This window comes from Budorcas taxicolor, chromosome 13 (assembly GCF_023091745.1).
Source record: "Budorcas taxicolor isolate Tak-1 chromosome 13, Takin1.1, whole genome shotgun sequence".
Classification (NCBI taxonomy): domain Eukaryota; kingdom Metazoa; phylum Chordata; class Mammalia; order Artiodactyla; family Bovidae; genus Budorcas; species Budorcas taxicolor.
The window spans coordinates 75,451,709-75,674,882 of NC_068922.1; the positions used below are offsets into that span (position 1 = coordinate 75,451,709).

The window sequence follows — 223,174 nt, forward strand, 5'->3', positions numbered from 1 at the left end:
GGCCAAAAGGTAAAAATTGAAACAAAGCTTGGAAGATGCAAAAGAGAGATAGTTGACTAATCTTAATAGCTTAATGTTTCTCTGCGACTTAGTAATGTGCCACTATTTGATGCTTTACATATACTAATTCATTTCATCTTCGTGATGATCCTCTGGGACAGGTTTCACGTTAAGCTCATGTTACAGTTGGAAAAACTTAGGTCCCAGGGCTCAGTAGCTCCCCAAGCTCACCTAGCTGGTAGGAGAGCCCCACAGGCCATGTCCATAACCTCCACACTAGGTTAACCCAGTTATGACATCCGACCCTAAGGAATTTGGTACCGTCATAGGTAATGTTTGTAAAAAAAAAGATCTTGGGGAACAGTTTTGTTTTCATGGTTGGTAGAAAGAGCAGCAGCAACATAGAAGGAGCTCAACTATATTAAAAATAAATGAATATAAAAACAAGTGGACTTGGGAGCAGGGGAAATGTCCCAAAACATTGGCTTGGAACAGGACTTTTCAGCCTTGGACGTAGGGACACGTGATTGTGGCAGGCAAGGTCCCATGCATTGTAGGATGTTTCGTAGCATCTCTGGCCTCTATCCACTAGTGCAGCCACCACAACCACCTCCCAGTTATAACAACCGAAAGTGGCTCTAGTTATTGCCAAGTCTCCCATGGGGAGTGTGATCATCCTGATTGAGAACCATGCGGTTATAGATGCTAAGATCACAGGTAGCATCACAGGTGCCATTTCCCCTTCTTTTTTCTTTTCTGTGGCTTCCAGCGTTCCTTTAAGAGGTAAGCTTGGGTTACATAAATAAGTTGGAATAAAGAAGCTCCTATTAGGAAAGATCATGTCTTGCTTGTTCAGAACCTTCCAGGGAATTCCGAGTATACTCAGCCTCACCAAGACCGACAAGACCCTGGTGTGATCTGGCCCCCGGCTACTTCCTGGCTGTGTTCTCCCGTCCCCATTACTCTCACTCACCACGTTCCAGCTGCTCTGTTATTCCTTCTGTTTTTCAGACACACCTGGTTCATTTCCACCTCAGGACCTTTGTATATGCTGCTCTGCCTGGTTGCTCATCCCTATCTCCTCTCCACATTGCTTGTTGAGCCACGTCAAGTGTCTGTTCAAATGTCACCTCCTCCGAGAAGCCTCCTGTCTGGAATAGTCATGTGTCCTCCCTTGACTGTCTGTCTCTCCCACTAGAATGTCAACTCCTGGAGGGCTGGGACTGTGTTTCGTTTACTGTTCCATCTCCAAACCCTAGAACAATGCTTGGCACATAGTCGAAGTTCAATAAATATTTGTGGAAGGAGGGAAGGAGAGAGATGGCAGGAAGGAGACTTGGAGGAGAGAGGAAGGAACAAAGGGAGGGAGGAAGGAGAATAATTAAGAAAAATGAAATCAGTAAGCTCAGGAGCTTATGGTAAAGGCACAACCTCACAACCCACACAGCTGTGTTTCTCTCTAAATTCCAACTCATTTTGAACTTGTGGTTTATGGACAAAAGATTTGCATAGCAAACAGGCTCCAGGCAGCTAGCTCCCTTGGAGAGAACACATTAATGTGATTTTTATGCTGCCTCTTTCCAGAAATACCATGCTGATGAGTGACCTGTGTTAAAGCAGCAATAGCGTAAGCAGAAGCTCCTTCCTTGAGCTGGTGAGTGACAGAAGGACTCTTAAAATGTGTTGTCCCTCAAGCACCAGGAAGCACCCAGAGCCACCGAGTCCTCCTCAAGGTCTCCTGCTCAGCCTTGAGCAGAGCTGTAGTTCACATCGCTCTTGACCTTGACCCAAAGGGAAACAAGCTCTGATGACAGTTCTTGCAAGGAGGTGTGTGTGATGCTGAACTGGTGTGATCTGCGGGCTAAACATTTTTAACAGACCACTTATTCTAGGTTTTTTGTTTGCTTGTTTGCCTTGCCTTTAGGGTGGGAGGAAGCAATGCCATACCTTTGGTTATTCCAAAGGTCAGAATGAGACGTCAGCATGTCCTAGTCCTGGGTTGATTTCCAGGCTCTGCTGGGTGAGCAGAGGGAGGTAGGGTTTTTTCTCTTCTCTTTTCATCCTTTTGTTATATTACTCATTTTCTCCAACACTTGGCTCACGCTGTCAGTATACATGGTTTTGTTTGTTTTGTTTTGGCCAAGCCACGTGGGGTGTGGGATCTAGTGCCCTGACCAGGGAGCAAGCCTGCACGCCTGCATTGGAGGCACAGTCTTAACTACGGGACCTTCAGGAAAGTCCTGAGTAAGCATACTTTTAATGAGCATCTACAGTGAGAGATGGTTGGATAGCATCACCGACTCAATGGACATGAATTTGAGCAAACCCCAGGAGATAGTGAAGGACAGGGGAGCCTGGTGTGCCGCAGTCCGTGGGATCTCAAAGAGCCAGACACAACTTAGCAACTGAACAACAGCTGTGTTGCCAGCCAGCCCCAGCCTGCTATTTAGAGAGTCTGAGGAGGTATAAGAACTGTCCTCCACAATTTCTCCTTCACCAACAACCTTTATGCTCTTTGAAGTTCAAGTTTCTTGTGATTTTTTTTCTTCTATTGGTTTTATTTTTAACTACAGAAGTAGTTAACAGGCTCATCATACATTCCCAGGTTTACTCTTAACAGGACCACTTGTAATTGTTGGGTGTGTACACTTGCAGATGTGTTTTAATGTGTATGCAAACCATCATATGAAGTCATATAGTTTTCTTTTTTACAAAAATGAGATTGGACTTTGCATACCGTAACTTCCTGCCTTCTACTTTTATATGGTGGACAAGTTTTCCATATCAGACACTATCAGTTGGCTCATTGGCAGATACAGCGTAATCTTTTTCCTTCCTCTGTTGGCTAACCAGTGCAAGAACCAGCAAACCTTCTGTAAAGATCCGGATAGTAAATATTTACACAGCCTTCACTGCAGCTATTCAACCCTGTCATCAACGTAGCATGAAAACAACCATAGAGAGATGTAAATCAAGGGGTATGGCTGTATTTCAATAAGACTGTATTTGCACACCAGGTAGTGGTGACCAGATTTGGCCTCCAGACCACAGTTTGCCAATCCCTGACTTTGTAGTCTTCATACTCTTGTGTTCCTAAACACATGGATTTAGCTTTGGGTTTACTTGGGTTTTTTATTTTTTTCAATTTTGAGGGTTGAGAAGAAACAGGAGGAATTGCTGATTATTTTTAAATAATGTATTACATATGTTTAGCATCTTATTTTTTTTTTTTTTGGTCAGTGATATTCATGGAATTGCCTTTAAGGCAGTTGATATCACTCTTATTTTCAATGGCTGTATAAAATTTCATGTAGTAGATAGACTGTCTGTATTGGTCTAGGTAATGCTAGCTGCTATAACAAATAACTCATGTGGTCTGTGGCCTTAACACAATCAGAATGAATTTCTGGCTCACATGAAGACCAGTAACACTGTTCCTGGTAGACTGGTATCCTGCCTGTGGTCCACTAGAGACCCAGGCTCCTTCTGTTGTGTAGCTCTGCCTGCCTTCTTTAGTGCTTCAGAGGCTAGTCCAATCAGCAGATGGATAAAGAAGGAGAGGGCATGGTCTAGTGTTAAAGCCTTTACCAGCCGGGCCTATACATTACACGCCATGTTTCTGCTCCTGGTTTATCAGCCAGAGCTCAGTCATTGGCTGCATCTAACTGCAGGAGCTTCCCTGATGGCTCAGCAGGAAAGAAGCCACCTGCCAATGCAAGTGGAAAAGGTTTGATCTCTGGGTCAGGAAGATTCTCTGGAGAAAGAAATGGCAACCCACTCTAGTATTCTTTCCTGGAAAACCCCATGGACAAAGGAGCCTGGTGGACTAGAGTCCACGGGGTCACAGAGGGGTGGACATGACCTAGCGACTAAACAACAACCACCACAAAAATGGCAAGGGAGGCTTGGAGATAGTCTAGATCTGTTTAGAAGGAAGAAAAGCTGGATTTTGGTAACCATGTAAGTATCTCTGCCTTAAGAACTCAATGACTTGACTGAGCAGTTACAGTCTGGCTCAGTATAGAGCCAGCACTCAACAGGTGCTACCTTGATGATTGTAAACATGTGGCTTGGTACTGTTCTGACAGTGTAATGCTCTCAAGACTTAATATATGAAAGTAATACTCTGAGAAGTTTGCTAAGGATCTTTTAGGAATAAAATGCATAAGTACCTCAATTTGTAGCGTGTCCCAAACCAAATTCCCTGCTCTCTTGTACCAAATTTCCTCCTGTTGGCTGTGAACTCCACTGTCCACTCATGGTTCATGCTGAAAACTCCAAATTCTCACTGGCCTTCTTCCAATCCCTCCCTTCTTGTATCCAGTTTCATCCGTCGCTAAACATTTGTCCAAGGGGCTCAGAAATAGCTCTGGATGCACCCTAACATTTTATTCTCATCATCACACCCTTAGTTGTAACTTTGGTGTCTTTTGCCTAAGCTAGAACTTTTGTTAACAAAACCAGTCTGCCTACCTGTCCCTACACCTCCCTCCACGCCACCCACCAAGATGCTGCCTGGGTAAGGTTTTCCAAAATTGTTTCTTTGCCCAACATTCTCCATGGGCTCTCCTGTCCCCACAAGAGAAAAATTCAGGTGTGCAGGCAAGTCAACTGCATTTCTAGCCAATTTCCAATCATTGTTTAGGAGATGAGTTAGGCTGGGAGCCAAAACATGCCTGGCTGCAATAAAACTTCATGATATTTGGTGAATCTAAGCCCATGTTTTCTGTAAGTATAAGACCATGAACATACAGTTTTCCACTGACAGTAAATGTGAAGGTAGTAGCATTACAGGAATAAAAGACAACATTCCGATGCTTGTTCAATCGCTCAGTCTTGTCCGACTCTCTGTGACATGGACTGCAGGGTTCCCTGTCCTTCACTCTCTCCCGGAGTTTTCCCAAACTCATGTCCACTGAGTCAATGATGCCGTCCGACCATCTCATCCTCTGTCACCCACTTCTCCTCCTGCCCTCAATCTTACCCAGCATCAGGGTCTTTTCCAGTGAGTTGGCACCTTGCATCAGGTGGCCAAACTGTTGGAGCTTCAGCTTCAGCCTCAGTCCTTCCAATTAATATTCACAAGTGATTTCCATTAGGATTGACTGGTTTGATCTCCTCGCAGTCCAAGGAACTCTTAAGAGTCTGCTCCAGTGCCATAGTTTCAGCCTTCTTTATGGTCCAACTCTCACGTCCATACATGACTACTGGAAAAACCATAGCTTTGACTAGACAGACCTTTGTTGGCAAAGTAATGTCTCTCCTTTTTAATACGCTATCTAGGTTTGCCATAGCTTTTTTTTCCAAGGAGCTAGCATCTTTTCATTTCATGGCTGCAGTCACCATCCACAGTGATTTTGAAGCCCAAGAAAATAAAATCTGTCACTGCTTCCATTTGTTGCCTGTCTGTTTGCCATGAAGTGATGGGACCCGATGCCATGATCTTAGTTTTCTAAATGTTGAGTTTTAAACCAGCTTTTTCACTCTCCTATTTTACCTTCTTTAAGAGGCCCTTTAATTCCTCTTTGCTTTCTGCCATTGGAGTGGTTTCATCTACATATCTGAGGTTATTGTTATTTCTCCCAGCAATCTTGATTCCAGTTTGTAATTCTTCCAGCCTGGCATTTCAAGTGATGTATTCTGCATATCAGTTAAACAAGCAGGGTGACAATATACAGCCTTGACGTACTCCTTTCCTAGTTTTGAACCATTCTGTGGTTTTATGTGCGGTTCTAATTTTTGATTCTTGACCTGAATACAAAAGTTGAAGAGTTCTGACAAAACGTGGTCCACTGGAGAAGGGAATGGCAAACCGCTTTGTCATTCTTGCCTTGAACTCCATAAGCAGTATGAAAGGGGGGCGGGGAGGAAGCATTCCCATGAGAGAACCCATTTATTCCTTGACACCCAACACATAGTAGATGCTTAGGAAATAAGTGTTGAATGAGTACATACGTGCAAATGGATCCAGGTGAGTCACAAAGGCCTTTTTTTAAATGAACTGTAGTTGATTTACAGGTCTTCCCAGGTGACTCAGTGGTAAAGAATCGCCTGCCAGTGCAGAAGACGGGTTCCATCCCTGGGTCAGGAAGATCCCCTGGAGGAGGAAATGACAACCCACTCCAGTATTCTTGCCTGGGAGATCCCATGGAAAGAGGAGCCTGGCAGGCTACAGTCCATGGGGTCACAAAAGAATAGGACACGACTTAGTGACTAAACAGCAGGCTTGGTTTACAGTGCTATGTTCATTTCTGCTCTACAGCTAAGTGACTCAGTTATATATGTGCGTGTACATTCTTTTTTATATTCTTTTCCATTATGGTTTATCCCAGGATATTGGATATTGTTGCCTGTGCTATACAGTCAAACATGACTGAGCGACTGAAAAACAATACAGTGGGGCCAGGTTGTTGATCCATTCTATAGTAGTTTGCGTCTACCAACCCCAAATTCCCAGCCCCTCCTTTCCCCATGCCTGCCCCCTTGGCAACCACAAGCCTGTTCTCTGTGCCTGTGAGTCTGTTTCTGTTTCATTGACAGGTTTGTTTGTGCTATATTTTAGGTTCTAAAGACCTTTCTAGTTGCATTTGCATCCATCACTGTAAGACAGTAAAATCCTCTTCCATAGCTCAGTCTCTCGACCTTGGCATTATCCACATTTTGAGCCGGATAGTTCTTTGTTGTGGAGAACTGTCCTGTGCATTGTAGGATGTTCAGTAGCATCCCTGGCTGCTACCCACCAAATGCCAATAGCACTTCTTCCCCAGTTGTGATGGCCAAAAATGTCCAGTCATTGCCCAAGTTCTCCTGGAGGCAAAACAGACCCCATTGCTGCTTAGCTGGTCCTGGGGAGGCACTGTGCCTCTGCAGAACTTCACTGCCTCCCCTGACAGAGCCGTCTCCCTCCTGCAGCACCCTGCTGCTTGTACACCCAAGACACACGCATGTGTGTGCACAGTTACACACATCTCCCTTCAACTGCCCCCACTTTGGCATATAGACCTGTCAGAAAATGAAGACTCTCTTACCCTCCCTCCCTGACTGTCCACTTACTGAACCCAGAACCTGGCTGCCATCAGGGGGGTCTCCTCTCTGAAAGTCTTCAAGCACTTGAAGTCAGTGGGAGCTCCGGCAGAGGGATGGTGCCAGAGAATGTGGGAATTGCCTGCCCTGTGTTTCTCTGTGCCTTTGAAACCTCAGGAAGGAGTTGTGCAGAAAGGGTTGCAAGAAAACAACCTTTAAAGGGGCCCCTCTGGCCACACCTACCAGATACAGGCCAGGTCAGCAGCCTGTGCTCATAGCCAAGGTTGTAATGTGCCCAAGGTTTGCTCTGATTTGTTAAATGTTTCTATGCGTATCATTCTGGGAAGTGCTACTATTGACTTTGGCTGTTGAACACTTACTATGCACTCGGCGAAGTACTTGGCATGTATACACTCATTTCATATCACAGCAACCCTGGAGATAGACACTATTATTACCCCATTTTACAGCTGAGAAAATAAAGGTTGAGAGTCTCCGTGGCCTCAGGGACAAACCTAGCAAGAGAAGTCTCTGGGATTTAATCTCAGGACCTTCCCCTTCCAGATAGTAGCTAGGATTTACTGATGTGTTTACCGAGTGCCAAGTACTGCCTGGAGCACTTCGTGTGCGTTCATTTATTTAATGCTCCCAACCACCCTATGAACTCGATTCCTTTATGATTCCCATAGAGAACTGAGGCATGTAGAGGTCAAATGACTGTCCAAGGTCCCACAGCTGGGCTCCAGTGGTCTAGCTCTTAAGCCCTATGCTGTGGTGCAGTGGTGGGCAAACAGTGTCTCAAGGACCAGATCCAACCCACAGCCTGTTTTTGTAAATAAAGTTTTATTGACACACATCCATGCCCATTCATTGACATGGAGCTGCTTTCCGACTCCAGTGGTAGAGTTGACCAGTTGCAGCAGAGACGATGTGAGCCACACAGCCTAAAAGGTTTACTCTCTGGCCCTTTAAAGAAAACATTCGCCAACCCTTGCTCTCAGGCCTTCTCTGATCACCATCCAAACATCCGAGCTGTGGGACTCCCACAGCCTACTAGATTTGGGGCATATGTTGTAGTTTTAAACAAGTTGATCTTTTTGGCAGCTACTGGAAAGAAAACCCACATCCTAGAAGGTGTTGTGGAGGTGCCCTCAGAGCTGAGTTCTCATCTCCATCACATTTCTTACTTTAAGATTAGGCCAGCAACACATGTGCAGGCACCTCCTCGGCCCCCAGGGAAGGGAGAGGAATGTAAAGAAATCTGAGACTCTTTTCCCTTGCTTCATTTAATCCCAGACAAGCAAATAAGCAAATACATAAGCTACTAGTTCAGGTCATCCCAAGTGCTCTGGAGGAAATAAAACAAGGTGACTTCTACACCCAGGGATTCTCCATACTCACTAGGGAATTTTTTTAAATCCTGATATTCAGGTTTTACCCCATAGAAATGCCTGATTCAGTTGATGTGAAGTCAGGACTGCTGCTGCTAAGTCACTTCAGTCGTGTCCGACTCCATGTGACCCCATAGATGGCAGCCCACCAGGCTCTGGGATTCCCCAGGCAAGAACACTGGCGTGGGTTGTCGTTTCCTTCTCAAATGCATGAAAGTGAAAAGTGTAAATGAAGTTGGTCAGTTGTGTCCGACTCTTCGCGACCCCATGGACTGCAGCCTACCAGGCTCCTCTGTCCATGGGATTTTCCAGGCAAGAGTACTGGAGTGGGTTGCCATTGCCTTCTCCTGAAGTCTGGACTAGGCATTCATTTAAAAAAAAAAATCACTCAAGGTGGTTCTAAGGTTCAGGAGAGTCTGCAGGTGGGTCACAGGCGATGGTGAGACAACATTCATGGGGTGGGCAGGCAGCTTCCCTAAGGAGGTGGCCTTTGGCTAAGCCAGATGAACAATCGGAAAGAGGGAAGAGCATGTTCAAAGGCCCGTTGGCGAGAGGGCGTATGATGCAGGGGGTTCAGCCTGACCAGAGCTCGGGCTACCAGGAGACGGTGGGGAGGGATGAGTCTGAAGGGCTGTCAGGGCCTGGGCCTGAGAGTTCTGAAACCAGCGCTGTTCAGACTGCAAGTCTGAATGCCTTGGTGGGTCGTGAAATCAGTTTAGTGGGTCACAGCTGGCACTGGGCGGGGGGAGACAAAGAATAGAATAGAAAATATTCATGTGTGTTGCCCATGAGGTCAGTGTGGTTTCTCGAGACTTTTATTTCAAGTTTTATAAAGGTGTACCCTGCACGGCATTGAAAAATGTGTTTCTTACTGTGCGTCTCAAAGATTTTGAAAGCCACTGTTTTTCATCCCTGTGAAAGTCTGGAACTGAGCCCGAGGGCAGTGGGGAGTCATTAAAGAGATTTTAGTAGGGGCACGACAAGGTCAGATTTATGTTAAAATCTTACCCAAGAAGCATGGAGAAGGGATTCAGGGAGGTGGGCCATGGAGGTTGGGAGGTGCCGCCGGGGGCTGCTGGACTGGGCCATCAAGAAGCGAAAATGAAACCCAAGGGGTGTCCAGGGCGTGGAGGGCCTTCAGGTAACTGTTGAAGAGATGCATGTACCCCAAAGAAGTGCCAGGGGAGTGGAGGGGCCGGAGAGTTGGAAGGTTGAGTTTGAGATTCTGTCTGCCAGCCTTCCCTCGGGAGCCTTGACCCCAACTGTCACCTTTCCTGTGGCCCAGATATCACTTGCATGATGGACCTGGGGCTCTTCTTTGAATACTTCCTCTTTGCCAGACACTCTGCTAAACGCTTTCAGGTATTAGCTCATTTATTACCCTCGCAACAACCCATTGGTAGGTACTACTATTATTCATTCCCATTTTATAAATGAAGAAACTGAGGCCCCGAGAGAATAAGGTCACAGCTATGATCAAGTTGCATAGCTAGGATTCCAGCCAGGCGGTGCAATGCCAGCATCAGCAGAGGGTCCATGGGAGCCAACATGCCTGAGTTTGAGTAATAGCTGAGGGCTGTCGTGAGGATTCAGTGAGCGATACATGCAGTGAGTAATACACGTAGAGCAGTGACTGGCTAGAGTTTGTTGAGTGATAGCTAAATAGCTGTTGGTGCTATTGCAAAGCGATAGGGCAAATCGACAGTAGAGCCGGGGTTCAAATCCACATAACTAGTAAACAGAATGGCAGCTCCAACTGCCAGGGCTCGGATCCCATCTCTGCGGCTGACCTTCTGGGTTGCTGACACGTGGGACCAGCATTAGCTCTCATTTAGGCCCTCATTGCTGAGGACTTAGAACAGAATCTGGCCTGTAGCAGTGACCCCTTTCCAAGTATGAGTTGTCAATGCTACTATTCAGACAGGACTACAAGCACCAAGGCCAGGGTTGGGGTTCAAGCTTATTGTAGCCAGCTCGCTCCGAAGTGCATAAAGCCCAGTTTAAAAGAAGCCAAAACACCAAGGCTTATTTCTCTTCTGTTCCCTCAAACCCTTAATCCCTTCTCTCCACCCAACAGTGGACCTAAATTAGAGCGTCAGGCCCAGGAGGGACTTGGGAAGGGACAGCTTCAGAGAGCGCTACAGACTCACAGCCCCCAGGGGCCACGTGGCCTGGGCCGCTCCCAAGTCTGACCTGGTCAGTTGCCTCCTTCCTGTCTCATCTCAGAGAACTGTTTTCCTTGGCGTAGGAGGGAGACAGGTGACCCCACCTGGCTGATTCAGGCCCAGGCTCGTTCAGCCTCTCAGATAGTTGGTCGTGGCCTCTTGGCTTCCCCGCGGTTGGCACAGCCTTGCCCGCCTTGGCTCCTGTCCACTGTGCCGTCCCCTGCAAGTTCAAGTGGCCCTTTCTAGAACGTGTTTGTCCGGTCAAGGTTGATAGACTCCCCAAGCCACCATCTCTTGGCTTTTGTAGGAGACCGTGGCTGCCAGGCTGCTGTGGACGTTTCGCTAAAGCCTTGTCTTTCCTTGGGCTATGAAGTCAGCTAAAGAAGCAGGGGAACTGGCTGAAAGCTGGCGCCCGTGTTATCCAGGACTACGCAGGTGAACGAACTATAATTTCATGGATATACCTGGTAAACATTTGGAGAACTTTAAAATGCAATATACAAGCTCTTCTTGACAACCAGGATATGAACCTGGCAACCGCTTACAGGCTGTTAAATTTGTTCACTCATTCATTCACTCATTTGTTTATTCAGCAGATCTTTGTTCAGCACATATTCTGTGCCAGCTGTCCTAAGCACTTGGGATAAGTAAGGAACAATCTAGTTGTGATGTCTATTCTCAGGGAACTTATTAGGTCTCAAGCCGCACCATCCAATAGAAATGTAAGTTAAGTGAAAAACACAAACCACATCTGTAATTTGAAGGTCCCTATAGCCACATTAAAAGATAAGAAATAAGTGAAATTAATAGTATATTTTTATTTTACCTAATGTATCAAAACCCAATCAAACCAGTCAATCCCAAAGGAAATCAACCCTCAATATTCACTGGGAGGACTGACGCTGAAGCTGAAGCTCCAATACCTGGGCCACCTGATGCAAAGAGCTGACTCATTGGAAAAGACTTTGATGCTTGGAAAGATTGAGGGCAGGAGGAGATGGGGACTACAGAGGATGAGGTGGTTGGATGGCATCATCAACTCAATGGACAAGAGTTTGGGCAAGCTCCAGGAGATGGTGAAGGACAAGGGAGCTTGGTATACTGCAGTCCATGGGGTCACAAAGAGTTGAACATGAGTGAGTGACTGAACAAGAACTATATATAAAAAACTAGTATCATTTCAATATATAAGCAATACTTTTACGATTATTGATGCGTTGTTTTACATTTTTTTGGTATTAAGTCTTGGAGATCAGGGTGTGTTTGACATAGCCACATTTCTAGTGCTCAAGAGTCACACCTGGCTCACAGCTGCTACGTAGGACATAACAGGAAAGGGAAGCATCATACAACTAAATTTTCAGCTAATTGTTTGTTACAATGATAATAATAAATGCCATAATCAAAAAGTGCACGGTTCAGTGAAAACTAACCCAGTAAGGGTGGGTGGTGGTGGTCAGGGAAGGCTTCCTGGAGGCAGTGACATTGTGACATTCATGCAGAATCCTAAAGGTGGAGGTGGGTGGGGCGAGCATCCAGGGCAGAGGTAATAGCTGCACATAGAACCCGAGGTAGCAAGGAGCTTGCTGCTTTTAAGGGGCAACAGGTGAAATACCAGTGTTGCTAGAGGGTAGGGTGGTGAGGGACGTGATGGGAGAGAGTGACAGGGTCCCCTGAAGTGGCTGGCATTTGTCTGGTGCAGGGTGAGGCTGCACTACTAAATGACAACCGGTGCTTGGAGGGGCAGCCGCATCTTCCAGTTATACCACGTGGCTAGAAGTTGGGCTTGGCTGGTGTATTGGATTCCTCCAGGACGGCCTGGATGGATGGCTCAGCCAGTAGCCATTGCTTCTCTTCTGGACCAGCAGACCCACAGTCTTGTTGGCCTTGTACTCGGGCCAAAGGGATGAAGGATGACTAGACAAAGCCCCTTTACCATGAGCCAGTTCTGACTGATGAGACATAAGGCCATGTATGCTGGACGATGCTGCTATAGATGGTCCTCTGAGATAAAAGGAAGTGCTGAATGCCCCTTTCCCATGTCTTCCTCCTCTGGATGCGTCATCCTAAGTTTGTGTTGCTGGGACCTGTGGCTTGTGGCATCTTCTGCCCACCGGAGAGGCCAAGAGATGTGCTGACCTGACCTAGTGTGTGTGTCTCAGTCCTTGATATTCTTGACCCTCTGGGCCCGGTTGACAGACATCTCATGAATTGTGATAACAAATTCATATGTAGTTTCCTGTGAGGTACCCTGTGTGGAGTGAGCAAACATTTACCTGCCACTTACTACATGCTAGGCGTTGGAGAAGGAAATGGGAACCCATTCCAGTATTCTTGCCTGGAGAATCCCAGAGACAGAGGAGGCTAGTGGGCTGTCGTCTATGGGGTCACACAGAGTTGGACACGACTGAAGCAACTTAGCAGCAGTAGCAGCAGCAGGCATTCTTCCCAGCACTTTAAGTCACTTCATCTTCTCAGCATCTCTCTTATCCAGGGTGTACAGGTAAAGCCAGAATTCACACTCAGGTTTTTGGGCTGTTTAAACCACCATTCTGTACTGCCTTTCCGTTTTTCTAAAGTGTTCATTTGCAAAGTTTATCTTTCCCCACAGAACAGCATTGTTCTAAAACAGGGTTTCTCATTGGCACTTGGGACATTTGATTCTTTGCTGTGGGGGCGTCCTGTGCCTTGTAGGATATTTAACAGCCTCCCTGACCTCCACCACTAGACCCCAGTAGTACCCTCCCACGGTTGTAACAACCAAAAATGTGTCCAGACGTTGCCAAGTGGCCCCTGCGGGACAAAATTACCCTCTTCCCACTGAGAACCTCTCCTCTAAAAAATGTTTCACTGGACTTCCCTGGTGGGTCAGTGGTTAAAACTCCACGTTCCCAATGCAAGAGGCATGGGTTCAGTCCTTGGCTGGAAAACTAAGATCCCGCATGTCATTGGGTATGGCCAGGGAAACAAAGAAAGAATAAAAGATGTTTTAGCGCCAGTCACCTAGGTGGCTCTTTGTGAAAGCTGTTTAATCTTTCTGGTCCTCAGTTTCCTCTTCTGCAAAACGATGGCCAGGGCGGGAGCAAGGGGGGTACAATATTGATCTTATTTACTTTGAGGATTAAATGAGCCAGTATATACACAATGGAGTATTACTCAGCCATTTAAAAGAATACATTTGAATCAGTTCTGTTGAGATGGATGAAACTGGAGCCGATTATACAGAGTGAAGTAAGCCAGAAAGAAAAACATCAATACAGTATACTAATATATATGGAATTTAGAAAAATGGCAATGACGACCCTGTATGCAAGACAGCAAAAAAGACACAGATGTGTATAGCGGACTTTTGGACTCAGAGGGAGAGGGAGAGGGTGGGATGATTTGGGAGAATGGCATTGAAACATGTATACTATCATGTAAGAATCGAATCACCAGTCTACGTCCAATGCAGGATATAGCATGCTTGGGGCTGGTGCATGCGGATGACCCAGAGGGATGTTGTGGGGAGGGAGGTGGGAGGGAGGGGGGTTCATGTTTGGGATCGCATGTACACCCGTGGTGGATTCATGTCAATGTATGGCAAAACCAATACAGTATTGTAAAGTAAAATAAAGTAAAAATAAAAATTTAAAAAAAAATAAAATAAAAAATAAAATTATGCTAACAAATAAAAAAAAAGTAAATAAATGAGCCAGTATATAGAAAGCAACAACACAGCGCATGGTGTACAATGAGCTCTTTCTCAGTGTGAAGATTTGGCTTAGGTGTCCCTCTGTCCTATCTATCTTTAGCTAACAGGAACTGCTAGGTGGATTTTACTAGTAAGGGTGAATTCCATGGTCCAGAGTGAAATCTACCAGGATATTGATTCTGGGAGTCAGGAGTGCCATCTGTCTTGCCCCTGCCCCCAGTGGACTCCTGGGGTTTCGATCTGTACCATAGTACGTGTTCACAGCATTTATTGAATGAATAAGTGACTTAAACCCTTGTGAATATCTACCTTTTAAATGTTCCTTAAGGTTTTTCTTGTCTTTCTTTGTATTTGTTTTTCCTTTGTTTTTTTTTTAAGCTTTTTTTATTTTTATTTTTTGGTTTGTTTTTGCTATTGTCGTTCAGTCACTAAGCTGTGTTCAACTCTCTGCGGCCCCATGGACTGCAGCACGCCAGGCTTCCCTGTCTATCACCATTTCCCGGAGCTTGCTCAAACTCATGTCCATCGAGTCAGTGATGCCATCCAACCATCTCTTCCTCTCTCCCCCGCTTCTCCTCCTGCCCTCAATCTTTCCCAGCATGAGGGTCTTTTCCAATGAGTCGGGTCTTCGCATAAGGAAGCCAAAGTATTAAAGCTTCAGCTTCTTATTGGAGCTTCAGCATCAGTCCTTCCAGTGAATATGTAGGGTTGGTTTCCTTTAGGATTGTTTTTGCTGTAGCTGCGTTTTAACCAGCCCAGGAACTGTAGATCCTGAGGATTCTTTGGTGCTGCTATGAGCTGAAGAATCACCAGCTGGACCAGCCTAACTCCAGAGCTTCGAACCTGCTTTAGTTACTTCCTTGGCTTATTTTGGGCTTCCCTGGTAGCTCAGCTGGTAAAGAATCCGCCTGCAATTCGGGAGACCTGGGTTTGATCCCTGAGTTGGGAAGATCCCCTGGAGAAGGGAAAGGCTACCCACTCCAGTATTCTGGCCTGGAGAATTCCATGGACTGTATAGTCCATGGGATTGCAAAGAGTAAGACATGACTGAATGACTTTCACTCACTGACTATTTCAGCCCCACGAGGCACCCTTTGGCCCTTTGATTTTTCCTCTGCAGCTTGTGGCTGCATATTAAATCTTGCCAGGGGCAAATCTCGGCAGAGGGGCTATGCTTCAAGCTGTTGGGTTTAGGATCCGTGTAGAATTTGGAAGTCCTTTCCTCTTTTGTGTACAAACACCATTATAATACAACTTCTTATTACATGTGAGGATAAAAAGGACACAGAGGGTCACACCTGTCCCTGAAACCTGATCCAACCACTGGAAGAAAACAGGACTGTGAGTTACGATGGCATTCCCATCCCTACATCCTTTTTATAAAATGTATCTCGTGTTCTCCCATCGGATCCTGACGGTAGTAAGTACAATCCAGCTTGAGTATGAACTGATATTTTTCTCGAGCGGCCACTATTTTGCAAACTCCTGTTTCCATTTCTCCACTGGCCTCCGCTGTGGAAATGAGGGCTGTCTACTTGCTTAAGTGTATATGTAAATGTTCAGAGTCATGGATTGTGACCAGTACCCCAGGGGACATTTGGCAGTGCCTGGAGACAGCTCTGGTTGGTACGACTGGGAGAGGGAAGTGGTGCTATTATCAAGTAAGGATGAGGACCAGGGATGCTGTGAAGGAGCCTACAATCCACGGGCCCACTCCACACAGAAAAGAGTCATCCAGCCCAAAATCTTAAAAGTGCCCAAGCTGAGAAATCCTGAGATCAGTAAAGGTCCATTGGTTCATTGATTAAAATGGCAAAAAAAAAGAAATTAACATGAGAGTCCATAGATTGGGGGATGACTATAACTGTTATACATCATTTCTATGGAGTACTGGGCATTCCATATTAAGAATTAGGTGGTTCTATGTGCATGTGCCTGCTGCGTGTAGTGATGTTGAAAATTGCCCATGGTATATTTTTTACATGGTGTTTTTGGTTAAAATAAATTAAAATCTGCTTTAGTAATATTAAGGAATTTTCTAGGCATAATAGTATTATGTGTGTGTTTTTGAAAAAAGATCTTGGGTTTTTTCAGAGATTCACTTACAGATAATATTTACAGATGAAACTTTTCCAGATGAAAGTATATTTTGGCTGGGATTTGCTTCCAGGTGGCTCAGATGATAAAAGCGTCAGCCTGCAATGCAGGAGACCGGGTTCGATCCCTGGGTTGGGAAGATTTCCTGGAGAAGGAAATGGCAACTCATTCCAGTATTCTTGCCTGGAGAATCCCACAGACGGAGGAGCCTGATAGGCTGCAGTCCATGGGGTCACAAAGAGTTGGACACGACTAAGCGACTTCACTTCACTATGAAAGAGGAAGGAGATGGATGAAAACAAGGCTAGATTGGCCATGAGTTGGTTGTTGAGGCGGGTGCTGGGCAGAGGGAGGCTCATTAGCTGAGTCTGGGTATTTTTGTGAATGTTGGGATTCCACATAATAAAAGTTGCTACACATATACACACACACATGCGTACATAAACGCATTGAAAGAAATCTGGTAGGAGATACATAATAAATAGGTGTAGACAGGCTTCCCAGGTGGCGCTAGTGATAAAGAATCTGACTGCCAGTTCAGGAGACACCAGAGACACAGGTTCAATCCCTGGGTCGGGAAGATCCTTCCGTGTAGGAAATGGCAACCCATTCCAGTATTCTTGCCTGGGAAATTCCATGGGCAGGGGAGCATGCAGTCCGTGGGATCGCAGAGAGTTGGACACGACTTAGCACAGCATACAATACAGACAGACAGGACAGACATAGATTCGGTTCTGTGTAACAGAGAACTGAGATCATGGTGGCATAACTATCCTAGAAGTTTATCTGTCTTTTACGTAAAAATTTGAGCTGATATAGATAAATATATCTATATTTTTATATAAGATAAATATATTGTTTTTCTGTAAGGTCATCAGAGGCCCAGACTCCTTTCATCTTTTTATGTCATCCTTAAAATGCCCTTTTCCTTGTGGTCCAAGATGACTCTCTATCACATCGAAACCCAGCAAGTAAGAATGGAAGAAAAGGGAAGGTTCACCCCACTTTTTAAAGGACCTTTAAAGTGTTGCACGCATCACTTTTGATTCCATCCCAACCATAGTTTAGTCTCATAACCACAGCCTCACCACAAGGAAAGCTGGGATATTCATTCTGGTGCCTGTATGCCATGCCTGGAATCACAGATTCCTTGATTGTAAAAGAAGGGGAGAGAGGAAGAATTCTGGGGATCACCTAACAAACTCTACCATGGCTTACCTCAAACTGTGAAGGATGATTAGTACAGACCAGTGAAACTATGGAGGACCTCATCTTTTTCCATTATATGTTGCTTTAATCAACTCTTTTATCATACACAATTTGTTTTTATTTTGTAAAAAAAAAAAGTATAGAAAAGCTATGATAAATGGTGCATACTTGATTCTTGTGCATAATGCTGTGAGGCTGTAGGGTGAAAGGATATTTTGGCTGGGATTTGCTTCCAAGTACCATGAAAGAGGAAGGAGACAGATGAAAACAAAGCTAGATTGGCCATGAGTTGGTTGATGGGGTTGGAAGATGGGCAGAGGGAAGTATTCAATATTCAGTATCCACTGACTGTGTAGTGCCAATTTCAGTGACTTATACTAGATGCTAGGTCTTCCCCGATGGGTCAGTGGTAAGAAATTCGCCTGCAATGCAGGAGATGCAAGTTTGATCCCTGGGTCCGGAAGATCCCCTGGAGGAGGAAACTCCAGTATTCTTGCCTGGAAAATCCCATGAACAGAAGCGCTTGGCAGGCTACAGTCCTTGGGGTCGCAAAGTCAGATACAACTAAGCGGCTGAACACGTGTGCACGCTAGATGCTAAGGGTGCCACAGTGAACAAGACAAAGCACCTCGGACAGTGAACCAATAAATGTGCAACGTGTGTTAATATCCTGATCAGACTTGGAAAGACAGCAGGGCCCGGGGATAGAAAGTGGGGAGTGGTTGGCGTGAGGGGGAAATGGGTTTGATACTCTGATCAGGGAAGGCATCTCTGAGGTGGTGACATTTGAGACAGCACCTGAAGTCAGGGAAAGCTCTGGGAAAGAGAATGTGTGGCGGAAGGAACCAGTGCAAGGCCATGAGATGGTTTGAGTGAAGCAAAACAGTGTCCCTGCATTTGAGGAAGGACAGACCTTCTGTTACTGACCCAGGTCCTCGGACTCTTCAATCAACAGAAGTTGTTAAGAGGCCAGATGAGAAACTCAGGCAGGGCTTTCCTGGGGCTTGTTCTGCACGAGGGAGGGGAGATACGATACGCACTAGCGGGTGCCCTTGCTCGCTCCCGGGGGAGCTGGTCCCTTAAATGGGGGGAAGGTAGGGGTGGGTCCAGGGGTTGGGCCAGAGGTGTGGCTTGAATGGCCTGCTCCTGCTCCTGGCACCTAAGAAGTGGCAGTTGGGTGTTTGGTCTTTTTGTATCTTGTTGTTCGTAATTTGCCCCAACTGGGCGTGCTTGCAGTTACTTGCAGTTACTTTTAGTCCCTTTAGTTTCTTTGTATTCTGTTGCTCAGAGGAAGCGTTTGTCCGGTGCAAACACTGCAACCAAAGGTCCCAGGCCCAGCCTGTCTCACTCCCAGGAGACGAGATTGGAGGATGCTTAGCGCCCACATCATTGCAGGATCTTGGATCTGGTATTATATTAAGCCATTTAGGTATTACTCTTAAGTCCTTATGGCCAGAGGTTGTTTTTCCTAATTATTTGCAGTTATTTTCAAAATGTGGAAGAACATTTCACTGACACAGTGTCATGCAGTAGAAGGAGGTCCTGTTCAGCACCCCGTCAGCTCTGGGACCTGAGGACATGTATTCAGCTTACTGGCCTCTCGATTTCTTTACCTGGAAGGGTGGAAAAAAGAGGAGTTTGTGTCCTGTACCATTCTACGAGCTGAACAAGCAGTAAGTCAGCCTCACACTAGCCCAGGTGGTGCCATTTATCCCCATCTGACAGGTGAGAAAGTTGAGGCTGAGAAGTCAACCAAGATCCCATACCCCTGGTAAGTGGCAGAGCTGGGATTTGAACCCAGACTCCCAGGCCCCCGAGGGGGGTCCTGCTCAAGTCAGCCCACTGTTCCGGGCTCCTGTTGGCTCGGCCCAGCTCACAGGCTGGTGGGGAGAGGGCATGAAAGAAAGATTTGTGGCAGCAGTTTGGCAGCATGTAGATGCTGCAAAGATGTATTCATACGATTGCAATACTCCCAGATAACTCTCCCCATTCAGAAAACTTCCAGACCCCTAATGAAATAACTGATCCGAGCCCTGAGCATGAGTGGATGAAAACAGTAGATGAAAGGTGTAGGGGGAGCTTCACACTGGAGGAGGCAGGGTGTTGCCACCTAGCCTCGCTGTTGGAAGGGCAGGGGGGGCACGTGGACACCATGCCCCTCCTGATGCGAGGCGATGGGAAGAACTCAGCACCGCTCGGAAGCCTCGCCCCCCCACCAGATTAATCCAAACCCAATCTCATTTTAAAGTGAAATCGTGGGACATGAAGTAGAAAGAGAAATTAACAACACCATGAGGAAGCCAACGGATAAGTCCAGAACATGACATGGTCTACAAGACAACTAACCTACTTCGCCAACATGTCAATAGTCCGTTTAAAAAAAACAAAAAGGAAGGGGGAGGCTATTCTAGTTTAAATAAATGTAAGAGATACAATAGGCAAATGTGATGGGTGTTCTTTGTTTAGACCTTATAAACAGGTATCTTATAAACCCAGTTGAGGGCATGTAGAGACAAGGTTTGAAGATGAACAGTGTTCAAGATGGCAGGAAGTACTGTGACTTTTGTTAGGCGTGATCATAGAAAGTGTTCAGATTTTTATGATACAGATGAACTTACAAAACAGAAACAGACTCAGACTGAGAGAAGGAACTTAATCGTTGCTGGGTGAAAGGATGGGAGGGAGGGAGTTTGGGATGGACATGTACAACTTGTTATATTTTAAATGGATAACCAACAAGGTCCTACTGTATATATAGCACTGGGACTTCTGCCCAGTGGTATGCGGCAGCCTGGAGGGGAAGGGGGTCTGGGGGAGAATGGATACATGTAGAAGTGTGGCCGAGTCCCCTTACTGTTCACCTGAAACTATTGCAACATTGTTAATCTGCTATACCCCATTACAAAATAAAAAGTTTTTTAAAAAGTGTTCAGATTTTTAAATGATGTTCAGTGGAGAGAGGAGACGTCAAGAATTTTTTAAAAACACTTTACCGAAGAGAGCAAAAAAAAAGAAGAGACACGTGTGGTGGGATCTTGAAAACGGCTGAATCTGAATGGTACACAGCAATTCATTTTACCATTCTGTCTGCTGTTGCGTATGATTCAGATTTTTCATTAAAAAAAAAAAAAAAACTTATAGCCTTACTCCAAAATCATCTTACCAAAAAAGGAGGGGAAAAAATACCCTTCAGTCTATGAAATTGCATAAAATTGAGCTAACCTCAACACAAGAAGAAAAACATTTTAAAAAACTCATGAATCACGGCATGGCCCATTCAGTTTGAGAGTAATGATGTAAGTAAAAGAGATCCATCATTAGGGAAGATTAATTCTAAGACATCTGCTGCCAGCGTGGCAGATGGCAGGAGAGTAGAGCTTTCAGCATCAGACATCCTGGCTTTAACTCCGCCTCTGCTGCTTGTAGCTGATTCTAGGCAAGTGACTTCAACTTCCTGTCCTTGCTTTCCTTATCTGTAAAATGGGATCTAAGTTCTGCCAGTCTCATGGAGGCTATTGGGAAGATAGAAAGAAAGAAGAAAGTGAAGTTGCTCAGTCGTGTCCGACTCTTTGTGACCCCATGGACTACAGTCTGCCAGGCTCCTTCCTCCATGAGATTCTCCAAGCAAGAATACTGGAGTGGGTTGCCATTTCCTTCTCCAGTGGAGCATCCCAACCCAGGGATCAAACCCGGGTCTACTCCCACATTTCAGGCAGACTCGTTACCATCTGAGCCACCAGGGAATCCCATTTGGGAAGATAACATGAGTTTAAATCTGAAAAAGCACTTAAAGCAGTGCCTGGTTCCTAGACAGCATTCACTGCCTGAGAATTACTGCTTTTCAGTTTCATAGTGGTCAGTGCTTCATGGAGACCCAACTAAGGATTTGGATAGGATGAAGATATTCTAATATTTATTTTTAGAAGTTTGTTTTTTTTTTTTGGCTGTATCAGGTCTTAGTTGCAGCTCTCGGGCTGTTCTTTGCGGCATGTGGCCTTCTCTAGCTGTGGCTCACCGGCTCTGTAGTTGCGGTGCTTGGACTTAGTTGCCCTGTGCCACGTGAGAGCTTAGTTCCCCGACCAGGGATGGAACCCACGTCCCCTGCATTGGAGGGCAGGTTCTTATCCACTGGACCACCAGGGAAGTCCCTCTAATAGTTCGTGTTTGGTACAGTTTCTTTTTGCATTTCTCCACTATCTTTCTCCCACCCCTCCCTCTTCATTCACACTAAAACGTTCTTGCTCTGTGACCTCAGAAGCAGTTTCTTCGTGGTTTAAAACAGGTCCAGGCCATTGCGGTGGACTGTGGTTGGGTGAGTAAGAGGGAGAGGGGCTGGGCAGCAGGGCTGGTGTGGTGTCTACCGAATGCAGGGACTGGACTCAGCAAAAGGCCTTTGCCATCCAAGGAACACTGCCTGCCGCCGGCTGCCGCTTGCCTGCCTGCTGGGGAGGTCCCTGGGCTCCTGGTGGCCCCCAAGCCCTTGATGTTCCCCAGCCACCACTGGTGCGGGCAAGCCTTCCCTTGCAGTAAGAGTCCGTGGTGTTTTGCTTTGTACCTTGTTTTGTTGGTTGTGGGTTGGAGTCTTTTTTTAATGGCTCTGCATGAGAAATATTCTATAAAGTTCTGCATTTTGCTCCAGGGCTGTGCTGAACCCAACCTGAAATCAGCGGAGTGTGTGTGGTCCCATCTCGGTTGTCACCACACGTTGGGCGCTTTTGTGAAGTTTGTCTCTTGTGGGTCTACTGAGTATGGGAAAGCACACTGTAAAATGCAAGCATCTGACCTTGAGTCATTTTTTAAGCCAATCTCCAGCGGTCATGTGCTGTATGATTCTATTTATGTAATATTCTGAAAGTGACATTTTAGAGATGAAGAAAGGATTAGTGATTATCAAGGGTTAAGGGTATTGGGAATGAGGATGGCTGTATTTCTGAATGGGGTAGCACAAGGGGGATCTTTGTGGTGATGGGATAGTTGTCTCTCTTTTTTTAGGAGGGTTCTTTTTTAGGAGGGTTGTTTTTTTTTTTTAAGGCTTCCCTGGTGGCTCAGAGGTTAAAGCGTCTGCCTCCAATGCAGGAAACTCGGGTTCGATCCCTGGGTCGGGAAGATCCCCTGGAGAAGGAAATGGCAACCCACTCCAGTATTCTTGCCTGGAGAATCCCATGGACAGAGAAGCTTGGTAGGCTATGGTCCACAGGGTCACAAAGAGTCGGACACGACTGAGTGACTTCACTTTCACTTTTCTTTTTTGAGATACTTATTTATTTGAGTACACCGGGTCTTAGTTGCGCATGCAGGATCTTTGATATTCGTTGTGGAGTGTGGGATGCTTTTTAGTTGCAGCAGGCAGCATCTTTAGTTGTGGCCTATGGGATCTAGTTCCCTGACCAGGGATCGAACCCAGGCCCCCTACATTGAAAGCATGAAGTCTTAGCCCCTGGACCACCAGGGGAGTCCCGGAATCACCACTCTTGATTGCAATGGTGGTTACATGAATATGCAGATGAGATAAGATGACACAGAGATACAAACACACTGTCCCAATGTCAGTGTTCTGGCTTTGATCTTGTGCTATGATTATGGAAGATATAATCATGGGGGAGGAAGGAGGGATTTGAATCAAGGGTACCCAGGTCCTCTTTGTACTTTTTTTTTTTTTTTTGCAACTTCTTGTGACTCTGCAATGATCTCAAAATAAAAAACAAAACTGGATTCTCCTAAACAATGGGCCCTTGTTTTACATGGTATTGCGGCTGAGAGAAGCGTAGTAAAATTCTCCCATTGATGTTTTTATTCTGCACCAAGTTCACATACAAGAGAATTTATCAGACCTGAATGAGACAGCTGTCTGGGGCTAAGATTCAAGACTCAGGCTGGTTTTCCTTTCCGACATAAGACACAAGACTTCCCTTTCTAAGATAAGAATTTCATCTCCTTGGCTGAAAGACGGTATGAGGAGTGGACTGCTGCTGTGGGGCAGATGTAGATAATTGCTGCATCTTCCTAGGAGAGTTTTGGATAAAAGCTTTCCAATCAGGGAATGGAAACAATACAAGGTGTGAAGACAGGACATGGCCACTAGGAATATAAATTTTGATCAGCCACTCCGAGGCAATTTGCCAACGTCCCTTAGAATTTTAAAGGCTGACCCAGCCTTTGCTCTCTTGGGATATCACCCCTAGAGAACTGCATGCTTGTGCTTCCAAGAAGACCCATCCCAGGCAGTGTGGCATTAAGTTATATCAACCAGCCTTGGGAGATCTGAGGGCTGGCCCAGAGCCCTTGGAATCCTATGCAACAGTTAAAAAGAATAAGCTAGATCTCTATGTCATGACATGGAATGAACATCAAGACGTTTTCTTACTAGAGCCAAAAATGTCCTGGAATAGGATATTCAGGGAAATGACATTGATAAAAACATATTCATGAAATACATTTATAAAACAATACTGTGTGTATTTAAGGATATATGTGTGTTTATGACTAGAAAAAGGTCTGCAAAGCTCTTCATTTTATCAGTCATTGTGGATATAGCTAATGGGAGACGGTGACCAGAGGTGCCTCTGCATGCGTGCTAAGTCACTTCAGTCGTATTCGACTCTGCAACCCTATGGACTGTAGCCTGCCAGGCTCCTTTGTCCATGGGACTCTTCAGGCAAGAATACTGGAGTGGGTTGCCATGTCCTCCTCCAGGTCATCTTCCCGACTCAGAGATCAAACCCACATCTAAGATGGCCTTAAAAAAGTGAAGTCACTCAGTCGTGTCCGACTCTTTGCGACCCCGTGGACTGTAGCCTACCAGGCTTCTCCGTCCATGGGATTCTCCAGGCAAGAATACTGGAGTGGGTTACCATCTCCTTCTCCAGGGGATCTTCCTGACCCAGGGATTGAACACGGGTCTCCCGTATTGAAGGCAGATGCTTTAACCTCTGAGCCACCAGCTTTAATTTTATCTAAAATTCTAAAATTTATTGAAATGTTTTGAGATATTAGCTGGGTCATTAAAACTGTATCATAAAAATGTAGAGTAATACAGATAATAGAGCTGTGATAGGTGGCTCAGAGGATAAAGCGTCTGCCTGCAATGCAAGAGACCTGGGTTCGATCCCTGGGTCGGGAAGATCCCCTGGAGAAGGAGATGGCAACCCACTCCAGTATTCTTGCCTGGAGAATCCCATGGACAGAGGATCCTGGCATGCAACAGTCCACGGGGTCACAAAGAGTCGGACACAACTGAACGACTTCACACGCACACACACACAATCGATAATAGGGATAATAGAGCAGGAGCAGGTCCATCTATGTGGCTGGGAGATCTAACCCAGCTATCCGGGGTCACCCATTGATGAATGCCACCTAAGACTGAAGAGCAACTCAATCTAGAATGTCAACTCTGTGAGAGCAGGGAACTTGTCTGGCCAATTTGACACTGTATCCCCAGTGCCTGGAACAGTCCTTGGTCTTCCTAAAAAAAAAAAAAAAAAAGAGGGAAGTAAGTTAGTGAATGAGTAACAGTTTTGATTTTGGGTGTATGATATGAATAGAGTCATTCAAAAAACTAAGGTCACAGTATCTGGTCCCATCACTTCATGGCAAATATATGGGGAAAAGTGGAAGCAGTGACAGACTTTATTTTTTTTAGCTCCAAAGTCACTGCAAATGGTGACTGCAGCCATGAAATTAAAAGATCCTTGCTCCTTGGAAGGAAAGCTATGACAAACCTAGACAGTGTATTAGAAAGCAAAGATCACTTTGTCAACAAAGGTCTGAATAGTCAAGGCTGCGGTTTTTCCAGTAGTCAGGTATGGATGTGAGAGTTGGACCATAAAGAAGGCTGAGCACCGAACAATTGATGCCTTTGAATTGTGGTGCTGGAGAAGACTTTTGAGAATCCCTTGAACTGCAAGGAGATCAAACCAGTCAATCCTAAAGGAAATCAAACCTGAATAGTCATTGAAAGGGCTCATGCTGAAGCTGAAGCTCCAATCCTTTGGCCACCTGATGTGAAGAGCCGACTCATTGGAAAAGACTCTGATGCTGGGAAAGATTGAAGGCAAAAGTAGAAGAAGACAGCAGAGGATGAGATGATTAGATAGCATCATTGACTCAATGGACATGAGTTTGAGCAAACTCCAGGAGATAGTGAAGGACAGGGAAGCCTGGCATGCTGCAGTTCATGGGGTCACAAAGAGTCAGGCACAACTTAGCAGCTGAACAACGGCAACATGAATGAAGTCAGTGATTCTAAATGATTGACAGCTTGACTCAGTGGGTGAATCAGTGAATGAATTTAGTGCCAACTGTGTTCGTACTTTACCAGTCTTCTTCCTAGCATTTGGAGAGGAGACAGAAAGCACCTCATTCATCTGGGGTGTTGGTCCCCTCTGTATCCCAGCCCTGTCCCACAACTTCTGTTAAGTGACATCTTCCCCACTGTAAAGGGGGAGACAGGGTGGAGACACGGAGATGTCGGCAGGAGGAGAGACTTCTGACATTAGAGTCAGCAGGTGGCATCCTTCCCCCTAGATGTGGAAGTCGTTTGTGGTGACAGCAACCCCTGAATTTCACTGTATTTACAGTTTATTCTTACACTGAACACCAAAGATGTGACATGCATGTGTCAGAATGGGCTGACTGTGCCACTCAAAGGTAGTCTGTGGACTTGCACTGCCAGTGAAATAGATACCTTCCAAGGTTTGTGTCCTGTGGGAGAAATATCTTCTACATTGGGTAACCGCAGGCCTCTCATTGGCCTCCATTGACTCATGTGACCATCACCTTTGAGCCAATCACTAGACAGAGGGATGAAGGATGCAAATGGCCAGTCTCCGGGCCTGTCAGTCAGCCCCACCAAGCCACATGCACAGAAAGTGGGAGAGAAGCAGTTCCCCTAAGGAAAGGAAAGATGCTGTTGCCACAAGAACCACCAGGACCAAGTGCCAGGCACCTGCTGCTCCCACCATGTTCTTTTAGTGATAACTTTCTCCTCCATGCTGTTACACTGGACATTTCTGCTTTCTAAGCTCCCAGTGGGACTACCAAAATCCCTCTGCAATATATACATGTATCAAGTCATCTCATCATATGCCTTAAACTTACATAATATGTCAGTTATATCTCAATAAGCTGGAAAAAACAAATGGGCTGGGGGAGCAGGAACACCAAGGACATGATAGCCAGGCAGAACTTAATAGTGTGATAACCATAATTAACAAACACCTGTATCCTTTGGCCAGGAGCTTTTGGACTACTTCTCCCTTCTGGGATGGCCTGGGGACAGTAGCATCCAACATCCATGTACTTTAAAAATTTTTATTTATGTTTGGCTGTGCTGGGCCTTTGTTACTGTATGTGGGCTTTCTCTAGCTGGGGCGGTCGGGGACGACTCCTCAGCTTCTCATTGTGGTGCGCAGGCTCTAGGCTCGTGGGCTCAGTGATTGTGGCACTCAGGCTTCATTGATCCGCAGCCAGCATCCACGTACTTCTGATCATGTCTACATACAGTGCTAACGCTGGCAGGAAGGGTAAACCAGGGGTCTCAAAATCCTTTCCTAGAAGGGCCAGGCAACGAATGTAAATAAGTGTCCTGTCCAAAGTGGTGACAATGACAGTGACCAGCACACTGTTTGGAACATATAACAGGTGGTTAATATTAGTTGAATAAGTAACGTTTATTCATACAGCACATTCATTCATCTACAACAAATATTTACTAAATAGTCATCAAGAACCAGGCCCTGCAGGAGATCTGGGAACTGTAGTGGTGGACAAAATAAAATCCCTCAGGTAGGTTGTAGTCTGGTTGGGAAGACAGATGGAAATTAAACAGCCTAAAAATTGTTAGAGTGACTGGCATGTGAAAGAGAGGGGCATGGGTCCCTGGAACGCACCAGGGGGAAGGGTCTGTACTCAGGGACGGGTAGTACCCCCAGATCCCTGGGGAAATCCTGCTAGAGCTGAGACCCCCAAAGGGCAAGCAGAGGGGAGTCATATTCCAGGCAGACAGAACGGCATGTGCAAAGGCCCCGTGACAGAGCATGGAGTGAGAGGAAGGCAGGCACCCTGGAATGAGACAGCAAGCGAAGGGAAGCCGGATCAAGGCTGCGCTCAGAAGTTTTGCTTTGTTCTAAGAACAATCAGAGGTTTGAAGCAAGGATGAAGTGAAGGCGGCAGCTTCAGATCTATGTCGTCAGAAGTCCCTCTGGCTGGCACACAGAGAACAAGCAGGAGGGAGGCCAGAGTGGCTCCAGGGAGATGGTTCGGAGGCTGGTGGTATTTGTCCAGGGCAGAGAGGGTGGCGGCTTGGCCCTGGGCGATGGCCGTGGGGGGCAGTGGGGAGAAGTTCACAGGTTCTGTGGATGTTAGCAGATATACTTGACAACCCCGAGTGATGGATTGGACGTGAGAGCTGAAGGAGAGGGAGGAGGGGGGAGGATCCTGGGCTTTTCGTGCAAGCAGTGTCCGTCCCCACCCTGCCTAGGCTCGGGGAGACGGAGGTGGAGGGGCAGAGACATTTCACAATAAGCAGATGTGTTTTGAATGAAATCAAATGGGATGGAGGCAGCCAGGAAGGTCCAGGTTTGGGCCACAGCTGTTGCCCCTCCAGAAGCCGGTGATTGCTGTCGGCAGATTTGGATTTCTAAGCCCCTGAAGGCTGCCAGGAGTTGGCCCTCTCTAAGGGCCCTTTGGCCGACTGGCCATCTGTCCTCTGCATCCAGCAGGCAGGGCCCCTGTTCTCAGCCAAGGTAGCAGTGCGCTCGGCGGGGGGTGCAGAAAGGTGAGCTGCCTGCCCGCCTGGGACCCTCCATCTGCTTTTGATGCTTCCCAGCCTTTGAAGTCACCCCCGCCCCCACCCTCCAGCTGTCATCTCTTGGGCTCCTCCACACTCCCCCAGAGCTTCTCCATCCCCGGGGACACCGGTGGTGACAAGGATAACAAATGATGGCAAGCCGCTGGCAGCCGCAGGAGGAGGAGAGGGCAGAGGGCGGGGACTTAGGCCTCTTTCTTCTTTCTTGTTCCTCCTGTCCCGGTTTTGAAGCTGCTGGTTTTGCAACAGAGCATCGCAGGGCAAAATTTTATTTGGTAAGTGAATCCCACACCTTCACTTCCTTTCCCTGCCTTCATGAAAAGGAAACTGAGTCTTTCTCCTCTTCTCGGACTCTGTTATGACAAGCCTGATTTCTCTCTAAGCTTCCCTGCAAAGAAAATAAGCCAGTCTCCTCTTTCAAGTAATTGTAAGGGGTGGGGGAGAAAGCGAAGGAAGTACCCCCCAAAATTGTGAGAAAACTAACTCTGCCTGTCAGACCATGATAGGAACCAGTGGTTTCCAGACAGTCCTCAAGGCGGTTCCCAGCGTCAACCACTGTGTGTTTCAAGCTTTTGTCTGTGAATGCAAATAATGTCAGTAATTACTCTTTATTGACTACCCACTCACTCATGCCTTCTCTGACATAATGTGCAGAACAACCTCCCTGAGAGGGTATTATTATTTTCTCCATTCTGTTGGATAAGGCTCAGAGAAGTTAAGTAACTCACTCAAGGTCACAAGGCTCATAAGACCCAAAGCTAGGATTTGAACCCAGATAGCAAGTGACAGAGCTGGCTTAGTGGGTGTTGGAGCTGGATGGACCCTGGGTTTAAATTCTGACCCAGTTTCAGTCACAAGCTGTGGTTAAGAGCACACTTCCCAGGTGGCTCAGTGGGAAATACAAGAGACGTGGGTTCGATCCCTGGGTCGGGAAGATCCCCTGGAGAAGGAGATGGCAATATTCTTGCCTGGGAAATCCCATGGACAGAGGAGCCTTGATGGGCTACAGTCCATAGGGTCACAAAAGAGTCGGATGTGAATTAATAACTAAACAACAACAACATGGTTAAGAGCACAGACCCTGGAGCCACACCACCTGGTTCTGAATCCTGGCTCCCCCACTAACTAGCAAGTCACTCTCTTTATTTTTTTTAATTTATTTATTTTAATTGGAGGTTAATTACTTTACAATATTGTATTAGCTTTGCCATACCTCAACATGAATCTACCACAGGTGTACACATGTTCCCCATCCTGAACCCCCCTCCCTCCTCCCTCCCTGTACCATCCCTCTGGGTCCTCCCAGTGCACCATCCCCAAGCATCCAGTATCATGCATCGAACCTGGACTGGCGATTCGTTTCATATATGATATTATACATGGTTCAATGCCATTCTCCCAAATCATCCCACCCTCGCCCTCTCCCACAGAGTCCAAAAGTCTGTTCTACACATCTGTGTCTCTTTTGCTGTCTCATATACAGGGTTATCGTTACCACCTTTCTAAATTCCATATATATGCGTTAGTATACTATATTGGTGTTTTTCTTTCTGGCTTACTTCCCTCTGTATAATAGGCTCCAGTTTCATCCACTTCATTAGAGCTGATTCAAATGTATTCTTTTTAAGGGCTGAGGAATACTCCACTGTGTACATGTACCGCAGCTTTCTCATCCGTTCATCAGCAGGTCACTCTCTTAATCTCGGTCTCCTCATCTCTGCCCACATCACTGCATTAAGATGAGCTGATACATACAAACAGCTCCTAGCCCCAGAGTCCATGCTCTTTAAGAGTTAGCTGTTTTTATTTCTATTGTCTATAAAGTGGGCACTATAATGGGGCCAGGTTAGGCCCTTCAGAGCCCTCAAAACACCAAGAGATTAGTGCCACTTCCTCTGATGCCTCAGGTAATTCAATAATAAAACAATATGACCCATAAAACATGAACACAACATTCACCCTGTGCTGAAATCTACAAAGCTTTTTTTTTTTTTTTAAGATCCTCAGGGCAGAATAGGAAATGTTCACCAAACAGGAATGATTCTCCTTTCCTTGGTCCCTGTGCTTTGCTTAGCCCTAAATCTGTGTTTAGTCATCCTATTGGGAAATATTGAGTGAGCCAAAAAATTTGTTCCCTGAATGAACTTTTTTGGTCAACCCAACAGACATGGGTAATCCTATTTCCCCAGGTGGTTGAGAGAATTAAAGGAGATAATTAAGGTAAAAATTATCGAGGAAAGTGCCTGGCACATAATAGGTGCTTGGGACATAGGAGCTGGGGTTAGAATTTTTGGAAGGATTTTTCTCACTTTCTGTTGCCTTGAACTATTCATGTTGCTATAGTTTGTGGTTAATGGTTTGCTTCTATGAGATAGCAGTGCCCATAAACTCTAGGTGGCAGCAGGAAAGAACAATAATCAGGTTCTTAATTTAGGGTCCTATTTAGTGTGTGAGGACTAACATTTTTTAAAAATATATTGTATTTATTTTAAGGACTACTTTTTTTTTTTTTTTGGCCATGCTGGGCAACCTGTGGGATCTTAGTTCTCTAACCAGGAATTGAACCCAGATCCTCAGCACTAAAAGCACGGAATTCTAACCTCTGGTGTGTCAGGGGAGTCCCGGGACTAACATTTCTATTGCTTTGACTTCGTTTGTGATATTTATTTACTTGCCTCCGAAGGATTGTATGTTTGTACTGCTCTAGGTATGTTTGAATTTTAGGTCTTGCATTACCTAACAAAGACTCTAGTGCAGTACATTGAATGTAGTTATTGATAAATTGAAGTTTAAATCTATCAGTTTTTCTGTGTGTTCCATCTCTTCTTTGTTTCTTTTCTTTCTTGCTTTCTTTGGATTAATCAAGTACTTTTATTATTCCACTTTCTCCTGGGTTAGCTTGTTGGCATACATGTATTATTTTTATTCTCTAAGCAGTTACCCTAAAGATTATAGACTGCACCCATGATAAATCTTTACCAGTTTACTATAAATTAGTACTTGTATTACTTCAAGGAAAATGCACAGTCCTTAGAATGTGTTAAGTTTATTTGTTCCTCTCTGCTCTTGAATTTACCCTTTTATGTTGCTCTTTATCCCTCCTTGAATTTTTATGCTTCCAGAGTATTATTTTGTACTGCAAGTCTATTTGCTATAGTAATCTAAATTTTGTAGCAAAATTAAGTGGCAAGTGATCTTAATTTGTTTCATTTTTGCCTTCATATTTGAAGGATTTTTGTTGGCATGGTATTCTACGTTGGCAGATAAAATTCCATTGTTTTCTGGTTTCCGTCATTTCTGTTGAGAAGTCTTATTAGACCTTCTTTAAAAATAATTTGCCTTATTCCCCCTCTGACTGCTTTCGAGATTAGTATATTCTTACATGTGCGTAGTTTGACTGTGATATGCCCTGGTGTATTTTTCTCTGTTTATCCTGCTTCTGATTCACAGAACTTCTTCATTGCTTTGGTTTGATGTCTTTCATCAATCTCGAAGGGGTTTTGGTCAGTTTATCATTAAATATTGTTTCTAAGTTGTTCTTTCTCTCCTCTCCTCTGTGGTCCTATTACATGTATGTTAGATTTTACTCAATGTCCGATGTTTATTTTATACTTTTTTAAAAATTTGTTTTCCAACCTTCGTTCTGAAATTAGTCTAGTGACTTATATCTCAGTTCATTCTTTTCTTCTGTTATAGCCAATCTGTGATTCAAATGCTCTGCTGAGTTCTGAATTTCAGTTATAGTATTTTTCAGGTTTAGAATTTCCATTTGATTTTTTTTAGAACTTCTAGTCCTCTAGTAGCATTTTCCATTGTAAATCTCTTTTCTTGATCACATTGTCAAAGCTGTTGATAAGTCCTTGCTTAGTTACTCTGATATCTGAATCTTGTATATGAGTTTGGTTTTTTTTGTCTTGGTTTTTGACTGTTTGGTTTTGTCTCTTGCATGCCTGTGTTTTTATGAAATGCTAAGCATTGTGGCTGGATGGCATCACCGACTCAATGGACATGAGTTTGGGTGAATTCCAGGAGTTGGTGATAGACAGGGAGGCCTGGCGTGCTGCAGTTTATGGGGTCGCCAAGAGTCGGACACGACTGAGCGACTGCACTGCACTGAACTGAACTGAAGCATTGTGTAGGAGAAATTTTGGAAGATGACATCTTCCCCAAAAGAAAAGTTGCTCTTCTGGCAAGTGGTGGCAGTTGAGGCAAATCACTTTGATCTAGTAAGAGATTTAAATGATTCAAGACAGGATCTGTTTGGTTGGTCCTTACTCCAAGGAAGTGACTTTTCAGAGGTCTCATTAAAAGGCCGATTTGTTTACCAAGAAGTCTCATCTTGATGGACCGTGAACTCCAATTTTGTCTCCCTAGTACTGGGAGATTGCCAAATCTCTGCTTCGTTCCTTGCCTTCTTAGCCACCACCTTTCTGCTTTGCTTCTCTGACTCTTACCCCACCCAGGTTAGGTTTCAGCAAACACCTCAAAGGTAATGACTGTCACCGACGTCAGGCTGACTTCTCTGTGGTTCTCACATCTCTAAGATCTTAGCTCCTTGGGTCCTAGCTGCCTTAGTAAACTGAACTCCAATCTTTGTCTCCCCAGCTCATTGAGACTGGAAAACTCTAAGCTGCTTCTTTTTTCTTCTGTGCTTATAAATTGGCAAATGTCGTGAGGGGAAAAGTAGCCGAGGCCAGACTTAGCTCAGCCCACGTCTCATCTCTGGGACCCTGGGCCTTCGAGTCCTGCCTTAGTCGCCCTGCAGTGTCTTGTTCAGTCACTCAGTCGTGTCCGACTCTTTGCAGCCCCGTGGACTGCAGCACGCCAGGCTTCCCTGTCCTTCACCAACTCCTAGAGTTTGCCCAGGCTTATGTCCATTGAGTCGGTGATGCAACCCAACCATCTCATCCTCTGTCATCCCTTCTCCTCCTGCTCTCAATCTTTCCCAGCATCAGAGTCTTTTCCAATTAGTCAGCTTTTCACATCAGGTGGCCAAACTATTGAAGCCTCAGCTTCAGCAGCAGCCCTTCCAGTGAATATTCAGGGTTGATTTCCTTTAGGATGGACTGGTTGGATCTCCTTGCAGTCCAAGGGACTCTCGAGAGTCTTCTCCAGCGCCACATGGTTCGAAAGCATCAGTTCTTCAGCACTCAACTTTATTTACGGTCCAGCTGTCACCTCCATACAGGACTACTGGAAAAGCCATAGCTTTGACTATACGGACCTTTGTCAACAAGTGATGTGTCTGCTTTTTAATATGCAGTCTATATTTGTCATAGCTTTTCTTCCAAGGAGCAAGCGTCTTTTAATTTCATGGCTGCAGTCACCATCTACAGTGATTTTGGAGCCCAAGAAAGTAAAGTCTGTCACTGTTTCCATTTTTGCCATGAAGTGATGGGACCGGATGCCTTGATCCTAGTTCTTCGAATGTTGAGTTTTAAAGCCAGTTTTTCATTTTCCTCTTTCACCTTCATCAAGAGACTCTTTAGTCCCTCTTTGCTTTCTGCCTTAAGGATTCTGTCAGTTGCATATCTGAGATTATTCATATTTCTTCTGGCGATCTTGATTCCAGCTTGTGATTCATCCAGCCTGGCATTTCACATGATGTACTCTGCATAGAAGTTAAATAAGCAAGGTGATAATATACAGCCTTGAGAATATACAGCCTTTTGCTTTGTCACCAAAAAGAAAAAAAAAAAACCAACAATGGAGTAATACCTAGACTCCACAAGGCACGCCAGGAAATCCACCAAAAGGGGGAGAAAGGAAAACCTAGAAGAATGGGCAAGGATAAAAGGTATGAACAGACAGTTCCTAGAAACTCATATGGCCCACAATTATGTGAAAATATGTTCAAAGTCTCTAGAATCATAGAAATGAAAATGAAACCAGAATGAGATAATTGCTTTCCATTTAGCAGTTTGGCAGCCATTAGAAAGCTGGACAATGCCAAGTGTTAGCAAGAATTTACGAAATTAGAACGCACATGTACTTCTGGCAAGAATCTAGATTAGCACAGGATTTATGAAGAAAAATCTGCTAGTACTTGGGTCAGGTTCATTTCATATATACCCAGTGGCACATGAATCCTCCTCAAATATTTGTATGTTTTAAGAATATGTATGTGTGTGTAACTACACCACATTACATATATGTGTGTGTGTATCTATATATATAATGAAGATATTCATTGCAGCATTGTTTGTAGTAGCTAAGAGATGAAGGCATCCTATATGTCCATCAGTAGTTCAGTTTAGTTCAGTCATTCAGTCTTGTCCGACTCTTTGCAACCCCATGAACCGCAGCATGCCAGGCCTCCCTGTCCATCACCAACTCCTGGAGTCCACCCAAACCCATGTCCATTGAGTCGGTGATGCCATCCAGCCACCTCATCCTCTGTCATCCCCTTCTCCTCCTGTCCTCAATCTTTCCCAGCATCAGGGTCTTTTCAAATGAGTCAGCTCTTTGCATCAGGTGGCCAAAGTACTGGAGTTTCAGCTTCAACATCAGTCCTTCCAGTGAACACCCAGGACTGATCTCCTTTAGGATGGACTGGTTGGATCTCCTTGCAGTCCAAGGGACTCTCAAGAGACTTCTCCAGCACCACAGTTCAAAAGCATCAATTCCTCTGTGCTCAGCTTTCTTTGTAGTCCAACTCTCACATCCATACATGACTGCTGAAAAAAACATAGCCTTGACTAGATGGACCTTTGTTGACAAAGTAATGTCTCTGCTTTTTAATATGCTTTCTAGGTTGGTCATAACTTTTCTTCCAAGCAGTAAGCGTCTTTTAATTTCATGGCTGCAATGACCATCTGCAGTGATTTTGGAGCCCAGAAAATAAAGTCAGCCACTGTTTCCACTGTTTCCCCATCTATGTGCCATGAAGTAATGGGACTGGATGCCATGATCTTAGTTTTCTGATTGTTGAGCTTTAAGCCAACTTTTTCACTCTCCTCTTTCACTTTCATCAAGAGGCTTTTTAGTTCCTCTTCACTTTCTGCCGTAAGGGTGGTGTCATCTGCATATCTGACAGTAATACTCAGTAAAAAACCATAAACTATGGGGCTGAGGCCAGGTGTGTCACATTGCTGTCTCTTTCCTCATCAGGCTTGTCTGATGGCACATAATCCACGGAGCTCAAACACAGAAGCCTGTAAAGACCACGGGGAAATATAATGAGATGGAAAAAGTGGGGTCAAATATAAGACACTAGGGAGTGGTGGGGAACTGTGGCAAACGAGCTCATATGCCTTGACCAAAGCGGGCAGCCAACTGATAGTTGCAAGTCAGGAGTGGTCAGTGTTCCTCTAATTCTTCAAGAGAAGCTGAAACTCTACATTCTTATGTGAAATCACCTCATTTTTAAATATTGGCAACTACTTCAAATATTTTTAAACCCCAAGAAGGAGTAAAAACAATTCCTTACGTTTTTCACTGGATTTGGTCATTTAGCTAACAATTTGCTGCTTTTCATACCCACGTTCATAGCATTTGGATGTTTAGAGATCAGTGCAATTTTTTACAACATTGTTTATTTTTTAACCTTCAATTATTTGCATATATCAAAAAGAATGAAGGGAATGAGTTTGGATAAAATGCAAATTTCTGACACCTACAATCAGACAATAAGTTCAGTGTCTGCTATTTGCCACACTCCACACAATATGTTTTGACATATTAAAGAGATATGGAGGCCTCTTTCTGGAGTGCCTTGTGGCATTTGGGGAACAAGAAAACTGGATCTCAGGACCCATGTATACATGGGAACACTTAGGACCCAAACGTTTAGAGACATAAACGCTAGGAGCTAGTTTGTGTGGAATTTTCTCCTCTGATTAAAAAGCACATATAAAGTACTTCCTATGTGCAAGTCCTGGGATAAGTGATTTCTTTCTTTGTTATAAATTATTGAGTATTTGGGGCATGCAGAGATGCAGAGGAACCCTATGAGAGCTTCCCTGGTGGCTCAGCCAGTAAAGAGTCCACTTGCAATGCAGAAGATGCTGGTTCCATACCTGGGTGGGAAAGATCCCCTGGGAACTCCCATGGATGGAGGAGCTTGACGGGCTATAGTCCATGGGGTCACAAGAGTCAGACATGCCATAGCGACTAAGCCACCACTTGTTGTTCAGTCGCTAAGTCATGTCCGACTCTTTGCGACCCTGTGGACTGCAGCATGCCTGGCTTCCCTGTCCTTCACTGTCTCCCGGAGCTTGCTCACCCTTACGTCCATTGAGTCGGTGATGCCATCCAACACCTCATCCTCTGTCGCCCCCTTCTCCTCCTGCCCTCCACCACTTGCTTACAGACTAAAGCAGGGGGTGGCAAACTTTTATGCCAGATATGAAATATTTTCAGCTTTGTGGGTCTCTATGGCAACTACTGTACACAGAAATTGCAGCATAAAAGTAGCCGTGAAGGATACAGTAACCTGCCAAGCAGGGCTATGCTCCAAGAAAACTTTACTAATGGACACTGAAATTTGAATTTCACATAATTTTCACAGGTCATGAAATGCTATCCTTCTTAGGATTGTTTTCAACCATTTAAAAATATGAAAGACATTCTTAGTTCATGGGTCATGTAAAAACAGATGATAAGATGGATTTGGATGGGTCAGAGTTTGTGTCAACCTCTGAATTACATTGTTGCAAACACAGTTGAAGCTCCAGGGTACCTCTTTCTAAATTTCATCCCCTGATGACCCCTAGCTAACCATTCTCCTGAAACAGGTGTCTATCATTCCTATACATATTATTATCTTTTTTATTGATTGTACCTATCCTTGAACAGTGTGTAATATTGATTTGTATACTTTTGAACCTCATAGGAATGGTATCATACGCTGGGTACCCTTCTGTCTCATTGCCCAGTGCTTTGGCAATCTGTTCATCGCGCTGAGTGGCGCTCCAGGGCAGTCTTTTTCATCGCTGTATTGTGTTCCATCGTGAGACCTTTCTACCTGTATTCTTCATTCCTGTGGTAGTGAATGGGCATTTAGGTTGCTGCCTGGTCGGTCCTTTATTTATATCTCATCTCTTTGCATCTTCACCATGACCTTGTAAGGGAGATACTGATAATCCCCATTGTTCAAGTGAGAAAACTTGACTTAGAGCAGTTTGGTTAACTTGTTCAAGGTACTGAGTAGTGAAGTGGAGCTTGAATCCACAGTCTTTTCAGGATGGATTGTGAGTTCATAACCATGTTGCCTTCGCTTGGCACACTGTGTTCTATCAACACAGTAATGATGGATCCTGCCAACGATGACCCTGAATACTAACGTGCAGTGACTACCATAGCCTTTCTCTGAGGACAACTTGAATCAGTGTCACATGTTATTGGTTGTAGTTTAGTCCTTTGAAAATTGCTGTGTTTGACATTGTACACATTAATAAAAAACCTTACTCCCCGTGTACATGGTATCATATGGTATTCGTCTTACTCCCCATGTACGTGGTATCATGTGGGATTCGTCTTACTCCCCGTGCACGTGGTATCGTGTGGTATTTGTCTTACTCCCCGTGTACGTGGTATCATGTGGTATTTGTCTTACTCCCCGTGTACATGGTATTGTGTGGTATTCATCTTACTCCCCATGTACATGGTATCATACGGTATTCGTCTTACTCCCCGTGTACGTAGTATCATACAGTATTTGTCTTATTCCCCGTGTACATGGTATCATACGGTATTCGTCTTACTCCCCATGTACGTGGTATCGTACGGTATTTGGCTTACTCCTTCTGCCTTAGCTCACTCAGTATGATAATCTCTAGATCCGTCCGTGTTGCTGCAAATGACACGTTTTTATGGCTAGTATTCCATTGTGTGTGTGAACCACATCTTCTTCATCCGTTCATCTGTCGATGGACACTTAGGTTGTCTCCATGTCTTGGCCGCTGTAAACAGTGCTGCCGTGAACATAGCGGATGCATGTATCTTTGAGAAGCAGACTCAGAGACAGGACAGACTTGTGGTTGTCGAAGGAGAGGAATTGGGGGAGGGCTGGTTTAGGCGTTCGGGATTAGCAGATGCAAACTATTATACATAGAATAGATAAACAATAAGTTCCTACTGTATAACACAGGGAAACTATCTTCAATATCGTGTGATAACCATTATGGAAAATACTATGCCAAGGTATGTATATATGCCATACATATCTATATCTATATATAACTGAATCACTTTGCTGTACAGCAGAAATTGACACAAATTGTAAATCAACACAGAGAGCCCACGCTGGTGCTCTGTGATGACCTAGAGGGGTGGGATAGGCAGAGGTGGGGAGCGGAGGGAGGCGCAAAAGGGAAGGGGTGTGTATATAATTATAACTGATTCCCACTGATGCATGGCAGAGACCACCACAACATTATAAAGCAATTATGCTGTGATAGAAAAAGTCAACCATACTTCAATAAAATAAATTAAAAAAAAAAAAGAAACCTCATTCCCTAACCAAAGTGGGGGTAGAAATTTAAGAATAAGTACTGACCTAGTGCAAGAGTTATAAAATTTTTCATTAAAAAATGAGAATGACCCCCAGAGATTTGTCCCTTTTCTTTGCTGCCCTCCCCAACAACCACCCCCCCCCCCCATAGCATTTATCAAAATCCTGGGTAATTCAGGAGCTAGCATATTCTTTCTTGATGGGGACCACAGTGCTGGGCTGAGTGTTCTGCTGCCTGAGGGACGTTTACATATCCACGACATCTTTTGAGCCTTTCTCCGTTTGCACAAGCGACACGTAACACCACATTCAGTCTCTCTTAACTGCAGTCAACGCCACCTTCTCTCCACGCCTCTGGCTTGTAGTACTCCAAATTCAGTCCTACCTTGCCACCTGTTTCTCTCTGCCTCTCCTGGAAAGTCTCCCTGGCTCACTCGAGCTCAGTTAGATGCCATTTAAAAGGCCCAAATATAATTTTTCTAATGGCAAAATCCGGGAGGAAGGAGGGGAAAGTTTTAATCAAGTGGGTGTATTCTCCGGAGGGGAACAAGTACTTCATTTCAATTCCTCATTTCCCTCTGATGAAAAGTTCAGTGAATTTTTATGATGTAGAATTTATAAGATGGCTGAGTTTAGGTAATCAGCTTTAATATTTATACTCTTAGGGAAAGAAATGGGAATCATTAGTAAGCACGCATAATTAATGAATAAATTATATTTCCCTTTGTTTTCTTGCAGGTACAAGGAAATGCTAGAACTACTGGTTTCACCCAGCCTTACTGTAAACAGTGATCGTCCGGGGAAACTGAAGCTTAGCCGTGCTGACGCTGATGTCTGGACTCTGAGTGACAGAGAAGGTAGGTCTCCTGCTGTGTGTTTTAGCGGGCCTGGCGGTGGTTCCGTTCACCCCACGGAACATGGTAAGGGACGGACGGCCTTAGACACGCAGCCTCTCCCAAGTACTGTCATTACGACAATTTCTCTTCCCGTCCAATTAGATTATTGACTCTGGACCAAAACTTTGTACGTTGCTAACCATTTTGTCGAGTCATTAAAGGTAAAAGTATGCTGGTTCGTGTTCTGAACTTCCTGAATGGTCTCCAGTTCCAAGAAATGCTGACACCTCCACAGGCGCTAGTCAGTTTCAGGTTCCAGGCCCGGCCCCGGGTGTGTCCTGCAGGCTCTGGGGCTGGACCTCTGAGTCCTCTTCTACCACCGCCCCATCCAAGCAGGCGTCCTGTTTACGGGGGGTTGACGTTGGGACAACAAGTCATCTGCCTTTTGCTTTCAGGTCGGGTTGGAGTCAAGGAAGCAGAGGAGAGTTAAGCTGTTTAAAAAATTATTGGCAAATGATGCAGTCAGACTAGTTTTCACTAGAACAATTCCAGCTATTGTTTGCACTGTTCGGGATATGTCAGCCTTCCTGGTAAAGCTCAGAGTTACTTAGCAAAAGGCATTAAGCTATTATGTTTAACCATTGGGCTTAACCCTTTGTTTGAGCAGCTTTGAAATTTGCTGCTGGTATTCCAAGACCCCTGGCTGTCTCTCCTTCATTGTTTGTGTTTGAGGCCTGTTCGTGGGGACACAGTGCTATGTAATTGTCATGGAAAACCAAAGAGACATGGTTCTAGTTGAATATAACATCAGAAGGAATTTGCTTTTAAGCAACTCCAGGCTTTGGGGAGTGATTACTGCTGTCACCAAGACAGCAGTCGGTAATGTCTTACATGCTGGTCGTGAAGCTGAAACAACCTTGCTGAAAGTACCATCAGGAGGTTCTGGGCTCCTGTGCCAAAGCTGCATAGTAGACCAACACACCCTCGTTCCTCCCAGGCCTGTGGAGCATCTGGATAAGCCACGCTGAGCTGTTTGAGAGTTTGAGATAATTTCCGGAGCCCTGTTCAAAGACCGTCTTCCTTTTCCTTCAGCCTGAAGGCACTAGTCAACTAAAGACTCTTCATTTCAGAGCCAGTAACAACAGAAAAGGGCGTAGACTGCTGAGGGAGGAGGATCCTAGGTTGACTCCCAGCCAAGTGACCTTGGGCAAATTGCTCAACCTTCCTGAGCCTCAACTTTCTCACCTATCGAATGGGGAGCTGGGAAACATGACCACTTCGTAGGGTGCTTACTGCAAGGATTAAATGAGGTGATGTTGTGTAAAGTGTTAGTCCTTCAGTTGTGTCTGACTCTGCTAGCCCATAGACTTTAGCCCGCCGGCTTCTCTGTCCATGGGATTCTCCAGGCGTGGATACTAGAGTGGGTAGCCATTCCCTTCTCAGGGGATCTTGCCAACCCAGAGATTAAACCTCAGTCTCATGTATTACAAGCAGATTCTTTACCATCTGAGCCACCAGATTGGAAGCGTGATAAATAAACTTACATCCATTGAATTAAATAGCCATAACGGGGACTTCCCTGGAAGTCCAGTGGGTTAAGACTCTGCACTTCCAATGCAGAGGACTCGGGTTTGATCCCTGGTCGGGGAACTACCACATCCCACATGCCACACAACATGGCCAAAAAAAAAACCCCGTCACAGTGGACTCAAATCCGTGGTTGCAAACTTGGCAGCTCACAGCCAAGCCTGGCCCTCAGGTACATCTTTGTTTGATTAATACTGTGTTTTAAATAAAGATAACTTGTAAAAATTGAGAGAGTGCACATAAAAATCTAGATTTCTAGTTTCTCTGGAGATGCTAAATGCTCTAGAAGTGCTGGGCCTGTGTCCCCACCTGGGAACCTGGCTGCCACCACTGGGGACTGAGGGGCAGCTGTGGCGAACATGAGTGACTGCCACCCCCTCTTGCCCTTTGTTTTTGTGAGCATCTATCCTGAGAGTCCCTTGGACTGCAAGGAGATCCAGCCAGTCCATTCTGAAGGAGATCAGCCCTGGGATTTCTTTGGAAGGAATGATGCTAAAGCTGAAACTCCAGTACTTTGGCCACCTCATGCGAAGAGTTGACTCATTGGAAAAGACTCTGATGCTGGGAGGGATTGGGGGCAGGAGGAAAAGGGGACGACCGAGGATGAGATGGCTGGATGGCATCACTGACTCAATGGATGTGAGTCTGAGTGAACTCCAGGAGTTAGTGATGGACAGGGAGGCCTGGCGTGCTGCGATTCACGGGGTCGCGAAGAGTCGGACACGACTGAGCGACTGAACTGAACTGATTCTGCCTCAGGCCCTGTTCAGAGCAATAGAAATCTAGATGAATCCTCCTTCTCCTCCATCACTGTCAAACCAAACCCTTGGCACCTGCTATGTGTCAGGCATTAATGGGTATTAACACTTGAGTGTCTGCAACTCTAAGAAGTGGACACTTGTTTTCAGGTGAGACATAGGTTAAGTGGCTTGATTGAGATGACAGTTTAGTGACTGCCAAATTTGAACCTAAGTAATCAGACTCCAGGGCGTCCCGGGTGGCACAGTGGTAAAGAATATGCCTGCCAGTGCAGGAGACACAGGTTCAACCCCTGGGTCAGGAGGATCCCCTGGAGAAGGAAATGGCCGCGCACAGCAGTATTCTTGCCTGGAAAACCCCATGCCTCGTGGGCTACAGTCCATGAGGTTGCAGAAGGGTTGCACACAACTTCAGACTAAATAACAACTGGTCTGACTCAAAAGTCCGTTTTCCTAATTACTGTTTATCATGTAATTATTACACCTCTATTGGGTTATGGGCTTCCCTGATGGCTCAGACGGTAAAGTGTCTGTCTACAATGTGGGAGACCCGGGTTCAATCCCTGGATCAGGAAGATCCCCTGGAGAAGGAAATGGCAACCCACTCCAGTACTATTGCCTGGAAAATCCCATGGACAGAGGAGCTTGGTAGGCTACAGTCCATGGGGTCGCAAAGAGTCGGACACGACTGAGTGACTTTACTTCACTTCATTGGGTTATGAATCCATTTTAGAGATGTGGAACTTGAGGCTTGGGGAGTTGAGTAACTGGCTTAAAGTCACACAGCTCATGGCAGGGCCAGGAATTAAACCCAGTCCCCTGGCTCCTGAGTCTCTGCTTCTAAACTCAAGATCTTAAGGGTCTTCAGACCCCAGATATGCATCCCTCACCCCCAGTGGTGGTACCCACAAACACCTCGCCTCTCTCCTTTTTTGTGACTTGGAGCTGTCTGCACCCTTTCCAATGCCGGGGGAGTGGGGGTCAGCTGGGGCCAAGAGAAAGACTTTGGGGGTGAGCAAAGGGGCAGAGAGAGGTTTCTTCCAAATTCAGACCAGGCAGGGCTGGCAGGGTCAGGTTACACACACACACACACATGCACACAGACAATGTACACATGTTTCTTTCTCTTGATTATTGGTGTGGGCAGTGAGCTCTGGGACTCAGCAGGGGACATTCCACTCTAGCTATGGCCTCAAGTGTCAGACTCAGCTACTCTTCCTGCCTGACCTCTGGTCTCCCTCCTCCTGGGCCCACCCCTTCTGTTACAAAGTGACCACAAGGGTCCAGCCCCAAGGAGGACCCCAGGAGGCATGGGCCACAAGGCCTACACTCCAGGAGGTCTGGAGGGGAAACTCAAACCCAAGAAACCCCCCAAGGCTCCCATTGTGTTTCCTACTTTAACTCCTAGCTTTTTCAATCCCTAGTCTAGTGGCCTAGTCTCTTGGGGGCTCGTTTGCCTCTTCTGTTAAGTAGAATAATTAGTCCACCAAGCTCATGGTTGATGTGAGGTTGAAATGATTTAAAACGTGGAGAGGGCTTGGTGTTTTTAAAAAGTATAGAATCAGATGTAAATTCCTTGCTCTTGGCCAGGGGGCTGTGCTTTGTATCCCTGGCAGCCTCTCAGGCTGGACTCCACCCCATTGCCCCTGCCCTCGGCGCCCAGCCCCCGGCCCTGTTTCTTTTGCTCTAACTGACAGGCCTGGTGCTCCCCTCAGGGCCTTCACACCTGCTGTTCCTCTGCTTGGACCGGGTTTCCTCCCATCACAGGACCATCACTTGATCCTTCAGTTCTTAGCAGGGAGGTCTTTCCTTTCAAAAGTAACCATTTGTTTCTTCATTCATTTGTTCATTCAAGAAATGTTTCCTCGAGCACATGCGCAGCATTGTGTAAGTACTAGGAAGAAAATACAAAACCTGTGCCTCCTGGAGCCTAACCCAGGGTGCTGGTAGGGCGGGGGTCTGATGGTAACAGTAGATAAGAAAGATATAGAGCATGGTGGATGGTGCCGCGCACTGTGCTGGGGGTGGGCAGAAAGCAAGGTGAGATAAGAAATGTGGGGATATGGGATTGCAGTTTTTGTTAGGGGCACTGGAAATAATGTCACTGGGAAGGGAACACTTGAAGAAGGACCTGAAAGAGCAAGTTCCCTGGCCATCTGCTGGTTACGAATCCTCCTTGTAACACAGGGGACTTGGGTTTGATCCTGGTCAAAGAAGTAAGATTCCACATGTCTTGGAGCAGCTTAGCCTGTGCACTGCAATGAAAGGTCCCACATGATGCAATGAAGATCCTATGTGCCGTAACTAAGGCCCAACACAGCCAATAAATAGATTAATTTAAGGATGAAAAAAAAAAAGACCTGAAGGAGGTGTGCGAGAACACTTCATGGTGACAGAGAGGAAGAGCCTTAGGAGCAGGGGAAATAGCATGTGCGAAGATCCTGAGGCAGCAGCTGTCCCAGAGCACGTGAGGAGCAATAAGGAGGTTGGTGTGGCTGGAGCCCAGTGAGCAAGGGACCAGTGGCAGGGAGACGAGGTCAGAGAGGCACCCAGGATCAGACTCCGTGAGCCCTTGGAAGGACTTGGCTTCTACCCTGAGCGAGATGGGAGCTGTGGGAGGGTTGAGAGCAGATGAGAGATGATCTGATCTACTTGACAGGATCCCTCAGGCTGCACGAGAGAAAGGACTGGGGATGCGCACAATGGGAGTCCAGGGGCTAAAGAAGAAGAGTTTCAGTAACCCAAGTGAGAGGCTGCGGTGGCTTAGATGCGGTGGTGGTGGTGGAGGGGAGAACAGGCCAGGCTCTGGAGCAGGTGGAGGGGAAAGCCAGCAAACATCCAGCCATGCTGCTCTGTTTATCTCGTTTGTATTCCTGCTCCCTGCCCGGCGTGTTGTGTTTGCTCACTTGCTTTTTGTCTGCCCCTCCACCAGAATGTCAGTTCTCTGAAGGCAGATCTTACCAGCTTTAGTTGCCTACATATCTGCTGAGAACAAGGTATGATGCGTAATCAGTGCTCTAAAAATACTTGTCAATAGAAAACAAACTTACAGTTACCAAAAGGGGGTGGGGCAGGGATAAATTAGGAGTTTGGGATTAATACATACTACTAGATATAAAACAGATAAATAACAAGCACCTACTGTATAGCGCAGAGAACTACACTCAATATCTTGGGTTTTTTAGTTAATTAATTAATTTCAATGCGCCATGTCTTAGTTGCAGCACGTAGGATCTAGTTCCCTGACCAGGGATCAAACCTCGAACCCCTGCATTGGGAATGTGGAGTCTTAGCCACTGGACCATCAGGGAAGTCCCCGGTAGATTTTTTTTTCTTTTTTTTTTTTGGCTGTGCTGCATGGCCTACGGGATCTTAGTTCCCTGACTAGGGATCAAACCCACATATGCTGCAGTGAAAGAGCAGTCTTAACCCCTGGACCCCCAGGGAAGTGCCTATAGTCAATACCTTGCAATAACCTATAACGAAAGAAAATCTGAATCCCTTTGCTGTACACTTGAAACATTGCAAATCAGCTATACTTCAGCTCTTTAAAATGATACTCACCATGTTTAAAAAGAAGAAATAGTTGTAAAAGGAATCAAGGCAGGAGACACAGCATTCTGCAAGACTATAGGATGCGGCGGTTAAATGAGCTCCACCCTCCATGATCTCACAGCCTTAGCACAAGCTGTGTCGCCTGTCTGCAGCGCCCTCCCTTGCTGCTGCTGCTTTTTTTTTTTTTTAAGACAATTCAGTTTCTGATCACCAGGTAACACAGTCCTTATAAAAACTTGAATGTTAGGCCAAATTCCGCTTTGCTACATTTACCCAATCTTAGTGCTTTCCTCCCCTCCCCAGAAGTAACTCCTGTTATCAGTGTTTTGTGTTCCTGTTATTGAAGATTTCTATGTTTAACGGGTGCATAAATGTATATTTCTGTAATTTAAGGAGATACGCTTATGTTCTCAAATTCTCCGGTGCACCTAAATCACCTGGGAAATTCTGTTGGCACACTGGTTGCAGGGCCCCATTCCCACATTTCCGCTTCTGTCATGGTTTGGGGCTGGGGCCCAGGAATTTGCATTTCTAGCAATTCCCAGACAATGCTGATGTTACCAGTCCAAGGACATGCTTTGGGAACTAGGCTCCAGGACTGATTCTAAACCTGGGTGCACGTTGGACTCTCCTGGGAAATTTTTTGGTAAAAATTTAATGCAAATGTCTAGATCTTACCCCCAAGGAGTCTGATTTAGTTGTTCAGAAATGTGACCCAGGCAGTGAGTTGTTGTGTTGTTTTTTTTTAATTTTTATTTTTTGGCTGCCCCACGAGGCATGTGGGATCTAAGTTCTCCTGACCAAGGATCGAACCCCACCTGCTGCATTAGAAGCACAGTGTCTTAATCACTGGACCATAAGCGAAGTCCTGAGATGTTTTTAAAGCTCTCCAAATGCACCCAGTTTTATGCACCCAAGGTTAATAATCCCTGCTCTAGATGGTGAATTACTTCAGGACAAAGACAGTTTTTTATTCCTACATATGTATTTAAATTTCTGTTCCTAATTAGCACACAGCTCAGTGCCTGACTTATGGTAGATCCTTAAAAATTATTTATGGTTGGGTGGGTGAGTGAGTGAATGGAGGTGAAGTGGATGCTTGGTTAGGTGGATGGATGGGTGGTAGATGAACAGAGTAGCCTATGGGCTTCCCAGGTGATCCTAGTGGTAAAGAACCTGCCTGTCAAGTCAGGAGACATAAGAGATGCAAGTTTGACCCCTGGGTGGTGAAGATTCCCTGGAGGAGGGCATGGCGGCCCTCTCTACTGTTCTTGCGGAGAATCCCATGGACAGAGGAGCCTGGCAGCCTTCAGTCCGTGGGGTCACACAGAGTCAGACAGGACTGACTGTGTGCTGAAGCGACTTAGCACAAGGAACCACAGATAACTTCAGGTTGATATTGGTTTTGAATCCTTAGTAATGTTTCTTTGACTTCCCCTTACCTCATTTTCCATATGTATAAAGCAGAGAATAACATGTTCTGGGGAATAAAAGAGATAAGGCCCATGCAGTCCTTAGTAGCGTGCCTGGCTTGTAGGAACCACTTGAGACATAGAAGCTATCATTTGTTACCATTTAAGGCAAAATTGGATTTGAATTGTATCCCGTCTTCTGGAAGGAGGAGAGAAAAAGTTATGGAACTAAGGAAGCAAAGCTGAATCAAGAAAAAAGAAAAAAATTTTTTTCTTTTAAAATGCAGACGCAGTTTGCAAAAGCTGAGTGAGACTATAATCTCATTAAGTGTTTCCTTGGAGAGGTGAAGTCACCGCCCTGTGAAACAAGTGGGCTGTCATCTGCACTCAGACCGCCTGCGCCTCCTCTGCCCCTGGGCGGGATGTGGTTTCATTTCCAGTTTCGGTCACCGGTTCTAGCCAGGGGCTGGCAGGTTTTCCTTCATTTCCCCCAAGCCAGGTTGAGCTGCCCAGAGCTTTGCCTGGGTCTGGCCTGGGGAGGCACAGATCAACTTGACCTTTACCATTTTGAAGCTTTTTTCAGCAGGCTTCCTGGGGGGCCTCCGCCCCCAGAACGACCTCTACCTGTGCGGTGCACACGCTGGCCTCCTCATACAGTGCCCCCTTCTGCAGTCTCTGCCCCTGGTCTCGGTGCCGCTTAAAGCACCCACAGGAGGGAGATGAGCTGATGAAATTTACAGGTACGCACCTTCCACAGCACAGACCTGCCTCAAGACATCTAGCATTAGAAACTATCTCATCTCATGGGAATCAGTTGGAAGTGGACCCTGGGGCCCAATTAGGCAACATAATAGTGGTGGCTGCCTTCAGAATCATTAGTTTCTTAATCCTCCCAGTGAAAGGAGAAGTTAAAAAAAAAAAAATGTGTGAACATTCAAATTGGGCTTACAATGGAAGTGCATTAAGCGAGAGCCCCAGGAGAATAGAAAGCTAATAATAGCTCCTCTGTGTTGATCAGTTACCATTTGGTAGGTACCTGCTTTGCAGCAGCCCTGCAGGGATGAGATGGTGCCCCATTTTGTGGATGTGGAAACTGAGGTTTAGGGAAAGGAAGTGATGGACCCAGGGCCATACAGTTATAGTGCAGCAGAGTCAGGATTTGAATTTGACCGTTTAGCCCATGTACTTTCTTTGGAAGGAACAATAAGACAACAAATTATGAGACTTGAGTTGTAAATCTGGTCCACAGGAGGTGCATGGTAAGCATTGTTGAATGAATGAACCCACTGTGTCTGTCCGTGGGTAAGTTACATCACACAGTCACACACCACATGTGCACTCACACACAGACTCCAGCTCTAGTTTCCTCATATTCCATTAGATCATTTATATTCCCTTCTTGGCCCCGGTATGCATTTGCGTTTGTGACTTCTGGAATGAAGATTTATTTTTATGAAGCCAGAATTGGGACTTCTTAGTAATTTGCAATTCCTTATGAGCCTGTGGTCTAAACTCTCTCTACTCGAAGTGGGGTTTCCGGGCCTGCCGTGTCAGCATCACCTGGGAGCTTCCTTGACCTACAGGCTTGCAGTCTGCGTTTTAATAAGATCCCTGGGCGAATCCTGTGCACAGTCACGTTCCAGGTGCTCTTCTCTGTATCCATGCCTTCTTCTGCACCTTGGTACAATTATAATGAAGTTCTTTACCTGTGTATTTGTTTACCATCAGTCTCCCCTGCTAAGTGCGCTTCCCTGGTGGAAGAGGGAATACTTCCCTCTGTAAAGGGAATACTGTAAAGTATCCACCTGCAATGCAGGAGAGCCAAGTTCAATCCCTGGGTTGGGAAGATCCCACATGACTGGCATGTGGAAGGTGGTGAATGAATGAATGAGATCCCCCTAAGGCTCTGGCTATCTGTTTAGCTAATCCTCCTCCCTTCACCCATAGGAAACTGGGGAGGAGGAAGGGACTTAGAGCATTCAGTTCACAAATGAAGGAGGCTCTCTGCCCCTCCCCTGAGAGCCAGCTGCCCCGGTTTCTGTGTTAACCACGTCCCTCGGAGACACGTCATGAAGCTTGGCGTAAATAGATTTGGCTGTGGTGAGTTGGGTCACCAGGGCTGTTTTCACCACTGGCAGCGTGGATTTAGCACTAGTGCTAAGTCGCATCCCACTCTCTGCAACGCTATGGACCATAACCTGCCAGGCTCCTCTGTCCATGGGATTCTCCAGGGAAGAATACTGGAGTGGGTTGCCATTTCCTCCTCTACGGGATCTTCCCGACCCAGGGATCGGACCCGCATCTCAGGTGTCTCCTGCATTGGCAGGCAGCTTCTTTACCACTAGCGCCACCTGGGAAGCCCCAACGTGGATATAAGTCACCATCAATGTGGATATAAGTTGCCATCAGTGATTCTGCCATTGACCCCAGTCTTGCCCATCATGGCATGTTCCGTGGCATGGCCAAGTCTGAGAACAGAACACTGTGGTCAGTGGGAAGGGTATCGCCACCTTCCAGGCTCTGGATCTCACCAGCATCAAAGGGCTGATGCTGCGACAGCCTGTGGGGTCTTCACCACCCTTGGGGCTCACTTGAGAACAAGAGTTAACATGTCCTCTGCCCCTGTGCTAAGGGTCCCATGTTTGTGATGGGGCAACCAGGAGCAGTATGACCACTCCCCCTCGATTGTCAGCATGTCCTCTGGGCCTGGGACGCTGGCCTCATGGAGAGACTCGTGACCGAAGTCCACACTCTCTAGCCCTCTGGCAAGCTGGGGTGCGATGGGCGTGCTGCTGTCCGGGGGGTCATGCCTGCACCCAGGGGCATTGCCAAGTCTGTGGGCCAGACCATTCCTGAGCTGCATGGAATGTAAGTCTGGCTCTGACTTACCATTTGGAGAAAGCTGTCACATACAACAGCAGCCAGAGAGTGGTGACTCTGGGGGTCCCTGAAAGGTGTCCAGGGCTACCCCGAGAACCAGGCTATTCCTGCAACGTGAACGATAATTCCTCTTCACCTTTCTTGCTGGGGCTGGCATTGCCCCACGACCACTCCATCAGGCCCTTTCCTGATACTCAGAGGATGTATGGGTCCAACTGCAGCTGGGCCTCCTGGTCCACAGGACTAATATCCCTGGACCCCAGCAGAGGAAGAGAGAGGCTCTCTGCTTTCGGGGAGTCCTTACTCCACCTCTGCACCGAAAGAGTTGAGCGTGGCCGTCCTTGACACAATCCCACTCCAGGGCCCGCAGGAAGGGAAGGAACTTGAGGACCCAGTGTCATCACGTCCCATCAGGATTCTCCAGGAGGTCCATGCCATCCTTACCAGGGAAAAAAAAGGAAGAAGAAAGGGAAAGAGATTATTTTCTATAGAATACATTCATTTTCCAGGTTCTCAATTCTCCCAGGCATCTTGGATTCAAAAAAGTTAAATGTGATACCAGTTAAAAAAAAAAAAAAAAGGAGAAAGCCTGTGTTTTTCAAAAAGCACATCATCTGCAGAAGGAAAATCTTGTCGCACTGGCTGGAGGCCTGTTTCTGGCTTGTGCAGTCTTCCTGGGGATTGTTGGGGCGGAAGAGGTAGAGGATAGGAGGTTTGCACGGCCGGAGAGGGAGACGGGCCCACGTGGGGAGGGCAGAGCATGCAGCGGTTCAGAGGAACGGAGGAGGCGATTGGCGCCGTGTGAACCCGCAAACCAGCGCGCAGAGGTTGCAGGCAGGGGAAGATGCTTTCTTCACATTACTAGAGTGCCAAGTTCATCTGAGCCCACGGGACTGTTTCCATAGATTGCGATTTGTATGAATATTTACATGTTTATTAAAACATACTACAAAATGTTTAATTCAGTATCTTATGTAGTGTTATTACTAAATGTAAATCACACGCTTCGTACCAGTAATGAAACGGAGGCTGTTTCAGAAGGAGACAGTCCTGGGGGAAGCTGAGGAATGGGAATATGGGAGGCTCCACCTGGGGCAAAAACCCAGAGCAGGGCGTTAGCAGTGAGGGAGCGGAGCCAGGGCCTTTCCTTGGCATTGGACCCCTTTAGCCCGACTTTTTATAAAGACAGCACATAGGAAGATACAGTCATCCAGGACACACACACACATCACATGCTCACATTTATAGCTAGAATAAAAGTTTTCCATGGTTCCTTCTCGTGTGCTGTGTGGCCAGTATATGCTGATGCTGTCCGTCCTATTTGATTTTTAAATTCTAGCTATAGCTCTCTAAGTGGACTTCAGGACTTGCCTCCTCACCCTAGTAGCTTGGGACTCAAACAGAATTTGACTCAACCAAGGAGATGATTAAGGAAGTGGACTTGGGACTCCCCTGGTGGTCTAGCGGTTAAGACTCCACACTTCCAATGCAGGGGCACGAGTTCCATCCTGATCAGGGAACTAAGATCCCATATGCCACAAGGCATAGCCCACCCCCCCCACCCCCACCAAAAAAAGGAAATAGACTTGGGATTAAACAGCCTTAGGTTCGAGTCCCAGTTTCCACGTCCGCAGGCTTGAACAAGGCACCTCATTAGCCTTTGGAGCCTTGGTTTCGTCATGACTACAGTGAGGGTGTCCTTGTAGCACTTCCTTGGGAGTGAAGTGAGTTCAGGCAGTTAACACAGAGCCTGGCACGTGTGAGCTTGTTGGTGGGGGCTGGTTGTTGTTAATGATGATGACTGCCCTCGTGGGCTGCTGTGCCCTGCTTGGGAAGCCAAACTCCGGAGCCAGACCACCTGAGCTCAGACCACAGATCTGCCCCTTAGGACCCATGCGTTCTTGAGTGAGTCATGTCAACTGCACCTCCCTTCATCTGTAACACAGTGACGGGAACAGAACCTTCCTCAAGGTGAGGGGGGAGGATTATGAGGATTAAAATAATGAATCCAGATAACAGATTTAGAAGAGAATTTGGCTCGTAGCAGGCACAGGGTAAATGATGGATAGAATCATCATCGTTACCATCATCATAATCTCATTTCATCCTCACGCACCCTTGTGAGATAAATGTTTTCCCCCATTTCACAGGAGGGTGCCCTGAGCCCCGGAGACTATAGGCGATCTGCCCGAAGTCTCAGTGCTGACTCAGAGGTACAGTTGGGATTGCAGGTTGGTTTACAGAGCGGCTCAGAGCTCTGGAGGGCATGGAGTATTTCTCGGGAGGCACAGGGACACCCCTGCCCCTGCCCTGCAGACCAGAGAGTGTGAACTGGCGGGTTGGCACAATCAGTCGACACGTCATCTAGAACTTGCCGGGGCTCCACACTGAGGACATTGCATTGTCTTTGTTTAAGATGACACAGCACAAAATCCTCCCCAGTGAACTGATGGTGTTTAAAATGATCCTCTTGGCAACATCTCTCCCAGCAAAATTGTATCACCTCTTCATCATCTCCTGATCGTTGCCTCCCAACCATGGTTGGAGGCTGAGTGCCCAGGGACACAGCCCTTGTACCAGGACTTGAGGCATCTCCCATCTCCCTCCTGACACTCTAGTTGGAGCCTCAGAGACAATCCAAGATGTGTCTCCTGTAAGTGCTGGAGCCAGCCCCACCTGAACCCCACAGACTGAAACTGGGGAAGGAGAGGAGGAATATCAATGTGATGTCCTCAGAAGGAAGGAAAATGGGTATCGGATAGACAAAGCCAACCAGTATCTGCCTTTCTGGGTTTCTGGGGTTGCCTTTAAAGCAAGGAAAAGAGTGGGTCTCCATCCAGGAGTAGAAATGGTGCCAGCTGTCCTCTAGTCGTGGGCCTGGCTCAAGCGCATTCTTTCTGTCTCTTTGGCCTCCATTTCTCCATCTGTACAATGGGTGGGGGGATGAATTCCACCCTGATGTTTCAAGATGCTATAGATTGTGTATACATAGTCCTTCAGTTAGTACCTGGAGACAAAGCACACCCAGAGAAGGTTTTTCAAGAAGGAAAGTGCTGCAGTGATGTGGCTTGGATAAGCTTGTGTGCTTGAGAAAGTCCCTGACAGCAACTCCATGAGTTTCTTCCCTCTCAACCTGGCGTCTGAAGTCACAGCTTCTGGGGACCATCTCTCTGACAGCTCAAGTCCTTCAAATGTTTTTTTCCCCCCCCCCAGGCAGCACCACATCGGCTCCGAGTGTGTCCCAGCTCTTTGCAAGGTGAGTACCCTTGCCTTAGCTTCCTCTCACTCTCTCTCCCTTTTCTCCTTGGAGGCAGAGGCTCTGGAGCCAGACTCCCTGGAGAGGAATCCCAGTGATGCTCTTACTGCTTGAGCAACCTTGAACAAATGACCTCTACTTCCCCAGGCCTCAGTCTTCCCATCTGGAAAAGGGGGACAATCCTGATGTGTATTTCACATAAAAGACGCTTAGAATGGGGTCTGGAATAGACTGTTCTGAGAGTGTTGGCTGTTGTTTTTTTTCTCCTTTTTTCAATCTTTTCTTCCTTTCCTTCCTGTCCTTTCCTAACAAAGATTTTCTCTGTTCCTGTCTCCCTCTTGTTTCTCTATCTCTCCCTGTTTTTCCTTCCTTTGTTTCCTCTCTCTTATCTCTCTCTCCTCCTTCTTCCCTCCTTCCTGCTCCAATATTCACCCAACACTGCTTGATAACCAGATCTCCTAGGAGCTCTGGAGACTTGCAGGATCAATGAGACACAGCCCCTACCCTCAGAGAGCTTCCAGTCTAGTGGGAAATGGACCAGTAAGTCAGAGATCTCAATGTGGTGAATGGTACAAATGTTCCACCAGAGCTGCGTCCAGGGGTTGGTGGGAGCCTGGTGATGGACAGGGCTTACCCAGGGCAATTGGGGAGCTGCCTTGGCGGGACGGTCAGCATGGACCTCCTCTGAATACTCACCGCCTCCATAGCTGGATATTCTCTTCCCCAGACGACCCCGGAGAAGCTGTTTGTAAGGAACACACTTTCTCAGCCTTCCTTTCCCTCCAGAAGATGTTTTGGGGGTTGTCAGTAGCAACTGAGGTCTATTAAATCTACCTAACTTGTTTTATGGCCTTGGGGTTAGAGAGCTTCCTTGTCCTCTCTCTGGCTTTTCATTTGAGCCCCAGTTTATTCCAAGAAATTCACATCAGTTTTGATGGGAAGCCGGAATTGATCATCTCGGATTTCCACCTTCTATTTCCAGACAGGTGTAAATTGAGAGCATTTTCAAATAAAATTCTCTGCTCAGTGCTAAGTCCCATGCTCTGGATGTGTTTCCAGGCACCTCATAGGGTGGGAGTCTTGACTGATGAAACACCTTCCAATACTGGATCTGGAGTCTCCAGTTCAAGCGACTTTCTTATGCATCTTGGGACAAATTACAAAACAAGCAACTTTCTTATGCATCTTGGAACAAATTCCCTGACCCTTTGGCACAGAAGTTGTCAAAAAGAAAGGGGGCCTGAGAACATCTTTTTATAATTCTGTGAATTTTTACATCTGTCTCATACATGCCATTAGGCTTCATATGTAGGAGAAACTCTGGAAATGAGAAGGTTTCACTCTATTAACGTGATCAGAATGGAGTCAGATACTGGTCTGGGAATCTCATTACCATCTACTGATAAGCTCATGGTCAGAATGATTAGATACAGTTGTCAAGTCGCACAGAACTTTAGTGTCTGGGTTTTTGACTTAAAGGGCCTGGGTGTCCTAGTGGAGTGGTTAAGGATGTGGCCTCTGGAACCAGGGTTCCAATTGTGGATCAGCTGTATGCATTCTCTCTGCCTCAGTTTTCTTATCTGTAAAATGGGGTTTGGAATAGTAACTGCCTCCAAGGGTTGTCACAGTTGCTATGATATTTAAATGAGCCAGTCCACATACAGTAATCAGGACAGTGCCTGGCGTCTCATAGATCCAAGAATTGTCAGTGTTTTTTAATCACAGGAAGGACTGTTGAGGACAATGTGAGAGTCAGACGAAGTTCTCAAACCCAGCTGAATACAGCACCCAGGAGAGCAGACCCAGGCTTTCCAAAGCATCTGCTTTGCAAGAGAAGGGGGAAATAAGGAGTGCATATGTGCATGTGTGAATCTCTCCTGGTTTTAAAATATTGGCGACTCCAAATTAAGAAAAAGACTGCACTGGCCAAAGAAATTGCATCTGTAGACTCACCGTCTTGTCCCCATCCGGTTAGAATGAGCTAACCTTTATTTATTGCTGCCTGCAAGATTTAGACAGTCCCAGGCCCGTCCCTGAGCAGCAGCAAAGCTCCATGGTTACAAGTGTGGGCTCAGGAGTCAGACTTTCAAGTTCAGATTCTGGATTTCCCGCTGTCTAGCCGTGACTTCTGGTCTCTGAGCTCAGTTTTCTCTTCTCTAAAATGGGAGTTAGCAGAGCCTCTACCCCAGGGAGTTGATATCAGTATGTGATATGACATAGACCACGTCAGGCCTGTGAGACACAATTCCTAGCCTGTGGTCAGAGCTCAGTGGTCACTAGCAATCATTGTGTTATGGACGTCATAGGTCAGCAGCCCTTTATTTACTTTTTTAGGATTTTTTACTAGTATTATTTATTTTTGGTTGCGCTGGGTCTTCCTCGCCGCTCACAGCCTTTCTCTGGTTGTGGCAAGTGAGGGGCTGATCTCTAGTTGCGGTGTGCGGCCTTCTCTCGCAGGAAGCATGGGCTCAGTAGTTGTGGCACGCGGGCTTTGTTGCCCCGTAGCATGTGGGATCGTCCCAGACCAAAGATCAAACCCATGTCTCCCACATTTGCAGGCAGATTCTTAACCACCAGACTGCCAGGGAAGTCCCTCAGTGGCCCTTTAAATCCTAGCCCTTCATGGAACCGATTATTCATCTTGAAGTAAGGAATTCATTTGTGTTCTTTGGTTGCAAGTAAGACAAATAGACCCCAGCTGTGTTCAGATGCTCAGGTGTGTCCAACTCTTTGTGACCCAGAAGACCCAGTCCCCTCTGTCCGTAGGCGTCTCCAGGCAATAATACTGGGGCGGATTGCCATTTCCTCCTCCAGGGCATCTTCCTGACCCAGGGACAGAACCCGCATCTCTTACGTCTCCTGCATCGGCAGGCAGATTCTTTCCGCTAGCACCACCTGGGAAGCCCAGACCCCAGCTGATGTAAGCCCGAAAGGAGTTGTTTTTGTTGTTGTTGTTGTTGTTTTTTTTTTTTTTTTGGTTTTTGGAGAATCTGGAGTAGCTCACAGTGAAATCAAAACTGGAATAATCAGGTCTTGAGAAAGACCCGGAATAGGACCGCTTCTGAGATCCAAGCAATAGGAAGGGAATAAAAACAGTCTTTTCAGAATGTGGTTGTTGGAATGAATTATTCAGCCCAGGATTTCAGTTCCCAGAATAGAATCTGGTTGGATAATCTTGCACCCTGTGCCCACCCCGTGGCCTAGAGCAGGGCATGTTGACTGGCAACCCTGTCAAAGCTGTATCATTTGGGAATGTGTCTAAATAAGGGTAGAAAGTCACAGCGGAATGGGCTCTACTGTAGTAATCAAGAAACCCTGGTCCCAGTGGATTAACACAACAAAGGTCTGTTTCTTACATAAAGCCCAGGGATCGCATGGACCTCTCCAAGGCAGCGCTCCTCTACAGACTGACTCGGGGTTCCAGGGTGCAGCCCTGCTGGCTCTGCCCTCTCAGCTGGCACCCTCCACAGTTGCTGCTGAAAGAGGAGAGAGGGCAGCAGGTCTCGAGGAGACGGTTTTATTGGCTAAACTGCTGTGTTGAGCAGAATCCAGTCACGTGGTTGAATCTGACTGCAAGGGACCCAGGAAGTGTCATTTTCCTGGTGCCCAGTAAAGGAAAATGAAATAGGACCTGATGAACATGTAAGTTGTCTCTTTCCTGGAAAGAGTACATGGTGGTCCAGAGACTAGGACTAAGTACTTTCATTGCTGGGACCAGAGTTCCTGATCAGGGAGCAAAGATCCCAAAAGTCGCAAGGCCAAAAAAAAAAAAAATACCCAAAGGGAAGTAGTGGTAGTGGTGATACCAGGGGGAAGGGATGTGCTAGGTTGGGCTTGGAGATTTAATCTTCTCTCTTCCACACAGACCTTGCCCGCGTGTCCTCCCCGGTCAGCCTCCCTCGGCCATGGCAGCCTACGGCCAGACACAGTACAGTGCAGGGATCCAGCAAGCTACCCCCTACACGGCTTACCCGCCTCCGGCACAAGCCTATGGAATCCCTTCTTACAGTGAGTACCTGACCAAGCCCTTGCTTTCCCCGGGACTCCTAACATCATGGTCTTCATTCTGCCCAAATGCTTCAGGTAAATGCAGAAAGAGGCACGCAGCCAGCCTGATTTTGGATTGGAGATAGAGAAGAAGGACACACTTTCCATACAGTTCAAGTTCTAGAGACTATGTCAAGGCCTCTTTTGATTGCAAGGGTAAGAAACTTAACCCAAGCTGGCTTAGAGAAAATGGAAATTTAATGATTCACATACTGGTAAGCTTGGGGACACAGCTGATAGCAGGTATGGCTGGATCCAGGTGCTAGGAGGATGTCAGGAGGAAAATGTCTCCTCTATTTTCAGATGTTTTCCTCTGAGTTATCTTTACTTCCGCCTGGGTTCTGCCAAGATAATCTAGAACTGAGATAAGGTGGCCCTTGGATACTTTTTAACCAATAAAATATACTTGACATTTGAAAAATTAATTGCCAGTTTTTAAATGGGAAATGTTTACATAGTAATACGTATTTCTAAAGGGCTTCCCTGGTGGCTCAGAGGTTAAAGCGTCTGCCTGCAATGCGGGAGACTGGAGTTCGATCCCTGGGTCAGGAAGATCCCCTGGAGAAGGAAATGGCAACCCACTCCACTATTCTTGCCTGGAGAATCCCATGGACGGAGGAGCCTGGTGGGCTACCGTCCACGGGGTCTCAAAGAGTCGGACACGACTGAGCAACTTCACTTCACTTCACGTATTTCTAATGTCTTTAAAAAAAAACAAACAACAGATGACTGGGCAGCACTGGGCCCACATTTTTGCATCAAAAGTAGGTAACTGACCCTGTTAGCCTCTGTTGGCCACAGTCCTCTCCTAGCCCTCATGACTCACTTAAATTAGCTGCCTGAAGACCTTTAAGCTTGCAACCCCTGGCCTAGAGGGAGAAAACACAAATGAACTTTTAAAAATCATAGCTTAAAGTAATTTCAAATTATGATTCATGGGAGGAAGGAAGACAAGATCGTGAAATGGAACAGAACAAGCAAGATTTAACTTAGGTTCCAGCTCCAAGGATGGTCTTTTACAGAAGGAGCTTATTCATCTGAGAACTGAGAGACGACCGTTAGTAAGCACGGGAAGAGAGGCGTCCAGGCAGAGGATGCCTGGGAATCCTGGGGAGATGGATTTGGCAAACCCCAGAAGCCCAGTGGCTGGAACACAGGACCTAGATGAGACAGGCGAGGTGGGCAGTCTTTGCACCTGGGGAGGACTTTATTCCAGTGAAACAGGAACTTATTGGCAGATCTATAAACATAGGGCTATCTGATGCAGTCTGGGGTTTTTAAAGATCACTTTGGGGCTTCCCTGGTGGTCCAGTGATTAAGAATCTACCTTGCTATCAAGGGACACTTGTTCAATCCCTGTTCCGGCAAGATCCCTCATGCCTCAGAGCAACTAAGCCCGTGCGCCACAACTGCTGAGCCAGCACTCTAGAGCCCACTCGCCGCAGCTGCCAAAGCCTGCCTGCTTAGAGTCTGTGCTCTGCAACAAGAGAAGCCGCTGCAGTGAGAAGCCCCATACGACGGTGAAGAGTAGCCCCTGCTCGGCGCCATTGGAGAAAGTCTGTGTGCAGCAACGGAGACCCACCGCAGCCAAAAAATAAATAAATGTATCTTTAAAAAAAAAAGATCACTTTGGCTGCTGTGGGGAGATTGGATTGGAGAGAAGCAAGAGGAGAAACAGGAAGGCAAATTGGAAGACTGATGAAGCCTGGAGTGGACTGATGGTAGAAGCCTGCTGGGGGCAGTAGACAGACAGAGATAGACATATTCAAGAGCAGTTGTGGCATTAGGAGTGACAAGTCACGGGACACTGGGTCGGGCATCCATCAGAGACACCATCAGTGAGATGCTGTGTCTTTGAGATGGTGTATCACTGAGATGCTGCCACCCACAGTCCTCAGGGCTCTGTATCCACTCATTCTTTGAAGCCCCCACTCAACTCTCCAAGGAAGGTCTGATCATTATCCTCTTTCAAGGGATAAATAAATAGAGGCTCAGAGAGGATAAATAACTCGCCCAGGGTCCCCCAGTTGGTCGGTGGTAGAGGCGGAATTACACCCAGCAGCCTGGGCTCTGGAGTCCAAGCCCCTCACTGCTGAGCTCTGCTGCCTGAGCACACATTCCAGAAATCCTGGGGGATTACCTGTGATGGACCTCGGCCAACTGGTGTGGGCATCTTTTCTAATTTCTGTCCCTCTTGTGCCAGAAGACGGGTGATAAAATCGCAGGTGAGTCACCTGCCTGGCTGACAGTCAAGACACATGAAGCCGGATTATTTTTCAGCATAAAAGAGAACCCTAGCCCTGCTTCCAGACAAAACATGGCATCCGGTGGAAATTAATTTGGTCCAAAGTCATTTTTTAGTGCCAGTTACTTTCAGAGGCTCTCTGCCCTCAGAATACAGCATAAGGGGCAAGGTCACATGTCCTGGGTTCACACCCCACCTCTGCCCCCTTGCTGGTCCTAAGACCCAGGGCGAGTCATCTCCTTCATACAATGGGAGTGATACTAAGTTTGGCTTCCTAACCATTGTTGTTGCTGTAAATAGGATTCTCTACATCCAGGATCAGCTACCTTTTTCTTTAAAGGGCCAGTTCCTAAGTATTTTCAGCTTTCTGGGCCGTGCAGTCTCTGTCACAGCCACTCAGCACTGCCGTTGGAGCATGAAACCAGCCAGACCATATGTAAACTAATGAGTGTGTCTGTGTTCTAATAAAACTTTATTTACACTAACAAACAGTGGGCCACAGTAGGTCCTCGGACCACAGTGTGTCAGCCCTTGATCTATATTAAGGGCTTAGCTCACAGGGCCTGGCCCAAGGGAAACGTTCAGTCAGTACAGTAGCAGCCGGGCTGCCATACACCTGGTATGTACACATCACTGAGTAATGACAGGTGGGTTGAAAAGCCCTTTCCTTTCACACATGCCTGTGCCCGAGCAAGCGGTGTTTGCTCACTGTCTGGACAAACCTTGTTGAATCTTGTTAGGAAACTTTTCTCCTTGCTCCTTGGCAAATAGCGTTATTCACCTTTGTTTAAATAGCTGCAGGGAAATAATAACACAGTTGAGCAAACGAGAGGCAAAGAGGTCAGGAGTGTGGAGTACTTTTTTCTCAATTTGTTATGCAAACATAATGTTATGCAACATTTAAGACATATGTAAAAGAGTAGCACTATAAATAACCGTGAGCTGACCATCCAACATGAAAAATAAAGGGAGGTTATCTCCCTTTCTTGTCAAATACCCTCATCCCTGGGTTTGCTGATTACTGTCCCTTTCACTTTATTAATATCATTGCTCTGCCTTTCTTTATGTGGAATGCCATGTGTGCTCAGGCGTGTCCAACTCTTTGCGACCCCATGGACTGTAGCCCGCCAGGCTTCTCTATCCATGGGATTCTCCAAACAAGAGTACTGGAGCGGGTTGCTGTTTCCTTCTCCAGGGATCCTTCCTGACCCAGGGGTCAAAACTGTGTCTCCTGCATTGGCAGGTGAATTCTTTACCAGTGTGCCACCTGGGAAGGCCTTATGTAGAGTAGAGGTTGGCAAACTTTTTCTGTAAAGAGCCTGATAATAAGTATATTTGGCTTTGTAAGCCATATGGTGTCTATCAAAGCTACTCAACTCTACCCTGTATTTTGATAACAGCCACAGATAACACATAAGTGAATGGGTGTACAGGCATGCCTTGTTTGAGTGCATTTTGCTCTCTTACAATTCACAGATAGTGTGGGGGTTTTTTTGTTTTTTTTTTTACAAATTGAAGGGCTGTGGCATCCATGCTTTGAGCTAGTCTGTCAAGGCCATTTTTACATCTGCTCACTTCATCCCTCTGTGTTACGTATTGGCAATATTTTGGACTTTCGCACCATTACTATATTTGTTGTGGTAGTCTGTCATCAGTGACCTTTGGTGTTGTTATTGGATTGTGTGGGGGCTCCCTGAAATGGCCCACATACGACGGCAGATTTAGTCAACCAATGTTGTGTGTCCTGACTGCCCACCAACTGGCCGTTCCCTCATTTCTTTCCCTCTCCTCAGACTTCCCTGTTCCCTGACATGCACCAATATGAAATTAGGTCAATTAATAACCCCTCGGTGGCCTCAAAGTGTTCAAGTGAAGAAAAAGTCACACATCTCTCACTTTAAATTGTAAAAACGCTAAAAATGATTAAACTGAGGAAGTCCTGTTGAAAGCCTAGACAGGGGACAGCTAGGCTCCGGCACCAAACAGTTAGCCAAGTTGCTGTCATAATTGTCAGTGAAGTCGTGCACCATCTAGCGTGTAAAATCCCTTCACACCCATTACTGAGAGGCATCAAGAGAAAGCAAAGAAAACCTAGACTTCAGAGTTACCTGCTAATTGCAAGACTCTGATTAAGTGGCCTGGTTTTCTGAACCTCAGTTTCCACATCTTTAAAATGGGGAGAAATTTCCCTGGTGGTTCAGTGGTTAAGGTATCATGCTTGCACTGCAGGGGGTGCAGGTTCGATTCCTGGTCCAGGAACTAAGTTCCCATATGCCTGCCTCTGAGTTTGGCAAAATAAAATAAAATGGGGAAAGTCATATTGCCTATTTCTTGGGATTGTTGTGAGTACCTCATTCACAGCTTTAGATATTCATTCATTCCCTTTCTTTTCATCTCCCAGCAATCCTGCCAGTGGGAATCGGCATCTTATTTCATAAGGGAAGGAGTTGGAGGAGAAACTGTTCAGGTCACCAAGTAATGAAGCAAACCGTCCTGGGCTCCTGCCCAGACCACTTGAGTCAGAATCCATTGTTTTTTACCACATTAAGCATTCTCTTTATTTATGGGGGTGAATGGGTGAGAAGGAGGGAAATAATAACTACAAAACCATCCCCAGAACTAACAGTGTTCTTTTTTAAAAATGCAAATTTAAATAGTATTGAAATACTGTTTTACACCTATAAGATAAAGATAAGCAAAATTGATTATGTGTTCAATAAAAATACCATATATGGGCTACTGATGATAGATCAGCTTCCTCCCTCAAGACAGTTCCGTCTCCAGCCAGCTGCTCTTGGAATGGGTGCCCGTGCCTTGGAGAAGCATGTCAGACTTTGGCTAAAGCAGAGGGCAGATTTGTAACTGTGGCTTTTGGATAAGTAGGTCCCTCCATGAGAAGAGGGCAGAGTGTGTCTTAAGATTAAATGGCATCATCTTTACAGAGGGAAGGTGGTTCATTTAATACCTTCACTCCAAATCCTGCTGGACTTTTAAGTCATGCATGCAGCTAGTCCTTGGCATGCATGCTCAGTCACTCAGTCGTGTCCGATTCTTTGCCACCCCATGGACTGTAGCCTGCCAGGCTCCTCTGTCCATGGGATTATCCTGGCAAGAATACTGGAGTGAGTTGCTGTGTCCTCCTCTGGGGTATCTTCCCAACCTAGGGGTGGAACTCATTTCTTCTCCAGCTCCTGCACTGACAGATGGATTCTTTACCACTGAGCCACCTGGGAAGACCCCAGTCCTTGGAGTAGGGGGCTATAAACTCATTACCCTCAGAGTCAGGCAGGAAGCTGACCACATGTGCAAAAGATGAGATCCACTTAGCCTGCCTTTCCCTTTCTCACTTTTGAACATGTCCCAGGATGTAAAAACAAACAAAAACACCCAAAAAAAACTGTGGTGAAAAATAGCACCTTAAAAACCAACCTCCATGTCTCAGAGTCAGTACGGGAACCATGGTGACCTGGGAAACTCACAAATTGGGGAGCTTCTGGGGACAGCGTATTGTCATGTGGGAACATGGTCATGAGGTTTCTAGATCATCCTGTTGCTCAAGAGAGGCCATAAGTCTAGACTTTGGGGGTGAAATCTCCTGATTTTTAAACAAAAGCAACCAACTTCAGGTTTTCCTTTAAAATACACAGGCCAAGAAGGACACGTGGGACTGAGTTAGAGCCGAAGTAGAGTAGCTTCCGCTCACAGACCACCAGTTTGCAATCAGTTTGGAAGCTGATAAAACCACGTACTGTCTTAATTCCGTAGCTCTTCTGCGGGTGACAAGGAAGCATCCTAATTGTGTGTGCCTGGTGCTTCTCTTTCCCCTTCCAAGGCATCAAGACAGAAGACAGCTTGAGCCATTCCCCCGGCCAGAGTGGCTTCCTCAGCTACGGCTCCAGCTTCAGCACCCCACCCTCTGGACAGAGCCCGTACACCTACCAGATGCACGGTGAGTGCAGCGCCGCGCCCCTCCCTGCCGTCTCTAAGGCACTGCTGGGTGTCCAGTCGTTCGTTCATTTATTCAGCAGCTTTATTGAGTACCTACTATGTGCCAGGACCTATCTCAAGTAGTGGAGTTGCAGTGATGGGCAGAGGAGATAACAACTTCTGCCCTCATGGCGATTACAAGGGCAGGAGGGAGAGACTGACAATTAAACAAGGCAGCAAATAGCAAATGGCTAATTTCAGAAGGGGTTGAATGCAATGAAGCCAATAAACGTGGTGTTGGGACAGAGAGTGATGAATAGCTGAGGGGTCTGGAGAGGTGGGAGAGGTAACTTTCATAGAGTCATCAAGGGAGGCTCTGGGAAGATGTGACGTTGGACAGAGGCCTAAGTATGAGGCAGAACCAGCGCTGCGCAGACCAGGGGGAAGAGCATGCCCGGCAGAAGGAACAGCCTGTGCCAAAGCTCTAGGGGGGTGGGGCGGAGGAGTGTCTTAATGTGTTTAGGGCACAAAATAGGGGCCGGTGGGGCTGGAGCAGGATTAGGAAGATATAAGAGGAGAGAGTCTTGGGGGAGAGCAGGGCTAAATCATGCAGGGCCTTGAGGGCAGAGGGGAGGCGTTGGCTTTGATTTGAAGTGTGATGGGACAGGCGAGTCCGTTGTAGACTCAGAGAAGTGACAGGTGTTGGGAATACTGGACAGCAGGTAAAAGCATTGTTATTCCAGGGAGGAGGTTCCAGGCTCCGCCTTAGAAAGGGAAGGAACTCCAGTGTAACTCCCACCAACCCCAGGTACCCTAAGGCACTGGCCTGCTGCATTCTTCTGATCCCACCTGTCACCATCCAAAGGCCCCTTCCCTTCTCCGGCGCCCTGTGGGGAGTGCATCGGAGCTGATACATGGAGTAGAGAGCTGGTGGCAGTAATCTGGGGCATCCTCACCCTGGTATTCTTTTTTTCCTTCTTGAAAGCTGGTAAGAATGACCACCAAGAGTCTGAAAAGTAATGTGCAAAATTGAAAGAGTAATGGCAAGGTGGTAGGCTACTGCATGATGCTACATTTCTTTGAAAAAAATCTTTGCAAGTTTTGCTGCTTTGTCTTTTTAATTAAGGAGACAATTTAAATGGATGTTAAGGGCATCCTTTCAGGAAAAAGCATTATGAAGAGACAGCAAATGATCTTAGGGGTATGTAAGAGAAAGGAGGTGATGAGCATTAATGCCCAGACGTTGGAAGACCATCCATGTAAAGATTTGCAGTGGAGTTTGTTGATGACGCCATCAGCTAACGTTAACCCAGCACTCACCACATGCCATGCAAACCGGCTTATGATCTCATACCACCTTCACGACACTCCACAAAGTGTTGGTTCTAGTATTATCCCCATTTTACAGGAGACAGAACTGAGTCATAGAGGGATTGCCTGACCCGCCCAGCATCAGGGCAAGGAGCTTAGGTTTTACTGCAAGTGCAGTGAGAAACAGGTTGCAAGAAGTGTCTTGGGGGCCTGGTGGATTCCCAGCCCCAAATCTGACTCAAAGCCTGCTCTTTGCTGTGGTACCTCCTGCCTCCTCTGCTTCTGTTGGCACCTCTGTCTCCCTGGGGGTCTTTTCTGAGTCCCACTGAAGGGGATGAGGTGCAGGGACCCATCTTCAAGTGGGGACTAAATGATAGCACAATCCTGATCATAAAGGCTGCTGAAGACCCTGAACTTGAACTTATATTTGGATTGATCTTTACCATCTTAACCAGTTCTTTTTTCAGGTTTTCCGATAGAAATGTATGTGACTGCCTCAGGGCTTCTAAGGAGCCAAACAATGAGCAATAAAATAAGTCGATCATAACAGATTGTGCTAAATCGCATGAAGAACCAAACCAACAGGGTGCTGTGATGGGCCTTGATGAAGGGAGTGGTGATGGACATGGCCCAGATGGTCAGGAGGCCTGAGTGATGGAAAGGAACCAGTGAGAAAGGGATATGAGACTGGAAAGTGAAGCAGCAGGAGGCACCCCTGGACTGGGATGTAGAAAATATGTTATTTCTTCTCTGGTCCTTACAGAAGTTACAGGAGGCGGGCTCCATCAGCGCTGCTTTAAACACAGTGAACATGAGGAAGTGGCTTACCCAAGCATCACAGGGCCAGGAAGTGATGAGAGCTGGGATTCAGGGTAGAGTTCCGGAGCCTGTGCTGTTCCCTTCAAGTGCTGTTTCCCAGACTCCTTCAGACTCCAGATGCTGCCCTCGTTCTGCACATACACCATTCCCCTTGACCTTCCCAGCAGCTCTGTGACGTAGGTTCTGTTGTATCCCCATCTTACAGGTGGGAAAACCGAGGCACACCGGGGTAAAGTGGCTTGCCCAAGGTCACCTGGCTGTGGCAGTGGGATTTCAAGCCAGGCAGCTCCCCTCCAGAGCCCAGGCACATAACCCCAACACCAGTCCACCTCCCGTACTCTCATAGATCCTTCTAGAAGACCAACCTCCGTGGATGAGCCCTGGCCCAGACCCCACCCCCATCAGCCCTCACAAATAGAAAAACATCTCCTGATCCACTCCCACTGGACCATGCGAATAGTCCAGGTTATTTTCTTATCGTCTTCATGGCCCAGATGCCAGCTGGACTTTGTCCCAATTAACTGCCTTCAGTCTAATGCTAATGGCCATAAACTGCTCTTGAGACAGCCCAGGCATTTTGCAAGCCTGACATATTCCTCCTTAAGTATTTTTTTTTTCAAATGCAAACACACAGAAGGCTCACACACTATGCCCATGTGCTTCCTATTAACTTTTTTTTCAAGTTGTTCCAGAGGAGAAATAAACTCTCCAACGACTCTGTGTGCCTTTCAGAATGGAAGATGTTGGTTAAGCGTAGGGTTTTTGAAAGAAGAAGGGAATCAAGAGAGACTGAGACTGAGTTTGGGGCCTGAAAGCACCAACTTGGAATCAAATTGGTCCATATTCAGAAGCTGAGCTGAGTCCTTTTCTTTAAGAATTTAAAATCATCATTTTATAGAAGTAAAAATAAGTCCCTGAGTGGGGACCACTCCATCATTTACAGATGGGTAAACTGAGGCACGACAGCAGCAGCGTGACTTGTGTAGGGTAAGCATTGGAAAGCATTAAAAATGCCTCCTGCTGGGTCTTCTACCCGATCTCAGAAACTTCCAGAAACTTCAGCAGAGCCATTTCCCCTGCCCCCCACGGCCCTGGTTGGAGATCCGTATCTGCTAATATAGCATTGCCCCGCTGCCAAATGTACAGTAAACGCAGAAAAGAAAAGTTCACAGCCCCTGTAGCCTTTTCGTGGCTGTTTATTTTCTTTTTTAAGTTCACCCAGGGGTTTTCGCAGCTGAAATGTATTTCTTATGAGTTCGATTTTTTTGTTGTTGTTCCATTTCGGCTTCTCCTGCTAAAACACTGCTGTTCATGGAAACGGCCACAAAGATTAAAAAGAAGAAAAAAACAAACAAACAAAAAATCTTGAGAGTGTGTTGTAAGAACTTACCTGTGCCCCCGAGGGGTTAAGAGCCCTAGACCCGGCTGCAGTCAGCGCTGTGTCCCGTGGCGGGACCTGGGTGAGGTGCTTGGTTTCTCCAGGCATCCCTTTCCTCACCTGTGGGACCAGCATCACAGCACAAGCGGGGAGCCCATGGGGCTATTGAGGGACTGCACAGAACGGCCATGAGCAATCAGATGAAGTCCTTCAAGACCGGGTGTACTTTTTATTATTTCTCTCGCTGCTTCTGTAACATGAGAGTTAAAGGCAGTAACCCTGAAGTCAGGCTGAGCTAACTTCCCAGTTGTTCCCTGTGCGCCAGCATGTGACTTTGAGCCTTGTGACCTCTTGGTACCTCGGTCTCTTTCCCGGTAAAATGGGGATATGAACTGTACCCACGCTTGGGGTGCTGCAATAATTAAATGAGTTAATGTGTGTGAGATATTCAGAACGGCACAGGCACAAGCTAAGTGCACTATAAATGTTAAATATTATTTTCATCCTAATGTCTGATTTGATGGTATTATGGTTTCCCCAAATTCATTTCTCTTTCCTGAACTCTCCTTTTTAGGAAGTAGTTTTGGTAAGAGAAAAGAGGAATACCAATTTGAGATTGTTGAGCCACCCACATTAGCATCAGATTCCCTGCTGGTGAAATATGGTGGATGGGGGCGGGGCGGTGGGCCTTACAAACAGTGGGAGAGCCTTCTTCTGGGGGAATTCCTCTTTACTATTATTTACCAAAGTCAGGGATTGTTTGGCTGCCCTGGTGGCTCAGTGGGAAAGAATCCACCTGCAAATGCAGGAGATGTGGGTTCAGTCCCTGGGTTGGGAAGATCCCCTGGAGGAGGAAATGGCAACGCACTATGCTTGCCTGGAAAATCCCATGGACAGAAAAGCCTCGGTGGGCTGCAGTCCATGAGATTGCAGGAGTCGGACATGATTTTGTGACTAAATAACATCAATAACAGGGATTGTTAATAGTGAGCTCAGAACCCAACATAAGCCTTTCGAGAGCAACATGGAAATGTATGATTTGAGGATGCATGAAGTGAAGTGAAGTCACTCAGTCGTGTCCGACTCTGCGACCTTGTGAACTGTAGCCCACCAGGCTCCTCCGTCCTTGGGATTCTCCAGGCAAGAATACTGGAGTGGGTTGCCATTTCCTTCTCCGGGGGAACTTCCCCACCCAGGGATCGAACCCAGGTCTCCCTCATTGCAGGCAGACGCTTTAACCTCTGAGTCACCAGGGATGCATAGGAAAATTAAAAGTCCAGTGGAAGAGTCTAAGCCAATGATTTCACCCAGAGACCTCTGAGGTTGGTTTGTACCGGATTCATGAAACTTAGCACCTTCTCTGGCTCCAGCCAGATGTGTGACTTTGGACAAGTCACTGAACTCATGATCTATGTTTCAAAGCTCTGGCACTCACAAATACCCACTGAAAAATAAAGAAGCTGGGAAAGGTCATTGTCAAATACATCAAATACACTTGGTAAATTGTGTGTAGCGTGAACTTAGATGTCTTCACTGTTAGCACTTTTCGCTCAGTCGTGTCCAACTCTTTGGAGTTCTCCAGGCCAGAATACTGGAGTGGGTAGCCGTTCCCTTCTCCAGGTGATCTTCCCAACCCAGGAACTGAACCCAGGTCTCCCGCAGTGCAGGCAGATTCTTTACCAGCTGAGCTGACTTCCCAGGTGCCGCTAGTAGCAAAGAACCCTCCTGCCAATGCAGGCAGACTTAGGAGACTCGAGTCTGATCCCAGGGTGTGGTAGATCCCCTGGAGAAGGGAATGGCAACCGACTCCAGTATTCCTGCCTGGAGAATCCCACTGACAGAGAAGCCGGGCAGTTTAGTTCAGTTCAGTCACTCAGTCGTGTCCAACTACTTGCGACCCCATGGACTGCAGCACACCAGGCCTCCCTGTCCATCACCAACTCCCAGAGCTTACCCAAACTCATGTCCATCGTGTCGGTGATGCCGTCCAACCGTCTCATCCTCTGTCTTCCCCTTCTCCTCCTGCCTTCAATATTTCCCAGCATCAGGGTCTTTTCCCATGAGTTGGTTCTTCACCTCAGGTGGCCAAAGTATTGGAGTTTCGGCTTCAGCATCAGTCCTTCCAATGAATATTCAGGACTGACTTCCTTTAGGATGGCCTGGTTGGATCTCCTTGCAGTCCAACGGACTCTCAAGAGTCTTCTCCAACACCACAGTACAAAAAGTATCAATTTTTCGGCACTCAGCTTTCTTTATAGTCCAACTCTCTCATCCATACATGACTACTGGAAAACCCATAGCTTTGACTAGATGGACCTTTGTTGGTAAAGTAATGTCTCTGCTTTTTAATATGCTGTCCAGGTTGGGCAAAGCTTTTCTTCCAAGGAGCAAGCAGTCCATGGGGTTGTACAGAGTCGGACACGACTGAAGCACACACACACACATAGGACTTTTCAGAGCCTTTGCAGACTAATGTGCCTTGTGACTCTCCAGGAGTGGAATTCAGTAGTCAGTTTTCCCAGGTAGATTTGAACAGGGACCTTTTCCCTAAACTAATCTTCTCTGCTCACTGGGACGCCCTGGTTGTAACGCCCATTAGTCCCCATGCTCAGCTGTTTCAGTCGTGTCCGGCTCTTTGTGACCCTTTGGACTGTAGCCCACCGGGCTCCTCTGTCCATAGGATTCTCCAGGCAAGAATACTGGAGTGGGTTGCCATGCCCTCCTCCAGGGGATCTTCCCCACCCAGAGATCAAACCCCAGCCTCCTATATCTCCTGCATTGTCAGGGTGTTCTTTACCACTAGCACCACCTGGGAAGCTATTAGGCCCCTTCCTGTGTTAAAATTCTTTCTCTAAATTTTTTTCATGGTGATCACGCATGTGTTCCTTTTTTCCTGTATTTTCATTTATTTTTTGATGAGATTAATTAATACACCATAAAATTCACCATTTTTAAAGTGTAGATTCAGTGATTTTACTGTATTCACAGAGTTGTGCAACCATCACCCTATCTAATCCCACAATATTTTCATCATTGCAAAAGAAACTCCACACCCATTAGCCACCATTCCTTAATTCTCCTGCCAATTTATTTCCTTTTTTAAAATTTTAATTTATTTTTGACTGCACTGGGCTTCCCTGGTATCTCAGCTGGTAAAGAATCCACCTGCAATGCAGGAAACCTGGGTTCGATTCCTGGGTTGGGAAGATACCCCGGCAAAGGGAACGGCTACCCACTCTGGAATTCTGGCCTGGAGAATTCCATGGACTCTATAGACCATGGGGTTGCAAGAGTCAGACATGACTGAGAGACTTTCACTTTCACTTTTCATTTTTGACTGCACTGAATCTTCATTGCTGCGCTCGGACTTTCTCTGGTTGCAACAAGCAGGGTCTACTCTGGATTGCAGTACACAGGCTTCTCATTGCAGTGGTTTCTCTTGCTGCAGAGCGCAGGCTCTAGGGCACACGGGCTTCAGTAGTTGTGATATATGGGTTTAATTGCCCTGAGGCATGTAGAATCTTCCTGGACCGGGGATCAAACCCATGTTCCCTGCACTGGCAGGTGGACTCCCACCCACTGGACCACCAGGAAAGTTCCCAGTGTATTTCCTTTTATCATAACAAAAAAAAAGATATAGTTACTCCTTTATATTAATTTTTTAAGCAGGTTATGCATTTATCTACTTTAAACATCTACAGAAATCTCTATCCCACCCTCATCCAACATCCACTCAGCTTCTAAATCCCCAGTACTTAGCCCCTGTTCTAGGTTCTTGTGAACCCAACCGGAATTTCCTCTTGCAAATACAAGCAAACATGAGCGCAGTCTATCACATTGCATATTTCTCTGCCAGGAATCAACTCACATGTGATTCATAAACAAGGAAATGATGGCAGGGAACTCCAAAGGTGTATTGGTTCATTTAAGATTGCCTCCTTATCATTGGTTTGAAGCAATTTAATTTTGATGGGCCTTGATGTAGTCTTTGTGATTCTAGTGCTTTGTGTTCATTGAGCTTCTTAGATCTGTGAGTTTATAGTTTTCATCAAATTTGGAAAATTTGGGGGTATTATTCAAATATCCTCCCCATGTCTTCAAGTTAATCAATCTTTTCTTTTGCAGTATCTGATTTGCTTGTTAATTACTCTCCAGTGATTTCTTTTTCATCTTATACATATTTTTCATCTCTAAAAGTTTTATATGGGTCTTTTTTTTTTCTTCCATGTCTCTGTTTAACACTCCCAAGCTTTCCTCTGGCCCCTTGGACAGTACACAGTACTGTTTTAATGTGCTTATCTGCTAATTCTGTCACCTGTGTCATTTTAACATTTGCATTGATTTCTCTCATTATAAGTTATATTTTCCTGCTTCTTTGCATGCTTGATAAGTTCTTTTAATGTTTATTTTTACTTATTTGGCTGTGCTGGGTCTTAGATGTGGCACGAGAGATCTTCTAGTTTGAAGCATGCAGGATCTTTGGTTGTGCCTTGCAAACACTTAGTTGCAACACATGGGGTCTAGTTTGAACCCAGGCCCCCTGCACTGAGGGCTTAGAGTCTTATCCACTGAACCACCAGGGAATGCTTGCTTGATAAGCTTTGATTGGATGTCAGACATTGTGAGTCTTGCGTGGTTGACTGCTGGATATTTTTCTACTTGTGTGACTATTCTTGAGCTTTGCTCTGGGATGCCGTTGTTACATGGAAATAGATTGAGTCTTTTGAGTCTTGCTTCAAGCTTTGTTGAGGGGGACAGAACAGCATCTGGTCTAGGGCTCTCTCTACCTAACAGGTTTTTCCAGGACTGAGACAAGCCTCTCTTGAGTATTCCTCTCAATGCCCCAGGAATAAGAGGTTTTCCAGTCGTGTTGGTGGGAACAGGAACTATTCTCAATTCTGTTACGAGCTCTGAGGATTGTTCCTTTTGATCATTTCAAGTGGTTCTCTCCTGGCCTTGAGTAACTTCTTCACAAGCATATGCTAGTCATTGCTCAAGGGAGCCCTCACGGGGAGCTCGGCAAATCTCCAGTGCACTCTCTCCATGCAGCCCTCTCTTTTCTGGTACCTTGCCCTGTAAAGTCTAGACACCTTGGCCTCCCTGGACTTGCAGCTCCATCTCCTCAATTCAGAGAGAACGCTGGGGGCCACCTGGGTCCCCCTCCCTGGATGCTCCCCATGCTGGAGAGAATCTTACAGATCACCACCTGTTTCCTTTCTTTCAAGCATTATGGTCTTTCTTTCCTTGGGTTTTTGTTTTGTTTTTTTACCTTTCTAATCACTGACCTATTTATTTATTTTTTGAACTTTTTATTGTTGGAGTATAGCCGATTAACAATGTTGTGATAGTGTCAGGTGGACAGCAAAGGGACTCAACCGTACATATACGTGTAGCCATTCTCCCCCAGACTCCCCTCCCATCCAGGCTGCCACATAACACTGAGCAGAGTCCCCTGCTACAGTAGGAGGTCCTTATTGGTTATCCATTTTAAATAGAGTGGTGTGTATTAGTCGAAGGCATCATTGTCTTTCGTTATCTGATGCCCAGTGTCTTGGCAATCCAGTTTTTAAACCATTTCCTGTGAGAGGGAGACCAGGCCCTGGGTCTCGGTCTTGGCCAGAACTGGAGGTACTGCTGCCCTGATTCATCAGCACTTTTTTCCATCACACGTGGTAACAGCAGTTGAACGCAAAATACTTAACACAGGTAAAGACAACAAACCTTGTAGAAATAATTCTGCCTCTAGTGACCCATATTCTTCCTCTGACCTCAATTTGGCCATGTGCTCTGTTTTTGAAGAATCTATGTTGCCGCTTCCCCCAATCTTTGTGTACTTTGCCCTTGTCTCCATGATTCGACACCTCTGTCATCCTTCACCGCTCCCCCCATCAAGGTACCTTTACCTGCTTTTTAAGGGGAAGTCCTGTATTTAACATGGCACCTCTCTGGGGAGTACTTACTTATTTTTTCACTGTGCTATTATTTTTATTGGGATTATTATTGCTTTCATTAATGCTGTGGTTACTAAGTTGCATGGCTTTTTAGCAATCTGCTTGAATCCTGCTTTTTCCCATAAGCCCCATTATTTTAGCACACAATTTTACACAACTCCATGGCCTCTCAGATTATAGCAAAACCTTTGTGTATATTGTTTTCCTGGGAAACATAGTGTGCGTACTGTCTGTACTTTGCTTTCTTAACTTAGCTATATACCTTGGGGAACTTTCTCAGTCAGTCTGTAGAAAGCGCTTCCTCATTCTTTCTACAGATGTCTATTATTCCATTGAATGATATGCTGTAAATGATTTAACCAGTTCCTTATGGGGTATTCCCAGTCTTTTGCAATTACCACTAGTAAGCTATAAATATACTCCTATATGTATATCATTTTGTTTTTCTACAAGTATATCTGATAGACAAGTTCCCAGAAGGGTCAAAGGGAAAGTCCATGTTTAAATTTTCAAGTATCTCCACCTTACCCTCCATAGGGAGCCTATCCTAGACTCCTACCAGCAGTCTATGAGAGTGCCTGTTTCGCCAACCCAGTATAATCTTGCTATTGGAGTTTTTGCATGAAAAAATAGTATCTCAGTGTGCTACTGATTTCTAATTGTATCTTACAAGGGTAAGCATCCTTTCAGATCTTTGATCGATTTATGTTTTCTTTTCTGTGAACTCAGAGGTTAGACTTGAAAAACTGTACCAAAGCAGAGTGCTAAGGTACTAGGCACACCAGTATTGAAACATAAAGCTGGAGGGACTTCCCTGGTGGGCCAGTGGTTAAGATTCCGTTCTCCCACTGCAAGGCGTGAGGGTTCAATCCTGGTTGGGGAATTAAGATCCCACATGCTGTGTGATGTGGCCCCCCAAAAATTAACAATAAAAAGAAGAAATGTAAAGCTTTACTAATCAAAATAGTGTGATTCTGATATTGGAATAGACTGATTGAGTAATAGAGGAGACCGTATAGTCCGCAATGAGACCAAACATGTCAGGAAATTGAGCACATGGGAGGAGATAGAATATTCAGAGAATGGTGTTGGAACAACTGGTTAGCCATCTTGGGGTGGAGGGTGACGATCCATCCCTATTACTATATACCGGAAAAAAATCCAAGTGGATCAAAAATTTTAATGGCAAAAGTAAAACTATAAAGTTATAGAACAAGGAACGTTCCTGGTGGTCCAGTGGCTAAGACTCCGCTATGCCAGTGTAGGAAGCCGGGGTTCAGTCCCTGCTCAGTGATGTAGATGCCTCCCTGAGGAGCAGCAAAATAAAGTTTTAAATGCTTACCATTTAAATAAACTGGTAAGGCTGGATGGTGTCATTGACACAATGGACATGAGTTTGAGCAAACTTCGGGAGATGGTGAAGGACATGGAAGCCTGGTGGGCTGCAGTTCCTGGGGTCACAAAGAGTCATACATGACTGAACAACAACTTAGAACAACAACAAATGTTTTAAAAGTTCTAGAGCAAGAATGAATCAAAATTTTTATGACCTTGACAACAGTTGGACGTCATGACTAAGAAATCCAGACGCCATCGATGAAAAAAAGGCTCACAAATTTGACAGTCTTTGAGTGGTTTTCTGTTTTTGTCTTTGTCTTTGTTCTGGTGTGGCAAAGAACCCCAGAAGTCATGTTGGAACCACAAAAAACAAGACGAAAAACAAGCAGTACACTGGAAGGCAAGGTTAACATGTCAAATCAGAAACACATACTCTTTTTCAAGTGATTCTACAGTTCTATGAATTAAGCTGCTCTAGGATATGATTTTTCTAATTAAAAGAGAAATGAGCCAGAGGTACTGTTATAGGGAGTGGTAGGGTCCGTGGCAGTTAGAGAGTACAGACCCGTCAAAGTTAAGGGGTGGGTGTTATTCAGCTTCAGCTCCTTGCTGCTGCACCAGAATGGGAACCTGGAGAGGCCAGATCTTTCATTTTTCAAGAAAATCCTCAAAGGTATATATTGTCAATAATGTTTATGTTGATCTATCATATTTTCATTTTTATTTAGTTCACAAAGTTGTTTTTTTTTTATTTTCTTGGCTGAGTGACGTGTGAGTTCCCTAACCAGGGATCAGACCCGCACCCTCCAGTGGAAGCGTGGCGTCTTCACCACTGGACTGCCAGGGAATTCCCTCAAAACTATTGGCTTTTAGTCGCTAAGTTGTGTCCGACTCTTTTGCGACCCTGTGGACTATAACCCACCAGGCTCCTCTGTCCATGGGATTTCCCAGGCAAGAATACTGGAATGGGTTTCCGCTTCCTCCTTCTCTCATTCTTCTTCAGTATTGGCAATGGATTTGAACACTCTTTAAAATACCTGTGAAGCAGACACACATGTATAAAGCTGCTGTTTATGCCTCTGTCTTGCAATCTGGTTCTGTATTTTCGTAATTGAACCACAGATTACGAGACCAGGAATGGAAGGAGAAAATTCCAAGCCAAGTGATGACCTGGGGAGCCAGAACTATCACCTCCCTTGGTCCCCATCTCTGATTTATTTCACCACCGAGGCACATTCCAGAAGACTGGAGTTGTGGGTATGGTTATAGCTGAGTTGGAGCCCAGTGGCCTCCTGGTGAAGTCAAGTATTTCCCTATTTCTGCTTGGCAACAGCAGCTTTCAAGCCATCCTGGCTCAGCTAGTTCTGAGCAGTCTGAGTCTGCCTGGTCTCACTGTGTCGGTCAAGACAGGAGCCAGGCTTGGCATTCCTCGGGTTCCTGGCTGGTGGTCAGGTTTCCTGGAGTGAATCAGCAACTCTCTGCACACGATGAAGTGGGTGAAGTTTTCCGATACCTGTCAGCACTCTTGTGCCACGCAGCGCCTCCACCCTGGTGGCTGCTTTCTAGAGGCCTTCATGCGTGTTGGCAGGCTTGCTGCCTCCTGCTTGAGCTGAAGTCTTCTGGATTTAGGACATATCAAAACTAAATGGATGGTCTTTTCCTATGGTTGTGTAGCAAGTTTGATTTGGTCACCCTCAGCTCCAGAAGCTGCTGGAGGTGACAGATGAAAACAGCTGGAGAGATTGAGAGTTAGTTTGGGGACCAGCAGGGATTTTGATAAATGACAGTGCACAAAAGCCAGCATTGGCCTGTAGACCTTTTGGTGATGATGATGGAAACGTTCTTTATCTGTGCTGTCCCACATGGTGGCTACTAAGTCCATGGGGTCGCAAAGAGTTGGACACGACTGAGCGACTGAACTGAAGTGAACCATGTGTGGCTGTTGAGCATTGAGAAGTGGCTGACGTCCATGGCCACACCACCCTGGACACGCCTGGTCCCGTCTGAAATGTGGCCAAGGCAAATGAGGAGCTGAAATTTCTACTTTGTTTTATTGTAATTAATTATATCAAACATAAATGTGGCTAGTGGCTGCCATATTAGGCAGTACAACTCTGAAGAGATGATTAAAACCCAGCTCTAAACCTGGTTTCTTCTGGAGTTGAATGAGGATGACTAGTAGGCATTATGGACTGAATGCTTTTGTCCCCCTGAAATCCACGTGTTGAAGTCTTAACCCCCAGCATGATGGTATTTGGAGATGGTGATTAGGGTTAGGTTAGGTCTTGAGGGTGGGGCCCTCTTGATGGGATTGGCGTCCTTACAAGAAGAGGAAGAGAGAGATCTCTTTCTCTCTCGTCTTACACCCTGAGGAAAGGCCGTATGAGGACACAGCGAGACCATGGCCATCTGAAGCCAGGAAGAGAGCTCTCATCCAGAACCAGATCAGGCAGCACCCTGATCTCAGACTTCCAGCTTCCAGAACTGTGAAAAATAAATTTCTGCTGGTTAAACCACTCTGTGGCATTTTGTTGTGACAGCCCCATCTAACTAAGCTGTAGATTTTTCTGAGACATTTAAAAGCAAAGGAACAGGACTTCCCTGGTAGTCCAGTGGTTAAGAATCCACCTGCCAATACATGGGACATGGGTTCAATCCCTGGTCCAGAAAGATCCCACGTGCTACAGAGAAACTAAGCCCATGAGCCATCACTACTGAAGCCCTCTCACCCCGGAGCCCATGCTCTGCAACAAGAGAAGCCGCCACAAGGAGAGACCCACGTGCTACAACTGGAGAAAACCCACACATAACAACAGAGACCCGGCACAGCCAAAAATACAGAAATAAACGATTTTTTTTTAAAGCAAAGGAACATTTTTAAAATTTCTTCTTTGCAGATGCTTCATCTCCTTCTGCTCTTGCCTCCTACTGTGAGAGATATTTTCAAGGCAAAGGTCTATTCAGTCAGTTCAATTCAGTTCAGTTCAGTCGCTCAGTCGTGTCCGACTCTTTGTGACCCCATGAACCGCAGCACACCAGGCCTCCCTGTCCATCACCAGCTCCCGGAGTCCACCCAAACCCATGTCCAAAGGTCCATTACTGAGGGCTTCATAGGTGTAAGTCCCCTGAATGTGGAACCGAGAAGGAGGGGCAAGGCTGCCACCTTCCTACGACCATTATTGCAGCAAATATTAATAGAGCCTCTTCTCTGCGCCAGGTGCTAAGAGCACAAAGGCGAGCAAGACAGAGAAGGTCCCTACCTGCATGGAGCTCACAGACCAGAGTAGGAAGACAGACAATAATCAAATGATGGCAAAACACATGTAAAATTACATCAGTAAAGCACCGGGAAGTAGGGCCAAGGCAGACTCCGCAGCTGTCTGTTCCAAGCCTGATCTCTTCATCTGGTCCAAGACACGCCCACCAGCCCAAGTGATGTGGGTAATGAATGGAGGAGGCCCAACCCTACATAAGGGGGCAGCTCCTTTTGTTTTATGCATGGGTCAGTTATCTCAAATTTTCAAAACAAAAAACAATAGATCTGGAATTTTCTCAGATATTTCCCAATTTAAAAAACAAAACTTAAATTGGTGGCAGCAAATTAAAAGAACTGCTGTGCAGGTCAAAACAAAGCGCAGCTACAGACTGGATTCCTCACCCCCAGGCCACCATGTTGCTAACGCTGTTCTCCATGGTGACCGTGGAAAGGACTGGCATCTGGACGAGAGACTCTGTGCTTATTTTAGAGGCCTCGCCCTCAAAGAGCGGACACCAGCGCCAGCAAACAACTCCCCGTTACTTTGTCTCTGAGCCTGACTCCAAGGCACTGCCGGAACGCGTTCCGCCATTCGTTCAACAAACGTGTGTGGACAGAAACAGACGCAAAGCCTGCTCTCCACAAGCTGAGGTTCTGTGGCAGGAGACAGATAATAAATATGAAAAACAAAGCGTATAGAATGTGAGATGGCAAGAATAAGAATTAAGGTAAAATCGATAGAAGGAAGCGCTGGAGGGTGCGTGTTTTTTTTAGAGCAGGAAGACTCCACGGAGGAAGAGTTGAGCAAAGGCCTTCAGAGGAGGGATCCACGTGGTAGATAAGCAGTCCAGGTCTCACGTGCTTGAGGAAAGTCAGGATAACCCATGCAGCTGGAACAGAGTAAGCGGGTGGAGGAGGGCAGTGGAGATGAGGGCTTCACGCCATGGAGAGAACCCCAGCTTCTGCTTTAGGATGAGAGACTTGGAGGAGTGGAGGGCTTTGAGCAGGGGAGTGATGTGATACAGCTTAGTTTTAACAAGCTCCCTCTGGCCACCATGTAGAGAACAGACTACAGGGACAAGAGTGAAACAGGACACCAGTGCAGAAGTGACTGTAGTAGGTCAGGCAAGAGATGGTGGAGGCTGGGCTCGCAGCGGGGGTGGAGGTGGGAGAAGCGGTCAGATTCTGGGTGTGTTTTGAATGCGGAATTGCTGATTGCGGGGTGCGGACGAGATGTATTTGGACCGTGAGAAAGGGAAAGCTTCCTGATCTGTGTCTCTCTAGGGTCTAGAAAAGGAGCTGCATCTTCAAGCTCGGTTTCCCTAGGAAGGCACTTGGGGGCCTGTGAGTAGACAGCAGCCTGGACACCAGGGCTGACTATATCCCAGTTCCTAACCCCATCGGGCTTCCCAGGTGATAAAGAATCCTCCTGCCAACGCAGGAGACGAGGGTTCGATCCCTGGCTCAGGTAGGTAGATCCCCTGGAGGAGGAAATGGCAACCCACTCCAGTATTGTTGCCTGGGAAATCCCACGGACAGAGGAGCCTGGCGAGCTACAGTGCGTGGAGTCGCAAGGAGTCAGACATGACTTAGTGACTAAACAACAAACCCCATCAGACCCAGTGCCCCTCGCTTTTTTTTTAATTACAAATGTCCTAGAAAACCCCTTCACTCTCTTGAAATTTAATTCATATATAATGTAACCTACTTGCATGTATCTTTTAAAGTCAAGCAGAATGCCCTTGCTATAAAATAATTATAAATGGTGTTTTTGTACAAATGAACTGCCCAGGCATGACTCCACTAGATAACCTAATGAAACAGTCAGACACACCCGTGGGAAGACTCATGAGATTGCGGCTGATGAGCTGGGCTGTGTGGCCAACCAGACATCACCAGCACGTGGCTGTCAGCGGCATGAACTTCCATAATGGTTGGCCAGTCTTGGTAAAATCCAACCGAAGCAAAGGACAGCCATCCTTCTACTGACAATGGTGGCATCCTTGGGAAATTGCCCTGAAGCAGTGACAGCCTCCAGGGAGGTTGTTCTCCCGGAGGTCACAGAGATAAGGCTCACAGAACAAATTAAGATGGTCAGATAACGTGGTTTATTAAACTGACTTAAACTGAGGAACCCGGGGAGAGAGATGGAGTTGAAACCTTTAGGACAGGGTACAAGGAGGTGGAAGAGCCATACGGCCTGGTTCCTGGGTTCTGTGTGTGTCCTGTCTTTCTCTCTCTCTCTCTGTCTCTCTCAGTCCCATCAGCCTTCTTGGTCAGTCGGACCGGACTTCAAGCTGAATAAGGGGCTCAGCAGGTGAAAGGTACCTGGACCTAGAAAGCCAGCCCACCTCTGCTGTGCAGGAGACACACGGGAGCAACACTGCCTGCTTCCACGGTGGTCCTCTAGTTGCCCTGCTGGGCAGCCATGATTTTAGCCATCTTTCTAGGGCACTTGGGGCCAGAATGCCACAGACTGGTTGTCCCTAGTGGATGGCCAATTTGGGGTTGATAGAAACATCAGTAGAGAGCCTAAATGTGGAAATTAAGAAAAATGTCCATGGGTCATGAGTGTTCCGGACAGACAAGAGGCCCAGTGGCTGGAGGAGGGTAGACGGGGGAAGATAAAGTTGGAAGGTGGGTGAAGCCGGACCTTGAAGAGCCTTGTGGCCATGTGGAGGTGTTTAGATTTCATCCTGAAAGGATCGAGCAGCCATCAGAGGTTTTCAAACAGGGAAGGTTGGTCTGGTTTGCATCTTTGAAAAAAAACCAGGTGGCCACCGTGGGGTGAATGGACTGTAGGGAGGTTATGGAAGATGCAACCAGGAGGAAGGTCTCTCTGACCACCAGCCCATCTCTGGACCTCCCTTCCGTCCAGGGCTTTAAAGCAGGCACAGTTGAAGCCCATATTCACGGAACTTGGCTTATAACAATACCTACCAGGTCCCAGAGGCTCGGTTCAGAACATTCTAGACTCATCCCAGCTTATCCTTTCATTCTTGAAGGAGCAAAGACCCAAAGAAGGGCTTTGACATTGCCCCTCTTGTGTATTTGTTTTCATTTTTAGTTCTAATGTGTCAATGAAGCAGGAACTGAGCCCACAGCAAGGTCTGTGTCCGAAAAATGTGTTGAAAACCTGAAAGAATAAATCTGATAAGTACGGTCAGAGAGTAGGAGCTGGTGGAGAGTGAGGAAAGGGAAACAAAAAGGAACCAAATAACAAAACAAACAAACAAACGAAAATCTACAGACACACAGAAACGGGCTTATACAAGGTACACGTCCCCGCGAGGCAACTCCTCACAGATAAAAGGAGGGCGCCGTCTGCTCCCAGCCCAAGGCGGGCTGCCTTCTGCTGAGGACTGAAATGGGTAATGAAGGGTGGACAGCGAGGGGAGGGAGGAAACACAGCCTCAGGCAGGGAACCGTTGATTAGGCTAGAGACGAGACGGACAGACACTGCAGATCCATCTTCACCCAGAGAGAAGCCGAGGTCAGGGCGGAACCAGGCTAGGGACACGGAGTGTGTACCTTAGGACAAATCGGACTTTTCTGCTCCTAAACGTTGTTAGGAAAGGCGGACCAGGGCCCAGATCCCACCCTGGAGAGCTCTTGCCCTGATCCAGGGAACTCGCAGAGAGTTTTTCTGATGTCTCAGCGTTTCTCTCTGTTGTCTCCAAGTTCTCTCTCTCAGCGTCATTTCACGTTCAGTAGTGTCTGCATGTCCCGGGCAGGCAGCATCCTTCAGACCCTAATCCACTGGCCCTTTTATAGTTATTTTTAGTCTTTCACGTATTTGTTTTAAATCACATAATAATGTTAGTGTTGTATCTTTCTGCAGCATCTCTGCAAGTGTGTGTGTGTGTGTGTGTGTGTGTGTGTGTAAGCATGTGTATGTGTATTTCTCCTCCCACCACTGGAGAATTCCTTACAAAAATAAAACACCTTTTTGCTGTTCATCCTGTTTTATAAACTGCCTTTGATATTTGTCACAAAATGGCATGCTTTGTAGATCTCTTAAAGTTAGTCCAGATACACCCAGATTACTCTCTGGTTTCTGGCCTCCTGCTCCATCGGAAAAACCAACCACCTGGGTTTGAATCCCAGCATCACCACTTACTGGCTGTGTGACTTCACACAAATCACCTCTCTGCGACCCGATTTTCCCATCTGTGAAATGGGGTCTCTAGGAGTACCTGATGTGTTGTGGATCTGGATGCTACATAGTACATGCACAGGGCTTAGGGCGGTACTTGGAACAGTCAAGGCACTTTGTTGGTGTCGGCTATTATCATTCTTAGGGCTTCCCTGGTGCTCAGACGGTAAAGAATCTGCCTGCAATGCAGGAGATGTGGGTTCGATCCCTGGGTCGGAAAGATCCCCCTGGAGAAGGGAATGCCTGCCCACTCCAGTATTCTTGCCTGGGAAATGCCATGGACAGAGGAGCCTGGCGGACTACAGTCCATGAGGTTGCAAAGAGTCGGACACAACTGAGCAACTAACACAGCAGCAACAATGATTCTTACAGATAAATCGTGGTGTTCAGCCATTCCTCTTTGGAGGCGGTTAAATGGTTCCCAACATCTCACTGTACTTGTCTCCTGTGTAGCCCATAATCTCTATATTTCTTCCGCCCCCAGAATATGGGTTGCTGTCTGGTGTGTTAGTTGTTGGCTGGAACCTTGATTGTTGGGCCATCTGTTGCCCTTGCTACTTTGTCCTGGGATCCCCATCTCTGTGTGTGTTTGTCCCTCTTTGGGGCAACAAGGGCCCCTTCTGATGTGTTCAGCAACCTCTCCAGGTCTCACCAGACCTTGAGTCTCTGCTGTGCCAGCCCTAGATCATGGTCTCCAAGAACTGGCTGCTCAAAAGATTGGGCACACCCTCAAGCCACAGCCTGGAGCTATCACAGCTGCTGCTGCATTTGGGCCCCAGTCAGCTGCCTGACCTTTACATTCTCCAGGCTTCTCTGAATGACCTCCTTAGAGACCCCTGGGACCTAAGTAGGGATGTGGCCAAAAGGGTGCACAGGAGGACCCCGCCATGGGGAGGGAGTGGGACCTGTGACCTTGGAGGCCCAGATTCTTAGCATCTGCTCCTGCTGGGGCTTTAACCTTCCTCATGGCCTGTCACCTGCCATAGGGTCGTTCACCACGTGGGCATCCGATACTGCACCTTGGGACGGTGGGCTGATTGCCCTGGCCTGGAAGGTTGGGGCAGGTTATTAAAAGGGATAGGTGGACTCCTCTTCCAGTGTTTGCCCAGGGTGGGACAGGGTCAGGGATAACATAGCCTTCTCTCTGGAACTCACCTTTCCCACATGTAAAATGAGAGAGTTGCACGAGATATCAATGGCTTTCAACCTTCTCTGATCACAGTCCACACTAAAAAAGACATTCCACATCACAGCCCGGTATGTGCTAAATGTACAGATATTTGCTTGCATGACCAAGTTTCTGCAAACACTTAAACAACCGCTCTTACCGTGTGATCACCCTGGATCTTTTCAAGGTCTAGATTCAGCTCCCGCCCCTTTGAAGCTGTGTGATCTTGGCTGGATTACTTAACCTTTCTGTGCCTCAGCTTCTTCAGCCCAAAGTACAACAGTAGCCCTATTCATTTGTTGTTCAGTAGCTAAGTCGTGTCCGACTCTGCAACCCCATGAAATGTAGCCCCACCATGCTTCTCTGTCCATGGGATTTTCCAGGCAAGAATACTGGAGTGGTTTGCCATTTCCCAGGGATTGAACCTGCATCTCCTGCATTGGCAGGCGGATTCTTTACCACTGAGCCACCTAGGAAGCCCATAGCCTACTAATAGGATTGTTGTAAAGATGAAGGGAGGTGGTATTTATGAACTATACAGAATAGCACCTAGAACATGATATGTGGTTGATAAACATAAGTCATTGTGCTTTACAGATATTGTGACTTTTTTCGAAGGAGTTATCTATGATGTTGGTTGAGGACTGAAGTCCATGGAGTATTTATGGTTGCTCAAGGACGCAGGAATAGAGACGAGCCTGGCTTTAAGGCCTTTGGCAGGCAACTGTATTTAGCTACAACTAAAACCATTTGTTTTCTGTGTATTTTCTATTTTTACATTTTCATTACAGATGGCAAGTGGTATTGATTTTCTCATATGGTAGTGATGTAAAGTCTTTTTCTCCGACAAATTTATTTAAGAAAAACAATGGGTGATTTTGTAGACATTATGACTTAGGACAAAGCAAAGTTTTCTAAACGCAAGTCAATCTGAAGTTGACTTAACAGAAATAGAAAGAACGTAAGAGTGGCTGGAGATGTGGTGAAAAGCATAAAGAGGTAGGGAGGTAAAGCCTGGATACATGGATCTAGTTTGAGATCTTTCTTGCACCGACGTGGAAACAGAGGCTCAGACTGGGGATGTGCTCGATCTGGGGGACCCGCTCCTCAGTGACAGGGCCCAGAGGCGTCCCTGGATTTTGCAATTTGGAGGCCAGGCTGTCCTTGTGCTCACGTCCCTCTCCCTGCTAAAGGGGGAATGAAAAGTGATGAATGCCAGCAAAGCAACAAGATCAGCTGCACTAGTTCCCTAAGGCTGCCATAATGAGGTACTAGAAACCGGGGATGCCTTTAAGGATAAAAATTTCCTGCGGCACAGTTCTGGAGGCTGGAGTTTGAAATCAAAGTGTTATTCACTAGGTCGATTCCTTCTGGAGGCGCCGAGGGACCGTGTGTTCCACGCCTGCCTCCTAGCTTCTGATGGCTGCTGGCTCCCTCCGCATCCGCTCTCTGCCTGACTCTTCCCAGCACGTTCTCCCTGGGTGTCTGTGTCCAATGTCCCTCTTCTTGCAAGGACACCGAGTCATTGGATTGGGTGCCACCGTAATCCAAAATGACCTCATCTTAACCTCCATTACATCTGCGGACACCCTATCTCCACCTAAGGTCACAGTCACAGGGACCGGGGGTTAGGAGTTGAACTGATCTTTTCAGGGGACACAGTTCAACCCACAGCATCACCCACCCGGGGTCCCTGCCTGAGCAGCAAGAGATGGCTGGGGGTGGGGGTGGGGGGTGGGTGGCAGGGCTGAGAGCTTGCTCTACCCCTGAGATATCTGGGCTGTGCAAAAAAATTGAAACCACCCAAGCGAGAGGGGTCGGTCAAGGCCCCTGCTGCTCAGCTGGCTTGCATTAGTCTCAGTCGAAGTCTGTGGCGGCAGAGGCGGTCCAGGCCCCGGCACGTTCGACAAGGACCGGCCGCCGCCAGCAAAGGTCAGGGCCCCCTCTTTACAGTATAAATATCACCCACTTCCCGGCCACCCCCCTCCCGCAACCACACAATATCTCTTTCAAAGATCTCAAAACACCAAAGCAGACCGTACCAAATTGACTTTATTATTTTAAAACCGGCCCCTTCTGTCCACCACCACCCGCCACTGCCTTCCCAGGGGGAAGAAAATTCATAATAGATGTCTCTCCAGCGTGTGCCTCTGTTCTCTGCTCTCTGATGGTTCTCGGAACCCTGGGGCAGTAACTCTCACAGTGTGTCCTAACATCCAGCCTTCATTTGACAAATATTTAGGGACCGCCAACCTCACCATGGCCACCAGGAGTCAATGGCCTGTGTAGTGACAGGTGCTGAATCCTGGTGCAAATAGCTTACCCGAGGCAGCAGTGTGGTGGGGGCTGGGGGGTGGGGGCCAGGCGGAGGGCTTCGGCTGCGTTCACTCCCTTGATCCTCACTTGAGCACTTGTGGCAAGTTCGTTACCATTTGACAGATGAGAAAACGGAGGCTCCAAGGAAGGAAGTCACAAAGCCAGGACATGCCATAACCAGGCTTCAGTTCAGTTCAGTTGCTCAGTCGTGTCCGACTCTTTGCGACCCCGTGGACTGCAGCATGCCAGGCTTCCCTGTCCTTCACCATCTGCTGGAGTCTGTTCAGACTCCTGTCCATCAAGTCAGTGATGCCATCCAACCATCACATCCTCTGTCGCCCCCTTCTCCTCCTGCCTTCAATCTTCCCCAGCATCAGGGTCTTTTCAAATGAGTCAGCTCTTCGCATCAGGTGGCCAAAGTATTGGAGTTTCAGCTTCAGCATCAGTCCTTAGGGCTGAGACTAAACTAAAGTAAAAAAAGGCATTCTCCCAGGTGCAGAATTTAAGAGGATGTCCAAAACTCAGTAATCATGATCGATGTTTTAATACAGTATTTAAAAGAGTCAGAGTCAATGCCAAATATCCCTGATGAGGAAAGTGTCAAAAAAAATTTTATGCCTCTTCTTTTTGTTTTAATCTTTTCTGGCCACACTGAATGGCATATGAGATCTTGGTCCCCTGACCAGGGACCCCTGCATTGGCAGCAAGGAGGTCTTAACCAATGGACCTCCAGGCAAGTCCCTCGTATTTTTAAATGAAGACTGCTGAGTTTCTCTGTTTTTCAGCCTTGCCTTATTGTGCAAGGGGCTTTGTAGGTGGCTCAGTGGTAAAGAATCTGCCTGCCCATGCAGGAGGCGCAACAGACCCCCTGGAGGAGGAAATGGCAACACACTCCAGTGTTCTTGCCTGGGAAATCCCATGGACAGAGGAGCTTGGTGGGCTACAGTTCACGGGGTCACAAAGAGTTGGACACGACTGAGCACACACTCACTGTGCAAGGGGAACAGTTGTTTCCAATTGTCCCGTGATTCGGGCACCCACAGTCACGGGGTCCTGCCAGGCTGGCCTATGAGGGTGTACAAACAGATTCGGCAACTTTATATATAGTTTTGCTTTTCGAACGTAGAGTGTTTAATAACTTTTTCTCTCGGTTCAGAATGTGAGAGGATATGTTGGTAAAGACACAGAGGACTGGGTGTTTTTCCTCTCCCGTAGACTCGGCACCAGCCAGGACAGCCCTCCAGGCAGCCTGGACGAAAGCCCTTGTCTTGCATTATTCCCTTCTGGTGGCTCTTAGCAATGTCGTCGTACACACGCCCTCACATAATCCTCATAACCAAGTGTGGAGGTGCAGACCATGGCCTCTGCATTCAAACTCTGACTTCCTATTCCAGCTCGACCACCTAGCAGCCGTGTGACAGGCAAGCAGCTTCACTTTTCTGGGCCTCGGTTTCCACATTTGTAAGAGTCAGATCACAGGCATCTCTTTTGTGTTGCTAAGATTGTTGTAAGGGTTAAATGAGTCAGTGTAAAACCCTGAGAATAGAGCATGGCACAGAAGAAACACCACACATTCCGGAGTAGCACTATTATTTTATTTTCATTTGTAAAATTTTTGACTGCGCTGGGCCTTCGTTGCTGCAGCAGTCTTTTTCTGGTTGCAGAGGTCAGGGGCTCCTCTCCAGCTCCGGTCACTGGCTTCTCACTGACTTTGGTTCCTCTGGTGGTGGAGCACAGGCTCTAGGTACACGGGCTTCAGGAGCTGTGGCCCAAGGGCTCCAGAGCGCCAGCTCAGTCGTTAAGGTACACGGGCTTAGTGTACCACAGCATGTGGAATCTTCCTGGCCCAGGGATCAAACCTGTGTGCCCCGTGTTGTCAGGCGGATTCTTATCCACTGCACCACCAGGGAAGCTCTATCTATGGGTATTATTGTTATTAATTGTGAGTATTATTATATTGTTTTCTATTGTTGCTGTAACAAATGACTGCAAAATTGGTGGCTTAAAACAGCACACATTTGTTATCTTACAGTTCTGGAGTTCAAAAGTCTGAGGTCGGAAGGTCTTGCTGAGCTAAAATCAAGGTGTCAGCAGGACTGCTTTCCTTCTGGAAGCTCCAGGGGAAAACCCATTTCCTTGCCTTTTGCACCTTGTGGAGGCTGCCCACATTCCTCGGCTTGTGGCCCCTCCCCCATCTTCAGAGTCAGCAGCAGTGGGTCAGGTCCTGCTCACATAGCATCGCTCTGATCTTCCGTGGTTATATCTCTCTGCTGCCTCCCTCTTCCGCTTTCAAGGACTATGTGGTAACACTGCATTCATCTGGGTAATCCCAGCTCCTCTTCCCATTTTACAGTCAGCTGATTAGCAAACTTAATTCCATCTACAGCTTTAATCCCCTTTTGCCATGTAACCTCCTATAGTCCCAGACTCCAGGGATTAGGATGGATAATGGGCCAGGGAGGCTTTATTCTGCTCACGTCACTCACTCATTCACTCATCAGTAACAAACAGATATTTACTCAGGAGTATGCTGTGCTTAGTCACTCAGTCATGTCCACTCTTTGTGACTCCTAGCCCACCAGGCTCCTCTGTCCATGGGATTTCCCAGGCAAGAATACTGGAGTGTGTTGCCATTTCCTCCTCTAGGGGATCTTCCCAGCCCAGGGATTGAACTTGAGTCTCTTGGTCCCTCGTGTCTCCTGCCTTGACAGGCGGATTCTTTACCCACTGAGCCCTTGGGGAAGCCCCCTGTTTATTCACAGAAGGCACCGTGTAGCAGGTTTGAGGTCCCAGCCGTGACAGTACAGACAGAAGCTCCACACTCTCAGCCCCAGCTGTCCTCACTGTGAAGCCGAGCAGCCTCACCTCCTTTGTAACACTCCTTGCCCTCAGAATCCCTCCTTCCTGGGCTTTGCAAGGTGCCAGCAAAGAAAAAACACGGAACTGTGCACCTGCCCCTTCAGGTGTGCCTTGTGTAGGAACCCCCTCAGCGTCAGAGTGGCTGGCAGTGTCTGAAGAAGCAGGAACCCAGTCCTGGCTCGTGTGGCATCAATGCTTGGATCCTGTCGACCCACTGAAGCCAGTTCAAGTCGACCCTGGGACATGTCTAATGGTCACCGGCCAGTGTAAGATGCCCAGCCCCAACTGCCTGAATGACAGCCACTGCCTGAACGGCTTGAGGGCTCCAGGGGCCATGTGTCACTAGAAGTGGGGGTGTGGATGGGGGCAGAGAGAGGGAAGGAAATCCAGAAGCTTATCACTGAATAGCACATGTTTGGTTAACCCTTGGAGTGCCAAACTATGTCCTCAGAGATGGAGGTGATTCAGAAGCACCCTGGGGCTCTTGCAGGTAAGCAACTTAGGCCTGGCTGGAGGCACACACCACCACCACCGCCCCGCCCCCCCGCCGCAGCGAAGTTAGATAACCAGCCAGTGGGCATCGCGAGCTGGGCCAGGAGCTCAACTGTCCCCTCTGCCGCTGGAAGTTAAACTACAGACAAACTTGCTTTTGCTTCTCCAGCGTTTAAAGGACATCCAGAAATTTTGTCAGCTCTAACCCACCAGAAAATCCCCCCCACGCCATGCTCTTTCCTTTCATGATATGTTAATCACTCTCTGCGCATAGTTACTACACACACCTAGTGCAGAGGGAGCAGGTCCATCCCTCTCACAGCCCCCCGCGACTCCCCACCGGAAACAGCTCCTGGCCCCAGTTCTTGGGTGTCCTTCCAGAGACAGTCAGTGCGTGTCACATCTGACACTTTCTATACAAATGATAAAAACCCGACCCTAACGTACCAGGACTCATAACGTTTCTGCTGTTGCCTGCAGCTCACTCTGGTGTGTTCTTAGCAGCAGCAGCTTGCAGTGGCAGGTTCTGGATTTTGTCACAATGGGAGAAATCAAGGAAGCCCTTGGTGAATTTCATTCAGTAAACGTCTGAGGCCTGTGGGCCTCAGTGGAGAAGCATGTGGGGATCAGTTAGTGATGTCTGCCTTGATCGTGGTAGGGGAGGCTACAGGGTAGATGCAGTTTTCTCGCTTGGTCCAGAAAGTGTTTCCCAAACATCAGGCATGCCAATTCTTACTCATGATTTTCGTCACATCTAAGTCCTACCTGTGACACAACTGCGCAGCTGAGCACGCATACGCACGCGCGCACACACACACGCGCGCACACACACACACACACACGTACCACTTGTATTGTTGTTTGATTTTTTTTAAATTTATAGACTTCTTTGGGCTTAAAATAAATTCATTTTAAAAGGGAAATTTGTACCATTACCTTAAGTGGAAAGCCAGCATTGTTTGCTATAAATGGAGAGAAGTGGTAAAAATAAGTTCACTGAAAATAAAATAGTATCATTAAATTCTGGCCAAGGCTCTGAACCTCTTAGCTAAAAAGAGATTAGTGAGTATCAGAGATTTTTCTCTTTGACCTATTAATAAGGAATATTTATTTAAAATTATGTTCCAAGTAGTACCTCATTAACTACTCACAACTACTATAGAATATAGAAATTGTTATCATTTCTGTTTTATAGAAGAAGAGGAAACCAAGGCACAGAGAGAGCCAATAACATGTTCAGAGTTACTCTTCTAATGAATAGTGAAGCCAGGATTTGAACCCAGGCAGAGAGAAGGCCATGGCACCCCACTCCAGTACTCTTGCCTGGAAAATCCCATGGACGGAGGAGCCTGGTGGGCTGCAGTCCATGGGGTCGCTGAGGGTCGGACACGACTGAGCGACTTCACTTTCACTTTTCACTTTCCTGCATTGGAGAAGGAAATGGCAGCCCACTCCAGTGTTCTTGCCTGGAGAATCCCAGGGACAGAGGAGCCTGGTGGGCTGCCGTCTATGGGGTCGCACGGAGTCGGACACGACTGAAGCGACTTAGCAGCAGCAGCAGCAGCAGTCTAGTTCCAGAGTCCAAGCTCTTAACCTCTGAGCTAGGCTGCCTATGAGATAGATTAAAAGAGAATTAAAAAGGGATTCATCTAACATTATCCTCTGTGCACCTATTAGGGGTTTCTGTTACACTCTGAGACCCATAGACCAGTAGAAGCAGCAAAACTAGTCTTAGGACATAAGTTCAGGTTCTGATCCCACTTTTGTTAATAATTCATCTGTGACCCTGGTCAGTCTCTGATCTTCTAATTCCCCACTGTAAAGAACAGGAGTTGGTCTGTATCTGAGTTTCTAGATGGCACGAACCTTCCCTTAATCTCACAGGACCCGTGGCATCTGGCACGCATTTTCAGTTAGAGTTCCTCCAGCCAGAAGCCACAGAAAACCCAATGTCCCAGCTTTCCTTGGTGTATGTCCCTTATTGTCCTTAACCGCTAGCTTTCACCCTCATTCTTGTCACCTAATAGTCACCAAATGGCTGCTTCACCTCCAGCCCTCACCTCCACATTTCAGGCAAGCAGAATAAGGAAGAATCAAGAAGGAGCAAAGCCATAATCAGGAAAGCTAAAGTTTTCAAGTCTTGTATTGGCTGGATTTGTATCATATGGCCACCCTTGGCTGCAGGCAAGGGATTATATTTACCTGGATGCATTGGTACTCTGGGTGGCTTCTCTTAACAAGAATGGGGAGGAAATGGACATTGGGTAGCAACCATTCGGTGACTGTAAACAAGGAAAGGAAGGAGGGGAGGGTTAATTCCTTAGACCCCTTCCAGCTTTACAGAGCTGTGATAAAAGAATGTTCATCCTGCTCCCTCTTAAGGCGCTCATTGCCCAACAGCATAAACACTATATTTTTCCATAAATGGGCTTTTCTGTGAACTTCTACATGTTGAGGCCACTTTTGTTTTTACTGGCAAACTTACGCCAGGGGAATGAAAGTTCACCATGGTGCAGATGTATATTTAAGTACGACAGGAGGCATAGGCAGGGGACTCATGGAAAGAGAATGTTTTAAAAGAGGGAGGCAAACATTCAGCCTGGGAAGGTCAGGTAGAAGTCTCCGGAAAAATGTGTCAGGTGCCTCCCTGCGACGGCAGGGACAGGAAGTGGCCTTGGAGCCAGGCTTGGTTCTTCCAGATGCCCGTGGTCATGAGCATGGACCACATTTTTCATGCTACCTGCGAGCACCCTTTCCACAGTGCTGCACTCATAAGGCAGTTTCTCTGTTACTGTACGACCTGGCCCACCTTAGCAATTCCCCATCCACTTTCTAGCTGGGTGGCCTTGCAAAAGTTTCTTAACCTCTCTGTTCCACAGTATTCTCACCTGTATAATGGGCTGTTGATGATATCACTTCATAGAATTATTATGAGAGTTAAGTGAGTTAATACATACAATGCTCACAGAGACTTGCCTGGCACATTAGAAGCTCCATATTAAGGTTATTGTATCAGCATCATCGTCCCACGTGAGAGGGTCAACAGAGGTTGATCCATTCCCAAACAATGTTTGGGCAGCTTTGCCATAATCATCTGATTTCCGCAATGGTCAAGGGGGATAGTTCAACAGCGCCGTGAGATTTTAAATCCCAGTGACATTGTCCGGAGACAGAAGATCCTTTTCGCCACAAACCTATTAATAAATCCATATACTTGGAGAGAAGGCTTTGAGAAGGTGTTCATGAGCTTGGTTGATGTTGAATAGACCTGGGTACTGTTTGCCAGCATTCCCCTTCCCATCAGGTACACGATCCTAGGCAGTACCCTTCACATCAGAGTCATCACAGACATACATCGTTATCAGGACCGCTTTGAATGTGCAGGGCCTCCTTCTAATGGGACTGCTTTCCACATGCTTGTGTTTACACATCCCCGAAAGTCATGGATGCCCACGAACACTTCTTACATTTATTCATTCATTCATCAAATGTTTGTTGACACCTATTGTGTGCTGGGCATGGTTCCAGCCACTTGAGATGCTTCAGGGAACAAAACAGCTAAAAATTCTATTTTTGTGGTGGGAAAGACAGGTAAAAGCCAACATAGGAGATAGAACAAATAAGTCTGTTGTATTGTAGGGTGATAAATATTGTGAATGAAGAACAGAGTTGGGGGACTTCCTGGGCGGTCCAGTGGTTAAGACTCTGCACTTCCATTGCAGGGGGCCTGGGTTCAATCCCTGGTTGGGGAACTAAGATCCCACATGCCACCCGGTGCAGCCAAAAAGAAAAGAAAAGAACAGAGGTCAGTGGCAGGAGGACTGGGATGTGGCAGTGGGGACAAGCTGTATCTTTCCATCAGGTGCGGTCTCACCAAGAAAGTGACATTGAGTAGTTGGTTCATTCAGACAACGAGTATTTGTAGAACTGTTTCGTGTGTGTGTGAGTCGCTCAGTTGGGTCTGACTCTTTTTGACCCCATGGACTGTAGCCCACCAGGCTCTTCTGTCCATGGAATCCTCCAGGTAAGAACACTCGAGTGGGCTGCCGTTTCCTCCTCCAGGGGATCTTCCCAACCCAAGGATCAAACCTGGGTCTCCTACATTGCAGGCGGATTCTTTACTGTCTGAGCCACCAGGGTAGCCCTTGTAGACCTGTTACATCAACTGTTTCATTCCTTCACTCGATAAATATTAATCAAGAGCATGCTGTGTACCAGATCCCGTGCTGGAGGTTTAACAAACATCCTCTCATTTCATCTCACAAAAATCTCATTAAGTAAGTACTAATATTTCTTCCACATTGTAAATGAGCAAACTTGAGTCCCAGAGAGGCAAAGCGAGCTCCCCAAGGTCACACAGTCAGAGAGCAACAGAAATAATCCTGAATCCAGGTCTGAGACCCTCTTGAGTACACACTTCCTACCACTTGAAGAAGAAGAAGATCGCTCAGTCGTGTCCAACTCTTTGCAACCCCATGGACTGTAGCCTACCAGGCTCCTCTGTCCATGGGATTTTCAAGGCAGTAGTACTGGAGTGGATTGCCATTTCCTTCTCCAGGGACCTTCCCAACCCAGGGATTGAACCCTGGTCTCTCAGACTGTAGACAGATGCTTAACCACTTAAATATACTTAACAAATAGTCACACTAATCAAACGATGGTGACGTGATTGATGCTATGAAAGAAGAGTACACGGGGCTTTGAGGAGCTGTAACTGGACCTGAGCAGATATAGAGAAAAGTCAGACAGTTCCTGTGTATGGACCGGCTATTGCTGTGTAACAAACCACCCCCAGACTTAGCGGCTTGAAATAGCAACAGGGTGTTGTGTGTGCACGTGTGCAAAGTCACTTCAGTCGTGTCCGATTCTTTGTGACCCTATGGGCTGTAGCCCACCAGGTTCCTCTGTCCACGCAATTCCCCAGGCGAAAATGCTGGAGTGGGTTGCCAGTAGCCCCCTACTCCAGGGGATCTTCCTGACCCAGGGATCAAGCCTGCGTCACCTGAGGCTCCTGCACTGCAGGCAGATTCTTTACCACTGAGCCTCTGAGGAAGCCCCCCAACAGTGTGTTACTCCTCACGATCTCTGGGGTTGATTGGGCTCAGCTAGGTGGTTTTTCTGCTCTTTCCGGTGATGCCTGGGGTCACCATGATGTCACATTGAGTTGAGATGTCAGGAGGGCCATACTCACTCGTGTGGCAGGGTGCTACTCTAGGCTGGGTGCTTTGATTCTCCTGCACGTGGGCCTCTCTTCCTCCAGCTGTCCGGTCAGCTTCCTGACAGCGTGGCGGCTGGGTTCCAAGAAGACAAAGGCCAGAACTGCCAGCTCTGGAAGTTCCAGAACATCAGTCTGCCACATGTTATTACTGGTCAAAGCAATCACAAGGCCAGCCAAGATTCAAGGGGAAGGGAAAGAGGCCCCAGCACCAGAAAGAGGAATCAGCACCTACATCCAGTATTCAAGGGATTCTTGTGAGCCGTACTCAAAGGCAACCTACCACATTCTGTCTTGAAAATTTCTCACGAGTTTCAGGAGTAGCCAGAATGCAGTGTTGCCATGGCTTTGTTATCGGAAGGAACTTTTGTCTGGGCTGCCCCTCTCCTCTTCCTCAACTTTTTCTCCCGGACATCTACATAAGTAATGGAATTGCTATAGGACCAAGAGAATTTCTATCAGAAAACTGCCAGGACCCCTGTCTTGGAGAGTTTCGTTTGACATCAGTGGTGTATGAGGGTTTGGGAGTAGTGTTGGAGTGTATACAGCTCAGCTGCTGTAACAAGTGCAAGTCGCTCAGTCATGTCTGACTCTTTGCGACCCAGGGACTATATCATTCATGGATTTCTCCAGGCTAGAATACTGGAGTGGGTAGCCTTTCCCTTCTCCAGCGCCTCTCCCCAACCCAGGAATCGAACCAGGGTCTCCTGCATTGCAGGGGGATTCTTTACCAACTGAGCTGTGAGGGAAGCCCTCATAGCTGTAACAGAGACCAGAATTAAAGACGGTTCCACAGGGGACTTCTGTGGTGGTGCAGCGGGTGAGACTGTGCACTTCCAATGCCAGGGACCTGGGTTTGAACCCTGGTCAGGGAACTAAAACCCGTATGCTGCAGCTAAGAGCTCACATGCCGCAACTAAAGACCCCACGGGCCACAGCTAAAACCCGGTACGTCAAATGAACGAGTTAAATATGTTTTAAAAGCTATTTCTTACAAAGCAGTTCAACAGGATAGCAGTGTATTTCTCTGATGCAACAGTCTGGGCGTAAGCCGCTCTGCAGAGTTGGACACGCAGACCCCTTCCCTCTTGCTGCTCCTCAGTTCCCACTTGCTGTCCTCCACCTCATGACCCAGGATGGCTCACACCAAGCTTAGCCCAGCCAGAGGGAAGGGAGGGAGAGGAGCAACGGGCCACACCTTCCTTCTAAGAGCACAACCTCGGGGTTGCACATCACACATACACTCATGTGACACTGGTCAACTCCTAGGCACTTGGCCGAACACAGCTGCAAGGGATGTTGGGAGATGTCAGGGCGGCCATGGCCCCAGCTCAGACTTGCAAACTTTGTCCCTATGAGAGAGAAGGAAGGGACAAACATCTGGGGGCCGTTATCAGGCTCTGAGTGATCGGAGAAACAGTGACAGATAATTCTTTTCTTGGCCTCCAAAATCACTATGCAGGGTGACTGCAGCCATGAAATTGGAGGATGCTTCTTTCTTGGAAGAAAAGCTATGACAAACCTAGACAGCGTATTAAAAAGCAAAGACATCACTTTGCTGACAAAGGTCTGTATAGTCAAAGCTGTGGTTTTTCCAAAAGTCATGTACAGATGTGAGAGTTGGACCATAAAGAAGGCTAAGCAGTGAAGAATTGATGCTTTTGAACTGTGGTGTTGGAGAAGACTCTTGAGAGTTCGTTGGACTGCAAGGAGATCAAACCAGTCAATCCTAAAGGAAATCAGTCCTGAATATTCATTGGAAAGACTGATGCTAAAAGCTGACTCATTGGAAAAGACCCTGATCTTGGGAAAGATTGAAGACAAAAGGAGAAGGGGGTAACCGAGGATGAGATTGTTAAACAGCATCACTGACTCATGAACATGAACTTAAGCAAATTCTGGGAATTAGCGGAGGACAGGGAAGCCTGGAGTGGGACATGACTTAGCAACTGAACAGCAATGGGGCTCTGACACCCATGGCTGATTCGGGGGAGAAATATGTGGGTATGCCCAAGGATGATAGTCACCAAGTTATCTCTGCACAGAGCAGTTGACTCCAGCTGCCTACTGGCATTCACAACCCTCTCTTTTTTTTCTTCTATTTTAAGAATGTATTTATTTTGGCTGTGCTAGGTCTTCATTGCTGCCTGGCCTTTTCTCTCAATAAGGGAGCAGAGGCTATGCTCTAGTTGCAATGCATGGGCTTCTCATTGCAGTGGCTTTTCATGTTGCCAAGCCCGGGCTCTAAGGCGCACGGACTTCAGTAGTTGCAGCTCCTGGGCCCTAGTACAGAGGCTCAATAATTGTGGTGCACGGGGTTAGTAGTTCCCCAGCATGTGGGATCCTCCTGGACCAGGGATGGGACCCACATCTCCTGCATCTCCTGCACTGGCAGGCAGAGTCTTTGCCTCTGAGCCACCAGGGAAGCCCTCAGCCCCCTCTTGGTGTAAATATCCAGAGTAGCAGCTTTGACGGCAGGCTGGTGTTGCGAGTGGCTAGGAGCCAAATCCTCCCAGCCAAGTGTGGAGTTAGTGCTGATCTGCTTTTTCTGGACCAGTCATTTCATCTGCTCTGAATGTGTCACCAAGTGGCTGAAACCACAAACAGCCCAGTCCAGGGCCAGCTCCGGTCCAGGTTAATCACCGTAACATGTGCCACTGCTTAAGCGCAGGCCGGTAAGATTTGAGTTCAAGAGTTCAACAGCTTGGTGTGCTCCTCGGGGGAAGCTCTGACAGATTTGAGCACCTCTTGGAAATACAGAACAAAGACAGGCTCCTGCTGGAGCTACTAGCCACTTAGCAGCTCTGCAACCTTCAATCTGTTACTTAACTTCCCTGAGCTTCACTTTCCTTCCTTTTGAGATGGTCACCATGGGTATGATGTCTGTTTTCTCTGGGTTATTGTGAGGACAGAACTTAGATGACATTGAGGCAACTTGTCCGATTTTCTAAAATTTTATGTATTTTCATACTTCTTTTTTTATTTTTTTTTCGCTGTGAGCAGACTTCGTTGCAGCACCTGAGATCTTGTCTTCGTTTCAGTATGCAAACTCTTAGTTGTGGCATGTGGGATCTAGTTCCCTGACCAGGGGTCAAACCCAAGGCCCCTGCATTGAGAGCATAGAGCCTTAGCCCACTGGAACAACAGGGAAATCCTTTGTTTTGTTTTTTTTCTTTTTTGCACATTTCTCATACGATTTTTCGCTTTTTGAAGCTTAAATGTTGTGTTTAATCCCCTCAAATATTCACTTAGACTGTAAGATTCTTAAGGGCAGAGTCTGTGTCTTATTCTCCATTGTGTCCTCAGTGAATAGTTACAAGACTTGCATGCATGCTTGCATGAATGAATGAATAAGGCTCCTGGGTCCAGGGACAGCAAACACGAATGGCCACAGGAACAGGGCAGGTCACACAAGTGAGTAAAGTGGACTGAGCCTAAGAGAAATTGGCCTCTGCTGGATTTTTCTCTCTCTTTTTTTTGTTGGAGACAGGAGTACTATTAGTGACCTATTGGTGCAACAAAAAATAGCCCAAATTTAGTGTCTTAAAATAACACAGTCGTTCTCTTGGGACTTCCCTGGTGGTCCAGTGGTTAAGACTCTGTGCTTCCAATGCAGGAGGCGTGGGTTTGATCCTCGGTCAGGGAAATAAGAGCCTGCATACTGTGTGACACGGCCAAAAATATATATTTTTTAATTTGTTATCTTTTCGTCTTCAAGGTCAGAATTCTGAAAGCAAAGGTGTCAGCAGGGCTGCATTCCTTCTGGAGGCTCCAGGGGAGAATCCATTATGTCGGCCTTTCTAGCTTCTAGAGGCTGCCCGCATTCCTTTCTTGCAGCCCCTGCCTCTGTCTTCAAATTGCATCATTCCAACGTTGGTTTCCATGGTTTTATCTCCTCTCTTAGCAGACCTTCTTGCCTCCCTCTTATTAGACCCTTGTGATTACCTTGGGCTCACTTGGCTAATTAAGAATAATCTGTCCATCTTAAGATCCGACGTCACATCAGAAAAGTCCATTTTGCCATTTAAAGTAACATATTCCCAGGTTCTGGGGGTTAGGACATTGGTATCTTTGGGGTCGTTTACTCAGCCAACCACAGATACACTAAAAAAAAAATTTTTAACTGTAGAAAAGGTATCAAGTCAAGAATGGTAGGATTTATCTTTAGTGATGGGAAGGCAATAGGGAGGGGAGGGGAGTGTGGGCCCATGGAGAGCACATTCTAATCTAAAAGGGGCAGATGCTCCTTATCTGGAATGTGTGACGGCATGGCAGACAGTAAGCCCAATTTTCCAGAGCTCCCCTCCCTTTTTTGCTCAAAAAAAAAAAAAAAAAAAAGGCAAAATCTGGGTTATATGAAATTAATAACTTCTGTCAGCTTTATATTTTAATTTTTTGGCCGTGCCGTGCGGCATATGGGATTTTAGTTCCCCAACCAGGGGCTGAACCCGCTTTCCCTGCACTGGAGGAAGCATGGAGTCTTAACTACTGGACCTCCAGGAAAGTTCTGTGTGAGTTTTTAAATCCTTTTGCCACAGTTACCTGGCAGATACTATGAAATGTCCAGGTTGATAAGCTGACAGGGGACACTGAATTGCTATACATGTTTCACCCCATTCTCTCCCAACAAAAGAGAAATAGCAGAAATGAGAGTGATGAGATTAATGATACTAACAGCAGATGACATTGGTTATAGGATTTCAGAACCAGATCCCATTCTCCACACAGTACACATGTTGCTTCATTTAATTTTTACAGTAACCTTGTCAGGTGGCTACTATCTCAATACCCATTTAACAGATGGAGAAATTGAGGCACAGAGGGGTTACTTAATTTGCACTGGATCACCTAGCCAGTAAGTATCCAAATCAAACTCCATCAGAATTTGTCCTTTTTCATTTTTTAACTTTTTATTTCAAAGTGAGTTAAGACTCGTAGGAGGAGAGTTGCACAGATGGGACAGAGAGTCCCTGTGCACCCTTCACCCAGCTGCCCCCAGTGTGAGTTTTCTGGAACCGTAGTACAGTGATCGAAATCAGGAAATTAAGTGGGGCATGGTGCTTCTAGCTGCACTACAGACCTGACACGGAATTCACCAGTTTTCCCACAAATTTCCATTTTCTGTTCCAATATCCCACGTCACATTTAGTTATTTGGTCCCTCCTGGTCCCCGATCTCTGACAAACCTTCAGCCTTTCAAGGCCTTGACACTTTGATGAATACTCATCAAGCATTTTTGTCGGAAGTCCCTCAGTTGGGTTTGTCTCATGTTTTCTCAAGGTCAGATTGAGGCTGTGCATTTGGGACAAGGAGACCACACACGTGATGCTGTGCCCTCCTTGCCTCTTATCAGGGCTACATGATATCAGTCTTATTACCTGTGATGTTAACCTTGATCAGCAGAGTCCATGCCCTATAACCCCTTGCTTTAAATGCTTTCCTTCTGCAGAGAGGAGGGAAAATACAAAATAAACAGAAAATACGCAGAGCGACTCGTCGGTAGACCTCATCCAGCCCACGCACTGACCTAGTACGTAGGATTTGCTTTGTGTGTGTGAACGCCCCTCTGAGTTTTAAGACAGACTTAAAAACGCCCACGAGTGATGGCAGGAGTGGGGAAGGACGACACCCAAGTTCTGGGACTTTGGAAACCGTTGAAGGTACAGAGATTGGAAGAGCTGACCAGAGAAGGGGAAATAAATCCAGCAGCGATGAAAGCCAAGGTCTGCAGCTGCCTGGACCATCAGATCTTTAAAAGCCACGTGAGGTTTTAGGGCAGGGAGTGAATTATGGCTTTTAGGACCCAGGACAGTCGGCTTTGATCTAGAAGTGGGAGACATCTTAAGGGAAACCGTGGCCTTTACGTAAGGTATTCCCACATCCTCCTGGGGTGCATTAGGTGGACCCACTTGGAATTTACAGGTCTGCAGAAGCAACCTTAGTCCTAATGGTAAACACTTGAAAGAGGCAGCTTTGTAAGCAGAGGAGTGACGCATTCAGGGAGAGCCAGCCCCGTACTCCCATAAAGAGTACCTGAGAGGGATGCACCATTTTACGAGGCTCTCTGCACCCCCCCTCAAGTCGGACAGATGTAGGATTTGTGAGCTTATGAGGCATTCGAGGATGGCTGTGGGCGGTCATTTTGGTGAGCACTTGACCTCTCTATTTAAAAAAGTATCAATTTGGAGAAGGTTGTCTTTACTGCCAAGAAACTTTAGACCCGAGGCTGTACTGTGGCTTTTTGGACGGCCACCCTGTCACAAACCAGATGTTGGCCTCTGTTTGCCCCAGGGCGAGCCCCTGGCCCCTCCAGTAGAATTTCCCCTGGTTGCTGAGCACTGGCTGCCAGGAGATTATAAAAACACATTCTGCAGGGCTTCCTCATGGCAGACTGGCCTCAGGGCCTGTGGCTGGCATCGCAGAGCGTGATCAAAACAGCCCTGCAGGCAGCTGTGTACTGTCGGGGGATCAGAACCCTGTGGAACAGATCCAGCAGCTAGGGGCACCCTGGAAGGAAGAAATTTTCACTAGGTTCAATCAGTCATACACTGAAACTATTAATGAACCTTCCAGGGTCGGGGGTGGAAATTCCAGCAGGTTGGAGGTTGTTGAGATGGAGAACAGCAGGGCCCAGAGTCGGGCAGTCTTGGGTTCCAACCTCTAGCCCTGCCACTTATAACCTCTGAGTTATAAATTGCAAGTGACGTAACCTCTGTAGGTGTGGCTCTCTCACCTTCTGCAAGGCTTTACTAAAATGCAGAGCCTTCCCTGACCACCCACCCTGTATCCCAGTGTTCCCTTGCTCCCGTCCTCGCTTTGGCTGGCTCCAGCACCTGTCACCATCTAACATGTTATTTGACATGTTTATTCACTTCCAGCCCCTCCCCACTAGGAGGTCAGCTCCACAGAGGCAGTGGTTTCTTTCCATTATCTTATTCACTGCTGGGTCCTTTGTGCTTAGGACAGACTGGCACACAGTGGGTGCTCAGTAAACATTGGTGAAATGATTGAAAAGAGATCACACCGAGCCCCCTTTGTTCTGTTCTCCTTGTCAGAGGTGGGATAAACTAGAATAATTAAAATGAGGGACTTCGTGTAGTTCCTGGTACGTAGTATTAATAAGTGCTCAATAATCAGTTATCCTAGTCAATTCCTTCACTTTTTTAATTCGTTCAGTAAATAGCTGTTGAATGTTTGTAACGTGCTGCGTATGGTGCTAGGCGCTGAAAATGGTGCCAAAAACAAAGCCTACCTTTTTTTTTTTTCCAAAAATTATTTCCAGAGAGCCCGTCATGTACCACCTACTCTTCTAGAAACCAAGCCTAGAACAGTGAATAAAAGACAAAGTACCTGCACTCAGGGAGCCTACATCCAAGTGAGAATGAGATAAACAATACATGTGTATCTAAAGATGTAAAGATGATTCCAGAGGCTGTGCTGCTGCTGCTGCTGCTAAGTCACTTCAGTCGTGTCCGATTCTGTGCGACCCCATAGACGGCAGCCCACCAGGCTCCGCTGTCCCTGGGATTCTCCAGGCAAGAACACTGGAGTGAGCTGGCATTTCCTTCTCCAATGCATGAAAGTGAAAAGTGAAAGTGAAGTCGCTCAGTGTAAGTGCTACCAAAAGAAAAAAATCGAAACCAGGGTAGCGTGTGAGGAGTGGCTGAGGTGGCTGGGGCTGTAGGGACTACTTTAGCCGGCATGGTCAGAGTGTCCCATCGAAGCTGGGGCTGACGAAGGAGGCAGCCCCATGGAGAGGGTGCAGGACCTCCGGGCAGGACTGCCAGGCCTGGCAGCCTCAGCATCACCTGGGAGAGGTTTAGAAACCTCAGGGCTCACCCAGAACCTACAGAATCTACTTTTTGACAGGATCTCTGGATGATTCATGGGGACACTAACATTTGGGCTATAAGCAGGTATTCCAGCGGAGAGAGGGGCAAACATAGACGTCTCAACATGATGTTCTAAACGGCCAGGAAACTGGAAAGAGGCCAAGCGGAGGTGTCCTAGTTTGCTAGGACTGAGGTAACCAAGTCCTACAAGTCTGGAGGCCAGAAGTCCAATATCAAGGTGTGTGCAGGGTTGGATCCTTCTGCAGGTTCTGAGAGAGAATCTGTCTCTTGCCCCACCCCCAGCTTCTGGTGGTCGCCGGCCATCCTTGGCCTTCCTGGGCTGTGGAAACACATCACTCCGGTCTCTGCCTCTGTCCTCACAGGGCCTTCTTCCCTCTGCCTGCCTGTGTCCAGATTCCTCTCTTCTCATGAGGACACGAGTCCCTGGATCATGTGTTGGGTACTCAGTCTCTCAGTCCTACGCAGCTCCACGGACTGTAGTCCACCAGGCTCCTCTGTCCATGGAATTTCCTGGGCAAGAGTACTGGAGCGGGTTGCCATTTGCTTCTGCAGGAGATCTTCCTGATCCAGGGATCAAACCCACGTCTCCTGCATTGGCAGGCAGATTCTTTACCACTGCACCACCTAGGAAGCCCGCCATTGGATCAGGGCCCGCCTAATCCAGAATGACCTCATCTTAACTTGATTATATCTGCAAAGACCCTATTTCCAGATAAGGTCATGTTCATAGGTCCTGGAGCTAGGACTTGAGTAGATCTTTTCAGGGGGTGCAGTTCATCCCGCAGCAGGGCCGAAAGGTGGAGCTCAGTGAAGTTAGAGAAGACGCAGGTCTCAGCAGTCCTGTGGATGTAGTAAAGGGTTGTAAATACAATGGGAAGCCAGGGAGGCTGTACTGACCTGAAGCAGAGTGGGCCTTGAGGATGAGGAATTGAACCAGGACCTGGGTGGGTGCAGGAAAATCAATGAAGATACTATGCATTCTCGGGCAAAGAGATGATAGAGGCGTAGAGGTGGTGGTGGTGGAGATGAAGAAAAATGGATAGACTTGCAGAGCATTTAAGAGGCCCTATTCATAGAAATCGGTGATGGCATTTAAATCTGTGATGGGGGGAGAGCATCAAAGATGAAGATTCAATCATTTCATCTGATCTTTCAGCAGACTTTTTTGCATATCTACTCAGTGAAAAATGGGTATGTTATCTCTTTTTGGAGGGGGGCAGTCATGTAAATGCCAAGGGCCCTCATGATCACCAAGTGGCTGCAGCAGCTCAGCTGTTTTATGATCTATTATCTTGAGATTGCCTGTCGTTTGGACCTGTGTGGTTCAGAGGCACACCCCTAAAGCAATCATTGTGCTCGGGGGAATGTGAGACAGTAATCGATCCAGGCTGGCTCCCACACTCCCTTCTTGTCAAATTTCCACCAGGGCAATATAAGGCCTGTCTAACCTTAGTGCCTTCCCTAGGCACTTGACATCAGTGTACATTTCTCTGATCTTGGGACTACCCTGGTGGTCCAGTGGCTAAGACTTCTGCACTCCCAGTGCGGGAGGCCCAGCTTCAGTCCCTGGTGGTGGAACTAGATCCCACATGCCGCAACTAAAGATCCCATATGCCGGGACTAAGACCAAATACATACATACATAAATGAGTATTTAAAAAAAAAAAAAAGAATCTCTGGTCTTTATAGGTTCCCATTCTCAAGAGTGTCTCTCGAGGAGCTGCTTGGCAGTAAGAATAGTATATTTGGCCTTGGCATCCATTATCACCCCCTGATGTCTTTCTACCACAGTAAGCAGAGAAGTCACACAGTCAGTCCTTTCCCAAGTTGTATCAGATCATGCCATTCCCCTGCTTGAAAGCCCTGCTGAGGTTTCCTGTTGCAATCAGAAATAAATGCCAGTGCCCAGCCATAGCTGCCCCCGGCCAAGCCTGGCCTGGGTCAGCGCCTGAAGAGCCTTTCAGACCACATCATGCATATGGCCCCCTAAGCCCTTCTTCCATTTCAGCTCACACTGGCTTCCCTTTTGTTCTTCCCATCTCAGGGCCTTTACGTTGTGCTGATACCCCCAACCTGGAATGACCTTTCACCAGCCCTTCACTGGTTGGGCTGGTTCTGTCTCATCCGTTGACCTTCTGCTCACCTGCCATCTCCTCTAAGAGGCTCTCCCAGTTTATCAATCTTTCTACGTAACTGAAACGAACAGATCTCCGTGTTTCATCTGGCGTGTTTGCTCAAGGCAGCCTCACCATCCTGCCTCTTGCCTTTCTCACCGAGCGCCTTGGATGTCTTCCTGCAGCAGCACGTGTGGCCCTGCCTGTGATTGCTGGCTCCCCAGCAGTATCCTCGCCCCTCTTGGCACCCCCACCTCCCCCGCCTCTGCCCCAGCTTTATTCCGACTCGTGTGGCAGAGACACAGTGACAGGGCAGCCGATCTGAAAAGGCATTCTCAGGAATGCGGATTGTTTTATTACCAGTTAAATATGCTTTATGCTACCTGTGAATGAGGCCATTGTGACATTTAGCAACTGATTTGATTAAACGCAGATGTGGGCTGGACTCCACGTGGAGCAAAGATGCGAGAGGACAAGCTCCAGGGGCGTGTTTGGATTTGTTTTAAGACGGCAAAATGGGCTTGACGACTCGGTATCAGCAAGACAGACCTGGGCGCCTCCCTTCCTATCTATGGACCATGAGTGGGTCTCAGAGCTGAGAGCTCAGTCCAGGCCCACCCCAGAATCTTCTGTTTTCATTTGGGATCTGTGTTTGGCCCTATCCAAATTGTTTTCTTTCTTTTTCTTTTTTTTTCTTTTTCCAACCTTGCTGGATGTTTTTACTTCCATGAACATTTCTTATATGCTGGATCAATGAAATACTCTCCTTGTTGATACCTCCAATGGTAATTATGAACCCAGAGAGGATCATAAGCTCAGCCCCTAGTTACTGAACACTTACTCTGTGCTGGGCTCTGCCTCTCATAAACCTTATCTCACAGAATCCTCATAATAAATCATATAAGTAAACTGTGCTCAGTTCCACTGTTCAGGTGGTAAAACTGAGGCTTAGGAAAACTGAGACTTGTGCACAGTCACGAGGGCAAAATAATCAGTTACATCTGAATTCACTGTTGTCATCCACCCCTTCCAGGCTCTTAGATCCAAAAAGATAGGACCCAGCTCTTTCTCAAGATAGAAATCTTGGCACATAGGAGGCACTGAGCAAATATTTATTGAATAAATGAGTGAATGTCTGGATGAGTGGACACAGTAGGAAGAGGGCTGGGCCAGCGCTTACCAGGTCTTTGTGGTCACTGGATCCTGGGTAAAGAAAAGAAGCAGAAAATCACCCTGAAAAAGAGCTGTGATTCGTCCCTTTCTGGAACCTGGGCCATGGATGGGATGCTTGAGTGGGTGGGTTTCTCTAACAGGCTCACCTCTCTCTACCTGTGGTTTTTCTCTGTGGTACATTATCTCCTGATGACTTTGTATATCACCCCTCCCAACTGCATATCCAGAGATTTCTCACTTGCAGTCCTGGTATGTTTTCATCAATTTTATTCTAGTACTGGCAGCAGTCAGACTTAATGAATGAATGAGTACCTGTTGGGGGTAGAGGGATGGGGTTTTTTTTAAAGCGTCTTTTAATAGTTAGTTGTTAGTTGCGGCAAGTGGGAATCTAGTTTTTGAGTGTCATTGTGGACCCAGTAGAGGAAGTTCCTTTGTTACAGGGAAGGAAATTGTAAGCTAGATTCCAGAGCAAGTAGCATTGATGAGAGGGTGCTTGTTCACTGGGACTCTCTGTGAGATTTCCTTTGGCTGGGATGGCGGGTCAGACACGCGGTGACAGTGAAATCAGGAGGGCCTAAAGAACCTGTGACCTTCCCACAGCTGCTTGGAAGGCTGAGCTGCACACAAGCTGGGGCCCAGAGCTTTGGAGTCAGGCTGACCTGGGCATGAACCCTGCTCTGTCACCTACTGATAGAACCTCCTTCCTCGGGTGCGTAGTGGAGACACAACAAAATAATGCATGTAAAACGACCAGCCCTGAGGAAGGTAATAAGCACTCAATAAATGGAGACTATTACCAGTAGTGGTACAACAGCTAATGCTGGTAACTGAAGCTTCTCGGGGCTTAGATTAAGTTAAAGCCGAGCTTGAGAGGGAGGAGAGGTTTTCATTGACAACTGTCACCATCTCCTTAAAAAGACGGAATCCAGGGACTTCCCTGTTGGCCTGGTGGTTAAGACTTCACCTTCCAAAGCAGGGGGTGTGGGTTCGATCCCTGGTTGGGGAGCAAAGTTCCTACATGCCTGGCAGCCAAAAAAAACAAAACATAAAATGGAAACAATATTGCAACAAATTCAATAAAAATTTCAAAAGGGTCCACATCAAAAAAAAATCTTAAGAAAGGAAATCCAGAAGGCAACAAGCCCAAGAAGAGATGTGCAGAGTCACCCAGTCATCAGAGAAATATGAATTCAAGACAATAAATGAGATGTCACGTTGGTCCTAATTGGATAGCAGAGATTAGCAAATGGGGTTATGCCAGCCGCTGGTCGGGATTCGAGGACAGGGGACCCACCAGCACTGACAGTAGCTGTGCCAAGAGCGCTCACTCAGTCCTTAGGGAAACTCAGTCTGTTCGGCCTTGGGACCCAGCAGCCCAGCTCGTGGGGGTACATCCCAAGGAAACTCACACACAGAACATGAGGGAGAGGTCAAGCGATGTTCACAGCAACCTTGTTGGTGATGGAGGCGGGAACCAAAGAGATAGGAAGAAAGCACACAGGGAGGACTGCGCAGCTGCGGGGGCGGCAGGCGGGATATACCCGCAGTAGCATCGATGGGTCTTAAGAACCTAATGCTGATACTCAGTGCCAGTGACTAAGAGGTTAATACCATAAAAGGCGAACATGGACATAGATGCATCCCACTCGGAAAAGATGTCATACCCTTTCCAACTTGTGCTTTCCGTCTCACATCTTATAAGCAACACAGGTTAGTTTCAGCTTCAGTTTTCCTTTCTGATATAGACCCGTGTACCTCGTTCTAGACAATGGCTGACTTTTATGTTTTGATTAGTCTGCATTTGTATATGTGACTTTTGTCTTGAAAGTAGTAAAACCATAGACACGTGCAAAGCAAATAACAAATGTATAAATATTAAGTATGTAATGCAGAAATCAGCTGTGTACTTAAAAATATTTTTGCCAGGTCTGGAACTTTCAGGGGATTCATGCAAGAAATATGGAACATAGATTTTTAATGAGCTATGTTAAAAGATACCAATAAAGGTACTTGAGAAAAAAAAAAAGAACCTAATGCTGGATGAAAAAAAGCTAAGAAACCATAAGAAATGTAATGCACAGAATTTACTGGAATTGCATATAAATGAGTGATGATGTTAGTCACTCAGTCGTGTCTGACTCTTTGACACCCCATGGACTGTAGCCCACCAGGCTCCTCTGTCCATGGGATTCTCCAGGCAGGAATACTGGAGTGGGTAGCCATTCCCTTCTGCAGGGGATCTTCCTGACCCATGGATTGAACCCGAGTCTCCTGCGTTGCAGGTATATTCTTTACATCTGAGCCACCAGGGAATTATATATTTGCCCACAAAATGCTAGTGCACTATTTGTAAGAACACAGAAACAAAGGATACACACAGACACACTGGAATGGAAAATGTGCAAAGAACGTGAATTAACTCCTCAGCACTCAACATTTTGCATGATGACAAAGGTGGGGGTGGGGGGCCGTGAGTTGCTAGCCGCACAGATTCCCTGACATTGGTGGAAGTACAGTTCCAGGGACATGAAGAATTCCTCAGTCCCTTGTCTAGGTATGAATCTCAATCTGTGCGCTCAAGGGGGTAAAAAATAGAACTGCTTTTATTTTCAGTATTTCAATGTGATTTCTCTTTGGAGCCACCATTTCCCTGAACTGATGGGAAAGTTTTGTCTGGGGCTTTCCCAAACTGTCCAGAATGTTGGCTGTAGTTCTGGCATCTTACCCAGTGTGTTGTGGGGTTGGGGGCTCACCCTGTCTTCCCTTACTGGGGCCCAGGCTGCTGCCAAATCGTTCATTTCTTGGTCCATGTGGCCTTTTTGGGTCTGGGGCTCTTCCTTGCTGTGTCTATGCTACATTGTGGACCCAGGAATCTTTCATTGTTCTATCTTCCTAGACCAGAGGTCACAAACTGGAAACCCATAGGCCACATCCACACGGTGACCGTGTTTTTAATGTTTTTTGTTTTGTGTTTGTTTTGTCTGACTACTTTGTATTGATTGCATATAGTTTAAAATTGGAACATTTTATACAAATCCAGATTTCTGACTTGTTTGGAAAAATCAGACACCCTGGCTACTTTAGACTCACATTTCTAGGTGACACAGGTGAGCTGGAGCTGAGTAGTATTGTATCAGTTAAGAATGCTTTGGTCTGCAAGGAACAAAAAGCTCAGTTAACATCAGCTTACACCATAATGGTATTTATTGGGTATTTAGCCAGAAGTCTGGACCCCCAAGGTTGTTTGTCAGCTCAATTTTTTATCTTCGAGGACCAAGTTCTTTTCATCTTTTTACTCCTTGTGCCTCAGCCAGTGGACTTTTTGTTTTTATGGCTGTGACCTCATGTCCCAAGATGGCTGCTGTAACTCCAGACATTACATCCTTACGTAATCCAAGGGAGGATCCAGCAGAGGAACAAAAGTTTCTCCCAGAAGCCCCCTTGACCAGAGCTAGATTACATGGCCATCCTGAAGCTGCTGGGGGGAAAGGAATTGGGAATACCTCCTCGGGAGCCAAATAGTGTCTGCTCCAAACTGCTGCCCCCTTAGATAGAAGCTATACATTGCAGTTTGACACAATCCCCACCACCCTCATCATTCCCTGACCCTGAAACTGCATGTCAGTCACCATTTATCACTGTCTGCACCAGCTCTGTCCCTCTCCTCCCGGTAAGATTTCGAGGGCTTCCTGTCTTAGCCACAGCACACACGGCCACTTCTGACTTGAGGGTCTTTTATTTATTTTTAATTAATTTATTTATTTTAATTGGAAGCTAATTACTTACAGTATTGTAGTGGGTTTTGCCATACATTGACATGAATCAGCCCTGGGTGTGCATGTGTTCCCCATGACGTGAGGGTCTTGCTGCTTTCTCAGCAGCTATGTGCGAGTGCAGAGAACAGAATCCCTCTGCCCCGCGACTCCTGCTCGTCCTCACTCGCCTCCTCTCACTCTTTTACCTTCCCTCTTGCTCTGTCCCACTTCTCTAGCCCAGAGAATTGCATCCCCCACTTGAGAAAAGCCTTCTTTCTTCCTGTTTCTTACTAAGCCGTTTTACCTACTTCAACCTCATTCTTAGTTGGCCTGCCAAGTGGGGTCAGCCCGCGAGCCTGCTGGCCAGCGGTAACAAACATAAATACGGAAGTGGAGTGAGAAGCTTTCATAGCAGCTCCATCTTGCCCCCAATATCTATGCCAGTGATTAGAGACTCGTCTCCTAGAGCAGGGTGTGGACCAGTTCAGGACTTGTCAGATCCCACCATGAATTGCCGTATCTTCTTCCCCAAAGGGTTAGCATTTAAAAACCAGTGCTCATACACCACTGTTTTGATCTGTCTGGAATTATCTCAACTCCTTGTGTACCTATTCACTCAGTGGTCTTCTGTCTGTCCTCGCTGAACATCAGCGTCAACCCTTGCCTATTGTAGGATACTAGAAAAGTTGTAGACGCAGTAGTATTTGGTACATCACTGGGAAATGATTATTGAGTAAATGAATGACCATTCACTTAAAAACTTTTACTGAGCCAGGCAGTGAGAATCAACTTTTACTTAAAATCCAAGAAAACTAACCAGCCCAACCAGCCAAAAAAATAAAGCAGTTCTCCGATATGACATATAGAATAGCAGCGTCTTCAGCAAGAAAGAAGGGCATTTCTTTCTCGCCTCAAAGTCCAAACTGATTTGGCGGTTCTGGTCTGCACATATGGCAGGGGTCCAAGCTCCTATGTCTGGTTCCTCAGTTTTGTGATCCAACATAGCTCCATTCCAGGCAAGGAAGAACCCGCCTCTGCCCTTTGAGGGCACAACTCGGAAGTTGCACACAGTAACTTACCTCTCTTCCCTTCCCTGGAGCTCATCACATGACTGCACCAGTCACAGGGGAAGCTGGGCCGTGCAGTGCTTATTCTAACTGGCCGTGTGCGCAGCTTGAAAGCAGAGATTCCCTTAATATGAGAGAGAAGGAATGAAGGGATAGTGGAGGGGACCTCAAAGCAGGATCCGTCACTATCATCCCCTTAAGAGATGTTTTTCCACTTCTCATCCTTGCCCTCCCCAGGCCTTCCACCAACCAAATGGAGGCTAGAGGTCAGTGTTTAACATTCCAGCTCCAGTTGGATCCATTTGCAGACCACATATGTGGCATGAGGCATCTGGGGCTGTGTGCCCCCTTCCTCCTGCGTCCTCTCTGGCATGGGAGGGTTCTCTCACTGCGGGGACTAAGGGACTGCCCTCAGCATGCTGCGGTTTGTTCAGCTGCCCATTCTTCTCATGCTTCTGGGTCATAAAATGTAAACAAACAAGAAGCCATTTGGGAGAAAGAATACCAAGGGATGAGATTGTGGGCTGGTTTATTTCTAAACCCGCCCCATTCATCATTCAGAAGGTTGCCCCCAAAGAAAAGAGAAATCAGGAGAGAAAGCACCGCATCCAGAGGTGACTTCCCAAGGCAGGCATATTTCTGTGATTTAGCAGGGAGGAGTTGCCATGGTAACCAGGACCCCCAGAACGACCTTGAATGAAATAGACTGGCCTAGACTTTGTGCCCAGATGTGTCCTGACAGGCCGTGGAGGAGAGAATGGGATTCCAGCATATCGTGCCATATTAGTGAGGACACACTCTCTGGTTTCTGGGTCTCAGATACGCCTCTGTGGAATGACGATCTGAAGCAGATGCCCATGTATGCTGGTGTTCCTGGTTCGTGCCCTCTTCATGCAGCTCACTCCTACTCATCCTTCAGAGACTAGTTTAGTTGTCATTTCCTCCAGGAAGCCTTCCCTGACTCCACACCTCCCAGTTGGCATTTCAGAACCCTTCCCTGTGCCCCCCAAGCTCCTAGTGAAATTACTTTCTGGCAGTTTACTTCCCCCCTGCCTTACCAGTGCTTGGGACACATTCCCCTCACCTCTGGATAAGAGTGGTGGTGTTCAGTTGCTAAGTCCTGTCCAACTCTTTTGTGACCCCATGGACTGTATCCCACCCGGCCCTCTGTCCATGGGATTTCCCAGGCAATAATACTGGGGTGGGTTGTCATTCCCTACTACTCCAGGGGATCTTTCCGGACCAGGGATCAAACCCACATCTCCTGCATTGGCAGGAGGATTCTTTACCACTGAGCCACCTGGGAAAGCCTTGGGTAAGGATATGGTTAGTTTATTTTGTCGATTTGACTTTGGAACCATTTCAGTGTTTTATATTGTTGTAAAACAAGTTTAATAGCAAACAGTTATGAATCTAATTGTATATTGAGTTAGTGTTATAACCTCTTGGCCAAGAGATTTTACTTAGCCATATTTTCACTCTTTTTCTTTCTTCCTGCCTAATGTTTCAGGATTCCTTCCCCCGCCCAACCTGCCCGCCCCACCCCCCCGCCACCGCCCCTGGTTTTTAAAATTTCCTGTCTGTTTAAGAACTTTCTGTAGCCCTTATTTCAGGGGAGGTCTACTGTGTGACAAGTTCTCTTGGTTCTCCCTCATTTTGAGAATGTGTTGATTTCCCCCATTTCTGAAGGATGTTTCCTCTGGATATAGATTTCTGAGTTGATACTCTTGAATAATGTCATGCCGATTTATTCTCGCCAATACAAATTATCAAGCTTATTCTAAAACTGATATGTAAATGCAAAGGTTATACTGAGAAGGCAAAACAATCTTGGAAAAGAAAAACCAAGTTGGAGAACTTACGCTAGCTGGTTTCAAAACTTCATATAAAGCTACAGTAATCAAGACCGGATGGAATTGGTGCAGAACGGATAGGTCAGTGGAAGAGAATAGAGAGCCCATAAATAAACTCTCACGTTGTCAGTTTTTGACAAAGGTGCCAAGTAATTTAATGAGTTCTTGTGTTGGAACAACTGGGTAGCCATGTGCAAAAAGATTAATTTAGGCCCTTATCTCACACAGTACACAAAAACTCACTTACATTAGATCATAGACCTAAAGGTAAGGCCTTCAACTCTAAAATTTCTAAAAGAAAATATTAGAAAGAGTCTTTATGACCTTGAGTTAGGCAGCAAAAGCAAGATTTATAAAAAATATTAGTAACTTTAAAACTTTTGCTTTGCTTTTCAAGTGACACTATTAGGAAAATTAAGAGACAGGACTGGGGGATAATATTTGCAAATCATAGGTCTGATAAAGAACCTGTGTCCAGAGTATATAAAGGACTCTTACAAATCAGTGTTAAGAGGACACCCTAACTTTTTTCTAGTGGGAAAAAAATTTGGATGAATCATCAAAGAAGCCACCTGAATGACTAATAAGCACATAAAAAGGTGCCCAGCTTGATTAGTCATTAGAGAAATGCTGCTTAAAACCAAAATGAGAGACCACTACACATCTACTCAGTTGCTCAGTGCTTTCTGACTCTGCAACCCCATGGACTGAGGCCCACCAGACTCCTCTGGCCATGGAATTTTCCAGGCGCGAATACTGGAGTGGGTTGCCATTTCCTACTCCAGGGACAGACACATCTACTAGAATGGCTATAATCAAAAAGAGCTGCCTGAGGATGGGAGAGGAGGTCGACTGCAAACAGGCATGAGGGTTCTTTGAGGGTAATAGAAATGTCCTAAAACTGCATCGTGGTGACAGCTGTACAGTTAAGCAATTTACTTTAAAAATCATTGAACCAACATTTACAGTGGAGGGATTGTATAACGTGTGCCCCAAAAACAGTTCTAAAAAGAAGCAGCTTTGGCAGTAGAGTGTATGTGTTCAGTCGCTTAGTCGTGTCTGACTCTTTGTGACCCCATGGACTGTAGCCCGCGTGACTCCTCTGTCCGTGGAATTCTCCAGGCAAGAACGCTGGAGTGGGTGGCCATTCCTTCTCCAGGGGATCTTCCTGACCCAGGGATCAAACCTCGGTCTCTTGCATTGCAGGCAGATTCTTTACTGTCTGAGCCGCCAGGGAAGCCTGGCAGCAGAGAGCCATGCTGAAAAAGGAGGCTTGAGCCAGACTGCCTGGATTCCAGCGCCCGAGGCTGTCACTCACTAGCCAGGCTGCCGTGAGCACCAGACCTAATTTTCCTCTGCTCACTTCCCCCAGGAGGAGCCCTGACACTCAGAGTTCACTGCTGTTCTGGCTGTAACCCCCGCTCTTCCTTCTCTGGGCTCCTGCCCCACGGACCCCTTTTTCTTTCTCTGTAACCTATCAAGCTAATCCCTACCTGAGAGTCTCACCCTCGGTGTTCGAGACGTCTCTTCCCTCAGGGTATTTCCATCCCTGGTTTCCTCTTAACCATTCATGACGCAGCTCAAATGTCATCTCGGAGGTCTCCCCGGACCACCAGCTTACCTGGTCAGGGGAGACCAGGGAAAGACACCGACTCATTCGTTCATTTACTCGTTCATTGACTAAGTAGCATTTTCTAGTAGGAGTAGTATCATTTTTATTCCCATTTTACAGGTGGGACAACTGAAGTTCAAAAAGGAGAAGTCGTTTTATTCATTCATTTAATTCAAAGCATAATCATTGCTACCTTACACCCTTTAGAATGGCTGCAATTTTTTTTGAAAAATCAGAAAATAAGTATTGGTGAGGATGTGGAGAAATTGGAATCCATGTACGCTGTTTTATATATATGTTTAACCGAATCACTCTGCTGTATGTCCGAAACCAACAAAACATTTTTAATTAGCTATACTTCAATTTTTAAAAATAAAAACAAAATGGTTAAAATGGCCAGTGTTGTTATGTACATTTACCACAATTTTTTAAAAACTAAATTATTTCTAAAACATAGTTACCGAGTACCAGAAGCTGTGTTGTGTGCTCTCTCATTTATCTCTCACCAGAATCCTTTGAAGGTGTTATTTGTATTTTATTCATTAACTGAGAGAACCGAGGTTCAGAGAGACGGTCAGAGTCATAAGTTCCATCCCAAACTGTCGAACCTCCAGCCTTCCACTGCGCCTTTCCCCTCCACGTCCCTCCCTGACTGCAAGAGCCTCATCTGTTGCTCCTTCCCGCAGGCACGGCCGGCATCTATCAAGGAGCAAACGGACTGACCAACGCGGCCGGATTCGGAACCGTGCACCAGGTAGACTACCTCCCTACCAGTGGTCTTCTGGGCTCTTTCCCTAAGTAGTCCCCTTAAGGCCTCTCATTCCCTGGGTTTGGAGGCCACAGAGGCCAGGCTACACCAGCAGCCACCGGACAGAGACAGCGTAGAGGCCGAGAAATCGGAATTGTTGGCACATTTCAAAGATGAAGGCACTCCATTCTGTGTTCCATCTTGATCCCCGTCGAAGACACCCATTGACTGTTGAATCTGGAACGTATGAAAGCAAAAACGTGTGCCTTTCACCAGACCCCGAGCTCTTCAAGGCTGAAAGGGCGTCATCTTCACCTCTGCATCTCACTGTAAAGTGCCCAACACAGAGTGAGGGCATTATAAATACTTGTGAAATGGAACTTAGTCAACACTATAAAGATGGATGGATGTTGGCCAATAATGTGAGTCTCCTGGTTTCACTTAGAGAGTGAGTTAAGAATTAACCTGCTCAGGGTGGAGGGAACTCTGTGTACTGCCTGTGTACCTTTCCTGTTAAGAACCTTCCATGAGTTCTTTGCAAGATTGAGAAGCTCTGCTTTCCGGTAGGGCTAAATATATGAAACAGTGACTATGTTGGGAGAGTTGGACTATTTGGTTGGTTGAAACAGACCAAGATCCTCTCTGATAAAGAGGATTGGTATTCTTTGATTTCATCTCTGAGACTCCCTCCTAGAAGGTTCTGGATCCCTGATGCTGTGTAGGCGTACTATGAGCTACCACCACCACCACCCACCATGACCCTAAAAGGTCACCTAGTCTCCTGAGCAAGTGCATGTGGTCTTCATTCCACATTCAGTTGTTCTTTAATTTTTTGTAGCATTTATCGAGTGCCCATGTGTGCCCAGCACTCTCCCAGGCACTGGGGATACAACAGTGGCTGAGATGGACGCTGTCAGAACCATACCCATGTTCCTTAGGGTGCACCTGTTGGCTTCCAGCTGCCAGTCTCTGCATCCCTGGGCACACGGGTGTTTTCTGGAACCAATGTATAGGGCAGTAGGAAGTGCCAGGGAATTGAAACCCTCTGGGAGCAGCTCTCAAGCAAAGACTGGCTGGAGTTAGTATATAAATACCTCCGCTCCTTTGCCCCCTGGGAGAGATCTTTCTGAGGTGTGTTTTTTGCCATCCCAGCATCTCCTGGATAGAATTCAGCTCCAGTCTCCACTGGAGAAGCCCCCATGCTGACTCCTTGCCCTTCTTCCCTCTGCTACCTCGCTTCCCCATTCCCCAGCTGGTCTTGCCTTCACCCCTCAAATCCTCTACTTGCCCTTAAATCCTTGTCTTGGGGAAAAATCTGCTTTTAGGGAAAACTCCAGCCCTCATAGAACTTTTATTGTAACGGTGGGGGAACAGGGATCGATGCAGAAGACCCAGCCCAAGAGGCCTCTCGCCCGCGTCAGCCTGACAGTCCTCCCTACTCACAGCCTTGTGGGTTTCCCTTTGCAGGACTATCCTTCCTACCCCAGCTTCCCGCAGAGCCAGTACTCCCAGTATTACAGCTCGTCCTACAGCCCTCCTTACGTCCCAGCCAGCAGCATCTGCCCTTCTCCTCTCTCCACGTCCACCTACGTCCTCCAGGAGGCATCTCACAACATCCCCAGCCAGAGTTCCGAGTCGCTTGGCGGTAAGTACCATTACTGCCCTGTGGTCATTCGTGGCTGTGGTCTGAGCTCCTGTATGAAAGATGAACTGGGTGGAGGTCCCAGTTGTAATGAACTGGTCACCCATGAGTTAGCATCAGCCCTCAGATATGTTTTGTTAGCTTTTCTTTGTGTGTGGGTGTGGGGGCATGGTGTACGTGTGTTTTTAATTGCACCCATGTTTTAGAAAGTCATAAATTTTTACCTAAAAATTCTAATGCCTGCCTTCTCTTAAAAGATGATCCAGTCACCCTAGGCCCACATTGTTAAGTGACAGTGCTTGGCTGGAGCTGAGTAATGTTTGCTCCGTTTAGACAGAGCACACCCGATTCCACATCCAGGCCCTTTGGTGATGTTTGCATCCCTGTGCAAACTAGCTCACCAGCTTGGGCATTCATTTATTGATTTCGTAAATCTGCTATGCACGTGTCTACTCTTTATGAGACAATTTAGACTCATCACCGTTAAATAACATGACAGCCGTAAATTAGAACATCCAATGATAGGAAATACCATTGAATTTTCTTCTTTTCTGAAGCCTCCTGTTTCTGGGGCTTTGTAGAAGGCAAGCTAGCATGATGTGTATGGACATTCATTCAATAAATATTCATTGGTGGATGGCTAGAAAAAGAACAGTAGTGAAGACTCACCACTTTGATTCCTGAAGTTCTCGGTGCGGCTGTTGCTTGCATTTTCCATCAGTTTGGGTGAGTTAAATAGCATTGGCTTGGTGACAAATGGAAGGTAACATGGCCAAGCATTTTTCAGTCCACTTGGAAGGCAGTTGAAGATTTGGGCACTGGCTTTGGTCACTGTGACCTCATCAAAGAGTACAGAATAAATGCATAATACCCAGCTTCCAATTTCCAAAGTTTGCTTCCTTGGAAGAGTATGAAATGTAACTTGCTGAATTGTCTTTGCCCATCCTGCTTTTCAGCATGTGGCCTCTTCAAACTGGTTTCAGAAATGAAATATAAGCAGGAAATCTTCCACCTGATGCTACTATCTATAATTTGCTGGTGAGCTGGATTCTAGAGACTGACTTCTCAAGAATTTGGGTTATGTGAGATGGTCATTTTTGTTCCCCATCCGGAGCGAACATAAAGGCTCTTTGTGTCTCTTTGAAATTTTCCCTTATTGTTTCCCCCTGTTCTTCATTTATCCTCTGGCCCTAAAGTTCAACAATAAGTGGTTGAGATGGTTTTTACTGTGTGTCTAACAAGCTCACATAAAATCTAATGACATAAATAATAGTCAGCTGTAACCAAGGTCTCTTGCCTCATCTCCCCCGTGTCTGTTATAAAGGAACGGCATGTAAGCTTACTTGGGCGCACGGGCGCACACGCACACACGCACACGCTCATGCACTCTCTTAAAATTCCCCATAAAAACTCCACTTCTGAAATTATCCAGGGTCTCCTTGAGTGGTTGGTTCTAAATTCCAGAGGCTCAAGAGGTTTATATATTACTGACAGAGCATGCTCACCCTTTGCGTTGTCCCGATACGCTGTCCTCAGGCTCTGCTCCTCCGCAGCCCACAGCCCCATCATCGCACCGTTGGCATCAACACGCATTCGCAATTACTTGAAGCCCTAGCAATTCACAGACGTTTGCAGGGTAATTCGCTGATGGCAGGAAGATCCCCTGGAGAAGGGATAGGCTACCCACTCCAGTATTCTTGGGCTTCCCTTGTGGCTCAGCTGGTAAAGAATCCCCCCGGAATGAGGGAGACCTGGGTTCGATCCCTGGGTTGGGAAGATCTCCTGGAGAAGGGAATTGGCTACCCACTCCAGTATTCTGGCTTGAAGAATTCCATGGGCTCACCAAGAGTCAGACATGACTGAGCAGCTTTCACTTGCACTTTTGCTGATGGCAAAAGCAAAATCTGAACCTCTCTTGTTACTCAAGAGAAAAGACAAATCAGTAATGGTTGCTTTAATTCAATTATTCTACTTCTACAAACTTACACGAAAAATAAAGTTTCACATAGGTACAAAGACTTACGTTAGAAGAATTCTTGATGCAGCAGAGCAAAAGCCTGGAAGTAACCTAAATATCCATGAATAGGAGTCAGGTTAAATAAATGGTAGTGTATCCACCCTTGGCACTCTATACACCTGTTGAAAAGAATCCACTAATATGGATCTCTCTGAGCTATTGTGATAGGTGAGGAAACAAGAACTGCGTGCACGACATGATCCTGGAGGGTTTTAAATATGAATATAGTTTAATGCCCATATTCGCATAGGAAGTTTCCGGAAGGATGCAAAAACAACCGTTAACTCATTTTCTCTGGGGAGGGAACTAGAGGGAAAAGATGTAACAGACAACCTCTAGGCCCCTCCACGGAACAGCAAAATTCACGTTTTTTTCAAATGCGCATGAAACATTTACCAAAACAGAACTTCCAGGCCATAAATCGTGACGTCCCATTACATTTAAAAGGTTTCAAGGAATTAACAGTACATACTCTGAAAATAGGGGACTTAAATTAGGAGTAAGAGGAAGATTTTCGGAAAATCCGCAAATATCCAAAATATCCAAAAGCAAAGTATTTAGAACACACTTCTAAGTAACTCATGTGTGATAGTTAGTTTTATGTGTCAGGAAGAGAGAGAGTTCTCCCTTCCTCTGCCGTCTTGTTCTACCCAAATCCTCAATGGATTGCCTGATGCCCACCCACATTGGTTAGGTAGGGCATATCGTCTCTACTCACTAATCTCTTTGGAGATACCTTCACAGCCACACCCAAAAATAATGTCTTACTAGCTGTCTGGGCCTCCCTTGGCTCAGACAAGTTGACACATAAAATAAACCATTCAGAATATGGTTTTTTTAAAAAACTTTCAAAACCAATAATAAGAAAACAACCCGATAAAGAAATGGGCAAAGTACTTCAACAGACACTTCACCAAAGAATATACCAGCACGGCCGGAAAAAAAAGAAAAGTGCCTGACTAGAACTTCCCTGGTGGTCCAGTGGGTAAGAATCTGCTTTCCAAAGCAGGAGGCACAGGTTCAATCCTGGTGTCTAAGATCCCACATGCTGCAGGGCAGCTGAGCCCATGAGCCACATCTAGAGAGCAGCCCTCACCCCACCGCAAAGAGCCCTAGTGTTGCAGCCGAGACCCAGCGCAGCCAAAAATAAAAGAAAGAAATATTTTGTAAAAAGCACATGACTAGGGTGCTGCGTTAGTCAGAGAAATGCAAATTGAATGGCTGTAATTACAAAGACTGACCATACCAATGATTGGCAGCGATGCAGAGCAGCTGGAATCCCCGTAACCTTGCTGGTGGGAGTGGGAGATGCTACAACCACTTTGGAAGACATTTTTGCAGTTGCTTATGAACCAGCAACCACAGTCTCTCATAACGAGAAAGCTCAAGTCTATGCAAAGACGGATGCGCACTGATGAGTGAATGTTCATAAAAGCTTTCGTCCAGCCAGAAACTAGAATCAACCCAGATGTCCATCTCCAGGTAAACGGATAGGGATTCTTCCACCCAGTAGAGTGGTACTCAGCAACACAGAGAGATAAACTAGCGATAAACGTAGCAACGTGGATTGAATCTCAGAACAGTCCTGCTGGTTGAAAGAAGCCAGAAAAGTGTGTGTTTGTATGTGTGTGGACATCACATACTAAGTGATGCCATTTGTTTAAAACTCTAAAAAATACAGACTAATTTATGGTGAAAGAAAGCAGACCTCTGGTTGGCTGGGGAGTGGGTAGCAAGAGGAAGCGACTACAGGGAAATTACAGAGAAACCCTTGGTGCTGGATTCGTTCATTAACTTCATTGTGGTGGTGGTTTCATAGATGTGACCATGTGTTCAAAACTTATCAAACTGTGCTCCAAGTATGTATGGTTTTTTTGGTATGTCAGTTATACCTCAACAGTTGTTAAAATAAGTAAAAGTGTTAAAAGGGGAGAAAGAAGAAGAGTGAGATGACTCCAAGAAGGATTATTATAATTTGCTGTGGCATGTGTACCTCTGACTTTGTCCTTGAACTTTGACCCTTCATTCTCAAGAATGTATATATATATTATATTAACAGTGAACGAACGTGAAGTCGCTCAGTCGTCTCCGACTCTTTGTGACCCCATGGACTGTAGCCTACCAGGCTCCTCTGTCCATGGGATTTTCCAGGCAATGGTACTGGAGTGGTTGGCCATTTCCTTCTCCAAGGGATCTTCCCAACCCAGGGATCGAACCTGGGTCTCCCGCATCGTAGACAGACGCTTTACCGTCTGAGCCACCAGGGAAGTCTCAAGAATGTATAAGGTTGGGGAAAGCTGCTTTTTTTGGCACCCCTAATAAATTGACTTCACCCAACACCTTATTGGGACATTTCTTAGGTAGCTGGTGTTTCCTCCTCTTTTTAATAATATTTGCCTGGATTTTAATGGGGTCAATGAGTGTTTTCTAAGCCTCCACAGTCTTAGAACTACCAAGTGAATCAGGATAAACTTTATTTATGACTCTTAAGCATCTGTGAATTTATTTGCTGCCTTTTCCTCATCCTCCAGAAGAAAGTCTTTGCTAGTTTGATGTTTGGGGAGTCTCTAATGCCGTATCCCAAAAATTGGGGGGGGAGCTGGAGACAGCCCAGCAGTTCTACAACTCAAAATCACATCTTTTTTTATTATGTCCTTAGTCTGCTAAGAAGTTTTATAAATATTAAATAAATAAAATTCAATCCCTTGGGTTTGGGAGGGAAATAGTCCTTCCAGGGTAGGAAAAAATTAGTGGCTTGCCAAGTATTTTTAGACAAAAGCGTTTCTCCCCGCCACCCCAATGATCCAAGAACTGGCAATTATGGAAGGAAAGATGGAGTCCACAGGGTACATTTGGGAGCTAAGACAAGCAAATGTAAGACGAGAAAGTGGGATGGGAGGTCCTCTAAGGTTCCACGCTGGTTTATAGTTCTGTCACTCAAGTGACACAGGCAGGCCCAAATTTTAGTTCTGGCTTTATCGCTCATTTGCAGGGTTACAGGCTTACATCATCTCCATAAGCCTCAGTTCCCTCATTAGTTAAATAAAGATAATGAAGTCTAGTAAAATGCATTTAAAACTTCTGTGCTTAAAAACCAACACAACTTGGACGCTGGCTCTGGGACTTAAGTCCTGCGGGGTGCTGACCACTTGTTCATTGTGGATCATTAGACAATTGCCCGAGGGCAGGAGCCTGGCAGCCTCTCAGCACACTGTGACCAGAAATGCCACTTCAACGAGAATCCAAAAGTGCCCACCCTCATCCCTACACCTTCTCACTGGTCCTTGCATGTATGTAGGTCTCTTCAAACCAGAACTCAATTTAAGCCCTTTGCTGGTATCTCCTAATTGCCAGCCCTGTGCTGGATGCTCTTGCCTTAGAATCTCAGATTGACAGATTTCTTAACAAGCAAAGCTTGGAATGTGAAGTCAAGTGGGCCTTAGAAAGCATCACTACAAACAAAGCTAGTAGAGGTGATGGAATTCCAGTAGAGCTATTTCAAATCCTGAAAGATGATGCTGTGAAAGTGCTGCACTCAGTATGCCAGCAAATTTGGAAAACTCAGCAATGGCCACAGGACTGGAAAAGGTCAGTTTTCATTCCAACCCCAAAGAAAGGCAATGCCAAAGAATGCTCAAACTACCACACAATTGCACTCATCTCACATGCTAGTAAAGTAATGCTCAAAATTCTCCAAGCTAGGCTTCAGCAATACGTGAACTGTGAACTTCTGATGTTCAAGCTGGTTTTAGAAAAGGCAGAGGAACCAGAGATCAAATTGCCAACATCCGCTGAATCATGGGAAAAGGAAGAGAGTTCCAGAAAAACATCTATTTCTGCTTTATTGACTATGCCAAAGCCTTTGACTGTGTGGATCACAATAAACTGTGGAAAATTCGGAAAGAGATGGCAATACCAGACCACCTAACCTGCCTCTTGAGAAATCTATATGCAGGCCAGGAAGCAACAGTTAGAACTGGACATGGAACAACAGACTGGTTCCAAATAGGAAAAGGAGTACGTCAAGGCTGTGTATTGTCACCCTGCTTATTTAACTTCTGTGCAGAGTACATCATGAGAAACGCTGGACTGGAAGAAACACAAGCTGGAATCAAGATTGCCGGGAGAAATATCAAAAACCTCAGATATGCAGCTGACACCACCCTTATGGCAGAAAGTGAAGAGGAACTAAAAAAGCCTCTTGATGAAAGTAAAAGAGGAGAGTGAAAAAGTAGGCTTAAAGCTCAACATTCAAAAAACGAAGATCATGGCATCCGGTCCCATCACTTCATGGGAAATAGATGGAGAAACAGTGGAAACAGTGTCAGACCTTATATTTTTGGGCTCCAAAATCACTGCAGATGGTGATTGCAGCCATGAAATTAAAAGACACTTACTCCTTGGAAGAAAAGTTATGACCAACCTAGATAGCATATTCAAAAGCAGAGACATTACTCTGCCGACTAAGGTCCGTCTAGTCAAGGCTATGGTTTTTCCAGTAGTCTTGTATGGATGTGAGAGTTGGACTGTGAAGAAGGACTCTTGAATGGGGAGGGAGGTGGGAGGGGGGTTCATATTTGGGAACACATGTAAGAATTAAAGATTTTAAAATTAAAAAAATAAAAAACTTTAAAAAAAAAAAAAAAAAAAAAGAAGGACTCTTGAGAGTCCCTTGGACTGCAAGGAGATTCAACCAGTCCATTCTGAAGGAGATCAACCCTGGGATTTCTTTAGAAGGAATGATGCTAAAGCTGAAACTCCAGTACTTTGGCCACCTCATGCGAAGAGTTGACTCACTGGAAAAGACTCTGATGCTGGGAGGGATTGGGGGCAGGAGGAGAAGGGGACGACTGAGGATGAGATGGCTGGATGGCATCACTGACTCGATGGATGTGAGTCTGAGTGAACTCCGGGAGTTGGTGATGGACAGGGAGGCCTGGCGTGCTGCGATTCATGGGGTCGCAAAGAGTCGGATATGACTGAGCGACTGAACTGAACTGAAAGCTTAAAGGACTTGCTTTTAAGATACATACAGAAAATGCAGCAAGCTGCCTAGTGACGGGAACTTAGAGAATTCTCCCCACACACCCCCACTCACCCCAAGAGAGGGAGTTTGATAGCCAGCTACATAGTGAAAAGTGAAAGTTGGTTGCCCAGATGTGTCTGACTCTTTGTGACCCTGTGGCTCCTCTGTCCATGGAATTCTTCACGCAAGAATACTGGAGTGGATTGCCGTTCCCTTTTCTGGAGGATCTTCCCAACCCAGGGATTGAACCCTGCATTGCAGGCAGATTCTTTACCGTCAGGGCCACGAGAGGCGCCCAGCCAAATACACATGTGTGTGTTCTTTTCCTCCTTCTGTTGGTTCAGGGATTCTCAGGCCCTAGGGTATATAGACAGTTGCAAGCACGAAACACCATTCCCTGAAGCTGTAGGGCCCCACCCTTGCCTCTCAGATCCCTGCTCAGCTGTCCCCTTATCCACGAGGTGTCCCCCATAAGTTAGTGGCCCCCCAGCACTCTCCCTGCTCCTATCCGATTCCTCAGCTCTCTGTCACACACGTCCCCACCTGGCATGTTACATGTTTCCTTATCTCTCTGATGTCTCTCTCCTCCCTCTAGAGTCTGGGTGCTGTGGGAACCAGTGACTGGAACTATACCTACGCAGTAAATCTTTGCTGGATGAATGAATGATTATGAATGGGCAGTTTAAGGAACTTTTGAGAGTTAATTTTGATCCTTCGTGATCTTTGCCTTCACTGCTGCCTTTGGGACCTTCCACTTTGGAGTTAGATGGTTCTGGTATAGTCGTTCACAGGAGGAGACGCTCAGCCAGCTCTCTGACCTGTCTGCCCTTTCCTTTCCTACGCCAGGTGAATATAACACACACAATGGGCCTTCCACACCGGCAAAGGAGGGAGACACAGACAGGCCGCCCCGGGCCTCCGACGGGAAGCTCCGAGGCCGGTCTAAGCGGAGCAGCGACCCCTCCCCAGCAGGGGACAATGAGATCGAGGTAACTCCAGATGCTTCCGCCTGGTTGAGTGAATGTCACGTCCACTTGTGGCTGGAACAGGAGGTGGGGACCAGAGTTCTCTCCAAGTCCCTGGGGGGAAGATGGCCCTTTGTGTTCACAGAGTGCAGTAACAGAGAAAAGTGCCCTTGATGAGAAGGAGGGAAGAATTTGGCCACACGAAAGCACTGTTGACTGGCCAGGCTAGGAAAAGTGACCCTAGAGGTGGTAACAACCGGTGAGCTGAGACAGCATCACCTGGGGGCCTGGGAAAACCCAGACTGTGCCCACCGCCAGGGCTTCTAAGTTAGGAGATCTGGGGCAGGGCCTGAGAAGCTGCATTTCCAACAGATTCCTAGATGTTGTTGGTGTGGTTGGAGACCACACTTTGAAAACCTCCGGTAAAGATGACATTGGACAGTGGACCTTCCCCATTGGATTGGTGATTCTTAACCTCAGCTACTGGTTAGAGTCACCGGGGGTGCTTTTGAAAATTCAGATGCCCAGACCTCCTCCCAGACTAATTAACTGGACATTGCAGGGAGTTCTAAAAGTTCCCCTAGTGACCCTACTGGGTGTGTGTCGCTCAGTCGTGCCTGACTCTTTGCAGCCCCCTGGACTATAGCCTGGCAGTCTCCTCTGTCCATGGGATTCTCCAGGCAAGAATACTGGAGTGGGCTGCCATTTCCTCCTCCAGGGGATCTTTGCAACCTAGGGACTGAACCCACGTCTCCTGCATTGACAAATGGACTCTTCTACCACTGAGCCACCTAGGAAGCAACAGTGACCCTCCTACAGCTTAGATATTTATCTGTCTGGAGATAGGAGGCTGGCTGAAATGAGTTTGCATTGTTTCTGTGATTCTGAGTTTCTCAGACAGTGGCTCTCAGTCTGGGCTACACATAAGAATCTTCTGGGGACTTTCCTCATGGTCCACTGGTTAAGACTCTGCCCTCCCAATGCAGGGGGCCCAGGTTCAATCCCTGGTCAGGGAACTAGATCGCACGTGTCACAACTAAGAATTCACATGTCGCAACTAAGACCCAGTGCTGCCAAATAAATTTTAAAAAAAGAAGAAGAATCTTCTGGGAAGCTTTGAGAAACCTTCATTCTCAAGCTGCAGATCAGTGACTATCCAGATCAATGAAGTCAGCAGATCAGTGACTATCCAGATCAATGAAGTCAGAGTCCTTGAGGAGAGACCCAGGTGCCAGTGTGTTTATGCTCCCTCGGTGATTCCAGCGCAGCCCAGGCTCAGAACTGCTATCGAAGGGCCGCAGCAGTCCTGATTATAATGAAGCAAGTGTGGGGTTATTGGTCAGGCGCTGACATTTTCCCAAGCAAACAAAAAAGAACAGTGTGCATGAGAGGTGGAGGAGACAAGTGAAGGAGACAAATGCCCCCCAGAGTGTGTTAATCACTCAGTCCTGTCTGACTCTTTGTGACCCCATGGACTGTAGCCCACCAGGCTCCTCCATCCATAGGATTTTTCCAAGCAAGACACTGGAGTGGGTTGCCGTTTCCTTCTCCCAGGACCTTTCCTGGCCCAGGGACTGAACCCGGGTTTCCCACATTGCGGATAGACTCTTTACCGTCTGAGCCACCAGGGAAGCTCATGTTACCTGTCTAGCTCATGTTATCTGTCTAACTGTTGTCTAAGGGAAAAAATGGGCACAGGCACAAGTTTGTACTTGTTTGCAGAAGGCAGTCATTTGTTGGCTTGAGTGTGCCATGGGTATACATGGATAGTGTTGGCAAAGCCTGGGTCACTGTCTAGGTACCCAAATGCAGCATTATCACACCCCTGTTCACAATCCTGTGCAAATTTGGCAGCTACAAAGCTCAGCCGGCAAACTCAGATATGCTAAGAAATACCATTTTCATCTTTGCCTTAAAACCAGTGTCATTTGACTCTGAGTCCCCATCCACCCAGGTGGTAGGGAGTTTCATTTCATTACTGGGCCCTTCCCCCTGCCGGGATTATGTGAGAATCTTAAGGTTCGTGTGGTCTCGGAAAACAGAATAATAGGGACTTCCCTGGCAGGCCACTGGTTAAGATTCTATGCTTCCAGTGCAGAGGGTGCGGGTTTGATCCCTGATGGGGGAACTAAGATCCCACATACTGCACAACGTGGCCAATAAATAAATTAATAATAATAATAATTTTTAACTTTTTAAAAAAGACAAGATAATAGCCTCTGTTGTCCAGTGTGGCTTGGTGGCTGCTGCCTTTCTCTTTTTCAGGATCTGCAGCGGTCACTGGCAGTCCAGCCATTCTCTGGGGTCTCCTGCCATATGTTGGGCAGAGAGATCCTTGTGGACACTAAGGACTTTGAGGTATTAGGTACAGTCCTTTGGTTGCAAGCAACAGAAACCAATTCTGGTTACTTAAGCAAAAAGGAATTCACTGGGAGGAAATGGCATGAAGAGGAAGTGATACAACCAAAGTTATGAAGAATATTATCAAAGGCCATGCTGGGAAATCCAGGGAGCTTCAGGGTGCCAGCCCCCACTGCAGAGTGAAACATTTAAAATTCTAACACTATGTCACTCGATGTTTGATTCCAAAGAGGCGGCATCCCATTGGCCTGGTCTAGGTCCTCACTCGTGCCCAGATGGACAGTCCCACCGAGAGAGCGAGCACGCAATGGGAAAAGAAAACCGGATGCTCTTCTAAGCCAGTGGGGGCTTCCCTGATGGCTCAGTAGAGAATCCATCTGCCAGTGCAGGAGACAGGGGGTCAATCCCTGGCCTGGGAAGATCCCACATGGCGTCGAACAACTAAGCCCGTGTGCCACAGCTACCGAGCCTGTGCTCTGGAGCCTGGCAGCTGCAACTACTGAAGCCCTAGTCTGTGCTCCGCAGCGAGAGAGTAGCTCCCGTTTGCTGCAACTAGAGAAAAGCCATACGCAGGAACAAGACCCAGCGCAGCCAAAAATAAATAAATAAAAGTTCTTTTTTGGAAAGGGGGTGGATGCTGGAGACCCTAACAACAACAAATGGCCAATATTAGGACATTTGATATTTAGCCAGCATTCTCTGGTAGGACGTACGGTGTTTACTAGCAGGGCTGTGCTAGCTAGCCATATTCACTAAGAGAGCAGTGGCAGTTGTTTATGGCTGGTGTCTGTTCCGATCATCCTAGAAGCTGTTAAATATTTTGAACATCACTCCCCTCCCCTAGGGCTTCCCAGGAGGCTCAGTGGTAAGCACCCTGCCTGCCAAGGCAGGAGGTGTGGGTTCGATCCCTGAGTCGGGAAGATCCCCTGGAGAAGGGAATGGCAGCCCTCTCCGCGATTCTTGTCTGGGAAATCCCATGGACAGAGGAGCCTGGCAGGCTGCAGTCCATGGGGCTTCAAAAGAGTCGGACACGACTGAGCGACTAAACAACGACTCTTCTCCTGTGCTTGGTCAGCCTCTGGAGGTATACCCAGCCATCTCCTCTGAGAGCTTGACTGCGCTGGGAACCTGCCGCAGAGCATGTGTTCCCACTGCTCATGGCACCATTCTCAGTCCAGAGGATTCTGTCCTTGCTTTTCCTCTAATTCTTAAAGCCACCACTTTCCAAAACCAAAGAGACTTTGCACAAACCCTTCAGGGGATTAGGCCTTTGCGAAGAGTTAGAAGAAAATGTACTGGCTCCAGGTTACCCTTGCTTTCTGCCTCCCAGATGCCTGCGGATTTTCTACCAGCTAGAAGTTGCAGAGCTATAGAAAATCCCGGAGAGCAACTCACAGTTTAATATATTTTTAAAACGTATTAAGTCACTAATGTGGTTTCTGCTCTTGGTAGGGGACAGTGGGGGTGGAGAGACATTTTTCCATTAAGCTGAGAAGGGGGTGGGGTGGCATGGAAGTGGGGGATTATGGGGTGATATTTTTCTAGAAACATCTGCTGCTTGATTCCAGAGTAAGTACCACAGGGCAGGAACAGTTGAAAAGGTGTGAGCTGTGTTTCACTGCCGTGCTTAATATCAGCATGAAGGGTTTGCACGAGTCTCACCTCTTAACTCTTTGGCACTGTTGCTAATGACCGTAGCCCACGAGAGAGAAATTAGGTAGAGAAGTGGAAAGAAGGAAAATTCGGAGTCTGTATTAGTTAAAATCCCTTGACTGCAGGTGCCAGAAACCAACTTGAGCTGGCTTAAGTGAAAAAGCAGAATTTATTTCAAGGATACGGGGATTCTCTTAGAACTTATGAGCCAAAGGGACAGCCAGTGTCGGCAAGATACTGTAACCAGAAGGTGGGAGAGGCCAGGAAACGCATTTACGCCTTCTCGCCCCACGTTCCACAGTGTAGGTGCTAGAATCCCCAGGCAGGAATGTCTCTTCAATGTACAGGTTACTGGGCACAGCTCTCCTCCAGGCCCTCTCACTCTGTGCTCAAAATCAGTCACCCAGTCATGTCCGACTGTTTGCGACCCTATGGACTGCAGCCCGCCAGGCTTCTCTGTCCATGGAACTTGCCAGGCAGGAATACTGGAGCAGGTTGCCGTTTCCTCCTCCAGAGGATCTTCCCATCCCAGGGATCGAACCCACGTCTCTTGCATTGGCAGGCAGATTCTTTACCACTGAGCCAGCTGAGAAGCCCTTGCTTCTCACTAAAGCCAAGTCCTACAAAAGCCTTGGATCGTGTTTCCCTCTCTCCAACCTCTGTTCCTCTCCCTCCCCAGATTTGCCTGGCCTGGCCTCCAGATCATGTTGCCAGCAACAGCCACCCAAAGACGATGAATTTCTTTCCAGGCCCCAGTTTTGAGTTCCCGAGGAAAGACTTCTGACCCAGTGGGGTTAGGGGCCCAGTCCTGGCTGAAACCCTGGTGGGCTAAAAAGTTAGGCTCATCAGCAGAATGGCCACCACGAACAATATACCCACTAAAAATCTAGGGCAGGGAGATAGAATGGTGGCCTAGTGAGGAAGAGGGACAGACCCTCTTCAGAGGGAAGATAGTCAATAAATTAAGGGAGTCTGCATTAAATTGATTTTTTTAAAAAAATCCTCTTACCAAAGTATCTAAGTTTAACTGATCCAACCCAGTTGGATAAATTAGGACTTAGCATATTTAACCCCCCACAGTGATTTTCAAACACTTTTTACCTTGACCTATAATAAGAACAATACTTATTATCATGACCCAAAATATATATACACATAATTGTAAGCAGAGCAAAAATTTCACAAAGTAATATTCAAGTCTACTAATTGTTTTGAAAACCTCTGTATTCATTGATCTTTTTCCTTTGAGGTATTACCTTTCTCTTCACTTTTAAAGGCATTACAGATGTATAAATACAACCCCTGACCCCCCAGAGAGTTTTCGAAGGTGGCCCACTCAAGTTGGTAGACTTAAGTAGATACCTTTGCCGCCCCCAACACCAGCTACATAAATGATCAGTCAGCCCTTTTGTGCTTAAAAATAATGATCACCAGAAAAATTAAGAAAACCTACAGTATGGAAAATTATGGCCAAGATAAATGAATAGGATAAATGACAAGAGAGGTAACTTAAGAAACAAAAGAGATCGTAGAAAAATTCTGTTTGGTTTTCTTATCTTGTATCCACAAAATAAGAAGTGCAGGCTAATGGAAAAGAAACATTTAGAGACAAAGAAAAAGCTACTGTAGATTTTTAAATAATAGACTCCAGAGTTTCATAGAAAGGTTAGAAGAGAAAGTTAAAGACATCTCTGAGAACATTTATTAAAAAAAAATTATAGAAAAAATATTTTTAAAGGATAAGTAATATCAATCCAAAAGGTCTAATTTGACTGTTGGAAATTCCAGAAAGAGAGAACAGTGGGAGAGACGAGGGGACATTATTTAAAGAAATAGGATTGAAATTATTTGTATGCTGAACAGTATGAATGAAAAAAGACTACACCTAGATATATCCTCATGGGATTTGAGGATACCAAACATAAAGAAAAGAGCCTAAAAAACCCAAAGAGGAAAAAAGTAAAACCTACAAAGAACTGAAGATCAGTGAAACGTCAGACTTCTCATTAATCATGCTGGATACTACAAGATAGAGGGATTCTTTCAAAGTTCTAGAGGACACTATTTTCCCATTGGAATTCTGCACTTAGAAGAACTTTACAGCAAATTAAAGGTACGATTAGATTTGTAAAAATGCAGGAAGATTACTTTCTATGCACCCTCTTAGAAAAAGCAACCTAAGGATATACTCAAGCAAAACAAGGAAGAAACCCAATAAAGAGATTTGGGATCCAGAAAACAGTGAATCTGACCCAGAAATGCAGTAAAGGGGGGGGTCTCAGGATCCTAGCTATGTGGCAACCCTAAAGATGATCCAGTCCACACTGGAACATTCTGTCACAGAGGAAGAACATCTTTGATACAGAGGGTGTGGCTAAATTTGAGATTCTAATAAAGACACCATATTGGAAACAAAAGAATTAAATCAGTTAATAAACTCCAGCAAAAATAAAAAGTTATTCCAGACAGGCATGATTCCTATGTGAAAAAAACTGAGCTATGACATGATTTTAATCAAGATGGAGTACAAGAAAGGAGAATACATATGACCTTAGTGGCAGAAACAGTTTCCTTAAAGTTGTTCTGGAGGGGACTTCCTGGTGGTCCAGTGGCTAAGACTCCACACCCCCAATGCATGGGGCCAGTGAACTAGATCTGGTCAGGGAACCAGATCCCACTTGCTGCAACTGAGAGTTCACCAAACATGGAAGATCCCAGGTGCCACAGCTAACACTTGGTGGAGCTAAATAACTACATTGTTGTTGTTGTTGTTTAACAAAATAAAAATAAATGGGCTCCAGAGTTATGACACTGGCTACATAGAAAAGGGAGTAAAATCCTAGCTCATTACTTGGCTCTTCAGTGAACAGTAATCACAAGATGTAAATAAATGCCCTTTACTGGCTACCAACTTTTAACATCAACATGAAGACAGAGCACCGAAGGTACAGTTATAAAACCCAACGCACAAACCAGTTTATCCACACTGACAAGGCAAAAGTAAGGCTGAAGCTCAAATACTGGAGAGGGGAGGAGCTAGTGGAAAAGGTACGGACACCAATATCCATATTTTCCATATTGAGCTTGCTGTTATAGCCAAGAGAAAATATCCAGAGCTGATGGGAATTGGAAATAAAGCAGTTCATATATGTGAAAAATATAAAGTTCTGGAGAAACGGGGGAGATTACCATGAGCTAAACCTTCATCTTTCACAAAGCCCAGTCTAAAGTGTGCAATCAGGGATTTCCCTGGGGGTCCAGTGGTTAAGACTCCACCTTCCAATGCAGGGGGCACGGGTTCAGTCCTTGGTCAGGGAGCTAAGTTCACACAGGCTTTGAGGTGCAGCCAAAAATTTAAAAAGTGAAAATAGAAGCACACACAAATGAGTAAAGTTGGCAAACCAATAAGTAAAAGTAATAAAGGTAATCACCAGAACCGCTAAAAACAAATGCTCAGAAGTAGCTAGGCTTATGGTGAGCAGTCAACGTAAAATGGCAGTATTTCATTTTGTCAAATGAGTTATACGATTTTTATTGTTGGTTTTGGACTGAATTCCTCCTTTTGTGAACTTTTATGTGAAAGGCAAGAACAGGCATCTCAGTTCTGGCATCTGTGGGTTGACAGGGACCCCCAGGATTGGCCATCAGAATATATTTTACACAGTGGAGGTTGAATGAGGACTCAAGGACACATCCATGAGTCACATGTTTTAGAAATTAGAGATAATGTTTTTCAAGACATCTTTCTCCTCCCAGGGAGTTAATTTCTGCAGACATCAAGTCAGATGCAAGCAAATGTATTTATCTCCTTTCTCTCCCTCTCTTTCATCCCAGCGTGTGTTCGTGTGGGACCTGGATGAGACGATAATTATTTTCCACTCCTTACTCACGGGGACTTTCGCCTCCAGATACGGGAAGGTAAGAATCATGTTGTCTCTCTGTTTCTCTCTCTTTTTTTCAGCATAACAGTCTGTCCAGCTGGTTTATCCTGGGAATTGTGGGGGCAGCTGGTGAGGCAGCTTCTCCAACGAATGCTGCCCCTTTGCATCAGCCCAGGTTTGAGAAGTCCTATAGAATTTTCCCTTGACATGTGAAAATTCAATCAGCTTCCCCCATTGTCTGCCTTGCCTTTTCTTCCAACACATGAAACAGTCAACATCCACTTGATTGGATATAAGCTTGTAGTCTTCGCCTGTCTCCCTCCTCCTAAGAGGGCTAGGAGATGCTTCAGCCAAACCCAGGAATCCTAGCTGGAAAGTGAGGTAAAGTACTTTTCTTCCTCCCTATTGTTTATCTTAGTATCTCTGGCAGATGAATTTAATTTTCCTCCCATTTTTCTGAGACAAGGGGGAGGCATTTTGTCAGCTCCAACAGCTTTGCAAATGTATCACCGACAAATTATGTCGAGGAACCATCCAGTTAGAATATCAGGCAGATGCTGTTGGGGGACTGGTGGTCCATGCAAGAACCACTGAAAACCCCTTAAAAATGCAAAAATGAGGGTTTCCCCAGTGGCTCAGTGGTAGAGAATCCACCTGCAATGCAGGAGATGCGGGTTCGACCCCTGGGTCAGGAAGATCCCCTGGAGAAGGGCATGGCTACCCACTCCAGTATTCTTGCCTGGAGAATTCCATGGACGGAGGAGCCTGTCAGTCTACAGTCCATGGGGTCTCAAAGAGTCAGACCAAGCGACTGAACATGCATGGAATGCAAAAATGAACCCAACCACTAAAACCCAAACCCTGCCGATTCTTTGCATCCATCCTGAGGGCTTGGTATCAACCCCACTGTGGATGCTCCAGATGTCTGCCATCTCTTCGGGGAGACAGGTAAAGGTGGGGGGTTGGGGCTTTGGGGGACAGACACAGAATCAGCTCCTCCGAGTTAAACCTGTCGGCAGCTGCTTCCACGCATGAGTGGGAACCAGGAGACTCACCAGCGCCTGGAAAATATTTCTGTTTCTGTTTAGAGCCCAGGAATATGATTTGACATCACCTCATGGCTTTTCCAGCTGCTCGTGTTTTTTATGAGGGTTGTAACAAGCTGGATGTGTAATTAGCAAGATAGATTTATCGTCTGCCGTTACGTTGTAAAGAACGTTAAAATGGTGTTGGTGGTGCAGAAACCTCTCGCCGAGGAGGAATGCCGTTAATATGTCTAGCAGTGCCTGCGGGAAATCCGGCATGCGTTTTTGGAGCGTGCACAGCTTAGGGAAAGGATGGCAGAGTCCAGAGCTGCTGGAAGCAGACTTGGCAGCTATTGCAAAAAAAAAAGGAAAGAAAGAAAGAAAATGGGCTTTCCCAAAGGGGCTGCAGTAATGAGATGCCCACCCGGGCTGGGTGTTCTGTGTTTCTTAACCACCCAAATAAAACCATCTCCCCTAAGAACCATTCCTTCACTCTTCTTGCCCTTCAAGAAGTTCCACTGCTTCACCCACCAATTTGGTTTCCATGCAGGGCTTTGTAATCTTGGGTATGATTTGTGTGTCTGTGTCTCACCACCACTCTTCAAGCCAAATTATGCTCCTACTGCTGCTGAAAATTTGAGGGTATGGAAAGCTGGAGAGGGAAAGTTTAAGAGATGACATGCAATTGTTTTCTGCGTCTGTGTCTCTGTTTCTGCTTTGCAAATAGGTTCGTCTGTACCATTTTTTTCTAAGGAGGATGGGATGAATTGGGAGATTGGAATTGACATATGTGCACTACATATGAAATGGGCTTCCCTGGTGGCGCAGTGGTAAAGAATCCGCCTGCCGGTGCGGGAGGTGAGAGTTCGATCCTCGGGTCAGGAAGATCCCCTGGAGAGGGAAATGGCAACCCACTCCAGTATTCTTGCCTGGGAAATCCCATGGACAGAGACTGGTGGGCCACCGTCCATGGGGTCACGAGAGAGTCTGACATGACTTGGCGACTAAACAACAATACTGTGTATCCAATAGATAACTGGTGAGAATGATAAAGCACAGGGAACTCTCCTCAGTGCACTGTGGTGACCTAGATGGGAAGGATATCCACAAAAGGAGGGATCTATGTGTACGTATAGGTGATTCAACCCACTCCATTCTTGCCTAGAAAATCCTGTGGACAGAGTAGCCTGGTGGGTTACAGTCCCTGGGGTTGCAAAGAATCAGACACAACTGAACGGCTTTCATTTGCATAGCTGATTCACTTTGCTATACAACAGAAACTAACACATTGTTGTAAAGCAACTCCAATAAAAAATATACTCAGTAAAAATTAAAACAAATTACAGGCTCATTCAAGGCAGGGACAAAGCTCAGAGCTCTCTTCTGGGCCCCCTGGCACCTGGTCTGTGTCGGTCCTCATCACTAGCCAGCTCTCTGCAGCCCGATCACCTGATCACCACCACCTTCCCCTGCAGCTCTCTGGTCTCCACTCTTGCCCTTTCCAGCTGCCTGCAGAGAGGTCATCCTAAAATGCAAGCCTGGTCTCTCCTCTACTGAAAAATTGTCAGTGGCTTCCCTGTAGAGAAACCCTAACCGCAGCCTCCACAGCCCTTCATGAGCTGACTCCTTCCCGTCTCTCCTGCCCCGTTTCCTGCAACTTGTCCAGAGTTGCTTTCTATCCTCGTAACCTACCACATTCTCCCCCATCTATCCTAGGTTTCTCCCAGAATCAGAGCCTGAGGACAGGAGGGAGTGAGTTCTGGTGGTTTAGCTGGGGGGTGATGCCGGGGTGCACTGGGCACAGAGTGGGGAAGTGAGGTGGGGAGGGGAAGGCAGCCTTTACAGGGTACATGAATATTGGATTGGCCAAAATATTCATTTGGGTTTTTCCATAAGATACTAGCTATTAACAAACAGTAGCTATGGCTGCAGGTAACTAGGGCTCAGAACTGTTGGGGACCTCTGGGAGACTCGGGAACACACCTCAGAGGTGATAGCCCAAGGAGCAAGGATGATGACATATTTACTTACAAATTCCCTTCCATCATGGGTTGAGGGATTCTTCTAGGGGTGTTAGCGCCCTGTCTTGGCCTGCCCCATGAAAACTCTAGGGCAGGAAATCACAGGTCCTAACAGGAGAGAGCCTCTGCTTGCTGAGAGGACCTGGAAGAGGGGCATACTGGAGGTTTCTGCTATAATCTAGAATGTTCTAGAAAGTTGATGTACTAGGTTAACTCACACTTATCTTTCAGTTCCCATTTTCAGTGTAACTGCCTCCAAGAGGACTTTCCTAACCATGCCCATCTACATTGCATCTCTTCCCATAATTCTTATTTTTCACTTACAATTATGGAACTCCCCAGTGGCCCAGTGGTTAGGGGGCTTTCCCAGTGGTAAAGAATCCGCCTGCCGATGCAGATGATGAGGGTTCGATCCTCGGGTCAGGAAGATCTTCTGGAGAAGGAAATAGCAACCCACTCCAGTATTCTTGCCTAGGTAATCCCATGGACAGAGGAGCCTGGCGATGAATAGTCCATGGGGTGGAGTCAGACACAACACAACTGGCCGACTGACACGCTCACCAGTGGTTAGGACTCCATGCGCCCATTGCTGAGGGCTCAGGTTCCATTCCTGGTCAGGGGACTGAAAATCCCATGAGCCTTGTGATGTGGCCAAAAATTAAAAATAAATAAATAAAAGTAATTATGTCCTCACTCTCTGTCTCCCTTCTAAGTTGTATGTGCCCTGAGGACAGTGCCCATGAACATTTTTTTATCAGCCCACCTAAGCACAGTGCGCAGACCAGATTGCTCAATGGCTATTTGTTGGGAGAATGAATCGGGGTGGTCCCCTAGAAGGAAAGCAGCATGACGACAGGCGCTTTTTTTCCCCATTTTGTTCATTGCTTTGTGCCCAGAGCATAGAACAGTGCCCCCTACTTAGCAGACATCAAGTAAATATTTGGTGAATGAAGGGAGGAAGGAAAGAAAATAGCATCAAAACAAAAAATTCCTAACTGGGGGCCACCCGCCAAATTCTGCCTGCAGACATTTGTGTTTTGCCCCTAGAGTGTTAGAAAAAATGTGAATTTGTCGCCAACATTTAAAAAACCAGGAGATTGCACAGACCAAAATAATCGCGATGTCCAAGTCTCCTTGAACACTTAGAAAATCTGGCAATCCTGCATTCCCAGGTGGCAGCAATCAGCAGGAGCTGAGCAGGGGCGGATGCTCTCCAGCCCGTCCATGGCCCCGCCTGGTCTGTTTAACCCATTTAGGGGACCTTCCTGACCCCACTGGCACCTGAGTTTCAACATCTGTCCTAAAATTTCAGAACCACGGAAGTTAGAGCTGGAAGGACCTGGGAGATCATCACGTCCAGTGAGTCTCCATGGGACAGTAGGAGAAACTGAGGCCCAGAGACAGTGAGCTCACCCAGGGGATAACAAGAGGCATGCCTCAGGCTCACGTGCTTCCCTGGGAACTCACACAAGGTCCAGGGAAAACTAAGGTGAGATGCTCTTAGAGACCCCAGGTCTCCTGTGCCATCATCATCCCTCTTCTAGACTCTTCCATGAAATGAGAAGATGCTTGCTCCTTGAAAGAAAAGCTATGACAAACCCAGACAGCATATTAAAAAGCAGAGACATCACTTTGCCGACAAAAGTCCGTATAGTCAAAGCTATGGTTTTTCCAGTAGTCATGTACAGAGGTGAGAATTGGACCATAAAGAAGGCTGAGCACCAAAGAATTAATGTTTTTGAACTGTTGTGCTGGAGAAGACTCTTGAGAGTCCCTTGGACTGCACGGAGATCAAACCAGTCAATCCTAAAGAAAATCAACCCTGAATATTCATTGGAAGGACTGATGCTGAAGCTGAAGCACCAATACTTTGGCCACCTGATGTGAAGAGCCCACTCACTGGAAAAGACCCTGATGCTGGGACTGTTGAGGGCAGGAGGAGAGGGGGGTAACAGAGGATAAGATGGTTGGATGGCATCACTGACTCAATGGACATGCGTTTGAGCAAACTCCGGGAGATAGTGATGGACAGGGAAGCCTGGAGTGCTGCAGTCCATGGGGTCACAAAGAGTCAGACACGACTGAGCGGCTGAGTCAGCCTGTCCCCTCTCCTCACCCCCCAAGCCAGAAATGGCTCTTCCGGAACCAGACACTTTGGCTGAGATTGGAAGTCACATCACTTGAGCCGGCCTTGATGGACTCTGAATCCTTACTTGGCTCCCCAGCCTTCCGCCACAACCCCTGATTTATGAGCAGCCCATAACTTTTTAGGATGTCATCATATGTGTCAAAGAGAGATGAGTGGGAAGGCCCAATCTGGTAACCAACTTCAGGGCCTCTCTATATCCATGAATGTTACCAAATGCAATGCTTCCAAAAGTCATTTTTCAGGAAAAGCTCAAACAATGAACAACACAACTCTTATCTGTACACTAGCCTGTTCTCATGGGGATCAAAAGTTGGCTGCTTCCGGTGGCAGTCTCTTTCACCCTGATCACGGGGGTCTCAGGTAGAACGCCACGGTCAGTCCTTCAAGACTTTGGACAGCTAGCTCCAGCTCTCCTAGGTGAGTATGGTTGGTTGGTTGGTTTTGCTAAATCCAGCCACTCTAAGAGAGACCCAAAGTAACCATGGCTCAAACAAGATAGAAGTTTACTCCTCTCACCTTGCAGTCCAGGCATAAGCAGTTCAAGCTGATAAGGCTGCTGCACAACTCCAGGGACAGCGGCCCCTTCCATCTTGTTCTCCTCCATCCCTGGAGCATTGCTCTCATTGCCAAGGTGAAACATGGCTCACCCCTGCGTCTGCATCCATCCAGTGAGAAGGCAAGCAGGAAAAGGGAATCCACTCCTCTCTTTTTCAGTTTTATTTTTTTCCCCTCTCTTTGAAGGGCCAGATCCAGAAGTTGCACAGATCATTTCTGCTCACATACCATTGGCTGAGAGTTGATCACATGGCTACCTCTAGTTGCAAAGGAGTCTGGGAAATGTAGTCTAGTCACATGCTGCATTAAAATTCAGGGATTCTAGGATTCTGAGAGGGGAAAAAGGAAGAAGGTATATTAGAGGACAGCTAGCGTTTTCTGGCACAAAGTCACCATGCAGTAAGAGGAAGAACCATGAAAGAGAAAATTGTTGAGGAAAAGTAAAATGTGCTCTGGTCAAGAGACGTGGAGGGCAATTGTATTTGTGTGTCTGAAGCTCTGAAGGGAGGTCTGGGCTATAAGCTTGGAGGACCATGGAGGGAATACAGAGGAGCAGGAGGAGTGTGAGCCCCATTCTGCAGACAGAGTAACTGAGATACAGAGAGGTTATGTAGTCAGGGTATTCACAATGGAACTAAAATACATGGCCTTGACTTTTGGCCCCCAGTTCTTTCTCTTTGTGTTCTTCTTATAGCTGCAGCTACATGAAGCCTGTTATTAATAGCTTATATCAAGCAGGACACAGCTTCAGCACTCTGGAGTGTTTAAACTACAAAGGGAATTTATTAGATCACAATAATTGAAAAGCCCAGAGGTAATGGGATTCAGGTTGGGCTGGATCCAGAAGCTCAGTATCTTAGGACTTGGATCTTTCTGCATCCCTCGGTTGACTTTTTCCATGTGGCAACTCCTTCTTAGAAATCCCAGCTGAAAAAGAAGACCTCCTTTCCAAATTCCAGCATAACTCCCAGGCTTGAATCTCATTGGCCCAAACTAGGTCAAATGGCCACCCATGTATCAAAGTCTGTGGCCCTCTGTAGCCAGCCTAGGTCAGGAGCCTGGCATTGAGGTAACAGAGGAGCAGGTCAGCTCCATCCCAACCACATGGGAGTGAGAGGTGTGTCCTGAATAGGCTCTGAAGGTCACGACCCTCTGTACATCCACACCAAGGGCCAGCTTGGTGGCTGTTATGTTGAGCACCTTCCAGGAAGCAGAAGTCATATCAGTTGTGGTCCCAGCCAAAGGGGCGACTCACTGTTTACTTAGGGAAATAAAGAGCTACAGAGCTAAAATGATTAAGGAACGATTCAAAACAGAGTGATTGAATTTAAAACAGAAACTGGGCTCTCTTCCTGTTCCCAATCAGGGCATGTGCTGCTCGAGGCTGTCATCTCTCCACTTCCTTTCCATCTCTTCCCACCCAGCGCTCACAGCCAGAACATCCCTTTGGTGGCTACACCTCCTCGCGTCTTGTGGATCCATTAGAGGTTCCCCGGAGAGCCAGAGCTGCCAGTGATCGCCGCCTCTTTCTTAACCTCTCCTCCGGCCCCACCTCCCCTCCGGCCCTGAACTCTGTTATTTTTCCAGCCGGGACTAGACAAATGCAAGGTGGTCAGGAGCCTTTGCCTGTGGCCAGGAAGGGCTCGTAGGGAGGACTGGCAAGCGGTCTTTCTGGGTTCACAGTGGGTCGGCCCCGACTCCCTCTTTTGTGCCTTGCCTTCCAGGCTGCTCAGTACCAATTGGAAGCTCAGCTCTAGGCCCAGTCGTGGGTGTGTGTTTTAATAACAGCTTATTGAGATATAATCCACATACCATAAATCTACCATTTCACTGTGTACAATTTTATTAGTTTTTAGTATATTCACAGAGTTGTGCAACCGTCACCAGCATCTAATTTTAGATCATTTTCATCACCCCTAAAAGACAGCCCAAACCCTTTAGTAATCATTCCCCATTTCCTCCAGCCCACCCCCACCCCCAGCCCCTGGTAACCACTAATCTGCTTTCTGTCCCTATAGATTTGTGTCTTCTGGACCCTTCTTATAAATGGAATCACACAACATGTGGTCTTCTGTAACTAGCTTCTTTCACTTAGCATAATGTTTTTTAAATTATCCGTGTTGTACCATATATCAATACTTCACTTTTATTGTCACATAATTTTAGTGTATGGATATACTTCATTTTGTCCATCCATTCATCACTTGATGGACAGTTGGGTTTTTGCCTATGATGAATAATGCTTCTGTGAACTTTTGTATACTAGTTTTTGCGTAGACATATGTGTTCAATTGGAGAAGGCAATGGCACCCTACTCCAGTACTCTTGCCTGGAAAATCCCATGGACAGAGGAGCCTGGTGGGCTGCAGTCCATGGGATCTCGAAGAGTCGGACATGACTGAGCAACTTCACTTTCACTTTTCACTTTCATGCACTGGAGAAGGAAATGGCAACCCACTCCAGTGTTCTTGCTTGGAGAATCCCAGGGACAGGGGAGCCTGGTGGACTGCCGTCTATGGGGTTGCACAGAGTCAGACACGACTAAAGTGACTTAGCAGCAGCAGCATGTGTTCAATTCACTTGGGTATATACTTAGGATTGGAATTGCTGGGTAGTATGGCAACTATTTGTTTAAACTTTGAGAAATTGACAGACTCTTTTCCAGAGTAGTTGCACCATGTTGCACTCCCATAAGCAAGGTATAAGGGTTCCAATTTCTCCACATCCTCACTAATGCTTGTTACCATCTATCTTTTTGGTTATCGTCCTCTTAGTGGATATGAAGTGGCATCTCGTGGTTTGGGTTTGCATTCCCCTGATGACAAACTGTGTTGACTAATGACTAATGTTTTCATGTGCTTATTTGGCTACTTGTAATACCTTCTTTAGGGCGGCCCAGGTGGCCCTAAGAATTCTTCAGTTGTAAAGAATTTGCCTGCCGAGCAGGAAACGCAGGTTCGACCCTTCAGTCGAGAAGATCCCCTGGAGAAGGAAATGGCAACCCACTCCATTATTCTTGCCTGGGAAATCCCATGGACAGAGGAGCCTGGTGGACACCAGTCCATGGGGTCACAAAAGAGTCAGACGCAACTTAGCGACTAAACAACAAATATCTGCTTTATTACCTATTAAATCCTTTGCTTTTTTTTATCGAAATATAGGTGATTTACAATATTGTATTAGTTTCTGGTATATAGCAAAGTGATTCAGTTACACATATATTCTTTTTATATTCTTTTCCATCACTTTATTTCAAGATATTGAGTATATTAATAATTCCCTGTGCTGTAGAGTTGTTGTTTAGTTGCTAAGCCATGCCTGACTTTTTGCAACTCCATGGACAGTAGCCTGCCAGGCTCCTCTGTTCTTGGATTTCTCAACAAGAATGCTGAAATGGATTGCTATTTCCTTCCTAATCCCTTCCTGAGGGATTGAACTGTTTTTCAAGATATATTCAATATCTTGAAATAAACTAATGGAAAAGAATATATATGTATAACTGAATCACTTTGCTATATACCAGAAACTGGTACAATATTGTAAACCAGCTCTATTTCAATAAGAAAACAGCAAAGGATTTAATAGGTATTTCTTTAAAGCAGATATTTGTTGTTGTTTAGTCGCTAAGTTGCATCTGACTCTTTTGTGACCTCATGGACTGGTGTCCACCGGACTCCTCTGTCCAGGGGGTTTCCCACCTTGGCAGGCAGAAAGTCTGCCTTGGCAGGTGGATTCTTTACCACTGATCCTCCTGGGAAGCCTTGTGCTATACAGTAGGACTTTGTTATTTATCTGTTTATATATGTAGTAGTTTGTACCTGCTAATCCCAAGCTCCTAATTCATCCCTCCCCTTTGGTAACCATAAGTCTGGTTTCTGTGTCTGTGAGTCTGTTTCTGTTTTGTAAATAAGTTAATTTGTATGTTTTAGATTCCACATATTAGTGATACCATGCAGTATTTGTCTTTCTCTGTCTGACTTACTTCACTTAGTATGGTGATTTCTAGGTCCATCCATATTGCTGCAAATGTCTTTATTTCATTTTCGTGTGGTTGACTACTATTTTGACACACACACATATCTTCTTTTATCTAGTCGCCTGTCCATGGATCCTGTGCCCATTTGCAAGTAGTTTATTTGTCTTCTATCACTGAGTTGTAAGAGTTCTTTACACATTCTGGATAACACATCATTATCAGATATGTGATTTGTAAATGTTTTCTCCCTTTCTGTGGGTTGTCTTTTCACCTTATTGATGATGTCCTTTGAAGTATATGAAATATTGCAGGGAGAAAGGGTTTAAATGAAAACTTTTTAAAAGTGGCCCAGGAAGGAGCCCTCATGGAGAGGCTAAAATTTGAATAATGACTTAAAAGGAAGTGGAGGAGCAGATATCTGCTGTAAGAGCAAGAGGAAACAGCAAGTGCAAAGGCCCTGAGGCAGAAGTCTGCGTGATGGACTTGAGGGACAAAAAAAAGCTAGCGTGTTTGGAGCACAAGTCAGGGGAAAAATAGTGACTCAACTCGCTTTTCCCCTGAAGAGGGAGCCATGAGGTTTGAAACAGAGAAAGGACAGACAGGGTCTGAGTTATATTTCTAAAGAGTCCCTCTTGCTGCTCCCCAGAAAAAGGGGGGTGGCCTGGCTGGAAGCAGAGAGACCAGTGAGCGACTGCTGGAGCAGTCCAGCTGAAACATGATGGCTGTTTGGACCAGAGTGGGTGAGATGCCGGAAGATGAGAAGTGCAGCAGCCTGGATATATTGTGAAGGCAGAACCAACCACACACAGAGTGTAAAGCGAGTCCTTTTTCTCACCCGCTGGGCTTCAGAGATGTCTTACTCACTGTCCCTGGTCTCCCTCTAAAGGGACCTGATCTCTTCTCCCTCTATTGCCGACTAGCAAATTCCTCTTGAAAAAATCTCCCCCTTTTTTTTTGGCGGGGGGCGGTGGGGAGCACATTCACCTTATACCAAGTACTCTGCTGCTGTGAACATGTGTTTTTTGGGTTTGGGTGGGTTTTTGTTTGTTTGTTTGTTTGAGTTGAACCCAAGTGCCAGCATTGAGTTGTTCACACTTTGCCCGCACAGGCCTCTTCCTTATATCACGTGGGCACATGTATGTTTCCTTGGAGGCGCATTTGGACTCTCCCTTCTCCCCTCCTTGTAGTTCATTGCTACCATGTTGTGTACTTTCCTGTAAAGTATGTATTACCTTCCTGTGTGCGTTTATTCCTTCTGCCTGTAGGTGGCGTTGTTTGAGTAGCCCCTGTTTCTTCCCTTTCTCCCTCTGCACTGTGGTCCCAGGTCCTTCCGCGTGGCCGTATGCCCTGCGCCATCGCTCTAACTCAGTGGTCTTCGGCTGCAGGTGACTTTGCCCCCAAAGTGACATTTGGCAATGTCAACCGCTCTCGGCTGTGGCGACTTGGGGTTTCTTACTAGCACCTAGTGGGTAGAGGCCAGGTATACCGCTAAACATCCTACAAGGCTAGCAGTCCCCAACTTTTTTGGCACCAGGGACGGGTTTCATGGAAGACAGTTTTTCCACGGACCAGGGTAAAGAGGATGGTTTCAGGCACATTACATTTATTGTGCACTTTATTTCTATTATTATTACATCAGCTCAACCCCCCCCCCCCCATCATCAGGCGTTAGATCCCAGGGGTTGGGGACCCCTGCTGTAACGCACTGGACAGTCCCCCACAACAGAGGATTCTCTAGCGCCAAATGTCCTTAGTGCTGGGGTTGCGAAACATCACATCCATCTGCTGCTCTGAGTTCCAGGGTTCCCCATCTTCCTTATCCCCTCCCTGCAGGGAGGTCACCCAGGGTCCACCAGCTGCCCACCAGCACAGAGAATGCTGTGACAAGCATCCTTGCCTCTGAGCTTTATACCACTAACCTATAAGGCAAGACTGTTCTATTACACCCATTTCTGGGAAGACTGAGGCTCAGCAAGGCAGCATGATTCAGCCCAGGTCATCCACCTTGAAAGAGATGAGAGCCAGAAGGCAGCCCACTGCTCTTAGTCAGTATCTAAACTGCATCCCCACTGATCCAAGTGAATGTCCTCAGGGTGCAAATTACAAGCCATTGGAGGGATTTCCGTGGTGGCCCAGTAATTAAGAATCCACCTTCCAATGCAGGTTCAATTCCTGGTCAGGGAACTAAGTTCCCACAAGCTTCGAGGCAACTAAGCCCACACTGCCACTAGAAGGAAGCCCACGCGCTGCAGTGAAGAGGCCATGTGCCACTGCTAAGGCCCAACGCAGCCAAATAAATATTTTTTAAAAAGAAGAACTTGCTTTAAAAAAAAAACCAGTGGCATGAACTCATCTGCTTGACTGGGCTCCAGGAGCACACAGACTAGATCTGATGTCTTCATAGCTTCATCCCCTGGCAGCCGACAGTTCCTGGCACATCCAGTTGATAAATATTTGTTGAATAAACAAATAAATAAACAGCTCATGGGTAGGGAGTTTTCGGTGTGTGTGGTTGCACACACGGCAGAAATGAGATTCCAGGGTGTCTGCCCTGCAGGGAACAAACAACCACATGCTTGACAAGATAGGGGGCTGTCAGCATCGATCCGAGGCCAAGATGCTGGGTGCCAACCTGGCCTGACCTCACGCAGAGCTGGGCCCACAGCAGGAGCTCAGCAAAGGCTGTGGAAAGTTGAGTAAGCGGCCCCTCCAGGCAGGCTTGGGGCCAGGGACTCTTTGGCAGGTGGAGGACCTGGGATGGAGCCAGGTGACCCTTGGTGCCTGAGCAGACTCCAATCAAGGGCTTCTCTCCATGTCACCCGTTTAAAAGAGCCAGCCCCTGCTCAATCTGAAGAAATTAGAGATTTCAAACTGGCAATGTGGGGGCCAGATCGGGCTTGAACACAGGTTGGCCCTCTGGCATTTCCTTCAGTTCTCAATTCATTGCCAGTATTTTAAAATCTAGATGTCTCCCTTCTCTTGGAAAATAGGAAGATCTGGCAACACCAGGCCTGAGTTTTTCAGAGTGGAGACCCTTTGGCAGGACGTGTGCCCTGGGGTTCATCCCTGCCCCCTTCTCTCCCTGGAGTCACTTACCCTCCCTGGGCTGTGGGTTGTGGCTCCTTGGTGCCTCGTTTGCACCCACAGAGGCATTTACATTTGTGCCCTGCCAGCGCCAGGTTGTGCCCAGCCTCGGTGGGATATGCAGGGCAGAGGTTACTGGTCCCTGTGCCCTCTGGGTCCTCTGCATGGACTCTAAGACATGTGGGTCCCTGCTTCCCTCCAACCAGATTCCAAGCTTTGTCAGGTGGCTCAAAAACGATGCCTTTAGGACCGCCCACCCCCACACAATGCAGGCTGCTACTTCCCAAGGATCATCTGTTCCAGGAATCCGTTATCATGACTGCGAATTCTGTTCACTCAGTGTGGTTTAAATGCCACCCTCTCCTCTCCTCCAACAAAGAAAAGAAAAGCAGTGCTATTATCCAGGGTCCCTTCCTTAGGCGGGTCTGCCTGGCCTTCCCAACTGGTTAGAAACGGCCTCTTGAGATGACAGCAGGCTTCCCATAACACATTTCGTGGTGTGATTATTTGATGATAGAATAACATCACTATTATTCTATGATCGTTCAATGGTGGGGACTGAATTTCCATTGAAGTAGATGCTGTTAATGCTTCATATCTCTCACCACAGCCCTCCCCATCCCCACAGGCATGGTGGGTTCCCTCCGTAAGAACCTGTGACACTCTGGGGTGCAGTCTCCCACGTGTCCCCAGAAGGGCAGAACCCACAGCAGCGCCCTGCTCACGGACCTGCCCTTGCTGTTCCTCTGCCCCACCCCACCTCCATACTTGGTCACCAGGGCTTCCTGGGGTCCCCTCCCAGATAAACTGCTTGACCTGAATCTTAGGCTCAGCATCTGCCTCGCGGGGAGACCCGAACTAAGGCATTAAGGATGCCTGGATGTTCAGACATCTTCATGATGGGTTTCTTATAGGAACTGAAACTCCGCATCGCCGGACTCCTGTTGTAACATAAGCCCTCCTGGCCCCTCAAAGTGTGGTCCAGGGCCCGGCCTCATGAGGGAGCTGTTAGAAATGCAGTCTCGGGTCTCAACACCAGAATGGACATGTCGACTGGACATCTCCACACCTTAGTCCGTGAAGCAAGATGAGAGCCATGCATTCCCTGGTGACGGCGTTTCTCGTGGGTCCTGCCAGCCTGCCAGGCTCTTTGTGTATCTAGAAGAGGCTGGGCAGACAGAGCCCAACCAGGTCTTGGCTCTACACATCTCTGCCCGGGGCTCCCCTGCCCTCTCCAATCAGCCAGTCCTCCTCCCCCATCTCTCAACCGGTGTAATTACGTGATTCCGGCTCGGATTCCGGAATCCAATACCCAGCCCGGTGCCATCAGGATTCAATCAGATCCAGTTGGCGAGACACGGCTTGGCCTGTCCCTTACTGCTTTACAAACTGAGAAGGAAAAAAAAAAAAAAAACCTGCTTTTATGACCCAGCAGTTAAAAACTATTTGTAGAAGTTGCTAAGGTTCAAATCAAAAGTGCCCTCCCTAGAGGGCGATTAGTTAATTTCAGAGGAGCACAGCTTCTTTTCTTTTCTTTCTTTTCTCCCCTTCTACCTAGAGATGTGGGTCTAATTCATTTCTGCCCTTCAGACATCGAGAACGCTCCATCCTTGGACAAACACAAGCCAAAGTGCTTAAGGACATCTGTTTATTTTATTTCTTTAATGAGAAAACCTTCCAATTTCTCCGGGCTCAGCTGTGTTTATTTACATTGTGTTAACCATGTGAGGCCAGCACCTTGGATGTTTAAAGGCCTGGCTGGGGCCCTTGCCGCGGTCTCCAGCTCTGAAATGGAGTCAGCCCAGCCCAAGGAAAACAGAGTCCTTGGAACTCTATAAAATAGATTTTCAAAATAAATACTGCCTAATTCACTCAGTAGATGTGGATTAAGTCAAGATGAATACAATTTGGAAAGGATTTTCTGAGGAAGTCGGAGATTTCTTTCCCCCACTGGGGGTTAAACCTTGTATTTGAGTCTCTGCGCCCACCCCCACCTCCTGCTCCAACTTCCCCCACTTCCCCCGCCACCACCCCCACACCCCGCAAGCTCTCTTTTCAGTTAGGTAAAGGGTATTTAGTCTTTGTGGCTAATAAAGAAACGATGACTTCGATTGGCCTCCTCGAGCCATGATTCCTTTCTTTGCAGGACTAGGAAGAGTGACCTAACTAATCGCTGTGTTCTATCTGGGAAGGGCAGGACGCGAACATCTGCCCTTGTCATTCCGGCGGGGGTGGAGGAGGAAGAGGTGGGAAACGCTTTCAAAGATGTCCTCGAGGTGAATGACAGTTGGAGGGGCCGTGGGCAGGGGGGTGGGACCGTTTGTAGCTTTAATCCCCTGTAATAGTTCTTCCCTGAGCCACTGGGCCTCCATGCCAAGTGCCTCTGCTTATGTATTTTAGAGCATTAAAGGATTATTTTCAACATAAAATATATTTCAGAGATGGTTCGGGGTTGTCAGAAAGGTGCTCATTAGCAGAGACTTTCTTTGAAGCCCCAGGCTCACTCTGCTGGGAGACAGACCATTTCTACTTTGGCGGAGGGTTTCTGAGCTAGTTAAGACTCCTGAGTATGCCTCATTTTCCGCCCCCAAATTGAACAAATGCGACTGCTTTCCCAGACTTTGGCCAGTCTTTGTTTTTTTTTTTGTCTAGCCTCACCTTTCACTGAATGCTGCAGGGCACCTGGAAAAAAAAATCATAATAATGCTAATCATAATAAGAGGGAGTTAAATCTCCTGTGCAAAACCTACAAATTGTTGGTCGAGTTAGAATGAGAAGCTCTTTTGTCTGCTATAAATATAGGGGTGCTGCTCACAACGATAAGTGGTGGGAAAAAAAATCCCAGGCACCCTGCGAACCTGAATAATGGGAACAATTTTCCTTTACACTTAACTAGCAGGTTGAGAGGCCTTCTCTCTCAGCGTCCCCCCACCCCGTACTTTTTTTACGGTATTTATTTCCGGACAAAAGGGCCCCTGAGCTGTCCAAAGATCTCAGCCCTTTCCATGGGCCTTGGGTGATGAGGGTGTCTGTCCATGAGTGGCAGGAAGGTGTCAAGGTGGTTGTATGGGAAGTTAATTTTGACAGGGAGAGAGGAGGTTCCCCCCGCCAGGCCTGCTCCCCACACTTCTGTGAATTCACGAACTTGTGGGCCCTTCCGATGGCAGAGAGGGGAAAGTACTGTGCAAAGTCCCCGATGGGGCCTAATTCAGAGGAGAAATATGCAGTGTAAGAATCTCTTTGGAAATGTCCATCAACAGTTGAATGGATAAACACATCCTTGGATAGTCATACAATGGAATATTTTCAGCCATAAAAAGGAATGGAGAACTTAATACGCACTCGATGTGGACAGACCCCAAAAACATTATGCTAAAGGGAAAGAAGCCAGGCACAAAAGGTCATACGCTGTATGTTTCCATTTATATGAACTATCCAGAGTAGGTAAGTCCATAGAGGCAGAATACAGATTGGTTGTTACCAGGGACCGGAGGGGAGGACGGATGGAGAGCAGCTTCTTCATGGGTGTGGGGTTTCCTTTGGGGGTGATGAAAATATTTTGGAACTAAATAGAGGTTTGCTCATCTGTAAAATTGGAATAACAGTTCCTGCCCCACTGACCTCAAAAGACCAGTCCCGGAATCATCTGATGTTTCCCTAAAAGCACTCTGGGTGCCGTTAAAGGAATGCCAAACTGCCTGAGCTGATAAAAGATGAACTTTTTTTTTTTAACTTGAAAAATGAAGGTTTGTGTTTTTTTTTTTTTTAAGTACTCTCCTTATCTGGTTTTGGTGTCCAGGTGATAATGGCCTCAAAAAAAAAAAAATGAGTTGGGAAATATTGCCACCTCTTCTATTTTCTGGAAGAGCTTGTGGTGAATTGGTGCTATTCTTCTTGAAATGCTTGGTAGAATTCTCCAGTGAAACCATCTGGACCTGGAGATTTCGTTTTTCAGGAGGTTTTTAACTTTGATTTCAGTGTCTTGAATAGTTACAGCTATTTCACCCTGAGTAAGTTTTGGTAGTTTGTGGTTTTTGAGGAATTTGTCCGTTTAATTCATTGTTGAATTTAAGTGTCTGGAGTTAAAAAAAAAAAAAAAAGTATACTTTTACAGTGACTTTCAGTTTCTAGCATATTATAACCCATACCCAGAAGCCTTCAATTACAGGGATAAAGAATGTAAATCTCCCCCTGCATGCGTGGCAGTGGGCTATAAGTCATCTCCTTGGTCCTTAAGATAAACCTACAAGGTATATGTGATCCTCATTCTATCCAGGACACACCTGGATTTTCGACTACCAGTTTCTTAAGTGGCAGAGAAAGGATCAGACCCCAAACTCCAAAGGCCATTGGAAGCCCCTCTGCCACTGAGCAGAGCACAGCCCATCAGAAGACCCCCAAGTTCCATGCACAGCTTTCAGACCTTCAGTCCAACTCCAGGTCCTTCCAATGCCTGATTTCCCCCAGTGGGCGAGAGGAGAGCTGCAGGCTACACCTGACTCTCAAACATATTTTGGGGTTCCATTGTTTAAGTCAGCTGCCACCATTCAAACTGGAGAGATTTTTCTAAAGCTTTATTTTATTGAAGTGTAGTTGATCTGCAGTGCTGTATTAGCTCCTCTATACAACAAAGTGGTTCAGTTTTATATATATATATATATATATATATATATTCTTTTCCATTATGGTTCATTACAGGATATTGAACGCAGTTCCCTGTGCTATGCAGTAGGACCTTGTTGTTCATACAAAAGAGCTTGCCTCTGCTAATCCAGAACTCCCACTCTGTCCCTCCCCCAACCCTCCACTCACCCTTGGCAACTACAAGTCTGTTCTCTATATCTGTGAGTCAGTTTCTGTTTCATAGATAAATTCATTTATGTCCTATTTCAGGTTTCACATAGTAAAAGCGATACCATATGTCATTTGTCTTTCCCTGTCTGACTTCACTGAGTATGATCATCTCTGGGTCCATCCTCGTTGCTGCCAATGGCACTATTTTGTCCTTTCTATGGCTGTCCCATTGCATGGGTGTACCATGTCTTCTTTATCCACTCATCTGTCGATAGAAATTTCGTTGTTGCCATGTCTTGGCTATTGTAAAGAGTGTGGCTATGAGCACGGGACTGCATGTATCTTTTTGAATTATAGTTTTTCTGGATATATACCCAGGAGTGGGATTGCTGGATCATATGGTAACTATTTTCAGTTTTTTGAAGAACCTCCTTGCTGTTTTCCACAGTGGCTGCACCCATTTACATGGGTGGCAGTGTTGGAGGGCTGCCTTTTCTCCATACCCTCTCCAGCATTTGTTATTTTTAGACTTTTTAATGATGGCCATTCTACATGGTGTGAGGTGGTACTTCATTATACTTTTGACTTGCAGTTATCTGATTATTAATGATGATGAGCATCTTTTTATGTGCCTATTGGCCGTCAGTATATTTTCTTTGGAGAAATGTCTGGTTAGGTCTTCCGCCCAGTCTCTGATTGGGTTGTTTGTCTTTTTGTTATCGAGTTGGATGAGCTGTTTGTCAGTCACATCACTTACAAATATTTTCTCCCAGTTCATGGGTTGTCTTTTCATTTTGTTTATGGTTTCCTTTGCTGTGCAAAAACTTACAAGGTCCCATCAGATGATGAGTTTTATTTATTTATTTATTTGGCTGCACCTGGTCTTAGTTGTGGCTCCTGAGAGCTTCAATCTTCATTGTGGCTTGCAGGGTCTTTTAGCTGTGGAACTTGGGATCTTTAGTTGAGGTCTGCAGACTCTTAGCTGCAGCTTGTGAAATCTTGTTCCCTGACCTGGGATCAAACCTGGGTCCCCTGCATTGGGAGCGTGGGGTCTTAGCCACTGGACCCCCAAGGAAGTCCCAGTTGGGGAGATTTTAGATAAACAGCAAGGATATATTGTATAGCACAGAGAATTATAGCTGTTATCATGTAATAATCTTTAATGGAGAATAATCTGTAAAAATACTGAATCTATGTACTATGCTATACACCTGAAACTAATATATTATCAACCAACTAGACTTTAAATGAATAATTTTTTAACTGCGAGATTTTACACAGAAACTGAGGCTCTGGGTTCTCTTAAAAACTCAGGGGATCTGGTCATGCTGCATCCACACTCCCAAAGGTCACCACTTGGCTGGAGCTGCACAGCAACTGGCTCCTTTCAGTGGGGTAGGTGGCTTCCAGTTGGCCACAATCCCCACCACTCCCTGTTGCCTCCCTAACACTAAGGCCACGTGTCAGCTGTCATTCCTATCTTGCTTGCACTATTGTCTTTCTCCAAGAAGAGTTAAGGGGAAAGTTAAATATTTCTTGTACCAACAGGTGGAAATTAACAGACCAGCAAGGCACATGCTTCACTCCGTGAAGTGAGCTACTTAGCCTCTGTAAGTCTTGTCGGCTTGTTCTCATTCACAGGATAAAAGTCCAGACCCTCTGGGCTGGCTTGCAGACCTTCCGTGACCTTGACCTTCCTTCCATTCTGTCCTGCCTCATCGCTAAGACTCTCGTCTTTCTGTTTTCAGCTACAGCCTTGCGGTTGCACCAACAGACTCCCCCGGCTTTATCCATGCTGCTCCTTCTGCCAGGAATGCTTTTCTCACTTGCCATTCATTTGCCCAGCTAGTGCTCACTCAGCATTCAGGCCTTAAGACATCTCTGCCTCCAGGAAGCTCTCCTTGACTACACTGAGTTAGGTGTCCTTCCGGTGTGTTCCCTTAGCGCCCTCTTCTATTTGTCTCTAATTATTTTATCACCTGCTGATTCGTGTCTTTCCCTCACTGGACTTCAGAGCTCAGATGCAGGGACCATGATCATGTCTTAGTCCCTTCCACGTCCCTCTGCTTTCTAGCACAGCACAGTCTATGTGCCCCGTAGTTAGTGGTCAGATTAATTTTCTCTCCATTATAACTCAGCACAAGCTGATTTAAACAGAAAAGTGAATTTATTGGCATTTATAACCAAAAAGTTCAGGGGCGTGGCTGAACCCAGAGGTTCCAACGGTGTCAAGGGAAGTGAGCCTCTTTGCATCTCTTGGCTCTGTTCTCTTCAGGTTGGCTTTGTTCTTTTCGAGTGTGATGGCAGAAATGCCCCCTAGCAACACAGGACTTCCAGCCTGATAACTGTTGTAAAAAGAGAGTAACTCTTTCCCAGGAGTTCCAACCAAGCGCCAGACGAAGCTCTCCTTGGCCTGGCTAGAGCCAGGCACTCAAAGGTGGACGTAGGTTGAGACAGCCCCCTTGGAACTACACAGATGGGGAGTGATCGAATCCCCCCCGCACAAACACTCAGGATACTGTTACCAGAAAGTAATGGCATGGATGCTGGGAAGACAAGAATAGCAGCCCTTAGCTTCCATGTGTATGTTTTAAGCCATATGAGAGCCAAGAACATGTTGGTCTTACCCAGCTCATAGTAGGTGCTCAGTAAGCGCTTGAAGACAAATCCGGCCCAGTTACCAGGGGCCACGCCCTTAGATGCGGCTCTGAAGGGTCTGGCCCATTACCTCCATGCCCTCATCTCCTAGGACTCCTCCCCTCCCTCTCTCTACTCCAGCCACACTGGTACTCAGGCCTGCCAGACACACGCCGACCTCAGGGCCTTGGCACACTTGCTTCCCTCCGTCTGAACCATTCCTCCTCCCACGTGGCTTCCTCCCTCTCCTCCTGAAGATGTGTTCAGATGCCCAGATTCACACGAGGACCTCCCTGACCATCCTATGAGATGCAACGCCTCCCACACAGCCCACACAGCACAAATCCTTTGCTGTATTTTTTTCCATAGTCTTTATCACCCCATGTATAGAATGCACTTTGCCCAGTTCTCGGAAGCACACTTTCATGGTGGTCTGTAATAAATATAACCATAAGTAATAATGAGTGAATGAATGTCTTTTAAAGAGCTGTATCTTTATTTATTTATCTATCATATGTTTATTTGGCTGTGCTGGGTCTTAGTTGTGGCACACAGGATCTTTAGCTGTAGTATGTGGAATCTAGTTCCCTGACCAGGGATCGAACCCTAGCCCCCTGCATTGGGAGCTCCGAGTCTTAGCCAGTGGACCACCAGGGAAGTCCCAATAACTGCATCTTTAGAAGCATGTTGCTGGTTGTGTAAGAATATCCTCTCTCTGGAATGTATCACTACCACTACAAATAATAGTAAAAACAATAATAAAAATAATAATGAAAAGCAGAAGACTCAAGAGCATTGATGAGGACATGTCCATTGCTGGACAGAAGCAGGAGCCACTTTGCTGGGTGTCAGGCCCTGGTCTAAGCACTTGGTGTGAACTTCCAGAAATGCACTGGTCTCCCATGCCAAAATGCACTGGTCTCAAATGCCCCTCGGTCATGAATGGTGACTCGAGTTAGGGTGGTCATCTCATCTGGGTCATCTGGAACTTTCCCAGTTTTCACGCTCAAGGTGCCAAGTCCCAGGAACCTCCTCAGTTAGGCACATCCGGACAGTCAGTCCCCCTAATGCACGCTCACAGCTCCATTTATCTATTTAATTTTTTGCCCTTAAATGTACATCCTAGGGAAATGCTTTTAAAGCTGCCAGACACCTCCAGCTGAAAGAACATTTTTCAAAGGATAAAAAAAAAAATCTTAAGAGGCTGAGTAGTTACGTAAAACTTCAAAAGAAGAACCAGTTTAGACATCTTTGTTCTCTTCAGTTTGACTATGATTTTATCATTTGTAGTCAGTTTGATTCTTTTGTGATTCAATGATGACGGGGATTTATCCTTCTGGTTTTTTTTTGGTAAAGTTCTTGTGAGTACAAATAGACCCATTTGCTGAGCTAAGAAGGTCTTTTCTATTTTCTGTGTTCTCCTATGAAACTGCCAAAGAAGCCAAGTTTTTTTTGTTGTTGTTGTTGTTTTTTAGCTTTACTGTTTAAACATGTGAATCAACCTTTTTTTTTTTTTTTAACCACCATCATTTTCTTGTCTTCCTCTTTCAAACAAGCTGATCTGTTTTCCAGGAGTTTCCAAGTAATTAAACCCAATTAAAACCATTAAATTCTTTCTTTTAATGACAACTTTATTATTAAAAGCTAACCACAAGGAGGAGATTTAACTGGCAAAGCCCTTCATTGTGTGTTAATCCGTCCCTAACCTCTGGCTGACACTTCCAAGAGATAAACCCCACAGAATAGCGAGGCTGGTTTAATGAATAGCTTTAATTAATACTTTTCTTCCTTGTGGCAGAGTAATTATTTGTTCAGCTTGTAAACAGCTACTTGGCAGTGTTTTTTTTTAAAGGCCCAGTTGGCTTGTATGGCGTGATGGCTCTGATTTCGTCTGTTTGTGCACTTGGTTTTCTTTTTTCTTTAAAAGGGAGAGGTCTGTGTTCCAGAATCAGTGCAGAACCATGTTGACCCCAAGTTGGGGGCGTCAGGGTAATCTACACAAGAGAAAGCCAGGTGAACACACGTGGCAGGCTGCCTGAATTTGTGAACTGTCTCCAAAGTGGGCAAGGCTGCCCTTTGCAGAAGTCTGCAAGCCCAGACAGGGTGCCCGCCAAGACACAAGGCTGGCTTGTGGCGGTCTGGGTGCTGGGATGAGAAGAAAAAGGTCAAGGTCACAAAACACCAAACCAAGCTTCTCCTCCATGTCTCCCCTGATCGCCCCGTCAGGTGGCACCCGAGAAAGGGACAGCCCAGTGCAAGTGCTGGGTGTGGCCAGTGAGGCCCCGGAGAAGCTAACTCTGTGAATAAGGATGACAGACCCTCTGTGCTTGCTCCCAACTCAGTATCCACTAAAGAGCTTTACATACATCAGCTCATTTACTCTCATCACTTTAGGAGTAGATGCCCTGGATACCCACATGTGCAGGCCAGCAGATGGGCACAGCGACTTCTAGCAGTCACTCACCTCCTAGTAAGAAGGACAGAGCCCGAGTCTGCAGACAGGGGCCTGGGTGCAGTGGTGATGCCAAACATCTGGGCCGTGTGGCCTTTTGAAACAGAAGGGCACCTTACACTCAGCTGGTTGGGAGATGGAAAATTTTTTTAACTTGTCACTTATTTAGAAAGCTAGTTTCATTGATAAGGTTGTCCACTCTAGAGTTACAGAGTTAATTGACTAAGAACCAAGCCTTTCATTAATTTTAAAGGAATTAGAGCAGCGGTTCTCCACTTGAGGGTACTTTGGCCTCCCGGGTGCTTGACTGGAGACATTTTTGGTTGTCACAACTGGATGAGGGGGATACTCCTGGCAGCTAGTGGGTAGAGGCCAGCGATGTCGCTGAACAGCCTACCATGGACAGTACAGCCCCAGCAAAGAATGATCTGGCTCCAAGGGTCAACAGTGCCGAGGCTGAACAACCCTGATTTATCAAGAGCTCCAGTTTTTCACTCCAGAGACATTCTGTAAACACACAAAAGCAGTGTTCACGTTTCCTATCAGTCTCCTAAAGAACTAGCCCAAACTTCTTCTTTTAAGTAATTAAGAGTTCCCTGGTGGTCTAGTGGTTAGGATATGGCACTTCCACTGCCATGGCCTGAGTTCAATGCCTGATTGAAGAACTGAGATCCTACAAGACAGGGGTCCCCCACCTCCAGCGTCTAATGCCTGATGATCTAAGGTGGAGCTGATGTAATAATAATAGGAAAAAAGTGCACAATAAATGTAATGTGCTTGAATCATCCTGAAACCATCCCCCCACCACTCCAGTCCATGAAAAAATTGTCTTCCACAAAACGGTCCCTGGTGCCCAAAAGGTTGGGGACCACTGCCGCGAGACACGAAGTGTGGCCCAAAAAAATAAGAATTAAGTAATTGACTAAGGAAGTCTCTTAGTGAATTTGACTGTTAACCATGCCGCTAGCTTTCAGAAACACATCTAAGGAGCTGAGTTCTCACAGGAATATTAGCCGTGAGCTTGCCAATTAACAAGTAATTAGCAAGATCACATCCCGTACTCACAAACATCTATCTCTGCTGGTTATACATGTTTCCTTAAGAAAATGCCTTGTGAGGAGCTTGAAGTAGGGTTAACTAATTCTATCACCTAAGAAGCTTCAGGGTGAGAGAAGAGTTTGGAAATCTCTGGATGCCTGTTTAGACATGCCTCCCGTTGGGAGCACTCAGAGATGCCTTTGGAGCGGGAAGTCCAGGAAGGCTTACACCTGGGGTTGGGTCCACTTAGAGACCGGAAGTGGTTTAACCTGTAGGATGTCAGCATAGGAGCATCTTGGAGGAAAGACTGTGGGCTGCCCCCTCTTCATGTTGAAGGACTGACTGGCGTTTCACCCGAGACCCCCGTGAGGAGGGTGAAAGAGACTGCCCCGGAAGCTGCTGTCCTTCAATCCCCATGAGAACAAGATAATGTGCATACAAGAGTTGTGTTTTTCATTGTTTGGTTGGTTTTTTTCTGAAAATTACTTTTGGAAGCATTGCATTTGGTAACATTCATGGATCTAGAGAGGCCCTGAATTGGTTACCAGGATGGGCCTTCCTCCGGCTCGTCTCTTTGACACATATGATGACATCCTAAAAAGTTATGGGCTGCTCATAAATCAGGGGTTGGGGCGGAAGGCTGGGGAGCCAAGAGAGGATTCAGAGTCCTTCAAGGCCGGCTCAAGTGATGTGACTTCCAATCTCAGCCAAAGCGTCTGGTTCCTGAAGAGCCATTCCTGGCTTGGCGAGTGGGGAGGGGGGTACAGCTAAGAAGTGAGGGATTTACTGGGTAACTTTGCTTTTCTACATCACGTCTGGGAAATGAGAGGCACAAATGCTCAGGGGCAATGAAGGGAGATCCTTCCCCAGCCCGTGGTCTGTCCTTTTATCCACTCTGAAGCCCAGTGGTTATTAAAAAGGAAAGCTAGCCTGAGGCCTAAGGAAAGAATCAGGCTGATTGTTGCACGGCAACCACCTGTCATTTCTCTTAACTTTGGAAGTGTAATTTAATTAAATGGGTCCTTTGTTCATTAATGGAGAAGGAAATGGCAACCCACTCCAGTATTCTTGCCTGGAAAATTCCTTAGACTGAGGCGGCTGGTAGGTTACCAGGTAGCCAGGGTCCATGGGGTCGCAAAGAGTTGGACACGACTGAGCAACTTCACTTCACTTGTTCATTAAAAATAATCTGACTGTAGTTTCTTTTTCTTAATAAAGCGAATGATGCTAAAGCTGAAGCTCCAGTATTTTGGCCACCTCATACAAAGAGTTGACTCATTGGAAAAGACTCTGATGCTGGGAGGGATTGAGGGCAGGAGGAGAAGGGGACGACTGAGGATGAGATGGCTGGATGGCATCACGGACTCGATGGACGTGGGTCTGAGTGAACTCCGGGAGATGGTGATGGACAGGGAGGCCTGGCGTGCTGCGATACATGGGGTCGCACAGAGTCGGACACGACTGAGCGACTGAACTGAACTGAACTGAACTGTGAAGACATACTCCATGAGTAAAATGGATAAGATTTTGGTTTCTTTGGTAATTCTGTTACCAAAAGAGTGTGGGGTCCGGCTGCTCACCACTCCAGAGCCAATAAACAGGCCACGTTGATGGAAAGGAAAGTTAGCTTTATTTCAGATACCGGCAGGTCAGAGGGAGGGTGGCGGACGTCTGTCCAAAGGCCAACTCCCCACCACCACCACTGGCAACCAGTGGGCAAGAGCTTTTACAGAAGTCGGGCGGTGGGGGGGTGCTACATGCAGAAACAGCACAGTCATCTCTGACGGTCATCTTCAGATGGGTCATCGGTGGTCTGACCAGTATCATCTTGATTGTTTTAGGTCCAGTTAATTTTCAATTCCAGGGTCCATATGTTGCCATTGCTTTGCGGCCAGTTTTCAGAATCGTGGCAGCTCATGTCCTGGGTACAGTCTGGTCATTGTGTAGCTAACTTCTCCACCTGCTATTTCAGTGTCTATAGGACAGCTCACAGGATTTGGCTCAGAATACTATCTACAGCCCGTGAGAAAGAACTAAAGGTCCTCGGCTCTGCTTACTGACCACATTATTATTATTATTCAGTCTCCTTTGACTGTTTTCCTGTTTGCACATTTCCCACTTCTTGGATTCAACTTATTCTTTAAAGTTCTCCGCAGACAAAAGGCAGGCAGAGGCATGATGGTGGGGGGAGAGGGGCAGAAGGCACAAGGAACATAGGGTTCTGCTCCGCTTCAGTCCTGGGTTTGAATCCCAGCTCTGTCGCTTTGAATCTCATTTAATCTGTTAACTAGGGAAAAGATATTTTGGGGAAGAAGTGTGTTAATATACAAAAGACTTACACACACTTAAATATTGATTTTTAAAAATACTTAACTGAGCATCTGCCTTGCACCCGGTCCAGGTTCCAGTTACACACCAATAGCTGTCCTAGAGCTTGCGTTCTGCTTGAGAGAGAAGCATCAAAAATCATAAGACCTTTCCAGATAATGATAAATGCTGTTTAAAACTAACAGTGTGAAGAGATGTCGCATGAGTGGAGGGTCAGCACCCAGGTTACTTTAGGCGGGATGATCAGAGAAGGTCTTCCTGGTATTGAAAGTGGGAACTGAATGTTATGAAGGGGCCAGCCATGAAGGCATCTGGGGAAAGGAAATTCCAGGCAGTGAGTACAGCAAGTGCAAAGGCCCTGAGGCAGTATCGAGTTGGCAAGCTCACAGAGCAGGCCAGTGGGTTAGAGTGGCAAAGTGAAGGATGCTGGCATTATTCAGAGGGCCAGAGGATGCTGATGGGTTTTAAAAGAGGAGGGACAGTTCTGGGTTTTGTTTTAAATAGACTGGTCTTGCTTTGGAGGTGAGTGGAAGCTAGCTAGCTGTATATAGCCCAGCATACAAATGTGCTTGTTTTCAGCCTCCCTCACCATCTCCCTCTCTCAGTGATGATCTAAAGGCCCCTTGGGAATAAAGTAAAGACATGAGTTACAGGCTAGGCTCCGATAATTAGAAACAGGTTTTTTATAACAAGAGTGTCCAGCAATGAGATGGGAAAGTTACGTGGGATGTGTGACAATTTTTCATTACAAATGACTGTCCTGTATCCCTGGCACCCTCTAATGTATATTTTCCAACATCACCAAGCAGTTAATTCAATTCTGACTCCGTCTTCCTGAAGACAGCAACACAGGTTAATCTCACTCGCTAAGGGCTCAGTCCACAAGACTGCCCCCACGTCAGATGCCAGTTGCAAATCTACATTGTTCCCTGTGCTTCTAACCAACTGGCTATAAATTAGAGGTTCCCACGACCCCCTCCTTGGGTTCAACTAATTTGCTGGAGCTCACAGGACTGAAAGAAACACTTACATACAGGGACTAGTTTTATTACAAAGGATATTATGAAGGATACGGATGAACAGCCATGTGGAGAAGTACATAAGGAGGGTCCAGAAGGGTCCCCAGCACAGGAGCACCCACATGCAACTGGAGTGTGCCACCTTCCCAACATGTGGATACGTTCATCACCCCAGGGAAAGTTGCTCAGTCATGTCTGACTCTTTGTGACCCCATGGACTGTAGCCTGCCAGGCTCCTCTGTCAGTGGGATTTTCCAGGCAAGAATACCAGAGTGGGTTGCCATTTCCTTCTCCCAGTATTATATTAGTTTCAGGTATGAAACATAATGATTCTATATTTTTATAGATTTCATACCATGAAAAGTTATTATAGTATGATTGACTGTATTCTCTGAGCTGTCCATTATATCCCCGTGACTTACGTGTTTTACAACTGGTAGTTTGCACCTCTCAATCCTCTTCACCTATTCTGCCCACCCCTCTCTCCTCAGGCAACCACTTGTTTGTTCTCTGTATCTATGAGTATGTTTTCATTTTATGTTTGTTTGTTTTGATGTTTTGCTTCACATATAAGTGAAAACGAACAGTATTTGTCTTTCTCAGTCCAGCTTATTTCACTGAGCAAAATATCCTCCAGGTCCATCCATGTTGTCAAAATGGCAAAATTTCCTTCTTTTTCACGGCTGGGTAACATTCCATTGTATATACACACCATATCGTCTTTATCCACTCAACTGCTGATGGGCAGTTAGGCTGCTTCCATACCTCGGCTATGAGAAATTCCAAGGGCTTTAGGAGTTCTGTGCCAGAAACAGGGACAAAACCCAAATATATATTTTTACTATAAATCACAATACCACCCTCCCCAAATGCCACTTCCCCCCAGTAATGACAAGGAGGAGTGTTGCCCAAACTTGCAAACTGCTCTCTAGGGGGAGATGCCACCTTTGCTGAGAACCAGTGCCTTAAAACAGGCTTCTCCGGTGGCTCAGCAGTAAAGAATCGGACCTGCAATGCAGGAGCTGCAGGAGACACGGGTTCGATCCCAGGGTCAGGAAGATCCTCTGGAGGAGGAAATAGCAACCTACTCCTGTATTCTTGCCTGAATAGACAGAGGAGCCTTGTGGGCTACAGTCCATGGAGTCACAAAGAGTCGGACATAGCTTAGTGACTAAACAACAACTGCCTTAAAACATGGTATAGGAGATCACATACCCAAAAGAGCAGCATTTTGTCATTTTTTTCATCGCATGCTGTGTGGTAGGCTCATGGGCCCCCAAAAGGTGTTCAGGTCCCAATCTCCAGAATCTGTGAATGTTACCTTGTATGGCAAAAGAGACTTAAATAGGTGTGATTCATGTAATCACAGAGTCCTCGGAAGAGGGAGGCAGGAGGTGAGAGTCGATAGAAGGAACTGGCTGTGGCGAAGGAGCCGATGCCAAGGAATGCACTGGCCTCTGGAAGCTGAAAAAGGCAAGGAAACTGATTCGCCTTTGAAAGCTCCCAAAGGAACACCTTGACTTAATTTTTTATTTGTGTTATTTATTTCTGGCCGCACTGGGTCTTCGGTGCTGCACGGGCTCTTCTCTAATTGCAGAGAGTGGGGGCTACTCTCTGGCTGTGGCGCACGGGTGTCATTGGCGCAGAGCGCAGCCTCTAAGCTTCAGTAGCGGCAGCACAGGGCTCAGCAGCTGTGGCACACAGGCTTAGCGGCTCCATGCCACGTGAACTCTTCCCGGGCGAGGGATCAAACCCCTGTCCACTGCTTTGGCAGGCAGATTCCTATCCACTGTGCCACCAGGGAAGTCTGAAACACCTTGATTTTAGATTTCTAATGTCTAGAACTCTGTAAGAGGATAAACTTGTGTTGTTTCAAGCCACTGAATTTGTGGTAATCTGTTACAGCATCCACAAGAAACTAACATACATGCTCACCTTCGTGCTTAACTTTCTGTGATGGTGAGTGGAACAGGTTTGCCATCTGCGGTCATGAGAACAAGTTTCCTTCTGAACTGAATGTTTGTTTAAAAAAAAATGTGCAGGAAGGGTAGCTCAATTAAAGGAAAATCCTAAGTTAACACAGCTGCTCTGCAGTGTGTGAAACTTGCAAAGGTGTTACAAGAATGGCCGTGGTTTAGCAAATACCAGGTGAAACTACCGCACGGGAATTTCTAAGCGGGAAAAGCTTTCTGATGGAAGGTTTTGGACTCTGATGCCTTTTTGCTAATTTGCCTGTGCTAACAATACCTAAGCACCAGGAGGAAATCATATCGCACTCATTATCCTACAGGAGCCCTAGAAAGGAGTCACTTGCTTATATTCAGGTGAGGAAACTGAGACCCAGGGAGGGTGAACATCTCATCCAAGGTCATGTCTCTGGGGAATGGCAGTCCTGGGATTTGAAGCCAGGTCTGCTGACTCCGCAGTTAATGTTCTCAGTCGCTTTGCTTCAGGGAGCTTCTTGCCTGTGGCCACTTTCATGCACACCTGGTGAATGGTGGAGGCGATCTGTGTGCTCATTGGAGGAAAGCCACTTGCTCCATTAGGCGATGCTTGCATAAAAAAGAGACTGTGGCCCTAAGACCAGAAAATAAAACAGACCCTTCTGTGCACTTGACTTCACAACACTTTAGGGTTGAGGGAGTAAGAGGTGCCATCAAAAGAGAAGACCGTCTTCTGAAGTGCTGCCTGGAAAGCTGTTATTCCTGAGATGTGCAGAAGCACTTGAACTTGCCTGTGGTCACTGCCACTCTGACTGAAATATACCTGTTCAGGTGCAGACACAGGGAGGCTGTGAGCAGACTCAAGAATCTTTCAATTGCATGCAACAGAAACAGCATACATTAGTTTAAGACAAAATGGAAAATGTATTCGTGTAACCAAAATATCCAGAAGTAGATTTTGGAAACAGTGGGATCTGACCCCCCAATATTTTCATATGAATTTGCATATGATGATGTACTCTGATGTTCTGTCATCTATTCTGCTGCCACTGCTGCTGCTAAGTCGCTTCAGTCGTGTCCAACTCTGTGCGACCCCATAGACGGCAGCCCACCAGGCTCCTCCGCCCCTGGGATTCGCCAGGCAAGAACACTGGAGTGTCATCTATTCTAGAGATCGGTACATTTTTCCCTGGTGGCATAATAAATATTTTAGGCTTTAGGCTAGGCTCTGCAGGAGCGATCAACTCTGCCACTATAGTCCGAAAGCAGCCACAAACAGTGAGTGAACAAGTGGGCATGGCTGCATTCCAGTAAAACTTTATAAAAACCGACAGTCGTAGTTTACTAACCCCTAGATTCTCTTATATTTCTTTCATTTTTCTTTTCTAAGCTGGTCATTTTTAAAGTAAACGTTCACTAAAAGGATGACAACCTACTCTTTGAAAAACTCATTTAATCTTTGTATTAATAACAATTTAATGAGTTGATTAACCACATTTTACAGATGAAAAACTGAGGCACACAGAGGTTAAGTAACTTGTGCAAAGTCATCTAGTGGTAAGAGGTGGAACTAGCCTTGAACATAATAAGTCTGGCTCAGAACCCACACTCTTAACCTACTACAAAACACTCAATAATGACTGGCTATTATTATTATCCAGCCAGCTGTGGAAAAAAAAAAGACCACAGTCTTATAAGTTAATTTCAAGATGAATTTGGGGTGTGCCTTTCTTTTCTTCAAAGCACTGTGATGCTGAATAGTGTGGCTCTCACTTCTTTAAATTATAAACGGAATTAAATGATGAATTAAACCATCTACTACAAAAGCATTGTGTGCTTAAAATAGAAAACTTGGAAAATTCAATAAAGGAAATTCTCTTTTGGAATAATAGAGCTGTGATTCATTACATACGACTTTTTGGTTCAAAACTTGGACTCCTTCAGAAATGAAAATGGTTTCCTCCTAATCCACAGGGATTGGGCAGAAGACCTCTAAGAATACGGCTTAAATCGGAGAGCTTGGATATTTGGGAGTGATGAAGGCGCTTGACAGAAAACAATTGCCGTCATCTAAATTAACATCTAAATTAACCCAAAGAATTTTTTGCATTCAGACTTTGAAACCTCCAGGAATCCACATGCCATTTTCCTCCTTCAAGTTTGTTTGATATTCAATTAATTTCATTTTAAGAAAAGACTTTCTGTTTTAAGGCTCTTACCCTCTCAGCCCGCATCCAGGAAATACAGCCATACGTCACAAGATAACTTACTGATCCACAAGGCAGATCTTTGAGGGGCCCATATGGTGAACACCCCCACCATCTTCCTCTAATTAAGAGAACCTCACCAAGAATGCGTGATAATTAGGTTACAGCTGCATCCAGACCCACAGCATCTGCCTCGAGGGGGGTGTTCCAGGGCTTGGAACGTCCTCATCAGCCTCCTAAATGAAAGCGTGCATAGCCCACCTCGCTGTCATCAAAGCCGAACCCTGACAAATCTGTAGAACATGAGAGCACATTGAAAAAATCTGCAGTCTGATTTGTCCCTTCGTGGAGAGAGAGCCACCCACAGATTCTTGAGTCAAAGATGACATTCCATCCACCCAACCCCAATGGCCCCCAGCGCAGTCCTTTCCACAGACAAGTTACAAATCGAAGCCTGTTTTGGAAAAACTCCCTTTTCTCGGTTCTCCATTCTGGTTTAAATTGATTGTTTTTTAAGCACGATCTGTTTCTTGCTGTTACTTGCTTAAGAAATTAACCACTGATTTTTTTTTTAATCCAAAGAGTATGTAATGATTAAGAAAATAGTTTTCATGTGAGATGGTATTTTCATAAAGCACATCTTTCCTAGAGTACCATCTGATTCGGGATATTCCTGCTGGGTTTACAGAAACACGAGGAAGCGGACTGGGATGTTTTGACAATAACCAGCGCTCGTAGAGTGCCTGATATACCGGACCCTGGGCCAGGGGTTTACATGTGTGCTATTTCATTTAGTCCTTTTATTAGTTGGAAAAACATGGCGCAAAGACTCCATATTTTAGGCTTTCTTTGACTGGGAGGAGTGCTCATTCAGGCAGGCTTCCTTTCTCTCCAAGCTACACGGGGTGAATTAAGCTAACAAACCAGGATGGTGTGTTTATAGAGCACGTCAGGGATGCATTTAGGGGGCAGCATGAGATGAAACCCCTGTCTGTCCCCCTGTCCTCACATTACTTAATGCTCAGCCTCCACCAATTTTTGTTTCTTCATTTCTCAGTCTTTACAACCTTGAAAAAAACATTTTCTACTTGGGTACAGTGGTCTGGCCCAGAGTAACACTGTGTATCACTTAACTACAGGGACAGTTGTGCATTTCTTGGGCTGTTCTAGACTTTTCCACCTCAGCAGAACTAGTTTTTATCAAGTATCTTGAAAAGAGGTTCCCGCTACACTGTTTAAAATCATCTAATAGGCAGCATGCAAGCAGATTTTAGAAAAAACTGAAATAAGAGAATGCTTAGGGAGTAGTTAGGTATTCTGAAAGTTCTCCTCAGAAACCTTTGGGTGTCTTGAAGTTTTTGTTTCAGTTTTTAATAGTCCCAGAAATGTCTGACTCTCTTCTCTTTAAAAAAAAAAAATTGAGAATATTCTAGATAATGCTAAAGTTTACTTTGATCATTACTTCTGATTTCTCTCTCCCCTCCACTCTGCTTTCCAAAGGTAATTACCGTTCTGATTATGGATATATATCTTTGCAGATATTTACAGATACATAAGGGCTCATGGAAAATATGTAGTAACATATGTCTCCAATAAATGGTAATAACATGCAGTATAGAACTCTCGGATATATACTTTCAGTCAATAATATTTTTTTGATGTGTCCATGTTAACACCTAGAGACCTGATTCATTTGTTTCCATTGAATTTAGTTTCCCATTGCATAAATATTCTACATTTTATTTATCTAATCTCCTTTGGTGGACAGCTAAATAGCTTTCAGTCATTTGCAGTGTACAAACAACTCTGTAATGAACATCTTTTTACACATCCCTTGTTCACATATATGGATTTTTCTCTAGAGTAGTATTTACTCTGGGCTTCCCTGGTGGCTCAGACGGTAAAGAACCCGCCTGCAATAAGGGAGACCTGGGTTTGATCCCTGGGTTGGGAAGATCCCCTGGAGAAGGAAATGGCAACCCACACTCGAAAACTCTTGCCTGGCAAATCCCCATGGACAGAGGAACCTGGCGGGCTGGAGTCCATGGGGTCACAATGGGTCGGACACGACTGAGGGACTAAGCGCGCAGTGTTTACTGGCGGGTAACGTCACTCGCGGAGGTTTCCCTTTTTGGCGGCTCTGGGCCTTCGCTGCTGCACGGGCTCTCTCCAGTCGCGGCGCTCGGGCTTCTCACTGCGGTGGCGTCTGTTGTTGTCGAGCTCCGGCTCTGGGGCTCGGTGGCTGTCACGCATAGACTTAGTTGCCCCGTAGCGTTTGGAGTCTTCCTGGACTAGGGATCAGACCCGTGTCCCCTGCTTTGCCAGGTGGATTCTGAACCACTGGACTACCAGGAAATCCCCTCCTTTGTTTTTTAGTTTTCTTTTAATCCAAGAAATACATGCATAGAGTTTAAAACTCATGTCTTCTCCAAAGGAAAGGACCATGAAACACAGCAAGCAGTCCCCAGTGGTTTCCCGCCAGTCCCACCTGTTTTTTTGCCCAGAGGCAACAACTCTCAACTCTTGATTCTTTGAGATTTACCTTCAGATTTCTAAGTAACCTGCTTCTCTACGCACTGCATGATTTTTTTCTGTTTTAGGCAGGATCTCTGGCTTCCCAAACTACAACGTAAGACTTTAGCTCTCTCTTCTCACCCACCCTTGCCTCTCACACACATGTAGACTTTCTCTCCACATCCTCCCCGTATCAGTAAGTCATCATTTCAGCTTTATTGATGTAGAGGACTCGGCTTCTTATAACTATGCAAACACTTGTCACGGGTAAGCCATTTTTGTCTACGGTAATTGCTTTTCCTGTTTTGTGTGCTGGCCTGAGAGTTGACATTTTCCGAATAAATCCTTTCAGTGGATGAATCTAGATGGCTCCTTCTTGCTTCCCACTTAGTACATGGAGGGCTGGGCATAGGTGGTTAGGCGTACAAACAGCCTCACCAGGAAAGAATGTGTGCAGTCCTGCAGAGGTGAAATGGTTTGGGTTCAAGGAGTATGTGGAAACACCCCTGAAACCTTTCCCCAGGTCACACAGTGATTCCTTACTTGGCTCCAACGAGTTTGTTTTCCCCGTTTCCTCTTCGTTTTTCATGGACCACTCTACCCTGCGACTTCCAGCCAGGGCCTGGCGTGCTGAGCTTTGGCTATGGAAGCCCTAATGAGGTGTTTCACCTAATGGCTGTGTTCCTGGGCTTGATCCTTCACAGTTGTGTGTGTGAAGCTGAGATCACCAGCTGCGATTTTCTGTTTTTTTAAGGGTCAAGACGGGTTTATGTCATTCATTATTTGTTTTTATAATAGAGGTAATACAGCCTCCTGGTGAAAAATTCAACTGGGAAAAGAGGTGTATGGAGGTCAAGGCCACCTTTCCTCCTCTCCCAATCCTGGCCCCTCCGAGGCCTCCTCTGAAGCCGAGCTGCCCTGAACCAGATTACCAGCTTCAGATCCCAGCACTCGCTAGCTGTGGCACCTTGAGCAGGTTGCTCTGTGAGCCTCAGTGTTCTCATCTCTGAAGTGGGAAGATAATAAGTGCTCACTTCAGAGAGCATTGTGGGGATTAAATGAGTTAATAAATACTTAGTGGCACAGAGAAAGCACCTAACAGATATTAATGAGGACTATTACTAACTGTTGTCTCTCCTTGTAGACCAGTGGTTCTTAACCTTGACTGCACGTTGAAATCAGGTGTGGAGTTTAAACTTTCCTCATGCCTGGATCCCACCTGCAGCCATTCTGATTTTACTGATTTTTAAATGCTCCACACATCAACAAAGTGTGCAGCCAGGGTTGAGAGCCATTATGCACTATATTTCCCATGTGTATCAGCTGGAATCAGTGAGGTTATGCTGCAGTAACAAACATGCCCCGAATCTCACCTGCTTCTTATTTATGGTACTTGCCCGTTGTGGTCTGTTGCAGCTCTGACACTCAGCATCTTTATTCTGGAACCCAAGCTGACCGAGTCACTTGTAGCTGGAACATTTAGCCTTGTGAAGTGGGAAGAGAGCATGGCAACCCACACACTAGCTCTTAAAGCTTCCAACCAGAAGTGGAAAAAAAAAAGGAGGGGAAAGTGTTAGTCACTCAGTTGTGTCTGACTCTTTGAAATCCCATGGACTGGGATCCCACAAGGCTCCTCTGTCCATGGAATTCTCCAGGCAAGAATACTGCAGTGGTTATCCATTCCCTTCTCTAGGGGATCTTCCTGACCCAGGGATCAAACTTGGGTCTCCTGCACTGCAGGCAGATTCTGTACCATCCCAGCCACCAGAGAAGCCCCTTCCAACCAGAAGTGAAACATCTTCTGCTGACATTTCACTGGCCAAAGCAAGTCACCGTTGAGCTCCACAGGGAACCTCTAAATCAGGGGTCAGCAGCCTTTCTCTTCAGGGGGTCAGATAGTCAGCACTTTAGGGTCGGTAAGGATCTGTCACAGCTACTCACCTCGGCCTTCAAAGCTCAAAAGCAACCACATACCACACACTCTCCAGAAATGTAAAAATCACTCCACTTGTGAGCCATTCAGAACAGACAGCAGGCTAGATCTGACCTGCAGGCTGTAGTTTCCCAGTGCCTGGTGTATCATCTTCCTACAGGGAGAAGCTTTTCAGGAAGGGACCCCAAATATGGATGAAGAGCAATGCAGCCTACACACTGTGTGTAGGAAAGAGAGGGAGAGAGAATGGGCCCTTTTATTGTACATTGTGTTTTTACACAGTAATTGCATGCGTGCTAAGTTGCTTCAGTCATGTCTGACTCCTTGTGACCCTAAGGACCATAGCCCACGAGGCTCCTCTGTCCATGGGATTCTCCAGGCAAGAATACTGGGGTGGGCTGCCATGCCTGCCTCCGGGGAATCTTCCCAACCCAGGGACCCAACCTGCATCTTATGTCTCCTGCATTGGCAGGTGGGTTCTTTACCACTAGCGCCACCTGGGATGCCCTTTACACAGTGTACTGTGATACGACTTGCTCTTGTTCCTTAATACTGTGTTTCTGGATGATTCTTTCATGTCAGGAGGCCTAGCATGACTCCATTTTTTTTAAGGCTGCCTAGTTTTCCCTGGTATGGATGTACTACAGTGGGTTTTGTTTGTGTTTTTATAGTTAATCCTCTCTTGTTAGAGAACAGTGGTTTTTTTAAAACATCTGGAGCAGGAAGGCCGTGTCATAGACTGATCAGTATAAAGAGAAAACCAAGATCCCAAGTCTGCCAGTAGTTTACACATGGTTTACACTGCTTTGCCTGAAATGTCTTGTTTTCCAAGAGGTTCTCTTTTCCTCCAGCCACTTGTGGTTCTTGCAACACTGAACACAGATGCCATTCCAGAGGCATATTTGGGGGGGTGGGGGATTTAAACACTGATGAGGATAAATAGAAATGATGAAAAGGTAGAAGTGAAATCCCAGAAGCTGTGCAACATTATCACCCTGAGCCCACCTGGACACACATTTGAGGCCGTGTGGGAGCCACAGAGATAAGACAGACCACAACCACCGTTCACAGGTGAGACCGGAGGAGGGGAGGCTGAGATGACACCAACTCCACTTAGACGCTTTTCTCCTCTTCTGCCTAACAGGACACCACGGCGTCCGTGCGCATCGGCCTCATGATGGAAGAAATGATCTTCAACCTCGCAGATACACATCTGTTCTTCAATGACCTGGAGGTTTGGAATTGTTCGATTACTTGTTTCATTCCATAGTTGCTTTACTGAATCACCTGCATCTAGTTTGGAGGCGGAGACACTGCCTTTTCATTTTCCCTTTTTTCTTTTTCATTTGGAGACTAGAAACTTTTGCTTGCAACCCCCAAGAAGGCATAGGACTGTGGCCAGCCACAGCTTATTGGAAACACACTTGACCGAATTCCCTCTGTGGTTAATGGGCTTTTCTCTCTGCTCTAGCACTGATGTCCACTGGCAGTTTTACTAATCCAATCAAAGCTGTGTAGTTTCTTCCTCCTGAAATTTACTATTTAATAAAGTTTATTAAGGCAAATTAGTATGGATCCTCCTGGGTCAGGAATAATTAGCAGTGGGCCAGGATGGAAGCTTTTAAAAACAATTTACATTCCCCTGAAAACATGTTTTACAAAGAGAAAGGGGAGGGGGAGCATGCTGATTTAAAGTATCAGCTCCTGTGCCCTTAAGCAAGGAGCAAGGGAGATGGGAGAAGGGGGAAAGCAGCTTCAGAAATAAATTTAATTCATTTGTTTATATACTGCCTGTGTCCGAAAGATTGGGGAAGAATCTCAAATAGAAAACATATTTAAAATAGAGCTACTAAAGCAAACACAAAGGAACAGAAAGCCCTGTAATGAGTAAGGTTGAAGCATTGTACAAAAATAAAAATCTGGCTTGGGTTAATGACAGCAGTTCAGAGTCTGTCTGTGAGCTTCCTGGTAGCAAAAGCAAGAAAGGAAATAAAATGCACTACCTTCCCCCAATGAAAGAGCAAACAGCTTTCTCCAAGGTAAGGAAAGTTTGTCTGATAAGAGAATTAACGTGGGAAATCTCCTAGATTTGTAAATTATATCTCATTATTGGCTTAACAGATAGAAAAATAAAGGCAACCTAAAATATAACTGCTTATGAAAGAACGATTCTATTTATCCTGGTTGGAATATTTTTTCCTAGAATCTGAAAAATTCCTGGGGACTCCACTGCAAAGTAGAAACATCAAGGCTATAAATTTCAAATCTGTCTTGGCCAGCCTGGAGCATTGCTAATATTTATCATCAGGAAAGGATACAGGGTTTCCTTCCTGTTCTGCTGTCCTTGAGTTCCAGAGGGGAAACGCTTGCTGAAATGATCGGCCTTGTGTTCTGTCCAGTCTCGACAAGCCATTTGGGCCTCAGTCCTCACATCTGTGAAATGGGATTGATGCTCTCTGCCCAGCCTCTTTTTAAAGAGAGGATTGAGATAGAAACTTGCTGAGGAAGAAAGAGAGCTTTGGAGTAGTAGAAAATGCCAGTAGCATCAAAGCCCAAAACTATCTCTTTCACCAAAAGCAACATGCAAGCTCTCTTTACCAAGGCCTCTCATATCTTGGAGGGGGAAAAAGAGAGAGAAAGAGCTTAAAGTTTTAAATTGGAAAAAAAAAATACATGGCAATTGAATTTGGCAAATATTATGGAGCCTAATGTAGTAAAGACTCCACTGATCACACATAGCAAAACCCAAGTCGCTTTAGCAAAAAATGAAAACTATTGGCCCTTTTAGTTGAAAAGTCCAGGGTAGATTTAGTTTCTCCCTGTCTCCTGCTTAGAATGTTACTTATATGAGAGCAGAGACCATGTCTGTCTGATTCACCTTAAATCCCTGCAGACCAGGCAATAAACAGCCAAACAAATCCGTAAACAAGAATGCTTGTGAGTGAAAAGGATGTGAAGAAAATAAAACAATCAGGTGTGACAGTGAGGGAGCAGGTAGGGAAACAGCATTCTCGTTCTCCATGGAGTCTGAGAAGGTGTCTCAAGGACATGGCACTTGAGCCAAGGCCTGAATGATGGCAGGGGTCAGCCAGGTAGAGATGAAAGGAGATGGGGTCAGCAGGTGCAAAGGCCCTGGGGTGAGAACTAGTGTGATGTCTTCTAGGTTCTGTGAGAAGGCCACGTGAGTGCAGTGGGTGAGTGAGAGCAAAGAGAGATGAGTCTAGAGAGGCAGGCACGAGCCAGACGCAAGCCATAAACATCAGGGTTTATTCTGAGTGCTGTGGACAGCCATGGGGCGGGAGAGCATGAAACAGGAAGAGCCACGTGACCTGGCTTACGTGTCACAATGACCCCTCTGGCTGCTGCATGGAGAACAGGCAATAGGAGCGGGAGGGGAGAGACTGGGGGACTAACGCAGAGGTACCACCAAGCAAAAGAAGAAAAACGGGTTGGACTGAGATGGGAAGAAGATGTGCACTTACGGATGGCGGTAAAGCCAAGAGGCCTTGCTCACAGGTTGGACAAGGGGGATGAGGGAGAGTGAGGAGGCAAGAGAGACTCCTGGGCTCAGCCTGACCTGGGTGATGGTGCTGTTCTCTGTGATGGGCAACACAGGGGAGGTGAAGAATCCATCTCTCTGTCGAGTGCACCTGGGGTCTGAGATGTCTGGGACACTGCAGCAATGACACTAAGTGTGTGTTAGTCGCTCAGTCGTGTCCCACTCTTTGCGACCCCCATGGACTGTAGCCCACCAGGGTCCTCTGTCCATGGGGATTCTCTAGGCAAGAACACTGGAGTGGGTAGCCATTCCCTTCGCCAGGGGATCTTCCCAACCCAGGGATCTAACCCGGTCTCCCACATTGCAGGCGGATTCTTTACCATCTGAGCCACCAGGGAAGCCCGATGATACCAAACTGTCAGGCAAATACATAAGCGTTTGAAGCTCTTATGCAGTAGAAAGGCAGATACATAGTAGGGGCTTTGTCCACCTTGGTTGAAACTGCGACTCAGAGCCAGGTATTTTGAGGGGACTGTTGTGTTTGAGTTTAAGCCCGTATCTTCAGACCCTGCCCCTCTGCCATTCCTTACTGGCCCCAAAGTCTAAGTCGCACCTCTCAGAAAACCGCCTTAATTACCAGCTGGAGCTACTCAGGGAAGACTGTTTTTATTCTCTACACTTTTTTTTTTCCCAAAATGTCCCCAATGCCAGAAGCCCCGAGGGTACCTCGGCAGAATTGAAACCACGTTCCTCGATGGAGAAGTTAACTCACACAAGTGAAAACATACTGCTTGCTGGTGCCGGGGAGCCCCTGTCAAAATCTGAAGAGCAGCCTCGTGGAGCTCTGCAGGGAGGCTGTTCCGGGCTGGGCAGAGGCGTGCTGTCTGCGGGAGTCCAGTGCAAGGCCTGGCTCCTGGGCCGCTGGTTAGATGATGGTGTTTAGGGAGCAAAGTGTGATCCCTTTCTCTGAGCCTGCAGTGCTCTCCGTAAATTAGGAGGTTGGCTTCCACAAGCAGCAGCGATTGATGGAGAATTTAGCGTTCGCCAGGCCCTACTCTTAAGTGCTGTGAATTCAGTGGCCAAAAAAAAAAAAAAAGCACAGCAAGATCCCCCACCCTGGACACACTGACCTTCCAGTTGGGGAAACAGACCATAAATAATTGAATATAAAATGTCAGATGAAATGCTCCAAAGAGAGCCTAACAAAGTCGAAGAAGATGGACCCATGGGGGTATTTTACTTGGTATAACCAGATAAGACTTCTCTGACATTGGAACAGAGACCTGAAGGAGGTGAAAGAGAGGAGCATGTGGGTATCTAAGCAAAGAGTGTGCCAGACAGAGAAAACAGCAGTGCAAAGGCCCTGGGGCATGGGCAAAGTTGGCAAGTTCTGGGAACAGGGAGGAGAGGTCAGTGCAGCTGGAGCTAGAGCAGGAAAGATTGTGGAGGGCCGTCTGGGAGAGGGGAAGACAGATCATATGGCTCACGGTAAAGTTCCAGATAGCATTCCGGGAGTGACCAGAAGCCATTGGACGATTTTGAGCCGGGGAGCAAAATGACCTGACTCGTGGTTCAGAGGCGCCCTCTGGCTGCTGGGTAGAGAAGACCAAAGAGGGAAATGGTGGAAGCAAGAGTTATGCATTAAATCAGTGATTCTGGGCCTCAAGGGTGAAAGGGCTCATGGGGCGGGGGAGGGGGGGTGGAATCCACAGAGGAAGAACTGGTCAGAGACAAAGTAGGTGCCAAGTTCAGCTTTCCCTCTGGACATTCGGGATGCGCATCCTGAGTTCAGGACAAGCAACTGCTCATCAGCTCAGTCTGCCTTTGACTCCTGGCCCCACCATCTCCTGGGCTGTGTGACCTGAGTGAGTCACTGCATCTCTCTGAATCTCAGTTTTCTCATCTGTTAAAGGGGTAGCTGAAAAGCCCCTACCTTCCAGGGTCATCGTGATGATGGGAGATGTATGGAAGCAGTCAGCACAGAGCCTGCTCCCATGTACATGTCCAGCAGGTGGGCCTCCCCACCAGTGGCCACATGCACCCCTGGGACCTATATGAGAATGGGGTAACATGGTAAAGGAGCAAACTGATTAATAATTGTTAGATGCATTGTGTGAGGAGCTGGAAACTAGCTTACCCAATCCCTGATTTAACCATAATTCAGTAACAATAGTTGTAATATAGAGATATGGCAAAGAAAAGACAGTGGTGGGTGACCTGGGCCTCCGCTGACAGCCAGTTGCTGGAGTCTGGGCAAAAGTCTGGACAATTACCTGGCTAGTTTGCCTTTGTGCGAGAACTGCTTCTTTTGCAGGAAAATCCAGGGCAGAGGACTCTCACCTGAAATGTCAGCGGGGCTGCGGGGCGAGGGTGAAGGCTCGATTGAAACTCACACTCCGACAGCTCCGGAGCAGTCAAGCCTCCGGGGGCTCACTGAACTGCGCGTGCGCCCCCGCCACGCCGGGGCGGACCCAGTCCTGCGTCCCAGTGACCGCAGGCACTGGGGGACAAGCCCTCTGGGGTTTGATTTCAGGACTCAGTGCACCGCAGGGGTGGCGATGCCGTTCATCCGCGTGGCCCCTGGGTGAAGAGGTGAGTGGGGCAGGGCAGATTCAAGCGAGAGAAAGCCGGCCCTCGCTTTCCCCACCTTCCCTCGCTCTCAAGTGTCAAGTGGGGGAGAGTGAGTGTGGAAATGGGAGGGAAGAGTGGGCTATCACACGAAAGGGAAGAATTTTTGGCTTCTAGCAGGCGGGGCCAGAGAAGCCACATAACCCAGTACTTTGGCCGGCCTTGTGCAATGAGGAACCGTTCCACCCAAAATGCCAGGGGCAGCCCGTTGAGAAATGCTATGCAGAGCCCTTGTATTTGAATATCACCTAGTCAACTCTACCGTATTTACGAATTACCTAGCGTTCAGCACGACCCAGGCTTCATGTAACTTACTTTTACTTGAAAAAAAATATTTTTTGTTGTTAAACTTTTTTTTTTTTCCTTACTAATTTTGTGTGTGTGTGTGTGTGTGTGTTTTTTTTTTTGCGGGGGTGGGGGGATGACTAGCACATTATGCTAGTGATATCCTTGGTGATATTACTTAGAAAGAAACTAAGGTTTTATTTATTGTTTGTTGGTTTTATTGAAGTATAGTTGATTTGCAATGTTGTGTTAGTTTCTGGTGTACAGCAAAGTGATTCAGTTAGAAACATATATTATTTCATATTCTTTTCTAAATGGCTTATTACAGGATATTGAATACAGTTCCCTGTGCTAAATGTAAATCCTTATTGTTTATTTTATATATAGTGTTGTATATTTGGTCATCCCAAACTCCCTTTCCCCTTTGGTGACCATAAGTTTGTTTCTTATGTCTGTGTGTCTATTTCTGTTTTGTAAATAAGTTCATTTGTATCATAGTTTGGATTCCACATAAAAGGGATATCATATGTTTTTTGTCTTTCTCTGACTTCACTAAGTATGATCATCTCTAGGGCCACCCATGCAGATGGCGTTAGTAAATTCCTTTTCATGGCTGAGTAATATTCCTCTGTGTCTATGTACCATATCTTCCTTATTCATTCCTCTGCTGATGAACACTTGGGTTGCTTCCGTGTCTTGGCTATTGTAAATAGTGCTGCAGTGAACATGGGGTGTATGTGTCTGTTTGAATTAGGAGTTTTTTTCCCTACATCTGCCTAGGAGTGGAATTGCTAGATCATATGGTAACTCAATTGTTAGTCTTTTAAAGGACCTCCATCTTGTTCTTCTTAGTGGCTACACCAATTTATGCTCTCCCCACCAGTGTAGGAGGTTTTCTCCAGACCCTCTCCAGCATTTGTTATTTGTGGACTTTTTAATGATGGCCATTCTGACTGGTGTAAGTTGATAGCTCATTACAGTTGAGATTTCCAATTCTCTGATAATTAGAAGCCAGTTTTTTAAACATTTAAACAGGAGAGTTGACTGAAAGAGGTGTGATAAGAGTGCATCACAAATCGTAGTAGTGAGTATGTAGTAGTGTTTGAGAAATTGTTTCAGTAATTTAAATCTCTCTGTGATAGAAAACGTGTCTCTTATGGAAGGTCACAGTCAAAACCACTTGAAAGCCAGTATTCTAGAGCAGGGCTGTCCAGTAGAATTTTCTAAGCAATGTCGGTGTTCTGTTCTGCACTGTCCAGCAGAGTAGCCACGAGCTCCCTAAGGTTACTGAGCACTTGAGATATGGCTAGCATGACTGAGGCCCTGGATTTTTCATTGTATTTAACTTTAAGTAATTGTAATGTAATAAGCCCCATGTAGCTGGTGGCTGTCATATTGGATAGGACTGAACACTGACCTGATTGCACTCATTGTGTTAGGCTTCCATGGTTGCTCAGTGGTTAAGAATCTGCCTGCCAAGCAGGAGATGAAGGTTTGATCCCGGGAGGGGAAGAGCCCCTGGAGTAGGAAATGGCAACCCACTCTAGTAGTCTTGCCTGGAAAATCCTATGAACAGAGGGGCCTAGTGGGCTATATAGTCCATGGGGTCGCAAAGAGTTAGGTGCAACTTAGGAGAAGGCAATGGCAACCTACTCCAGTACTCTTGCCTGGAAAATCCCATGGACGGAGGAGCCTGGTGGGCTGCAGTCCATGGGGTCGCGAAGAGTCGGACACGGCTGAGCGACTTCACTTTTACTTTTCACTTTCAGGCATTGGAGAAGGAAATGGCAGCCCACTCCAGTGTTCTTGCCTGGAGAACCTCAGGGATGGCGGAGCCTAGTGGGCTGCTGTCTATGGGGTCGCACAGAGTCGGACACGACTGAAGAGACTTAGCAGACTTAGCAGCAGTGACTTAAATAACAACTCATCGTAGCAAGTTCTATGAGACAGTGCAGCTCTGGAGCCCTAAATTTGTAAGACATGACCTACATTTTCAGTTAGGATGGTGATAATAATAATAACAAGATCAGTAATCACAGTTGGCATTTACTGAGCACTTACAGGTACCAGCCACTATTCTATGTAGTTTACATGTATTAACTTGTTTAATCCTGGTTATTATTATCCCCACTGTCTCAGTCTGCCCTAGTTGCCATAACAAAACACCACAGACTGTATGGCTTACACAACAGAAATGAATTTGGGACTTCCCTGATGGCTCAGATGGTAAAGAATTTGCCTGCAATGCAGGAGACCCAAGTTCAATCCCTGGGTCAGGAAGATCCCCTGGAGAAGGGCATGGCAACCCACTCCAGGGTTCGTGCTGGAGAATCCCATGGACAGAGGAGCCTGGCGGGCTACAGTCCTGGGGTCACACAGAGTCAGACACGACTGAGGGAATAACAGTTCTGCAGGCCAGAAGTCCCAGATTAAGAGGCTGGCAAATGTGGTTTTCAGAGAAAGTTATTTTCCTGGCTTGTAGAGATCACCTTCTCACTGTCTCCATGTGACCTTTCCTCAATGTGTGTACAGGAGAGAGAGAGAGAGAGAAAGAGAAAGAGAGAGAGTGTGTGTGTGTGTGTGTGTGCACGCTAGCCAGTTTTGAGTCTCTTCTTGACTATTATGAGCGTGTGTGCTCAGCTGCTAAATCATGTCCGACTCTTTGCAACCCCATGGACTATAGCACTCCAGGCTTCTCTGTCTGTGGAATTTCCCAGCAAGAATACTGGCGTGGGTCGCCATTTCCTTCTCCAGGGGACCTTCCTGACCCAGGGATCGAACCTGTGTCTCCTGCATTGGCAGGCAGATTCTTAACCTTTGAGCTGCCAGGGAAGCCCAAATGAACACACTAATCCTATCAGATCAGGATCCCACCCTTACAACCTCGCTTAACATTAATGACTTCCTTAGATGCCCCCTCTCCAAATAGAGCCACACTGAGGGTTCACACTTCCACACATGAATTCAGGGAGGACACAAACATTCAGTCCATAACATCTATTTTACAAATGAAGAGACTGAGGTACAGAGGGGTAAAGCGAACCATCCAAAGTCACACAGTTGGCAGTGGCAGTCTTCACACCCAGGCAGCTGGCCCCAGAGCCCTTCCACACATCGGCTGTGCTGTGCGGTCTCTCCCAGGAGAACGATTGCCATCTGGCTGAGAGCAGAGATTCCCAGTGGGAAATCTCGACTTGCACAGGGCTGTAGACAGTGGGTTCAGAAGGAAAGGGGGAGCAGGGAGGATAGATGTGCCAGGAAGCCTGGAAAAGGACTGACAGCAAGGGAATAAATTCCCGGTGCACGTGAAGAAAGTGAAGATGAAAAACTCCTCTGTGACTTAGCATGGCATCTCCGCATTGTATATGCAAAGGTCACACAGGTCACAGCAACCTAAACCGCACTGCAGGACTAGAGCCCCCTCCCTCCCCCCCGACCCCTGCAACAGGAACAAAGCAATGAGCAGAGGCTCTAAGTGCAGGACATGGACAGAGGTTGGAGCTGAGTAGGAGGCACTGGTGGGAATAATGAGCTCAATCACAGTGACAGCTGACACGTCCTGAATGCTCACCTGTATGCCTTCATTTAACCTTTACAGCAGCCACAGCGGTTGAGTCTGTTATGTATCCCCATTTTAGAGCTGGGAAGACTGAGGCACAGAGAGGTTAACTTACTCAGGGCTGACTTGTATTGAGCTCCAACACAGTGCCTGGCATCACACATGCATTTTCTCACTGAAATCTCACAAGCACCATACAAAGCAGTTGTTTCTTTTTTAAGTCTATTTTATGGATGAAGAATGAAACCCAGAGAGGTCACTTTTTGAGGGTCACAGAGCTAGTAAGAACAGAGTAGAGGTCTGATCCAGGGCCAAGCTGACCTCTAGGCTAGGGCATTTATCTTTCAAAGAAAATACAATTTTGAGATGAATGGTGACTTGGAGAAGGAGAACAGGTCCACAGAATAGATGGAAGAAAAGAGTCCTTCATAAGAAACGAGATCAACGGAAAGGTTTTGGCGAAAGGCGTCCCTGGCCCGACTCAGGCCTGGCCAGGCAGGCGGGTGGGCCAGAGGGAGGACATTTCTAGATGCTGCTGGAGCTCTGGGAAGGCTCATGCTGGAGGGACTCAGAAGTGGCTGGAGTCTGGGCAGGCCATGGCTGTCTGCCTGACACACAGGCCTGATTGCTAAGCGTCTGATTTATGGTTCTGCAGGAGCTATCAGGGAGAGTAATATTTCACCGTGTCAGCGCTGAGCTGCTCTCCAGAACGTCCTGCCCAACTGACCATTAATGCAACATGGCCACAGCCTCTTTAATGCTCTTCAGAGAACTTAAACATGCAGACAACACGAGAAGGATGGCCCGCGTTTCCCTCCCAGGAAGCAGGCCCCTCGCTGGCTAACCTAGAGGCAGGATTAAGCAACCTCGCTCTTAAAATATACCTGCCTCAGAGGAGAAGGAGTGGGCAGAGAGTCCATCTGCACTCTGAGTCATTTTTCTAAAGCAAATTTGTCAACAATTTCCTTTCTGCATTCGTGTCTCCAAGCAGCCAAGGACAAAAAGTAATGGGATTGGACCACAGCAGAGCAGGTCGGGAAAAGCCCAGCTGTTACCGGCTTAATCAGAATGGATTTTGATGGGTATTTGTCACCAGGCTTACTGTTCATAAATGAGCAAGGATACAAAGTAGTCAAACCTGTGGGATGCAGGCAGTCTAATCCAGATAACCTTAAATTACATTTATTAGAAAAACCAGGAAAATTAATAAGAACTGGTCATTGAAAAGACCATTAAAGTAGATAAGCCCTTGGTAAACACAAACAAGGGAAAAAAAGAGATCAGTAACCAACATCCAGAATGAAAGAATGGACATTATCGTAGGTTCAGAGGAGATTCTCTTTTTTAAGTATTTATCTTATATTTATTTATTTGGCTGCACCGGGCCTTAGTTGCAGCACAAGGTATCTTTAGTTGTGGCATTCGACTCTTGGTCGTGGCTGGCATATGGGATCTAGTTCCCTGACCAGGAATGGAACCAGGGGCCCCGGCATTGGAAGTGTGGAGTCTTAGCCACTGGACCACCAGGGAAGTTCCTCTTGTGTGTGTGTGTGTTTTTTTTTAATTATGAGAATAGCAAAAGTAAAGTGAAAGTGTCAGTTGCTAGGTCATGTCCGACTCTTTGCGACCCCCATGGACTGCTATAGCCCGTCTGATTCCTCTGTTCATGGAATTCTCCAGGCAAGAATACTGGAGTGGATAGCCATTCTCTTCTCCAGGGGATCTTCCAGACCCAGGGATCAAACCCTGGTCTCCTGCATTGCCTGCAGATTCTTTACCATCTGAGCCATCAGGAAAGTTCCAATTATGAGAATACCAAGAGCTTATATTATACCAGTGAGCTTGAAAACCTGGGTGAAGTTGACCCTTTTCAGGAAGGTACAAATTGTCAAAATTAACCCAAGGGGAAATTCTTTAAATAAATATAATGAATCAATGACCTTTGGAAACTGAAATTGTGGATAAAAACATACATCTCTAAAGAGGCACCAAGTCCAGCTTGTTTTAAACAAGAGTACCACCAAACATTCAAGGAAAGGCTAAATAAGTCCCATCCTCCACAAACTGCAAAGCACAGAAAAAGAGGGGGTGCTCTCCCATGCATTTGAGGAGACTGATGTCACCCTGAAATTAAATCTGGACTTTGAGCACATGACAAAAGGATGAATCGCTGTCATTGATGATGAGCGGTGGGACGCTCCTGCACCTTTACCCAGGCCCTGTGACTCTTTATGTAAGTTCCACTGACCCGGTCTGAACTTCAGTTTCCATGCTGGTGAAAGGAGAGGTCTGGACTATCATTGGAATCCTTTATTAGGCCAGCCACATGCCTCATTTCATAGGTACTGCTGCTGCTAAGTCGCTTCAGTCGTGTCCGACTCTGTGCGACCCCATAGACAGCAGCCCACTAGGCTCCCCTGTCCCTGGGATCCTCCAGGCAAGAATACTGGAGTGGGTTGCCATTTCCTTCTCCAATGCCTGAAAGTGAAAAGTGAAAGGGAAGTCGCTCAGTCACGTCCAACTCTTAGCGACCCCATGGACTGCAACCTACCAGGCTCCTCCGTCCATGGGATTTTCCAGGCGAGAGTACTGGAGTGGGGTGCCATTGCCTTCATAGCTACAAGTGGATGCAATAACCATATTTCATGATTTTAAAATCCTAGAGACCTTGAAGGCCCAGAAGCAATGACACTCCTGTGGCAACTAGCATACCTAGCACCCAGATCTTGGCTTCTAAACACCATTTTCCAGTGAAAGGAACCAGCGCTCCTTGGATATGAGACTGATTCTAGGGCTGGGACAAGAAAGACACTTGGTAACATGGAGCATCTCACAGTGCCCCAAACTAAGGACATACTCACAAATCCCTGTGATGATGGGGTATGTCACAGGGATACAAGAGCTGACCAGAAAGAGTTCCCAATGGTTCGAGCTGGAACAATTTGAGTACTAAAACAAATAACATAGCACCTAACCCTAAGTATGGGCTTCCAGGTGGCACAGTGGTAAAGAATCTGCCTGCCGATACAGGAGATAAAAGAGATACGGGTTCAATCCCTCAGTTAGGAAGATCCCCTGGGGTAGGAAATGGCAACCCGCTCCAGTATGCTTGCCTGAAAAGTTCCATGGACAGAGGAGCCTGGCAGGCCACAGTCCATGGGGTCACAAAGAGTCAGACGTGACTGAGCAACTAAGCACACACACACCCTAAGTATAAAGTAAGTACCCGTGAGTCCATCCTGACACAGATGAATGATTGAATAAATACATAAGTGGGGGAGAAGGGACAGCTTTACAGTGCAGAGACCTGAGGGACACCGGCTGAGCCAGGCGACCAAGGTCAGAATCACCAGTGTTACATCATGTTGACAGCATACGCTTGATGGGACGTGTTGGGAGCGGCACTTTTACCTCTGTGATCTTCCTCCCCAAAACCCCTAGCCCCGGTCTAACCACGAGAAAAACCTCAGAGAAATCCCAGTTGAGAGACATTCTGCAAAATACCTGACCAGCATTCTTTTAAACTGTCACCAAAACCAGGGAAAGTCTGAGAAACTATCACAGTCCAAAAGAACCTAAAGAGACAAGACAAAAAAATATAACGTGGTACCCCAGATGGGATCCTGGAAGGGAAAAAGAACAGTAGTGGAAAAACGGAATTAAAAATAGACAGTACCTAATAATAATTTAGTGATATTTATTAGTTGTGACAAGCTGTTTGAATATAAGATGTTAACAATAAGGGAAACTGGGCATGTGGTATATGGGAATGCCTTATACTATAGTCATAACTTTTCTGTAAATCTAAAACTATTCTAAAATTTAAAGTTTATTGTTAAAAAAAAAAAAAACTGAAGACTCATCCAGTAACTTGCCCAAGATCACACACCTAGGAAATGGCAGAGCTGGTACTTGAACGCAGGGTTGGGCTTTTGTAGGCCAACTACAAAGTCGAGGCCACGTGAAACTGAATGTGTCTACCCCCGTTCTCTTCTGCCCCATTCCCTGAGATGTATTAATGTGTAGCATCCTGATGTGTCCATGGGATTAGGACTGAAGACTGCAGGGTTCTGCTTTGCTTCTAAATTGTTTCATCAGCAGAACTGACCATCCATGAATCTCTTGCAGTGGTGAACTCAATTCAGTTTGAAGCTATGGAATTCACAATAGTAATACTAGCAATAATCAAGACAAACGTGTATGTGGTATTTTCTACAGTCGAGGGACTTTTCAAAGTGCTCTATCTGTATTGATTCATTCAGTCCTTACAAAACTCTATGTGGGAAGTACCATTCTGCAGCTCAATTACAAAGAGGCTGAGAGTCAAAAAGATTCAATACCTTGTCCAAGTTCATTCTGTTAGTAAGTAGCAGAGTCAGAATTTGACCCAGATCCCAGAGTCTGTGCTGTATTCTCTGACCTTGCAAAAACCAGTTTAAAAAAAAAAAATGGACACTACTTCACGATTTCCCAGTTCAGTAGATAAAATAAATCAGCCAGTGTATCAGGCCTAGATTCATCCTACAGGCCCCACAAATTGCAGAAACAGAGAAACATTTGTCATGAAATGAGGTAGAATTGGGGCAGTTTTTACAAAGGCAGTGACATTAACAAACCTTTGCAGGCTTTAGATAGTTGAACAGAGAGAGGGGGAAGCATTCAGAACAGAAGGCACAGCAAGTGCAAAGGCCCTGGGGCAAGAGGATGAGGGTTGTTGAAGGACTAGCAGAGGCTATGTCTGCAGTGTGTTGGGAGATGGGGGGTGGAATCCAGTGATGAGTGGCAGGGTGTGCAGACAAGTGGGACCTGAGTCATGGTGAGGACTCAGAGGGAGGTGGGAGCCATTGTGGGGTTTTGAGCAGGGGAGGGCCAGGATCTGTCTTAGGGTTTAGCAGGATCCCTCTGGCTGCTGGATGAAAACTAGGCTGGAAAGATGGAGGGTAGAAATGAAGAGGTGATTGTAATAGTCTGAGTCAGAGGTCCACCATCTTCTTCTGTCAGGAGCCAGACAGTAAATATTTTAAGAGTTTCGGGGTCAGACTGTCTCTCTCTCAACTACTTACTTCTCCTGTTGCAGGGCCAAATCAGCTACAGACCCGAAGTAAATGAATGAACATGGCAGTGTTCCAATAAAACTTTATTTATACAACAGGTGGCCGGACAGAATGGCACAAGCGCGGAATTTTGTTTTTCAGTTCTGTTCAGTCACTCAGTCATGTCCGACTCTTTGCAACCCCGTGGTTTTTCATCAGTGTAGACCCCGGGGATACTGGCTGTCTCCATGTCTAGTCTGCCGCTTTTTGCCCTGCAGGACGTCTTTGTGCTAGCCTAACAATCTCCGTCTTCCTGCTGAGCCAGCCGGGTAGGAGTGTCCTGAATGGATATACCACAGTTCATTCCACCGTGACCCAGATGAGGGAACTGCAGGTGATTGCAGCTTCACACCGGGGTGACCGGCCTCCTTGCGCAGGACTCTTTGTGTGTGTTTCTCTGGGTCAGAAACCGTCAGTTCCTCAGCACCACTGCGCCTCACCAATGTCAAGGCCACAGGAACCCACCACTCTGTCTTGGAAGGGTGTTCCTGCTCAGATCTGCCCCCCCCAAATTATAGTCACACTTTGAGTCCAGAGAGGCCAGAGGCACCCTGGGCAGTGAGAAGCTGGCATCCTCAGCATGAGCCCGGTTGAGGAGCCGGGGGTCCTTGCCCCAAGGACCCAGCCCAGTTGAGGAGCCAGGGGTCCTCGCCCCCGGGACCCAGCCCATCCTCACATCCTCTGCCCTGTCCCGCTCCCCTCGGTGCCGGCTCGGCAGGTAACTCGATCCAGGTCAGCTGGCGGAGTATGAGGTAGTGTCTAGCTGAGCGTCATGGTATTTTATTAAGCCCGAAATGTGATCGCTACTGTTGTCACACTTTAGCGCCCCCAGCAATCCCCTGGCAGATGAGAAAACCAGAGCCTTCCCGCATGCCTTTCCCCTGACGTCAGGGAAAGTGCAGGGAACCCTGCCCGGGGGCCCGAGAGCCTGGGTGACCCCCCGGAGCAGCTTTCAAGCCTGAGGGAAGGACCGGGGGCCACTGGGTGGTGTTTTTCTAATTTCAGGCAAAGCAATGTACTGGGGGAAATCTGCTATTAATTTCTCCTCGGTGCCTGGGTCTCGGAAGTCAGCACTGGCTTTTCAATACAGTCTTCATTAACCTATTAGGATGGCGGGCCCTAGGATCCTTCTGTCTAAATGACGTTGCTCTGGATCGGGGGTCTGAAACAAGGATGCCCACAGGGACCCAGGTGAGGTAAAGTGAGGAAAGCCCAGCAGAGGCTGTGGAGGAGTGGAGATGGAGCTTGAGGCTGTGGATGGTCAGGACAGAGGCATGCAAGCCCTCCCTTGCCAGAGCATGTAAATTCTCAAAGTAGCAGAAAATCTGGAGAGACGGAGAAAGAGGGAGAAGAAGAGAGAGAGAAGGGAGGGAGGGGAAGTGAGGGAGAGAGGCAGGGACAGAGACGGCTGTTGTTCCAAAAATTGTTTTACTGTTTTAAGACAGTTTGGGCTAGATGAGATACCTCTCCTGGCCAGCTTGCAAGCTCTTCCCTAACTGAACCTGTCAGCACAGCAGTGCAACTGTCCACCCTGTTCCTCTGTCCCTCCGGAGCTGCACTGTCCAGTGGAACTTTCTGCAGTGATGGAAATACCCCTTCCAGTATGGTAGCCATTGGCTCCATTTGGCTATGGAGCCCATGAAATAGACCCAAGGAACTGAATTTTCCACTGAGTTTTTTAATTTATTTATTTATCTTGGGCCACACTGGGTCTTCACTGCTGCACACGCGCCTTCTCTAGCTGCAGCACGTGGGCATCTCACTGCAGCGGCCTCTCTCATTGTGAAGCCTGGGCTCCAGGGTGCGTGGGCTCAGTAGTTGTGGCACACGGGCTTAGTTGCCCTGTGGCATGTGGGATCTTCCTGCAGCAGGGATCGAACCCTTGTCTCCTGCATTGGCAGGCAGATGCTAAACCACTGGACCACCAGGGAATTCCTCTACTTAATTCTAATTGACTATAAAGAACCACGTGTGGCTGATTGCTACTGTATTAGATAACATGATTATCGAACCTTTTCAGTCGGAGGTATGCCATCACCACTCTAGGAAAGAACATGCCGTCTCAGGGACGGGGATCAATTATACCACCAAGAGATTAGAATCCTGAATGCATGGAAAGAAAGGCCATGTGGAATCATAAGTAGAAATGGCGTAGGTGTCAGCCAGATGTTTGCTAGCTCAAAGAGTGGTCATTCAGTGCCTCCCAGGTTTTTTTTTCCACTACTACCCAGAGAGTCTCTCAGTCGGGGTCAGCGCTGAGCGTCCGCCATGTCACTTGCCCTCTGGTCTGGCTGCCCTCTGCCCAGGGCTGACCCCAAGGAAGCCCCTGGGTGGACGTCCCTGCTGTTGCTCCCATCCAGGCATGTCAGAGCGCACCAGCCCCCTGCCAGGGACCTGAGACACACCAGGTCCCATACCATGGGACCCCAAGTCCTACTTTAGCACTGCCACAGAACTGTGGGCAAAGCAGGCCAGGGACTCTGGGCACAAACCTCTTTCCAAGCCAAAGGCTTCAGCAAACCCCCTTCCCGTCCACAGCCCCTTGAGGAGGCCAGGGAGGGGTCAGCGCCACACTACTCCTTCTAGGTTCCCACCTTGATCTCCACAAAGCCGCCCAGGCTTCCCCAGGTGTGACTGTCTCCACCCTGCCCCCTGTATCTCCATGACAACCAGGTTCCCGCTGTATATCTCTCACAAGTGATGGGAAGGTGGTTCCATTATCCCCCAGCAAAGCTCCTGTCCTCAAAGATGAATTCCAGCCTCCTCCTTGTGTAAAAAGAAATCTGCTCAAAATGTCGATAGCACCATTTTTCTCCCCAGCGTGTCTCCTCCTGTGAGGAGTCCAGGGACGTAACAACCAGTTTTTTTTCTCCGAGGTCAAGCTCAGAGTTCCACGTGTGTCTTCTCTCTCTAACAGTCTTTACTAGGAGGTCTCTACTCCCTGAAATTGTCTTGCAAAACCCAAAACGTGGATGTTTACAAATCTTAACACAGTAATCAAAGCTAACATTTATGTAGCACCAGGCGTTTTTTCTCTCGTCAACCATGTAAGCAGGTTCAGTTGTTATCTCCATTTGCCAGTCTGACCTCTGAGGTTCAGGATGGCTGTGTCATTTGCTCAAGGTCACACAGCTAGGCAGTGGTTGGATCCAGGATCCAAACCCAGGCGATCAGATTCCAGAGCCTGAGCTCTAATCAGTACCAAGGTGGCATGCACAGCGCACTCGTGATTTTTGCCTTGTAGATCTTTCACCTGAATGTACTTTATGCTGGAGGTGGAGCTCTTCACAGGGTTGGTGGGACTTGCATGTGACTTCCTTGGGGGCTCTGGCATCACTCTTGCCTCTTGGTTGCCAACTGCAGGAAACCCCTCTCCACTCCCTTAAACAGAAACATCCGTGTATTCCTTTCCTGTGACTGCTGTACAAATTACCACACACTTAGTGGCTTAAAACAACACTGCTCTAGAGGTCAAACGTCCAAAATCAATTTCACTGGGCCGAAGATGTCGGCAGAGCTGGTTTCTTCTGGAGGCTTTAAGGGGAGAAACTGTTTCTTTGCCTTTTTCGACTCCTGGCAGCTACCTGTATTTCTTGGCTTGTGGCCTCTTTCTCCACCTTCAATGCACCTCACTCCAGTTCTCATCTCTGTCATCAAATAATACCCCTCTGCCTCTTACTTGCAAGGACCCTTGTAATTACATTCAGGATCCAACCAGCATACTCTCCCCATCTCGAGATGGTTAACTTAATCACATCTACAGAGTTCCTTTTGCCCTGTAAGGTTTCTGGGATTAGGACATAACACATCTCTGGGGGGCTGTGGTTCAGCCTATTCTAGGGGTCAGGGTGGCCTCCTCTCAGTTGCGGCGGGATAGAGCAAGTCATGTGATCGGACCCCATCCGTCTCTCCAGCTCCCAGACCTGCTTTCCTCTAACAGCCCCAGGCTTAACCCCACCATCCAGCAGCCCCAGGGAAAGGAGAGCTCCTCATTTTCAAAAGTCCCAGGACTGGTTCTCATTGGTCCATCTGAGACCACACCCTCATCTCTGAAGCAATCACTGTGGCCAGAGGACCCTGGGCCTCTCTGATTGGCTGAACCTGGGTCACGTGCCCACCAATGTCCTCCCCTCCTCTCTGTCTTAACTGCCATGTGTTAAGGTAGTTCTGTAAACAGAACATGAGTGGTGGCCGGCAGCTTGTTACTGGAATCCGTTGAATGGCCAGTGCTTGAAAGGGTAACCTGGCACACAGTAGAAGTGAAGCTGCTCAGTCGTGTGCGACTCTTTGCGACCCCATGGACTGTAGCCTACCAGGCTCCTCAGTCTGTGGAATTTTCCAGGCAAGAGCACTGGAATGGGCTGTCATTCCTTCTCCAGGGGATCTTCCCCACCCAGGATCAAACCCAGGTCTCCTGCATTGCAGACAGACAGACGCTTTACCCTCTGAGCCACCAGAGAAGCCCAAACCATATGCCTGGCACATAGTAAATGCTCAATAAATGATGGTCACAGATGGTGGGACACAGAGGGGAACTTGGGCAGGGGGTATCTCCCGAAGCTAATGCTTGAAGGATGCAAGGTTCACTAAGCGGATGAAAGCAGTGAGCCCTCCACACAGAGGAAGCACCTTGAACAAAGCAAAGGCTTCCACCGTATGGCCATGACGACCATAGGTCCTAGTGTACCTGGGGACAGAGGGAGATTGCATTGGTCCTATTTTGTGCCTGTCCTCCCAGTATATTACTAATAGCAGCCCCCTTTACACTGCAAAACTGTCAGGGTGTGCATGATAAATTAGAGTCATCACCACCCCTTATAGCCAAGCAGCTCCTTCATAAGGAAACCAAAGGCAGAAGAGGATGAGACTTACCCAAGGTTACCCAACATTTAGTAGCAAAGTCTGGACTAGAATTCAGGACTCCTGACTCCCAGTCCAATGCTCCTTCATCCTCCAGCTTATGAAATCAGCTCTCAAAGGCTGCATCAGCTTCACCAGTCACATATCTCCCTTTTTCTCTTCTTGTCAAATTCTCCATAGGATTGTGACCAGATCCACGTGGATGATGTCTCATCTGATGACAATGGGCAAGATTTAAGGTAGGAATTCAGGGAGTCAAAAATGCCCCTTCTGATTACGAATCAAGCTCACCTATCACTGGGACACAGAGAGGAGGCTGGTTATCAGGGCCAGGGTGTGCCTGCCTCCACCATAACTGGGACTTATTTCTCTGAACTCAAAAAGCACAATCGTGCCCCCGACCCTGCAGCTTCTTCCGCATCATCTCAAATTACTGGGGCTGAGCTTTCCACAAATTCCCTGTAACTCTGCTTCTGCTGATCTCTTTGTGGGTCTCTTTTCCCCCTGCTTACTAAAGTAATGCATGCATGGAGGCATGGGTTCAGTCCCTGGTCAGGGAACTAAGATCCTGCAAGCTGCACGTGCATGGCAAAAAATAGAGCATTAAAATATTATAAAAACAGAATAAATGCATGCATATTGTAAAAACTGTCATACACCACTTCTAAGCTTGCCTCCCAGAATCACTACCATCAAGAGTTTAGTACACCTTTTCCCAAGGATTGACTGCATTCATTAACATATGTATATATTATTTGATATAAGATCAGCAGTCAATACTCAAAAATATTTCTGAATTAATAAATGGCATGTTGGTTTTCTAGGAAAATCACTCCTAGGACATGAATTCCAGAAATAAGGTCCCCAACTGCTCAAAATGAGAACAGCTTTCTGAAGAATGTGGCTGAGGAATGTTCCAAGCCTGCCCATTATAAAAACAGAACCCTTGTTAATCTGTGCTTATCAAAATGATCACTATTCAGCACCTCTCAGCCCATCAAAAGTATTGTGAGACCAAAACGATATTTTGCTTGTGGGCCGTTTGTGGTAATTTCGCTTAACATTGGCTTCTGAGGTGTGTCTTCCAACTTACTCCAAAAAAAGAAATCAAAGTGTCTGTTACTGAGCCCTGCAAGTCTTTTCAAAGCCCAGCTCAATTAGAAGTGATCGGTGGGCATCGCCTGCTTCGCCTTAATTAGCCATTCTGCAGTCAGGCCTGGCCAGGACCAGCCAGGCTCCAGGGCCCGCCAGGACTGCTCAATTTATGGAGTAAATAAATCCCAGATCAAGGCTAATTGTGTCCTTTCCATGAAGTCATCCCTGGGAACCACTCTCCCTTTCAAAGCAATAAGCGACCAGTGTTCCGTTTTTATCCTTTCTGCTGCAGTGGCTGGCTTGAATCGAAAGCAGTGCCCCTCTGAACCCTGATTCGAGCTGAGCTGTTGGTACCTCACTTCAAGAATCCACAATCCAAGGGTGCTTTTTGCCCCTAGGAGCCAAATTCCCCATGTGTTCATTCAGGAAATATCTGTTAAGGACCTACTGTGTGCTAGGCATCAAATGCCCCTCCCCTTTTTTTTCTCAGTTAATAGTAAAAACTGAGACTGCCCTGGTGGACCAATGGTTAAGACTCTCTGCTTCCAAGGCAGGGGTCACAGGTTTGATCCCTGGTCGGGGAACTAAGACCCTACGTGCCATAAAGGTGGCCGAAATATAATTAATTAAAAAAAAGAAAAACACCGTAAAAAGCAACAGTGGTACCGTCCGTATCTTGCACCATGCCCTGTTCCAGATGCTTCGCGTGGCTTACCTCTTTGCACCTTCACAGCAATTAGGAAAAAGTGGCTCTTTTCATCCTCATTTTACACTGGGGAACAGGAGGTACAGAGAGGTTAAGTAACTTGCCCAGCCTGACACAGCTGGTAAGTTGGGGAGGAAGGATTCATGGACACCCTGCCCTGCCCTCCGCCTCTTGGCAGAACATCCAGCCATCTCCCCAGGGTGTCCTCTGAGTTTCGAGTCAGTGTCTTTCAAGAAGAAATCCTCTAGCCTTTCTGCACTACCCAGGGAGGAGATACTGGTGGCTGCAGATCCCAGAGCTGACACCTGTCTCTCCCGGAGGCTCTCGGGTTAACCCGCCCACCGCTGCTCTGTGTAGCACAGACTCTCCTCTGAGCCGTCCCTGCAATACCAAGGGAGCTTCACCAGCAGGTCCGATGCGGTGGATACTGGTCCGGGAAGCCCTGCACATGCACGGCACCATCTCCCGCGAGTACCCAGGAGGTCGTGCCGGAGCTCTGCTTCTCCAGGGATCCAGAAGAGTTTGAAAAAGAAGAACAAGCCGCTTTTGAAAAGGACGAATGTTAGGGTGCATGGATGCCCCAGCACCCAAGTTCACTGCCACTCAACCAAGGTCACAGATGGGTCTAAAATCACACAGACGCACTCTGTGCCTGCCCAGCGGCTCCTCATTGGAGACTGTGGTGCTCAGACCACTGGATGGGAAGTGGTCTGAAGCTGTTCTTCCACAGACTCTTTAAAAAAAAAAAAAAGGAAAAGAAGTTGATAGAAATTAAATGAAAAAACAAAATTCTCTAACAAGATGAGAACCTTGACAGCAGAGAGGAAGGAGCATGTGGCAATTTAAAGCGTGGGTTCTTGGGGTGTATGATTCTCCTTAGTAACAACATTTGTATTTCAAACCTTATGAACATTCCCTCTTATAATTTGTCTTCCTAGGGACATGGTCTTTGTATTGTAATTTGTCAAATCCACTGACTTTCATAAAAAATACATATTTTCCCAACATATGTAAAAACAACTATAGTTGAATATCACTCATCAGGCTATTCATCTCAGTGGTTTTAAATACTACTCCAAAATGTGAAACTTAAATTTCAGGAAAAAGTCTCTTAATATTTTTTATAAAATATTGTGAAATATCCAAAATATTTTCCCTTACTGTGTCAATTGAAAAACTCTTATAAAATTTCCTTTACTTGATAAAACTAATGAGTTAAAAATTTTTTTAAATCCAGAGTAAGAGACCTTATATATAACAAGCTATGTAATGATTTCCATTTAACATTAGACTTAGTGGTGGTCACTCGGATAAGAAGTAACCTTGTATTTATCCAGACACCCAATAAAGCAAAATTCTCAGGTGGAAAAAGTGTCGGTTCAGCAAAAGAGGAGCCCTGATGGGATAAAGTCACATAGCCCCCTTTTCCCTCAGGTTAAGAATGTGCTCACAAAGTGCCCAGCACAATGAGTAATCCTTACTAAATGGCTCTCTGTCCCTTTGATTAGATGTTGTCTGCTCCCTTTTACTAGTTGGGCGTATTTTATTTCTCTTTCGCCCCTGATCACCGCCACCCAAGGGAGGGTCTGAGAAAAAAGCGACAGCAACACCTCTGTGTAACAAACCCGGCGGCATCTTTCTGGGAAAGAGGCAGGACTGCATAATTTCCCCTTCCAGCCCTCAGGGGACCTGGTCCCAGCTTGTGCAGAACTTCTGGGGCCAGCATCCACTGTGCCAGACCCGCTGGGGAGCCTCCCTTGCGGTTCAGGGATGGTGGGGAGGAGAGTCTGTGCTACACAGAGCAGGGTGGGCAGGTTAACCTGAGAGCTTCTGGGAGACGCAGGTGTCAGATCTGGGACCAGAGTCATGCAAACAAGTTGTTAGAACTGCCACATCTGATCTCCATGCAGAAAACATTTTTTAGTAATCTTCTCAATATCTCAGAAGTTACTATATTAAATACCACATTATCAAGCTAGTGCTCGAACAAGTTAATTACACACAATCTGTATTTTTCTTTTTTTTTTTCTTTTTTTTTTGGTCATGCTACACAGCTTAGGAGATCTTAGTTCCCTGACCAGGGATTGAACCCACACCCTCAGCAATGAAAGCATGGAATCCTAACCACTAGGCCACCAGGGAATTCCTCATCTTTTTAAATCTGAGTAATTCAGTAAAGAGCAGAGCAGAGACTGTGATCACCCCTGTTCGAATCTACCATCTCCAACTCACCACTTGCTGATATTATGACTGACTTGCTTCCAATCTTGTACACACTCACAAATGTCTGTGAAAAATGACCCAGGTGAATGTGTGTGCGTGTGTGTGTGTGTTTATGGCCATATGGGCAAGAATTTGTCTGAAGAACAGCTTCTGTCAGCCCATTGGTATCTCTGGGATTGTCCATCCGGCCGCCTCTGGAGAGAATCCCAGCATCTGCAGCTGAGCCCTTTCGCATTAAGAGGACCCCCGTCAGTGTCCTCCTGGGCTGCCTGCCCCAGTGGTGAAATTAGCTTTCAAATTTGAGCCATCAGCAAAGCATCTCTGTGGATCCTGCACGGGTTTTGTCATCACCAGTTCGATATTCAGGCTGAGCCCCACGCACAGGAGAGAATGACCCAGCACTTCCCATTTCCAAATTCCCTTTTCTCTGTCACAGCACCTGCGTTGAACTAGGGATACCTAAGGTACAATTCCCCAGTGTTGTTTCACTCCTAGTGCATCATATCTCCACCCTCAAACCCATCACAGACAATCCAGAAACAACAAAATAATAGGAAGAGATAAACGTCAGCTAACCACCCCCCACCCCCCACCCCCGCCATTGAGAGGCCCTGGTACCACACTGAACTGCTCCCACCCCACACCCAGGCTTCTTCTCTCTGAAGAGACCTTCACTTTGGAAGTTTTTGGTCTGCACGTTGCCTTGTGACGTCCCATGATTTTGCAGACCTGCACCAGGCTTCCAGTGGAGGGAAAGAAAATGATGTTCCGTGAGAGGTGGGGTTTTCCTTCCCACGCTCTAGCTGCTGTAGGTGACGAATCGCCCAAAATTCCCCCTTCTGGTTCCCAGCTGCCACACCTGTCATTAACTTCCTGTGATGCTCTGACACGTCCCCAGGGCATGGTTCGTGCTGACAGAGGGTTCTGTCTGCAAAGTACCAGCAATCGACTCTGCCTGATTTTTTCATTTTTGGCTTCAGCGTTGTGCACAGGCTTTCTCCAGTTGGGGCAAGCAGGGGCTCGTCCTCCTCGCAGAGCGCAGGCTTCTCGTTGAGGTGGCTTCTCCTGTTGCGGAGCACAGGGTCTAGACTGCGGGCTCAGTAGCTGTGGCTGGGGGGCTTATCTGCTCTATAGCACATGGGATCTTCTGGGACCAGGGATTGAACCTGTGTCCCCCGCACTGGCAAGTGGATTCCCAACCACTGGACCACCAGAGACGTCTGACTCTGCCTAGTTTAAAAGATAAAATTAGCGTGGGGAATGCCTATGGAAAGATACAGAGACGCTCACAGCAGAGGAAGAAAGGGTTAGCCGCCAGGCCTTTCGAGGCATGTGAGGCAGGGCAGATTTGGGGATCAAAGTGCTTTCCTTGGCTTGGCCACTGCATGCAGGGAACAGAATGACTGCCCCTCAAAAAAAGAAGACAGAGATGCTCTTTGATACCAGAAGGAAAGAGAATGGATGCCGACTTGGCACGAGCTCAGGATGCCACCGTTGTTTGGGAAGTTAATGAAAGCCCTGATGCTGCTTCTCCCAGAACGCAGATACTCAGAGCATCCTCGCACGTTCGGGGACACAGTCAGACATAAGCCTACCCACGGGTCTCCTGGTGAGAAGCTCCCACCTCCCCACAGTAACGCTGTCTCTTCTCCCTCTGCCGCCTCCCCAGCACCTACAACTTCTCCGCCGACGGCTTCCACAGTTCGGCCCCGGGAGCCAACCTGTGCCTGGGCTCCGGCGTGCACGGCGGCGTGGACTGGATGAGGAAGCTGGCCTTCCGCTACCGGCGGGTGAAGGAGATGTACAATACGTACAAGAACAACGTCGGCGGTGAGCGGGCGGGGGGAGGGCCGCCCACGGCGCTCAGAGGGGCTGCCTGCCTGGGCCCGGGGCGCACCCCCGGACCAAAGGGAGCTCATCAAGAGTGGACGCTGTCACTCACACCCCACCTGTGCGGCGCCAGGCTCCGAGAGGCCCGCAGACCCTAGCTCACCCGGGGTGGCCCTCGTGGTGGCCTCTGGAGAGCACTAGGACCTCGTCACCCCCACTTTGGGTCTGGGGAGGCTGAGGAAGAGATGACGTGTCCTGCCCGTGCATGATCACGCCTCCGGCCCCGCTGCAGTTCTCCACCTCTGGTCCTCGGGCCAGCAGCATCAGGGTCACCGGGAGGCTCCTTGGAAATGCAGATTCTCTGGCCCCCACCTCAGACCTATCAGATCAGCAGCTCTGGGGTGGGCCTGGCCCTTTGCATCTTGACTGGCCCTCCAGGTGATTCTGATGCTTGTTGAAAGCTTGAGGGCCACGGGCTTCAGCCCTCACTACTCAGACTGTGGCCCCTGGAGCAGCCACATGAGCATCACCTGGGAGCTGGTGGGAAATGCCTCCCAAGGCAACCGAGTCAGAGCTGTGTCTTTACCAAGATTCCCAGGTGATTCGTGAAAACACTGGTTCGCAAGCTTGGCTCATATTGGAACCCCCTGAGGAATTTCCCCTTCTGCTTTTCTTGGCCTGGCTGCCGCTTGGCTTTGGGACTTACTGAGTTCCCTGCATGATTCTACTGTGCAGCCAAGTCGTGAAAGCCACCAGCTTCAGTGGCAGGACAGCATTGGTTTATCACACTAAACAAGAAACCTGGAAGGGGCTGGAGGCAGGGTGGGTTCACCAGTGACTGGGCCCTTGATCACTATTTCTGGAATTCTCTAGGCCTTTGACTCTTAACAGTTGAGGCTGCTTCTTCCCCGGGAGGCACATGGGGATGTTTTTGATTATCACGATGTCTCTAACCAGCTACTAGCCGCTAAAGGGAATTAGATTTGAGTAGGCGGATAATAGAATCTGCCATGTACACCTTGACCCCATTCCCAGAAAGAATAGAGTCCCAGGAAGAATTCAGGGTCTCCAACTGGACAGAATCCACTTCTCGTCCCAGCGCTGCCACTTTCTAACTCTCTGAGCCTTAGTTTAAGTCTGTGCAAAGGGGATAAAAATAATCCTGCTTCCCTAGTGACTGAAAGGTTTGTTGTTGATGCTTACAAAAGGCGGGACTCTGTGCCTGGAATGCAGCAGGCACTCAGTAAACAGTAGCATTTATTACTAGTTCTTTCAGTTTCGCTTGAGAGTCTTAGATTCTTCTCTGTCTGCTTTCTGCGGGTAGAGCATCAGTTCTTCAGGACAGATTTTCTGCCTTGTCTGAGGCTGCAGTCCTGACAACGGCAAATGTTTATTGATCATTTCCTCCATGCTAGGCTCTGTTATGAAGGCTTTTTTGCTCTTCACAACACCTCTGTAATGTAGCAGCTTTCTTTTAAATCATTTTTCTGTTGATTTATTTTGGCCTGTGCCGGGTCTTCGTTGCTGCACGGGCTTTTTCTCTAGTTGCAGAGAGCAGGGGGCAGCTCTCGCGTTGTGATGCAAGGGCTTCTCGTGGCAGTGGCTTCTCCTTGCAGAGCACCGGCTCTAGAGCGCAGGCTCAGTAGTTGCGCCCCCCCTCCCCCCAACCCGCCCAGGCTCTAGAGCGCAGGCTCAGTAGTTGTGGCGCATGGGCTTAGTTGGCTCGTGGCAGGTGGAATCTTCCCAGATCAGGGATCGAACCTGTGTCTCCCACGCAGGTAGACGGATTCTTCACACCAGGGAAGCCAGGTATCAGTTTTTATCACGCATGTTGTATGAAGGTGGAAACTGCGGTCAGTCTCACAGCCCAGGCGACAGAGCCAGTCCTGGGCCGGTGACTTCACCTCTGCCCACACTTCATGGCCTCTCACATCCAAGCCTGTCATCTGCAGGAGGGAAGCAGAGAACTTCGGGGTCGGCCCTGCCTGCTCACCCATCTCTGCACGCAGACGGAAGGAAGCGGGTGTGCTTGGAGTAGGGGCGACAGGGACCGAGTCAGCCAACAGAGGCCCTCGGGTCGTCATCCAAGCTAAGCCCCAGGAAATGCCCAGGGCTTCTGTTGGGCTGTTCTGCTTTCCCATCAGCTCAGGGGAAATTATCTGATGTATCAACAGGCAAGGAGCTGGCGGCTGGCAGAACACCGCTGCCCAGCCCCTTCCTGCTGCCCCGCCCCCAGCTATTTCTGCATCACAGAACCAGCCCAGTGAGGGCTGCGTCCGCCAGCCCGGGGGTCACCATAGACGGCAGCATCCTAAGGGTTTCAGTAAGTGTGTCTGGAAAAGAGCAAGATACAGGATGTAAAGAGAAAATGCTTAATAAGTCAGCATCTGGGAGGCAGTAAATGATCTAATCCATCCATTGAGCCTATCAGTCAATCTCAAAATAAAATTTAGCTCACTGGATTAAAGTTGACCTTGGGTGTCACCTGACTTGAAACCTCAAAGTACAGTAGCTAGACTCCGTTTCCGTCACCCTACTACCCCAGACCTCTAAAATGATAACTATATGTTTTTTGGTTTTGTCCACAGGCTTGATAGGAGCTCCCAAAAGAGAGACCTGGCTGCAGCTCAGAGCCGAGCTGGAAGCTCTGACCGACCTCTGGCTGACCCACTCTCTGAAGGCACTAAACCTCATCAATTCCCGGTAGGTGGGAGCCCCCGTGTCTCTTTGTGCCACTGAACTTTCTCCCATTCGAGGCTGGTGGCCCCTTCACTTCCACACTGGGACAATTGAGCTCTCCAAATTCTCCCTGGCACACTTTCCAGCCATTTGATAAAGCTGGGATGTACCAGGCACCATGGACACCTTGTCCCATAGAGGAGCAGATAGCTGCAGAGACTCAAGCAGGGGCCAGCAGAGCTGAAGACTTTTGTCCGTAGGTCTGTCTTCTCCCGTCCACTCTTGCCCACAAAACCCTGCAGCCAGAACATCGCCCTGTGAAAACCATTTTATAGGATGCCACAGTTTACCTGGTGGGCCCTTAGTGAGGTCAGGGGAGTCCAGTTTCATTCTGCTGCTACTGCTAAGCCACTTCAGTCGTGTCCGACTCTGTGTGACCCCATAGACAGCAGCCCACCAGGCTCCCCCGTCCCTGGGATTCTCCAGGTAAGAACACTGGAGTGGGTTGCCATTTCCTTCTCCAATGCATGAAAGTGAGAAGTGAAAGGGAAGTCGCTCAGTCGTGTCCGACTCTTCGGAACCCCATGGACCGCAGCCTACGAGGCTCCTCCATCCATGGGATTTTCCAGGCAAGAGTACTGGAGTGGGGTGCCATCGCCTTCTCCGAGTTTCATTCTAGGTCTCCTAATAAATTGTCTCTTGCTCTTAAAAAAAAAAAAAAAAAAAAAAAATCACCTGCAGCAGAGAACTAATTACTCTATACCAACATCAGAATTCTTGTGACCCAACATATGGTTACAAAATGGCAGCCCATGAGCTGAATCCACCCTACTGATGCATTTTGTCTGATACACATTTGGCCCCAAAGACAGGGAAGGTTAATCCATAACTGCAGGTTTTGAGGATGTCAGATATCAGAACTCGCACGTGCTTTCCAGTCCTTATGCCAGGCCTCACGTCTCTGCTCTCCTACACTTGTTCTGTACCACTCAGGCACATTTCCAGTAGGTCCCTGCAGCTATTTTAGTGACCCTTGCAATAAACATTTGCTTTGTAAATAGAAGTATTATACTTGTATTCAATTGTAATGTGTCAGGAGGCTTAAAAGAGAGGAGTGGCTGGAGGATCCTGGAGCTCCATCCACCCTCACCTGAAGATGACTTAGCCAGAGCCTCCAAAACCGCACCAGAATTCCCACCGACTCCAGGCTCAGCTACTAAACTCCTTGCGCTATCCTGGAGTTCTGACCCACAGTCTTCTTTGTCCTCAGGCCCAACTGTGTCAACGTGTTGGTCACCACCACTCAACTAATTCCCGCCCTGGCCAAAGTCCTGCTGTACGGATTGGGTTCTGTGTTTCCTATTGAGAACATCTACAGTGCAACCAAGACAGGTAGGGGAGCCTAGACCTACAGCGGGGAGGGTAAGGTCAGCTTTGCCTGCTGGGATGAGAGGCTTAATGACACCAGGGAAGTTAAAGAATTTGTCCAGAGGCATGACGAAATTCCCCAAACCACCCTCATAACCCACTGGGATTAACCTCTGCTTCTAGAGAAATTGCTTAGTTTTGCAGTTTTCCAAAGTATATTAGTAAGATATGCACAAAGCTGCTATTAACAAATACTCGCAAATACAAGGGTTTAATTACATTAGTGCATGTGTGTGCGCGAAGTCGCTTTAGTCGTGTCTGACTCTTTGCAACCCTGTGGACCACAGCCGGCCAGGCTCTTCTGTCCGTGGGATTCTCCAGGCAAGAATACTGGAGTGGGTTGCCGTGCCCTCCTCCAGGGGATCTTCCTGACCCAGGGATCGAACCCGCATCTCTTTCATCTCCTGCATTGGCAGGCGGGTTCGATCCCTGGGCAGGTTCTTTACCAGTAGCCCCACCTTTGGGAAGACCCTAATTACATTAGGGCCAAAGCTAATTTCTCTCAGATGTCGACCAGACCAGAGGCGAGTGATCCAGGCTGATGGGGTGATTCTGTTCATACTCACCCAGGAAGCCAGGTTCTTCCCATTTTTCCCATCATCGTCCCCTCTAATTTTATTCTCATGTATATGGTCAAATCAGAATCTGCCATATTGTTATTCTAGGTTATGGGAAGGGAGAAAAGAGGAAGGGGAAGGGGTGATACACCTCCAGTATTCTAAAAATAACACTGGGGTGGGGTTTACATCTCCTCACCTATTGGCCTAGCTTAGTCACGTGGCCACAACTAGTTGCCAGGGAATCTGGGAACTGTAGTCCATAGCTAAATGACCCATAGCTAAGCCCCGGTAAAACTCGGGAAATTCTATTACTAAGGAAGAAGAGGAAAACATTTCCCACCCCAGGATGGTACATGAGACAGTTTTATTTTAGGTAGTACATTAAATAACCTAACCTTGAACCACACAGAAGACTGTCGATTTTTTAATGCTCTTTCAAGAAGAGTGTCTCAATTTAGTGTTATCCTGTTTCAACAACTCTTTCATATTTGCTAATCCACCTTATTAACAGATAAAACACCTTAGGCTCAGAGCTTTCATCAGATAAGAGAATTCAGTAACTAGAAATGAACAGCAGCATTTGTCATCAGGACAAGTAATATTGGTTTTTCTGGGGTAGGGGTAGAGGGCACTGTGTCTTGATTTATGTGTGTGTGTGTGTGTGTGTGTGTGTGTGTGTGTGTATCACCTAAAAATGTATAATAATACAAAATCTAGTTAAGATGTTTTTGATGAGATATTTTTATCTGTGTGTTTTTTTTCTGGAGAAAAAATCAATTTATAATATATACTTTAGAAGCATTTCCTTAGAGCAGAGCCTTTACTAACGTTCTAGACCAGAGATGGCACTGGATATCCTTCAGTGCTCAGGGCGGCAAAGAAATTAGCCAGCCCAAAACGTCAGGAGCACCGAGGCTGAGAAACGCTGATAGAAGTGAAGCGCTCAGCAGGCGCCAGCATAGAGTCACAGCTGTCACTATTAGCACGCTTCTCGTTATGATGGTAGTTCCTAAACTTGCCGACCAGGTCAGGATGAGCTAAGATCTGAATTCAGTGTGCCAGGATTGATGCTACTACCTGGCCCCCTGGGACGAAGGAAAACATGAAAAGAACATCTACACAAAGCAAGAGAAAAACAAACAGGGGAATCACGCGAGGGCCACTCTGGCACAGGGCTGCCCACCCTCGGACACGTGAAGCCCGACGCTTCCACTTCCTAACCCTGGGACCCTGGGCAGATCGCCTCACCTCTCGGGGCTTCACGTCTAACTTGTAAAACGGGTCCATCGCTCTTACACCAGACAGCTGCACAGACACCAGAGTGTGTTTCAAACCCCTGTTCTGCCTTTCTGCTGGGTCCCCGTGGACCAGCCTCTTAACCACCCGTCGCCTGGGGACAGGGACACCTCCAGGTTTGCTCGAGGATGAAATGATTCATCCCAGGTCCTTAGGAAGATGGCTGCACGAAGTAAGCTCTTAATTAGCGGTGATTATTCACTGCAGCCCCGGGTCCTCACCGAGCATCCTCCTTTCCTTCTGTGCATGCAGGGAAGGAGAGCTGCTTCGAGAGGATAATGCAGAGGTTCGGCAGAAAGGCCGTCTACATCGTGATCGGCGATGGTGTGGAAGAGGAGCAGGGAGCCAAAAAGGTACTTCCTCCACGCAGCTCTCAGGGCGCTTCCCCCTCCTCTGGTGAGCCTGTCTCCTTTCCAGGCTCTTTGGTCCCAGGTCCACTCCCACTCAGAAATCGCAGAAGCATCCTGAGTCATTTCCTTCTGCAAATCCCCCCTCCGTGCCTTTGGCTGCCGCCCCTGGTAACCTTGCGTTGTTTCTGGGACAACTGCTCAGGAGCCCAGAGACCCTCTGTCAGGGCAGGCTGGTGGGGGAGCTGGTGCACGTGTGTGTGTTTTATTTAATACTCACTGATCATATGTTCCAGGAACCCTTCCCAGTTAATAAAGACAGCATTAAGCTAATGAAAAAGAAAATCCCGCTTTTGTGATCTCAGGCCCATGAGGAGACAGGCAGAGGGGTTCTGGTGGCCGCAGCTCTGTTCTTGGAAAAGAAACAGCTGCTAAAGTCCGGGGTCTGGACCTGTCAACAGCATCCCAGAGAGCCTGCCACCCCCCAACCCAGAGGCCTGGAAAGTGGATTGTTAATGTCACAGAGCTTAATTTGGGGGACCTGGCCTCCCCCTTCCTGCCTCAGAAACAGATTCTAAGGAAATGCAAAAATGTTTAGGGTCTCAGCGGATGAAACCCACAAGAAGATGGAAGGTCCTGAGACAGGGGCTCGGAAGAGGGGAAGCTTAGTAGGCTTTGCATATACCGGTCCAGCCTCCTGGAAGGCTCCTCCCTTTTCCTTCCTTGCTCCTCCCCTTGCTCTTCCAGATTCATCCTTTTCCAGCCTCAGCCTCTCTCCAGAGGAGGCTTTCCCTCCCAGCTCCCACTCCCACCTTCCAGCTCAGTGAGGCCTGCCTGCACTTCCCTCCCCCAGCTCTCCATATTCCTCCTCCAAGGCCTTATCCCCTCTAGTCATTAGCTGAGCATCTACTGTGTGCCAGCCTCTCTTGCAGGCGCTATGCCTGGGCAGTGAGCAGAACACACAGGTCATCTCACCCCTCACTCAGCTCACAGCCTGGGAACAAGCAGTCAGCACCTTAAGTGTAACAAGCGTGTCAGATGACCGCCAGAGCTTGGGAGAAGAGCGAAGTGGGGAGTGGAGAACAGAGGCGGCGCTAGGGGTGGGCAGGCTGGGAGTGTATGTGGTGATCAAGGCCGGCCTGGCTGCGAGGTGACGGCCGAGCAGAGGTGGGAGGAGAGGAAGTAAGCCAAGTGAGCATCCCTTAGTTCAGTCGCTCAGTCGTGTCCGACTCTTTGCGACCCCATGGACTGCAGCACGCCAGGCCTCCCTATCCATCACCAGCTCCCGGAGTTTACTCAGACTCATGTCCATCGAGTCAGTGACACCATCCAACCACCTCTTCCTCTGTCATCCCCTGAAGTCCTCCCACCTTCAATCTTTCAAGCATCAGGGTCTTTTCTAATGAGTCCATTCTTTGCATCAGGTGGCCAAAGTATTGGAGTTTCAGTTTCAGCATCAGTCCTTCCAGTGAATATTCAGGACTGATCTCCTTCAGGATGGACTGGTTGGATCTCCTTGCAGTCCAAGGGACTCTCAGGAGTCTTTTCCAACACCACAGTTCAAAAGTAACTTTTTCCTCTGATGCTGTGAGCATCAGAGTGAGGGAATTTCAGGAGAGGAACCAAGGAGTTCAAAGGTCCGAAGGCTGGAGCTTCCTGCAGAGAGCCTCAGGGATGCACCAAGCAAAGGGCAGGGTGGGTTAGGGAGGTGTGGTCATGGAGGTGCCTTGGGCCTTCAGAGGGACTTCAGTTTTTACTCTGAGTACTTCTTTTTAAAGCAGATTTTCTCTAACTTTAAAAATGAACTGATTTTGAGGGCCTTCTTTACCTGGCTGTCCTTACCACTGGCCCTCCAGTGGCTAAGACGCCGCACTCCCAATGCAGGGACACAGGTTTGATCCCTGGTCAGGGAAGTGAGATCCACACACCACACAGCACGGCTTACATTCGATTTAGAGGAGAAAATATTAATCATAGCTATCGGGGTGACCATGAAAAAAGCAGAGCAGCGAAGAATTGATGCTTTTGAACTGTAGTGTCAGAGAAGACTCATGAGAGTCCCTTGGACTGCAAGGAGATCCAAACAGTCCATCCTAAAGGAGATCAGTCCTAGGTGTTCATTGGAAGGACTGATGTTGAAGCTGAAACTCCAATACTTTGCCACCTGAGGTGAAGAGCTGACTCTTTGGAAAAGACCCTGATGCTGGGAAAGATTGAAGGCAGGAGGAAAAGGGGACGACAGAGGATGAGATGGTTGGATGGCATCACTGACTCAATGTATATGTGTTGAAGCAAGCTCTGGGAGTTGGGGATGGACAGGGAAGCCTGGCATGCTGCAGTCCATGGGGTCACAAAGAGTCGGACACAACTGAGCAAGTGAGCTGACTGATATGGATGATACATCAGGACATGACCAAAACAGCGGTGTGAACCTCATGAATTATCACATGAATCCAGGACCAGTGTGCCAGGTCAAGAGCTGGTCTCTGGTGAACCTACCTGAACCCCACTGCTGGGGTGGGAGGGGGAGTCTAGAGCCCCTTTTCCAAGTTCAGACCTAACTGAGAAGAACTTCTGCCCAGGCGTGTGACAGCGATCAAAATAAACTTTAACTCTGATAGAAGCAGATTGAGAACCTGCTTAGGCCCCTGGTTGTGGACACCTCCCTACCTGCCCTCTGGTTCTCACCTGGAGAATGACAAGGAAGTCCATGAAGCAGTCACTGCTGTTTACTGGCCTTCTCTTGTCAAGGGGCGTTTCTTAGGGCAGTGTAGCAGATGTTTTCAAACGTCTTCAAATAAGTCAGCTCTTCGCATCAGGTGGCCAAAGTATTGGAGTTTCAGCTTCAACATCAGTCCTTCCAATGAATATTCAGGACTGATCTCCTTTAGGATGGACTGGTTGGATCTCCTTGCAGTCCAAGGGACTCTCAGGAGTCTTCTCTAACACCGCAGTTGCATCAATTCTTCAGCACTCAGCTTTCCTTATAGTCCAACTCTCACATCCATACATGACTACTGGGAAAACCATAGCCTTAACTAGATGGACCTTTGTTGGCAAAGTAATGTCTGTGCTTTTTAATATGCTGTCTAGGTTGGTCACAACTTTCCTTCCAAGGAGTAAGCATCTCATCTGAAAAGACCCTGATGTTGGGAAAGATTGAAGGCAGGAGGAGAAGGGGACGACAGAGGATGAGATGAGTGTATGGCATCACCGACTCGATGGACATGAGTTTGAGTAAACTCCGGGAGTTGGTGATGGACAGGGAGGCCTGGCGTGCTGCAGTCCATGAGGTCACAAAGAGTCAGTGACTGAACTGACTGAGCAGATGTTTTGAAATGATCATTTACTATCCTGAAATGAAATACTAATGGATAATAAAACCCCCTTAAAACCATAATGGCCTGCCCCAGAAAAATTTAAAAAAAGAAAAAAAAAAAACCATAGTGTCCTGGAGATCAACATCCAGTGATACAGAGAGAAATAAGGGCAGGGCCTCCCTGGTGGTCCAGGGGTTAAGACTTCACCTTCCAGTGCAGGGGGCGCAGGTTCTATCCACAGGGGGCTAAGATCCCACATGTCTCAAGACCAAAACATAAAGCAGCAGCAGTATGGTAACAGATTCAATAAAGAGTTTAAAAATGGTCCACATCAAAAGAAATTTTTTTAAGAAATAAGGGCTAAAGTAAAAATAAAAATTAAAAAAAAGAAAGAAACAAGGGAAAGTCACTTGTACTCAAGGGTTCCTCAGGTGGCGATAGTGGTGAAGAATCCACCTGCTAATGCAGGAGGCATGAGAGACACGAGGTCGATCCCTGGGTCAGGAAGGTCCCCTGGAGGAGGGCACGGCAACCCATTCTGGTATTCTTGCCCGGAGAATCCCATGCACAGAGGAGCCTGGCGGGCTACAGTGTATAAGGTCGCAAAGAGCTGGACACGACTGAGCACACACATGTATTTATACTCACAATAACGTGTGCTCCAGGAGGGAAACGTTTGAGCACAGAGCCTTGCACCCAGAAGTGCTGTCACTGAGGATGCAGCCCAGCAAATGCAGGGGGACACGCGTGCGCAGCCTCGGCCACTCATAAAGCCATCAAGCTGCTGCAGCCATCACGTGATTGCTCCAAACTGCAGGGCAACCCGTGGTTAGGCTCGGAGTAAACCAGAATACAGCCTTCCCCAGTTCACACAGTAATTGCAGCCCTGGAAAACGTTTATTGAAAGCATGTGAAAGGTACTCTATTTATGTGTCAAAGTGGAGTTAAGGGTCTCCACTCTGGTTATTATGAATGGGTTTGTACTTAAATATCTGGCAGAACATTTGAAAATCATTCAAGTCTAAGGTGTGTGGGATGAAGCAGGCACCTGCCCCACGTGTAGTGCCCCCCAGTCGTGACAACAGTCAAAACTCACACAGTCACTCCTAGGGGGCAGGCTGCTGCTTTGAGAACTGCCAGTCTAGGGTTGCCCTCTCTTAGAGAGCCAGGAGGAGAGGGAGCTGACAGAGATGCCTCTTGATAAACTAAAGGAGTCCTTTTTTTTTTTGAGATCTTAGTTCTCCAGCCAGGGATCGAACCCACGCCCCCTGCAGTGGAAGCACAGAGTCTTAACCCCTGGACCTCCAGGGGAGTCCTGGAGGTGCCTCTTTCAACTCTGTCCCAGGCTCCTCCCTCGCCTCACCCTACAGCCACCTGGCTCTCACAGAAACAGGTGGCCAGGGGAGCGTATTTTGCCCTAAATCCCAGCTCTGCCATTGTTGGCTGTGTGGCCTTCAGCCAGTGGCAGCCCTCTCTGAGCTGTCTTTTTAATCCATCACACCTGCAGAGAACAGACACCAAGGGGGCCAGCAGAGGAACCATGCAGAGTTAGCCCTCAATAGCCCAAAGCAGATATGGTTACTACTCCCTGGGGCTGCAGGAGAAAGCTAAATCCATCTTCAGACATTCAGAGGAGAGTCTCTCTCCAGGGGAGCCAGCAGAGAAAACAGGAGTCCAAATTTGCACATAACAAAGGGGGAAGATGGAATGAGCAAAGAATCTAATTAAAAATAAGCAAAGAAGAGGGGGTTTGCCTGGTGGCTCAGTGGTAAAGAATCCACCTGCCAATGCAGGAAACACAGGTTTGATCCCTGGTCCGGGAGGATCCCACATGGTGCATCAAAACTGCTGAGCCCGTGTCCTAGCACGGGAGCCTTACCTACTGAGTCCACTTGCCCTGAGTCTGTGGTCGACAACAATAGAAGCCGCTGCAATGAGAAGCCTGAACTCCACACCTGAAGAGTAGCCCCTGCCCCCTTCAGCTAGAGAGAAGCCCTCAGGGCAATGAAGACCCGACGTGGCCAAAGATAAATTTTAAAAAATAAGGCAAAGAAGTTTATAAAAGAAAACAGGAGAAGTCTGACAAATAGAAAACACAAAGTAAACTGATGTCAAAAAAGCCAAATGTCATCACAATAAATGGGAATGAAGCACAAAGTCAGTGATTTTCTGACAGTTAAAAAAAAAAAAAAATGCTGGCTGAATGTGAAAGATTCCTAATATAGAGAACAGTTGAAAAATACAGAAAAGGTGTTCATATGTATACTAACAATGAAAGCCAGTGCAGCTGTATTGATATCAAGCAAATGGATCTTAAGGTGAAAATCATAACTAAACAATTAGAAATATAAAAGTATTCATTTGAGCTAAACTTCAGTTGCTCAGTCATGTCTGACTCTTTGCAACCCCATGAACCGCAGCAGGCCAGGCCTCCCTGTCCATCACCAACTCCCGGAGTTCACTCAAACTCATGTCCATTGAGTTGGTGATGCCATCCAGCCATCTCATCCTCTGTCGTCCCCTTCTCCTCCTGCCCCCGATCCCTCCCAGCATCAGGGTCTTTTCCAATGAGTCAACTCTTCGCATGAGGTGGCCAAAGTATTGGAGTTTCAGCTTTAGCATGAGTCCTTCCAATGAACACCCAGAACTGATCTCCTTTAGGATGGACTGGTTGGACCTCCTTGCAGTCCAAGGGACTCTCAGGAGTCTTCTCCAACACCACAGTTCAAAAGCATCAATTCTTCAGCACTCAGCCTTCTTCACAGTCCAACTCTCACATCCATACAACTTGCAAGTACCTAATAAAATAGCTTGGGCTTCCCTGGTGGCTCAGAGGGTAAAGTGTCCGCCTGCAATGTGGGAGACCAGGGTTCAAATCCCGGAAGGAAATGGCAAGCCACTCCAGTACTCTTCCCTGGAAAATTCCACGGATGGAGGAGCTTGCTAAGCTAATGTCCATGGGACTGCACAGAGTCGCACACAACGGAGCAACTTCACAATAAAATAGCTTAAACAAGAAAAAAAACAAAATCTGCCCACGTAACAAAAACTCACCCCAGTGTCTTGTTTGGGCAAAGTCCACAGGAGCAAGCGTGTCACTGAATCCAGGCCGAGGGAGTGGGTGAGGTAGTCCCCAGTGGGGCCAGATTTTGTTCAGTGGAGTTTGCGACGCCAGAGATGCCGGCTAGCAGCTTCAACAGCGGAAAGCCGTCTCTTTCTCCTGTTTGCTGCCCACAGCGGGGGGGCAGCATCAGGGGCCCAGGCCCCTTCCTTCTTGTTGCTCTGCCAGTCCCGGTACTTCTCTTACCACACAGTCCACGACGGCTTCTCTCCCCCTCCACGTCTGCACTCCCCGCACCAGGAAAATCAAGGGGAGAGGAGAGGGGAGGACTTCCCGGCCCTTTAAGAGCACAGCGGGTACAGGTGACATCACGGCTGCTCAAATCCTATTGGCCAGATTTTTGAGTCAGGAAGTCACACCTTGCCACAAAGTGAGCTGGAAGATGTAGCCTGATTCTCAGCCACTCCTGCCTAGCAAGGAAAGAAACAAAGGAAGAAAACAAGGCAGGAACATTTCCTGAGAGAGAAGGGGAGAAAGAATGTAGGGAGCCAGCCAGCAGTCTCCATCACAGCCGGCAGATGGTGGGGCTATAACTCATCCCAGCCTTCAGTTCAGTTCAGTTGCTCAGTCGTGTCTAACTCTGCGACCCCATGGACTGCAGCACGCCAGGCCTCCCTGTCCATCACCAACTCCCGGAGTTTACTCAAACCCATGTCCATCGCATCGGTGATGCCATCCAACCATCTCATCCTCTGTCGTCCCCTTTTCCTCCCGCCTTCAATCTTTCCCAGCCTCAGGGTCTTTTCCAATGAGTCTGCATGAGGTGACCAAAGTATTGGAGTTTCAGCTTCAGCATCAGTCCTTCCAATGAATATTCAGGACTGATCTCCTTTAGGATGGACTGGTTGGATCTCCTTGTAGTCCAAGGGACTCTCAAGAGTCTTCTCCAACACCACAGTTCAAAAACCATCTATTCTTCGGCACTCAGCTTTCTTCACAGTCCAACTCTCATACCCATACGTGACCACTGGAAAAACCATAGCTTTGACTAGACAGACCTTTGTTGGTAACGTCTCTGCTTTTTAATATGCTGTCCAGGTTGGTTACCCACTACTGTTTATTACTGATGTCATCATTTTATTTAATCCTCCAAGCCCCTCCCCCCACAAAGTGGGTACCATCCCACTTCATTTTATAGAGGACATGTTTGAGATTCAGAGAGGTGAATTAATTTACTTAAGGTCACACAGTTGGCACATGTAAACTGCTATGTATTTTGCGCCAAACACCTGGTAGGAAGGAGGTGGACTTAGGAGTTTCAAACACTGTCGTTCCGCACCCCCGAGCTGGTCAGAAGAGAGTGGAGTCCACCAAAGAAGACTAGGGCACACCACCCCCATACGCCAAGCTCCCCTGAAAATTCCCACCATGTTTGAAGCAGTAGCCCCAGCCCGTTAATGAGCAGCTCTGTGCGCCAGCAGCTCTCCTGGCCTGATGGATGGGCCTCATTAGCCCAGGCCGCTGGACACCTGAGCAGTGTGAAATACAGTGACAGGACAGGGGGCTTCAGCTGTTTCAGCTGACAGTGTTGTTAATGTCTCCATTTTAGTGGGTCATTTGTCTCCACCTCTCCACAAGTGATAAATCCACCCGGGCTCTGCAGCCACCAGGCCTGGGAGGGAGGCTGCTGAGACAGTCTCTTCCCCTTTGCTCATTTCCTCCCAGAAAAATAAATTACATTGTTTAAGGAGGGACTGGATTGGCCAGGCAGCCACCAACATCCATCTTTGCAGAGAATGAAAGGCTCAGCCAGGCTGAAGGGAGGAGGATGGGGGAGCTGAAAGGCATTAAAGAGATGGCATCTGTTGCCCACGATGGATCATTTTTTGCTTTCTTTGGGCAAAAGAGAAAAGGATGTGTCCATTGAGAACTTTGCTGTGAGAAACTCTCCTTCCCTCTTCTTCTCCCTCCCTTCCTTTTTTCTTTCATTCCACGAATATTCAGTGCCCACTGTGGGCCAAGAGGCAAGAGCAGTGAATATGACTTTCCAAGCTCAGACCCTCCTCAGGGCTTTTGCACTTGCTGTGTCTTCAGCCTTGACTACTTTCCTCCAATATTTGCATGGCCCCTGCCTTCCCATTCTCTGGGGCCTACTTAAATGTCACCCCTCCGGAGACGCCTGCCCTGACCCAGCTATCAAAAGTGCTCCGGAGACGCCTGCCCTGACCCAGCTATCAAAAGTGCAGAGCCTCCAGAGGCAAGAAAGGGTTTATTGTGCTCCTGGAACCAAAAGGACACTTGTATAGTTTCTACCCTGTGGGCAAAAAACCTCACAAGGCAGCAGATCTACCATGGAACTGGGGGCATTCATACATGTTCATCAAGCATCCCTGTTCACTCAGTAAATAACTGAAGGTCACTGACTGTCTTGAGGAGGCTCAGTATCTTTTAGCTGTAATGAAGACTTAAACACTTGCTCACCTAACAAGATTAGAAGTAGGTGTACCCTAGGTTGTTTCAGTAGGTCCAAAAATTCACCAAGTATCCCTTTCCATCATTTTGCTCTACCTTTCTAATCATCTTTGGCTTTTTCATTTCTGCTATGTTGCCTCATGATCTCAAAATCACTGCCACAGCTCCAGACATCACGTACTAACATGCCAGCATTCAAGTGAAAAGGAAAAGTAAGGAGAAAAGAGTTTTTGGGTGCTTCTCTCTAACCATGAGGAAAATCTTTCCCAGACGCCCCCAGCCAACTTCCTCCTTGGCTTCGGTGGCTCACAAGTCAAGAGGGATACAGGACAAATCGCTGAGAAACAGGGTCTGGGTTGTCATAGCTCATTTATATCATCATAATTCACCCCTTACTTACCTCTCTGGCACAGTGCTGCCAAATTCAGGGTTCTGGAAGCAGGAAGGAGGAGGATGGCTGTTGGACAGGCATCAGCTTTAGTCAGTGGTTACATTTTCTGGTGATGAACATGCAGTCAAGTTTTTTTCTCTGGAGTCAGACAGAATCTCTGTGTGCCTCATTCCCCTCATTTGTAAAACAAGATAGACATGGTATACAGCAAGTATTATCCCCATTTTTCAGACAAGCAGCAGAGTAAATCACTTAAGGTCACCCAGCTAACAAAGGTAGAACAGAGCTTTGACAAGGACAATCTTAAACATTTAACCTTCACACTATGGAAGTATTTCACAGATTTCTCCTTTCCCATGACTGATTTCTTTCCGTAACCAACATAGCACTTCTTTTACACCAGTTACTTCTGCCGTATCTGCATGCTGGCCTGGCCTGTTATCTACTTTGTGTTTCCCTTTCAGTCAGCGCACTTATGTTTAAAATGAAAAACCTCACTACATGACAGTAACACAGAGCAAGCATCACCTGCTGTAAAGAAAAGATAAAAACCGTCTCTGGGACCAGCCCTGTCTGTTCACATGGAAATTAGTGAGTGTCAGGGAGGGGTTGAAGACGCTGCAGCATCTGGCCAAGACTTTCTATCTGAAGTATTGTGATGGAGAACACGTTTTTAAGATGGAATTGCTTTCCTGCTGTGTGATTTGATGCCATGTCTGTGTACCACTTCCCTGGTGGCTCAGACGGTAAAGAGTCCGCCTGCAGTGCAGGAGACTCAAGTTTGATCCCTGGGTCATGAAGATCCCCTGGAAAAGGGAATGGCAACCCACTCCAGTATTCTTACCTGGGGAATTCCATGGACAGAGGAGCCTGACAGGCTATAGTCCGTGGAGTCGCAGAGTCAGACACAGCTGAATGACCATCACTTTTGGCACATCAAGACCACAGTGGCGGTCCCAACGGAGGGGAAAGGGGTCAGCCAGTCCACATGTCAGACAGTGCAGGAAAAGGCGTCAGAAGGGGACTCCCCTGGTAGTCCAGGGATTAAACTCCACACTCCCAGTACAGGGGCACAGGTTCCATCGCTGTTGGGGAACAAAGATTTCCCCAGGACACTGGGCAAAGCCAATAAATAAATAAATAACAGGCTCCAAAGAAGTAGAAAGGATGACCAGACCGGTGGGTACTGATCACATTGGCGGGGGGCTGGGGGTCCACCATGGTGTGTTGACTTGGTGACTTCTCCTAAGGCTCTCGCCACAGGCGTGGGGCCCAGAGGGGCTGCAGGAGGTGCCAGCAGAGCCGTAACCATGTGTCTGCGATTCTGTGTTCCAGCACAACATGCCTTTCTGGAGGATATCCTGCCACGCGGACCTGGAGGCGCTGAGGCACGCCCTGGAGCTGGAGTATTTATAGCAGCACCCACGGCCTCGCCACCTGCCATCAGAGATGCAGCCCACCAGCCCAGGCCCCCGGCTTTCCCGCCGCCCCCGCCAGATGCTGGACACCAGGCAGGGTCCCTCCAGCCAAGAGGTGTCTAGTGACCACTTCAGAAGTTGTCCTTTCAGTCCCAACGCGGGTCCTGAGAAACAGGGCACCCAGCAGTGGCTTTGGAATATTTAACTTTGGGGAAGAGGGCTGGCTCAGAGTCCAGACTGTTCGGCAAGACTCACAGAACAAAAGCAAGGAATTGCTGATTCGGGGGAGGGCCGGTGATGAGAAGGGAACAGGCTTTTTTTTTTTCCACTTTAATTTATGGACTAATCTCATTACTCCGCTATTATGCTCTTGTACCTGTGTTGGTTTTCTTAGCTGTTGGTGTTTTTGTTTTCTCAGCTGGCATGTTTGGCGGTGCACAGTTCTAATTGAAGCCTCTCTGCTCCGTGTTGTGCTTTGGGGGGACTAGTGAAGGAGGCAATTTGGGGCTGTGGGGAAGACTGTTGCTTATTTTGTTTTTAAGAACCTAACCTGACATCATGTGGACAGTGCGCGTGCCTTATACCGCCATCTTGTTTTCTGGGAAGAGGGGACCCTGGGGAGGAGGTGGTATTTTGCGACGGAAAGAGGCATTAAATAAAACCACGTTTACATTTTGAAGTGGGGTAGGGTGTCAGTACTTGATGACCACGTTTGCGGCTTCTGAATATGTTGGTCTTTTCCTCTTTCGTTGCAGAAGTATAAAATCCAACTCAAATTGGCTTAAGCCAAAAACAAAGCGTCTTTAGGAACTTTAGTCCATATACGTCTTCAGGCATAGCTGGATCCTATAGTGGAGATGGGAAAACGACCTGATGATTGGAGTTTCAGAGCTAGAATCTGATACACAGAAAGCCATCACCAACAGTGAGATGGGCTCTGAACTCCCTAGGGGCAGGTACTGTTTGTTTCCTCTCCATTTCCCCCAAAAGCAAGCATGGGTCCTGGTGGTCAAGTGACTTTCTCCTGGGTAGTTTTACTTCTCAGGCAGGCTCTTCCCTGTTGTGGCAAAAATGGCTCCAAGAATCTTTCAGCAAAACCACACCAGTAGAAAGAGCTGCTTCTGCCTTGAGGTTCCAACAAGAGCCCCAGGATTGTGTCTCATTGGCCAAACCTGAGTCATGAGCTACCCACGGAGCTAGATTTAGGGTAAAACCTCTCCCGAGCAGAAAGTGGGAGAGAGCTGGTTCCCCAAAGGAGGAATCAGTGAGCTACTACTAAAAGAGTTTGGGGGGTGCTATGGAAGTAGAACTAATCTCCATGCCAGTGGTAGGAGTTTGTTTTCCAGGGGATGAACCGAGGATTCGGTGTAAGAAACAGGAAGAGACATCCGGAGGAGTTCAAGGGCATCTTGAGCTCTGTTGCTGCCCACAGAGTTCCCAGCAGAGCCTGGATCCATTTGCTTGGATGCTAAGCCTAAGTATAAGCTCCTCCCTCTATTCATGTTGGTGAAATCCAGGGTCTTCAATTGGCTGGCATCCATGTCAGTGGAGATGGGAAAACGACCTGATGACTGGAGTCGCAGAGCTAGGACCTGATACATAGGAAGCCATCACCAACAGTGAGATGGGCTCCTCTAGGCCCTGAGCTCCCTGGGGGCAGGTGGTTTGTTTCATCTCTGTTTCCCCCAAAATCAAGCATGGAATGATGTTCTTGGAATCAATCCACAGAGTGGATGCTAACACTAATTGGAATCCCATTATAGATGAGGTTCCTATATCAAACCGACACAGCATATTAAAAAGCAGAGACATTATTTGTCCACCTAGTCAAAGCTGTGGTTTTCCCAGTGGTCATGTATGGACGTGAGAGTTGGACCATAAAGAAAGCCGAGCGCCAAAGAATTGATGCCTTTGAACTGTGATGTTGGAGAAGACTCTTGAGAGTACCATGGACTGCAACCAGTCCATCCTAAAGGATATCAGTCCTGAGTATTCACTGGAAGGACTGATGGTGAAGCTGAAACTCCAGTGCTCTGGCCACCTGATGCGGAGAACTGACTCATTGGAAAAGACCCTGATGCTGGGAAAGATAGAAGGCAGGAGGAGACGGGGATGACAGACATGAGATGGTTGGATGGCATCACTGACTCAATGGACATGAGTTTGAGCAAGTTCCGGGAGTTGGTGATGGACAGGGAAGCCTGGCATGCTGCGGTCCATGGGGTTGCAAAGAGTCAGACACAACTGAGTGACTGAACTGAACTATAGATGAGGTAGAAAGAAGGATGGAAGTATAACTGAAATCATAGTAAGGCAATTGGCTGGGTGAATGGAATATTTGTAAAAATGGATGAATAGATGTTTAAATAGTTGGGTGGGTAGGTGGCTGGTTAGGTGATTGGAGAATGGATGAATAAATGGGTGGATAACTCTTGGGATGACTAGATAGATGGTTATATAGATTAAGAGTGGTTGGATGATTGGATAGATAACTGAATTGATGACCAGATGGTGAGATGGATGGGTGGATGCTTGTCTGGATGAATGGATGGTTGCATGGTGAGATGGAAAGATGGATAGACGGTTAACTAGGTGAATGAGTGGCTAAATGGATGGATGAGTATTTAAATGAGTAATTGGATAGAATGACTAATGGTTGATGAGTGATTGACAGTAACTGTGATGGTTGGATACGTGATTGCAAGAATGGTATAATGGTTAGATGGACAGATGGTTAAATGGAGGTAAAGAATCCCCAGAGTTAGCTGCTGAAAACATGGGTCAACCTCACTATAATCTGCCAACTTAGGTTTCTTCTAATGAGTGGAGGAGATGTGCTGGATGAATTGACTTCTGGCTGGAGAAGCAAGAGAGACTGGAGCAGAGCCACCAGGCAGTCAGTGATGTAAACACTCCTGGATCCTCTGTTTTCCCATCAACACCCTGGCCACTTAGGTCCCCACTTGTGATCACGTGCTATCCACCCTTCCCTTCCAGCCACCATCACAACCTGCCATCAGATCGAGAACAGAGTTGTGGTTGCCAAGGGTGGGGTGGAGGGGAGAGGGACGGGCTGGGAATCTGGGGTTGGTAGATGCAAACTACTACATTTAGAGTGGATAAACAACAAGGTCCTAATGTGCAGCACAGGGGACAATATTCAGTATCCTGTGATAAACCGTAATGCAAAAGAATGTAAAAAAAGAATGTGTATATGTGTATAACTGAGGCACTTTGCTGACTTGCAGAGATTGGCACAGCACTGTAAATCAACTATACTTCAATAATTTGAAAAACAATAATAAAATAGTCCACCTCCAAATACTAAAAAAAAGAAAAAAAACTGCTGTCAAGAAAAATTCTGTTTAGAGTTTAACAAAGAGTAAATTTCCTTATAAAAAAATAAACTTTATTTTAAAAGGCTTCCGTTAGCGGCACTAATAGTAGACTCTCGGCTGTCCACACAGAAAGAGGTTTGGGGTGAAGTAGACCTGTCCCTTCATCCTGAAATTAACTGCCTAGGGGGGTCAACTACTTCTCTGTTGTGATGACTGACTGTTGAAGGCTGGTGTTGACAGTCCACAGTCAGTGAGTGTTTCATTCTGAATTCTAGATAACTAGATGACTTGGAGCTCTCAGTGGGTAAAGACTCTCTCTCATTCTGTAAGAGAGATGGCGATAAATGAATGTTGGATGATGGATGGATGGATGGATGGTAGGTAGATGGATGGATACGTGGATGGACGGGTGGATGGATAGCTAAGATTCAGTAGTCCCAGACTGCTTGCCTTCACTGTTCATCCAAAAGCGTCTTGCAGCCCTCTGGAACACTCTAAGGAGTAGAGTAACTGGACTATGCATTACTCCCAAACAAAAGCCCTTGGCCTTCTGGAAGTCTGAGCGTGACACCAGAGCTTCCTGGCCAGCTCAGCAGAAGGACAGAGAATCAAAGAAGTCTTCAGGTCAACCTCCAGGGCTGAAGGTATTTGTTTCACAAGGGCTTTAGAAATCAGAGAACAAACATGGGGATTTTTCAGTTGCTGCTGCTGCTAAGTCGCTTCAGTCGTGTCCGACTCTGTGCGACCCCACAGACGGCAGCCCACCAGGCTCCCCCGTCCCTGGGATTCTCCAGGCAAGAACACTGGAGTGGGTTACCATTTCCTTCTCCAATCCATGAAAGCGAAATTATGCAAACGGCATAAATACCATCAAAGTGGCTTTTAAAAAAAAAGATGTTTTTGGCCTACTTGACTGAAAGGTTCAGGAATGTGTGATCTCAGACCCCATCACCACCAACACCCCAAATGCAGAATTCAAGTGTCTCTAAATTCTTTTACATTCAGTCTCTTTGTCTCTATCCCTGGACTCTGTTTCCTCTAACTTGGCTTCATTTATAGACAATAATTCACACACTTGGGGTAAAAGATGTGGCAGGAGTGATTCAACAAAGATTTCTATTGATTGAGCATTGGTTAATTCTTAGAAGGATAACTGCTTAGGAAAGATAGGTTAAATTTATTATGTGAGATTAAAATGTCCTGATGGTTGAAATATTTTGAGTTCGTTCTTCCTTAGTTATTTGCAGCCAAGAGCATCTCAACATATATAGCACGTAATAAATAGTAGTAGTAGTAGTAGATCACATGGGCTCAGATGTCTACTCAGAAAATCAGTCATTCAAGTGAGCGGACATTTTTTCCATCAGATATTAATTGAGTATCTACAACGCACTGGCAGTGTCCCAGGCACAACAGACACATATCTGAATGAGACATATTTGAATAAGACATTGTGCTTGCAAAAAAAAAAAAAATTGAGAAATTTGACCACCTTAAAAAATTTACTGAAAAACATAAGTAAGGCTTCCCTGGTGGCTCAGTGGTAAAGAATCCACCTGCCAATGTAGGAAATGCTGGTTCGATCCCTAGTCTGGGAAGTTTCTACATGCTCAGGGGCAACGAGACCCGTGCACTACAGCTTCCTGAGCCTGTGCTCTTGAGCCCGGGAGCCCCAGACACTGAACCCCACTTGCCCTACAGCCTGTTCTCCACAACAAGAAAAGCCACTGCTATGAGACGCCTGTGCACCACAGCTCAAGAGTAGCCCCCACGCTCCCCAGCGAGAGAAAGGGCCTCTCGGCAACGAAGACCCAGCGCAGCCACAAATCAATTGTAAAAATAAAAACATGAGACGAAAGTCAATTTGAAATTCAAATCGCAGACAACAGCAAGCGTTAATCCCCCCTTAATATACAAAAAGCTCCTAGAAATAAATTATTATTTCTATATTTGGCCAACAACCCAAATAAAAAATGATCAGAGGCCGTGAACAGACATTTTTGTATTTTTTTTAAAGTACAACTGGTTCTTAAACGTATACAAAGATGCTCAAGTTCACTCATAATAAGAGAAATGCTATTGAGATACCATTTTTCACATCAGAGTGACAAAAATTCGAAAGTTTTTATGACTCACAGTGCTGGTGGAGCTGTGGGGCTTCATGCATTGCTTGTGGAAGCTGAAATTGGTACAGCTCCTAAGGAGGGAAAGTTGGCCACATTTTTCCAATTTGTAAGTTTGTCTCAGTAATTCCACTTCTGAGACTCTACAGATATTTTTACGTAAGTGGGCATATTCTGTATAGTGTTATTTTCTACAATACTGTCTATAATAGCAAAGATTGAATACCAACCGAATATCCATCAGCAATGAACTGATACATACTGGCTGTCGGACTTTTTATCTCGTTGGAGTTTGGACCTTACTCCAAATCCAGTGAGAAGACACCAGAAAGTTTAAAGCAGAAGAGGGGCATGATCTGACTTCTGTTTTAAAAAATCATCCTGATCTGGGGGATGGGTACCCAAGTATAACCCTGTGTAAGAATATGTCACGATGCGCACTTGAGCTTGGTGCCGTGAACTGGGTGTAGGATACAAAGGGAGAAAGTACCCTCAAGGTCATGAGAAAGCCCATGACCAGCTGTTTTTGCCCAGACACCCTGCCTCCATCCTTTCCGCTGGAAACCATGCTCCCCAACGCAGATGAGGAGGGACGACGGCCCCTCATGGTCCTTCCCAGCCTTTCCCGGCCTTCCACCTCTCTTCTGATTTCTGTCACCCCAGATCTCCAGGCTCCTATAAATGGACCCATACAGAATGCAGCCTGGTTTCTTTCCTCACAAGGATGTGGGAAACTTCTAGGATGTCGTCCGTATCCATAGACAGATTCTGGGTAGAGGAAAAACTGAGTTCAGCGCGCTGCGCGGTTCTCTCCCAGCGCCCGCAGCCCCGACGATGCTGCCGGCTCAGCACCCGCGACGCTGTGCTCGCCAGTGACCACCAGAGGGCAGTGTGAGCCCGTCTTTGGCCCCAACTGCCCGCAGGTGCCACCCCAAGTTAGGCCTGGAAATAGCACTGCAAGGATTCCAGAAGCATTTTCTTAGGCTGCGCCCTTGCTTCGGGGAGTGCTTCCCTGAAACTGCAGCACCTTCAAGGATATGTTCAGGCCCAAGAGTTAAGGATTAATTGACCTGCTGTGGTCGCAATGGGGATTCCAGCAGAGAGCAGCAGGGTGGCCTCGAGCCATCAGCAACCACTGGCCTGGAGGCGCTTCTTCCTACACTCAGCCCGGCTTTGAAAGGTAACTGCCCTAACCCTAATAATACCATGGTCATGACAGTTTAAATTGTTTAACAAAATGTTTTTTTTTTAATCCATAAATTCAATATAGCAAAATATGCAGAAGTTCATTCAAGGATGATGGCCAGCCAAATACTGATTTTAAAATTCAACCATCAAGTATTTGGCCAAAAATGAGTTATTTGGGGAGCTGAGGCTGCAGGGGAGAGGGTGTCTCTTTGCCCCTGTAGCTCCGTCCCCACCGCATGGGTACCAGGACCGCAGAACCCCAGCCCGCCTGTCTCTTGTAGCCCTTGGATTCCTGCAGGCCACCTGGTGTGGCTGAATGAGGAGCCTGGCTCGTACATTTATTAAGCACCTGCTCTGTCCCAGGCACCCGGCCAAGCCCTGGACTTGCACTAGCGCCTTTCATCGCAGTCACACAGGTGCTGTCTGGAGAGGACAGATTGCCCATGGTTAAGATGTGGCCTGGGGTCACATCCCAGCTCTTCCTTTTCCTGTTTGTGGAAACATCACTCTCTGAACCTCAGCTTTCTCACCCGTAAAATGGAGTTGATGAGAAAACCCACCTCACAGAAACGTTGCCAGCACTGAATGCATTCAGACATGAACAACATTTTTTATTTGAAAGCCTCCTTTTCAGTCACTGCACATGAGAAATGCATATTATCTATAACAAGACCCAGTCTAACATATATATGTGTGTGCATATTATGTGTATACAACTAAAATATGTTCCACAACGCAATGCTGACCTACAATACTATGATACATCCTGTTATTTTCCATCCTGTCCTGGTCTCTATTTAAAAGATGCAGGTCACAATCCACTAAATCGACTCCATGACCCACCGTTTAGAAAATACTGGTTCAGTAAAGGGCTCGGCAGACCATGTTGTTCTCAGGAGTTCCATTTTACAGAAGGGGAAATTGAGGCCCAGAGAGTGTCGTGGCTTGCCTGTGACCCCACCCACTGGAAGGTAGCAGAACCCAGACTCCAACCCAGAATCTCTGACGCCTAAATTAAGGCTTTTCCACACAAGATGCAAACTGGCCAGATCTGACCCACAGAGAAGTTTGACTGATTTTCACATTTGCAAAATTTGGTACAACTATAGGTAATTTGGAAGACATAACTCAAAATATGAATTTTCAACTTCCCACTAAAAAACGTGGGCCATCTGGCAACACGGGGACCTACGTCTGCACGGGACCAGCAGGAGCCACACCAGAGCTGCCACTTTGAGCTGCTCTCCAGGTTCATTCGTTTACCCCAGTCCCCACCGTGCCACGGAGACAGGAGCCTGGCAGGTTACAGTCCATGGGAACTCAGAGAGTCAGACGTGACTTAGCAGCTAAACAACAATCACTGTGCCGTTTTGTGTCCCAGACATTGAGACAAACCATCAGTTGGCGTAGTCTATGGTTTTTTCAGAATGGAGAAATATTTTTCTATCACAAAAGGAAAACCAGGACTTCCCTTGTGGTCCAGTGGTTAAGAATCTGTCTGCCAATATAGGGGACACAGGTTCAACAACTGGTCTGGGAAGATTCCACATGCCGTGGGACAACTAAGCCTAAAACTATTGAACCTACATTCTAGAGCCCATACTCTGGAAAAAGGGAAGTCACCACAGACAGAGGCCCATGCACTGCAACTAGAGAAAGCTCTCTCACAGCAATGAGGATCCCGCACAGTCCAAAATATATAAATTTTTTCCAAAAAGGAAAAACAAAAACTAAACCAAGGGACCTACGTTTCAAAAAAAGCACAAATCTTTTCTTACATATTTAAGTACAAAGAAAACACATCAATATCAACTTAACCCCAAACCTGTTTCACCTGTCTCTATTCCCTGACTTGCTGAGAACTTGCAACCCCCATCCTAACACTACCCTTTATCTACCTCTTCCTGGTTTGCCCACCACTATGTCCGCAGCACCTGAAACTGCTCAGCCAAGAAAAAGTGCCTAATTAAGAATGAATGGCTTTTATACAAAAGCTTCTCCCAATATTAACAAATACGCAGTAACGGTGAGGAGCAGGCACTCTTTGGTCAACAGGATGGCTCAAGTCCGGCTTCTGCCGTAACTAGCTGTGTGACCTCAGGAAGCTTCCTCCGTTTCTCTGGGCCCCGTGTGTCCTCAGCTGCAAAATGCACCGTGTACATAAGTGACCGGGAATGTGAAAAATGCTGGATAAATGAAGTTCCCTTCTCTTCCTTCATTTCGTCAAGGTGAACCGAGGTCAGTACTCAATCATGTTAACAAGTCACCTGGTGACCAGTTAGCCTGGCCTTGGATTATCTACAGGGCCAGGGAGGTGACGGTTTCCCATTAACATCATGGCCTGAAAAGAGCCAGATGGCAACATCAGAGATTCGATCCCCAGGCACATCTCTGGGTGAGAACTGGCTTTTTTCAACGTCCAAGCATTCCTCTTGCTGCTTACCTTCCTAAACTGAAGAGGCTGGAGAGCAGAAAATTTCGTCTTCCAGACTCCCTTGCAGCCAGGGATCTGAAGCCTTTAAGGGATCACCCATCAGCCGCGTCCACAAGACAACTGTGCTTGTGCTGAGTTAAGAAAGGGAAAATGGCTGAACACAGGAGACTGGCCTGCAGATGAGTAGGGCCTCCTGATCCTGTGGCAGTGGCTCCCCTGGGGCCCAGGCCTGCAGTGTGGCTTCCTCAGCCGTCCTGAGATTCTGTAAATACTCATGATGTTATCAGCCATACCCTAGGAAATTTGAGCAAACTCAGGGAGACGGTGGAGGACAGAGGAGCCTGACATGCTCCAGTCCACTGGATTGCAAAGAATCGGAAAGACTTAGTGTCTGAACAACAACAATCAGTCACACCCAATCAGGGAAGCAGCTAGATCCAGCCCATGTGGCTGGGGAATGGACCTAGTGATGAAGAACCCGCTTGCCGATGCAGGAGATGCAAAAGATTCGAGTTCCTGCCTGGGGTGGAGAAGACCCCCTGCAGGAGGGCATGGCAACCCACACCGGTATTCTTGCCTGGAGAATCCTATGGACAAAGGAAGCATGACGGGCTACAGTCCACCGGGTCACACAGAGTCAGACACGACTGAAGTAACTTAGCACGCACACGTGCACACACAATTTATTATGAGAATTATTAATAAGCCTTGTATGTCAGCATGTGGGAGGACGTTGAGAAGTGAGGTCTGAACAGGGACTTGTGGAGCCACCAACCAGGCAAATTGAGAGGCCATGGGGTCCATCTAGTCACCAAGTGAGGCTGCCAAGGGCCAACAGTAGAGAAATGGGCCGGGAACCATTGCCTCTGCAGCCAAGCGGCCGGTGCCAGGCCAGGTGCTGCTGCCCTGGAGTCGGGAGGAAGACATGGACGCAGCCCAGAGGACAGCAAGGACATGCCGGAGCCTGCAGACAGGTCTGCGGCTATTTGTCACCACATCAAACCACAGCGACCTTGTAAGAGGACACACTGCTGCTCCCCGTCCACCTTCAAACTCTCTCGCAAGTTACTTTTGGTCAATTTCTACCTGGGAACCAAAGGATTCTGGGAAATATAGTCCCAGCCTAGCCAAATAAACACAGCGGAGCACAGACCACTTGGCTCACTGAACCCTTCTGCTTCAATTAGGAGGGTGACTTCTGCTCAGGTAAACTGACCTGACTGATAGAGACTTTGGACAAGTCTCCAGTGGGTCGACTTTTTTGTCAATGCTTTAATTTCCCATCTTACGAATCTGCACTGGAAACAGCATGAATCTCAGTTTCGCAGCCTTCCTTGCAGTCAGAATATAAGCATGTGACCTACGCTCAACCAATCAGATACACCCAGATGGTACCCAGGCTCAGCCAATCAAATACATGCAGATGGTACTTGGGCCTCAATTAGCTACAGCCACATGGAATTTGTAGGCTTACCCAGTGGATACACCTACACTGAAGCAACGCAAGCTGATTCTGATGCGTAGAATTCCATCTAGAGGAAGTGGAAGAGACATAACTAGTGTTACTAGTGACAGCCGCTGTGTGTGGACCGGTGGTAGTGACAGGAAGGTCCTGCAGTATAATTTGTATATTGTTCACAGCTGTCTCTCCAGCCCTCCCTCCCAGAGATCTGAGTCACTTAATATCCTTTATAAGTTCCTTTCCTGCTCAGACTTACCTATAATGGATTCTATTGTTTTCAAGTAAAAACCTGACGCCCCTCTAACTTCTTTTAACCGTCAAGTCTGTTTCCCAGCCTAGACAAAGAGGGAAACAATGTCCACTCCTGGGGGCAGCGGAGTCAGAGGCATTTTGTAAACTTACCACAGTGCCACCGACTCTGGGCCAGTGTCATCTGAGGGGGTCACGGACCTGGGTTGTGAGTCAGCCAGACTGATTTGAATCCCGGCTCTGGTGCTGATTGACCAGTTTTCTGACCTTGAGCAGATCCCTTTCCTCATCTGGAGAATGGACTGGGAATTGGTGCCTGCCTCGTGGGGTTATCATGGAGACCAAAAAATTCCAGTACGGAGCAATCTCTCAGCACGCAGCTCAGGGTGCAGGACGCACCCACACCAGTGATGCTAGAAAGAATGTGAGTGACCTTTGTTTCGCTGGATTAAAGAAAATAAGTAACAATAGAGGCGGTGTCCTGATGGAGTCCAAGATGCAGGTGGTCTGTGAACGCTGAAGCTTAGAAAACATTTGCATGTTTAAAACCCAACCTTGACTAATGTCAGTAAATCGTACACTTTTTAAAAAAATGGTTGAGGACAAATTTTATTACATCTCTTTGACCCCATTAAAAAAATAATAATGTGAAATACCCGAAGCAGTTACACACTTTAAATGCTATGTCAATAAAGCTTTTTAAAATACCCACCACCCTAGCTTCCCAATTCCTTCTGATCCTAGTTTTCAACCCCTGCGCCCCCCGACCTCTCTACATTCTCTGACCTCATCAACCTCCAGCGCGGAATCCCTCATTCTGGCCTCACTCGCCTTCCTCCTCTTCTTAGAAGATCCAGGTGCCCCCTCGGGTCTTTTTCATTTGCTCTCCCTTCTGCCTGGGGTGTTCTTCCAATCAGGCTACAGGCTCTGAGATCGAGCTGCCCATCAGAATCACCTGAAGAGCTTTATGGAGGCCCAAGCCCCACCTCGGAAAGTCAGATGTTATTACTTGGGGGAAGAGGGTGGCACCTGGACATTTACTGGTTTGTTGTTTTAAAACTTGCCGGGTGCGTCTAACGTTCAGCCAGCTTTAAGAAATCACTGCCCTACATATCACACTCAGTCCCCACCGTCTTTAGGTTTCAGTTCAAAGGCCAGCTCTCCAAAAGGCCGTCCCCAATCACACCATTTACCTCCCTTCCGTATCCTGCTTATTTCATTCTGTCCCCTCTAGGGTTCTGTTATATACATATCTGACTGCTTCTCAGTGAGAATGTCAGATGGATGAAGGCAGAGGCTGGGTCCTCAGTGCTTGGGTCACACAGGTGCTCAGCACACAGCTGTTGCTGGAGTGAACCTACACCGGTCCCACCTGGGTCCAGCGCCAGCTCTAGGGGCTGCAGTTCTCCAGGGAGGCCACAAGGTGGCGACAGTACCTGGCTGCATTAAACAGCACTTTGTCAACAAATGTCCGTCTAGTCAAGGCTATGGTTTTTCCAGTGGTCATGTATGGATGTGAGAGTTGGACTATAAAGCTGAGCGCCGAAGAATTGATGCTTTTGAACTGTGGTTTTGGAGACGATTCTTGAGAGTTCCTTGGACTGCAAGGAGATTCAACCAGTCCATCCTAAAGATCAGTCCTGGGTGTTCATTGGAAGGACTGATGATGCTGAAGCTGAAACTCCAATACTTTGGCCACTTGATGCGAAGAACTGACTCATTGGAAAAGACCCTGATGCTAGGAAAGATTGAAGGCAGGAGGAGAAGGGGGCGACAGAGGATGAGATAGTTGGATGGCATCACTGACTCGATGGACATGAGTTTGGGTAAACTCCGGGAGTTGGTGATGGACAGGAAGGCCTGGCGTGCTGCTGTTCATGGGGTCGCAAAGAATCGGACACAACTGAGCGACTGAACTGAACTGACACCAACCAGGCAGCTGGGCAGGATGGGGCGGGGAGGGGATGCCCATCCTTCCCTGCACCCGGCCATCGCTCAGAGACAGGGGCAAGAACCACAGCAGACAGCGCTGGGGTTCTCCCTCTCCTCCTCATTCCTAGACTTCAAACAACTGAGCCCTGAAAACACTCCACTCAGACTGAAGTCTGAGGGAGAAGGCCCCGCTGCCCTGTCTGAGCCTCCAAGTCCTCCCCCTCTTACCTGGCCACTCACTGAGCCCTGGATGTAACCTGGGATGACTCCCACAGGCCCCTCAGCTAGCTCATGGCTGCACACGACGCAGGTCTGCTAGCCATGCCTGAACATCCATCAACTGGGGGCTGTGACGCGCACTGTCACCTTCCACGTGGCAGGCTCCCACACCCACGAAGAACAAAGAAGCTCTTGTATGGTCCTCTCTAAACCAGCCCCATTCCGCTCCTTTCACAGCACCAGCCAGGGATGGCCTGAGGGGCCAAACCATGCCCCACTCTTGTCCAGCCATGCTGAGGCATGTTCACGTTTAAATGATTGAAAAAAACAAACCCAAAATAATTACATGACACGTGAAGATGAAATGACCAGGGTGTGCCTGGGCAGAGTTAAGGTCACACGTTGCCCTCAGAGCTCCCTGTAGCTCAGGCTGCCATCCCAGCCATAGAAAGACAAACTTATTTCCTCCCGGAGAAAGCAATG

The 223,174-nt window shown here is 46.9% G+C and overlaps 1 protein-coding gene and 1 non-coding gene across 2 annotated transcripts; one reads left to right on the forward strand and one right to left on the reverse strand.

Moving 5' to 3' along the window:
- Positions 1-39,587: 39,587 nt before the first annotated feature.
- EYA2 (EYA transcriptional coactivator and phosphatase 2) lies at positions 39,588-209,765 on the forward strand. The gene is made up of 15 exons (XM_052650803.1): positions 39,588-39,696; positions 53,081-53,123; positions 56,989-57,131; positions 63,248-63,364; positions 113,715-113,782; positions 115,244-115,421; positions 123,308-123,450; positions 131,275-131,358; positions 168,141-168,230; positions 187,101-187,159; positions 192,614-192,774; positions 195,363-195,477; positions 196,724-196,845; positions 198,990-199,090; positions 209,664-209,765. Exons 1-15 carry the CDS (start codon positions 39,588-39,590, stop codon positions 209,742-209,744), a joined length of 1,614 nt encoding a protein of 537 aa, XP_052506763.1. The 3' UTR covers positions 209,745-209,765.
- Positions 119,631-119,702, reverse strand: TRNAR-ACG (transfer RNA arginine (anticodon ACG)). The gene has a single exon. It is a non-coding gene; the product is annotated as a tRNA-Arg (tRNA).
- Positions 209,766-223,174: the final 13,409 nt, after the last annotated feature.

Bases quoted from the DNA above. Each gene is read 5' to 3' on its own strand.
- EYA2 (XM_052650803.1), top strand. From the start codon at position 39,588: ATGCTAGAACTACTGGTTTCACCCAGCCTTACTGTAAACAGTGATCGT. The intron at 115,422-123,307 runs GTAAGTACCATT...TTCCTACGCCAG, and splicing joins GAGTTCCGAGTCGCTTGGCG to GTGAATATAACACACACAAT. The intron at 168,231-187,100 runs GTTTGGAATTGT...AATTCTCCATAG, and splicing joins TGTTCTTCAATGACCTGGAG to GATTGTGACCAGATCCACGT.